The sequence below is a fragment of the Callorhinus ursinus genome, unplaced genomic scaffold (assembly GCF_003265705.2).
Source record: "Callorhinus ursinus isolate GAN/ISIS: 27379988/994484 unplaced genomic scaffold, GSC_fseal_2.0 scaffold24, whole genome shotgun sequence".
NCBI lineage: Eukaryota > Metazoa > Chordata > Mammalia > Carnivora > Otariidae > Callorhinus > Callorhinus ursinus.
Genome location: NW_027397086.1, coordinates 4299538 through 4579996, shown reverse-complemented (window position 1 = coordinate 4579996; position 280459 = coordinate 4299538). Strand labels below are relative to the sequence as shown.

Sequence of the window (280459 nt, the reverse complement as noted above, 5' to 3'; positions counted from 1 at the left end):
ACGTGGCAGGGACGGGCAGGAAGAGCTGGCCCCCTTGGACTGTTGGGGGCCTGGAATAGGGAGTTGGTGGATTTGTCCTGCAGGCACTGGAGACCCACTGGACGTTGTAAGCTTGTTCTGGTTTTGGAGGGCTCACTCCGGGAAAAGTCAGGTGGAAACAGGAAGTACCCTGGCCCAGGAAGACTGCTTAGTTGCTGAAGTTACTTCCTGCAAGGCATCCTCCTTTGCACGGCTGAGGCTGCCTAAATTGCTGCAGAAGCTCAATCTCTTAGGATCATGTGCAGAAGAGGGGCCAAGCTGACCTTCCCAGTCATCATGAGCTGTAAGAGGTCAACAGTCATATCACAGAACCTCATGGAAATGTTTTACAATCCTCCTCCTCCTCCCATTCTGACCTTTTCAGCCCTGTACAATCATTGAAATTGCCCATGTCTCATGACAGATGGGGCACTATCCAGAGAGACAGGAGGAAGGAATGTGACAGCTCAACCTTTGCCCAACTCAGAAGTCATTAACCTTATCTCTTTGAGGGGCTGTCCGTATGTTAAGGTCAGCAGTGAAACGTCCCCAGTTGGACTCTGGTGTTCTTAACATTTTGGGTGTCTCCGTGGGTAGCACTTGGGTCCTCCATTGGCCTGGCATCGGTAGATACGAGGAAAATGAAAACTTTGAAACTTGTCTCTATCACCAGGAAGATCATGCAGGTGGGAAGAGAGACACACACAGGACTCTAGTGAACCTTCAGCGTGCCCCGTCAGGGCAGAGCAGAGAAGGACCCCTGACCATGAGCCTCTCTCTGTACCTCGGGGGCTCAGCGTAACAGACAAAAAGACAGAGGCCAGCCTGGCTCAAAAATCCCGGTGCTTATTGACCTCCTAACATCAAGAACACGAGTGGAATGGTCTAAGCCGTATCCCAGATCTGACATAAAGAAGCCAATTCTCACAATTTGTAGGCTCTGGTATTCTCGTGATGTCCACCTCTCTTCTCTGTGGCTGAACCAAGCTTTAATGGGGGGGGGGTGTTGATATTTGCCTCTCTGGGACCTCACCTTCCTCCTAACACGCCATGATGTCCCCCACCACTCACATTGCCTGGTCGCTCAGCCTCAGGCCCTGAGGGCAGCATTTAGTACCTGATGAAAGCACAGATCTCTGGGAGCCACGCATCTGAGCCCAGTCCTAACCCTGCCAGAACTAGCTCTGTGATCTTGGGCGCATGGGGAGCTTTGCCTGGCCCAGGGCACAGTTCTTGGCCCTCTTGTCTCCTCCTACTACTTTCATTCACTCCCTCAATTATCAGTGATCTCCCCCAATCTCAGGGCTTTAAAGAGCTTTTATACACCAGCGACACCCAAATTTACATGTCCAGCCAGACCTCCCTCCAGAAGTCCAGACTCAGGTGTGCAGCCTTCTTCTCGACACCCCCCTGGGCTAGATACCTCAAACCTAACAGGTCCAAAACTGAACTCTGACTCTCCTGCAGCTTTTCTTATCTCAGAGGAATTGCTGGGTCATGTGATAATCCTGTGTTTAAATGTTTGGGGAGTCAGCATACCATTCTCCCCAGAAGCCACCCCCTTCTGTATTCCCACCAGCAGCGCGTGAGAGTTCCACTTTCCCCACATCCTCGAGAGCACTTGTTATTACCTGGCTTTTTGTATTTTCTTTGGTTTTGTCTTATTTTGGAATAGCTCTCCTAATGGGTGTGAAATGGGAGCTCACTGCGGTTTTGATCAGCAGTATGGAGCATCTTTTTATGTGTTTATCACATCGTCTTTGGAGAAATGTTGATTCAACTCCTGTGCTCATTTTTTAATCAAGTTATTTGACTTGTTACTGTTGAGTTGCAGCATTTCTTTATATATTCTGGATATAACCCCTTATCAGATATGTAGTTTGCAAATATTTTCTCCCATTCTTGTTAGTAATATCCTTTAATGCACAAAAGCTTTCAGTCTTGAAGTAGTCCAGTTTATCTCATTTTTCCTTTTGTGGGGTGTGCTTTTGTTGTCATGGCCAAGAAATCATTGCCAAAAATAATGACTTTCTGAGTTAAATTGAATTCAAATTATTAGAACATCTCTAAACTTTCATTTCTGCATTTGCAAAAAGGGAATGATATCTAATGTGAATCAGACAGGGATCCTGTTCTCCAGGAGCTTACAGTGTAGAAGAGGGGACACACCAGTGATCCATGGACAGTGAATCATTCTGTTTGGCTGATTAAGCTAAGGTCTAGGACAGGGGCTGGCAAACCACGGAGCATGGGCTAAATCTCACGTACTGCCTGTTGTGTTAAATAAAGTGTTATTGGAACACAGCCACGCCTCCCCATTTATGTATCACCTGTAGCTGCTTCTGTACTGTGACAGCAGAGCTCATGGTTGGAAACCAACAATATGATCTGTAAAACTGAAACTATGTACCATCTGGCCCTTTGGGGAAAAAAATTTGCTGACCATAGATCTAGGAGATCATTTTTGAAAGGTCAGCTGAGGTCAGATTAGGTAAGCCCATTGTCCTCACCAACTATATCTTTCAGAACCAACTAAGGCATTTATAAACATATTCATATGTGAGCCCCATCCCCAGGGAATTCTGATGTAATGCCTCTTGTCTGGGGGCCTTGAATGCCAGGCTAGGAAGATGATGTAGGAGGGAAGGTAGACACACAGCAGCAAAATGGGAGAGAATGGAGGCAAGGAGCCTAGTTAGGAGGCTGCCACAGAAGGGGAGACAAGAGGAAATGCAGATCTGCATTGGGCAGGGAGCAGAGGAGATGGATAGGAGAGCCAGGTTGCGGGGCTGGTAAAACACAGGAGGCAAGAAGTCAAAGATAGAGGAAATGTAGGGCTCTGTGATCATTGCGGTTTACCGTATTGCTTTAGTGTTTTTAACCCTGTGAATCTGCCATGTGTGAATGACCTCCTTGGTGATGTTACTTATGCTTACATCCAGGTGGAGAGGAAGCGCCACATTGGAAATGACATCGTCACCATTGTGTTCCAGGAGGGAGAGGAGCCTTCTCCTGCCTTTAAGCCTTCCATGATCCGCTCCCACTTTACACGTATCCTGGACCTTTGTGAATGAGTTTAGTGAACTGTTGGCCTCATGGGACTAAAATGACCCTCAACACTAGTCTGACAGTTGACTTGCTTGTTGTAGTTGTTGTGCATCGCTAGATTTTTAGAGCCACTATTCTGGATTTTTCCCTTGGGGTTATTCTGCCCTCATCTTTCTTCATCCATTGGAATAATGGATGGATTCATTCTCAGAGAATTCTTGGCTTCTAGAATATCTTTCCTTTCCTTGGGTAGTCTTTGAAGTAAGGGAAACTCCCTACCATCCATCAGTAGTAACAGAACTAGAATCATAGGTAGTGAACCCTCTAAGAAATCTGCTTTAAATAAAAATTTGAATTGAACTTATTAGAGTTCAGTTAAATTTAGTTAAATAAAAATTTGCAAGTTAAAATAAAAAGTCAAAATAATGTTTCTTTGTTGATTCTAAACCCTGGAGATGGCTACTGCGTTACTACCTCTTGAAATTTAAGAAATGATGGAATTAATCATATTTTCATTCGCTTTTCCCTCTGCTTCCTCAAATCCCTGCTTAGCTCAGAGTTCTGCTGAAATTCTCTGAAATGTTCAAGCTCAGCTCAGGCAGATAGGCACAGGACATGAGCTTGGCCAACCCAACAGACACCATCATGGCTTTGGGTCATGGGCCATAACAGTGAGACCCAAAGCCGGTGCCTCCACAGGTTGTACATAGTAAATAAAAGGCAGCTAATAGGCATTTTCAGAATAAATTCTGGTCTAACTATTCATGTTCCCTGGAGACTCCAGTAAAAATGTTGGGAGACAGGACCATTGTGACCTGTCACATCCAGAAGTAGATTGCTCTGCATGCTTTGACTTGTTCATTGTAACCTAACAATACAGCATGTAAGTTTTTAAAAGTGGGAAATAGCCAAATTTCTTCCACAAGAGCAGGGAAGAAAACATATATGCACCTACACTTCAATAATAATGGTTTTTGCTCCCATCCCTGCTCATCAAGTGATATCTTGCTCCATTCACTGGAATTTAGGGCTACTATTTCCCCTTTCCTGCAGCAGTTCTTCCTGTGAAATAGAAGATTTCTCCAAGCACCGTGCAGGGGGCGAGGGAGGTGGCTCTTTAAGTGACCGAGAGATAGTCATCATTTTTAGAATTTCCTTTAGTTGTTACTTTTAGATTTGGGGCTTGCCTTTGTTTCTGGAAAGGGACAGGCAAAGAGTTAATGCAGATTCTTTCCTCCGAGTCCAGGAATGGAAACGATTGAAGGACTGATAGCCTTTTAGCCCTAGCAGAGGAAAGCCAAGGGTGGGTCCTGGCAGGGGAGGAGGCAGAATAGGAGAAAGAAAGCTGGACAAGGAATGGTACCATTTTAGACTCCGCACACCTGACACAAGAGAAGTAGATTCTGCTGAGACGCTGCCACCAACTGCATTGGTTTGTTTTGGTTTGTTTTGTCTATCAAAGCCAGAAGGAGAGGGAAGGTGTGTGGTAGAAACATTTAAATTGCTTTTATTTTCAAATGGGTGAGAGGAAATGTATGTCTCATTTCATATTGGGATGTTTTATATTTCCAAGCAAAGGGATTGCTCTTTTTGCTTTGTTGCCTGCTTAGCTGCATAATAGCTGTATTTATATTGCTTTTCTGACAGATTGAGAGACTAAGATCCTTCCCCAAAGGATGAGCACACAGAGGTTGAACTTATGTCTTCTTGCACTGTCTCTTTTAAAGAAGTCAAGGCTCCATTTCAACCTAAGGGTGACAGATGCCCTGAACACAAAAGTGCAGGTCCAGGATGATTCTACACAAGGGATTTCAAGGCCCAAGCCATTGACATGAGCGTTGGGTTGTTGATTAATTTCCTTAACCATCACCACAGATATTTTTGCCTTAGTGAGGTATGATCAACAGAATGACAATTACAGGTAGGTGATGACGTTCTCTCTGTTTGCTTGTTCTAATTCTCACGTTTACTTATTAATTTGGCATTCATTTGATGGCTCCCAATACAAGTGTTGGTTGATTGATTTAACGCGAGTGTCCTCACCAATAGAACTTCTTCAAGGCCATCATCTCTTTGGGAAAAGCTTGTTCCATACAGTGTTGCCCTCCCTGTGCAGTAGACCCAAGGGTCAGGGTCAGTTTGGAATTTTATTCTACTCTAAAATGGGCACACATGTGCTACGTTTGATCTTGACCAGACCCCGTTTCCTAGGCCACGTCCTGGCCCATGTATTCTTCTGTTCTCAAAAATTAAAAGGGTATCGTGATGTTGTGAAAAGAGCATGACCTTTAAGCCAAATAGATTTGGGTTGGAATCGGAGCTCTGTCACTTACTAACTTCGTGGTTTTGAAAGAAGCATTTATCTTCTCAGAGTCGCAGGCCTCATCTGTAGGACAGAATAAAGGTAATGCTACTACCTTGGCAGGTTGATGAGAATCGGTGGATGCTATGTCTTAAAATACCAAGTACGCTGCCTGGTATGCATGGGGTGCTCAATGGTGGCCTTTGCTATTATTCCCAGTGTTCCCGACCTTGCCCACAGCTTGGTAGGTTGGACCATGAAGAATGCAGGAAGACCTGGCCTCTACCCTAAAGCTCATGGGAGAGCTGTACAGTGGCTGAGCCTCTGGCAGCCCGGAGACGGCACTCCTCCTATGGAGTGAATATTCTTGACGTATCACATAGGCAACTGAACAAATGTCAGGTCTGAATATTGCTGATCTTTAGAGAAAAACCAAATAATTCTGAAATGTTCCCTACATAGGCTGAAAATATTTTCAGAAGAAAGCGTACCACTCTTTGGCCCCCCCTTGCCATCCCCACCGGTGTTTACAGACCACCAGGAATTCAGGGACTTTTTGCTAGTGAAATGTAAGTTTCTATTTTGAAATTTTTTGCAAACTGTTCTACATCAGAATGCATTTCTTCAGATTCTCCGAGGATGCCATATAAGAAAAATCTCATTGTTTAAGTGTTGATCCCATTCCATGTTCTGTTAATTCTTCATGTGAAACATTTAGTTTTCTGGTAGTGTTATGCAGATCTTCTCCTGTGTCCCAATCTATATCCACCATGCTGCCCCCCTGCCTTGAAGTTTATCTACACTCACCTGCTTTTGATACAGGGGGGCCTCAAATTTGCCTTGCTGCCCAGGGTTCTGCTATAGCCATTTCTGAATCTCTGGCTACATATGTATCTGTGTCTTTGTCAGAGTGGGAAGCAGGTGGGACAAAGGGTGGTTATGTGGGTATGTACTTAGGGAAAGGGGAGTTGTTAGTGGCGGTGGGGGTGGGGAGGGAGAAGACAGACCGACAGAGAGAATATGGATATGATAGTGCAGAACCTGACCATCCAGGCTTCGCTAGCTGGTGAGTATACATTTTAGCTCCACCGATAATACCCAAATACCTGACCCTGTGCCCCCCTCCCATCTTCTGAACCACAAGAGCTCGGCTACATCCCTCCCCAGAATAGCCCTTGGTTATTATAGCTACAAGTACAGTTTGCAAACCCCATTCAGGAGCATGCACCCAGGGCTGCCAGATAGTCCAGGTTTTCCAAACAAGACAGAGATCTGAAATTGTATGTGAAATTGCCTGCATCTTAATATGGGGCTCCATGTGTTTCAAGTCCAGAGGATCAGGTGGAGAGCAAGAAACAGACCTGAAACAAAGAGTCAGCAACAGAGAGTGGGTTTAGCAGCTAGAAATGGCGAGGGTCTTGGAAGCGGGGGTCAGGAAGTAAGCAGTCTTTGCAGTAGTGCCTGTAGCAGGGAAGGGCCTGCTGCAGGCGTGGAGCCCTTGAATCACGGTTATAGATGATTCAGCAACCTAAGAACCCAGCTTATGAGTGTATCTGCTGATTTAAATGGAGCCAATCAACAGAGTGACTTTGAGCAGCCCCCTTGGATGCTTGGGTGGAATGAAGCAAAGGCTTGATCTACAGTTGAAAACCTGCGCGGTCAATATGGTGGAAGAACCAAGGCTATGGGCTGTGAAGAGGGGTGTTGAAGAGATGAAGCATGGAGCCAGGCTGGACCACGAGGGGTTGATGGACTGAGAAAAAAGGTAGAAGCCAAGGGATCCGAAGTCTCTTTGAATTCAAAGTGGATGCAGCAGGAGGGAGGAAGAAGGCCAGGCAGGAAACTCCAAGATAACAGGAAATGGCATTTCAACGAAGTTTTTGACCTTTTTCCCTTATTTGGCTGAAATAGATCATTTTAAATGTTTTTTTTTTTTCCCCCTGGGGTACTAAGGAGAACATATCCTCAAACAAAAAATTCCCAAAGACAGAATTAGAGAAAATAGTAGGCATGCCTTAAATGCATGCAGTTTAAATTCCTTAAGAGATGTCTTTCCACAAACAAGCCCAGCTTGCCCCCAGCACTCAGATTCTATCTAAGAAATGCCTGAGCCCAAGAAATTCATTTTTCAGTCTGTGAACACTGTCCTTCCTTTGGCCCTTCCTATGAGAAAAATAACAGTTCATATTTATTCAGTTTGATATGCCTAGTATGGTGCCAACTCTTTATATGTACTATATCATTTAAATTCTTACAATGACCCTATAAGGAAATACGGTTATATCCGTTTTACAGGGTGAAAAATGAGGCCCCAAGAAGTTAAATAATTTACTTGAGAATGTGGCAGCACAGCTAGGATTCAAACCCGTAACTGCCTTGACTTCAAGCTCCAAACCCCCTATTGCACAGTTTCTGTTTTGTGCTGTAATGTGGAACTGGACATTCCACTTCATTGACTCTTTGTGTCTGTAGTCCACTAACCACCAGCTGTTTTTTCCAGGAGAAACTTCTATTAGGGTAAGAATCCTAGTACTCTGTTAGGCAATTGGTATTTTTCTTAACAAAATATAGCAAATATATATTTAATCCTGTTGAATGGCATCCTGGTGGTTTGGCCCATGTGTTGGAGGGGTGTGTTTAGATGGTTGGGTAGGTGGGCGGGTGGGTAGATGGGTGGATGGATGGATGGATGGATGGGAGGAAGAAATGGTGGATGGGGGCAGATTCGGTGTGTACTGGGTCTTCGAGTAATTAGATATACGCTCTGCTCAGGAAGTTTACAGTCCGACAGGAAAGGTAAGACACACATACCTATGGACTATGGGTTTGTATAGAGAAATTTAGAGTTTTTAAGCATTCTTCCGTGAAGGAAGGGTCATGCCAGTGGTAATACCAGTATTAGGGAAGTGGGTGGTGTTCACTGTGAGGAGTTTCCTTGAGAAGGACATTCTCCAATAGCATGTTAATTTTTGTAACTCCCTTTATAACTTGATTTATTTTAGTAATCAATGGTGAAAAAGCCACTTTGGAAACCCCAACATTTGCCCAGAAACGTCGACGTACTCTGGATATGTTGATTCGATCGTTATACCAGGATTTGATGCCAGATTTGCATAAGGTAACCCTGGGTCCGTGGTATTCTTTCCTTCTCATGGGTGTGAGTCCTAGCTATGAGTCCTGGTTAGAAGAGCATAGGAGTCGCCTCGATCTCTGCTGTTAATACCAGGCTGTGGCCACAGGGCTGACATTCATTCTTTCATTGTTGCCATGAGAGAGTGTTGAATGTCCATGTGCAGGAAAGTGATTTTCAGAAATCACAGGCCCGTGGAAATGGAGGGGCAGGCTGAGGGGCATGAGTGTCAGTCACCAATCCCTGGAGCATCGGAGAGTGCTTTTTTGGGGTGGCTGTCCTTGGTGGTACTACTCAACATTACCAGTGCCATAGAGCAGATGGACAGGCAAGAGTGGGGATTTTGGAGACAGCCTGGGAGCTTTTTAAGGATTTCTGGAGATATACTGGCTAGCCCCATTTTCAGGCACCTGAAACAAGCATTTCCATTTACTGCAGATTTGCTTTGTGCCAGACACTTCCTAGGCTGAAGGTATCTCCACACTGATGAGACCCAGCACCACCTCAGTGCCTTGAAGGGCACCCGGGCTCCTTGGAGGCCTCCAGACTCAGTGTGAGATCACCAGATGCCATGGGCTCATTAATGCAGAGTGAAAGCATTGCTGCTCAGAAGCATTTCCTGCCTTTCACAGGGAAACACAGAACAAGTAGGGAGATTCCCCTTGACTCCTTGCATTCGTAAACTCCTGCAAAAGGCCCTGCCAGTGATGCTTATAAATAAATTGGGTGTTGGGTTTCAGGTGCTTACGTGCGGAGATGAAAACTGTCATAATGAGCTGGTGCTCATATGGTCCTTTCCCTTGGGCACAGTGACCACCACCATTTTATAGGGTACCCCTTGACTTCCAGCTGACCAGTACACCCTAACTGCTCCCAGGGATTAGGCCAGACTAACGCCAGGGCTCTAAAGAGCAAGCCATAATCGCTAATCAGTCCATTCCCTTTTTTCCCCTAAAGTCAGGGAGGGGTGCAGAGAGTGTGCCGAGATGAGGACACAGTGCCCCTCAGGTCCTAGCTGAAGCATGGATGTCTGAGGCAGGGCTTCCCCAGCCCCCGAGTGAAGCCAAGTCCCCCTGTTAGATGCTCTCAGATACCGTATGTACATCCCCTTCATAGACATTCTCCCATGTGCCAATCTTGTAATCCGTGCCTCAGTCTGTCTCTGCCATTATACTGTGCTCCACAAGGACAGGGACTCTGTATCACACCCCCCACCTGCCAGATTAGCAGGTGCACAGTCAGTACCTGCTGACTGAGGGGTGTGCCCATTCTCTGACTACACCCTAGAAGAGAGCTGTCATTTACTGAGTGTGTGCCCAAGCACTGTGCCCAGGCCCTTGCAAGCACCTCCTCATGTAGTCTTCATCACATGCCTGAGAGACAAGTATTAGCCATGCAAAGATGCCGCAACTCTGAAATTAGCTCATTTGCCCAACGTTACCACGGGGGCCACGGAGTCGCACAGCTCCAGGGGTACCATTCACATAGAATGCCGTACGCCTTGTTCCAGTGGGCAGGCAGGGGGAACGCTCCATGCAAACAGCATCCCTGGAGCTGTGCAAGGTGGTGGCTCCATCAACTATTGGAAGCTAGTGAGTCCCAGAGCTGCTGGTGTGCTTGATTTCAAAAGCCTGTGCTCTCACTCAAGACGCAACACTGGCTCTCCGCCTGTTGGCCTTCTACCCCCAGCATCTAGCGCAGACCCTGGCCCATGAGTGACACTCCACGAATGCTTATGGAGTGAATGGGTACAGAAAGTTGAAATAGTATTTGGACAGATAGGTCATTTGCATTAGGAGAAGCTAGGGGATGAGACTTGACAACGATTTTTGGAATTTGTAACTTGTTTTTCTTTTCTAGAACATGCTCAATAGACGATCTTTTAGTGACGTCTTACCAGAGTCACCCAAGTCCGCACGGAAGAAAGAAGAGGCCCGCCAGGCAGAATTTGTTAGAATAGGGCAGGTGGGTTTTATTCTGAAACCTCTTTGGCAAGATGTGCAGTTGTGAGCCCCATCCACACCAGATGGCCTGCCTGCAAAGAATTTCCTGTCTGTGTACTCCTGTGGGAGCTCTGTAGGATTACTGTGGAAACCACGAGTGAGATTTTTGATAACCACGTACGTAGGTGGGGTTCTCTGTGGGTGGGAGTGGGAGCAAAGCCTTCTGCCAAAGCGGAGTGCCGCTGCCTCGAAGCAGGAGGCCGCAAGGCCCAGGCGGGTCTCCCTCTTGTCAAGGGAGCACGTACCATTGGCCTCCCTCCTGGGGATTTTCTGAAGAGCGAGGAGCCCACATGGGAAAAGCACCATGAACTCCCATGGCAGGAGTAAGCACAGAGGGGTGGCATCCTCGGGGACCTGAGTTCCCACTCTGCTGCTTGGAAGCAATCCTCAGCATTAGGCGGCTCCCACTTAGCATCTTATTCCAGATTTTGGAGGAAATCACTCCCGCTTTGCCTCACTCCCATGTGACGTTCATATGTCTCAGTTCTGGGAGGTGACACAGCTTTCTGTCTTGATCCCTTGTCACAACACGGAGGAGGAGGAGAGCTGCCAACTGCGGCTAAGTTTCTGGCCCAAAGGAGAGAACCAAGCAGGGTGACCCAGGAAAGCTTAGGGGCACAAGTAACTTAGCCCCACGTAGGTGCACTGTGACAGGGGCTCTCTGACGTAGGTCCTTGTTCAAAGGCACCTGACTGTGCTTCCCGAGATTCTGATTCATCAAGTCTGAGGAGGGACCTGGGAATGTTTTCAGTCTCGCAGTGTTGGAGTCACTGCACTGAGATACTGATGAGTTGAAATGACAGGATGGGGTCGTTTGGGCTGGAACATTGTCAGTAGACTGCATTCCTTGGCTTCAGTGAGAGGGCAGTGTGGGAACCTGAAACTTTAGTCTAAAATTACTCCTGTTTTAAGAACTTCTTGTCAAATCGCAATTATTGAGCCTGCTCTTCTTTTACTGCCTGATAACTAACTGTAAAAGAGATCTCTGTTCTGTAAGGCACTAAAACTGAAATCCATTGTGAGAGGGGATGCTCCGTCAAGCTTGGTGGCTTCAGGGATCTGTAAAAAAGAGGTGAGTCCATGATACTCTCAAGTTCACCTATGAATGTCCTTTGTCATCAGTGAAGTTTTTGCAATTCTTTGACAGAGATTTGTGGGACAGGAGGGAGATGAGCTTGTCTGTTGCAGAGTCCCCAGGGAAAGCCCCAGATAAAGTTGAGTAGCATTTAGGGAGAGCCCCCAATTTCCATAACGTGTGTGTGCCTTTGCATGCTTAAGGGGAGCAGAGCTGCTGGAGCAGGCGTGGTCAGGCAGACGGGGCTGAGCGGTGCTCCTCAAGCCTTGTGTGCATACAGATCGCCTGTACGTCTTGACGAAATGCGTGTTCTGATCCTACAGCTCTGGGAAGGAGTCAAGACTGTGCATTTCTAACAAGTTCTCATGGGGTGCCTGGACACGCTCCACAAAGCTCTAGGGCTGTGTTTCTCAAGTTTTGGTGTGTACTACCATCACCCCCTTTTGAATTTCTGATTCAGTAAGTCTGGGATGAGTCCTGAGAGTCTGCATCTCTAATGAGTTCCCAGGTGATGCTGATGCTGTTGGTCAGAGGACCACAGTTAAGAAACCACTGCTTAATCTATAGGTCATTCAGTCACCCAGAAATTTTGTGGCCTGTGTATCTACTTCTCATTTCCACTTCCCTTGGGGAAAAAACTAGCTGGTAATCAGTAAGAGAAGAGCAAACAATAAACTGGTTGCATAGGAACTTACTGTTTGCATGATTTTGTAAAGCAAATCTCCATGTCCCTAGTTATGTCTGTGTTCTATATATGTAAAAGTTAGTTAAATGGAACAAATCCACAGACAGTGCATCACTAGAGAAGTGTCCATTATTAAAGCAAAAGAATTACAAATGCATTTACCTTAGTGATAAAGGTATAAATGCTTTGTATCTGACTTAGAGAACCTATACACTTTAAAGTCTGGTTTCAGGGAAATGATGAGGTCAAAATACAACTGATGTTAGAAAACCACAACCAATTTCAGACCAGACTGATGGCAAAGCATCTTTTCCAAAGGTTGCATAAATTCCCACTATCGGCTCGTTGGTGTGAATGGTAGAATTTTCAGTGTTGCCAAGAGCTCTATAAATACCAAATTCCAGCAGGATTGAGTAACCTTCTTGATAGGAAGTTCTTAGGCATACATAAAAATGAAAGTCTGTGGAAATGTAACTTGTTCACTGGTGAAGAGCAAAGAAAGAACTTTCATTTTTTCTCTGTTCAGAACCTACCAGTGAGCCACAGGTCTGCCTTGGAGAAACACTGGCCTAGAGGCCCTCACGGACTTCTGTGCAGCTGGTTCCGCAGAGGCCAGAGTCCCACATGCTGCTCCCAAGAGTGTTTTATTTCCAGAGAAGAGGCTTTGTCAACCTCCTAGGCATCCATCAGTTCATGTGCTGTGTTAATGTTCTTAGAGGGTCCAGCAAGGAGCGAGTCCTGCACTTAGGCCACATCTTTGCCCTGCAGAGTCTCCACCAAGGCCCTCACTTGGCAGAAGGGAATCCAGTGCAATGGCAAATGCCATCAGTCCTCAGAGTGGAGCCTCTGTGGGACCAGGTGTGAGTTCCTATCACTGACACTTCCTACGTGATGTCCTCAGGCAACCTGGAGTCCCCGGCCCCTTTGAGAACGCATGAAAGCAGTGGACACCCCCCCCCCCCACAAACACACACACGCCCATTAAAATGTACGGATGGCACATGTATACAACATTTTGAATACAATTTCAGGGCTTCACACACCTCCTTAAGCTCTCTATGGATCCTCTAGGACCCTTAGATCTTCTGGGTTAAGAACCCCTTTCTGCCTAAGTGGTCTAAATTTGTGTTCTCTGCTCAGAGAACATTTTGTTATTAAGAGTTGGTTTTTATGTCTTGGTGTTACCTGATGCTCAGATGTCTGTGTCTGTCTCCCAGTTGACATTTATAGTGGCTTTGCTTCTTCATGTCTTCCTGCTATAAGTCGCGAAGTCAGAATTTCCAGACATCTTCTTAGAGAAATGCCATTCCAATTAATGGCCTGCACTTGTATAGCCCTTTCTAGGTTGTAAAATGTCTTCACATTCTTTGTGTGATCTTTCCAGAATGGCCTGAGCCTCATCTTAGTAATTAGAAGATTTCCTCTGAGGCTTGTGAGTTTCTCAAAGGGACAGCATACTTTTCTAAGAGAGCAGTATTTATCCTTATCCCAAATGACACCCTGGAAGGTAACCTCACTGCCACCACTTCTACATTCAGTACTCGGACATGGACTCACCCAGTGCGCACGCACGCACACACACACACGCGCGAGCGCGCATATGCAGGGTCTTGTACCGCCCCCAGGGAGCACATCCGATTGAGAGTGAAAGTGCAAATGTGAAACTTTGACTTGTCCCTGAGAAGCTCCAAAAACATTTGTCCTTTGAGGCCAAGCCTCCTGGCTCTGGGCTTCCCCACACAGCTCTGGGGCAGCCGTAAGGGAGGGCTAACTCTGATGCCAGAACCAAGCATAGGACGAAGGGGAAGAGTTCTTGTGGTATGAATACATCATGCGGGGAGCATGAGCAGGTTTCAGGCAGCACCTTTCATATTCTCACAAACGTTAATTTTTTAAGATTTTGTAGACTTAAGTGGGTCAATAAGCATTTTCATGTTAAGGCAATATCAGCTTCTTGCATTGTGTATGACTTAATAATTTTACTGATTCAGCAACAAATCTGACATTTTTGTAGAGTTATGTGGGTCTTCCTTTGGTGATGAGCTTGTGTAAATTTTTCAAAAAATAGGCAGCAATTGGTTGGTCCAACTTCAGGTATTAAGGTAAAACGTTTGCTTAGAAGACATTACCATTTGGTTGCTCCCAAGGAAGTTTGTTACATAGGGAGACAGGTCATGGTGCCAGAAACATGTGACTTCCCTCTTTTCCTACTGCATATGTATTTGAAAAGAGACTTTTCTTCTTAAGAAAGGTAACTGAAGGGCACCTGGCTGGCTCAGTCGGTGGAGCATGCGACTCTTCGGGGTCATGAGTTCAGGCCCCATGTTGGGTGTAGCGATTACTTTAAAATATTTTTTAAAAACATAAGGAAAAAAAAATAAAGGTAACAGAGTGCAGGGCCCATTTAGCTCCCCGAGTTCAGCGGGTATCTCGGCTGTGGTCTCAGGCGGCATACTGTACGTTTCCATCGGAGGGGCCACGGGATATTCCTTCTGGTGCACTTACTTTCCACTGCTTTTGATGCCTTGCAGCCTTGGGAGCCGCAGTGTTTCTGCAGTAATTTCCCTCACGAAGCCGTGTGCGCGGATCCCTGGGGCCAGGCCCTGCTGGTTTCCACTGATGCTGGCGTCTTGCTAGTGGATGGTTAGTGAGTAGCTGCTCGTTCAAATGTCTTTGTTTGTGTAACTTGTAGGACTTCTAAGATGCGTGACAGCCAGTCAACTCCCTGTAGATAAATGTGTCATGAGCAGTGAGGTTAGCAAAGTTTCCTCTCCTTACAAAATTAACCCCTTCTTTTCAGGACAAGCAGAGGGAATATATTCTGAACGAGCAAGCCAGAGGGTGAGTCATGCATGACAGGTTCATGCCTTCCCCAAATCTGATTAGTCTGTGAGCATCAAATGACCTGCAAAAAAGATCTCCTTTTTGGCCAATACTTATCATGATTCTAACATTGTACCTTGAATCAACAGCTCCTGTCTCAGGGATATGCCCTCTCTCTCTCTTTTTTTAGGGTTTCTGATTCAAAAAAGTATTTGGTGTCCAAAACAAATAATAAGAGTCTTAGATAACCCAGTTTTGTTGCATACAGAAACAGAAAGATTTGACGGGAAAACAGATTTCAACTTAATATAAAATCAAACTTTTTGACAATCAGGTCGATCAGTGTGCCTGGGGAGGTGGTCAGTTCCCTGTCACCATAGATCAGCCAGCAGTGGGACATGCCCTTGTCAAGGATGCTATAGAGAAAGTTCAACTTCAGATGGGGATTTTATTTAGACTCGAGGACTGTGTGGTCCCTTCCAGCAGGAGGCCCCTTTGGATTTTTCCAGACTCCCGATGAATGTTAAAGGGGCTAAACACTGGTAGCAAGTCATCTCCTGGGGTTTCCAGGGGAGCTGTAGGCATAGAGACAGTGTCTTCCAAGGGCACATCCTCCACAGCACAGAAGCAGTCTGCCCAGTCTCAGTTACCATACTGATGTTTTATGGGATTCCTAAACTCCACCACTGAGAGTGACATAATGGCCTAAAACGGCGACATCTTCCCATCCTTGTCCACGACCTTCACTCCCTCCTCTGACCCGGTCAGCGTGTTTCCTAAGTGCCTGCTATGCTCCAGGCCCTTGGGAAGTGGAAGTAGGTGCCTTGTGTGGGAAAACAAGAAAGGCAGACCAGGCTTTATAATGGACTTATTTCTGACTCCATCTGTTACTTCATCTGTCATATGTATATATATGTATGTATGTATGTATGTATATATTTACTAAAAGAGAGATAATCTAAAATTTATGAACTGAGAATTTAAATATTTAATTTTAGAAATTATAAAACAGAGCATCTTTGTGATCGTGAAGAAAACTGAACCTCTGTGAGCTTCAGGTTTCTCTGAAGCGGGGGGGATTTTTTTAAGCGGCTGAAAACTACAATAATGAAAACAGACAAAATAAACAAACTGGGAATAATGATCATAAATCCAGGAAGGGGTTGTGGGAATTATGAAGACCCATGCTAAGTGCTTAGGTCAGTGTCTGGCACATAATAGTAACTTAGTAAACAACAGTTACTATATTTATGATATCCCTGTGAACGTGCCAAAAAGGGAACAAAGTCTACAGATGTTGCCAAAGGTGCAACCAAATAAAATTATCAAAAAAAAAAAAAACAGACTTTAGACATTTAGTCTGGTCTCTTCCTCTCTTTGTCTCTTCCTTTTATGGATGAAGAAACGAAAGAAACAATGTGTCTTGCCCAAGATCACACAGCTGGTTAGTGGCACATCTGGAACTGAAATACAGAGGTGATTGCTACTTCAGCACTCTGTCCACTAAACCAACTGCATTTTATTAAAATCAAATTAAACTCGGGGCACCTGGGTGGCTCAGTCAGCTAAGCATCCAACTCTTGGTTTCAGCTCAGGTCATGATCTCAGGGTCCTGGGATGGAGCCCCACATCGGGCTGCCTGCTTCTCCCTTTCCCTCTGCCTGCCGCTCTGCCTACTTGTGCTCTCTATCAAATAAATAAATAAAATCTTTAAAATAAATAAATTAAACTCTACCCATGTTATTGTCTTTACCTTAACACAGGTTTCCAAAAATATAGTCCTGAGCAAATAATTTTGAGAAATGTTTTGGTCGAAAGGAAGTTATATTCTACCTGTTTGTTCTTTTTAGAAACAAGAAAATATGCTTTATAATGGCTATTTGTAAGGCTTGTCTAACAAACAACAACAAAATTCTATTTGAGCTGCTTCTGTTTTCTTTAATCGTAAAATCCAAACTAAGATTACCAAGTCCCCTGCTGAAATTTTCATCTTTATGGATCCAAAATTTAATGGAGGTGTTAAATATAAGGATTTCTGTGATGTGCCAGGAAATTTCTTTTCTTCCAACTTGAGGGAAGTCGTCTAACACAGATGGTAGCCATATATACCCCCCACGAGCTTGGATTTCTTTCTCAGATTATTGTTTTCATTCCCGGGATAAGCAGCTCTGCTACCCTATTTGCTTTTGTAAGAAGAGAATAACCCTAAGGTTTTCTTTGTATTCCTCATTGTGCTTTGAATCCAGAATGCTCTTGTTATTTCTTTGTTTACCTTTTTCTTGTCGATACTTAATCACATTATGAATCGTTTCCATGAGTGAATCTCTCCATTTCCTTTCAGGCCTGGTTCCACTCTATCCCATTAGCATCTGCTTAATTTCATTAGACCTACCCCCTTGAGAGTCTGCTTCTGTCAAGGTCATTATTAAAACTCAAGGTCCTTTGTATTCTAAGTGTAGCAAAAGCTTCTTTGAAGGGAAACTAAATGCTGATGAAAGATGCCATGACCATTTGTTTTGGGTTTGCATAGGAAATCCAGTTCTAAAAGATCACTGCTTCATAAAGAGATTATAGGAAGGAAAACATTGCTACGAAAGAGTCATTAAAGTCACATGTCACTTTCTCAGATCCTTGCTTCCTCCCCCTTCCTGTGCTACCTGTTCAGCCACCTGAGAAAGATTTGATGGAGAATAAATGCTAATTTATTCTGTACACAGGTGGGCTGCTACACAGTATCCCTCTATCTTAAATGTCAAATGAAGCGCTTCTGTCCTTTATGAATTCCTTACAGTATTGTTTCATGCAGTGGCCCCATCCATCCATGGGGGTGCAGTGCTGCTTTTAGGCTAAGAGTCCAGGCTTTGTCCCCGCATGGACCTGGGTTCCACATGTTCAAGATGTGACCGTGGACAAGTTATTAGCACCTCTGAGCCTCAGATCCTCCTCTGTTAAATGGGAGTATTAGAAGTTCCTACCCAAGAGGGTCATTGGGGCATTTCAGTTAATAACATGTGAAGTGCTCAGCCCTGAAGCCTGACATGCAGGATGCCCTCCGTGTATGTTAGCTGACGCTCACAAAATGAAATAACCAGGGCGCCTGGGTGGCTCAGTCGGTTAAGTATCCAACTCTTGGTTCCGGCTCAGGTCATGATCTCAGGGTCATGATCTCAGGGTGGTGGGATTGAGCCCCGAGTCAGGCTGCCTGCTCAGCATGGAATCTGCTTCCCCTCTCCCTCTGCCCCTCCTCCCACTCACATTCTCTCTCTCTCTCTCTCAAATAAATATTTTTTAAAATGAAATAACCATAGTTATTTAGTCAGGTATGACAACGGGTATTGGAGCAATCATCCCATGTTTTGAAAATTCAAGTCTGCCCCCGACAGAAGCACAAAGCCTGAGACTCAGTTACTTTGATGGAGGCCTGGGGTAGAGGAGGAAGGAGAGTGGTTTGACGAGCTAGCATAGAATTTACACTTGCGCGATAATGTATGGCAGTTAGAACAGAGCCCTCTGTCTAATAAAAGCTTAGCAGGCTCTGTGCTCGGACAAATCCAGAGCCCATACGGACCTGCAAGGAACGGGAGAGCCGTCCCCTGTGAAGCAGTTATGAACCCCCTCCCGACAACAAAAGCTCTGCTCTCTCTGGGGCACCACCCAGGGAGGAATGAACTCCCAACCAGACAGATTTCTAGAAGAGCCAAGACCCTCAGGGCCCCATGCACTTGAATTGTAACCAAAGAAACAAACCCAGACTCACAATAGAGCCCTTGAAGACCAAAATGTCAGACAAAGCACCAATAAAGAATAAGCCACTTATCCAGCCAGATATGTCTACACTATCCCAGGACCTCTTTGCCTTGCGCTGATTCTACATCAAGCTCAGAACAGACCCTTTGCTTATGAAAGAGCCTTAGTATTTCTTTTGGCCCTCTCTGTCCTGGGGACCTCCAGGAACAAGGTATTTGCTAGCAATTTAAGTTCCCTGTAAGTAATCTTAACAACAAATCCTACATATCATTGCAGTGTCTTCGATCATCCATTTATCTGACCTCTTCCTGAACATTCCGTTACAATGAGTTTTTTCCCGTTATTTGGGCCGCTTAATCAACATTTCTCTCTTATTTTTGTCTAAAAAGGAGATTTCATATTCCACTATGGAGAAATACTGAAAATGTATAGGTAAACTCTTGTTGATATGGATATAGGCATGTAATAGGGTGTGTTTCTATTTGTTTAAATACAAAAGGAAGCGGCACCTGGGTGGCTCAGTCGTTAAGCATCTGCCTTTGGCTCAGGTCGTGATCCAGGGTCCTGGGATGGAGCTCTGCATCAGTCTCCCTGCTCAGCAGGAGGTCTGCTTCTCCCTCTCCCACTCTCCCTGCTTGTGTTCCCTCTCTGGCTGTGTCTCTCTCTGCCAAATAAATAAATAAAATCTTTAAAAATAAATAACTACAAAAGGAAATTTTAATTTTGCTTTCTGGAGAGATATACAAAATAATCTAAGAAGTGATATAATTTCAAACATTACATAAAAATAAGAAAATACTTCAGAGAAATGACTGAGCTTGTTTTTTCTTTTTTTTAACTTGCTGTTCAGTCGTCTGGGTACAACGCCAGTAAAAACTGGGTTGGAGAGATGATGCATTTTCTTTGATGAATACTGAAGAAAAGAATATAGTTTCTAGGCCCCGCTGCTCTGCTTCCAATATAGAGGAAGGAATGTCAGTCCTTCTCCCTGGGCTGAGAGAACAGTGTTTGACCTTACCAATGCCCTAGAAGCTGACGTTCCTTGCCTAGGGGGAACTGGGGTCCGGGACCACTCATAGGCACATTTTATAGGTTTTGAAAGCGCGGGCTGGATTCAGTTCTGGGAACAATGTCTCCTCTTCCAGATGACCTTCCATCAGTGCCCGTGTTTGACAAAACCCTGCCAGTGAAGCAGATGCATGTGCTCGAGACTCTGGACCTTCTGATCCTCAGAGCAGACAAAGGTGATACTCCCTTTCCCGGTGGTGTCCTCTGGGAGTCGGGGAAGCAGGTAGCCTTCTGCAGCCAACCTCGAGGGTCACAGCGGTCTGACCACATGCGTCGTACCAGCTACTGCCTTTCCGGTGGCCAGTGCTTAGGGTCCCCGGGGGGCCCTTTGTTCTCTGAGGGGGGTCGGTGAGGGAGAAGGGTGGGGGGCACAGCCTTCAGTGCACTGTGGGGTAGAGGCGGTGTGGGGTTTCTTCCCAGTTCTAGAACACCTCAGCTCCTAGTTCTGTAGCAGTGGCTTTCCTGCACAATCTGCTCTTCCGTTCTTCCCACCCATCTCCTTCGGCGCCTTCTTTATCTCACCAGGGAAAGACGCCCGCCTCTTTGTCTTCAGGCTCAGTGCTGTGCACAAGGCCATCGAGGGCAAACAGGCTGTGAAGAGCAAGTGTGACTGCAGGGATAACAAGCTGGAGAAAACAAAAGGTGACCGCAGGCTTCATATTTTGGTGGTTTCTGTTCAATTCTTTTTTTCCCTCGGACCACTCAGATTTCACTGGAAATAAAAATGCGTTGGGAATTTGATTTTATTGGTTTGGTTTTTACTCGGAAACATCACCAAGAGAGCATCACTGTTTCCCTAAGAGGCAACCCAGCATTTGGAAGGCTAGAGGAAAGGCTAGGCCTGGCATGACGAGCTTTGAAGGTAAGTTGAGTTCTGTTCGTGTATCTGTGAAGAGAGACTTTTAGCTTCTGGTTCCTGGAGCTCCGCTCACCTGTCACTTTAATTCATGTGGTGTCATGGGTGTGAAGCTAAGACCACAAACTAGAATACAGGGAATACGACTTCCTTAATTTTCCTGAAACTCAACCTAACTTGTATTTCACACCTCTGTTTGCCTGGCGGCTGGAACATTCTCAGGCAGTCCCCTGGGTTATGCTTAATGTCCAGGGTCTTTGGGTGTTGCCACGTTGTCGAGGCCCGGGCGCTTCCAGGCTCCTGTCATGTGTTCAGCGTCATTTCTCTCTCTCCCCAGGCTGCCACCTGTATGCCATTAACACTCACCACAGCAGAGAGCTGAGGATAGTCGTTGCCATCCGGAACAAACTACTCCTGATCACGAGGAAGCCCAACAAGCCAGGCGGGGTGGCCAGCATCCCCCTGCTGTCTCCCCCGTTGGAGTCACCTGTGGAGGAATTCCAGTACATCCGGGTAGGTCCGCTCTTCAGATCCCTTCTCTCCTGGCCAAGGAGTCAGGAGGCGGATTCTCATTCCACCCAGGGTCTGTCACGCACTGGGGTTGTCTCGCAGGTCAGTACCCAGCGGGGGGGGTCCCCCGCCTGCAGCCCTGGTTTCCCCAGAGGACTGAGGTTTCGGGCTTTTCCTACTCCATCCAGCTCATTCATGCCAGGGGACATCTACCGGTGCCATTCTAGGCGCTAAGGATACAGCCGTGAGCAGCCTCCCTTCTCATGGAGATGGCTTCCTAGTTGCGGGAAGACGTAAAGGAGGAACTGATTCTGAGTCCCGAGGATAACAGTAACGCAGACTGAGGGAGGAAAGGGCAAGGAGAGGGGGCGGGGGATCTGTTCTAGAAAGGGTGTCCCAGAAGCCCTCTCTGAAAAGGTTGCCTTTGAGCAGAGATCCAAGGGAAATAATGGGAGTAGGTGAGGAGGATAGCTGGGGAAAGGGGGTTCCAGGCAGAAGGAGCAGCCAGTTGAGGCCCCGAGGCCCTGTTCAAGGCGCGGTCAAGAGGCCACGGTGGCTGGAGCCCAGGGAACAAGTCAGGGAGGTCGGAGAGCCCCTGAAGGCCTTTGCTAGGATTTTGGTTTTGACTCTGAGTGAGAGGGGATCAGCCAGTGGGAGGTTTTGCAAAGGTCTTTCTGGCTCCTGGACAGAGATCAGCATGGGGGCCCGGGCAGCGGGGTGGGGGGAGCACGAGCTGAAAGAGGGTCACGCAGGATGCTAGCAACAGACAGCCATGGCTTTGGCGGCTGCAGAGGGGGAAGCAGCTGTCCTGCCTGCCCGAGCCCGCAGGATTGGCACATTCACTCAGGGTGGCACCTTGGGAGAGAAGCCTCCTTGAGGGTCCCTTTCCTGCTCTTGCCAATTCTTACCTTCTTAAAAACGTCGGTACATTAGGTGGGAACCGTGTCAAGCATTGGCTCCCAGGGCAGACTTTGCCTGTAGGTGAGCTGAGCAGTTATTTTTGCCAGAGTTAAAGCCTCCTGAATCATGCATTATCAATTTCTGCTAACAGTCAATTTAGGGGGACAGAACCGCCGTCTCACAGTGACGTTAAAACAAGTTAAAATCTTGCTCTAATTAGGTGTTAGTCTTCTTAATACAGTAATTAGCAATCTTAATGACTGCTTATGTAGAACATGTGCATTTATGTGGCATATCAGCTCCGAAATCAGATTTCCTGAGCTCCAATCTTGGCTGCACCATGTATAAACTATGCGAATGTAGGCAAATCGTGTGACCTTTGAGCCTCAGTCTCCTTACCTGTAAAATAGAATAATAGCCTTACCTACTTCATAAGGTCGTTTTGAGGATCCAGTGAGAACAGTACCTGGCACTGTGTTAAATGCTCAACAAGGTTAGCAACTGTTCTATTCTTACCAAATCACAGGACAGGGCCAGACTATGTGAGGGCTAATGAGAATCATACTGTTGAATCGGTTTCTCCGGGTGTGGGTTTTGAGGACAGGTTGTGGGAGGGGGGAGTCTGGCACAATCCCTGCCCCCCTTTCCCTGTCCCCACCCTTCCTGCCGGCAAAGGGCTCTGCAGGAGCCTGGGGAGGGAACCCGCTACTGGATGGGGGAGCCGGCGGGGGTGGGGGGTTGATATGAAAATGGCTGCGCCGTGTCCTGACCCCTTCTCCCACGTCATCATCGACGACACAGGAGATATGTCTGTCCGACTCTCCCGCGGTGATGACTTTAATAGATGGGCCAACCGAGGAGAGTGACAATCTCATCTGTGTGGCTTACCGACACCAGTTCGACATGGTGAACGAGAGCACGGGGGAGGCCTTCCGGCTGCACCACGTGGAGGCCAACAGGGTGAGTGGACGGGCGGAGGGCAAGTGGGAAGCAGAGAAGACCAGGAGCACGTCTTCCAACCTCGAGAGGCCATGATGAGAATTTCTTTAAAATCACGTACAATTGACCACAGCAGTATTCTGTGATACACTGTTCAGGCTGCAGCCCGTGAAGTCACCTTCTTGTAGGGTCAGAACGGTCCTGTCTAGTGGAATTGCCCCATTGCCCTGCTCAGCTTTTCCAGATCTCCCCCTGCCATTCCATCTTTCCTCATAAAGGAGACGTGAAGGGTCGAAAAGCTCAATCTCAGTAACTAAAGAGATGAGAACATTTGTTTGGTCATTCACTCCAGAAGGGCCTTCTCCTCTCCGTGGCCCGGGTCGACTCACAGCTTGGGGCCCGGGTGCCTGGGGCGGGTTCAGCCCCTGGGTCCGTCCCTGAAAAGGCCCCTAGGACACCACGAGGAGAGAGAAAGAGGGTCTCCCTCCAGCCTGAGCTGCGCGGAGTGCAGGGGTGTCTGGGGTTTGGAAGAGACCCGGGGCCCACCGGCAGTTGTACTCGAATACTACAGATGGCTGCGTGGGGTCTGAACATGGGGGCCCTGGGGGGGGGGGCAGTGAGCGCTCACCAGCCTGAGACCGCGTGACCTGTCTGTCCCTAGAGCTGCTCCGTGCTGACACAGCAGATGGGAGAGCTCCTCAGCCATTTATCACTGGGAAGCAGGGCAAGGCCCGGTAACATTGGGGCCGCTTGGGGTTTGCACAGTACAGAGCCAGCTGGGTACCAAGGACACCAAAGAACGGGGGTGTTGCCCCCACAGAGAACATAGTTCCTGGTGAGGACTTCCAAACCTACAAACCTACTCCAGTCCTGTCCAGCTAGGTCCAAGAGACTGCAGAATTCCTTCTGACTATGCTTTATAAGAAATAAAAAATCAGCTTATATTAGGGTACACCCTACCCAAATAGTTATTAAAAAATTGCTCATTACTGTATTAAGACTTAATACCAAATGAGAGCAAGATTTTAAGAAAAAGAAAAATCTAGATATAATTAGGAGACCTTCTTGCCTTCCACAATTATCAATCACAGATCATCTGTTCTTTCTCATATATATATGTATATATGGTGGTGCCCAAACTTGTCTGCAACTGGAGTCATCTGAGGAGCTTTAAAGGCTACTGCTGCCTGTGTCCCAACCCCAGAGATTTTGCTGGTCTTGGGTGTGGACATGGGTTTTGGAATTTTTTAAATGATCCTCAGGTGATTCTTAAGTTCAGACAAGTCTGGGAACCACCTGTATATATTGCTTCTCAGCCCTGGCTATAACTTCCTGAAGGCTTTAAAAAGATGAGTGCTCTGACCCCACCCCAGATCAATTAAATCAGAATTTCTGGGTGTGTGGGAATCAATATGCTTTAAGTCTTGCCAGGTGATGCAGATACAGACCTAGTAGAACGAGTCTGCCCTGAAACTCTTCCTAATTTAAAGCCGGAAGGACTGCCCCTCCATCCCAGCAACTGGGAACCCATAACCTCTTCCAGCGTGCCAACCTCTGAGGAGGAAGGGCCCGATTTGGCTTTAGAAGTTCTTGCCCTTCTTGGGGGTGCCTGGCTGGTTAAGTCAGAAGAGCATACTACTCTTGATCTTGGGGTTGTAAGTTCGAGCCCCACGTTTTGTGTAGAGATTACTTAAGAATAAAATCTTTAAAAAAAAAAAAAAAAGTTCTTGCCCTTCTTACTTTTCAAAACCCTGTGACCAGCCAAAAGACTTAGAAAAATCATGGCCCAGAAGGTCTTTGTTCAATCAGTCCCTTTCCTGGCAACTAATTTCCTAAGACTTTGCCTGCTTTTTCTGCTGATTGTTATTATTTACTTATATTTAATACCCTGATAATTCATTAGAGTGTGGATTTTTTTTCCTCATAAGATTCATGAAGGCCCAGGAAAAATCGGGTTAAAGACGGTTGTCTTGGGTGGCTCCTTGGTTTTGTTTTTCTGAAAGTTATCAGGAATAATTCGAAAATGTTCTGTCTTTCTTCAATATGCTTTTTAAAACTAAGTCACCAAGTTTTTCCCTAAGAGAAAATCTTTAAAAAAATTTTTTCAAAGCCCTTCCCTAGATCTAAGTGGGTCAGCGTGTATATTGCATTCTCTGGTACATCCGCAGCTGCTGAGTGTTTGCTGAGCGGGCCTGGATGCTTAGACACAGCTACTCATCTTTGCAAGGAATTTACTGTCTAATTGGAAAGATAAGCCCTAGAGAAATGAAAAAGGTAATGAACAAAGTGTTTTCTAATAGCCAGTTAGAAACGGACTGCAGGAAAGGACTTGCTTTTTTTTTTTTTTAAGATTTTATTTATTTATTTGAGAGAAAGTGAGAGAAAGAGGAGAGAAGGAACGGGGAGGGGCAGAAGGGGAGCCCCATGCGGGGCTCGATCCCAGGACTCCAGGACTCCAGGATCACGACCTGAGCCGAAGGCAGACTCTTAACTGACTGAGCCACCCAGGCGTCCCCAGAGCTAGCTTTTTACCAAGATGTTCCTGTAGCCCAGGCCCCGATGCAACGGAGGCAGGAGAGAGAGAGGCCGACCTTCCCTAAGTCATTGGGTGTTTCAGGGTCATTCAGGTTACTCTATTTGGCACCCGTGTGGATTTTCTGGCCTAGTTTCTCACCTCCATTCCTCCTCTCTTCTCAGCCAAGCCCATTCAATTCCCATTTCAGCCTTCAATCCTACCTGAGGGTCTAAGAGAACCCCAGGTTAAGAGAGGAAATGTCTAAGAAGCGTCAAAGCAGCAGTCTGAAAGTCAACATCAAGTTAATTTACCAACAGGCTATCGTAACCTGCTGCCCCAACTCTAACAGCCAGCATTGGCCTCCTTCCCAAAACAAAGGTCTCCTCTAGAAGGAACTGCAGACCTAATTATGAGATCTAGGTCTCTGGCTTAGATGCTGGGCCTAAGTCCCCATCTTGACCATCTGCCCAGGACCCAGTGGGTCTCGATGGGAAGCTCACCCCAAAATCACATGGGAAGGTCGGACATTGACCTAGCAGTGGTTCCCACTTTCAGCTGGGGCTGGGGAAGGTGGGGTTCAGACTTGACTTGTTACAAACCTGTTTTGAATTTTCACGACCACCATGTTACTCTTATCATTTTAAAATGCCAATAAAGTGAACTACTTATTTTTAATCAAGTAAAAAATTAAAAGCAACACTTATGTCCTACCCTAGACCTACTATAGGAGGATCTCTAGGAGCGAGAACCCAGTATATATTTTTTAAAGCTCTCTAGTTGATTCTGATGTCTTCACCTGGTCAAGACACAATGTCTCAGAGACTGACTCCCACCAGGCCCCTCATCCAGGGAGACCCACGTAGGCGTCAAAGCATGAAGTGGGTCTCACTGTGCTAAGTGTTAATAGAGGTCTGAACAAAATGCCGGGGAGTGCCAGAGGAGTAAGTGACCAAGTCCAAGCCGTGGTGTGCCCGAGTGCCAGCCCCTTGGCCAGAGCTCAGCCCTTGCCTGCCCTGCAGCCTGAGTCTCTGCATACAGCCATGCGCATCCACCAGTCAGCACTGTCCTGGGACCCCCTCGTAGACATCACCCCCCCTTCGCCCCCGCATGCCAGCAACTTCCCTGGTGTCTGCTGCCTCCGTGCTTCGGTTCTGCCTGAACTTCCTCTACTCCTGTGATGGCCACGCGTCCCCCCCACCCCAAGCACATATACAGGCCCTACCTCGAAACGCACGGACTGTCCCACCCCACCTTTCCCACTACAGTTAACCCTCCCATAGTGAGAATAAACACGGCCACCACTGAATGATCACTTCTGTGTCTGGCCCCGTGCCAGGGCACCTCGTAAGCACTATCTCATGAAATCTGCCCAACAACTATGGGGAATGTACTGTTCACTTCCCCATTTTTGCAGAAAAGGAAACTAAGACTCAGGAAGGAGGAGTCACTTACTTACCCAAAACCACGCAGCTAGTAAGTAGCAGAGACGGGACTTGAACCCAGGCTCTCTGACTCGGAAGGCTGTGCCCTGGACCCCAGCATACTGTGGCCTCCACAGTCGTGTCCCAAGGCATGATGGGGGATAGGCTACAAAGGTCCAGGCTACAAAGCTGACAGCACTTGGCCCCCCTGTCCCCCCTCTGGCTGGGTAAGTGTCATCCAACTGACAAGTACTGGGACATCTGAGGAGAAAATGATTATAAGTCAAAGTGGTGGGCACAGGAAGTCTCCCTTTGGGACCAGAGAGTTCAAAGGCTGCTCCCTCGCATCACATACCCCCTTGGTGCCGGTTCCACAGCTGGGCTGTGCTGTCAGCTGACATTTACTGAGCATTTCCCAAGTAGCAGGCCCTGTGCTAGGTGCTTCCGTAAGTGGCCTCATGGAATCCTCAGCCCCCACAGGGGCAGATGTCCTTCTTATCTTTCCTTTTACAAATGGAGAAACTGAGGCTCTGTGAGGTTGAACAGGGGCCCTAAGGCACACACCTGTAAAGTGACAGAGCTAGGATTTCCTTTATTCAGTCATGCATTCACCGAGGATTTATTCTGCTCCTGCCACGTGCCAGGCCCAGGGCAGGTGCTGAGTGCGTGACAGTGAACAGCACGGGCAAGGCCTCTGTTCACGAAGCTTATGTTCTACTCGGGGCGGGGGGGTGGGTGGGGGCTCTGATAAACAGACAAATAAGTGAACATCAGACAGCAACACACACTATGCAGATCATTAAAATAGAGCAGTATGATATATAGCAGGGGAGGAATTATCTGGGATTCGATCCCCAAGTCTTTCTGCTCCCAGAGTTGACACTTGACCTCTGAGCCTCAAGGTCTGCCGCCCACCCCAAAGCACCCACAGCTCTTGCTTGTGGCATTTGTCTCATTGTACCTTGTTTCACGTATTTATATGCTTTTCTGGTTTTTCTTGAGGGGCGAAACCCTGCCTTACTCATTCATTTCTGCGTGCTGAATGGCACCCAGGACTGTGCCAGATGATGAGGGAGGGGAGGGGATAGGGTACCATCGGAGGGAGGTCGGAGCCAAGGCAGAGGCCCCGTGCTAGGTGAAGTGGGAGGACTACCCCGTACTGAGGGTAGCCAGCAGGGGATCAGCACAGCGACCGTGACAGCAGTAAGGAGGGAGCCGGCGGAGGGTCTGCCGGAGGAGCCCAGGCGGGCCTGGGCAGCATCGACTCCGGAAGGGGCTGGAGAGGCGAACTGCGTCAGGACTAGCTCTGCTCACAAAAGGAGGAGGTTTGGGAGGAAACTAGTCATGCGGGAGAGGAAGATGCTCACAGTGCTGACCAGGCAGTGTCAGGCCCTCCTAGAAACCCTTGGAGTGGAGTTCTCATTACAGTCAGCAAAGTTGTCCTCACGCCAGCCTTACAGGCCAAGACCTGTGGCCGGAGGTTAAGCCGTTTGCCACGAGCCACAGAGGCAGACAGTGGTGTGGACAGGATGTTCAGGGAGGTAAGTTTGCCCGGAACTAGGAACAGAAGATGGAACCAGGCCTTCTGACGCCCTCTCCGTGGTGTCCTGCTGCCCCCCTCCAAGTGCGGGAGAGCGAGAGAATGGAAACGAAGGCCTGGCCCGGTGGTTCAGAGGCCGGGCCACTGCCCGTTAGAGCTGAGACGTGAGAGTGGGTCAGGTCGCCAAGAGCCGCCCCGTTCAAGCCTCGGCAGTGGCACTTACAACAACACTTAGGACTTCGCGTCTCTGCCTCTCACTCCCTCACCTGCGAAGTAGGAGGAACAGCACGCACTCCCCAGGTCCGTGTGCGAGTGGACTGAACTCGTCCTGCAAGGAAGCTCTGGGAACCGGAGCACACTTCCCAAATAGGGGTCCTGTTGTCAGAGAGAGTGCAGATGCCCATCTCCCGAGAGCTCCTCCACAGGTGGAAAAGATGGTGACAAAGGCCCAGGAGGGAAAGGAAGGCAAGCCGGTTCTGTGCATTATAATCATGGTCGCCCAAGGTGGAAGTGACCCCACAGCACCTGAGAGCCCTCCCCCCACCCCCGCCCCGCCAAAGCCTTGAACTTTAGAAAGTCTTTCAACCGTGTCCTGTCCAGCCTGCCCACCACCACTGCCTTTATCATTTCAGGTTAATTTTGTGGCAGCTATTGATGTGTACGAGGATGGAGAGGCCGGGCTGCTCTTATGTTACAACTGTAAGTTGCTAAAATTAACTGCTCTTTTCCTGGGCAATTTAAAGGGGGCCAGACCTAGATTTACCTGGTGCCTTGTTCCTGCGACCTTAACTGCACTTCAGGGAGCATCTAAAAATGGCATTCCGACCTGGATCTCCCAGCCCTCCTGGTGAGATGGGCCTGCCAATGGCACTGTCTCCAGGTTACAGGGTGCTGACAGTGGCCTCCATTTAGGGAGCCCTTACCATGTGCCAGGCGCTGTGCTCAGTAGATCCAGGGACTGTTTCACTGAATTCTCACCTACTGTTACTACCTGAGGTTTGGAGATAAGGTCCCTGAGGCCTGGAGAGGTGAACTGCCCATCTTGGGATCATGCAGCTACAAAGCAGCAGACCCAGCGTTCACATTTGGGGCCCTCTTGGCCCCAGCACCCCAAATTTTAACCAGTTACTATTGCACTCTTTGCTGCTCCCAGGCTGTTAAAGAAATCAGCCTCAACCTGGCGTATCCAGCCTTACCTGCATTGGCCTGGGGCCGGTGGGTTTCAGGCAGACCAGATCAAACGCATCAAAGAGGGTCTTCAAGGATTTTCAGCATTTCAAAAGCTAATATGATACTACAATAAAATAAAATAAAATACTACAATAAAAAGGATCCTTTTAAGACTAAAAGTAGTAAGATATTTTCCTGGATAAGCCTGCCCAGTGTAACTAAAACAACAAAACGTATTCTTCCAGCCTAGAATTGTATTGATTTCCATACACATGGGGCTGATACTTCCATTAATCTTTGATTAATAAGTATGGGAGAGCTAATTACTAGCAGAGAAATGTGTTTGGTAAAAATCATCTTTTGAGATGTGAGATTTGATAGCCCAGTGGTGAGGGGGCTGAACGGCCCGCTGCCCGCTCTCCGGCGGGGTTCCTGGGCCCCATGGCTCCCAGGTTACAGGGCCCAGTGGAGTGGAGGGGGTCACTTCTATAAGATCTCTTTATCTCTTTCACAGTTTCACATGTTGTCTTTCCACTTTATTGAAAAATTTGGGAGGAAAAACATGTGGCGGGATGCTTTACAAACTGATGTCGATTTTTTTTTTCTTCTAACTGCTTAAAAGGATGGAGGGATTTTTAGGTGGGAGAGAAGATCAGAACAGAAAGATAGAGCAGGTTATCAGGTTGGGATGATTAGTCCCAAACTGGAAAGGGAAGGAACATGGAAACAAAGGTGTGTGACATCCTCCCTGTACCCCACTGGAAGCTTATGGACCTGAGCAGGCAGCTGTCCTGAGGGCGGCAGTGGCCTAGCGCTCTGGCAGGTGTGGTTCAAGCGGCCTCTCTGGCTTGAGGAGCCCCAGGAACTTTCACTTCCCCTGGCTTTGCTGGTGTCCTGGCTTCAGGCTCTGGTTTCATCTCAAATGGGATCGGTGTATGCGTGTTTCTGCTTTCCTAGACCCACCAAGCCATCAGAAGGTAATAAGCTCTGTGTGTTTAGATGCTACATGGGTCAAGGCCTTGGGAATCCCAGAGGTTCCCAGACCTGCCTGCGTGTTCCCCAAACTATGCCACTTGCTTCCATTTCTCTGGGTCAGGAATCTGGTTTTCCTTTTCCATCTCCCTCCTTCTCCCAGCAGGCTGGTGCGTCCCTGGTGAACATGCCCAGAGAACCAGCTGGTTTTGCCCAGAGTCTCCCAGGCCACTTCTGTAACCCATTCCCACACACACAGGGCACGCTGCGCTTGCCCGCTTCTGTCCAGACAACTGTGCGCTGAAGGCCCCTGTCGGTAAGGTGCTATAGAATGATCTTGCTCCCCACAAGATTTGCAGGTGATTTTCATCAGTTTCTTTTCTATTTCCATTAAAAAACAAAACCAAGTAAAAAACAACCTTTATAAACTCAGAGTTTCATATAACGAGACTTTTCTCTCAGATGTGTTAAAGATTAAAATATTATATAGTAGAAATTATAACTCCCAGTTACATGTTCTTAGAGAAAAATGTATTTGCAAGATCAATTTCAGGGGAGAAAAGTATAAATAGTTCAGTATATTGAGGATCTTATTTTCTTATAATGAATCTCTATCTTGAATATCAGAGTCAGTCTTTACTTAAAACAAGAAAGAAAATTTGGCCGTGACCTTAGCACGCAATAATGATTCACCTTTAATGCAAATAATAAATTTCAATACTAAGGTGGACTCTGTTTGCTGATGGAGTTTTAAAGATAATCACACAAGGAAACTAGAAATGCTCACATAAGTACCATTGATTCTCCGTATGACCACATTTAACCTAAGTCTTAACTTCCAGATGAGTAATGTGAAGAATACAGAACCTACCTCTCATGTCTGCTGTGAAGATTAAACAGGATTGTACATGGAACACATTGCCAGGCACAGCAAGACTTTTTTTTCCTCCTTTTATTCCAGATTCATCAGAGCATCAGTCATCATCCAGTTTGTTTTGTAACCACCATAGGCTTTTATACATGCAGAAAGGGACTTTTCTTCAGAGAAATTTGTTTTAAAATTAGAGGTAGTATCTGTCACCCTGTCACCCTGATGGGGAAGGTCAAATGGAGGCAAGGTCATGGACTCCTAGCTCCTTCCTGGGCCACAACATTTTAGTCTCCTGCCCCTCACCCCAGCTCCCCCATTCAGGCTGCCCTTTTTAAACCCCAACAAACGACCTTCTCTGTGCCAGGCACATGCTAGATTCTGGAGACACAACAGTGAAAGGCGCTGCCAGGGACTGCAGTGAGCTCACAGTTTAGGGGAGGGCCAGGCATGGATGCCAGTACTTTTAAGTGTGAATGTGCTTCACAGCTCTGGGGCTCAAGGAACATGCTTTGCTTACTTTTCTAAATCAGTTCAGTCTGATTGAGAGCCCCCTGTCCTAGGGTGCAGAAAGCACCAATATTAGTTATTGGGAGGGAGAGCCCTCTACTTCTCTGGAGTCAAATTGGAGTCCCTGGAGCTTATTCACCTGGAAAGGAGAGCAGAGGGGCCTCTGAAGTGCAGTCTGGGTCACCTCATCCATGCCCGGGTGACCGTTTCTCAGGGGGGCAGCTCCACTCTGGGCCAGGCTGAGCTCCCAAGGCACATACACACCATCCCTTGCCATCCAGCGTGCTCTCTGCTCTGTGAGCTCAGTCTCCTCCAGCCCAGACACCCTCAAACCTGCCAGCAGTTGGCTGTCCCCTGGTGGGAGCTGGGGTGGGATAAGGGGGTGGGGAGGAGATGTGTATAAGGGACCTGGGCCTTGAGGAACACATCACAGCTGTGTCCTTCTTGAGCAGGGACGGCAAGGGAAGAGTAGCTCACTCATTCTACAAATATTTACTGAGCACCTAATGTTTGCGCAGTGAGTAAAAGATACACAGATGCCTGCCTCTCAGAGTGTACATTTTCAAGGGGACAGATAGACAATTAACAGAATAAGAAAAGTACCTAGGATGTTGAATGGTGATATGTGCTATGGACGTAAAGCAGGGAGAGGGGCTGAAGGCAGGCAGGAGGTGGGGGCGCAGGTCTCCATTTAGGGAAGGTATAGAAGGGAGACCTCCCTGGACGGGGCACTCGGAGAGAAGACCCCAAGGGAGTCGGAAGAGGTGTGTAAAGACCTTGAGGAGGGAACATTCTAGTATTTCAAGGTGACCCCAAGAGGACCAGGTTCAGGGAGGGCCTGGTAGGTGAAGGGCCTCTTAGCTGGTGAGCAGCTGGAGTTTGAGCAAAGGGGTGATAGGATCAGACCTAGGGTATGAAAGGGACCACGGGCCGCTCAGGCCGCTGTGTGGACAGCTTCACAGAAGCAGGTAAGGCAGTTCGCTTACCAGGTGACTGCACCGATGTGATGAGAGATGACAGTGGCTTGCTCCAGCACACAGCAGTGGAGGTGCTGAGACATGGTCAGACCCTAGAGGTATTTGAAATATGAGAACCAAGATCATCGGTTCTTGAATCCAACATGGCATATGCCAGGGGGGAGAGAAGGGAGGCTGCGCTTTGGGACTTGAGCAACTGGAAGAATGGAGAATACCATTTACTGAGATGTGGGAAACTAAGAAGAGCAAGTTTGGGGGAAAAGATCAAGAGTTGAGTCTGGACAGGTCAGTGCCTCCCAGATATGCTATTGGAGACACTGGGGGCTGAGGGGAGAGTGCCCATGGGAGATCCTCATTTGGGAACCATTAGCATGTAAGTGACACGGAGTCACTGGAAGCTGGGAAGTGGGGAGAGAGATGGGAGGAGCCAGCAGACTGAGGAACAGCCACAGGGGAAGGAAATCTCCCGAAAAGAAAGACAGCAGTTTAAGGAGGGAACAGGAGAGGGCTCCTGGAGCACACGGTGGAGGTCCTCAGGAAACCTTGACGAGAGAGCAGGTGTCCCTGGGGAGCACTGGGAGCAAACCCCACTGCATAGGATGAGAGAGAATGTAAGAGGAAGTAGAGACAGGAGTCCAGAGAGCCTTCCAGAGAATTTTCCTTTGTGGGGAAAGAGAAGGGAAGGTTCAGGAAAGGAGGAAGAGAGGTCACAGAGGAGGAAGAACAGTTGCTTTCTAGAAGGTGGAAGAAGGCGGCGTGCTTGCGGGCTGGGAGGAGAGACCTGATGGAAAAGGGCAAACTAGGGTGCAGCCCTGAGAGCAGGAGCAGACGGGCCCGAGGGGAAAGGGGGGTACCAGCCTCACCTGCACCTCGGAGAGGCCGGCGCCTCAGCACAGCCGTGAGGGGCCACCCTTCCTGAGCGGCTGTCTTCCTTGGGAGCAAGGGCTTCAGCTGAGACTGAAGGTGCCTTTTTCTCCCCTAATGAATCCATTGTAGCAAAAATAAGACAGCACTGACTTTGGCTCATTCTTCCTCTCCTAAGGACTCACTGTGTCCGTTAAACTATATAAGACGATTGCTTTGTAAGCCTAGTGGTCACATGAAAGGAGTGCCTAAGCCCCGATGGGGTAGGACGCTCCAAACAGGTTTGACAGGGTGGGAGCCTCAGCTGGGCCGTAGCAGCCGCTGGGAGGGCCTCCTGCTTGCCCCCATGCGGGCCCTGACCAGCCGCCCGGCTTCCCCAGCCTCTGCCCTCCCACAGCGCAGGCACAGCGTTCTGGTCTAACCAGGAAAGGGAATGAGTGCTTAACGGGCATGAGGTTTCTTTTTAGGGTCATGAAAAGTTGATAAAATTAGATTGTGACATTGTCTACAAATCTACTCAAATACATTGAATTGTACACTTAAAGGGGGTGAATTTTATGATATGTAAATCATAGCTCCATAAAACTGTATGGCTAAAACATGATGGACTTCTGGAATAACAGGAGCCTTTGCTTCCATACTGACCTTTTCACTCGGAGAGGATCCGAACCCCCTGGACTTAGGTTCAGAGCTCAGAGCAGGCCAGGAACAGACCAGCTGTTCAGCTGGCCTTAATCTAATTCTGGCTCGTGTTCCCCAACGTGACACAGGCATATGGCTTCAAGTTTTCCTAATAAAATGTGGGGAGGCGGGGAGCATACAGGCCCCACGTGAGGCTCAGAGCATGATCTACCTTGCAGGAGCGCCTCCTCCATCTGGGGGGAGCTCCATCAAGGGTCCCTTCTCTGCAGTCAGGCTCACCCGTGTTCAAACCCTGCTCCCCCGTGTGGTACTTGTGAGACTTTGGACAAGCTGCGTCCACCTCTCCTGGCCTCAATTTTCTCATCTGTATGCGGAGCGTAATAACGGCATCTACTTCAGAAGGTTATTCAGATGAAATAAGCTGACGTGTTTAAAGCTCAGTGCCTGGCACCCAGTAAATCCTCCCCAAATGGCCGCCATGAATACTTGCTGTAGTCCTGTCGCTCGGCCCCGCCCGCCTCCTGGCTGAGCACCTGGCGTCGTGGCGGTGTTGGCACCAGCGACGTGTGCGGACCTAGCAGATAGGACACTATCCTGGTTGCCTGTGTTTTCATTTATCTAATTACCAGCTCTAAGCATTGTCTCTCACAAAAAATGAGTCGCTGTTGTTTTGTTGCAGACAGTTGCATCTATAAAAAGGTTTGCCCCTTTAATGGGGGCTCTTTTTTGGTTCAACCTTCTGCGTCAGATTTCCAGTTCTGTTGGAACCAGGCTCCTTACGCGATTGGTAAGAAAAACCTAGATCATTTTGCTCTTCCGCTCCTGCATAGACCCATCTGAACCGTTCAATCCCATGTAAGCAAACTCGCTGGCTTACTGCTAGATTGCTATGAGTTATGTGAGTCTGATGAGTACTCAGAGGTTTCTTTTTGCTTTGTGTTTTCCTGTTTGTTCCCCTTTTGGGGACTATTGCCATCCCCTGTGCCTCCCAGCTGTAAGCATGTGAGCATTTGAGAGCCGTGAAATCCCAGTTTTCAGGACTTGGGGATCTTCCTGTTATCATTTCATTTCTGGGCCTTCCTTTCCTTTTCTCACAATTTGAGAGCAGGATCTCCAGCCTTAAAATGCCAACTGATTTGTTGGAGAAGCACAATGCATTCTGCACCATTCTTATGTATTCTGAAGCTTGAAAATCTAGAATCACAGAAACGCAGGTACTTCACCTGCCACTGAACTATTAGGGAGTGAGTGGTAGTGCTTCCCTCCTTGGGGTTAAGGATCCACAGCTGGGCATCTGCCTGGTGCGAGTCGGCTCAGAGCCAAGAATGTTTGAATTAGTACTGTTTTCTCCCAAGCCAAGTATGTGATCATGGGTGAACAGTCTAGAGTCTTGAGATGAGAACAGAAAATCCAATCCAGATAATGGAGGGACCAGTCAGCCTTCGGTGACAGACGAGGGATGGCCAAAAAAAAAAAAAAAAACCCAAAAAGCAAAAACAGAAGGAAGGGTTAAAGACTGCTTTCAGGTTTTGAGCCCCAGCACTGGAGGTCACTTGAGAGAGCAAGGCAAGAGGCATGGGTGTGGTAGGTCACCCCAGGTAAAGCCAAGGGAGTAGCGAGTTCACCAAGGAGAGAGCAAACAGAGAATAAGCTAGTGTGAAGGAGCATGGGAGCATGAAGAAGCCAGTGAAGAGGCCAAAGCGGGGAGGTCCCAGGGCAACCAGGGCAGTTGTGGGGCCTGGAAGTCAGGGTGTCGTAAAAACGATTTCAAGAAGAGGGGCCAACCTTTCACAGATAACAAACCCATTGACGCCACGGCGCCCTGTGAGGGACAGTGAGGAAGAAGACCCGGCCCTGGCCCAGGCATGGCAGGAGCAGCACAGAGGAGAAGGGAGCAAGTGACAGGGCATGAAGAGCCGGGAAAGGCAGGGTTTCGGGGCCCAGCAGCATCTGCCGGAGGGGACAAGTGGGGGGAATGTCTCTCTCGGGACTTGGGCGGGTGAGCCTCCAGGAGACCAGGTTATGCAACCGCAGTGAAAAGGGGACAAGGAGAAACACAGGCAGTGCTCACCAACTTGAAGCAGAAGCTTGGCAGCTAAGAGGAGGCTGTCTCAGGAATGAGGCGCTCTCAGATTCGGGGGCCATGCCAGAGGAGGAGGGGAGATGGAAGTTTCTGGAGCAGTGAGGGCAGTTGTGGGACGGTCCGGCACCTCGAGAGCCACAAGCCAGCAGGCTGGCAGCTGACGCGCCCCGTTGCCTTGCAGTGTGCGCTTTCCCGTACCTCCTGGCCTTCACCACCGACTCCATGGAGATCCGCCTGGTGGTGAACGGGAACCTGGTGCACACAGCGGTCGTGCCGCAGCTGCAGCTCGTGGCCTCCAGGGTGAGTAGCACCTGAGCTCCAGGAGGGCGTGGATGCGGTCTCACGGAGTTAGGCCCCTTGTGTGCCAGACAGAGGGAGAGCATCCACACCAGAACCCCCATCGGGTTTTCGTGTGTGGCCCCCTCGGGCCCCCCTCGTGTGTGGTCACTTGGTGCTGGTAGCGGTTGCGAAGCTCTCAGGCTCTGGGCTGAAGAGAGGAAGGTGCCATCAGCCTGGGTTAGGTCAGGGGTCCCCGCTGCCCCGAGGGGCAGCCCAAGTCCAGAAGAGGAAGAGCTTGTGGTGTCGCGGTCTTCCTCTGCCGCTTTCCGTCCTCAGCTTGATTTTTGTGGCCCGTGAAACGTGGCTAACTGCCTGATCCATGCCTAGAAACAGAGTTTGAGCAAAACCAAGGGACACGGGAACGGAGATGACTTCCCAAGGTGCCTTTGTCGCTGGCACACAATCCAGGAGGTCTTGTCCTAGCTCCTCCCACACCAGCCCCACAGTCTGCCCCGTCCCTGCCAGGCCGCCATTAGGACGTCCAGCTTCCAGTGTGAAAGTTGGTAGAAATAACCTCAAGAACCCAGATCATGGTAAACATAGTCAAAGAATGAGGAATGGTCAAATTCTGACATTTAATACCTTTGTTTTTAATATTATTTATTTAAGTTTAATAATGGCTGTGTTTCACTTGCAAAATCCCTGAAAATCGGCACTCATGGGTCAGCTACAAGCCGGCTCCAGCAACCCCCAGCTGTTCCCACCAGAGCCAGCACAGGGCGGGTGTGCGTGAGTGTTTGCTGAACCAGTGAATGAATGGTCCGTGTTCCCATCTGTAAGTGGACCCGACTGAACCCCAGATACTTTCCAGGTCTGACGCTGCGGGTGCCTGACATTCCTGTTAGGCAGGTGTGCGCTGGGTTGGGAAATGGCCTCTTTTCTATTGTGAATCAGGAGGCAGATAAGGGGAAGTGTGGGGGACTGAATACCCAGCAAAGGTCTGGGGTGGCGGTGCAGGAGTTTTGCTCTGGAAGCCCGCTGCCCAGGTGCGTTGCCGCACTGCATGCCCCAAGGACAGAGTGGCCGAGCCAAGATCCGTTGCAGGCTTTGCAGTGGTGACGGGGGGGCCATGGGTGCAGGGCCTCTAAGCCACGCAGCTCCCTAATGCTTTCTCTTTCATTCTAGTCAGATATATACTTCACAGCCACCACTGCTGTGAACGAGGTCTCGTCCGGAGGCAGCTCCAAGGGGGCCAGTGCCCATAATTCTCCTCAGACACCCCCAGGCCGAGATACTCCAGTGTTTCCTTCTTCCCTGGGGGAAGGTGAAGTGCAATTTTTACTGTCTTATTAATAGATATCTCCAATCCATTCTGGTTTCTTTTTTTTTTTTTTAAGATTTTTATTTATTTATTTGAGAGAGAAAGAGCACAAGCAGGCAGAGGGTCAGAGGGAGAGGGAGAAACAGACTCACTGCTGAGCAGGGAGCCCGATGCGGGGCTAGATCCCAGGACCCTGGAATCATGACCTGGTGCCGAAGGCAGATGCTTAATGGGCTGAGCCACCCAGGCGCCCCTCCATTCTGGTTTCTCTAGTTCATTCTCAAATATTGACATGTGACTACTGCCTAACGAAGTCACTATTTAAAGCTATTTTAAAAAATGCATTCTGAATGCATTGGTTGCATTCTTAAGAAACCTGTGATAACAACAACAAAAGCGCATTATGAAAAGAACTGTTTCCATGGGGAGAAGGGAGTTGAGGGCTAGAGATTCCAACCTGCCACAGCAAAGGTGTCTTTCCTTCAGGGATGTTAATGATCTGGTAGGTTTTTATAGCCAGAAGGACAGAGTCCTACAACCTGTGGAGCCCACCCAGCTTTCACTCCATCTGGATCTGCTCACGAATCCCAAAGGCCTTTGCTGTGGTTACGACTTTGCTCTGAGCACCGTGCTTTTCCCGGCTGCTCACCACGTCAGTCGTTACTTCTCCTGCCCCTGGAAGCACAGGGCACCCCAAGCAGGCAGGGTGCTGCCGCTGTCTGCCCTCCTGGGTGCTCTCCCCTCCTGGGCACACAGAGACGTAGCAGGTGCATGTTTAGCCATGTACCTGTGAAAACGGTGCCCTTAAAACCAAAGCCATCAGGCACCATCCCTCTGTTGCTCCGAAGGGGGTCTGGGAGGTCAGCATGCAGCCTAAATTCTTCCTTCCTGCTCACTGGGTTGAGGAACCAGAAGTCACCCTTGTAAATAGTACAGACTTTGCTTAAAGTTCTCATGTTCTTTTCTCAATCATATTTCAGGTGAAACTCCGTCCAAAAATCTGTACAAGATTCCACTCAGAAACCTTGTGGGCAGAAGCATCGAACGACCTCTGAAGTCGCCTCTGGTCTCCAAGGCCGTCACCCCGCCCACGGCCATCGGCCTGGGCATCGCTGCCATTCCCGTCACTCACTCCCTGTCCCTGTCCCGCATGGAGATTAAAGAAATAGCCAGCAGGACACGCAGGGAACTGCTGGGTAATGGCGGGCCGTTTTTGTGTTTTTGCTGTTTGTAAATAGGCCAGTTGGTTTCATCTTGGATGTTAATCATCCTCGAAAACAATGAGTTAAAAAAGAAACTTTCCCTTTAACAAGGGATTTATAAACCCATTATAGTGCAGCTACACCTGGGAATAGTATACAGTTTACCCACAACAACGATGTGTCAGTCTGTATTTATTGGTGTGGAAGGCTGCCCAAACCAGGTTAAAAGCAGAAAAGGCAGTTTACAAAACAGTAGATCTAGTCTGACACAATTTCTTAAAATATAAGTATCTCTATATGTAGGATTTCCTAGAGAGTATCTAGAAGGATTTACAACCTCCAGTTCTCAGATAATGTGTTATATTTGTGTACTTGAAAGTTTAAATTCACCCTGTTTTTGATATTCGTGGTGCAGTTCACTTATGGCTTCCTGAAGCCCAGAGACCACGGGGACAGGTCTGTAGGGATGGCACAGACGTGAGATATTTGGTAGATCCTTCTCTCTCGGTGACACTGATGGGAGACCAGACCGGAAAAGCACGAAGTACCGTGATAGTCGTGCAGAGGCGAGACTGCTAGAAAGACTTTTGTTCTGAATTGTGAAAACAAAGTGAAGAAAAAGGAAGTGATGTGCTAGACCAGTAAGAAGTGGTTTGAAACCTAATAGGGACCTGCATGGCCTAAAACTGCAAGGACAGTTCACCTTAGGGCATCCCTGGCCTGCAGTCCTGTTTCCCGACAACTGGGGCAGGGATGCAGGCCACCTGACCGGGCAGGCTTTGACTCTGGCAAAGTCGGTCGGTCTTAGAGGTTGGTGCCTTCCATTGTGCTTTCAAAGTATGCGTGTTGCTATTTTAACCCACTATGCCCTATGGAAGCTTGATCTGCCAGCCGCTGTGTTACAAACCACTGTGCTTTTCTGAAATTGAGCCTCAGAGTTGGAGAATTATAGTCTCCAGTGGTAGGATCATGGATTTTTCTCTCCTCCTCTAGACCCTTCTGAGTTTCCTTCCTCCCTCCCTCCCTTCCTTCATATATATATTCTTTAGGATCAGAAAAAAAACCTTCCACCAACAAGAAAACCAGTTACTTTAAAATATATAATTTATCAATGCTTCCTGACTCTATCCCAATAATGCACCAATAGCCAACCAAGAAAAAAGACATTTTCTATCCCCATGGCAGCCCAGTGGTACTAACCTCTGACCTGTGCTTCTCCCCTATAATCTAGGCCTCTCTGATGAAGTTGGACCCAGGTCAGAAGGAACACCAAAGCCCAAATCAAAAGCCCGGAAGCAATTAGAAGAAAGCCAAGGAAGCCCGAAGCCAGGGACAGCAAGATCAACTAGCAGTGACAGGTATAGGCCGTCCCCAGCCGTCCCTGCTCAGGGTGGTGGCCCTTTGGGTCACAGCACTGCCATGAGGCCCTTTCTGCTGACTGATGATGCCACGGGCAGACAGTCAGCATCCAGCTCCTCTCTGAGGACCCCTAGGCTGGCCCAGGGAGGGTCTCAGGCAAGGCGGCAACCTCACTTACGATTCAGCAAATGCTCATAAAAATACATAAAGAGATTTTTTTTCTTTCTTTTTCTTTCTTTCTTTCTTTTTTTTTCCTCACCAGATTGAGAGAGATTTTTTTAAAGATTTATTAATTTGAGAGAGAGTGAGCGAGCGAGCATGAGTGGAAGGGGCAGAGGGAGAGGGAAAGAGAATCTCAAGCAGCCTCCATGCTAAGAATGGAGCCCAACGTGGGGCTGGATCTCACAACCCCGAGATCACGATCTGAGCTGAAACCAAGAGTCAGATGCTTAACTGACTATACCACCCAGGCACCCCGACAGAGGTATTTTTAAATGAAAATGCTCAGTAGCAGCGACAGATCATAGGCCCTCTCCTAATGCTTCTGGTGGGAATAGAGCAGGTACAGCCTTTTGGGATGGCAGTTCAGTATCCCATGTCAATGAACGTTTGTTAAATCCCACTGATTTGTCCCCTAAGAGCTTCCGTGTCCCTCAAGCTCCTGTACGGAGGGTAAGGGGGCGCATGTCCAGGCTGCATTAATTCACTCAACACACATTCTTAGGGCACCCGGCCCTGAGCTGGATGTTGGGGATATGAAGATCGCTCTTGGGGGGTCCACGGGCCAGAGGGGAAGGCCAACCAAACACTCTAGGAAGTGCAGCATTCCGGGGTGGCAGGTGATGCAGAGGAATGAGGAGTGCCAGCCACCCCCCCACCTGGAGCAGGGAGGCTCTCAAACACCAGGAAAGGCTGAGCCAGGTCCATAGATCGAGTAGGCATTAGCCTGGCCGAGAGGGGGCAGCACTCACAGATGCTTTAATCCCACAAACCGAGCCCCTACTGTGCGGCAAGTCCTGCCTTCCTGGACTTTACATTCTAGTGTGGAGACACAGACCATAAACCTGTAAACAATTAAGCAAATTAAATCGTCTCCAATAGTGACAAGTGCTGTAAGGGAATTTTTAAAAATGTAAGAGTTGGGGGGCGTGGGTAGAAGTTCTCCTCTGGGAAGCGGGTGTCAGGAGGGCTTCTCTGAGGAAGTAGCATTGAGCCAAGCTTTGATTGAATTAGAAGGAACGAGGGGAACCGCAGGGGCAAAGGCTCAGAAAGGCACGGCCTGTTGAGTGGCCAAAGGCTGGCCCGGGGGCTTTCACAGGCCAAATGAGTACTTGTTGAATGAATGAACCCCCTGAACTTGGTCAAATTGGTTTTGCAGCTATCAAGAGAGTGTCCTGAGTACAAGAGAAAAATCAAGGTGGGATGGGCTGGGAGGAGGCAGAAGGGTCCCCAGGGCCAGATCCTGTGGTCTGTGGTCCTGTGGGTAGGAGTTTCAGCCTTATCCTCAGGCCATAGGGAGCCCCAACCCAGGAGGGTTTTAGGCAGAGAGTGACATTATCCCAATTTGCCCTTTAGAAAGGTAAAAAACACCTCAAACACCTCCTATGTGTCACCTCTGGCCTATAAAACTCCCAACAGCCCATGAGGTAGGGCTGGCTGACTCCTGCATGTCCCCACCTTTCCCCACTAATGGGTGGGGGTGAGGGGATACAGGCTTTATGAGCTCAAATGAGCAGGAAACTGCCTGACAGAAGGGGCCCAGGTCACTAGTGCTCTCCAGGGATCCCTTACGTGACTTTTCTAGGATCACCACGGGCTCCTTGGAAAGTCCTTCTGCTCCAGAAGCCAACCCCGAGGGACGCTACCACTCGATGGGCTCTGACCAGGACCCTGTGGCGGACAGAGAAGGCAGCCCCGTGTGGGGCAGTAGCCCCTTTCAGCTCACAGCTTCCTCGGATGAAGACATTATTGACCTGAAGTAAACAGGGTCCGGATCGAGTTTGCCATCTTTCATTTTCTTATGGAGGTTTATACTCTTTAACCAGTTCTGACAGCATTTCTCAACAAAATGTGGCTTTTAGCCCACCCGTGATCTACTGGACCAAACCTTCTGCACACCTGGCCGGTTTGGATCTCTCCAATGTCCGGTGCCATCTTTCTTGACCTCTGTTTCTTTCTGTTCAGGAACCATCAGTCCCCTTGTAATAAAGGTAGTAGATTTCATTGAGGTTTTAGATTGAGACTTTGAATAAATCAAAAATGTTCATTCTTATTTACTGCAACCTTCTCTTGTATTTTATATACTTTGATGGAAAGATTATTTTTTCATTATGGTTTTGATTTATGTCACATATTGTGTTTCTTTTATAAAGAAAAGCCATTGCTTTTTAAATTTATCATAAATAAGTTTTCTTTCTGCACATTTGGCCCCTGTTGCTGTTTCAGTTCACTGAGTTTGGAACCAGCTGTGTCCCTGCCTGTAGACTTTCGAGAAAAGCTGAATGGTTAGTTCTTAGAAGCTCCTGTTCCCTCCTTGTGTCTCACAAAGCCTGTTAAGAGTCTTAAGATTATTTTGTTTGGTTTTGTAGTTACTCTGAAATCATACAGCCAGGCAATAGTCACTCCTTGTCACCAAAATCATCATCCTCAAATTCCCTTCTCATGTTCAGGTCTGCTTTGCTCTTCCACGTGAACCAAATGATTGTCCTTCTCTTGTCATCACCTGCCTTCTGTTGCCCCCTCCTCAAAGTGAGAAGAAAACGTGGGCTTGACCAAGTGCAAATGAAACCGTGAAATGTCAGCCTCTAGCCACGGGAGATCCAAGGGGGAAACCTAGTTGCACTGACACTGTAAAAATTTTAATCTGTGTGAAGGAGGTAATTTACCTTTGGCTTTAGTCTAACGGATTCCATTTTATTAGCTCTCTTCTTGCCTAAATTACCCACCAAAAGAAACTTTAAATCATTCCCCCCATGAAAGCATCCCTGAGGTTCTTCTGCACGCGTTCTCCGGGAGTGCAGGGAGCTGTGTTTGACATGACCTTGACTGGACAGATTTTACAGAAGTTTGGGTCCTACCTCCTCATGGGCCTTGCACACTGTGGGGAGAGCTCGCTTGTCTGCCTGTTGCACAACTGCCTCTGTGGTGTTTGTGCAGGAAACAGCCCAAAACGCTGGATCCAGTGAAGGCTGCCTGGTTCCCTTCAGCAGACGGCAGGAGGGCAAGAGTAGTGCCTACAGTGCTTTCTAGGTATAGCCAGGTATGCCCTCGCTGCAGTCAGCATTGCCGTTCCTCCTCTGTGTTTCCTTCTGCCCCTTATGCTGTATCGCAACCTCGTGAAAAGTTTTGGGAGTTAGATTTTATTATTATTGCTTTTCAAATAAGTAAACTGAGGCTCAGAAAGGGACAGTGATTTGAAACTCTGAGTTCTCTGACCCCAGAGCTCTGTTCTGTCCCCTGTCCACCATGCAGAGTCAGGCTGAGTGCCTTGTGTCAGTTGGATCTGACTGGTGTTTTTCATGTTAAACTAATTTGTAAGCTTTATGAGTTTGTGTGTTCTTTCTGTCATCTTTTTTTTTTTTTCCTGGAGTTTCTTGCTTCTCGGCCTGGAATAAAAAAAAAAAAAACCCCAGGGTGATTTAGAACATTCTTCCAAAGAAATTGGAAGCATCAGAACTGCCCCATGATTTGACAAGAGTCAAAATCTGAGGAGTGAATGTAGAAAGGGCAAGAAATGGACCCTACTAATCAGATCGATGGTGATCAGCTTATAAAAGGGGGATAGGAGGCTGCTCTGGCAGCAGTATCTGCTTACAAAGGCCAAGAAGTGAATGCTGCACCCTTGGGAAGCAAGCCCACCAGCCAGGGGGCAGGAGCAGGTTTGTAGGGCCCTGTGGCTCAGAGGGCTGGTCCTAGCTGGGCTCCCTGGGGCATCCTGTCTGCATAAGCCCTTCTGCCTACCGCCCTGGCTGGGTTACTGCACTGTGTAAATGCAGCAGTTTGCCCATGGAGTTGGAGGCATTCGTCCACTCTGCAAACACCAAGGGCCCACTGTGTGGAGGAAGAGGTCACATCCATTGAGGGAGGGAGGGAAGTAAACAAGTGATCACACGGCAGTGATAAGTGCTCGGATAAGAATTTATAACTCGCGCACAAGATGCTGTGGAAGCATAGAGGGGCGGTTGCCTGTCTTTACAGATAGTACAATCAGGAGCCTGCACTAGGTTAAACAACTTTCGTAATCATGTGGGCTAGCATTTGAGTGCTTCACATGTGCCTTCAGAGCCCTGACATCATCCTACCTCCAGCAGTCACTTGGGTGCTCAAGAAGTTGGCTATTAATAGCCGCAGGAGACTCAAAGACGGCAGGTGTTAAGATGAAGATTCAAGAGTCAGGATGACCTGTGAAGTGAGTGGAACTTAACAGGAAGCCTAGGGCTCACCATTTAAGCCCCGATCAGTCACACATATAAGGGCCCTGCCCAATACAGGTCCTCAGCACCTCGAGGTCCTGGTGGTTGTCGGCTCGTAGCCGTCAGCGATCTGCGGACTCCGAGTTATGACCGGCACCGAGATGGGCTGCGGCGCGCAGGGCCACGCCTCCGCCCCCGGCAGCCCAGGTTCCGCGAGGAAAGAGAGCGGCCCAGGACAGTCGCTTGGAGACACTCCTCCCTGCGTCTGTCAGTGAGCTGAGCTGGGCCAGGCGCGTTGAACCCCGGCCGCAGGGCACCGGTCAACGCAGAGCAGGAACCGCAGAGCCGACCAGGCAGGACAGACGCAACTGCCCAGAGTCGGGGCGGGAAGTCCTGTGGGCGGTGCACCTGCCCCACCTTCGTCCTGCTGGTAGCCTCATTGGTTGAAGCTTGACTGAGAGGCGGCTCCAGGAGCAGATGCGATCCTCGCCTTCCGCCCTCATTGGCTGGCTCCGCCTGAGGCAGCTTTCTGATCCCGCCTCTGGGTTCGCACCACACTCCTATTGGATGGTTCTACTCCAGGCCCACATACAAACTCCGCCCCACCTAAACATTGGCTCGCCAGGTCCTAGGGGCGGATCCAATGAGCTTCGCCAACCGGCTCTTTGCTCCCATTGGTCGGCTTTGATTTGGAGGGTGGCTCCTAGCGCAAGACTAACCCCGCCTGGCGTTCCCACTGGTCGTTCCCATCCCGCCCCAGAGCCGCCCCTCCCCGCCTATTGGCCGGCTCTGCCGTGAGAGGCGGGTGCCGGCTGCACTCGCGGGATCCGTGGCAGTTCAGGCAACAGAGCTGACCAAGCAGTCGTTGGCTGCAGACATGACGCCGGAGGACCAGGAGGAGACACAGCCGCTCCTGGGGCCGCCCGGCGGCAGGTGAGCGGGTGGGGGGACCCGGGCACGGGACGCGGCCTCGCCCCCTCCTACTGCGCCCAGGCCGGCGCCGCTCACCGGCTGCCCTGTCCCCGCAGCGCTCCCCTCAGCCGCCGGGTCTTCCTCGCCGCCTTCGCCGCCGCCCTGGGCCCGCTCAGCTTCGGGTTCGCGCTCGGCTACAGCTCCCCGGCCATCCCGAGCCTGCGCCGCGCCGCGTCCCCAGCCCTGCGCCTCGATGACGCCGCCGCCTCCTGGTTCGGGGTGAGGCCTCGGGCTCACCCTCCAGCCCGCCGGGGCCCCTTCTCCTCCACCGCACGCGCGAGGGACCCCTGCGCTTACCTGGCTTCGGGCGGGCACTAAGACCCTCGGCCGCGTGCGTCCCGGCTCTCCTGCCGGGGTCACCCTCCCCCCCACCCCCGACCGCCAGCCCGGGTCCCCCATCCCCTCTTCTCGGAGGCTGCCGGGGTTGGGGTTGGGGGCGAGGTTGGGCCGCGGCCCTGTGGCGCCCCCGCTCCAACCTGCGGTCGCTCCGCCCCCAGGCCATCGTGACCCTGGGAGCCGCGGCTGGGGGCGTGCTGGGCGGCTGGCTCGTGGACCGCGCCGGGCGCAAGCTGAGCCTGCTGCTCTGCACCGTGCCCTTCGTGGTCGGCTTTGCAGTCATCACCGCGGCCCAGAACGTGTGGATGCTGCTCGGGGGCCGCCTCCTAACCGGCCTGGCCTGCGGTATTGCCTCGCTCGTAGCCCCGGTGAGTGTCCCCCAGCCTCGCGCCCTGGGACCGGGAAGGAGCGGACCCGGGGGCGTGGTTCTCCCTGGCTTCGGCCTCCTGGGTGCCTGGCACCGTGCCCCTCGCCAGCTTTATCTTCCTTCCCCCGGCGACGGGCCTTGGGAAGGAGCTGCTGTTATCCTTGTTTACAGATGAAGGGAGCTTCAGAAACTGAAGCTCTTTGTCGAGCCACAACTAGTCGGTGGTGAAGCTATTACTCACACCCAGGACTGTGCCACTTAACCAGGCCTCTCTTTTGCTCTGCAAATGAGTGCCATCTGTGGATGGTCCCAGAAGCCTGCAGTGAGGCTTAGATCTCCCATTGTCATACAGACTACTGACTACAGTTTCGCAGGAAAATCCTATTCTGGTCTGTCCTCCCGCCAAAGGCCGTTGATCTCTCTGCAGTTCCCCTTCACTCCTCAGGAACTAGTCCTGCAGCTGCTTCCCCTCTTCTCTCTTCCCATCTCCCCAGGCACCACTGTCCAGGCTGACTCGGGAGCCATCTACCTAGGTGAAATCCCGGGTCTGTCACTCACCGGGGCAGAGTATACCTCTCAGTTTCCTCCCCTGGAAAATGGGAATAATGGCCTTACTCATGCAGTGGTTGTGGGGATTAAGCAAGACCGCACGTATAGCCCTGGCATGGCTTGTGGAGGGCTTGGACCCTGGCAGCTGAAATTGCAGGGTGACCAGTAAACTGTTCTGCTGGCTACGGGGCTTGGATGGTCTACCACCCACACGCCAACCTGGTCAAGATTAATAGAGTGGCTCAGTGTCCTCCCTGGTCATCCTTTTGCACCCACCACTCATTTTACCCGCATTTGCTGGGCAGCAGTCAGCAGCTGAGTCGGATTTTATGTTTTGGGTTTTGGTTTTTATGTTTTGGACAAAAAACACACCCATCTTAGTCATGGGCATAAGGTACAGAATAACATAGAAGTGTGGGCAGACCTTTCTGGCCCCTGAGTCCAGAGGAAGCAGTGGCAGTCAATGGTAGCAACTGAGGCAAAGAGTTGTCTTTCACTCCAAGGGCACCACTGGTCATCTGGAGTCACCTGGGTGTCATCTGGAGCTAGTTAGAAAGGCAGAATCTTGGGGGCACCCGGGTGGCTCAGTCGTTAAGCGTCTGCCTTTGGCTCAGGTCATGATCTCGGGGTCCTGGAATGGAGCCCCATATGGAGCTCCCTGCCCAGCGGGGAGCCTGCTTCTCCCTCTGCCTGCCTCTCCCTCGCTTGTGCTCTTTCTCAAATAAATGAATTAAATAAAAAAAGAAAGGCAGAATCTTGGGCCCCACCCTAGACCTACTGCATCAGAACCTGCATTTTATCCAGGGTAGTCATACAATGAAATGAAAGTTTGAAAAGCTGTGTGCTCTACGCACACACAGACACACACACATACACACACACACACACAGCAAGCCATGTATATATCCTTAATCCCAGTTAAAACACCCGCTGCTGCTCACTTGGAGAGGCGGGGAGGTATGGAGAGGGCTTTGCTGACCTGGGACCTGCAATTAGAGGCTCACCTGGCATGCAGCAACCCCCCCCCCCCACACACTGAGGCTCTCCTCAACTGTGAATGGCTGAGGCTTTTCAGTTTTAAGAACTCTCGGCCCTGAGTAAAGTTTCCTCTTCGTTACCAACAGGTATATATCTCTGAAATCTCCTACCCCTCAGTGAGGGGGCTGCTGGGCTCCTGTGTGCAACTGATGGTCGTCATAGGCATCCTCCTGGCCTACCTGGCAGGTAGTTTTCACAGTCTCTCTTTTGATCCCCATTAATGGCTGTGTGACCATTTTATGGATGTAGACACTGAAGTTCAGAGAGGTCAAGGGACTTGCCCAAAGTCACACAGCCTGTCACACAGACCACCTCCCTGAGCCCCTGGGATATGTGGGTCTTGCAACTACGTTCCAGGGAGAGCTGGAGAAGGTGATGTCCTCATCTTCCCAGGGCAGGAGCCTATTCCAAGGGGGCTGGGGAGTGGGGACTGAGCGGTTAGGTCAGTACCTCACTGCACAGTGAAAAACTGAGGATTCAAGGGGGTGGCTGGGGCACCCCTAAAACTCTTCAGCTCAGGAGCTTGGAAGGCCCAAGCATGTCTCTCAGAAATACCAGTACTGGATTTGCAGTGTGAAAGAGGAGGGTTCCAGGGGACCCGAGGGGCAGAGATGGGGTCAGCATGAGGAAGCTTCTGGAGGCAGACATATTTTCACCAGAACTGGGGTGGAGAGAAGCTTCACATCAGACAGTCCCATGTCAGGGGACGCTTACTGGCTGTGTGACCTTGGCCTGGTCACACTGCCCCAGAAAGCCTCACTTCCCCTGGTTTTAAGCAGAGATAACCTCACCTAGTCCAACGCTGTTAACAAGAATTATCAAGGCCTGTGCTGAGACCCAGAGGGCCTGGAGTATGTGCCCTCTGGTTCTTCACAGTGGGTGACATCCTGGTCTGGGCTCTTTGATTTTTGCCCACTTACCATCCAGACTCTAATTCAGAGTCCTGCCAGCAGTCTGGTAGCTTTGGGGGCCCTGCGGGTGCCAAAGCTCCTGCCAAATACAGACACTGACATTTGGGACAGACACATGGGTGTCAGTATGCCTACGGAATTCCCTCCAGTTCATCCTAACCAGCACATTTTTTTTATCGGTTTCTGTGACTGTTGATCCACTGGTGTTCCATGAAAAGTCTCTCCCACTCCATCCCCTTTCCTCTCCGGAGGAGCCAACCTCGCCTGCTTTTTGGTGGCCTTCCAGAGTCTGTGCATACTTATTCTCCCTCCCCTACCTTTTAGACAAAGAGCAAGTGCCTCATTCTGTTTTTAATTGCCACATAAATATTCACTGAGCATATGTAGCATCATGATGTGCCCACCAGCGTTTCTACAATATTTATCAACCCCAGTTGGTAACAATATTGGTGACAGACACGAGCGTAGCCACACAGAGGTAGTGCGGCCCCCACCCTTGAAGCTGAGTCCCTGGGGTTGGCGAGAGGGCAGGCCAGTCCCGGTAAGATCCAGCCTGGCCCACTCCGGCTCTGATATCTGACCACCCCCCCCCCCGCCCCGTCCCCCATCCCCCAACCAGGCTGGGTGCTGGAGTGGCGCTGGCTGGCTGTCCTGGGCTGCGTGCCTGCATCCTTCATGATGCTGCTCATGTGCTACATGCCTGAGACCCCGCGCTTCCTGCTGACCCGGCAGAGGCGCCAGGAAGCCACGGCTGCTATGCAGTTCCTGTGGGGCTCTGAACAGGTCTGGGAGGAGCCCCCGGTCGGGGCTGAGCACCAGGTGAGGGGCTGGGAGCCAGCACCGGGGCGGGATGGGGATGCGGGGGTAGGAAACAGTGAGGTATGGCCCTTTTGCGGCCGGGGGACGCCAGCACAGCCTGTCCCCCAAGGCTGCGCGTGCGTGCGCGCGCACACACACGAGGAAGGGAGGCACAGGTGGGGGAGCAAGCAAAGGCCGGCTGGAGCCCACTACCTGGCTGGGCCCTAGCCTTGACCTTACTGTTCCAGAAAGAGAAAAGGCCGGCTGGGTCACAGGGAATCACGGGTGCAGACTTGAGGAATTGGAGTTTTAAATGAGGTGTTGTAGGACAGGGGAGAAGACAGACCCTCTGTGACCGTCACATCCCTAAGCCTTCCTTTCTTCATCTGTAAGATGGGAGTCCCAGCACATGCCTGGTGGTGGTAGGGATTCAGCGATGCCCGGAGAGGTGCTCGGCTCAGGCCTAGGCCTGGAGCTGGTGGGATTCTGGAACCCCTGGCTTTGTGCCCATATAATCTCTTCGTGGTTTCACCAGCAAATCAGGAAGGGCCACCGGGAGGTGAGGATCTTGGCACCTTACAAATGGTGAGGCTAAAATGATGCGGGGACCTGTCTTGGACATGAGGCCCAGGTGATAAGAAGCTGAGGCTCATTCCCTCCACCAGGCTTTAGGACAGTGGCTGGAAGCCAGCACGCCCCTCAGGCAGAGGTAGGGAGGAGCACTGACACCGGCCTCTATCTGAGCAGGGCTTCCACCTGGCCCAGCTGAGGCATCCTGGCATCTACAAGCCCTTCATCATTGGCATATCGCTGATGGCCTTCCAGCAGCTGTCAGGGATCAATGCTGTCATGTTCTATGCAGAGACCATCTTTGAGGAGGCCAAGTTCAAGGTAAAGAGGCCTCCGCCCCAGCCTGCCATCTGGATGCCTAATCCCGGGGTCTTTGCCTGACCCGCCTCGGCCCATCTCCCCAGGACAGCAGCCTCGCCTCGGTCATCGTGGGTGTCATCCAGGTGCTGTTCACGGCCATGGCGGCCCTCATCATGGACAGAGCTGGGCGGAGGCTGCTCCTGACCTTGTCAGGTGAGGCCCCAGGGCCAGGGCTCAGCCCTGTGAAAGTGGGGTGGCGCAGGCCAGGCTCCCCACCACAGGCCGGAGAGTCTTTGCTGGGGCCACCGCATGGCAGCAGGGAAAGGCCAGCCAAGCACCCGTGAGGAAAGGCCGAGATTCATGGGCGCCCTTACTGAGCGCTCGCTCCAGACCAGGCCTGCGCTGACAGCGTCACCGTAGCGTGCCTTAACCCTCGCAGCGAGCCTCCGTGCAGGCGCTATCAGGAGCCCAGTTTACGATAAGGAAACTGAGGACTCAGGAGGGGAAGTGACTCAGAAGCTTGTGGTCTTTTGGGGCAAGTGACTTCACCTTTCTGAACCTCAGTTTCCCCTGTTTGAAATGGGGGCGACGGGGCCATCGTGAGGATCCCGAGGTGATCTGCATGGGGGTCAAGACCGAGCTGCTGCCACAGTTACCCCTCCAGCTCCTCAGGCTAGGGAGGCTCTGCCACCAGGAGGCTCGGAGTCTGCTGTGGTTCAAGGTCCAAGCCGGGGCTGGCAGGACCGGGCCGGGTGCCGCGATTCTGGGCTCCTAGGCACCACCGCTCGCTGGCCTCCCAGAGAAAGCCAGGCCCCATTGCTGTGGCCACACCGCGCCAAGACTCCAGCCCTGAGTGCCACATGCCCGGGCTGCGGTCCCCTTCTCCCAGGGCCCTGCCCACTGCCACCCTCCACTTGCAGGTGTGGTCATGGTGTTCAGCACCAGTGCCTTTGGCGCCTACTTCAAGCTGACCCAGGGCGGCCCCAGCAACTCCTCACATGTGGACCTCTTGACGCCTCTCTCCATGGAGCCCGCCAGCACCAGCGTGGGGCTGGCCTGGTTGGCAGTGGGCAGCATGTGCCTCTTCATTGCCGGTGAGGAGGGGGTCCGTGGGGAGGTTGGGGTGGGGGCATGGGGACATCCTGTCACCACCAGGTTCCTGCAGCTCCCAGCAAGTCCAGGCCTACCGGGCCTTGCCTCTCTAGGACATGGGTCCCCACCTCTGCGTTTATGGCTCTGACCATGTCCCAGGCACTGCCCCTTTCACTTAATCCCCGCCCCACCGAACAGCCCTCCGAGCAGGCCCCATCATGACCCCGTTCTACAGAGAAAAGCCTGATGCGTAAGCAGTGGAGGGACCCGCCTGAGGCGGAGGAAGGCTCAGAGCTGGGGGACCCAGACTAGAAACCGTGAGGCTTTGGCCCAGGGGTGCTGTGGCAAGCCCAAGGGTCTGTCCCCATGGGCTCTGATGCCTGTCTTGCTCCCACAGGCTTCGCTGTGGGCTGGGGGCCCATCCCCTGGCTCCTCATGTCTGAGATCTTTCCTCTGCACGTCAAGGGCATGGCCACTGGTGTGTGCGTCCTCACTAACTGGTTCATGGCCTTCCTGGTGACAAAGGAGTTCAGCAGTGTCATGGTGAGTGCAGGCCCAGAGGACCTCCTCCTCCCGTAGTCGGTGGGGAGCAGTTTTTAGAATTACTCTTACTGCGGAAGACTCAGGGTCAGTGGCCTCGCATGCAGGCTGAAGCCACCCTCCTGGGACACCAGCCATCTTGGTCGAGGATGAGGGGAGGCTTGATGGGCCAGGAAGGTGAGGGACCTAGGCTGTGACCACTTGGGAGACTTCAGGCTATCCTGGCAGAAGGACAGCAAGACTGGCCTCCGCCATTGGACGCCGGGGCCATGGGCCAGGTTATAGGGCCGTGTGGGAAGTACCCTGGCTTTGGAGTTGATAGGCCTGGGCTCTAAGCCCACCCTGGCCACTTCCCACTGTGTGACCTTGGGTGTGCTGCTCACCTTCTTAGAACCAGCTTCCTTGGCTGAAAATGGAGGAGGGTGACGGCAGCTTCCCCTTACGGTTGTGGGAGCATCGGTTCATTTTAACATCCTGCTACTTTCACACGGATGACCTGACACAGACCTGGATCCTGCCTCAGGGGCTCCCCGGCTGATAGGGAAGGATGTTTCTGGAGCAGACAGGCCACCTGTTCAGGCCTTCATTCCCCTCCACGTCTCCTGGGACATACCATGGCCAGGCCTGTTCAAGGAGCCGGAGATAGCAGTGAGGTAGACAGAGCTCCCTTTCTGACCAGACTGGCATGGCAGTGGAGAGAAGACGAACCACCAGGAGGCTGGGCTGGAGCGAGGAGGGGCAGGCCGCGAGAGGCGTGGATGCCTGGGGCTGGCCTGGAGTCCCTGCAGGGCTTGGGCCCACTCAGATGGGCTGCCCTGGGGAGCACACTGGGAAGACCAGGGCAGAGACTTAGAGATGGAAATGACTTGCTGGGAGCTGTGGGGGCACCAACAACAGAGGGAGGAGATGGTAAAGGACCTAAAGGGACCCAGGGGTGCACAGCATCCAAGAGACTGAGAGAAGAACTTCTGGGGGAAGGGCAGTGACGGGTCCCAGAGGAAGAGGAGCCAACAAGGGAGGGGGCTTTGGTTCGGGCACCTGGGAGGTCCCCGGGCCTGCGCTGGGAGGGCGGCCAGGCTCTGAGTGAAGGGAACCGTGCGCTCTTCCCTCCACGCTGGTGGGCCCTGGGTGCCTTGTGTACTCACACTGCCCCATCTCAACCTGCTGAGAGCGCTCACCCGTTCCCCCAGGCACCGAGAAGAGACTCCTCCGGAGGCAGGGAACTCAGCACAGGGCCAAAGCAGAGCGTAGAGAGTGGGTCTGGGGGCCCTGGAAGCAGACCCCGGGGTGGGGGCCCAGCTGTCACTTGATGCAGAAGTCTGACAGTGAGTGTCAGCTTCCCCGTCTGCGCGACATCCACACCCTGTAGGTGTTTGGCCCAGGCTTCTGGAAGGCGGGGCCAGACCCTCCTCCACTCCCCTGAGCCTGGCCAAGGCAGCCTGGGGCCTCAGCTTGGGATCCCGGGAGGGCTCCTGGCCTTCTGCCATGTCCACACCTGGCCTTTCCGTCCCTTTCCAGGAGGTGCTCAGGCCCCACGGAGCCTTCTGGCTTGCCTCCGCCTTCTGCATCTTCAGTGTCCTCTTCACTTTGTCCTGTGTCCCGGAAACCAAAGGAAAGACTTTGGAGCAAATCACAGCCCATTTTGAGGGGCGGTGACAACCCCTTCTTGTGAGCGGCTGTCCCTCCTCGCAGGGCCAGCTTTGGGCTTCAGCGGGGGGCGGAGCCCACCTGTGACTCCAAGCTGGGCCTCAGCCAGAGCCTGGAGCCCCTGCCCGCCCCCAGGGAGCTGGAGCCCAGGACCGCAGCCCCTTGGAGCCTTGTCCTCCAGGGCCCTTCCTTCCTGCCTGGCTCTCTACAGCCCAGCGGACCATGGGTATGAGGTTCCCGGCCCCTGGGTCCAATTCCCGCCACCCCTCTGTGACCTCGGAGGAGGGAACATCCTGGAGTGGCCTTGTTGCTCTGTGGTCCTTTGTCCACAGGCCACCTCCATCTTGCCATGAAAGCAACAGCAGAGGAGGGAGACTCTTGACTCCTCCTTTTCTGGAGGAGATGCTTTCGAGGGGTGGTCCCTGGTTTCTCCTCTCCGTGGTCGCGTTATCAGGAAGGAGCTTTGTTTGCCAAATAAAGATTTGACTCAGAAAAATCGGGTCATGGCCTCTTTGTGTGTTTGAGAAGGGTATTTTCCGATCCCTTCCCAAAGTAGGCCTCCCACAAACTGGGCCTTGCCAAGAACATCTATGATTTCCTTTCTCTCATGGTCTGCCAGGCTTCCTCTTGGCTCTTGGAGGTCATTTCTGGCTCCTTCCTTGGGCCCAGTCCCCTGGATCATTAGTCATCAAATCTCATTAACAACAAAAAAGCATCTCTTTTCCTATTGACTTTAATGGAGCCAGAAGTCTTACAGGTTGCTTTTTATTATCCACTATATAAGTAATACATGTTTATTGTAGGAAAACTGAAAAACTTAGATTTACTTAGTATAATTATTTATATAATAGTTAACTGTCTGCTAGGCATTGCCCTAAGCACTTTATAAGCATTAACTCATTTATTTGGATAAATGGTGCAATAATTACTCACAGCTGTACCTTTCCAGAGTTAACTTCTTTTAAGAATTTGGTTCTATCCTGAAAGATCTCCCTCCCAACATATATCCTTTCTAGCATCACTGCACACAAGTAGGACATCACACTTTTGTTCAGAATCTGAACTGTGCAGTCCTACCATGTGCCCGCCTCAAGAGAGAAGTGTGGAAATCTCCACCTACAAATGTGAATTTGTTTCTCCTTGCACTTCTGCCATGTTTTGCTTCATGTACCTTGGAGCTCATGGCTCGCTGCGCGCCCATTTGGGATTGTTATATTCTGATTGTTTTTGTCCTTTAGCATTATGAAATGACCTTCTTTGTCCCTGGTAATATCTCTTGTTCTGAGGTCTACTTTGTCTGTTATCAGTATCACCACTCCAGCCTTTTTCTGATTGGTGCTTTGACAATGATTTTCAATTATATTGTACTATATGTTCCTTTTTCATAGCATCCTATACTTTTCTTTGTGACGGAAATGCCTTTTGGGGTTTCCCTGAGGATACATACATTCACTTTTAAAAATATTTTAAAAATTCACTTTATCAAAGCATTATTTACGTACCACAAAATTCAAATACATACTATAAAATTCAACAATTGTAGGCATAAAAATTTGATGACTTAGGTTGAATGTATACACAGCTGTGTACCCACCACACAATCAAGATATAGGACATTTTCCTCACCCCGAAATGTTCCTTCATGTCCCTCTGCAGTCAGCCTTGTCTCCGTAGCTTTGTGTTTTCTAAACTTTCATAGAATGGAATCACATAGTTTGTAGTATTTTGCGTCTGGCTTCCGTAACTTAGCAGAGTGTTGTTTTTATTTTTATTTTTTTAAGATTTTATTTATTTATTTGACAGAGAAAGAGCACAAGCAGAGGGAAGCAGGAGAGGGAGAAGCAGGCTCCCTGGGGAACCCGATGCCGGCTTGATCCCAGAACCCTGGGATCATGACCTGAGCTGAAGGCAGATGCCTAACCGGCTAACCCACCCAGGCGCCCCGTAGCAGAGTGCTTTTAAGATGCATCTGTGCTGCGTGCACCAGCGGTTCATCTCTTTTAGCTGTTGAGTAGTGTTCCATTGGACATTTGGGCGAGTTCCAATTTGGGGCTGTCATCACTAAAGCTGTTGTAACAATGGCATACCGTTCCACTACTGGGTCCTGTGGTAAGTTTATGTGTAACTACACCCTAAGAATCTGCCAAATGGTTTTCCGAAATGGTCGTACCATTTTGCTTTCCCATCGGCAGCGCACAAGAGTTCCAGTCGCTCCCCATCCTCAACAACGCTTGGTATTCAGTATTATGAATAAAACCATTTGCACATTTTAATTTTTTGAAAGTTGTCCCCTAGGCTCTGATTTCCTCTGGAATCAGGTTGTCTTGGTCCTTCTCTTCTATGCTGCTGGTTTATCTCAAGGATCTGGGGAGCTTTGGTTGTCCATATTTAGGAATGAAGAACTAGGGGGTTTTAATTACAGTGGCTGGTATATGCCCCCTAGCTCTGCACCTCTTCTCAGTTCTGTTATGGTTTTTGTTTCCTTTACATATCTTCACTGTCGTTTCAGTGGGAACTAGAGGAAGAGAGAGGGGCAATGTGTAAGTTCAGTCCACCAGCTTGAAATGGAAGCTCTCTACATTCTTTGAACGATTTGTTTGCCATGGGAGTCATAGTGTCTGGTAAAGAGCAGGTGCTTAAATATTTGTTAAATTCAACAAATTAAGAGGATTTTGTTGTATAAATATGTCAGAACTTAAATCAACCTCACATTGTTCCATATTCAGATTGTTCTTGGTTTTCTGCTTATTGATAATTCTGCCACGACATCTAGAATTAGAGAGGAAGATGAGAGAGATGGAACAGAGGAGAGATGAGAGAGATGATGAAGATTGGAAAGATGATGGTGAAAGAGATGGAAACAGAAAACAGAGATGGACATGAGGGAGACAGACATGGAGGTGACGGTGATGTTGGAAGTGGAGACAGTTAAACTTGTGGGCAAGGAAAATGCCACTGTGGCTTCAACTCTACCTTGGCCTCTTTCCTCCATAACCCAGGGTCCAGGAGCCTGTGCAGTGTAGTGGTTCAGAGGCAGTGGGCTTAGTTCAAATTCTGGTTATACTACTCACTGCCTGCGTGACCTGGACAAGTCATTTAACTTCTCTCAGCCTCAGTTCATTCATCTGCAGAATGGGCATAATGACGCTATCTCCCTCATGGGGCTGTTGTGAGGATGAAAGGAGAGAAGTATGTAAAGCACCTAGAACTAAGGATGACACAGAATAAGTACTCAATGATGTTAGCTGGTGGTGGTGGTGAGGCCGTGGTGAAGGTTGGGAGCTGCATGCAAGGTGTGATGCTCAAGGGGTGCCTCAAAGGGATATGTTAAATCTTTACACATTTTTCTCTTCATATTCTATTTCCTACCCTGATTTCTCAGCAACTCCTACTCATACCATCTCTGCTACCAGCATCCATTTACAGCTACTGATGACTGCACACACACACACACACACACACACACACACACACACACACAGACACGCTCTTCAGAGGTTCCCTAAGACTTCCTTGGGGACTCCTCATCAGAGCACAAGATGCTTCAGGGACCAGAGCCAGCCCCAGCTGACTGCCCCAGAAGCCCGGCACAGGACCATGGAGGGCAGATAGAACATCCCCAAAGGACAGGTACAGCAGCAGAAGCTGTGCTTTACCCCAAGGTAAAAATCTGCACCGCACCCCACACCCACTCCACGTCCAATCCCTGCCCCCAGAACTTCCAGGAGAATCCTGGCTTCTGCATTCTTGAGGCCATGAATGCCTTAACGCCACCCAGTGGCCATAGGCGGAATTGCACCTGTTGAGGAGTGAAGCACTCTGCTACCTCCCAGTGGCCCTGGTTGGGATCCCAAGAGGAAGGAATACCGCTACTGCCGACTGGCCGTTATGGGGTTAGCGTCTGCTGCGCCTTGTGGCCACGGGCAGAACAGCACCAACCGTAGGGGGTTAGGAGCCAAGGAAGGCAGGCAGCCTGTGCAAGCTGGAAAAGGCAAGGAAAGCGATCCTCCCCTAGAGCCTCCAGAAGAAACATAGCCCTCCCCACACCTTGATTTTAGCCCAAGGAGATCCATCTCAGACGTCTGGCCTCCAAAGTTGTAAGCCCGAAATTGCAGCAGCCCAAGGTAGAGAAGATCTTATCTCAAAGAGATCTGTGGGTGGGCTTGTCTAATGGAGTGAATCCCAACAAGATTCACAGAAGACCCACGAACTTAAGATAATTCTACTGGCAACGCTACCAGCTGCGGCTGAAAGGGACAGACAGTACAAAATGAAATGAGGCCTTAGGACCCCCAAACTCTTTTCTGCTTCCCAGGTAACGCATTCCCATCTTCTTAACGTCAAAATGCCTCAAAACTGAGTTAGTGATCAGAAAATTGCCGGAGTAGTGAATAATTTTCAACAGGCAAGAGGGGAAAATGTCATCAGTGCTCTAAGGAAGCCCATTGTAATACCCTCTGGCACAGCACGGAAGCCTCCAAGGGGTAGAATACTTACGAATCTCCTCCCGCAACAGTGCTTATGGAACACTATTAACACAATTCAGGGCTTCTACCCCTGAAATTACTGAAGAAGTTCCCTCCCGCTGATAGGTTTTTATATTCTGAGAGTTCCAGGGCACCAACCCGTGGCTCCCTTGCTCACACTGAGGGGCCCTCCCTCCTTTCCTTTCCTCTTCCCAAACTTTTGAAAGGCTGGAGGACCCTGAAGGTGGTTAGAGTTAGGCCCTGAGCTGAAGGTCGCGTTACGAGAGGACCCCCGCGACCCAGTATCCCGGAACGCCGAAGCACGGAGGAGAATTAAGCAGAATGGAAGCCCCCAATGCCAGCGTAGGTCTGCGCCTGCGCTAGAACCGCAGCTCCCAGGATCCTTCGCGACCAAGTTGCTTTCCGCCTCAGAGGCCCCCGCGGTGGGATTCCGGTGGACCTGAATGGCATGTGGACAAAGCATGATAAATAAGAGATTCCGGGAGCAAGAACAGGCGGAGCCTCTCTGTGAAGTACGGTCCACAAGCGTGTATAGGCCACAAACCTGGCACAGAGAAACAGGTTTTGGCCAGGAGCTGAGCTCGGAGACTTCTGGGAAATGGAGTCCGGTGGGGCGGGGAGATCTGTACGCATGACCGGAAGTGGTGCTATTGGAGCGCGTCCTCTTTGGCTGGCGCGGGAGCTGGGCCTGGTGTTTGGTAGTGTCCGCGGCGGCGGTTTCTCAACTCGAGCTGGCAGCCTGTAGCGTTCTGGAGTAGCCGGCAGGGGGTTTTTCCATGCGGCGTTCTGCTTGAGACCGGGCTGGTGGTTGCTCCACGGACTCCTGAGCCGCGAGGCCTGGCTGCCTCTGGGCAGACTGCAGAGACCTGGCTGGACGGGCCCGACCCGAGCTCCCAGGGCCCAGCATCGCAGGCTCAGACCCGGCCTCTGAGGGGAGAGGCCGGAGAGAAGAGTCCAAGCCGGGAGCAGTCAGAGCAGGCCTGCAGAGCGCGGCTGGGGCTCAGAGAACTGCTGGGAGGTGGTGGCACGAGGTGGGACCCAAATGCCGGAGGAAGGAGGTGAGAAGGAGTGGTAGAGGGAGGGGTTTGCAGGAGATCCGGCGTCTTGTTCCAGCCTGCCCACGGATAGAGCTGTGTGACGGGGACCAGAACTCTGCGGCTATCCTTTCCACAAGTGGTTGGGGATAATCCTTTTTTGAGTGAAGAATTCTAGGGTCCAGAAAGTTCGAGAAGCTCAGGCCTGAATAACCTCTTGAGTTTCCTACTTCTTACCCCGATCTGCTTGATGCACCGATGGCATTTGTGAGTCGAGAGAAATGGGCCCTGGGAAGGAAAAATGGGACGATCCAGGGTCTCCTGTTGTTTCTGATGTGCCAGCCGTTCTTGAAGCAGCCAGGGCTTCTCGGAACAGGAGCCTTTGGCTCCACGTGAGACTGAGGGCCGGTTCAACGCAGTTGGACTGTGAAGTCGAAGAGGATATTGGGGCATTGGAATCAGGCTAGGATTCCTGTTTAAGCTGTGGGGTACCGGTTTAGGTCTTTTAACCCGTGTTTCTTCGTGGAGGAAAGGGTAAAATAACGTTAACTACCTCGCTTACCTCTACGAACTGTAAGCATCAAATAAAATAACGTTTTTGAAAGCATCTTGAACAGAACAAACGTGTATGTAATCTTAACCACCGAGATCTGTGCCGTCCTCCCCTAGATCAAGGGGTCCCTTTATTGGTCTGTAACTCTTCAAGTCCCAATTTCACATCCAGCATTTTATGTTGTCTTCCCCCAGAGACCTGGGAACAGCAAGCAGGATGGTTATCATCCTCCTGGTACTACCAAAGAGGACATGAAGGGACAGTGGAGTTAGAGACAACTTAGTAACATGAGGTCTGTGCTAAGACCAATATTCAGACCTAGTAGTACTTTTTCTGAGGGCTGTACCACCTCTTCTGTTATTTTTTATTGAGATATAACTCACATGCTATAACATTCATTTTTAAAGTCTACAATAAAGTGGCTTTGAGTATAGTCACAAAGTTGTGCAACCATCAACCACTATTTAATTCCAGAACGTTTTCATCACCCCCAAATGAAGCCCATACCCATTTCATCAGATCAAACTGGGAGTGAGGCCTGGAGCCGACTGTCGGCTCTCTCCTTCTCTCCTTCTCTCCTTCCCGCTCCCTCTGCCCCTCCTCCCACCCCCACCGCCACCCCCACCCGCACACATATGTGCTCTCTCTTTAAAAAAAAAAAAAGCCCATACCCATTAACCATCATCACTCCTCATTTCCTCTTCCCCTCGTCTATGGATTTCTACTTTCTGTTCTTACGGATTTGCCTATTCTGGACATTTCATAAAAACAGAATCACAGAATATATGTGTCTGGCTTATTTCACTTAGAATAATGTTTCAAATTTCATCTGTGTTGTAACATGAATGAATGTACTTCATTCCTTTTTGTGGCTGAATAATATTTCGTTGTATGAATATACCACATTTTGTTCCTTAGTTGTGGACATTTGGGTGGCCTCCAGTATTGGCTATTGTGAATAATGCTGCTGTGAACGTGTGTGCACAAGTTTTTGTGTGGATGTGTTTTCATTTCTCTTATTTGTGTACCTAGGAGAAGAACTGCTGGGTCATATGGTACCTCTGTTTAACTTTCTGAGGGTCTGTCACACTGTTTTCCTCAGTGACCACACCATTTCACAACCCCAGTAGCAATGTAGGAGGGTTCTAGTTTTTCCACATCCTCATCAACATTTGTTGTTTTCCTTTTTTTTTTTTAAGATTTTATTTATTTGCAAGAGAGAGTGTGCACAAGCAGGGAGAGGGGCAGAGGGAGAGGGAGAAGCAGGCTGCCCACTGAACAGGGAGCCTGATGCGGGGCTCAGTCCCAGGACCCTGGGATCACGACCTGAGCCAAAGGCAGACACCTAACCGACTGAGCCACCCAGGCACCCCATGTACAAGGTTTTGATAGTGTGAATGTGAATTCTTCCACTTCTTTTTCCAGTTTGTTTGGCTCTTCTGGGTCACTTGCATTTCTAGATGAATTTTAGTATCAGCTTAATCAGTTTCCATTAAAAAGTCCGCTGGGATTTTGTTCGGGATTACATTGATTCTGTAGATAATTTGGTGAGCATTGCCATCCCAACTTTATCTTCCAGTCCATGAATCCATGAGATGTCTTTCCATTTATTTATATCTTCTGTAATTTCAACAATGTTTGGTAGCTTTCGGTGTACATGTCTTGCATTTCCTTTGTTAAATTTATTTCTAAGTGTTTTATTCTTCTAATGCTCTTGCAAATGGAATTTTTTTTTTAATTTCACTTTTGGATTGCTCATTGCTACTGTATAGAAATATGGTTGGAGAAATGTCTATTCAAATCCTTTGCCCAATTTTAATTGGGTTGTCTTTTTATTATATATCCGTCTTGTATCTTGCAACTTTGCTGGACTTAGCTGTGATAGGGCTTTTTTTTTTTTGTGGATTCCTTAGGATTTTCTTTTCTTCTTCTTTTTATTTATTTATTTTTTTATAGCAGGGTTATTTTATTTTATTGTATTTTTTAAGATTTTATTTCTTTGAGAGAGAGAGAATGAGAGACAGAGAGTACAAGAGGGAAGAGGGTCAGAGGGAGAAGCAGACTCCCCGCTGAGCAGGGAGCCCGATACGGGACTCGATCCCGGGACTCCAGGATCATGACCTGAGCCAAAGGCAGTCGCTTAACCAACTGAGCCACCCAGGCGCCCCTATTTTATTGTATTTTTTAAGTAGACTCCACACCCAATGTGAGGCTGGAACTCATGACCCTGAGATCAAGAATCACATGCTCTACCAACTGAGCCAGCCAGGTGCCCCTCCTTAGGATTTTCCATATACAAAATCATATCTACAAATATTGATAATTGTACTTCTTCCTTTCCAATCTGAATGACTTCCCCGCCCCCAGCTTCCTAATTTCCCTGGCTAGAACCTCCAGTATAATACTTAACAGAAGTGAGAGCAGATAGCCTTGTCTTGTTCCTGATCTTCGGGGAAAGTATCAGTCTTCCACTATTAAGTATGATGTAAACCTGGGTTTTCCATAGTTGTTTTTTATCAGGTTGAGGATGTTCTCTTCTCGTCCCAGTTTATTGAATGTATCAGGAAAGGGTGACAGATTTTACAGAATGGTCTTTTTGGTGTTTATTGAAATGATCCACGTGGAGTCTTCTCCTTTTTATTACATTGGTATATTATGCAGATTGATTTTCATATGATGAACTAATCTTGCCTTCCTTCGATGAATCCTCCTTGGTCATTATCTTTCTTGAGTTGGCACATATCTTAAATCTGCAGAGCTACTTGCTCCCAACAAACTCAGCAGTAGATAATGTTTGTAAGCTGTGTGCTTACATGCGAGGCGTTGTGCCAGCTACTTTGCGTTTTTCTTTCATCTTCCCAGCAACTTTACAAGAGATTATCATCCCCATTTACAGATGAGAGGAATGCGACCTAGAGAGGTTGTATGATTTGCACACTGCTGGTAGGTGGGGGACCTATGCTCCTTGAGAGTCCGTTACTCTAATGACTCCCTGCGTCTGAGTGAACTGATGGTACTTCTGACGTAGGAAGGGGAATGGAGAAATCGGTCTGCAGATTCGGCCCGAGTCCCCTGCAACCTGCCATGTCCTGGGAACCCCCTTCTTCACAGTGCGAATGTGACACTCTAGGTTGGTGAGCTGTAACTTCTAAGCCTCATTGGTTTCTTTCCTTCCAGAGCTGCCTTCTGCAGACACTGCCCTTCCCCGAGACAAAAGCACAGGAGATGAAAGAATGGCAGCTGGTCTCCTCACAGTTGGGGCCCACGTAAGTTGGAAATGTACTCTGAGAGGCAGCCTCTTTTTTTTTTTTTTAATATTAAAGGGTTTTTTTTGTTCCTGTTTTTTAATTATAAGAGGACTTCGTGTTTACTGTAGAAAACCTGAAAAACACAGAAAACATACCCAAAAACTCACCCTTATTAACCACAGAGAGGAAACACTTTTAACATTTTCATTTGTGTCTTTTCAGTCCTCTTCCTTTTCTTTTCTTTTTCTTTTTCGTTTTTGTTTTTTTTTTTAAGATTTTATTTTTAAGTCATCTCTACACCCAGTGTGGGGCTTGAACTCACAACCTTGAGATCAAGAATCACACGCTTCCCTGGCTGAGCCAGCCAGGTGCCCCCATAGTCTTCCTTTTCTACTTTCCCAAAATGGGTTTGTCCTGCTTTTAATCTTCTTTTTATTTCCACTTTACAGAATGTGATTAATGTTTCTCCCTCCCATTAAGAGTGTGCTACAGAATCATTTCTAGCGTATTCTTTTGCATAGTCCTTCTACTAGGATAGGAACTGTCTTCTCCCCTTTTTTCCTGACTAGACTAGGTATTGACCTGTTTCTTTTTCTTCTTAGAAAGTCTGCTCTTGGATTTTTTTCATTGGTTCTCTTAGTAATAGATTTTTTTCTTAGTTTTTTGCTTTCACTTTTGTCAGATTTATTTTAAAATTTGATCTTTTAACCTCTTGAGTTGAATTTCTCATTTATATTCTTCCTTTCTTGTTTATGTTGAAAATGTTTGGCTGTGGGTCTTATTTTCTTAGATATTCCCAAATTGTCACTTTGGTTTCTCTGTCTGCCCATTCAGCTGGTCTGTGCTCCATGGGGACAGAGTGTCTTTTGTCAACCCAGAACAGCCAGATGTAGTGTAATTGCAGAACACAGGGTTCGATGGCTCTCTTAGCTCAACCTTAGTAATTAAATTGCTCAGTTCTTCCATACCTTTATTTTGTTGTTTATTTTGTATTAACCCTGCTAATGACTGAGTTATTTTAACACCTCACAGCTGTAATATTTTAAATTTCTTCTTGTACTTCCTACAGTGTTTTCTTTATTAGTTACGTGGTTCGTTACATAGTTCATGACGCTTAAATCTTTATGGTGGATTTTACTCTCTTGACTGTTATAAAATGACCCAAATGTTTTAAATATTTCATGGTTAAAAAAAAAAAAAAGACCCTCTTTGTCCCGTTGTACAGCATTTCTTAGTATGAGGGATGGATCGGAAGACCAAGTAAATTAGAGGTCATAATTTGGAAAATTATGCTGGCTTCAAATAAGGCAGTGACAGGGCCATGGAAAGAAATGTGTGAAATCTAGTGATAGTGTGAAGGAAGGTGAAGATGCAGTAATTTGTGATGAGCTGCAGGAAAGGGGAAGATAACACCCAGGTTTCTGGTGTCGCCCACGAGATAGGTGGAGGTACCATCACTTGCACTGAAAACAGACATGAGGCCTTTCTCACCTCCATGCCTTTGCTCATGGAGTATCCTCTGCCTTGGATAACCTTCCCTTTCTCCCTTGACAGCCTTTCTCCTTCAAGGCCAGCTCAGCAGTCACCTCCTCTCTGTGGTCTTCCTCCGTCCTCCATGCAGGATTCCTTCTCTGTTATCCTGGCAGCTGGTCAGCCTGTCTCTCTGACATGTTACTACAGGCAGTCACATACACGTCTGGCTCTCCTTTTGTACTGTGTGATATCCAAGTTCATGGGAACATTTAATAAACACTCTGAAAAATTGAGCGTTCACATTTCTTTCTGATTTTTCATTGCATAAATTTATACATCCTAATTTTGTTTTGTCTACACTGGCTATTTTAGTTCTGGAGCACCTGTTCGTTTCTGCCCATTTCCTTCTTTTATATATGGATATAGCTGTTTATGTATTCTCTCCATTTATATATAAAGTCTGTCAGAGTTGTAAACACGCAAAGAGACTGTATTTGATTTATTTCTGTGCGTCAGCATCCAGTATAGTGTTAGGCACATAGAAAGTGATCAATAAATGCTTTTCTTGAGCTGCCTAGAGCTGCCTCATATCCTGAGACCGGTGGGCAAGAAGGAATGTGCTTGTCATTTCAGGGGTCCATGCCCTTCAGCAATGTGACTGTAGCTTTTACCCAGGATGGGTGGAGGCACTTGATCCCTGCTCCGAGGGGGACTCCAAGGTTCAAGGAGGGGATACCAGAAAATGCCAGGAATCTGGTCCTGCTGGGTAAGGAAGCCATTTGAAATGTAGACTCTACTCAGTTCTGAATATCTGTGGCACTTTCCAGTGTTGAGGGATCCCGAGTTGCTCTGACACATCGGATAGTGTTTATTCCTCCTGGTTCCCTAGTGAAAGGTCTCTGCATTCCGGCTTGAGAAATAGGCAGTTTCATTTGCTCCCCCTGAGACTGCAGCTCCCTGTTTTCTTATTTCCCAGGAGGGGTAGGGTGACCTTCAGGCCAGTTCCTCCATATTCAGTAAGTTCCTATTGTTCTAAATAACTTGCTTTGGGGGCTTAATTCCCTGACTTGACTTGACCCCTCCTTGGTACCTCATCTGTCTTATTTACTGCTGCATCCCCCAGTGCCTGGGACTCAGTTATGTGCTCAATAAATATTTGTTGAATGAATGAAATAAATGACCTAACTGTTTCCTAACTGAAACCTAAGTGTTTCCACTTCCCTGAGTTCTGGGTGGCTGTTTATACTTAATCTAAATCTCTAAAGCCCGTTTTTCCCCTTGAACAGGACTTCCAGTTTCCCAGCCCAGCATGAACTCCCAGTTGGAACAAAGGGAAGAAGGCCCATGGATGCTGGAGGGAGGAGGCCTAAGGAGTACCTGTCCTGGTAAGTGAGCAGGCACTGAAGCCAGTGAGTCTTGAGAGCAAAAGCCCTTTTGAAATACACATTAGTGCATTTGATAACCCCGTGAGGTAGATATTATAACCCCCATTGTACAGATGAGGAAATTAAAGCTGAAAGAGGCTGACTTGCTGGTTCAGAGCCTCACGGCTAGAAAGTGGTGTGGCAGGCCTTCGAAGCAAGGTCTGTCTGATTGCAAAGCCCACTATTCCACACCTCTTCCTGGCAGAGTTCCCCTGGGCTGGGAGATATTTGGGACCAGAGGTGGTATTGCTGGCCTCGGGGGGAATGAATAGTCATCTTTGCTGGCCTAGCACATTCTGTGCTTGGGGTTCACCTCACTTAGGCTCTCAGGTGCCCACCTTTACCCATACCTCCAGCTGTGATACCTACTGCTACTCCCCTCTCTGGCCCTTAATTGGATGCGTTCTCTCCCTCTGTGTGACCCTGCTAGAATTGCCTAAAGGGCTTATACGGAGGACCTCAGGAAGAAAACAAAAGGGAAGCCGTAGTTGCTGTGTTTCTCTCTTGCTCCTCATCCAAGGCTGCCCACCCCACCCCCACCTTCATGCTTCAGCCCCTGTGGATGTGTGACCTCTGGACGGGCCTCACGAGCTTCTCCCTGAGGTTTCAGCCACTTCTGATATTTTAAAAGTTAAAGCCTCAGAAGTACAAATGAATTTTAAGGTGACAAAGCTTACAGTTTGTTTGAAAGTGTAGCCTAATGCTTTATATCTTCCTTTCTGATTATTGTTGTTGCAAGGCAGTAAAAACAAAGTCTCTGGCAGATTTTCTGCACCATCAACTCCTGCTTCCCATCTTACTGTCTACTTTCTAAACACCCTGTCACACATTACCTCAGCCCTGTTGTTACCCAGGAACCACTCAAGCTTGCTGAAATCCTTCCTTTACAGGAGCCTCGGTGGTCCCTCTGCTGCCCGGCACCATGCCCGCCATGCGGGGCCTTGTATCCCAGGCGGTGCCCTGTGTAGAATTTCAGAAACTGAATGTGGGGTTATGTGGCTAGGGCAATGGCTGAGTTTTTCTGGAAAAAGGTTTCATCACAGCCTCAGAGAGTTTCAAGATCCTAAAAAGGTCAAGTCAGCACGTTATTAGAAACAACTTGGGAAGGGGTGTTATCAAATCTGATTTTACAAACTAATATACATGAAAAAAAGTTACCAACTATGGAGTGCTATATTAGCTGTATGATCGTGAAGTAGTTTGAGAAAAGTTTCAAGTCTGGCTATTGGAGTAACTAATACCCTGCTTCCGTGGTGTTGCACCTCTGCTCTGAGATTCACAGCAACCTGGGCATTGCTCGGCCGTTCTGGGCTGCTTTCAGAGCCCTCCGGTACCCCATCCTACCCCCGCCACGATGGCAGACCCAGGTCTTTAAAGTACCTTCACCTCACTGCTTGCTTTAGGAACTTCTGTTGTGGATGTTAGCATTTTCCCAGGCCCAGCTGGTCAGTTTGCCTTTTTCACATTGAATTTGTTACTCAGTCAGCAAATACTCATTAAGCACATTTGGTAAATGCCTGGAATGCTTTAGCTACTGAAGGTAAAACAGAGAACGAGACATAGCCCCTGCTTATATCCTGTGATGTGAGGAACATAAATAAAATGAATAAACAAAATTACTGATATAATGTCAGATAGTGAGGCATACTCTGAAGGAAAGCAGGATAAGGGAATAGCGATGGGGAGTAATGAAGGTGAGAATGGGAATACAGATGGCAGTTGGGAGCTGTTGTAAGTCAGGTGACTAGGAAACACCGCTTGGAGGAGGTGACGTCAGGGCTGAGGTCTGAAGGAAGAGAATAAGCCAGCCATGTGAGTGTCCGGGAGAGCAACACTCTGGGATATGGCATGTGTTGAAGCTCTGAGGTGGGGATGAGCTTGACTTGTATTAGGATCGGAAGACCCAAGGACTCAGTAAGCCGGGGGAGAGTAGTAGTCAGGGAACAGATCATTCGGGGCTTTGGAGGCCGTGGTAAGGCATTCAGGTTTTATTCACATAGTAAGATAAGCCCTGGAGGCTTTTGAGCAGGAAGGGGACCATACTTGATTTGTGTTTAAAAATTGCATATGGAGAATAAGACTTCCAGGGTTCAGGAGTAGGAACAGGGAGATCAGTTAGGAGTCTGTTGCAGACATTCCAGGGAGAGAGGATGGTGGCTGGTAGGAAGGATTCAGGACATTTTAGGTGTGAAAGCCAATAGGACTTGCCAGTGAATTGGTTGTGAGGGGGTTGTAGGGGCATTAAGGACGACCCTGGCCTGAGCAGAACCATGAACAAGAAGACGGATGAAGACACAGGCTGGAAAGGGAAAACCAGTTGTTCGGTTTGGGGCACATTTGGTGTGGACGTCCTTAGTCTCCTACAGGAGCCAGGTGGAGAGGTAAGGTGGGCGGAGATAGGATGATGCATGAGCATCATGCAGTTTCCTGAATTGTTCCTTTCCCCTCCTGCGGCTTTTCTTGGCACTTTTCCTCTTCTTTCCATCCTTTCTGATAGATGGTCAAGTTTTCAGAGCTGTCAAAGTCACATATGATCAACTACTGAATTACATGGAGAAGATGCCCCGGGACTGCTGTGCTCATGGTAGACTGGGCATTAGTACGCACATGCTCTCTGCAGGGAAACCATTTCAGAAGGTTTATAAGGAAAAAGCCTAAGATGATAACAAGCACTCATATGACATTTAACTGTCCCTCAGGGTTCCTTATGTGTTTTAACTCATTTAATCCTCACAGTAATTCTGTGAGAGAGCTACATTTATAGATAATGCATCCAAGAAATAGATTTGCCCACAATCACATAGCTAGTAAGAGGTGGAGTCAAGATTTAAACCCAAGCTATCTGTGTCAAGATTCCACATAGAAATACAAATAAAGGTCACCCAGAACTAACCTTGCTATTCTCTCCTCTGAGAAATAAGTAGAAACCGAACGAATCTTCAGGAAAATTGACGCTCATGAAAAGAAACTCCATAGCCCTCCCTGAAACTCCACCTCCTTACTCTCAAGCCCCAGTGTCGGAGACAGAGGTGCATGGGGCCTTACGCTTCACAGTTTCCCAGTAGTATACAGTACTCACGTTATAAAGTTTTCTCTTAAAATGAGGGAGATCCCAGAAAGGGTTAAGAATCATTAACTCTTCTTTTAAAAAGTACCTATTTTCCGATTATAAAAGCAATGTTATTCTATTTAAAATGACTTTTTATCTAGTAAAATAGGTTAATTTTAGATTTGGAACAGGATAAAAAAAATCAAGTTCCCCTATCATCCCACCACACAGAGGTCCCTTCCATCTTCTTCATATAACAAATGCAGTGATATATTTTTGTTTTCTAAGGTTTTTTTTTTTTTTTAAGTAATCTCTACCAACCCCCACTTGAGGCTCAAACTCATGACCCCAAGATCAAGAGTCACAATCTCTAGCGATTGAGCCAGCCAGGTGCCCCCTAATGGGGAGGCTCAGACCAGAGCTTGTACATTTTTCTAAAGTAGAAATAACAGTGTAAGTTTACATGCTCCTTTTTTCATGTAACGGTAGGTTTCTTTTTATCACTGCATGTTCTCTGAAAGGTTTTTATCTTTTTTATAATACTGACATTGGAGAACATTAAAAAATACAGATAAGCATTGAAGAAAATAAAAATTACCCGATGCCACAACCCAAAGACAACACTGCTTACACTCACACTGTGTATCTTGGCAGTGTTTCCTCAGCAAATACTTTTCTGCAGAAGGAACAATAGTGTACCCATTTCAGACATGGCCTCTATAGGGGTTCCTCTGTTGGCTATACTATGGACATTCCTTTATTAAACATTTATTTAGGTGTTTGCCTTTCTTTGGCAAGTAATGCTGTGAGCGCTTTTGTCAACACAGCTTTGTGTAATTTCTCGTTCGTTCCTTAGGACAGATTCTTACAGCTGCGGTTCTCATGCCAGCATTTTAGACTCTTGACACATGCAACCAGATTGCTCTCCAGAAAGGTGGTCACACCAGTGTGTAAGATCGCATGATGCTGCACCCCTAGCGACATTGTAGAATTTTGAAATCTAGCTGATTTGGTAGGTGAAAGAATTCATCTTGCTGGCACTGATCATCAGCTTTGTAAAGTGAATTATTTAAACCTGGTAAACAGATTGCCCAAACCACACCAAGAATTGTGAGACTAAGAAGACAAGTGGAGACTGTCCAGTAGTTGCCAAAGCAGAGGAAAGGGTCAGAAATACGGGAGCATTGCATCTGAGGGAGATTAGGGTAAACTTCTGTATCCCTTGGCAGTTTAGGAAAGGGAGTAAGGTGTGCTGATGTCTCTGAAGAGCCATCTTGGTCAATATTTACAGTTGAGAACAGAAATGTGAGGCAGCTGTTCTGGTGAAAGGCGTGGAGCATCAGACCTGCCTGCATGGGAGCTCGGCCAAACTTCCATCAGCGTTTTGTATTTCAGTAGTACCTTTTCTTCCACCGAAGGGGGGAAAAATGCTTTTCTAAATGTTTTTCAGACTGGAAGATTATGTCTGAATCACCACCCGAGCATGACATTTCTGAAGATCCATTCCAAGACACAAGTATAGAGCTGCCCCCTGGGGAGTCTGCTCACGGGAACACTGAACTGGGGAAGAGCTTCAACCTGAGGCCAGTCCTTTCTCCACAGCAGGGACTTCCTACAGAAGTGAGACCCCGGAAATGGGAAACACACCCACAGAGCTTCAGGAAGGATTCCCCTATTATGAAGCCCCACAGAGCAAGACCCTATACATGTGGCGAGTGTGGCAAAGGCTTCAGTTACTGTTCTTCGCTTTCTCAGCACCAGAAGACTCACACCGGGGAGAAGCCCTACGAGTGCAGTGAGTGTGCGAAGGCTTTCAGCCAGAGCTCGTCTCTTATTCAGCACCAGAGGATTCACACCGGAGAGAAACCCTACAAATGCAGCGAGTGTGGAAGAGCCTTCAGCCAGAACGCAAACCTCACAAAGCACCAGCGAACTCACACCGGAGAAAAGCCCTACAAATGTAGCGAGTGTGAGAAAGCCTTCAGTGACTGCTCAGCTCTTGCTCAGCACCAGAGGATTCACACCGGGGAGAAGCCCTATGAATGCAGCGACTGTGGGAAGGCCTTCCGGCACAGTGCGAATCTCACAAACCACCAGAGGACCCACACGGGGGAGAAGCCGTACAAGTGCAGCGAGTGTGCGAAGGCCTTCAGTTACTGTGCCGCCTTTATTCAGCATCAGAGAATCCACACCGGGGAGAAACCCTATAAGTGTGCTGCATGTGGAAAGGCCTTCAGCCAGAGCGCAAACCTCACAAACCATCAGAGGACTCACACGGGGGAGAAACCCTACAAGTGCAGCGAGTGTGGGAAGGCCTTCAGCCAAAGTACAAATCTCATAATCCACCAGAAGACCCACACTGGGGAGAAGCCATATAAATGTAATGAATGTGGGAAATTTTTCAGTGAGAGCTCAGCCCTTATTCGACATCATATAATTCACACAGGAGAAAAGCCCTATGAGTGCAATGAGTGTGGGAAGGCGTTTAACCAGAGCTCGTCCCTTAGTCAGCATCAGAGGATTCACACTGGCGTGAAGCCCTATGAATGTAGGGAGTGTGGGAAGGCCTTCCGGTGTAGCTCCGCTTTCATCAGACACCAGAGACTCCATGCTGGAGAGTAACCAGAGATAGGACCAAAGTGGGTGGGGACCTGGCAGGAAATGCAGGTAGTTTGAAAACATCTGGAGACGTCGGGAGTTTTAGTCTGTAGCTCAGAGCCACACCAAAAGCACCTTTAATAAATAGCCCCGATTTTACATGTTGCAGGTGGAAAGTCTCAGGAGCGCTCTTCTTACTCAACTCTTCAAGCATCAAGAACCCAACTCAAATCATACTGGAGATTTACCTCCATTTAGTGAGCCAAACTGCATTTTGGAAACCATTAGGAGTAAGTGACCAATGAGTGAAGAACTTCATTCTTTCTTAAAGGCCAGGTATTTCAGGGATGGTTCTTGAATGAGGGCTATTAAAAGAACCAACACTGGACAGGAATGAACAGTTTCTCCATAATAGGGGAGTAACTCAAGTTGAGGAAAGGTTCTTCATGTTGTAATCTCATCAGGGGTGGGGGAGGGATACCCACTCTTTAAAGCTCTATATAGGAAAATCTAGACATTGCCAGGCCCAATCTCTACTTGAGATCTTCAAGTGTTTGCTGCTGCTGTAAAGAAAACACCCAGAAGGTAAGAACAGGCTGAGGGTTATCTAGAGGAAGCCAGTGAAATGCCTCAGCATGGTATACCCCTCTGTGGAGCCACTAGGACAACCTGAGACCTACCATCTTTCCCTGGCTCATGGGCCAGTGGGGCCTTCATTTCCCTTCCTGGAGAAGTTTCCTTTACAGCAAGATTTTCATTATTGGCCCCCTTTCTCCCTTGCCGCGTCCTGGGTCTTGCCTTTTGATATGCCATCCTCATACCCAGCCTGCATGACTTCATCTCCGAAATAAACCCATGTGGTTTGGGTTTAGGGTTTAGGTAGCCATTTGACTTGAGTCATATTCCGCTATCATCACCCAAGGCCTCTAGCTCTGGTTTCCTGGTCACTTGGCAGAGGTCCTGGAAGGCTTATCCTTCCCTCATTGATCTGAATTCTCAGGTAATCCTTCCCACTACAGTTCTCCAACCCTGCTTATGGGTGAGGGGAGAAAATTAAAACCCACCTACTTTAAAGGCCTATTGACAAGTTTAAGACAATACAATTAATGCTAAGAACATTAAGTTCTTGGGTAAATTACTCCTAAGCCCTTCCCTTTAGGCTGGTACCCAGAAGCCCCTCTAAGCTACTCAGGTGTAGCTCACCCCAGTACCCAGGTATTTTGGTTCATCCTTCTATTTACCACACACTTAAAAGTAGGAGTCATGAGCTCGAGTCAAAAGGAACATAACTAATGAAAAAGAGCAAGACTCGGAAAGACAAAAACATGCCATTAGAAAATGGCCCTCAGGGACTCAAGACAGGTCAGGTTCCCTTTTTTCACATCAGTGCCCCTGAAGCCTGGCTGTACACTGGAACTGATAGTGAGGGCTTGCTTGCATTAAGGGCTATGGGCCCTTAACCCAACTCAAGATTGAAACTGGTCTGGGATAGGTTCCTTGCCATGATGAATCATGCTGAGGTACGAGTTTTCTTTTTGGCAAAGAATTTTATTCTTACGAAGAGTTCCACGTATATGCAGCCTACAGAAGGCCAAGAACTTCCTTTCTAGGGTGTCTTCTCTGAGCTAGTCCCATACAGGGCATCAATCTGTCACCCAGAAGGAACTTGCTACCCAAATAGCTACTTCACAGCTTCTGCCACCCTGGCCCACCATCTGACCACAAAGGAGCTAGCTCCCCCAAGGAAGAGGCCACATCAAAAGGTCCACTGGTTGTCAAATGATCCTTTATTGAAACATTTTCCTTTGTAGTTAACTCTGTGGGAAAGAAAAAAGCAGTATGTCAGTAGGACAAAAAAATCTTATAGTCCAAACCCACTACTGACCATTTCTAGAACTGTTCCAGCCTATCTCCATGAATACATTAGCCTTCCTCCAGCTCTCACCCTGCTTCAGGCAAGTGAAACAGAAGTCACTTACAGCCGGGCATTCCAGCGCACCACTGTTGATGTCATCTATGATGTCATGAGGGTGGCGGCCATCTACATTGCAGCCCACAGACTGGGCAGTCCCCAGGATCTCTTTAATGGTTCCTAGAATTAAGAAAAGTAGCATCAGAGGAGCTTCAGTCCCTCACGATCCTCAGATACCCATGGGGAAATACTTGAGAGTTTCACAGCAGGCAAGGAGGAATTAATCCTGTTTTATGGAATGACATTCCTGCTCCTCTAATCCAAGATTCAGAACTCCATTTAGTTACGTAAGCTCTTAATACAAAATCTCCACCGGTCCCTTGATATGCAGACTTAAACACATCCAGCCCCCGATATTCACCGATACCAAGCCATTCTGCCACCCAAATTGTGGATCTTACAGTAACGTCCCTTCAAACTGGGAAATGCTAGCACACAGTGAATACACCCCATATAACAAGGCAGTTCCATGTTGTCCACTTACCAGAGAGTTCTCTCGCTAAAGATCGGTGTCGCATCTGTCGGGCAATATTGACAATCTCATCAAAAGTGATATTTCCACTGTGCTTAACTGCAGAAAAGAAAAACAGCGTTTAAGCTTGGTCACAACCCAAGGCCAGAGCAGACCACATCATGCACTCCCTCGTCTTCATTTCCAGGCTGTTCCCATGCTTTCGGCACAGAGTCATCCACATGAAGAACAACCCTGTTTCCTAAGCTGGGGTTTGCTATCAGCTCACCACTGGATTGCACCAGCCAACAGAAACTGATCGGGTGCAGTGGCGGGTGGCTGGGGCAAAAAACAAGTCTTTGCGAATCTTACACAAATGAGACTATTTTAAACATGAAAAAAGACAAGTCTTGGTTACTGGGGTTAAGCTGTTCAGACCATCATCCAGCTCAGAAGTGGTCTGCTAACTGGTTATCATTATCATTTCACCCTACTGCTGCTTCCCTCAGCAAGCACTGATTAGGGCCAGCCTCACGTTAGGGACTGGGGAGCCACATGACACTTCCTGGTGGTGCCTGGCTAACAGCTTATCAAATCCCTCTACACCTCCCCCTAGGTTTCATTAAAGGGAAAACATGCTAAGTTATCACACTGGGGAGATGACACCACTCTCAAATTACCAGGGAAAAGGCCACTCACTGTTTTTCTGCTTCTTTCTGTCTCTTGGTGGTTCCTTGAGGGCTTTGATAATCAGGGCAGAGGCAGAAGGTACCACTTCAATCTGCAGAAGAGATTCTCCATGTGAATAAGCCCCATTCCACCCTCTAAAGAAGACCATCAATACTGCAACCTGGCTCTCAAAACACATGGGCCAGACTGGGCTTGCTGTACATTCTCGAGTTATTTTCACAATCGAAACAGGTCCTAGCCTAAGAGACACAGTGAGTTGCCCAATGTCACACAGGTGACAAGAGTTAGTATTAGGCCCACATCTTTGCTTTCTTGATCCATGATCTCAAAAAAAGCCTTCCCCACATTTAAACTTGTCCTCAGCAGCTCACCACTGGTGGCAGGTGGCAAAAACCTTACCCCCAAGAATCCCAGAGGGCTGCTACTTCTGCCCTCCCCCTCAAACCAAGTACCTGGGCCTGTCTGTTCTGAATGGTCAGTTTCACCGTAATCCTTAGACCCTTCCAATCACCGGTTGCCTTGGCGATGTCATCACCAACCTTTTTTGGAGACTAGAGAAAGAAAGGTGTATCATCACACTGTGCTCTAAGTTGACGTACAGTCTGCAAACCCATCCCTCTCACTTGGCTAACACCCTGGCCAGCACACAGAGCACTGTCTGAAGCACATAACTGCACCTCCCAAATCAAGGCATGGCTATCACAGTTGCACACATCGGGGAGATGGGGCTAGAGGTGAAGTTGGGGGATGTAGGCCCAGGGTCTTAAGATGGCAAAGTCCCTTACCTACCTACCCTCCCATAAGGACCCATGCGGTAACGTAGGAATTTCCAACACTGGTTACATTCAAATCACCTGGAGAGTTCTAAAGACACCAGGTTTCCGCAAGGATGGGATCTGGGCATTTACTACTTAAGACTTCCTAACGACCACTAGCCTAAACAGGAAAGATGTTCAGCGGGTGCCAACTAAATGGAGAGCCAAGGAAAAGTGTTAACACACTGGTTAAGCAAGACCACGTGGGAACAATGTTTGGTTCAGGAGACCAATGTCCAAGAAATAAAGGCCTAATACTATTTAGAGAAATGCAAGCTCAGTAAAAGCACAAAATGGAGAAGTGGGTAAATAGGGAGGGGGTCATCAGTGAAGCTGGTCATATTAATGAGTAAGTTATACAAGCTTCTATGTTAAGTTCACCAGGATTTTAAACCCACATCCCATTAATCCTCTCTACCGATATTTAACCCCATCAGTGATACGCCCATTACCCTGACTAGAAAACAGGCTAAGCAGGCTGCCCAGTGTCACTAAGCTACTCTTCCAAACCTTCACGCAAGACCTCTGGCCCACACCTCAGGTACGCTGAAGACCGCAGTTAAGATCTTGACCCTGGAGAGTGAAAGTCACAGCTTCAAAGTGGCACGTTCCAATCTCGTATAAGACCTTGTTATGGGAGCACTTCCAGTTCAGAGGCTCGGAGGTGCAGCAGGGGTTGCCAATCCGTCAACGTGGAAGGCACCTCAGATCCAGTCTTGTTTGCACAAGCCAATGCAAGCTAAGAAACCACCCTCCTCCACGAGGATGACTTACCAGACCCAGCGGGCCTATCTTCGGGGCCAGGGCAGACGTGGCACCGACTTCGCCACCGGTGCACCTCAGGTACACTGGGAGAAAGAAAGTATCAGTGTCCCTGTAGAGGGAGCCCGGCGGCACAGCCCTCTCTCCGAATCCTTCTGGGGCTGACCACACCACTTGTCAATTCTCGGAACAGCACCAACAGCCTCAGCTGCGAGCGAAGAAAGCCACCCAACCGCAGCGGGCGAGCCACCTCCCCCATGACGTGGACCGCTCAAAGCGCCACGTGGGACAGCGGCCTTCGGCTCAGCTACGGCTACCGAGGCCTGCACCGGGCCGGCGTAGAGACAGCCCAGCCGCCGGCCAACCCAGTGGAGGGGGGGACGCGCCCGGCCACAAACCTTACCCTAAGGCGTGCGGTCCTCCCTCCCCATTTACACGTGGGGAAGCTGAGGCCCAGAATGAGTCAGACTCGGCCAGGACCTCACAGCGCCCTGACTGCTGCACTGCAAAGGCCTCTAGCAGGCAGCAACTTAAAAAAGCCCGGCCTGGGAAAGGCAACGGCGGCTGGGCCGGAGGCCCGACGGGCTGCGGGGAGGAGGGATGCTCCATCTCGCAGCCCCAGCCATATCTAAAGCACGCACCGACTTTGATCTCGTTGGGGTCGAACTTAGGCGGCATGGCGGAGGCGGCTGGTGTCGGATGAACCCAGATTCGGGACGACCGAAGAAAGTTGCACCTTTGCCTCCCCGAGCCGAAAGCCAAAAGACCGGAAAGCCCTCTGACTCCGCCGGATATAGGCAGGAAAGGGCGATTCTCGCGAGAACCGTCGGCTCCGCCCAGCCTCCCAGCGACGCCCTTGCCGCCATGGTACTTGTGGGCAGGTGCCTGAGGCTGACGCCTGCTCCGCGGTGAGTTGTAACTGGGGCTTCGGAAGGGGGGGTTCGGGGAGGTTCGCCTGAGGTGGGGCAAACAAGAGAGGCTGCCCCAGGGCCCCGCTGTTCTCTATTCTTCGTTATCGTGAGGGTCACCCTTTGGTCCCTGTAGCCCAGTCGCAAAGCCCCGCCCCTCCCCTAAGGGGTCTGCACCCCCATTCCGAGACCCTAGGGCCATGGCGACCCCCGGTCCCCTTTTAGCTCCTTCGTGATGTGTGCATTTTGGTTATCGAAACAATTTCATTCGGGTCTAAATTTGGTCCAACTCTTAATTCCAAGATTCTACGGTTCTGAGTCTTAGACTTCGTCATCCTGGTCTGCATGACTTTCTGAGATTCTGAGTTTCGGTCCCCAGCTTCTGCGTTTGGAGGAGACCAGACTCCGGCTCCGCCCGGGCTCGTGCCCGGTGGTCTGCAACCCTGTGTCCATGACCAAGCCCTACGAGTGATCTGCCTGCCTTCAGGTCCACCCGTGGGAAGGAGCATCGGTGACCTGTCCACCAACAAAGCCAGGTGGGGCTCTCCCCACTCCAGCCTGGGGAGAATGGGTGTGGTTCTTCCCAATGGGCTAGACGTTGGGGGAAGGAATGGATGAGGAGTGGACATCGGGGAGCAGGTTGGGAAGAGCTGATCTATGGGAGGGATGGAGAAGGGATGATCACTGTGGGGGAGGTGGTGGGAGGGCTGGACTTTGGGGAGGGGATGAGAGAGGGTTAGTCCTTGGGGAGCAGAAGAGCTTGTCATCTGGGAGGGATGGGGGAGGGCTGTTTTTAGACTATTCCCCATTCCCTGCTGGCAGGTGGGGTGACAGGAGGAGCCTGAGCCAGCTCTGCAGGTTGGCAGGCTCCCCAGACTGCCCAGGCCCCTATGGAAGGAAACCTGTGATCTCTACCCCTCCCCTTGAGGACTGGGTGTGTATCTTTTTCAACTGCATCTTCCCCCTAGCTATAGTGGGCCCTGAATAAATATTTGTCAGCTGTATAGTGCTATGTGGCTGACATTGATTGAGCAGTGATTATGTGCCAGGTAATGTGCTATGAGTTTTACATATATGAAATCACTGGATCCTCCCAGAACCGGGTATTGGTAAGATTATTATACAGATGAGGAAACTGAGACTCAGAGAGATTGAACAAAGGTGACATGGTTGGTGGATGGCAGATCTGGGATTTAAACCCACTTAGTTACATTTTTTTTTTATTTCAATTTTTTATTTCAATTCTAGTTAGTTAACATATAATGTAATACTGGCTTCAGGAATAGAATTTAGCGATTCATTAATTACATATAACACCCAGTGCTCATCATAACAAGGGCTGTCCTTAATACCCATCACCCATTCAGCCCATCCCCCACCCACCTCCCTCTATCAATCCTCAGTTTGTTTTTTATCGTTAAGAGCCTCTTATGGTTTGCCTACCTCTTTCTTTTTTTATGCCTTCCCATATGTTCATCTGTTTTTTTTCTTAATTTTCACATATGAGTGAGATCATATAGTATTAGTCTTTTTCTGCCTAACTTATTTCATTTAGCATAGTAACACTCTAGCTATATCATTGCAAATGGCAAGAATTCATTTTTGATGGCTGAGTGATATTCCATTGTGTGTGTGTGTGTATATCTATATATACACACACACACACACACACACACACAACATTTTCTTTATTCATTCATCAATCAATGGACATTTGGGCTTTTTCCATAGTTTGGCTGTTATTGATAATGCTGCTATAAACATTGGGCTGCAGGTGCCCCTTCTGATCACTACCTTTGTGTCTTTGGGGTAAATACCTCATAGTACAATTGCTGGGTCGTAGGGTATTTCTGTTTTTAATTTTTTGAGGAACCGCCATAAACTCAGTTACATTTCATCCCAAAGCCTGTGCTGTTAACCATAAGCTTTCCTGGATGATTGCTTCCTGGGCCCATTGTTATCCCTTATCAAGTGCTGATACTTGCAGGTACTGGGCAGGCAGTAAGCAACTGGCTTCTGAGTTCAGGACACTGTAATTAGTGTGTGCTAAGTTATTCAAGCATGAAGGAGTTGGGCAAACCCCACAGTATCAGGACTCGAGAGAACAGGGCTCCAGACTGGTTTTGCTACAATCCAGGCCATATAACCAGATCACTGAGCTCATGTGCCCCTTTCATCACTTTAAACAGGGCTGTGGTGAGAATCAAATGGAACAGTAGCTGTGAGGGTGGTAAGGTGTCTGAGGATTGCCTTGGAATTTTTATTCAATTAAGAGATCTCTTTGCTTATGATGTAGCTGGTGCAGTGTTTGGTTTGCCGATGCCACTCTGACAGTGTTTCAGGAACTAGAAGTGATTCATCGGTCCCATCTGTTACACATTTTCAGAGAGCATCCTTAGAAAGACCTGCTGTGCTGGGCTCATGGCACAGATGGGTGGCTGAGATGGATGCAGACACTGCCATCAAGGCTCAGACAGTCCGGCAGACCAGCTGTGTGTTCTGTGGTGGTGTGCTGCCTGTCCTGGGTCCCCAGGCCCTGATTTCTCTCCTGTGCCCTAGAGTCCTGAGGATTACTCCAGGGAGAGAAAAAAGAATGCCGCTCTTCTTCCGGAAGCGTAAACCCAGTGAAGAGGCTCGGAAACGCCTGGAGTATCAGATGTGTCTGGTGAGGGAAGATGGGTTTCCTGAGTCCATCTCCGCCTCTGCCCTCATGGAATGGGGCTCCACGCTGCCCCCAAACAAGCCGTGTGCTCCCTCCCTCCCATCTGCCTCCCTGACCCCCAGAGGAGATCTCTGACTCAAAGCAGACCAGTGAGGCCTCCTGTCTGGTACTCGGGAGTGCCTCCCACTTCCCTCCCGAGGGTACTGATGACAGTTGTCATTACTTGTTCATTTGCTCTTCCGTGCTGGACCTCAAGCCCCACTGAAGCAGGGATCATTGGTGCACCTGCAAAATGGATTAGTTGAACCAGATGGTGTCTGTGGTCTCTTACAGTTCCTTGATCCTGTGTTTCTTTGGCTGGTTTGTCCGCTCTGCAAGGTGTTTTGTTTGAACGCATTTTTTATTATTCTTTTTACTCTCAGGCAAAAGAAGCTGGGGCCGACGACATTCTTGACATCTCTAAATGTGAGCTCTCAGAGGTAAATCGGGGCTGGTGTTCTGGCTGTGAAGTTGATCTGTCCTTTTTTCTTGGATCACATGTTCCTGAGAAAGACAGATGTGGACTAGGGCTTTTAGAACACCAGAAGCATCAGTCAAGTGAAGTGTTCTTGGATTTTGTTCTTATTCAAAAGAATTAAGATGATCGGTGGCCTCAACACAGTCTACGAGAATCAAGGAGTCTAGAAAATGTACCCACAGATTTCTAGGGAACTGGAAGAATCTGGGTTTCTCCAGCCTCTGCATAGCACCAGAGATCTTTCTTTTGCCCCGATAGAGCTATTGTTGGGGATGGTGTGCGGGCTGGGGATGGTGTGCGGGCTGGGGCCGGGCAGGGCAGTCTACCGCCAGCTGGTTGCAGGGGAGGGCTGACCACATCCCAGCAGCATTCCTCACCAGCCTCCCCCATCACACTCCCGGCTGCTCTGCACATGAGGATTTTGCACTTGATCACCTCCTGCCCCATCTCTCCCTCACATGTGTGCCGCTCAGAAAACAAAAACCGGCAGGAGGGGAGGCGCTGACTGTTCTTTCTCTTAGGTTCCATTTGGAGCTTTTGCAACATGCAAAGTTCTACAGAAGAAGGTGAGGTGGATCTTCATTTTCATAGACTTGTTTGTTGCATGTTTGCTTGTTTGAAATCAGGTGGGACTTTTCGGCACTGTCTTCTTGGCGTAGACATCTCCCTTCTCCCTGATTTTCACCCTTTCAGCTTGAAGTAGGTGTTTGCACAGTTGGAAGAGTTGAGTTTGGTGTCAGCTGGGCCTGGGTCACATCCTGGCCTTGGCCCTCGTGAGTTGGGCAACTTCCACCAACTCTTACATCCTTTTTTTTCATCTGCTCAATGAAGACATTCTTCTTTCTAGTTCTACTCTCACAGAGGTAGCATGAGAATTCAAAGAGTGACGCGTAGGGAGGTAGGTAGATGGAGACTGGAATGCACCAGGTATGACGCCTGTCGCAGTAAACACAGGGTGACCTTGTTCATAATAATGAAAGATGTACTTAGTTCTGGTCACCCAGCAGAGAGGGTGAGAATGGAGTGAAGGGGTTTTCAGAAAGGCGTCGCGGCTTTGCGTGTAGGCAGCTAGGAGCATTCTAAACAAATTGTCTAATGAAGGGAGGTAAGAAGTGTTCCATAGAAACAGCCTGGTGAGCTCCTTGACACTAGAAGTTTCTGTGTGGGGGTCGATGCTATAAAAACAGCAACAGATGACACGGATTGAGCACTGGACCCCAAGCCAGCCCTGGGCTCAGTCCTTTTTGTCTGTTATTTTGTTAATCATACAGGCAGCCCTCGGAGGCAAGTACTTTGTTATTCTCTGTTCCCCATGTGACGATGCTGACACTGGGGGAGGTTAAGATCAGGGCAGCTGCACAGGGACCCTTCTCAGGATGGAAGGTGGCATTAGGCCTCAAAGATCCCTTCCACCCTTGAAATTACAGACTTTCAGGTCATCTGATTCCCCATTTGGAGGTTCCACAATTCTGAGCCACGTCCCCCATTGCAGTGTCCGGGAGAGCAGGGAAGAGCGGGCATGCGGGGTCTGCAGTGCATCCTACACCAGGCTGGCTGCCGTGCTTGCCGCTCTCCCTCTGGCTGACACGCCACACATCTTTCCCACACAGGTGTTGGTTGTCCACACGAATCACCTCACTTCCCTGCTCCCTAAATCCTGCAGCCTCCTGAGTCTCATAACCATCAAGGTACTGGGGTCCTTCTCCCAGGGCTCAGGGACTCTGCCTGGTGTACCACGTGACGGCCAAGCTCCCTTTGTTAAAGTTTATGCCACACAGGCCTAACTTAATAGTCAGGCTGGGGTTGGATTGGCACAGTTTATGGGGCACCTGAGTGCTGTGCATGGGGTGGGGTTGCAGAGATAACCAGCCACAGGCCCTGCCTTCAGGGGAACTTGCCCAACAGGTAGAAAGGCGAAGCATAAAACTCAGAGCACGTGAACTCACAGAGAGTGTGAACACTGACCAGCCCAAACAAGAAGGCCCTGGAGGGACGCAGGGCCTCATGCGGTCGGTGCGAAAGCCCCGTGATGGGAGCTGACTTCCTCCTGACTGTCAGCCTCTCCGGGACAGGGACTGGGACATATTCACAGTACATGTGGCCTGTGGCCTCGGGATTATTCCACGTGAACATGAGCTGACCGTGGGCTCACTCCATAGAAAAGGATGGCAGCATCAGGCGTCAGAGTGGTTTTTGTGGTTAACTCTGGTTTGTAGGAGTTGGGGTGGTTTTTACTTCTCTTTATTATTCTAGCCCAACACTCGTTTTTTTGTAGTAAAACAAATAACATTTTATACATTTTTTAAATATTTATTTTGTACTTGTGTATATTTCTACTTCATATATATGTAAATGAAACATACTTATGTACTCATATATATGACCTATGCCTTTTTTGCTCATTTGTATTGCTAAAAAAACTAGCAAATACAATTAAGCAAAGGAGGAAAAATGTCATCTCACACTCGAGAACCACCGTCAGTATATTATTGCATACTTGATAGTCTTTTTCTACATAAATATGTACTTATACTCTGAGGGTTTTCCTTTTTAACATAAATATTTAGGCATACCGTTTCATAGCATGCTGTTTTCACTCAACAGCTAAAAATAAGTATTTGATAAAGAAAAAGGAAGAAATGGTTTTGAAAAAGGAGCTGAGATGGAATGATCACGTAGTTGGGAGAGGGAGGGGCTGGTGTTGTTTCAACACCAGAGGCAGGAAGGGGCCCCGGTATCTTCTCGCCTCCCCGGAGCCAGAGGTCTACGGGCTTTCTCCGTTGGTGACTATGACCCCTTAGCTTGTCTTCCTCCTGCAGGTTCTGGATCTTCACGATAATCAGCTGTCAGCTCTTCCTGACGACTTAGGGCAGCTGACTGCCCTCCAGGTATGGCTGCAGGACGCACAACACCTGCCTCTGACGGCAAGTGAGAAACTGCACGAGGCTGGAGAGTTCTGGTGGGGCTCTGGCCATGGCCGCCCTGGGTGCCGGCGCCCTCTGCCCCTTTCCCGTCAGGAAGCTCGGTGACACCCTGGACATGGCAGTCTGAGCTGTGGGAATCTCAATGCCATATTTTTGGCTTGTGCTTTTGGGATTTCATTGTGAGCTTCCACAAGGAGGAAGCAGGAAATGATGAATTTAGCACTGTGACTCATCCTCCCACTTTGGATCAGTCATGGGCCCCCTGCATGCCCACGAGGAGCTGAGCGCTTCCCTCCTATTATCTACCGATTTCCTGCAGCCTCCTTGTCAGGCAGGTGCTAGCATTATCCCCACTTTACAGAGGAAGAAGCGGCTTTCCTTCACACTTAGATTAAAACCCACTCTCTTCACTGTGCCCCTTCAGACCCTGTACGATGGGCCCACCTGCTGTCCCGCCTCCTCTCCTGTCCCCTTCAGCTCCCTCTGGCCTTCCTGCCCTACTGCGGCAGGGCCTCCCCGTTCGGACCTCAGCTCTCCCTTCTGCCTGAGCGGCTCATCCTCTGTCAGCCCAAATGTCCCTGAGAACCCTCCCAACCTCCCTGTCAAAGTAGATCCACCTTCTGGGTCTCTGTCTCAGCCCCAGCTTGTTTCCTTGGGAGCATTAATGGCCGTGCATAGTTCCTAATGAAGGGTTTACTGATTTGATGGAGATGTAGTCCTCGGAGGGCTGCACCCCAACCCTGCACGCTGCCTCCAACGTGGAGGAGACCAAGAAATGATGGGAATGAACAACCCTACAGTGTGGCTGATGTTGCATTTTACAGGTGAGAAAGTTGAGGTCCAGAGGGATGCCTGTCACATGCCCAAAGGCACACAGAACATGTGGCAGAATAGTAGGAATTGTCACCCCTTAGGAAGCCACAGTGAATACTTGGGTGTAGGATCTTTGGGGACTTTTTTTTTTTAAAGATTTTATTTTTTATTTGAGAGGGAGAGAATGAGAGATAGCACGAGAGGGAAGAGGGTCAGAGGGAGAAGCAGACTCCCCGCCAAGCAGGGAGCCCGATGCGGGACTTGATCCCGGGACTCCAGGATCATGACCTGAGCTGAAGGCAGTCGCCTAACCAACTGAGCCACCCAGGCGCCCCTCTTTGGGGACTTTTTTTAACACATGTATTTTTATAGAATTGTTGTATTCATTGATTTGTAACTTTTGGATACCTGACAGTAACTCCTAACCATCTTTTGCTTCATCAAATATTTATCTGCCACATTATTTTTAATGACTCCTTAGCTTTCCGTCACATCAATGTTTAATGAGTACTTAGTGTGCCATCCCATTGGCCTTGCTCCCCTCATAGTGCCGCATCCAGGAGAGAGCGCGGTCTGCGGGATCCAGCAGACCTGCGATCCTGTCTGGGCACCACCAGCTGCCAGCTTTGAGATCTTGGGCATATCCTGCTGCTTTTATGCAGCTCGGCTTCCTTCCCCCCAGCACTGGGATTCCTAGAGCCCTGTCATAGGCTGACTCCCCCAGGTCCCTGAACCTGCTCGTCCCCTTCTTCCTCCTGGCTTGATTGTGGGACCATCATGGGGCATTCTGTGGTCTCCATAAATGGTGGAATCTCAGCAAGAACCGGCTCCAGGTCTGGCTCTGCTCTCTCGGGCACGTGACTTCACCACTCTGAGCCTGTGGGATCATAACCATCAGTGCCTTCCTCGCAGGGCTGTCAAGGGGAGTTAAAGTATGTGTGGCACCCAGATGCTGCCTGGCTTGAAGCAGGGCTAGACCCTGTTCTCTGTGTCTGGGTTCTTGTGTCATTTTCCCCTCTGTCTTAGGTATTGAATGTGGAAAGGAATCAACTGACGTATCTCCCACGTTCCATTGGGAACCTGATCCAGCTCCAGACCCTCAATGTGAAAGGTAGGGGCCAGAACGCCTTGTCCATGTGACTTTCAGTCAGCTCTGGGCTGTCTTGGCCAGCATCCACAGAGTGCTCCTCCTGGGGAACCACTGAGCAGGAGGGCCGCCAGTCCTGGAGCATCCCTATAAACTGGACTGACCCCCTTCTGGGGAGGGGAGGGTGTCTGTCTCCATGGTAACGAGAGACAGGGTGTCTGGAGAGTTCCTGTGACTCTTCAGGGCCTTACAGAGAGGAGGCCAGCCAGTTCTGACAGTCAGGCTCCCGGACTCGGGCCCCCATATCTGTAGTAACAAGGCGCGGTCGGAGTGGCGGCCTGGCTGGGAGAGAGCCATCCAGGAGCCACAGTACAGGTTCTGACAGCGAGCGCTTCACCCTCAGGGAGGAGCGCTTCCACAGTTGGTGATGCAGCGAGTCCGTGGGGTAGGGACAGGGAGGGGTGCCCCCCACTTGACAGGGGAAGAAAAGAGGCTGGGAGCAGTGACTTGCTCAAAACCACCCAGTATGATAGTTACAGAGCCCAGAGTCACATGCAGGGTGCTTGCCTTCCATACCCCCAGCTCCCTCGTGTCCTCTGGTTGTCCTTAAGCACTTTCTGCACAAAATGCCTCAGTTTACTCATTGGTAACATATAAATGATAAAAATAATGATACCGTGTTTATCGATCACTTACGGTGTGACAGGCACTGTGCTGAAGGCTAAGGGCTTCATATGCATAGTTTCATTGAATTCTTTGATGTTCCTATGTGCCCAAATAGTATCATTATCCCCATTTTACATGAGAAAACTGGCCCAAAGAGGTAAAGTCCATTTTCCAAAGTCACCCAGCTAGTAAGTGGTAGAGTAAGAACTTGAACCCAGGCCACTAAAACTGGACCCCTCTGCTCTTCCTCACGGAGCCTCAGGTCTCAGGACCTGGTGCACACCCCGGGATCAAAGTGAGGCACCCACGTGCCCCCAGGTCCTGGCGGCATCAGGCAGGAAGCTGGTGGAGGGGCTTTGGGAAGTTGAGCTGTGCCATTGGGATCTCTCCAGATAACAAGCTGAAGGAGCTTCCAGACACCTTGGGAGAACTTCGAAGCTTACGTACTCTCGACATCAGCGACAACGAGATTCAGAGGTTGCCACAGCTACTGGCGCATGTTCGAACCCTGGAAGTAAGTGCGGCCCACCCACACCCCCTTCCCATGTTCCTGAATGCCTGCCCTTGTCATGGGGTGCTGGGCTCGGTCGTTAGGGGCTCACAGAGAGAGTGATGTCAAGCAGTTGTCATTATGTGACTTTTGCTGCCATGACGGTGGCAGAAATACACACTCCTAGAGTGAAGACAGAACACTGAATCCTGGTGGGGTCGACACTCTGTGAAAGATGTGTTTGAGCTGGACCTTGAGAGAGGAACTCGTTTTGGAGAAGTAGACATGGGTAACGGAGCATTCAGGTGCAGGGGACAGTACGGAGAATGCAGGAGGTGCACAGCACAGGAGGTGTTAAGGGAGGAATGGGGGATCTGGTGTGGTTGGCAGTTGCTGTGTCTGGAGGATCCAGATCGTGAAGAGCCCAGAGCTCCGTGACAGGGAGAGCAGCCTTACTTGGAGGCGTAGAAACTGAGCATCAGAGCAGGGAGGGGGGACAAGCCCTTCCTGGGTCACTGTATTGGTTTGCCAGGGTGGCCGTAACAGAGTACCACAGGACAGGTGGCTTAAATAGGAGATTTATCTTCTCACGGCTCTGGAGGCTAGAAGTCCAAGAGAAGGGTTGGTTGCTTCTGAGGCCTCTCTCCTGGGCTTGTAGATGGCTCTCTTCTCCCTGGGTCCTCACATCATCTTCCTCCTCTATGGGCCTGTATCCAAAATTCCTCTTCTGCTAAGAACACCAGACATAATGGATTAGGGACCAGCCTGGTGACGTCATTTTGAACTTGTTTACTTCTTTAAAGACCTTATATCCAAATGCAGTGGCATCTGAGGTACAGGGGATTAGGACTTCATATATGTGTTTTTGGGGGACACACAGTTCAGGCCTTAACAGACACACTGACACAAGGCCGCTTGCTCAGGGAAGGTGGGGGCCCTTACAGTTGTGATGACAAGACAGCCCACATTTATCTGGTATTTACAAGGTTAGGTGCTTAATCTGCATCAGTTCCCTGAATCCTCAGGAATATCCTGCAAGCCAGATACCGCTGTGCCCCTTTGCAGGTGAAGCGGCTAGGCCATGGACAGTTTAAGGAGCTTGCCCAGGGGCCGCACAGCTAGTGATAGCAGAGATGGGGTTGAAAACCAGGCAGTGTGAATTGAGGGCCTGTGCTCTTCACCTCTGTGCAACTCAGCCTCTGGAACAGGGACTTATCTATCCCCGATGACACATAGTCTGGCCAACATCCCAGAACTCTCTGATGAGCCATCAGTGAATTACCTGTCAGTCCAGACTGCTGAACATCAGCATCTTTATCAGAAGTAGGTGGGTGAGCATGTAGACAGCAAAGGAAGGGGGCTGACCCTAGGGGCTGGTCCCTCCCACTGTGGCAGCCAGCCTGAGAATGGACAGGATGGTCAGCCCCTCTCCCTAGGCAGGCTGGAGAGACAGTGCTGTCCAACAGAACTTTCTGCAGTGATGGAAATGTCCAGTGACTGTGCTGTCCCAAGTCGATAGCCACTAGCCACGTGTGGCCCTCGAGCACTGGAAGTGTGACTAGTATGACCAAGGAAGTACATGTTTACTTATACATTTTTTTTTAAGATTTATTTATTTACTGGGGAGAGAGAGAGCACACGCACACAAGCAGGAGGAGGGACAGAAGGAGACTCCCCGCCAAGCGCAGAGCCCCACGTAGGGCTCGATCTCACGACCCTGAGATCATGACCGGAGCTGAAATCGAGAGACACTTAACCGACTGAGCCACCCAGGCCCCATGTGCTTAGTGGCCACCGTACCTGAGCGCACAGCTCACAGCGACACTGATTCTGAAGCCCTCATACGTCAGCTAGTGGGAGCTCTGAGAGTGATGTACTTTACATCCATTCTTTAAAAAAAAACCTTTTGAGCTTCTTGGTGGCACCTTGGACAAACCCTTTTTCAGGATGAGACCATAAGTGACCATTCTCGGTTAAGGCCAAGGTCTTTCTCACGTTTTATCTATTACCCATCAAACAGCCCTGCCGCTGGGTGATATCGTGCCCGTTGAACGGAGGGAGCCAAGCCTCAGGGAAGTCAGCTGCCCTGTTCAAGGGCACACAGCTGGGACAGGATGACCTGGGGTCTGACACCAGGGCCAAGTGGCTGCATGCATCGCTGTCCAGTTGCTGCTCCCGCCGATAAGGGGGACACCCGCATCTGTGTGTTCCATGCAGTAGCCGTGGCCACCTGTGGCTGTTGCACACTTGAAACGTGGCTGGTGCCACTGAGGGACTGAGCTTTAAATTCGCTTTCATTTTAGTCAGTTGAAATGTAAACTGACATGGCCAGGCGTGGCTCATGGCCACCAAACTAGGTGGTGCAGCCCCAGCACCCACCACACTGTTGGTGACCAGTATTACCCATGTGGGTGAATTTTCTTTAGGTTCGGCCTCCCAGGATGGGGTTTTCTGCTCTCGGGCCCCCCAACCTCAGGCAGTTGGTTCCTGTGCTCCAGGGCAGGCTCCTTCTGCAGTGCGTGTCCCTGGGTGGAAGGGCTGTGCTCACCAGGCTTGGGGGGCCTCTGAGCTGCTTTCCCCACTCAGCCACTTCCAGCCTGGTCCCTCAGGCCTTCTGGGGCGGGCCTGTCTGTCCCAGGCAGAGAGGATATGGACTCCTGAAAGGGGCTTTAGATAACTTGTGCCAAGTCCAGGAGGCCTCTGGGAAAAAGTAAGAGGATAGCAGGAGGGCTTGATTCAACAAATAAAAACAACGGAAAACCTCACGGCAGGGCTGTGGACAGCTTTGTGGGCATTTGTGTGAACCAGGTCCCTGCTTCCTGGGCCTCATAAACCCATAAGCAGGTGCATGCGTGCCCATATAAACATTGGGTTTTTTTTTACTTAAAAAATCACATTGTTAAAAAATTCCAATTTCATGTAGAAAGTACCCCAGAATCTCCCCTTTAGAGGAAACCATTTTGAGTTTGATATATATTCCTCCACGCTTTTTTTTTTATAAATACACTAATGTGAGAGAATAGGAGTATTTCTGGGCGCCTGGGTGGCTCAGTTGTTAAGCGTCTGCCTTCGGCTCAGGTCGTGATCCCAGGGTCCTAGGATCGAGTCCCACATCGGGCTCCCTGCTCAGCAGGAAGCCTGCTTCTCCCTCTCCCACTCCCCCTGCTTGTGTTCCTGCTCTCGCTATTTCTCTCTCTGTCAAATAAATAAAATCTTTAAAAAAAAAAAGTATTTCTTTTAACAAACATGGAATCTTATTCTGTATGTTGTCCTACAATTTCCTTTTTTCCCCACTTATTTAAGTTTTTATCCAAAACCATGAATCACGTGCTGGCTGCACACCAGACACTATTTTAGGTGCTGGGAGCAAGACAGGTAAGCTGCCCCTGCTCAGCGGAGGAGACAGTAAACACAGCTTCGTAAGTAAACCAGGTGCTTGGGAATTGTATTGATAACATGTATAAAGAGGTTCCCCTTGTGTCTGCAGACTCTGAGCCTCGACGCCTCGTCCATGGTTTACCCCCCCAAGGAGGTGTGCAGTGCCGGCACCCAGGCCATTCAGCAGTTACTCTGCAAAGGTAAAGCCAGGCAGCCTGCCTCCTTCGCTCAGTGAGCAAGCATGGTCCCAGCAACCGCCCTGTGTCAGCCCAGACTTGGGGGACAGCAGAGACCAAGGAGACCACAGTTCCTGCCTGCTCGGAGCTCTCCAGATCTGGCAGGAGACACAAGCAAAGCAGATGGTCACAGGAAATCGAGTTACTGCTTAGGTTGGGGCATCAGGGAAGGTCTGGGAAAGTGGCTTGGCTGAAACCTGAGGGCGTTTAGGACTTAGGAAGGAGAGGAGGCCATTGCTGGTGGGAGGAGAAGCATGTTGAAGGGCCTAGAAGTGTAGGGCAGTGGGAAGCGTGCGGCAGAGGGGGCTGGGGAGGCCACTGGGGCCTAGTGTCGCACAGGAGAGGGCTCACTCCACCTGCAGGGAGAAGGTCCTGGAGAAAGCTAGTGTGGAGGCCAGGGACCAGTTAGGAGGTCATTGGGGTCATCCAGGACCGAGCCACGGTGGACTGGACTTGGAGGAGTGACAGTGAAGCTAAGGTGACAGGAGGGCCACCATTGGTCCAGGTGCCCAGAGGGGAGGGCAGAGTACCTGGCCACCTCCCGTCTGGCAGATGGTCTTAATTAGGGGCTCCTGTCACCTGGGGAACTTGTAGAACACGGCCAAGACTCATACAGCTGTGGGTGACAGATGTCATGGCAAAGCAACAAGAAAGGAAAGCAAAGTCTTTCGTACATGATTCCGGATCAAATGGATATTCATGTAGGGAAAAAGAACCTTAATTTCTTCCTTCAACAGCACCAGCCATAGAATGTTGATAAATTACATTTCACTAACATCAGAAAGACACCATTTAGGGAAAGAGGGCAAGCCATGAAGTTGGAAAGGATCTGTCCATATGAATATATGTCGAAAGCCAAGTACAGAAATACTCATGGCAGCACTGTTCATAATAGCCCAAACCGGACACAACCCAAATGCCCATCGGTGGTGGAACGGGTCAGGGTGCTGTTTCAGACTCACGCGTGAATACGATACAGCAATCAAAAGGAACAAAAAAAGCAGTCTTACTGCTATGGCCATGGTGAACCTCGCAACACGATGGGCCGTGAGAGAAGCCAGACACGTTTATCAGCACACAAGCACTGACCCCAAACCGAGCCCTGTTCATAAGGGTGATTTCCTTTTAAACATTCACCAAGCTATACGTGAAGAGTTTTTGTTCTTTTCTGTATGTATGTGATACTTCAGTTAAAAAAAATAGTTACACATCCCACAACGGCTACTCAGGCCACACACCTACCAGATGAGTCTTCGAGCAACAGGTGACTCCAATGTGTACCCTGGCCAATAGCTGAGCTAGACAAATTCTTCAAGTATAATTACCATAGGGTTATATTAGCTTCAGGTGTACCACATGAGGACTTAATTCTGTACGGGACTCTGCTCATCACTGTAAGTGTGCGTCTAAATCCCCTTCACCTGTGCCACCCATCCCCCACCCAAACCCTTTATCTTCCTTAAAAAGGTTTTTCAATTATGCAATTTCTAGGTATACAGAAGACAAAGAATAAGGCAGTGAACATGTGTAGGCTTGCTCTGCAGCTTAAGAAATAATTCTTCAATTTGTTTACACGGTGTAGTAGGTATAAATATGCACATAAGGTTTTGGGGTTTGCTCTCTTAAAAACATCTTTTAAAATCCACAAAAGATAGTGCACTATTGTGATTCCTGTTTTTCTCACTCAAAAATAGGTCTTGGGCCTTTTCCTATCTCTTGACGGATGCATCTGTCTTGTTTTAAAGTTCTATGTAGTTTGTCACGTGTTGGAGCCCCGCAACTTACGTAGCCTTCCTTTTACAGTGAACGTGAGCTCATTTCCAGTCTTCCACTGTTGCGAACACGTTAACCCACCCCTCTCTGGCGCCGTGGGCGTATTCCTCCAGGGCGGGCCACAGTGGGGCTGGCAGACGAAGGGGGCCAAGCGCTGTGCGCTGCACCAGTTTAGGTTCCTGTGAGTAGCTTCTGAGAGGACCCTTTCTCCCTCCCACAAATAACACTTGGTGCGTCATCTTTAAAGTTCTTCTAAGCTTATTTATTCTGACGGATAAGCAAAGCAGCCTACTATTATTGTAATGTCATGTCCTTGGTTTTTTTTTTAATGTTTTTTCATATGCCTACTGGCCCTTTTTAGTATTTCTTTTCCCATTTATATTTTTAAAAGACAACTTTGACCATATTAAAATCTAAAAGTTCTTTACCTCAAAAGGATCCCATCATTAAAGTTAAAAAGGTTACCATCTGGAAGAAGATAGTTATAATCTATATTATAGGCCCAAGGTTATTAGTTACGGTATATAAAGAGCACTTATAAATCAACAAGAATAAGGCAAGTAACCCACTCAAAAATGGGTAAAGAGTACGAACCCTGTCAAGTTATATAGGAGAAAATTATGCAGGGCCTGAGAAGGCAGGCGTCTTGCCCAAGGTCTCATACACATAGGAGATTATGGACCCAGGCTTCTCCACTGATCTCCAGGCTTTTCTCATCTCATTCTCACGTGGATGGTGAGGCAGCTGGCCAGCCTATCTATTCACTCAGCTGACACTTACTGAGTGCTTGCCATAGTCCAGGCCCTGGCTTTAGGACTCGTGAGCAGGATGGAGGGCCCGGTTCATTCCAGGGCAGGGGAGCAGTGGACCAGGCAGGTGGGACAGGGTGCTGGGGAGGAAGTCAGAGGCTGCAGGAGCTGACGTTTCTGCCCCCTCCCTCCTGGTCAGCTTGTGTCCTCTCTTGCAGAGTCAGGACTGGAATACTACCCTCCTTCTCAGTACTTGCTGCCAGTCCTGGAGCAGGACGGAGCTGACACCTCCCGGAATAGCCCTGATGGACCCACGGACAGATTCTCCAGGGAGGAGGTAGAGTGGCAGGTAAGGCGTACCTGCCTGCTGACAGGAGTGGTGGGGGGGGGTGCACCGAGGGGGCCCTGGGCACTGGAGGGATGGTCAGAGCTGGAGGCCCTGGATTCCCCCACCAAACTAGAATTCACCTCCATCCAGACCAGTGTGCTGAGATGCTCTCACAAAGCCTGTGCCACCTCACCCCACCACCTCACCAAACATGCACCAAGCTCCTCTCTGCTCCCTGAATCCCTCAGGACCTTTGAACTTGCAGTTGCCCCCACCCACCCACCCAATCTGAAATTCTCCTTGCTCATCTCTCACTAACTCCACCTCATCCTTCAGTTGTGTCTGAATCCCACGTCCTCTGAGAAGTCTCCGCGCCACATCAGCCCGGGTCAGGTCTCCTGCTGTATGTTCTCCGGGTGCCCCATATTTCCTTGGGAGCACTTATCATGGCTCTAAATGAATAATTACATGGGAGATGATTTGTTTAATGTCTGTCTCCCCTGCTGGATGGAGCTTGGGGATCGTGTGTGTATTGTTCCTTGTTGTCTCTCAGCAAGTACTTCCTGCCTCGGTGCCCCTTGCTGTACGGGACTCCGGTCATGCTCTCCTGTCTGTGAGAAGTCAGGGAGGCACACGTGTCAGCACAGCAAGGGGCTGGCCCTCCCTGGTCCCAGGGGGTGAGCTAGCCTAGGACGGGCATAGAGGAGGAAGCTTGGTTAGAGTTGGCCACATCAGCCAGGGGCACCTGACACTGGAGGCAATCAGAAGCACCTCTGTCCCCACCTGCACTCCCACAGAGGGCTCACAGCCCGAGGCCTCTGGTGGCAGGCAGCGGGGGCACCAGCTGCCAAGGGTTTGACTTCTTACCTTCCAAGGACTTTTTATTCATCTCTGGTTCCCTGGTGCCCCCCTTCGCTGTTTGACAGGGCCACCATGTATGCCTTTGTAGTTTTGTTTTTCTCTTGGCAGCTCAGTGAAAACTAGAGAGGGGGAAGATCTCGATCCAGGAAAATCGTGTCCATTTATACTCTCAGGAAGTATTTGCAACAAACATTTCTGATGCAGGATTAGCAGACTGAACATATAAAGAGCTCTTTCAAAGCAGTAAGAAGCAGAAAACCATCCCAAGAGGGAAAAAAAAAAAAGGCCAAAGATCTATCAACAGATGCTTTACAGAATAAACCGGTACAGATGAGGGGCACCTGGCCGGCTCAGTCGGTAGAGCACCTAGCTCTTGATTTCAGGGTCATGAGCTCAAGCCCTACGTTGGGCATAGAGCCTACTTAAAAACTAAACAAAAAAAACAGTACAGATGATCAGTAAACATGAAAAAAACCCAATTCCCCTAGTAATCAGAGACTGGTAAACTAAAACAACAAAATACTGTTTCTTCCCTTAGATTGTTACAAATGTCACTTTGATAATTTCTTGGCCAGAGTGTGGGGAAACAGTGGCCTCGTAAGTTGCTCTTGGGAATGGAAACCGGTGTTCCCACTGTGGAAGATAACCTGATAATATGGGTCAAAACTTTAAGTGGCCGTGGCCATTGCCCATGATCCGGGAGTCCCACTTCTTGGTACGTAGAGAGAGACACTTGTGCAAGGAGACATTTATGAGAATGTTCCTTGCAGCCTTATTTGCAGTAGGGAAATATTGGAAGCCCCCTGAATGTCTGCCAGTGGGCAAAGCCTGAGCCATCTGTGTCCTCTCCCTATCATGCCCTAGATCCATCCAGGCGTGGATCACAGGACAGATGGCTAGGTGAAAAGGGCAGGCTGCGGAACACAGTGGGTATAGTTTAGTGCCCTTTTTATGTTCAGAAAGGTTCAAATATATAGGAAAGCAGATCGGCAATAGCCATTAACATGGATGGGTAGGAGGACAGTTTGACAAAAGGGCACGAGGCAATTTTGGGTAATGGGGTGGCTCTATCTTGACTGTAGTGACCGTTACCTGACTAGAACTGCATACCAAAAAAATGAATTTTACAGAATGTGAATTTTGCCTTCATTAAAACATATATGAGCACACAGACAAATCTGTATTTTCCAAAGGCACAAATTATGGGTAAATAAATGTGTGCACTCGGGTCTGGTAATGGTAGTTACATGGCAGGGGGGCAGGAGGGAACCAGGATCAGGCTGGGGAATGGTCCATGGATACCTTACATGCTGTATTTTAATTTTTTATGAAGATAATATATTCCAATATTCTGTATAATTAAAAGTTAATTTTAAAATTTTACTCCTATCTCAGCATGGGACAAACCCGATTTCCTCATAATATGCTGCTTTTACAGCTCAGACAGATTGATCTGGCCTCCGAGCTGGATAACTAAGTACAAGGGCCACTTAAAGATATCTGTGTGTGTTTGTTGATGTTTAACTATAAGAGTAATTCATGCTCCTTGTCACAAGTCTGAACAATACAGAAATATGTAAACTAAGTGAATGTCACCCCCCCCCCCCCCCCCCGCAGTCCCCACCCCCTGGAGGTAATCATCACAAACTGTTAGTGCATCTCCTTCCTGAGTCCGATCTGAACAGATACAAAACTCCGAGTTGAGTTTTGTTGCGTTGTTCTTACAAGAACAGCGTCCTGCTGCACGCAGAGTGAAGGGTGGCAGACCTCTTTCCCCGCAGCTCCCCACCTTTGCCCCGTTACTGGATAGCTGTGCAACCCACTGCGTGGAATCACCATGACGTACTGAAGTAACCGTCTGAGTTATTGCCAGGGTTTTCACTCTGTAGAACAATTCTGCAGGAACTTGTACGTGTCCCTTTGTGTTTGTGTTTTGGTGGGCTAGAATTTTGGGGCACTGCAGGTATGATGTACGGACAGGGAATCCCGCATTCCACTTCTTGGTCCCCTTATGGGGCACCACACCTCCTCAGGGCTGCGCCCCTGGAACTGTCATGGAGAGCTTCCTACCGTGTGCCAAGCCTGGTGGTTCTCTGCCCTGCTGTCCGCTAGAACCCTCTGGGAGCCTTTATCAGACTGCCCTTCCCTCTCATCCCCCCATCATCCCCCCCCCCCGATTCTGACACAGTGCTCTGGGGGTGGAGCTGGTGTCTGGCTGCCCCACGATTCTGGCCACGGGCCAGGAATCCCACTGCTGCCACCTTCTCTTGACCACTGTCTTTTTTTTCCCCCCAGAATAGGTTCTCAGACTATGAGAAGAGGAAGGTAAGAAAATGGTTTTTTTCCTTGGTCACTTTTCTTATCAGAGATCTATTATAAAAGATGTGAGGGAACAAGTTCTTCCTGTCTCTAAATTAGAGGGTAAACTAAAGGTTTTCTCTTAGTGCCTTGCCTCACCACAGCCTTACGCAGCCTCGGTGGTGAAAGGGTATCGTCACCTCACAGATGAGCAGTCTGAGGCTCAGGGACCCCAGACTCTAAACCTCTAGCCTCTGCCAGTGAACAGAATGTTTTATTACAGTTGGGCCCCGGCGGGGGGTGGGGGGGCTAATGAGAGGCACTGGGTTTGGAGGTTGTTGCTCAGTGTGAAGACCTTCAGCCCGTACTACTGGGAGTTGAGGCGTGGATTCACCCTGCTCCTGTGTCCTGATGCCCACAGAGCCTTGCCAGTCATCACCAGGATCTGTATTGCAGGAACAGAAGATGCTGGAGAAACTGGAGTTTGAACGGCGGCTGGAACTCGGGCAGCGAGAGCATGCCCAGCTCCTTCAGCAGAGCAACAATCAGAAGGACGAGATCCTTCAGACGGTCAAGGAGGTCCGTGAACAGCCAAGTGGGGTCAGGCTTGTCTGCACGCTCCCTGCCAGGGGGGCCCTCTGCTGTGGGGAGGTGGTGGGAGTAAGCACTCTCCCTTGATCTTCCAGAGCCTGGGGGGCCCTTACAGATCACCTAGCCAGCCTCCTCATGTGTGATGGACACCCCAAGCCTAGCAAGGGGAAGCCCTGGGCCAAGATCACATGGAAAAGCCTGGCAGGACAGGGCCCCTTCCTGCCAGCTCAGGCCAGCTGCCTGTCCTGCTGCAGGAGCAGTCCCGGCTGGAGCAGGGCCTGAGTGAGCGGCAGCGCTACCTGGACGCCGAGCGGCAGCGGCTGCAGGAGCAGCTGAAGCAGACGGAGCAGATCATCTCCAACCGGATCCAGAAACTCCTGCAGGATAACCAGAGGTCAGGCCCCCACTCCCCAGACGCAGAGACCTTCCCTGACATCGGTACCCTTTGAAGAGCCCAGGATAGGGATCCATTTCTCCCTTATAGTCTCAACTCCTGCCTGAGATTTTTGTTGTTAGGGTCCAGTCTTGGTGCTGCAGTTTGCACCAGCCTAAAGAGAAAAGAATCTGCTCTGAGCCTGACCTGGTTTGTGGCTTGTCCTCAGACCCGTGCCTCCCGAGTGTCCCGTCTGTGAAATGAGTGGGTATAACAGGAGAGTTGAGATCACATCCTGCTCCAGTATTTTAGGTTCCAAGTGACCCGTTGCGCTGAGGTCAGCCATAGTGAGATTTTGCCTTAACAAATCCTGTCCAGGGTAGGCACCGCCAGGAGCCAGTCTCGGTGGGCTTGGGGGAAAGGAAGCCAGATAGAGGTCTCCAGAACCTCTAGTTGGGGTCCCTTGGGGAAAGCCTCCAGAAACAGGTTTTTGCTGTGTCCCTGTTGCTTCTAGGCCTCCTTTTGCTTTTCACTCACTCCTCCATCATGCAGCAGTTACATGGTGCCCGAGTGAGGCAGCAGGCCTGCCGTGTGCCCCGCAGCGTGCTCTCCCCACCGAGGCAAGCTACCGGAAAGCTACTATTTGTTGGGTGCTGCTTCCATGCCGAGCACTTTGTGTATAGTCTCTCATTCGCTCTTTACAAATACTCCGTGAAGCTTTTTTTGTGATGATCCCATTTTGCAGATGAGCTGGGGCTTGGTGTGGCTGAGTACCTGGCCCAAGGACACAGAGCCCCGAGATTCTAAGCTGAGAACCCCGGCCGGTTCCTAAGCCCCCTCTTCATAGTCAGTGCAGCGAGGGGAGGGCAGTTCTGTTGGAAACAGGCCTGCTCGTGACAACTGCAGTGACCTTTTATGCTTTTGGTTTTCTCCACAGGCAAAAGAAAAGTTCTGAGATCTTGAAGTCGCTAGAAAATGAAAGGTTAGTGTTTCGCTCAAGCACTTTCTCAGTGTTGCCTTGGGTCAGGGGAGAGGTTTTGGGGAGAGAAGCCCTTGTGATTCTCAAGGATTATGCCAGAAAGTTTTCCTAAAGCTGTAAGGAGATTCACCTCCTTAGGAAATATTGAATTAAAAAGAATCACCACCTGCAAGTTTAACACACATGTACATTCCTGAGAAAAACTGAGACGTAAATAAAAAAATATGTAATGTCCAACTATATGGCTAATATAAAAAAAATCAGAAAAATCAGTTTCTTATTGAGGGAACACAATCTATTGTGAAGTAGAAAAGGGGGGGCTGCAGTTAAAACAGAGCAGTGTATGATTTCTTCAAGACACAGCGTGTATCTGTGCTCAGAGGACCCAAGGAGCCACCGTGAGTGGCTTGCCAAACATTTCTGAGAGGTAGAAATCAGACGTGGTGATCTTTTGGGTGTTTTCCTTTGCGTTTTCCAGGTTTACTGAGACGCACCCCGTTAGTAATTAGGAAAGAGGGTAGCTGAGAGGGAAGAGCCCCTTTTCTTCCTTCCCTCTCTTCTCCCCCCCTGCTCCCCTCCCCTGCAGGATTATCCGGAATCCCTCCTGGTTCCCTGGAATTCCAGAATAGCAGCGTGGGCTTTGCTGTGGTCCTTATGCCGGCCTTCCAGGCCCCTGGCTGCTTGGGAAGAACTCCTGCAGGGTAGCCCCTTCAGCTGTGGTGCTGCGGGAGCTGGGAGCCACCAGGGCCCAGCCCGGTTGTGGCCAGTTCATCTGGCACGCGCTGACCAAGTGCCCTCTCCCTCTTTGGGTGCCCTGGGCCGGGCCGCGGGTCCAGTCATACGGCCTTCCCTCGGGTAGCCTGTGGGCCTGGGCAGGAGGCAGAGGTGCTCAGACGCTGCTTCCAACGAAGCGAGATCCTGCAGAGGCATGAGAAGATGTTCCGTCCCAGCCACTAGGACCCGTTTACAGTGGGGGCACGGCACACACGCAGCGTGCACATCCGGACGTGCACTTACCTTTCAATTTTCATTTACTGTGTCACAGATGTGTGTCCATGCCGGAAACCTCGTTGGTAATAGCTGTAGAGTATTTACTATGTGATTATATCCAAATTCGTCCTCTGTGGACCCAGAAGTTCCCGGTGTTTCATAATGACAAGCACTATTGTAGCACTATTCGAGTCTACGTTCTATTGAACGTAGGCACTGACGTGAATTTTTTTTTTTAAAGATTTTATTTATTCATGAGAGACCGAGAGGAGGGGGGGCAGAGGGAGAAGTAGGCCCCCAAGGAGCAGGGAGCCCGATGCAGGACTCGATCCCAGGACCCCGGGATCATGACCCAAGCCAAAGGCAGACGCCTAACTATCTGAGCCACCCGAGCGCCCTGACGTGAATATTTTTGAAGGACGTGTTCAGAGGACCTTTTGATGGGTCTTGCCACATTGCCTTCCAGAAGATGCTTTGCCAGCGGCTGCCCTTCTCAATGGGCCACAAAAGTGCCCGCTTCACCTTCAGCGCCGCCACGGTGCTTGGCGCTTCCCCTCCTCTCCCAGCCTGGTAGGGGAGGGGGTTGTACTCCTAGTTAGCAGTGATGTGAGCCTCTTTCCGGGTGGTTATTGGTCACTTGTATTTAAGCATCCATGAAGCGGCCGTTTTTGTTCTTTGCCCATTTTCCGAAGGGCATGTTCATCTTGTTATGCGAGAAACTCTGCCTACGAGGCTGCAGGTTAGGCCCGGGTGGAAGTGCGTGATGCAGCAGGAGCTGGTCTAAGTGGGCACATCAAGGAGGACTTCCTGAAGAAGGCAGCGTTCCTCTGATGCGATTCCCTGTTGGAAGTGTTAGATCTGCTCAGTAAATGGATGGATTTTTTTTTTTTTTCTAGAATAAGGATGGAGCAGTTGATGTCCATAACCCAGGAGGAGACAGAGAACCTGCGGAGACGTGAGATTGCCTGTGAGTGGGGAGGGTCTTGGGGAGGGGTGTGGGGTCCTGGGAACAGAGCTTGTCTGACTAGGGTGTGGGGGAGGCTGCCTTCTTCCCGTAGGTCAGGTACAGCGGGCTTGAAAGGGGCAGTAAAGTCCAGGAGGGAAGCGTGGGCCCTGAGGTCAGGCTGACTCGGGAACAAGCTGTATGACCTCAGGGCCATTACTGTTCCCTGTTTGGAGCCTCCGTGTTTTTATTTGTGAAATGGGGAGAACAATAATTCTCCAGCTCATGGGGTCATTTGAAGGTCAGACGAGATGATACCTGGCACTGAGTGAGCACTTCACAAAAGCTGTAGGGTTTCTGTTACCAAGAGCTGTGGTTGGCCCCTCTTGTGTTGCCAGGAGCTCCCCATCCTGCCATTCCCAAGAAGTGGCCCCAGGGCACCACACTGTGTCCATACTTGCTGTGGGGCGGGGGGGGGGGATACTTCCTGTCTGATCCTGAGCACTGAGAGCATCCAGCCACGTGCCAAGGAAGACCAGGAGTCCGTTCCTCCTTTTTTAAAATAAGGAATGATTCTTCTTGGCTGGCCCCATCCTCCCAAGGCTGGATACTGGAGTGGGGTACTGTGGAATACTGTGTACCAGGCCCCTTGCCAAGCACTTTGCATACACCACTTCATCTCACTCCCTCCTGATGAGATGTTATTAATGTCCCTATTTTAAGATCACTATTACCCACCATTTATACGAAAGAAAAACCTGTTTTTGCATTTCCAGAAGGATGTTTAATAATAAATTGATTAGGAATAGTATCAGTACCGGGGACTTTTTTTATTTTTATTTTTAAAGATTTTATTTATTTATTTGAGAGAGAGAGAATGAGAGATAGAGAGCACGAGAGGGAAGAGGGTCAGAGGGAGAAGCAGACTCCCCGCCGAGCAGGGAGCCCGATGTGGGACTCGATCCCGGGACTCCAGGATCATGACCCGGGCCGAAAGCAGTTGCTTAACCAACTGAGCCACCCAGGCTCCCAGTACCGGGGACTTTTGTTTTCACCTTTTTAAACTTCCTTATTGCTTAGTTTTTTAAAAATAAGCATGTACTATTTTTATAACTAAAAAGATTTCCATAAGAACAGTGAAGTCAAGAGTAGGTAATAACCCTTGTTGAGGATATAGGGTATCAGGCTGTCCTGTCCCCTGCCAAAGGGAATGTGAATCAGCGGGATCTTTCTGGAGGGCAGAAAGGGTAACTCCTATTATTCATAGCCTTAAAACTGTACTCTTAAAAATTAATCTTAGGAAATAAATTGCATAAGGATGTTTGAGCAAGGACATTTATCATTTAATAATTGCAAAAGAGACCAAATGTCCCCAAATAGAGGATTATCTAACTAAACCATGGTGATCTGTGCCCTGCAGTACCCTATGGCCAGTTCCTCACACTGCCACGTGGACATGGGGAATTAGTCACAAAAAGAAGTGATGTGTTTAGTGTGGTCACATTGTAACTTTTTGTTGTAGTAAAATATATAACCTGAACTTTGCCATTTTAGCCACTTGTAATTGTACGATTCTGTGGCGCAAGGCACATCCACATTGCTCGGCAGCCACCACCGCCGTCCAGCTCCAGAACTTCATCTTCCCAACTAAAATTCTGATAAACACAAATTCTCCATCCCCCTCCCCTAGCCCATGAAGAACCCCCATTCCACTTTCTGTCTTGCTGAATCTGATAACATTAGTCCTAACCCACGTAAGTGGGATCCTATAGTATTTGTCTTTTCATGACAGGCTTCTTTCACTCAGCAGAACCTCCTCAGGGTTCATCCCTATTGGAGCAGGTGTCAGAACTTTCCTTTTTGAAGGCTGAGTAATATTCTATTTGTGTATTCACCACATTTTGTTCACCATCTGTCAGTGAACACTTGGGTTATTTCCACCTTTTGGTTTTTGTGAATAACACTGCTGTGAATTTGGGTGTATGAATATCTGTTCAGTTCTATAAATATGCATTAAAAATTGACTAGAAGAATATATGTTAAAATATCTCTGGGTGATAAGATTATAAAAGATTTTGTGTGCATGCTTTTTGGTGTTTTACAAATAGCCTTTTCAAGCTTAAGTTACTTCCATAGTTTAAAAATTTTGGAGGGGGTGGGCGCCTGGGTGGCTCAGTTGGTTAAGCGACTACCTTCAGCTCAGGTCATGATCCTGGAGTCCCTGGATCGAGTCCCGCATCGGGCTCCCTGCTCAGCGGGGAATCTGCTTCTCCCTCTGACCCTCCCCCCTCTCATATGCTGTCTCTCTCTCATTCTCTCTCTCTCAAATAAATAAAATCTGTTAAAAATTTTGGAGGGGGGCGCCTGGATGGCACAGTCAGTTGAGCATCTGACTCTTGGTTTCAGCTCAGGTCATGATCTCCAGGTCGTGAGATCAAGTCCCAAACTGGGCTCTGTGCTCAGCAGGAAGCGTGCTTGAGATGCTCTCTCCCTCTCCCTCTGCCCCTCCTCCTGCTTGTGTGCGTGCTACCGCTCCCTCTCAAATCTTTTTTTAAAAAAGTTAAGGGTGACTGTGATGCGGGTGATGAGGTGAACCCCACGAGGCCCGCAGGAGCGGTGCCCCTTTCTCAGTCCCACCCCCATGTTTCCTCAGCCGCCATGCAGCAGATGCTGACCGAGAGCTATAAGAACCGGCTCATCCAGATGGCCTACGAGTCTCAGAGGCAGAGCTTGGTCCAGCAGGCCTGTTCCAGGTAAGGTAAGAAGAGGCTTCCTGAGTTGGGGGCGCTGGCTCAGGGCCCAGGACTGTGGGGTGAGCACTGGGCACTGCAGTCCCTGCCCCAGCCTCAGCCGTGCATCATGGGCAAGTGGTGATGGCTCTCCATGACTTATCTAGCTGGACCTCATGATTGGGTCAGGCTCTGGTAAAGTGACAGCAATCACTCCCACTTCTCATGCACTTCCTGTGAGTCAGGCACTCGGCCAAGGGTTGGCTTACTGACTCTCTGAGGCACTGTGTCATTAGCCCCGTTTTGCCACCACAGCTCAGGCTCAGAGAGCCTATGTGACACGTCCAAGGAAACCCAACCAGCAGGTGGCAGAGCCAGGGTTCAGGCCCAGGCAGAGTGGGGGTGTGCTCCTGACCGCGGTGCCCTCCTTGACCTCCGAGGGTCTGCAGAGGCCAGGAGCGGCGTGCCCTGGAGGGGATGGTGATAGGTTGCTTTCACACTGGCGGCAGCTGTGGGTCTGGCTGGCCAAGTTCACTGCCTCACTGGGGGTTAGTCTCCTGAAGGAACCACACGTGTTGGCACAGCCATGGAGAAGAGCTCTTGGTGCTCGGGAGACGGGCCAGGAGCACTGGCTGCCCTCCCTCTCCCTCTCCTTCTGCCCAGGTGGTTCTGGCACAGCCACCAGCCTCCCCGTGTCCTCACAGGTGTTGGGGTTTCCTCTTCCTTTCCTGGCGGTAGAACATCGAGCTTAGGAATGTGGGCACTGGCGGCGAACAGACCTGGACTCAGGTCCCCCTTCTGTTAGTAACTGTGAAGTGTTGGGTCAGTCCATTTCCCTTCTGAGCCTCAATTTTCTTATCAGAAAAATGGGGATAAGTCACAGTACCTACCCCTGGAGTTGTTGGATTTAACGAGGATGGTCTTTGCCACAAAAGGGCCAATGAATAACAGCTATCATTACGAAACAAACTCAAAACCAAGATTATGCCAAAGTATGGACATATGTGGGGCTTCAGGGTTTGGATTTCTGTGTCAAAATCACTAGACTTGTTCTGGGTGCTAAGAGCAGATCCAAGGCCAGGGTGGGAAATGCTGGGGGTGTCGGGTGGGGCATGAATGTTACTGCCCCAGAAGGAGAGCTTTCTCACGGCCCAGGTGGCCCACCTGGGAGGTCATGAGCTTGTTGGTGGAGGTGGGAGGGCAGAAGCCAGGCCACCACTTCAGGGGCATTGTAGAGGAGATTCTGATGGAGGGGTGGATGAGAGGACCCAGACACACCGACTCTGTCACCTTCCTTCTAAGACAAACTCCATGTCTGTGCCCAGCCCAGGAGGTACCCCCCCCCAGCAGGTGGTTCTTGAGTATTATTATTGAATGGGTAAATGGTTATTTTGATCTCCGAGGTTCCTTTCACTTGGTAGATGCTCAGAAAACATTCAGAGAGTGAATTAATTTGCTGTTTTTCTGGCAGCATGGCTGAAATGGATGAGCGTTTCCAGCAGATTCTGTCATGGCAGCAGATGGATCAGAACAAAGCCATCAGCCAGATCCTGCAGGAGGTGAGCCTTTGTCCAGGGTGTGAGGGCAGGGGCTCAAGATGGGCACAGGGAGCCTGGGGCAGAGCATCACAAGTCTGCATGGAGCCCTGTCCTTAGCGTAGAAGACCCAAGATGCTTAGTATGTTTAGAACTGTATAGACCCTCAGGAGAGGGGGGCAGGGAGGGGGAGAGCGTGGTGATTTTCTGGTCACTGAGATCTAGAGAAGGATTCCCTGCTTCCGTGGCAGGCATCCACGCTCCGTGCTATGTGGCTCTGTCATAAGGACTTAGCGGCAGGACGTGGTAATCACTCCATGGAGGTGGAGCACACAGGAGAGTGCCAAGGGCCTTTCGACTTCTTGCTTCCAGACAGCGCACTGCTGTTGGCCCCCTCATCTTCTTCATGAAACTAGGCAGTGAAAGCATCCACACCCCCGGTTGTGGAAATTCAGTGCACGTAGTGTCCAGGGCTAGTGAGCGTAGTGTCCAGCACTAGTGAGCCTTTCACAGGTATTATTTCTAAAATGTGAACAAGTGAGCTGAAGAGTTACGTTCCCTCTAAGAGAGAGAGAAGTCTTCCATGAAGGTGTTTCTGAGCAGATTCTGTGTTCCCCCTGGCCCGGGCCCCGGGGAACGCGAGGCCCCAGGCACCTGCCGAGCAGCTGATGATCTCTGTTGCAGAGCGCCATGCAGAAGGCCGCATTTGAGGCTCTCCAGGTGAAGAAAGACCTGATGCACCGGCAGATCAGGAACCAGGTGAGGGCTGGGGGTGCGGCCCCTCCAACCCCTTCCTGCATGCCTTCCCGGACGGCAGAGGTGGCTCTTTCACGCGCCAGCTCAGCCATCCATTTCCCCCCACTCCACGCCACCCCTGCCACATAAACAGTTCCGCGGTCTCTCGTGATGCCCATGGGCAGCCTTGACTGCTTAGGCAGCCTCTGCATCCACCGTGCCCCAGGCGGGAACCCCTCGCTGGGGAAATGCGGTCAGTTCCACCCCAGTGGCCACCTCCATCAGCTCAAACTGAGGAGCTGGGGCAGATGGGGTGTCCCACCAGGGCAGGCAGGGGAGGCTGCCTCGCCTGGAGGGAGCTGTGCTCTGGTCTGGGCTCGGCTGCCGACCTGCAGGCTGGCCTCGGCTGCCGACCTGCAGGCTGGCCTCCGCCCGGTGGGCTATGTTGGGCCCCCTGGGCTTTCCAGAGGGCTGGAGACAGAGGGAACTTTCAGGCTGCGGGAATGCTCATCGCATCCTATTTAGCACACTTTGAATTTTACATTTTGCATGTTTATTTTTTTCTTTGTATTCTTTCTCTTTTTTTGGCCAAAACCAACTTACCTTTTTATTTTCCTCTTTAATTTCAATCCCACCTTGCCGGACATGAAGCTCATTCCTCTGACCAGGGGTTGGTGGGGCCGTAGGAACTTAGGGGCGAGGGCCATAGGGTCACAGGCTCAGGGTGGAGAAGTCACTAGCTGTGGGGTCTGGCCCCCAGGCATCCTCCCTGTGGGTGGTTCTGACCCAGCTGGCCAGCTGTTCCCCTTCAGACCCAAGCAGGGAGCGCCCCGGGAAAGGGCTCCCTCACCAACCTCTCTGTGTCCTTGAACAAGTTACTTAAACTCTGAGTCCCCATTTCCTCATCTGTAAAATGGAGGCAGTAATATCGCCTAATAACCAGGGGAGATTTGACGACAAGATTGTAGTTAGTTAGAGTACACAGCACAAGCCTTGCACACAGAATGTTCTGGAAGCATCAGCTGCCACCATCGTTGTTCTTGGGCACTCCATTACCCCCTGCTCTCTGTGACGGCAGTTAGAGGGAGTAAGACACTCGGTGAGTGCGAGGCTCAGTGAGGGCCCGTGTCTGTTCTGCACTCTGGCCTGAATCTTAAAGGCAGGCCTGTCTCCATTCCATAAACCGTTAGCTTTTCTGGGATGGGCCCTCCAGAACAGGTCCGTTTGTGCCCCCCAAGCACTTGGGGCCCTGAAACAATTAATTCTTTTAAAGCCCCGCTGAGGGGGTTCCCAAGGCACCCAGGTCCCTTTCATTCCCGACCCCCCCTCAAAAGGTTTCTTAGACCCCACTTGGCCTTCAGAGAGCAGCAGACTTGAACCTTGGTTAACGTGAATAAAAAAACCCTGTTTCGTCTTCTGTTTAGATTAAGTTAATAGAAACTGAGTTATTGCAGCTGACTCAGCTGGAGGTAAAGAGGAAGTCCCTGGACACAGAGGCACTGCAGGTATGTAGGGCTCCTGGCCTGCCCGTCCTCCCTGCCTCCCTCCCCACAGCTGCTCCCCAGCAGGCAGGCAGGCTCCTCTGTGGCTGTGATGGGAACACAGCCTGGGGGGCAAGCCCAGCACAGGCCAAGGTTAGGATCAGGGCAGCCTATTGCTCGGCAGGAGGGTCAGAGGAAGGAGGGTTTCATTGCCAAGGCTCACCCAGGCCCATCTCCATCTCTGCATTTTCTTTGTTTTGAAGCAGGGTCACTGCTGAGCTCCCTGTCTCTTTAAACCATGCTTTTGGGGTGCCTGTTCAACTCACAGGCAGATCTCCTCTGGGGAAGGAGCTTTCTTGGTGTCCCAAGGATCTCTGGAGGAGAGGGCCCAGCTCTAACTGTGTCACTCCCTGCAGGTGGCTTTTCTGGGAGCTCCAGTCTGGGTGTCCTGCTTGTAGAGCGTGGGGGCAGTGGGACCAGCAGGTGTCGTTCTGGACTGCCTGTCCGAGACCTGGGCTTTGTCCTCTACAGTGGTACTGTGTGACCTGGGCAGGCACAGAAGAGGGCTGGACCTTGCCCTGCCCCGACCTCTGCCCAAATGTCCAAAAGCAGATGGATCAATGGTGTGTGAGGACCTGTGCCCCACATCGGCTTCTGAGTAGAGCCTTCTGTCTGTCCCCGTGTTTGTGTCTGTTCTTAGCCGAGGAGGCTTGAATTGTCTCATGGCTTCTCAACTCAGTGAAAGTGTACCGAGGTCTACAGTCCTGGTCTCAGGTCTGCTACAGATGTGCTGTGTGACCTAAGGCAGGTCACTTCCCCTCCTAGGCCTCCCATTTCTCCCCTTCATAAAAGGAAATCATCTTCCAGGTCCAGCTTGTGTCCGAGGGCCATCACACTGGGGCAAGCTAGCCAACGCAAAGCCCTTGGTGGGCCTTGCCACCTGTCTTCAGAGATGAGCTCTTAGAAAAGATGCAGCCACTGTGCTTGGCAGGTGCCCATGTCTCTTGCCCATCAGAGCTTGTGGGGCTCCTGTTTTGAGGGCCTCCATGGTTTCCAAGAGTAAGAAATGAGTGGAACACAGACACAAACGAGGACTTCGCCCAGTTTGCATGTGCCTCCATCTGGGTAGAACCTTCCAGACCCATGGAGGTTACACGCCAACCCTCCCTGCCTGTGCTTCCACCCACGTGCTCTGTAGTTCCTGAGATTGCAGTCATGTACCTGTGGCTTGTCCTTTCCTTTGTTTGCTGTTTCTTACCATTCCATTGTCATGAGTCACTAGATCCCACGCCTGGCCTGACCCCCACAGGGAGGCTAGTGGATGCCCAGGCAGAGGGGCCCCTCGGCTCCATCCCCCAACCCTCTGTCTAGTTGAGTTGGGCCCACTGTGGGGTCCCGGCTGCCAGCTTGGAAATGAAGGGGGGATCCTGTCACCCCATGGGGGGACTCCTGGCTCCAGAGCTCTGAGCTTCCAGCGGCACTGGGCATGGTCTTGTGTTGCAGGAGATGATCTCAGAGCAGCGCTGGGCCCTGAGCTCCCTGCTCCAGCAGCTGCTCAAGGAAAAGACGCGACGAGAGGAAGAGCTCCGGGAAATTCTGGTGCGCTTGGCTTCTGCCTTCCACATCGCACATGGGTTCGCTTTCCCTAAACACGCTCGCCATTCTTAGAAGCGTTATTGTCATTCAAGTAATAGTTGCTCATCAAAGAAAAAGAGAACGTACAAAGGAAAAGACTCACTTCTGAGTTACCTAATGCTAACGCTTTGATGTGTTTTCTGAACGCTACAGTGCATATTTATAGCTGTGTATATGTGTGCCTTATAAACATAAGATGGTACACACTCCTTTAGAACCAGCTCGTTTGCCTCTGTTCTTTTCATGTCCTAAAATGTCCTCCATATGCTTCCTGGCTGCATTTGGATGGTCCATCCTAGCCCATTGCTGAGCATTCAGACTACTTCCAATTCTTTACTTTTCTAAGGAATGCTCTTGTAGCTGAATATCGAGAATGGCCATGAGTATTTATTCAAGACCGATGCCCAGGAGAGGACTTTGTGTCCAGGGCAGGCTGTTTAATAAGCTCTTGGCAGGAGTTGCCCAGCTGTCCCTGTACCCAAATGTGTTTGACTCTGGCACATTGTCAGGGTGGCAGGTGGGGATCGTTTCCTCTAGGCCCTGTGTGCATTGGAGCACTGGGGACGGAGGCCTACGTCGCTCCTGTGGTGTCGTTAATGCTCCACACCGTCTCTGAGCTCTGCTCTGGACAGAGCCCTGTGCAGGGTAGAGTGAGACCAGCTTCCACGGCCCCACACGAGCCCCACGCAGGCCACTCAGAAGCTGCCTGTTCCTCGTGGTACCTCACTGCCATCATCTGCAAACTGTTCACACGCGGACGGCACGTTAGCATCTTGCAGCAGCAGCTGTGGCCTCTGGCCCTATGCTCCTGCCCTCGAGGGCCTCAGAGCACTCACCATCCAGGGGAGGAAGCCCCTCCTCGGCAGATCGGGACTGCTGGGGTCATGGGTGCCAGACGAGATATGTGTCCACAGCCTGGGGAAGGCCGTGGGCAGCAGAGGGGAGCAGCTTGGCAAGGTCTGGGAGGGATGGCCAGACAGGCCCCAAGGCCTGGGTTGAAGTCTTGCTGCCCGCCTCTTCTTTGGCCCCCAGCGTGTGGCTGCAGTCCTGGCTGGGCCGCCTGGCTTGCTCAGAACACAGGTCCCCAGGCAACACAGGCCTGGGTCCAAGTCCTGGCCCTCACCCCGGACAGCTCTTGTAACTGGGCAGGTTCCTAATCACTCTGAACCTCCCTTTGCTCACCCTGGAAGTCGGACCCCCTCACGGAACTGTATGAATTAAGGAAAATGTCACCTGGGTGCATAGCGAGCTCTGGCACATAGCACTCTGAAAACGTTAGCTATTGCTGTTCGTACCATTTTTTTCGTGGCACTGGCCCCAGCACCTAGAATCATGCGTGGTCCAGAGCAACACTCGGTGCCTACTTGGTCATGGCAGCAAGAAGGGATCTGTTTCAGTAGCACGTCTGTCGTTCTCCAGCTTTGTCAGAGGGTGAAGCCCACTCCAGAGGCTCATATTGGCCTTAGAATCCTATTTCTCTCCCTGCCTGTCACCAGGGCTGAGCCCGAGGAGGGGCCCGCGGAGCCTGGTGGCAGGCGTCCAAAGCCCTGAGTCTGGCCTCAACCCCAGGTGTGCCCTGGCTGGGACTGTTCGCAGCAGGTAACTGGGGGTCGAGGCACTTCCTGCTTTTCCCGGCTCAGTAGTTTATGTGGTGACCGTGGTGGCTGCGAAAGTTCTTTGTAGAATACTAAGTGTCCTCCACCAGCCAAAAGCTTCGTTCACAATGGTCACTGTCGTTACAGTTTTTATTTACTGACTTAGAACTAACGATGCCTGCTTCGTCCTTGGCAGACAGAGTTAGAAGCCAGAAGCGAAACCAAGCAGGAAAATTACTGGCTGATTCAGTATCAACGGCTTTTGGACCAGAAACCCTTGTCCTTGAAGTTGCAGGTAAGGACTGCTGGTCTCTACCCTTTCGGAGAGCCTCCTGTGCCTCGGGGATGCCCGGCTGCCTCATCTTTCCAGTTCTGTTCTGTTCATATTTCCGGTGACTAGTGTGCCAGGTCCTGTGCTCGGCCCCGGCAGGGACAGAAAAGAGAGAGCGGGTGCCTTCCTTCTGGTACGGGGAAGGCAGCCTCACTGCTGTGTGGGGCAGAGCCACTGTGCACACGGGGGGCGGGGGCCACAGGAGCCCCCTGCAAACCCCCGCTATGGGCAGGACAGATGTGGTGCCCCCCCACACACACAGACACACATATCCTGGTTTTTTTGTTTTGTTTTTTAATAAAAATGGAGTCCTATATATACTATTTTGGCAAACTGTTTTTTTACTCTTAATAATGACGGGCAGTTCTCTAGCTGTATACATAATAGATCTCCTCATTGTTTCCAGACATAGTATTTAGTATCTGGATGAGCCCTCATTGATTTAAACAGCCCCTCTTGATGGGTACCTACCTGATCGCTTAACCATTTTCAAGTTTACAGGTAGACTAGCAGTGAACTTCCTTGCATATCTGTCTCTGTGCTCACGTAGGCATGTTTGTAGGAAGCATTCCGAGGAGACGTTTTATATATAAACATGCTCAGAACCGTTGTTCACCGTGGTAAATAACGGGGTCATGTGGCGGTGCAGTCAGCTTCTCCCGTGGGTCTGTCTCGCAGGAGGAAGGCCTGGAGCGCCAGCTGGCGGCCCTCCTGGTGGATCTGTCGGCGGAACACTACCTGCCTCTCTTTGCCCACCACCGCATCTCCCTGGACACACTGAGCCACATGAGCCCTGCCGACCTGGCCAAGGTGGGAGGCGACAGCCCCTCGGGGGAGGTGGAGCGCTGCATGAGGCTGCCGTCTGAGCCGCCAAGTGTCGGCTTGCTCTCCTGCCACTCTGGGTGTGGTCTGCCATGAGCCCATGTCCCTGGCCCCCGTACTTCTGGACAGAACCCCCACCTCGTCGGCCCCTCAGCCCCTGGGCGTAGCCTGCACGCCGTCTGCCTGACCCTAGACTACTCCCCTCACTCAGCTTGGACCTTCACATTGTAGGCCCAGGACAAGTCCTCGGAGGCTGTCTGGCCTGGCCCTGGCCCGCCCCTGGCTTCACGGACCTCGTAATGACAGCACTGCCTGAGCCTGCTGACATTCTGGGTCGGAGCTGAGCTCCGCATTGCGTCAGTTCATTTACGCTTCGAAAGAGCCCAACGAGGACAGCTAACATCGTAGCCATTGCCAGGGCCAGGCGCTGTTCTGAGGGCTTTTCCCACGCTAACCCCCGCAACGGCCTGGGCGGGCAGGGAGCAGCCTTGTCATTTCTCAGATGAGGAAGTGGAGACGCGGCAGGGTGGTAGCTTGCCCGGGGTCACACGGCACAGTCAGGCCTCGAGCATGGGTGCTGTGGTCCCAGAGGCCATGCTGTCTACCCCTCTGCTGTGTGGCCTGTCCTTGACCCAAAAACTGACGGGTCACGCACAGGGGCTGTGTCACCCGCGGGTCTGTGGGACTCCAGCGCTGCCACTCGTCAGCAGCTTGGCCTCAGTGGGCACTCCCTGCCCCTTCCTGTGAACTCTGACAGTGGGTCCTGACTCCCCTGTTGTCATGGGGGGGACGTGCGGGCTCGCAGGTGACACTGTCAGCACAGTCCCTGCCCCAACGCAGCTAAACTATGGCTCTTACTGGTGTTAGTTCCCTTTGGGGCCTCGGTTTCCCTCCCTGCCACCTGGTCACCTCCACAGCTGTGGTGCTGCATTGCCTCCTGTTGAGCTGGGGGCCCAGGCCTCCGCATTTCCAGGTGAAGGTGCCAGAAGCCAAGAAGGCGGCGGTCCTTGTAGCTCCCACCCAGCCCAGGCTGTAACTTGCTTTGCCTTGAACTGCCATAGGTGGGCGTCTCGGAAGCTGGCCTGCAGCACGAGATCCTGCGGAGGGTCCAGGAGCTGTTGGATGCAGCCAGGATCCAGCCAGGTACCAATACAGGTCATCTCCTAAGCAGAGGCCCCAACCTCGCTTGTGGACTGTGCTCTGAGGGGTGGGGGGAGGGGGGGTCACCTGTCTACATTTCAGGGCGAGAACTAAGGACCAGTCCTAGCCCCTGCTGGTCCTTAAGGTTCCCTCCTAAAGGAACAGGATTTCCAAATGGAAAAACTAGGCCACAAAAATGGGGGGGGAGGGGGAAAGAGAGAGGGAGAAGTTTCCTTATAGAAGTAGAGGGGCCCTCCTGGTACCCTGTCCTATAACCTTCCCTAAACCTACCATACACTGGGAACCACACACCGTGGACCCTTGGAATAGAGGGGGAAACCAGCCATACCCAGCGCCTGACACTGTGCCTGGGGCAGGCCGGTGGTGTGGCTGTGGAAAGATGTTTGTGACGACGTGCGAAGGGGTAAAGGCAGCTCATAAAGGCAGTCCACCTGTGTGGGGGCCCGGGGAAGCCCAGGTGCTGTGGCTGACGCAGGAGCAGACGCGGGAGGCGGGGGCTCCCGTGTGCCGATCACGACCCAGGCACCAGGCGTTCTCCAGCCACTGCACATGCACCGTGTCGTGTCGCCCCTGTGTCAGCCCCGTGAGGTGGGTGCTATTAGAGAGCAGAAGGAACAGATACGTTAATGTTCTCCCGTAACGTCACACGGCTGGCAGATGGCTGAACCACTGAGCTCAAGGCCTCCCTCGAGAAGAGACCAAGGGGTCTTGAGAAGGGAAGGGAGCCTGGAACAAGGGTGGAAGGAGAGGGCCTGCCTGGGCTGCCATGCTGGGCGAGCCCACAGCACTGCCAGTCTGAGGCAGGGGCCGTTCAAGGCAGAGACCAAAGGTGGGGTTGCCGGACCAGATTGCAGGGATGAGACAAGAGCTCTGTGGCCGGCGTGGGGGAGATCCTGGGTCCCTAGGTGTCTGGGCAGTGTCATGATGTCCACAGGCTCCAGCTTTCCAGCCAATTTTATTCCAGGGCCATTGATCCAACCTAAAAAATGCATTAAACTAATAGTCCTTTAATATCAAGTAATGTATGAAATAGACCTCTTTCTCCCCTTCTGGATGTTTTCCAGCACTGACACCTTCCTGCTCTCAGACTGGAGGTCCGGATAAGTTTGGCATCAGGGCTTGGGGTCCCCCCCCAGCAGACAAAAGTGTCCTTCGCTCTGAGCCCCTCAGATGATGTCTACCTCCCACCTCTCCAAAAAATCCCTAGGGCTAGCAGGAGCCAGAAGGGACCAGCAGGTCCTTCCCCATCGAGGCTACTTACAGCTTCTTCCTAATGCTGCCCAGCTGCAGGGAGGGCTGGGTGGGACCTCTCCTCCTCAGCTGCAGAAGGGGCAGGAGACCTTCAGTCCCTTTCCTAACATTCTCTTCCTGCTTCCAGAACTCACTTGGTGTCACATTAAATACAGAAGAGCCCCTTTACAGTGATGGTTTGGTGGCACCGTGGTACCTTCAGCGAGCCTAGTGTTGTAACAGCCTTTAAAAAAAAAAAAAAAAACAAAAAAACTTCAGGCTTTTCCAATTAGAAAAACTCGTAATTCAAACCACAGGATAGATGGGAAAATCTGAACCAAGATCAGGATGTGCATCTGGGATGGAGAGACTCAGGGATGTTGGTGAATGTTGCATAATGAAAGAGACTGCTTCTTAAGGGCCGATTCTGCTGTGCTGCTGTTGGGCCCCGGGCAGGGGGGTGCCTGCTGCCCTGGGAACAGGGCGGTGAGGGGACAGCCTTGGGGCCTTCTCATTCCTCTCCCTGCTCCCCGGCGGTCTCCTGGGACCTGGTGGAGAAGCTGTGAGCACAGCCCACGCCCCCCCCCCCCCCCCGAGCCCCTAACTAAGGGCTCCTGCCCCACAGCTCCACCACCAGGTGGCCCTGTGGTCTTGGGCAAGTGGCTGCTCTTCTTTGCAAGTGACAAGCCCTCCTTGCAGGGTCCCTGTGAAGGATCCAGGGAAGGGTCAGGGGTTAGAGGCCCCAATTAACCAGCACTGTGGCCTTCCCTGCCAGTGAGTCAGCACTCCTGTCTTACAGATGGGGGAATAAGGCTCAGAAAAGAGAAATAAGGGGGCCCTTACCCCTCCTGTGGGATCCGAGTGCCCCACCTTAGCTCACTGTGCCCTCGTGGCAGGCAGAGCCAGGGGACCCCCTGGGGGTTGGGATCATGGGGGCATGACCCTGGCTCAGCCTGTCTGGTCCCCGCAGAGCTGCTGAAGCCACCCAAGGGTGAGGTCCTTGGGGTCCTGGAGGTGCCCACTGCCCCCGAGGAGCTACCTGAGTCTGTGAGCCCATCTGCTCCCCCGGCAGAGCTGGAGGTGCCAACCTCAGAATGTGTCGTGTGCCTGGAACGGGAGGTAAGTCTGGGGCAGCGGCCCCACCCGTGGGCCGTCACCCCCCACTCGCAGGCCCGGCCTGTGCCCATGCTGAGCCTTTCCAGGCATGTGTGTTATTTCTAAACACTTGTTTCTAGTGGTAGAAGTAGATTGTATTCATTAGAAATTTGGGGAAATACAGGAAAACAAAAAATACAGGAAATTATGATCCCATGACCCAAACATGAGCAATGCTAACATTTTCTGGGACTTTCTTTTTTTCAAAAGAGGTTTTTTTCCCCCTACTTAATTAAGGAAAATTTCCCAAGTCATTAAATATCAGCCACACAATTGTCTCTGAAGAGACTTTTAAAAAACCATCTTTTAAAATCTATAACAGGGCGCCCGGGTGGCTCAGTTGGTTAAGCGACTGCCTTCGGCTCAGGTCATGATCCTGGAGTCCCAGGATCGAATCCCACATCGGGCTCCCTGCTCAGTGGGGAGTCTGCTTCTCCCTCTGACCCTACCCCCTCTCATGCTCTCTATCTCATTCTCTCAAATAAATAAAATCTTTAAAAAAATAAATCTATAACAAAATGAGGGGTGCCTGGGTAGCACAGTCAATTAAGCTCTTGGTTTTGGCTCAGGTCATGATCTCAGGGTCCTGGGGTCAAACCCCGTGTCAGGCTCCATGCTCAGCACAGAGTCTGCTTAAAACTCTCTCCCTCTGCCCCTCCTCCCCACACTCTCGCTCTCTCAAATAATCTTAAATATATATATGTATATATTTAAAATCTATAACAAAATTAATGTTTATTGTAAAACTTAATATAGTGTAGAAAATAAAACCCCTCCCTTCCCTCCACCATGTGATCCTACTTAAAAGAAGCTACCATGTTAGTTTAATTATTCCAGGGTCTTTACTAAGCCCAGGGAATGCCATGATGCGGAGGGACGTGTTGGTTATAAATTTAACCAAACCCCCTGCTTTGGGGCCCCAGAAGTGGCTTCTAGTTTGTTATTACAAGCAGTGCTGTACCAAACAGCCTTGGGTGGAGTTGGGAGCGCATCCTTGATTACTTCCTTAGCATAAGTCCTAAAAAGAGGAAATGCTGAAGCAAAACACAGGCATGCTTGTGTGGCTTTTGCTCCGTAACGTTGGAATCTTTTGTAGACCAAGGGGGCTGGTCAGTGCACAAAAAGGCAAAAATTAGGACAACCTACAGGTCCAACAGCAGGGCTGGTCAGACACACCATGGCCTCCTGGGCAGCTGTTAGGGGACGGGGTCGGGGGGGCCGAGATAGGGGGTCGGGAGCGACTTCTGTGCTGTTCGGATGGCGTGGGACAACCACGGTCTCAGATCCTTGAGGTAAAGGACAATGAGGGGTCCGGGGGGCTCCGTTGCCCCGTCGCCGAGAACAGGCCGGGGCAGGACCCAGCCACTCCCACGGTCTCTCCTCAGGCCCAGATGATCTTCCTCAACTGCGGCCATGTCTGCTGCTGTCACCAGTGCTGCCAGCCGCTGCGCACGTGCCCGCTGTGCCGTCAGGAGGTCACACAGCGCCTCCGGCTTTACCACAGCAGCTGAGCCCCGGCCGTGCCGCAGGCCCGGGGCTCGAGACAGACCAGCACAGCCCCCCCTCCGGGTCCCTTTCTCATGGCCTGGGAGCTGCCCCCCGACCATTCCTCTCCGAGCACACCTGGGTGGGGCGGGAGGGGGACAGAGTGTTCCTGGCCGTGATGCAGCTCATCCGAACGCTGTGGAGGAACAGAGGACTCCAAGTCTGAGGACGGCCTCGGGGGTTTGGAGAAGCAACTGTGCCACCGTCTGAGCACAGGACTGAGTGTCCTGGCCGCTACCACTTCCCAGCAGTCTGACTGCGGCAGGTCACTGCCCTGCAGGAGCCTCGGTGTCCTCATCAGGGTAACACGGACAGTGCTGTCCCCCTCGGTGGGGCGGTGGGAGTGCGGGAGGGCCCTGGCCCCGAGCGCGGAGCTGCTGTATGGAGTCCACCACCGAGCGCCATGGGCTGGCCTCACATGGACTAGCCAGTGTGTGCTGAGTGCACGCCTTGTGCCGCAAGCCATGCTCGCCCCTCCTGACCGCTCCCTCTGGGCCCCTCTGCTCTCCAGATCTGTACCTCCTCATAGTCTGCCCCCCATCCCCCCGCAGCTCACAGGCAGGCGACGGGCTTTGCCCACCCGAAGCAGGAATGTCAATAAATCCACCTCCATCCTGATCCTGAGTCCTCGCTGGGGCCTGGTGGAGCCCAGGGATGGGGTTGGGGGGGGGGGGGGGAGGCTGGGGGAGGGCTTCAGCTCAATCAAAGGGAGGGAGAGGTAGGAGAGGCATTATCCAAATCTGCCCTCACGACAGGTGGACAGACAGCCGGAGCTCAGAGAAGGGCATGGAGAGTCAGCTGGAGCAGGTCGTGTGTGGGGGCGGGGGCTGTGCGCTCCCTTACTGCTATCCCGGAGAACTCAGGGTCCAGGGCCTGGGGGCTGGGACATGGCAGCACTGGGGCTGGAGCCTGGAAGCCTCTTGACTCCTAAACCCATGCAGTTGTGCAGGTGGTTCATTGCACAACTCTAACAGGAGCTGTGCCCCCTTGCACTTGCTTAGAGCTGCACACTTATTGTGTATGTTCGGGCAGATGGCTTTGAACCAAGGGGAGCTTGCTTTGGACTAGAGATGGGTGTCTTTGGGGCCCCTGGGCTCTGCCTCCAGCTAACTCTGACCCTGGCCAGCCTTCCAGACTCCTTTCCCCATCCATGCATTCAGTAAGGGACAGGACGGGGCCCTGATGCAGGCCAGTAGCCACCAGGGGGCACTGAGTGCTCACACCAGGTGCAAGGCTGGATGCGGGGGCCTGGCCTTAGAGTGGCAGAGAGCCCTATCTCCCCTGCACCTCAGTGTCCCTATCGGATTGGGACCGTCAACGCTATAGGCTGAAATGGGATGGGATGAAGGCCCCTTGTAAGTCCTACTTTCCAAGCAAGAGCTGGGGCCTCTTCCCACAGTCTCACCTCCTACCCCTGACTCCCCAGGAGCTCTGATGGCTCCCTCCCTCAGCCCCAAACCTGGGCTCAGCTGAGGGAGATGGAGACCTGGGCAGGCAGGGCCACATAGGGCACAGCATTTTCCGAATCACCTCGGGCTCCACTAGGCCCAGGGAGAAAGACTTTTATGAGCGCCCACCCCTGCTTTTATAGATGGGAGCCAGAGGCTGAGTGTAGTGATTTGCCAAGGACTACAGCAAAACTGCAGTTGAATGTCTGGTCTCCGGCCCCAAGGCCCCCACCGTTCCTCACCTCAGCCCTTGTTGACCAGCCCTCAGCCACTGGCCACCATGGAAGCCAACGTCCCTCAAGGTGACTGGCTGCCATCCCACCCAGTACGCCTGTTTACACTCTTGGATGGGACCAGCTGTGTGTGTGTGTGTGTGTGTGTGCGCGTGTGCCCTGTAACCTCAGCCAAGGATCCATACCTTCTTGGGCCTCAGTTTACACGGTGGTAAAATGGCGGTAACGGGGTGCCCTCCTCCTGGAGTGCTCAGTCCACAGCAAGTGCTCAGTGACTGCTGAGTGAGCAGGAGTCCCAAAAATGCCCACACCGCTGTGGACACCAGGGCTATTTGGCCTTAAAGCTGCTGTTCACCCCTCCTGGCCGCAAAAGCCGAGCTGCCATCAGGCTAATCACCTATACGCCCTGCACCCCATCTCCGGGGTGGTGTCCTCCAACCAGGCACACAGAGGGGGTCAAACAATGAGCCCAGAAAGGGTGCACTGCTGGTCCTAGACCGGCTCCGGCCCAGGTCTCCCACGGCCGGCACCACACACAGGCCACTGGCTTTAAATCATTTATTGATTAGTAAAGCTTAAACAGTTTGCATAATATTTTCAGTACAATATCTGGGAAGGATGATTGGAGAAAACCCCAAGAGAAGGCACTAGAGGAGTGATGTGAACACGGAACCTGGTGGTAGAAGGTTAGTGAGGCATTTGAGATTAGGGCTGGGGGGACCCGGCGGGGGGGGGGTCCCTGAGCACCAGCCACCACCACACTTCCTGGGGGTCTGAGGCCCCTGCCCTGGGAAGCGGATCAAGGGGACGGAGGAGGCAGGGCTGGGGAGGGGGCTGGGGAAGCCAGGGGCTCCCAGGCCCTGGGGAAGCGGCTCAACCTTCATCCCCAGAAACAAGCAGCTTCGGGAGGGGGCCAAAGCCACAGCCTGACCCTACATCCTCAGAGGGGCCACCAGTGGTGCTTTGGGGAGCCATACCCAGCTTCCCTGATGGACAGTGCGTACCTTGGGGGTGGCCCTCAGAAGGCAGAATCTATACCCCCAAACCCCACCTCTTGAGCGGCCTGCCACCCCTCCGTCCCAGCCCAGAGTGTGTCGCCACAGGACAGGCAGGGGGAACAGAGGGACTCCCAGAGGCTGGGTGCTAACAGGCAGGAGCTAGACTGGTGGTGGGGGACGGGGATGTGAAGCCTGCTCTAGCTTCCAGAGCCTTCCCTCGGCCACCTCACCCTGCTCTGAAGACACTCCCAGCGATACCTCCCTGCAGCTCACCCCCTCCCTCCCTTGGAACACTTCCTCTCCACAGACTAGCACATTCTGGGCCTTTCTCATTCCAATCCCGGCCCCCCACCCCTCCTCCAGGAGGCATCCCCTCAACCCAGCATCCCCAGCCTGGCTACAGCCTGAAGACCCCTCTGTGCACCTCCCCCCACCCACAGCAGGCCAAGTGAGGCCAGTGTCCACTCCAAACCTGGCCTCTGGAGGCCCAGCCAGGATTGAGGAGGACAGTGGTCTGGACCCAGAGCTGGGCTTCAACGTTCCATGTTTCTGGTTCCAATGGGCCCCCTCCACCAGTGAGAAGGGAGAGAATTCAGTGGCTGAATAACACAGCGAACGACAACTCTACTTGGGTCTTACTGAGGAGGGGTGAGACCTGTGAGGGAAACCGCCCCCAGGAAGCGGGGAGGGAGGACCCAGGGGACCGGCAGCCACCAAGGTACCCCTCAGCCCCCTCGGCTGGCCCAGCTCCCAGCACAAGCAGGAAGCCCGAGATCAGCCCACAGAAGAGAAAACGGAGCAAAGTATGACCAAACCCAATAAAGTGACTCAGGTGGGCCAGCCCCAGAGGTGCCACAACAGCCCTCCCTTCCCTCCACCCCGAGGCCTAGATCTGGGGCTCCCCGCCTGGAGCCAAGCCTGCCAGTGTCTTGGAGGGGGTGGCCCGTGTGCCATGTCCAGCAGAAGCTCAGGGGTGACCGGCCTAGAACTCCGTCTGCACCCCCGCGCTGTCCTCGGTGGTGGTGTGGATGGGGGGGCGGCCACCAGGGCTGGACACCTGCTCCCCGGTCTCCTGGTCACTAGGTTTGGGAAGCTCAAGGTCCGCAGCCTTTCCAGGAGGGAGTTGCCGGAGGGGTGAGGCAGGCGGCAAGGAGACCTCAGGGGCTGCCGCGGGCTGGGGGCTCTCCCGGGAGGGGGCCCCGTTGAGCAGAGGGCCAGCCGGAGGGGGGCTCTCAGCCCGCAGATCCCGGGCCAGCAGGCCTCGGAGCTCAGTGACACTGTCTGGGGACGCAGGTGATAGTGGTTCAGAGCCGGCCTCAAACGGCAGCCCTGCCTCCTCATCCTGGACCACGGACACCACCTGCTTGGCACGCCGTCGCTTTTCTGAATGGGTGGCTGCTTCTGGGACGCTGGGGCTGCCACCATCCCCCCCGCTGCCACCATACTCCTCACCCCAGTCGATGGGCGCACCTTCGGCCAGCAGGTGCAAGTTGGGGTCGCTGTTGTGCATGACCATGCTGTCCCGGTAGAGGTTGTGCTTCCTCTGCACCGCGGCCTCCTTCACGGCTGCGGAGCCAAAGAGCAGGGTCAGGACAGTCGGCGCAGGGGCCGCGGCCGCCTCCCCACCCTCCACGGCGCCCAACTAGGGCCCCCGTCATCACCCCCGGCCTCATGACTGGTGATTAGCCCAGGCCTCACTGCTGGGAACCAGCAGCCCAAGCCGGCCACCACTGTGTCCGGTCCCTCATCTGCCCCGTCTGCAACGCCAAAGCCCTGAGCTGACAGGACAGCACCGAGGAGCGATGCTACCCACCCAGGGCCACACAGTGTGCCTCAACCAACCGCCAGGCCTAAGCCCCGCGGTTTGGTTTTCTTTGCAGCTTAGCGCGTGGGACCAGGAGGACCTCTCAGCAGCCACCCCTACCTATCACCTCCTCCCCTCCCCTGGCGCTGAGCCCCCCCCCCCCCAGCTGGCCCTCCCGTACCCTGCAGGATGTCCTTCATGACCGTCTGCAGCACCACCTCCTCGTACGTGTTCTCCACCAGGATGAACCTGGCGAAGTCCTCGAAGATCAGCTCCTGGAACCGGGGCAGCTCCTGCAGGGGTGGGGTGGGCAAGGGCAGAGGCGGGGGTCAGGTCAGCAGGTGGAGTGAGGGGGTTGGGGGCAAGGGGCTGCCGCAGGCTCAGGGGCAGTGGGGGAGGGGCATGCTCACCGACTTGCACGTGGGCGCCAGCTTCTTGAGCAGGAAGGGGATGGTGATCTGCAGCAGCGCCTCGCGGAAGAATCGCTTCCGCACCGAGCTGCTGTCGTAGTCGTATTTCTGCCAGGAAAAGAGGGGTCAGGGGGATGGAAGCCTGGGGGTCTGACCCGAGCCTCGGAATCCTTGCCCACACCAGGGGGTCCGTGGTGCCTCCCGTAGGGGCAGCAAGCCTGGCACCAGCCCGGGGACTGGGCTCGGGGGCCAGGCCGCTCACCTTCAGCACCCGCTCCAGGATCCGCTGGATGGACTTGCACAGCTCCTCCTTGGTGGGCCCCTTCCCCAGCTCCTGGTGCAGGAGGGTCTCAAAGGTGTACACGGCATTGTCCATTTGCTGCAGGGCACACCGCGGGGCACGTGAAGGCCCCTTCCTGCACGCCTCGGAGGGGCTCCTGAGCCTGTCTGTGCCCCAGGGCCGCGAGGAAGGTGTGGGGGCGGCCTGTGTGTGCACCTACGTGTTCACCCCCATCTTTACTGTGTGCTGGCACAGTGCTGGGCACACGGCCAGTCCCTGCCTCAAGGAAACAGAGGTCCTGGGCCTTGCAGGGAGGGGCTTGGGGAGCAAGGAGGGCTTCCTGGAGGAAGGGGTCTCTGGGGCGAGACCTGAACGAGGAGTCCAGATTAGCCAGGTGAACAGAGGGACCAGGTGTTCCAGCAGGTAGGAGCACTCCAGGGATTGAGCACGGCTGCCGTGAGGCCCAGGAGGAGGTAGGGCCAGGGCGTGAGGCCATGGAGGGAAGGGCCTCTCCCCAGAAGCCAGGGCCCATGGGACGTGGGGGTTGCTGGGGCCCACCTCTCGCATGTGGATCTGGGCTCGCTGCTTGAACACGGAGGTGCTGGACACGTCGAAACGCTGCTGCAGACCATCGAGCCGCAGCGGCTCCATCTTCTCGTAGCAGCTCTGCATCTTGAGGGGGTGGTAAGCCAGCTGGGACAGCTTCTCCATGTACTGTAGGGAAGTGGGTACCTGAGCCGGGGCTCCCAAAGTGGAGGCAGGCCCTGCGGACCCACAGCTTGCCCGGGCCCTGGGAGCCCGGGCCTGGCCCCCCTCCAGGGACTGCCTACGGGGTAAGCTGAGGGGACCCGGGCCCCGAGGGAGGGGGATGTGAAGGCTGGAGCATGGCCCAGCAGCACGGTGCCTGGGGAGAGGTTCTCATCCCTTCTGGGGCACTGTGTGACCCTGGACAGGCGCTCACACACTCTGAGCCTCCGATTCCTCAGCCTCAAAATCAGGCGCTAGAGATCATGAGAAACTAAGTCTTTTCTGGTTCTCAAATTCTATAATAATTACTGTCTGTGGACTCCTTGGTTCACAGAGTGGAAGAGGAGGGCAAAGATTATGGGATCCATTCTATCTGCACCTGACACCCACGTGGGTACCCAAGTACCCCAAAATGGGGTCTGTGGAAGGCTGTGCACCCTGAGAACTGGATAACTGAGAAGTGAGAGAGAGGTCCCATCTCCACGGGTAGAGTACCTAAAATGGCACCCTGAGTAATTCTATTTCCTGTCAGAGGCTTGCCTCTCCTTCCCTCCCTTCCCCTCTCCCTACCTCTACCCCCCTCCCCCGCTCCCTTCTCTGTTAAGTCCTTTGAGACTCTAGTAACCCGCCTGGTGGAGGGTGTCGGCGATCCCCCTTTCCTCTTCCTGCCACCCCCCAGTGCTTCACGCCCCCCAGCCCCTTGGTATCCAGCAGACCCTCTGGTGACAGGTTATGCCCTGAGTCACAGCAAGGGCCTGGCAGGGGCAGAGCTGACCCAGGCCCCGTGTGCTCCCGTCCCTGGGGCAGGGGGCCTGGCCTCACCTCACCCAGCTTGTCCGCACCGCCCTCGTTGATCACGTTCAGGTTCATGTCGGTCACCTCTTTGAAGAAGACGTCCCGCACCTCGGTGAAGCCCTGGCTGGTGGGCACCATCAGGGCCTCCAGGATGGACGGGATGTAGGGCTGGACGTGGTTCCGGACACACACCTCTGCCTTGGGGAGGATGAAGGCTACGCCCAGAGGGAGCCGGGTGAGCGGATGGCACCCGGAGCCCACAGACTCGCTATCGTATTAGCTTTTGAAGAAAACCACCCATGATACCAGCAAACTGAATGATTCATAGATCCATGCGTCAAAGAGAACATTTCAGAACAATTCTGAGATTGGCCCCTGATATTTCTAAAAGTCTGATGGCAAGGAACTAAGAGAGTGGCTCATCCAAAGGTGTCAGCGTTGTTCTGCTTCCCTCGAGGTGGAAAGAAACATCTCTAAGGGTCTTGTTGCTTTGTTTAACAAAACACACTCTGGTAGACTCCGTGAGCCTCTGGCTTTTGCACACGCCGAGCCGGCCCCCACTCTGTGCGGCCACATACAAGGCTGCAGGCCCCTGGGCACGACCAGCTCCAGGACACTTGGACGAAGGCCTTTTCCCCCCTCAGGGTGTCAGGAGGTCCCTCTCCTCTGCCCAGCTAATATTTGTTGCACCAGATAAAAGCCAGCTCTCCATGTTCTATCCAGCTCACGAGGAGCACAGCGAGGAGAGGAGCCTCAGGCAACTGACACGCTCGTAAACTGCACGCAGCCCGTGTGCAGGGCAGGGGACGGGGCCGGGAACAGAAGGAACATAGGCTGACCCCAAATACTGAGCCGTGATTCAAGTGAATCATCACAGCTAAACTGATGCCTACAAACCCACAGTCAAGTCCGTGACCCTCCAAAGCTGAGCAAAACGCTTGAACTTCCTTGACAAAACAAACGGACATCTTCAAGGTCTGGGTTTGCAGAAATAGCCACAAAACAACTCCCAGAGGTTGGAAGAGCAATGGCTCAGGTTTGCTTTCATTTTTTAAAATGACCAAAAGAATCAAGTCACTAGCGTGAAAAGTACAGACAGGAGGTCCGCCCTGGCCCCTGAAGCGCAGCAGGTGGCCGGCCTACCTCGGATCTTGCTGGCCAGGTGCTCCTTGGAGGTGATGATCTGGTCCATGTCCGTGCGGATGGTCGCCTCCATGGCTGGCCGGGCCAGCTGCAGCTTGGACAGCACCGCCTCAAAGTGCGCCTTGGCCTGCTCGTACACCATGCGGTACACGGCGTCGGAGATCTGTGGGCAGCGCGGTGGTGTCAGAGCCGGACTGAGGGTGCCAGGCAGGCACAGCACCCCGCCTCCGTGCCTGCACGCACCCACCTGGATCCACTGCCGCTGTCGCTCCTGCGGTTTCCCCTTCAGCCGTGGGGCGAGCTCCGCCTTCAGCTCGGGGCCCAGCTCCTCCATCACCAGGTTGCTCAGGATCTAGGACCAGGAGGCACAAGCCAGGGGCAGGAGTTAGAGCATGTCCAGCTGGCAGGTTCGTCTCCGCATTCTACCCAAGCCCCACCTCCCCTGGACTTGGCCTTGGCTCCATGTCTCCACTGCTCCCTCTCCTGAGCATCATTCCCCCAGGTCCCAGCTTACCTGCTCAAGGGACCTGTGGGATCCTCAGAATCAGGGGTCCCACCTCAGGGCCTCTGCACCTGCTGCCTCCCTGTCTGGAATACGACACCCCCTTCCCCCGCTCACCTGCACAAAGTACGTGTGTTTATTTGTCAAATGTCTGTTTCTCCTGCTAGATAGAGCGTCAGGGCCAAGGCCATATCCCTCTTATTCACAGAAGCACCCCAGCCCCTGGGTCAGGAGAGGTGATCAGTAAATGATGGAATAAAGGTCTCCACCTGCCCAAAATGATCTTACTGTCCTTACAAGCTGGGAGCACCCCGAGCCCAGAGTCTCTGTGCCTGGCCCCACTCTCTGGACCTTGGGGTGACTTCCACAGTCTCCTCACCTGCACCTCGTTCCCACACAGCATCTCCCAGGTGCCATACAGCTCCTTTGACTGGCGGTACATGCGGATGGCGTCCGTGAAGGCAGGGCCCTCTACCTTGGAGTCCTCGGGGATCCCTGCTCCGGAGAGAGAGGGAGAGAGGAGGTCGGTGGGATGGCCCAGTGGCCTTCACCAAGACCGGTGACTGCCCGAACGCCCCTCCCCAAGTGCAGACACATGCACACCCCCACCCGCAGTCGCACTGCCTTGAGAGAGAGGGTGGCGGTCGTGTTTACAATGGCGGTGACGGTGGTAACGACCCTCCCCGACAGCAGCGAGTATGCTCCTTATCTTCTTAAATCTTCCCAACCACCCCAAATTGCCCTCAGCCCTACTCCACAGATCAACAGGCAGGCGGCAAGGTCAGGCCACTGGCTGGGGGTCCCAGGGCAGTGAGTGGTAGAGCCTGGACCCGAGGTCACCGCACCCTGCCGGCACAGCAGAGAGGGTGCTCGAGGAACCCCGAGGTCCTCATTCCAGTTCTACTCCCTCCCCTTACTGCCAACAGCGGGGCCCACAAACTTTCCCCGCAAAGGGCCAGCCAGTAAATATTTTCAGCTTTGCAGACCAGATGATCTCCGTTGCAACTACTGCACTCTGCCCCCGAGGCACCAAAGCAGACAATCTGGAAACCAACGAGCCGGTTAAACTTGATTTGCAAAAATAGGTAATGGGCCCAATTCTGGGCTGTGCACTGTAGCTTGCCAAGCCTTGCTCCAGATCCCTGAACCCTAAGGGCCTCAGTTTCCTCTTCTGAACAGTGGGAACAATGACCCGGTGAGGCTGCAGCCATGGGGACGGGCTGGGAACTGGTCAGGCAGGGGCCCCTGAGCAGAACCCCGCACCCAGCAGCGACGGGGTGCTCTCCCTGCCCGCGGGCAGGCCCTGCGTCGGCCTTGTTCGCCACGGTGGCCCGGTCCGACTACGAAACACCAGTCCTAGACTCGTGTTATTGCCCCTGTGGGAGCCTGCCCTCCTTCCCCCTGCCAGGGAGGTGGGTCAGGGAACAGGGCCCGGCCCCCCCGGAGCGGCTGCCAGGGCAGGCAAGCGGCAGGAAGTTGCAAAATCGGACTTGGGGAAGAAAAGGGTTAAGCACTCGGAGCCAGGCAGCGAGCGGGGCGGCCACCCTGGCCACGTGCCCCCAACCGCTGTGTCCCCACAGCCGAGGAAGGGGAAACGGCAGTCTGTGCCTCCAAAACCCCAGCTCCCACGGCAGTGACTACAGGCTGAGTCATCCCCGCAGAGAAAAAGCCCCTCTGGGCGTGGGGAGGACCCCCTCACATCCGGCTGACAGCAGGAGGCGGCGCCCGTCTGCGCGGGGGGACGGGCCCAGCGCCATCCCTGCAGTGGCAACTCCCTGGACGGGGTGGGGGCAGGAGGGGTCTCCCCGCTGCATTTCAGGGACCAAGGTCGGGCAGGGGTGACTGGAGCAGAGCAGGGGTGCTCCGTGCAGAGCCCCTGAGGTGGGTGCTGCCCATCCGGGCCAGGGGAGGAAGGAGGAGCACGGTCTCTCAGAGATCAGGTTTTGCCTAGAAAATGTGGGCTGTGCGGTACCTGCAACCGCTCTCACCTGAGGGCATTTACGTTCTACAGACAACACGCCGGGGGTGCTGGCAAGGCAGGGCTGCTTCCCAGGGGCAGGGAGGCGAGATGTGGGGCGGGGGCAGCAGGCAGGAGGCCGTGATGTCCTGGGCCCTGGGCTCACACCCTCAGGACAGCTCTACGCCGCATGCTGGGCCGCTGAGTCTCATACAAGAGAGGGTCCCCCTCCCGAGCTTCCCCTGGGCCTGGCTGTTAGGGGCTGCATGGTGTCCCCCCAAATTCCTTTGTTAAAGACCTAACCCCTAGTACTTTGGAAGGGGACTGCATTTGGAGATAAGGGCCTTTAAAGAAGTAATATAGGTAAAATGAGGTCATTAGGGTGGTTCCCCATCCAGTACGACTGGTGTCCTTATAAGAAGAGGGAATTTGGATGCAAAACGTGCACACACAGAGGGGGGACTGTGTGAAGACACAGGGCAGGGAGAAGGCAGCCAGCTGCAAGTCAAGGAGACAGGTCTCAGAAGAAAACTAACCTGCTGACACCTTGATCTTGGACTTCCAGCCTCCACAACTGGGTAAGCCACCCCGTCTGTGGCGCTTTGTCATGGCGGCCCAAGCAGACCAAGACACCAGGCCGGGGCTGAGACCTCGCACACATTCCCTCATCTCATCCTCAAACAGCCCCGTGAGGGATGGTTGTTCTCAGTCCCACTTGTCCTGACGGAGGAGACAGGCTCAGAGACGCCACGTTACTGGTCCGAGGACATACAGCTAGGGAATGGCAGCAGGAGGGCTCCAACAGAGGACCGGGGGCAGACTCCAGCCAGACCTGGAGACTTCCTGCCTGTGGGGTCGTCAGGGTCAGACTGAGAAAGGAAACTGCATTCCTCAGTCCCAAGCAGCAGGCTAAGGGGGATGGCAGTCAGACAGGAAGAGGCCTTGACCTCCGGAGCCCAGGCCCACCCTGCGGGCTCAGCTCAGTGCCCCAGCAGCCTCTTGCCACCCCCAGCTGCTCCAGGAATGCAGGATGTAAGGGGGGCCTTGGGACGAGCTGGCTTCCCCCCAGCTTGGCCTCCTCCCCCCCACCCCACTTCCTGGCAGCCCCCGGAGTGAGCAATTCCAGGCTCCACAAATTCCAGTCCCGGCCTCCAAGCTAGAGGAAGCAGAGAACTTTTCCCACAGTCCTCAGGGTAGAAGGAAGGCTCCTCTAAAACCAGCCGCAGGCTGCCCCTTCTTTCCCCGCCCCCTCCTGCCCACAGCACCCACACCCACCCACGGGGCTCCCCTCAGCCTCCCAGCTGAGCTCCCAGCTGTGCTAGGCACAGGGCCACGAGCTCCCCCGGAACCAGCCCAGTTAGCCCTCCCGGGAATCCCACCGAGCTCAAGCTTGGCACCCTTGCATTGTGCACATGGAGAACCCACCCCCGACCTGGGGTGGCCCTGCCAGGTCAGCCATTAGCCCTGGAAACCTGGAGAGGACAGAGCTGGGCCAGAGCTGGGCCAGGGAGGGAGGAAGAAGGGATGAGCGGGGCAGGTGCCCAGGCCAGGCAGCCAGAGCCCAGATGGCCTCCGCCCACAGCCCTGGCCCCACAGCCCCAGGGGATCTGGGAATAGGAGGCCTTTTGTGGGTGGCAAGGCCTGGCCCAGGTGACAGGGGTTGGCCCAACTGAAGGCCTGGTTCCTCCCACCTGACAGATTCCAGACCAGAGGTGGCTCTGCAGAACAGAGGATGGGAGGGGCGAGCCGAGTCAGCCCGGCAGCTGGGCCTCCAGGTGCCCACGCTGTTCACCCCCCACCACGGGAGGCATGCCAGGCAGGGAGGGTGGGGGCGGTGACCAGGTCACCAGGAAGGAGGTTCAGGTTTCAGCACAGGTTGTTCCTTCCGCGAGGGCACCAAGACCCTCAGGGCCCCACTGTCCCCGTTTTTGATCAAATTCCTTAGGGCCCTGCAGGGCCCTCTGAACCAGACCCCAGTGCCCCCCCCAGCGCACTGGGTCACCCTCCCCCACCGCAAGGCTTCATGCAACTCCTCTCAACTGTCCCCACCTCCTCCAGGCTGCCCTCCACGCTCAAGGCTAGAATGCTCCTCCCCCCACTCGAGGGAGGACCATTCATCCTTCGGGTCTCAGCGGAACCATCAGCTCCTCAGCTGTCCACCCTCTGCACACACGGGGTCAGCAGCCTCCAGCACATACACACCCTCCAGGCTCCTGGGGTGGCTCCCACCCAGCACCCGGCACAGCTGCTCCTCCTGCTTAACATCTGCCCCCCGCCCCCCCAACGGGGCTGCCGGCAGCACAGGGGCAGGACCCAGGTCTGGCTCCCTTGCTGCAGCCTCCACGCCCAGACACTAAAAATGTCCGTTGAACGAATGAGTGAGCGGAAAGAGACTTCCTAACTTGACAGAAGGGAACACTGAGGCCCTGAGAAAGGACATGAACTCCCAGGCTACCCTATAGGTCAGGGGTAAGGCAACAAATGATGCAAGAGAAGTCCTGGGGTGCCTGCCTGGCTCAGTCAGTGGGGTGTGCAACTCTTGATCTGGGGGTTGTGGGTTTGAGACCCACGTTGCAGGCTGATATTGCTTAAAAATAAAATCTTTTAAAAGAAATTAAATAAATGAATAACAGAAGTCTTTACACCAAGCATCGAGCAGACTCTCACTGTGAATCCTTACAAGCACCCTAAGACTCGGGAGGGGTTATTACCCCATTTTATACAGGCTCCGGGAGGTAAGCCGGTCTCCTCAAGTCATGTTGCTAGGAAGGGGCAGAATCGGGACTGTGATTCTGTGCCCCAGGGTCCAAGGGCTCAACAACCATACTCCCTCTGAGAACAACCTTCCAAAAATTTTCTCCGAGCAGGACAGAACTGTTTTCTTCAAGGAAGAAGGTTAAAAGGCAACATCGCAGTGGCTTTCCTACAACCCCGGCCCGAAACGGAGAACAGCTCGCAGAGCAGGGTTGCCGCACCGCACTCAGCCACTAGGTGTCGCCACTCGGCGCATGCCCCAGGCCACGCCACGCCCCAACCCCCCCCCACCCCCCCCCCACCCCCCCCCCCCCCCCCGCCGCCGCCACCGCCGCCGCAGCCGCCGAGCCCAAGGGCCCCTCACCATTGTTGCAGTGCCGGATGCAGTCCTGCAGGACCGCCTGCCACTTGTCCTGCTCGGCTTCCGTCATCATGCAGAAGTAGTAGTGCCGGGCAGAAGGGTGCCAGAGGATGAGCGGGAACTGCGTGGGGCATTTGAGGATGGGGGCAGTGCCCGATTTTGACGTGGTCCCTGCGGAGACAGCGCCCACTGAGCCGCTGCCCTCTGCAGTTTCTGTCTGCCGGGGGACGGCAGGCGGCGGATCCCGGGGCCCAGCTCCCACAGGCTGGCTGAAGCCCAGACAGGGCTGGCCTGCTCTGGGCTGACCAGCAGGTCGGTGGGAAGGCAGCATGCTTCTTTGTCACTGCATCCCCCACAGCCCAGCTAAAGGGATCTCAGAATCCCCCAGCATCTGTTTAGACCCATTTCTCAGAGCTGGCATTGCATCTGGGGAAAGGCTCCAAACTCCGTGCCTACAGCACAAGGAACACGGACGGGGTCAGAGCCCTTAGGCTCAGAGGCTGAGCATTACCTTCTTGGGTTTCCCTTCATATTTCAGCTGTGGAGGCCAAAGTGTGGCTTAAATGTCCCAAGGAGGAGGGAGGGCTGGGGTGGTGGGGGACAGAAAATAAATAAAAGGAGATTTTTCTCTATTTTGTCCCCACGGATATTCAAGATCCAGTGAGATAAGTGGTCCCGGGCTGGGACCTCGCCACTGTTAATAACACAATGACAGTTCTTCTTCAAGCCCTGGCTCTGCATCCCTTGTGTGGGGCTTGGGTGCACACAGCACCTCACAGGGTCTACACAACACCCCACGGTCAGTCCTCCCCATGCCAAGTTGCCGGAGAAGACACAACAAAAACAAAGCCAGAGAGTCAGGGCTGGAATCCAGGAATGCCGGGCTCTCGTTGAGCCCTCAACCACACGGGGCGCTCTACTCCCAAGCCCTGTCTGGGGGCACAGGCTGCCCCCCAGATCGGCTACTTCCCCACCCCCTGGTTTCCCTGGGATCATCCAGGAGGCCGATGTGCTCCTGTGAGGCTTCTGGGAGCCTCCCACAGGGTGGGGTAGAAACGGGACACCTAGAATAACTCCTCACAAATGCAGTGCTGACCCCACGGTGTACAAAGCAGGGCCACCTTGGTCATCTCCTCCAGGGAGCTCGCAAGGCCTCAGGGAGGTGGGAAGGGCAGAGAGAGGGGCCCCCACGGCACAGCTGTGACTATAAGGCTCAGGAAGCAGGCACGCAGGTGGGAGCCAACACCAGTCCAATCCCAGTTCACTGGATGGCCTCAGGCAAAGCCCCTCCCAGCCTCCCCTCTGAGGACAAGAGCTGTTCCTCAAGGCCTGGTCGCTCTCTGCAAACATGGAGCCTGGAGCTCTGGGATCAGAACTGCCCTCTCCCCCAGCCACCTCCTGGGCCTAAGCAGGGCATCTCGGCCTGGGACTTGGGGCGGGGGGCGGGGGGGGCTCTTTTACCTGGTAAGGAGTTGCCAACGAGCTCCAGGTACTGATCCACGGAGGTGAGGATTTTGTAGCCTGCACTGTTGATGACAGCCCGGGGTGGGACCTGCCGCTCGTAGGCCTGAGGAAGGGACAAGAGAGATGGTCCAAGCCTAAGCCCCATCTCCAACCCTGGCTCCAGGGCCCTCTCAGCGTGACCTGCCTGAGGCAGGGAGGAGGAGGGGAAGGGAGGGGGAGGAGGGAGAGAGGGAGGCAGAGGAGCAGCCCACCCACCGCAGTGATTAGAGACCACCTGGTGTAGTGACCGGAGTCCGGGCTCTGGGCTCAAATGCCGGCTCCACTGAACACCGTCTGTGTGATGCAGACATTAAGCTCCTTCACCTCCTATGCTTTAGTTTCCTCATCTGTTAAACCAGGGCAACAACAGCTTCTACCCCACGGGGCTGTGTGGGACTGCGTGAGACGATGCACATAATGTGATTAGCTGGGGGCCTCACAGCCAGACGCAGGAAGCATTACCTATTAGCAGCAGCTACCACTAGCTTAGTGTGAGCATTTATTACACACCAGGCACTGTGCTAAGGGCACTGCATTGCTTCCTTTCACAAAATCCTCACAATCCACGGGGTGAGTACCATCGTTAGCCACGAGCTCACACAGGCCGTACACAGCCAACCTAGGACATGAACCTGGTCTGTGTGCCTCCTGGGTCCAGAGTCTTTGACGATGACCCTGCGCTGTCCAGCAAATCCCTAGGTTCTGAGCTCCACACGAGTCCCCTTTGGAGGAGAATTAGGTCTGGACACTGCTTTCTTACACCCAAGTGGGTAAAAAGTGGCTCTAAGTAGTAGCTCATACAGCAGGGCTGCCATGCTGCCACCGGCCACTAGGTGTCACCACCCAACACACTGCTCCAGAATGGCTCAGGCCCTCCAGGACCCTGATTTGCAAAGCGTGGTCCTAGGTCATCAGTACCAACAGCATCACCTGAGAATTTGTTAGAAATGCAAATTATCGGCTCTGCTCAGACCCAGATCAAACTGGGTAGGCCCAGTAACCTGTGTCATATGCCCACCAGGTGGTTCTGATGCCGGTTACCAGTTTGAGAAGCCCCGCCAGGGGCCATCAGGCTGCTCCCGCCCTGTTTACATGTCTTTAACCCTGATTTTCCTTGAACAGAGGGCACTCAGGACTGTCCTTTGCTACTTTGGAGAAATGTATGGTAGAAGAAATTGGGTCTGTGGCTCAAGCACGGGGGCGCTTCCCCAAGGGCCCAGGGCAAAGATAAGGAACAATGGGCAGGACACTTCCCCACTAGGCAGCAGGGGGCTGCCAGGGGGGGCAGAGGAATCAGGAAGGAAAAAGATGGGACCACCACCCTGGGGGAAGTGGAGGAAGGGAATGGCCAGACTCGTGTCAGCAGTTGGTCGTGACCGTTGAAGAGCACGGACGGGAGCGGTTGGAGAGCTTCAGGAAGCCCAGCCAGCAGGGAGGCTGGCGGGTGAGGGAGGGGGGCTCTGGCCCTGGAACTGGGGGGCCCGGACGATCTGAGGCGGGTAGGGGCTGGCGGCGAGGGGCTTACAGGGGGGAGGCAAAGTGAAAGGGGACCCCCAGAGCACGGCTGTTTAGAGCAAGGCAGCAGAACAAGCAGGTTGGGGTGGGGGCTGCGGAGGAGCAGAGCAGAGGTGAGGTGGGGGGGGCCTCACCACTTTGTTCTCGTAGAGCACCAGCCCATAGTTGTGAGGCACGAGACTGAAGCGGTTCCTCCATTTCTTGTTGTCCTCCTGGTACTGGAAGAGGTTCCCGGAGAAGATGATGCGCTCATCCAATGGCACCTGCAGGTGGGGTGGAGTGGGGAGTGAGGCCGGGGTCCCCCACAGCCCAGCCGGGCAATGGGCTCCCCCAAGAAGGGGGGGGCTGAGCACATCCCCCATCCCAATCTCACCGAGTCCTCCTCTGAGGCAGGGCTGCATCTTAGCCATGTGACATACGAGGAGAGTGAGGCTTGGGACAAAGGAGCTTCCCCAAGGTCCAGCCAGAGCCACAGCAATGCCAGGACTTGAACCCAGGCCAGGCACCAGCATTCGGGCCCCAGCCTGGACCAAGGTCTCCCACTCTGTCCTGGCCCTAGACAGGCACGGCTACCTTGGGACACATCTCTGCAGCCCACGGCAGGCTGCTTTCCCACCCACCCACCACTGCAGTGCGGCTACACCAGCAGGACGGGAAATGCCCATAGGCCAGTACAGGGAAGGCCCCAGCACCTGGGAAAGTCTCTTTTCTGCTCTCGGCCTCAGTTTCCCCTCAGGGGAACAAAAACTTGGCCAAGGTGGCTGCAGAGAGCCTCCCTGGCTCTGACAGCTAATAAGATGAACTCCATGAATTTGGGTGGGGTTGGAGGGGACCTCAGTTTGGAGGGTTCAGGGTTGGACCCGCATCCTGGCAGACGGGATGACCAATGTGGGCAGCAGAAACACCCAGACCTTCCTTGCAAAGCCTTAGCTTTGACTCCACCTGACTCAGTGTGACTTCGGGCCTGTCACATCACCTGTCTGTGCCTCAGTGTCCTCATCTGTAACATGAGGATGGGGACAGCAATGACTTCAGCCAGGTATCTTGCGGATTCCACAAGACGCCACACGCCAGGATCACGCGCACCTGACAGGCAGTCTGCTCAGCTCAGAATATGCAGGAGCCTCCGTGACCGCTGCTGGGATTCCTCGGGCTGTGTCAGTCTCCCAGCTCCCCAGGCTGACTTATTTGGGAAGAAGGAATGGCCATGCCTGAGAGCATGTTTCCTGAGCAAACCCACACAGGAAGTTTCAGGAAAGGGAGATCAGAGGCGACAGGGGGCAGGCTCACTCCTGGATGAGTGGAGTTTCAATAGCTTCTATCTGTTCGGCAATAAATATGGAGGCTTTTGCAAAAATAAACACATATCCTATGTAATAACAGGAGAAAGTATTATCATTAGCGGTGCCTAACCCTTCCCAGCTTCCCTGCTTAGCTTCTGGGTCTGCCCCTGCAGCCCGAGTCAGGTAGGAGCCTTGGTCCCAAGCTACCCACCCCCAAGGCCCTGTGTCTTCACAGGGGCCCCCTCTCCCCAGCAACCTCCCTGCTACTTTTCAAGGGGAAATGCCAAAACACTCTTGGAAAATGAGGGCCCATTGTACTCAAACAATAGGACCCCACGACTGCTTCCTACCCCGGGATAAAAATATTTACAGGAAAAGAAAATGGTCCCCCTGCCACCCCCCACACCCCCACCCCACCGCATACAAGCTTTGCCCGAGTCACAGAGCTACGCTCAGTGGGCTATATTTAGACAGGGGCCTCCTCTCAAATGCAGCTCTCAAATCCCCACCTTTTCTAGAAAGAAAGAGCAGATAGCTCTCCTGACACCCTGGTAAGACCCTCGCTCTCCCCAGGCCCCCTGGTTTGGTCCTCCTCCTAGCTCAGGACAGGAGCCCTGCATCAGGGGCAGCAGGAGCCCCGGGCAGGCCTTCCCAGAACCCACCCCCCACCCCCGCTCCGCCCCCTCAGGAGTCCACCCCCAGATCCTGGGGCAGCCTGTAATGGGCGGTTGCAAGCGGGTTTGGATTTTATTTTTAAGACTTCCAAATGGCAGAGTCATGTTTCCATTGAAAGGCCTACAGGAAATGAAACGGAACCTGCCAGCCCAGGCAAAATATTTTGGACTCTGCAAAGCTCTCCAACGCTGCGCTGGGAAACATCGGTGGGTGGCGAGTGGTTAGAGCAGACCCCAGTTCCGACGGCCCCGATCCCGCCCCAGCCCCACCGCCCACGCGGCGGGAGCCTGGACAAGGAGCTCCACCTCTCTGAGCCTCTGTGTCCACAGCGCAGGTGTGGACATAAGTGTAACCCCTCCGAGCGATGTCGAGCCAGCTGGATGAGCAGCGCCCACATAGCATAACTGCTATTTTTAACACAATTTCTGTTTTTTTACTCTTACTCTTGCTACTGTATTATTTCTAATAAAAACAATTGATATTATGACAATTAACATTGTTATTTCTATTATAATATCATCCTGATTTATCACAATGGCCAGTTTCCTGAGTGGCAAAATGGGACCAAAAATCCCTGCTTTTCAGGGATTGGGGGTGATTTCCTTTTACTCCTCTTACTGACGTGTCACTGCGGTGTTCCTACAACGGGGATTAAAGCATTACTACAGATGTCCCTCCCGCGGTGACTCTCGAGCCTCGTGCCGTCAGACACCACGACTCTGTCTTGGGTCACTGGGACCCGGGCCGCCTGTGACACCACACGCGTGGGCACGTGCCAGACCCCCAGTCCAGGCCACACGTCCGGGCACGACCTCGGCCCTCTGTTGTCACAGGGTGGGGAGGGGGCCATGACACCAAGGGACCAGACACGAAGGGTCACGGGATGCTCCGAGGCTCTGGCACACAGCCCTGGCCTGCCCTCCACCCCAGCCAGGAATCTGGAACCTGGCTCGCATCCTGCCTCCACCATCCTGGGCGAGCCACTGAAAGGCCCAGCTGTACACACTGCTCCCTCACTCGGATGTTCTCCCCTCCCGGCAGGTCCTCAGCGGAGACGGCCCCTCTTCCAAGAAGCCCTAGTGGGCCACCCAGACGAGTCCAGACACCCCACCCAGGCTGAGTCCACTCTGTCATCTCCTTCGTGGCACTGAGATTGTCGTGTATGACAGTCCGTCTCCCGAGTGTGGGGCCAGCATGGCCCCGCACATGCCCTGGCTCAGTGTGTGGCCCTGACCGTGGGTCCACCTGTCTCTTTTCAGGTGATGCCTCCAGCTGTCCTTCCCGCTGAGAATGACACAAAGGGTAACACGTCCCAAAAGCCAGCTCCAGCCCCTGTGGTCTCATGGTAAGTGGACACATCTTCCGCCACTTGGGTTTGGGAGAGGATGGAGACAAGAAGGAAACCACCCTAACCTTCCCAAGTCTGGAGCCTTCTGAGGCTCTTCTTTCTGCTCTGCTACCTCAACGAGCCCCGTACTGGTCCCCTCCCGCACGATCCGAGTCCCATCTGGCTTCGGAGGCCCCAGGACATCCCCACTCCCTCCCCAGGCTACTCTCATGCCTTTGGCCCAGGATGGGGGTTCTGGGTATCAGTTCACAGGCGGAGAAACTGAGGCTTGGGAAGGTGAGGCCATGGGCTGGAGGTTACCCGGCAAGTCAGGACTTGCATCCCTTAGTAACCACCCCACCTGCTCCCCTCATTCTCCACAGCCCTCCACAGGAGGTACCCACCTGTCAGGTCAGGAGACCGACCCCTGAGGGTTGACTCAACTGCCCAAGCCAGCAGCTACCAAGAAGCTCTGGGCCCGGTCCCCCGAGTTCTCTCCCCCTAGACCACAGCGTTGCAGCCTCCATCCTTCCCCTACGGTCCTGACCCCGGCCCCCCGAAGCCCGCGAACAGGCTGACCCCGGCAGCTGGGAGGAAGCCGACAGGACTGGGTGGGGAGGTGCGGCCAGGTGACCAAGGGCAGCTTTGGAGCCCACCAAGCACGGAATTCAGCCACGAAGGACCCGAGCGGCGGCACTGGGGTGGCCTGGCTGACCTGGTTTGGAACCCACTCCCAGAGGGATCAGCTCGGCCAGTCCAATTCCCCAGAGGGAAGCTGGCGGGCACTCTGCCCCGGGGCCACCAGCCAGGACCAAGTAGTCTTCTGGCTGCTGCTCGGCCACTCCAGGGCAGGCCACCTGAAGAAGAGGTGGGGCTGACACCCTTCCTCCTTGTCACCCTTCCCTCTGCCACCCCTGGGCTGTTCAGGGGGTAGAATGTGAAGGTCACTGAACAGGAATGCCCTGGATTTTCCCTGGGCTGACTCAGGGCCCCCTGTACCTCCCCCGAAGAAGCAAGAGCTAGCTCCTCACCCCACAGGCTCAGGCCTGGGGCTGCCGGCTTCCAGCTGGGCACTCACGGCCCAGCCTGTATTCCAACTGTCCCTCACCTCCTCTCTGCCAGTCCCGCCCCCGGCCCCACCCGGGGGCCAGTCACCTCGGGGCCCCTTCCCAAGAGGCCTTGTGTGCCTCCTTCAGTCCATGCTGACCTGTAGGCCGGAGTCACACAGCTTCCAGTCCCTCCACAAATATTTACTGGGCAAACACAATCCTGCTAATAACAGGCTAATGACAAGGCTGGTGATGCTGAAACTATCAGCCAGAGCTCACCGAGCACCTTCCCTGCTCCAGGCGCCCAGCTGACTCTTACCACCCACCCTGAGCAGATGTTCTTACCCCATTTCACAGATGAGTAAACTAAGATCCACAAGGTGAGATGATTTGCTCACGGGCATGAGGCCTTTAAGAGGAGCGGCGCCTGGGTGACTCAGTTGGTTAAGCGTCCAACTCTAGATTTTGGCTCAGGTCGTGATCTTAGGGTCCTGAGATCGAGCCCCACATCGGGCTCCGCAGTCTGCTTGAGGATTCTCTGTCTCCCTCTGCCCCTCTTCCCACTTTCACGGGCACACATGCGTGCACTCTCTCTCAAATAAATATTCTTTTTTAAAGATTTTATTTATTTATTTGACAGAGACACAGCGAGAGAGGGAACACAAGCAGGGGGAGTGGGAGAGGGAGAAGCAAGCCTCGGGCCGAACAGGAAGCCCAATGCAGGGCTCGATCCCAGGACCCTGGGATCATGACCTGAGCCAAAGACAGACGCTCAACGAGCCACCCAGACACCCTTGAAATAAATAAATCTTAAAAAAAAAAAAAAAAAAAAAGGAGCAGCTGGGCTTGAACCCAGGCATGTCAAGATGATTCCAGAGCCCCAGCTCTCCCAGTGGAGGGGTTGAGCTGGCAGGGAGTACCCCGTACCCCATGGTGAATGGAGGGGTCTTGGCAAGGCCACTGGGTTATCTGCCAACTCAGAAGCTGGGTCGGGGGCGCCTGGGTGGTTCAGGCGGTTAAGCGTCTGCCTTCGCCTCAGGTCCTGATTCTGGGGTCCTGGGACTGAGCCCCGCATCGGGCTCCCTGCTCAGCGGGGAGTCTGCCTCTCCCTCTTCCTCGGCCCTCCTCCTGCCCGCACCCCTGCTCGTTCGCTCGCTCTTGTGCTAATAAATAAAATCTTAAAAAAAAAAAAAAAAACACACGCTGGGTGGGGCCCCTACAGACCATCCAGGCAACAATGGTAAACTGAGGCCGTGCGGGAGCCCGCCCTGCACCCGGCCCAGCCCCTCTTACCTTGCGCCAGAGCAGCTGGGCCTGCGGCAGCCCCGTGCCCTCGATCTCGTGGCGCATGCTGTTGAAGAGAACCACGCCATACTGGTCCTCATAAAAACGGCCGAACTCCGTCAGGATCTTCCCGGTTTTCTCTGAAAGGGAAGAAGAAACAGGGCTGTAAGGTCGCCATGGTACCCTGCGAGGAGCCGCCCTGCCCCCAGGGGCATCAGCCAAGCTCCGTAATTCCTGCTTGCGAAGCTGTGGGCTCCAGCGCTCTGCCTTCACCGGCCTCGCGTTCCTGGCCAGAGTGGTGCATTCCCTGCACACAGTGGGTGGACTTTCGCACAGGAAAACGGGCAACGATGCAGACAGAGGAAATCACCAGAGAGAAAACACGAGACACCAACAGACAAGTGAAAAGACGCCGAGCCTCCCAGCCACCCAGCAGCTGCTGGCAGACCAGTCAGGGTGTGGAGGAAAAGACCCCTCAACTCGGAGCCCTGGGTGCTGGAAATCGGGAAGGCCTTGAGGGGGTACAATTTTAAGGGTTCACATGGGGCCCGGGATGCCGCGCTCACTCCTCCAGGACTTCGCCGCCGCACGCCCCCGGAGGAGCAGGTGTATACATTCGCCCAGCCAATGAGCAGACAGGAGCCAGATGCGCGTGCGGGGCGCTGATTCAGACCATTCCCAGTACACCTGGGCCGGGGCGGGGGGAACCTACAGGTACCCCCAGGGGGAAGGCGCCCACACTCGGCCACGTAAAGAAGAGCGAGTTACAGAACCGCGTGTTGAATATTACTTCATTTAAAATCACTCCTATTTGTGCCTATAAATTATTTACGCTTGGAGACGGAGGAAAAGGTCCCGGAAGGCAGCACTCCCCAACTGTTCTGGGTGTGGGAATGGCAGGGCCGAGTGAATTGCATTTTCTGCTTTATTCACTTTTACAGCATTTGAATTATTTTACAACCGTGATTCCTTCCACAATAAAAAAAATAAATAAACATTCTAAAATTAACTCCTCTACCAAGTTAACCACCTTTTTGCCTCCACTGGCCATTTGCTTCTCTGTTGCGGAAGCAGTTTCTGAACAGAGAAGGTGACTCTTGTGGCCTCCAGGGCTCGCCCAGCACACATCAGACGCTCAGGACCAGCATTGCCGGGGCTTCCCTAATAACAGATGAAGAAACTGAGGCCTATGACAAGGAGGCCCTGTCCTTGGGAGAGATTTCCTGGTCCCAAGAAGCTGCCGCTCGAGTCCCGACTTTGGGGTTGTGCCGGCTCACTCCGAGGCTCCCCCTCTCTGGGCCTCAGTTCCCTGCACACTAAGACTAGACTCCATGGTGGACAGGCCCTGCCACCTCTGCCAGTCTTGGACTCCAGGTTTGAAGACCTGGCCCTTTCTCAAAGAAGGGGCTGATGAGACACCGTCCCTCCTACGGCTGGTCTCTGCTTCTCAAGAGCACCCAGCTAGGACGGCATTTCATTTAATCCTCTCACGAGCCCTGTGAGGTAGCGCTGGTGTTATTCCCATTTTAGAGAAGACCCAGAAGCGCTGAGACCCACAGAGGTTAAGTCACTGGCTCAAGGTCACACAGCCAGTGGGTGGTGGAGCTGGGATGCAGTCCAGGCGCCCCGCTAGGAGGTGGTGGCCAGGGAGGAGGGCTGAAAGTATGTGGCCACATCCCCACCCAGGGTCTCAAGCAGGCTCACTCCCTCTACTCCTCCCTCTGGAAGAGCTCAGCCCAAGGACCCCTCTCCACAGACCCTGCCTGTGGTCCCCTTTCCTGGAATGAGGTCATGGCTGCCCAGATTCCAATCTGGGGAGAGGAGGGGGAGAACAAAGGAGGAATTTGCTTTGAATGCCTATTTTTTAAAAACCATAAACAACCAGAACTCTCTCAAAGACCACGGGAATTGTTTTGAAAAATGATGAGGCAGGACTGGGAGGAGAGGGGGGAGCAGGCAAGAAGTGGTAATGAACTGGAGCCGAAGAGAAAAAATGGGATCATAGGTGACAATAATACTGATAAATCACATCACCACCACCATCATTGTAGCTACTACCACTTAGCGTTAACCTGAGCCAGTGGGCGGGCAAGTTCTGCATGCAGGATCCCAAAGAATCTTCATGAAATCCTTAGGGAGTCAGTGCTATTGTTTTCCCATTTTAGGGACGAGGTGGCTTGCAGACCCAGGACTGGAGAGCCAGGGTCTCAGCCACCAGGCCAGGCGGCCTCAGCCCAGGGCTTGGTCCCGACTCTGCCCCCAGCAGCCAGACACCCAACAGATACTCTCCCCCCAGGCAGGATCTCGAGGGTCCTTCAGCCGCAGCTCTGAGAGGCCTGACCAGCCCCTGGTACGCCCAGCCTCAGAGCATGATTTCCAGAAGGGCCAGAATCTGCCCTGACCCTTGGGAAGTCAGGCCCAGAAGGAAGCTGCTGTCCTGGGTCAGAACTCGAAGCCAGTTCTGTCTAAGCCATAGCATGCTCTCAGCAAAACCCAGATATTGCATCCAAGCAAGGGGTGGCTAGGTTTAGAAGGCCCCGGGGCTGGACTGGAGAGAAGGACAGGAAGGGCAAGGCAACATGCTATCATCCCATCAGGTGCACCAAGACCTGGGGCAGGGGGTGGTGGGTGGACTGTAGGTTGGAGAGGAAGCTGGGGAGGCTGAGGAAGTGAAAACCCGAACAAGTGATCCATTAGGAGCCAGAAGGCAAAGATGAAGCTGATAGGCTTAGAGTATCTGGATGAAGAAGGACCAGGTGGGGTGGGGGGCAACCAGAAGAAAATCCACTGTAGCCCTCCCAATGGGATGCGGACAAGTTATTGGAGTGAGACTGTGGGACCAGGGTCTAGCAGTGGAGGGCACAAGGCACAAGCACTGGGGAGGGGCGGGCGGGGGGGGGGGGAGTCCCCAGGCAGAGGGTGGAGAGGGGAGAGAGTATGGGCTGAAACAGAAAATGGAATAGGAAAAGAGGTGGTGGCCCCAGGCACACTGTACCCCCAAACAGACGGCAGCAGCCCTGGCCCCCACTTCACCCAACTGCAATTACAGGCATGCCTCGCTATCCAAACTCGAGAACTATATAGATAAGGATCTGTTTTCTGATAAACCCTTTGCGACCTGAAATTCCAGAACCAAAGAGATCATAGCATGGGGTCTCTCACTACCCAAACTTGCTCTCCCAATTCGGGAGCCTAAGGGATCGGGGAGCTAGCATCTGTCTAAGGATCAACTGCACACCATGGAGGGTGGCCCTGGCACCCCTTCTGCTCACCACTGGATCCCCTCTGCTCCCCCCGTGTGGCCTGGTACAGGCAGGTGCTGGGCAAGGTGGGTGTCCACTTGCCAGTTACTAAGTGTCCCCTCTGCACCGGGCCCCACAGGACTGGGGAAGCCACCAGGCCAGGGGTCGGGGTGACATCATTCATCAAGGGATTAAGGACTGAAGGAGGGTGCCAGGCAGTGCCAGGAAACTGGGTGCGCTCAGCCCAAGTTTGGCCGAGAAAGGGCTAGAAAGGGAAGACTGGTGGGCGGAGGGGGGGTAGAAGGAAGCAGGGCCGCAGGATGGCTTCTTGGCAAGGGCAGCACTGAGCACATTCTTGACAGATGTCCTAAGACAGCTTGGAAGGAACTGCCCTGTGCTTGGTACAAAGGAAGTGCCACAGGAAGACAGAGGATGTGGACTCGGGGCCCTAGGATTGGGGGCTGGAAAGACCTCAGAGAGGCAGGCTGGGGAAGGGGGTGCAGTCCCCTCCTGGGATTTATGAAGGGCTCACAGGGGAGAAGCCCTGAACAGGGTCCCCAGCAGCCTGTCTGGCCGACGCTGCCAGAGAACCCAGAGGGACACCACAGTCGCGTGCCCGCCTTGGACGCTCCTCCGGCCTGCTGAGTTCTGGGGTCAGGGCCCAGGCAGCCCCTTTCCTGTAAGCATTGCTCGGGACCCCATTTTTTTTCTTCTTGCCACCCTACAGTGGCTGTCTCCCTGGAGCTGCCCAGGGATTTTGGCAGTTCAAATCCCCACTGCTGCATCACTGCCTAGGTGTCTGTGACTGGTCCCCCAGGCCCCAGAGGCCCCTCTCTCCTCCACACCTGCCCATACCAGCTCTTCCGCCTCATTTCATGGCTTCTGAAGACACCACGTGCCATGGATTTAGGGCCACTGAGATCAAGGCTCACCACCCCAAAAGGCACTCTGAGTCACAGAGATGACACATCCAGACTGAGGCAGTCGGGGTTCGACCCACAGACTGAGGACTCCCTCCCGCTCCTGGCTCTGACCACGGTCCACAGGGCCCCACAGGACATCCCTCCCACCGAGGACAGACAGGAGGCAGGCTGTGGCTCCATCCCCAGAGGCAGGGCCGACCCCTATGGGGTCCCAGGCCCAGGAACGGCTGGGAGGTACAGAGATGCCGGCGCGGAGCAATCCGAGGCCATGTGCCGCCTCACCCACCTTCCGTACCTTCTCATCCATCCTTCCTCCTGCACTGACTCAGCCTCGGGTGCTGCTTTAGGAGCTGACACGGGCCGGAGACAGAGGGAGCCTGCCCTCCAGCCCCAGGCTCCCAGCCTCCGGGTGCGGAGCGCAGGCCGGGGGCAGGAGTTCCCGCTCTGCCAGCCGCCAAGCCCAGCCCCACAGGCCACCCGGCCCGCTCAGAGCCTCAGGTGGGGAAGGGAAGGGATGCTCCGATCCGTCTGAGATCTAACTGCAAACCCCAGGAGGGTGGGCCTGGCACAAGCAGGTGCTGTAAAATGGGCAATGTGATGGCGGGATAGCTCAGAAGCGCTGGGCTCAGGACCTCCCTAAGTGTTACTGTGATGTTACTAGTAATCACAAGAGTGCTCAGTTTATCACAGCCATAAGAGACTGAAATTTTTATTAGCAGATATAATTTTTACAGCTTGAAAAAAATCCAGAAAAGACTTTATTTTTTAAAACAACCAGGACAAGAATCACAAAATAATCACAAAATAATGATAGGTATGTCTTCAGCTGACAGGCCAGACAGATGGAGAGCCCACTAGGAGGAAGGAGGGACTCAGACAAAGGTAAGGGGGTGGGAAAGCCGGGCCAGGTGTGTGCAGGAAGGAACCCCGCTTCCCACCTGACCTTGGAGAGGCTCTCCTGGTGTAATCCTCAGCCTCTGCTAGTGCCCAGGGTGCATCGCTGCCCACCCGGTGCCCCTTTGCCAGCATACCCTGCAGAATTAGGCGGTAAGCTCACCCCACTCAGACTCAGGCCCCATGCACACACTCGGATTCTTCAAATGGCCCCGGAGCTGAATAAAACCCTCCCCTTTACAGGTGTATAAGCCAATGCTTGGAAAGATTAATGTCTCAAGAAAAGTCATTTCACCTGTAGGTCAACAAAAACCTACTGAGCATCTCCATGGGGTTGTCATTGGAAGCACCTACCTGTGGGGTTCTGATTCCCTCTTTAGCCCAAGAAGGCAGCCCGTGAATTCTGGGAGTGGACCTGAGTGTCCCAATCTGCACCCAGACACCACTGTGCTCTGGGACATCAGGGGGCCACTGCACCATCCCCAGGGCCTGCATCTCCACATCAAGTCTGCAGTATGAGGGTAGTGGGCTCCATCTGGCTCAGGACTTGGGGGCCAGTGTGAAGCACGCACGCACGCCCACACACACACACACTCTCTCTCCCTCTCTCTCTCTCTCTCCCTCTCTCATGGACCTTGTTTTGGAGTGAAGCCTTGCAGCCAGCTAATGGAATATAGGATCTTGCAACTGTATCTCTGTGGATCTTAGCATGACTCTGCCCCCAGATAACTGGAACCCTATCTCCAAGGGCTGCATCCTTTGGGACTATCAAGAGTGACCCACAGGCACCCCTTACCATCCAGGTCTCCTAACTCTGCCCCCCGAGTTTACCAGGTATGCCTAACACTAAAACCTTATGCATGTTCAACAGCCCACTGAACCCTAACAGATACTGTTACCCCACTTTACAGATAAGGAAACTGAGGCTCAGAGAGACCTGGTAACCTACTCAGAGACGCACAGCCCAGAAGGGGAAAGAGGTAGGTTTCAAAGCCTGTACAAAGCCCCCACCCCATAAAGCCTCCTCATCCAACAACCTCCCATGTGGCACCACAATACAGTTTCCAAAGCCCTGCCTTAAACTTTCTTTTGGGGTCTTTGCCTGGACCCAAGAGGCAGGCAAAGCACACTTTACTATCCTCATTTTACAGATGAAGAAACTGAGGTTCAGAGAGGCAAAGTGACTTTCCCAAGCTCACACAATGATTGTCAGAGCCAGGACCGAAGCCCGGAGTCTCCAGCCCCCATCTGGTGAGAGCTGGGAGGGAACCTTCACACCTACTGGATCCTTACCTGTCCCATCTTCTCTGGGCCTTAATTGTACTACCTGTAAAATGGGTGGGTGGGTCCCTGTTGGCTCAGCTGATTTAAAATCTCAATGATGATCTAATCAGTGTTGCCCTGGCCCCAGGAGGGGCCCAAGATGCTGGTCTCAGCATCTCCTCTGAGCTGCTGGTGAGTCAGCTCTGAGTCGGAGCTGACCACAGGCCCCTCAGGCTGGACAGAAGGACTGGGAGGGAAGTCGGGGCAGGGCGGGAGCAGGACTCAGCATCAACACTACCTGGGTACAAGGCATCATCTCTACTGGGCACACGGGCTCTGGGTCCAAGTCCTGGCTCTGCCACCTACTAGTTGTGTGGCCTTGGCCAAAGCACTTCCTCTCTCTGAGCCTCTGTTTCCCCCTCTGCAAAACAGCACGACAGTATCTGCCTGACCAGGTTATAAGAAGATCAAGATCAATGAGCAAACGGGCATAAAGCACTTCACTCTGGCAAAGAGAGGCATGTTGCTAACGGAGGCTCCTATAAAGCGCCTATTGTCCGAGGTTCCTGTAATTCAAGGAGAGGCCCTTGAAAGCCCCCTGGCCCAGCTGAGCAACCCCTGGCCCAGCCCAGCCCCAGGACCAGCACCAGCAGTAGCCAAGGCAACCAGAAGAACGTTAATCGCTGATTTTCCAAGCTGACAACGTTAAGGGTCACGTTGCTTCCGGCACTCAGAAAGCGGGGGCTGGGCAAGACTGTGGAAGGCCCCAGGGTAGCCTGCAGTCCCCTGCAGACTCTCGGGGGCTGGGGGACTTGGCCCACTGTGCAGATGGCAAAAGTGAGGCTCACACAGGAGTAGGGGCTCGTGGAGCTGAGGATGAGAGAAAGGAGCACAGCAGTGCCCCAGAGAGCCTCAAATGCCTTCTCGCGGCCCTACTAAAGCCCAGCACCTATCACGCCGAGATCATGCCCCCCATCCGTGACTCAGCCCTGGGGCAGGTGGTGTCCGGACTGGTGGAACATTTCAGACAAGGAGAGCCGGGATCCCTGCCAAGTCCAGCTGGGGAGCAGCAGAGGTGGGACCTGAGCCCAGGCCCAGGACCCCCTCCACACTGACCGGGGGGCCCCGGGACGAAGAGGGCAATCTCCAGCGGAGATCGTATCAGCCTCGTGCCAACCACGTGGGGGGCTTCACACTGGGCCCGGCCCTGGTTTGGCCCCAGCTGAGGGCAACGTGCCAGACCTGTTCCGGGCTCATCCGGTCCCTCCAGCAGGGCCCCAGGGCCACACCTCCCCCACGAGGCCCGGCCCGGTTTCAGAGCTGAAAGAGATTTGCCGACTGAAACCAGGCAGGCAGCACCCTGCAGGGCAGGGCCGGCCCGGAACCTGCCTACCTGGTTCCCAGAGCACTGGGGAGAAGGCCCGGGGTGGGGAGGGAGAGGAGGCAGCCAGGGACTTGAGTTTTCCCCGTGTCACACGGTCATCCAAAGTACCACCATCTCCATCACCCACCTAGGAGAGCAGAGGGAGTCTGCAGTCGAGAGAGGTGGCGACACCCTCCTAAGGTCATACAGCATGTCTCAACAGAGCTAGGTTGGTGTGCCAGGCCCCCAGGGCCCGGCCCGGGGCTCTTCTACTTGGCCGCCCTGCTATCACTATGAGCACATCCCGGCAGAACCTCCTCTATACCCAACGGGGTGCTCCATGTTCACACGTGTCATTTCATGTGTTGTCCCCGCTTTATAGAGGACGGCGCGGAGACTCAGAGAGGTTACGTCACTTGTCTGGAGACACACAGCTTGTCAATGACAGGAACCCAGAACAGCCCGAGTCTACCACAGAACCAGAGTTTGGACAAACCCACCTTACCCCCACCTGCCAGCCTCTGGGAGCAGAGGTTCCAGGCCACACGGGCCCTGTGGGTGGCCACTGTCAGAAAGGCTGACATGGCTCCCGCTCAGGACCTGTAATAGGGGGAAGTTGGGGGGGCGGGTAATGACAGGCTCTGTGAGCCAGCAGAGGCGGGGGACTGGCAGACTGCCCGTGAGAAGAGCCTGAACAAACAGCTGGAATCCTGCAGAGCCAGAGTCAAGAGGGGGTTAAGTCAGCTAAGTGCCCCCTCCTCCACCAGCCAGTCCTTGTTCAGAAGGGAGACTGCAGCCAGAGGGGGAAAGGGACCGATCCAAGGTCACCCCACAAATAACCCTCAGAGTTTGCTCAGAGTACCTGCACGGCATCAGCAGGTCCCTGGGACCCCACTCGAGGCCCAAGCAGATTCCCACCGCAGCCATGCCCTATTCCCCAGGGCAAGGCCATCAGAGTGAGGTGGACTTCCTAGCTGACCAGGGGCCGGTCAAGAGGCCAGTACAGCTGAGCCCCGACTCTGCCGCTAATCACTGCCCCCCAGCCAAACCATTCCCATCCTAGGCCTGCCCCCGCCTCCAAATTTCTACTCACTTTCCACTCCTGGCTCCTTTGGATCCTTCGCATATAGGAGACACAGGTATCTTTTTTTTTTTTTTTTAAGATTTTATGTATTTGACAGAGAGAGAGCGAGAGAGGGAACACAAGCAGGGGGAGTGGGAGAGGGAGAAGCAGGCTTCCCGCCGAGCAGGGAGCCCGATGCGGGGCTCGATCCCAGGACCCCGGGAACATGACCTGAGCCGAAGGCAGGCGCTTAACGACTGAGCCACCCAGGCGCCCTGAGACACAAGGATCTTTTTGTTACAACTCTCTCCCTGAACCTTCTTTGCGCAACAACCTTCCATGGCTCCCACTGCCTTTGGGACAAAGACTGAATTCCTTAGGATCCCCCCAGGCTCCTACATGCTCTTCCTCACAGTGGGGTCCTGCGCAGGCTGCTCTTCAGGTCAGGAACACTCCTTCCTCCTCCTCTAAGCCCATTTCTCAGCCACCCACTACACCGCACCTTCCCCTAGGATGCCCCCCGCTCAGTGAGTGCCCCGCCACTTACTTCCATAGCCCCCCACTGATCCCACAGTGGGTAAGGACCCGTGCCCCGTCGGACTCCCCCAGGCAGTACCCACCACATCTGGGACAGGGCCTGGCACGCAGTAGGAACCTCAGAGCGAGAAGCCAGAGGCAGCGATCTAGAGCCAGGGCCGCCCCACCCACACACACCCCAAAGATCCCTCACCACAGAAAGGGAGGCTTATGCCCAGCCCAGGGGCTGTGGCCCGGTCCCAGGAAAGAGAGGATATGCACAACGCTGTCCTTCTTGCTCGGGAAGGTGACTGCCACCCACGAGGTTCCCTCCCCGCCCGCCTTGGGTGCCCTGAAGGGACCCTCTGCTGGTCACCCCTTCCCTGGGGCCGGTTATTAAGAAGGAAAAACCTGTCCCCATAAATACAGCAGCCCTCAGCCTGCCCAGGCCCGATCGTGACAATCACTGATAGCGTACCAGCTCGTGCAAGGGACTCCCGGGGTCGGTGGGGGGCGGGGGCGGGAGTCTGCTATCATTACCCCAGTGCACAGCAAGGGCAGAATGCGCGGGGCGGTGAAACAGCCTACCCAGCGTCACACAGCTGATCGGGCATGACGCTGGCTGCTCCCTCCCAGGCTTTACTGCATTTGACCGTGAGCCCTGGCAGCAGCCCCAGGAGGTGGGTATGGCTATCACCCCCACTGAGGAACCAGAAGCTGTAAGGCCCAGTGACTTGTCCAGGGTCAGCCAGCTGTCAGGCGGAGGAGCCTGAATCCAAGCTGGGGCTTGAACCCAAGCTCCCCGCACCATGGGAACATACAGGACGGTCATGCAAAGTGCTTCGGGGAGGCTGTCACTGGCCTCCCACACCCCAGGAGACCGGGGACCTCACCCATCACCACCTTCTTGGCACCTGCCGCAGGGCCTGGCACACTGTAGCCCGCAGACGCCACCCTGAATCAGATCCAGGACCCGCCAGGTTCTGAGCCCCAATTCCTTCCCCAGGGCCCATCCTGGCCATTTCCTACTTACCGCAGGCCCCCACCTCCCTGCTTTCACCCATGCTGTGCCCCCCAGCAGGAAGCCCCTTCCCCCTCGTTGTCACAGTTCAAAGTCTTAGCCAGCCTTCAAGGCCCCACTCAAACATTTGCCCATTTGCGCATAATTATAATAATAATTGGGGCCTGAGCTAATGCCTATAGCACTTAACCAGCCAACAGGCACAGAGGCATATGTTAACAGTTATCATCAACATTACTGCATTTAACCCTCACCCAGATTTTTTTTTATTTTTTAAAGATCTATTTATTTTTGAGAGAGAGAGCGTGCACGTGAACGCACACATGAGTGGGGGAGAGGTGGAGGGGCAGAGGGAGAAGCAGACTCCCCAGTGAGCAGGGAGCCCGATGCGGGACTCATCCTAGGACCCTGGGATCATGACCTGAGCCGAAGGCAGATGCTTGACGACTGAACCACCCAGGCGCCCACCCAGATTTATTCTCAAACCCACTTTATAGATGAGCCTCAAGGGAAGGTGAAGTGACTTGTCCAACGTCACACAGGTAAGAGTGTGTCCACTGCTCTATCCCGACACCTAGAAGTGTGCAGAGACAAAGCTCGGAAACATGTGTAGTCTCTCTGCCAGGACATTCTCCACCCACCTGGCAGCTGCCCTGTCCAGACGTGGCACCTGGCTCCCTTCTATATCCCCAGCGGCCAGTGCAGCACTGGCTTTGGGAAAGAAGAGTGGGTTTGTCACCAAGGCAGGTGTGTTCCGGGGCCAAGCTTGAAGCAAGAAGCAAACCCTGAGCTTAGAACAGCCTCTCTGGGCCTCAGTTTCTTCATCTGTAAAATGGGCATAATATGCCCCCCCCACACACACACACACCTCACTGGTGACAAGGGGCCTCAGGAGATGCCGGCTTTGGTTGCTAATAGTCAAAGGGCTGGGTGAGCAGTATAAAGGTATATTGCTGTTATCTTAATCTTTGGCACCAGGAGAACCTCTGCCCTGGAGTGTCCTCTTATTAATGGCCAGTGACGTTTGCTTACAACAGCATATGCTCCTGGGGAGGGCCCTCTGAGATGAAGTCCAAGCTCTCCACTGAGCAGATGGGGAAACTGAGGCTGGGAGAATGGGGAAGGAGCAACACGAGGTCCCACAGTCCTGGCTGTGGCCCAGCTCCTCGTGAGAGCAGAGTGAAGAGAAAGAAGTCAGGGGAGTTTAGTGCCCAGAAAACTGGCTCTTGGGGTCTCCGGCCTGGAATGCTCTCTCAGAGCTCCCCCTCTGCCTGGCCATCTCCTCTTCCTCCTCCCCAGGCTCGAACATCACCTCCTCGGAAGCCCCGGCAGGTCCAGTGCCCGCAGCCTCCACCACCCACAGCCCCACTTCTCCTCACGATTGCGGCAGTGAAAGGCTCCTTCCACCAGGCTCCCCAGACAGAGACCTTGTTCCCGCTGTCTCCCCGGCCCCCCAGCTCGTGCCTGGCCCAGGCGGGTGCCCGATAAACACGTGCTGAGTGGGGAAGGCCACCCGCCCCCGGAGGGAAGGCCATCCATTTCAGGTGCCCAAACGGCCGCCAGGGGCCCAGGAAAGAGGCTGAAGGGGGCAGAGGTCGGCTGGGGAGCCCCCCATCGCCAAGGCAGCTTTGAGGCCAAGCTGCCTTTAAAGCTCTTCTCAGTTGGCAAATATTTAACCAAGGCTCAGCGACCCAGGTCTGCCGGGGAAGAGCGTGCTTTGAGGCAGGAGGGCCTAAGGAGGCAGGTGGCTGAAGTGGAGCCCCAGGGAAATGCCAGAAAGAAAAAAAAAGGCCGACTGAAGACCCGCCCACTGGGGACTGCCCTTTCCTTTATACCTCCCGCAGCTCGGTGGGAGGAAGTCGATTCCCATCGAGACACAAACAGGGAAACAAAAGCCCTCTCATCCCCTCCAGGCCCTCCCTCCCGGCCCACAGCCTACAGTTGGCGGCTTGTTCTGGGAGCCCAGAACCCAAGAACACAGAGCCAAGCTGCGGAGGGTGGAGAAGGGGTGCCAAGGTCCCCCCCCACCCCACCCCAGTCAGGGCAGGACCGGGCCTACCCACACCTACCCCGGGCTCACCGCAGGGGCCCGGCGCTGTGCCTGCCACGGAGGGCACCGCCGCCACTCAGGGGAGCAGGCGGCAGGCTGTGCTCCCGCACCATGCCCTGCCTTGGCCGGGGCCACACCCCAGGCCAACGGAACAAGGACAAAAGGATCAAAGGGAGGGTCAAAGGCAGCCTGGAGGACCCCCAAAGCTATAAGATGCTGCAGGAGACCAGCCACCTCCCACCGCACAGGGCCCTGTCCGACCTCGCCCATCCTCCTGCCCGGGAACCAGACAGAGGCTGAATACCCAGCTCCGTGCTCCAGTGGCCTGGCCTCTGAGCCCTGGTAGCCTCTGCGCTGGGGACACTTCACTGCTCTCTCTGACGGTTGCTGTCGTCGGGACGGGCAAAGAGGCAGCTGATCTAGGACAGTGATTTTGTAAGCACTAACCTCCAGCCCCCTCACACGAACTCACCCACTCCTGCGCACTTCTCAGCAACATCCTTCGCCTCCCTTCCCTTCTATTCATCCCCACCCACCCACTGGAGCTGGGGCCCCGGGCCACCTGTCCGAACTGCCCCCAGGCCGCAGGGCAGCACCCCATTCCGGGTGTTCCCCAACACACGCCTGCTCTCAGCCCAACGCGCAGAGCACCGAGGCTGGACTGAGGACACGGGGCGCTCTGCCATGGCACGTGCACCTTGGGAGGTGCCCACCACCACAGCCCTGGAGCCCTGTCCTCGGCCTGTCTGAGAACCCACCACCGACTTCCCCCTCTGTGGCCGGACTGGAGTTGGACCTCGAGATGCCCAAGCAGATCTTCCTGACAGAGCCCCTTCCTCCGTGACCACCCAGAAGCCAGCATCACCACCCAGGCCGACCCCAGCAGCCACCAAGAGGCAGGAGCTGAGGACAGGACCCAGTGTGAAATTCATGTCCTCCCATCAGCCAGCTCAGGACCATCCGAAATGACTGCTGGGGGCAGAGCCAAAGTCAAGTGAGGGTGTCAGGGGCTCTACCACGCTAGCCAAGAAATGTTTCATCTTGCCCGCATTTATCAACCATGGGGCAGAGGGCATTCAGGAGGGAACTAGACGAACTCCTTGCTATCTAATGAGGGAGACAGATTGTCAACAAAGCCTACAATGAGCATGGTAAGCCTCCAACTGGGAACAGCATGGGAAGTTACAGGAACCCAGAGGAGGAGCAGCTAACCCAGCTGGTGGGATCAGGGAGGACTTCCAGAAGGAAGTGGTGCACCAAAGCCATGAAAAGAGGCTAACTAGGTGAAGGAGGAGGGCCAGGTGGGGAGAGTGTGCCAAGCAGAAGACACAGGAGATGCATAAATTCAGATATTCGAGAAAGCACTAATCCATTCCACAAATATTTAGGAATACCTTCTATGTCAAGAAGAGCACTTTCACAGAACACTGTGGTGTCAAGGTTCCAGAATCAGATCTCAATTCAAATACTAACTCCACCGCTCACCAGCTGTAGGACTTTAGGCATGTGACTAATACTCTCTGAGTATTAATATTAGTACTTTCCTCAGCTGTAAAATGGGAGGACCAGCAGTACCCACCTGGCCAGGTTGTCCTATGGATTCAAAGAAATGAGGAAATCTACAGAGCCTGACCAAACGGGGTCCTGTATTATCAATAACGATGACTGCAAATGGAAAGAAGTTCCATCCACCCAAGTGTTGACGGCCAGGAAATGAGTGTTCAGGTGGGTAGTGGGGTCTTTCTCAAGCTCAGGGGTCCCATGGTGTGTCCACCTGTGCAAATGGCAGTGTTCTATAATGTATCCCATGCCATGAAATGGGGGCCAGCAGAGGGAAAACAGAACAGCAGTTACTCGGTCCCTCAGGGGCCCACTCAGGGGATGGGAAGGTGACATGCTTGGGGTCCAATCTTTCTGGGCCCTCATCCCTCAGAGGTTAGCTTATCAGAAAGGGGAAGTGGAGACAGAAACATCAATGAAGATTCTGAAGGCAAATACCCAATAAACCACACATCACTAAACCTCAGCCAACCACAGCCCCTCCACTCCGTGGCACTGCAGGTGGGTGAATTCCTTGTCTGAGCCTCCACTTCTCACAGGTAGCCTCACAGGGTGGACAAAGCTGAGAGAAGCTGGTGCCCAGCTGGCTCAGTGGGAAGAGCACGCGACTCTTGGTCTCAGGGTCGTGAGTTTGAGGCCCAAACTGAGTGTAGAGAGGACTTAAAATTAAAAAAAAAAAATTTTTTTTAAGCTAAGGGAGAAGCTAGATGGAAAAGTGCTTTGACCTCCACAAAGGCAGGACCATGTGTGTCTTCTTCCCTTGGTATCTTGTGGTTATACCTCTCTCTCTCTCTCTCTCTCTCTCTCTCTCTCTTCTTTTTTTCTTGTCTTATTGCATTGACTAAGACATCCAGCTCCATGCTAATGAAAATACCACTAGGGTTTCAACATCAAGTTTGCTCAGACTTACTCAGTACGTGACGAAGGGCATGTAAAGGGCCGAATACCGGGTAGGGGCTGCTGAGAGAAAGGAGGGAGGACGTAGCTCTTCTCCCCAAACAAAACAGCTGGATAATTCCCTGGGAAAAGAGATGCTGGAGAAACCCAGCCATAACCACGTCCCAGCCCAACTGGAACCTGTTCTCAAGTAACCAACCGAAGACAGAACTCCAGAGAGGGCTTTCTATCTCGGATGCCCCGCATGGGAGAAGTAACTCCAAGAGATAGAGAGCGCCCTGTCCCTGGAGGTATGCAAGCAGAGGCTGAATGGCCACAAGGAGACTAGAGAAGATTCTGTCAACAGGAGGAAGGTGAGCCATAAAAACAAACTTTGGGACCAGACAGACCGGCTCTGCTACTGACTGTCACTTCCCAAGCCTCAGTCTCTTTATCAATAAAACAGGGAGAAAAATAATACACACCTCAAAGAGGAACTGTGAGAACGAAATAAGACAATGCGTGAGAAGTGTCTGGCACCATGCCTGGCTGTTGGTAAGAACCCGATAAATCCCAGGGGCTGTTCCAATAAGAACCAATCACTCATAAGTGCCAGCTACTGTGGCCCAACCCTACCGGAAAAGGGCTAAAAAAAACTCAGAGACACAAATCCCACCCACTTCATTAGCCCAGTGCCCATCGGATGCCAACGTGCTTTTCACCAAGTTCAAGTCAGGCTCTTCCCAAGCTGCCTCGGGACCCAGAACAGCTTCTGCCCATCCATCTCTCCCACGCATGCGTGCGTGCGCACACACTGCGGGCTGCCTCCCCGGGTACCGACAGCAAGTGAGGTAGAGGCAGGGAGAGAGCTCCTGCCTTCTCAAAGCCAGGGAGGGAGAGACAAAGGAAGACAAGGCTGGGGGAAGGGAAGGAGGAAGATGAGCCAATATGAAAATTCACTCATGTGCTTGCTGCTGGGCCAGAAGGAAACCCAATCCTGGGCTGGAATGCCAGGGACCCTCAGCATGGAGAGGCTTTATGCAGATAGGAGATGGAAAGCTTATTCAAATAACAAGACTCCTGTGGCCTGCTCCTCAGCCAGCAGAGGAAGGACCTGCCCCACCCTTGGGTCACCAGCTGCAGGTCTCCTCGGGCTCCAGAGGGGAAGGTATGAGGACAAATCTGCTCGGAGGCCCTGCCAGCCTCACATTCCTCGTTCCAGGTGCCTGTGTGACCTCCGTCTGTGCTTCATGGGACACTCTGCTCTCAGCCAACAGGTCCAAGTTCTATGTCTGCTATCCCTGGGGATCCCTTAAGGGAGGTGGGGACAGACTCACTGTCTTTCCTGGCGGTGACGGGCAGGCTCCAGGCAGTGATTCAGGGTTAAGAGTGGTGGGCTCCGAGGCTGGGCACCTGACTGCCACCTGGCCTTAGGCAACTCCCTCACCCCTTCCTGGCTGTCTGTCTTGTCTGTCCAGTGAAAAGGCTGAACTCCTTTGCACTGGACCCTCAAGACCCTAACCCCCTCCAACTGTGACTTAAAGTGTTCCCTCCAAACACAGGACCACACCGGCGGGCCCAGAGGAGCCTGTCATTCGGGCTTGATCAAAATGATCCAAGTTCCACCTGTCAGGCCGGGATACCGAAAGCACTGTCCCTCACAGTCACTCCCCAATTCGGGTCAGAACCCCTGTTAACCATCAGCACAAATTCCATTTAATAACTAACTACTGAGTGTCCATTTCCCCCACAGGGTCAGGGACCCTGTCCCATTTGTGAGGTACCCCCAGCACCAAACAGAGCACTTGGCACATAAATATTTGTCCGTGACTGTGAGATTACATTAGAGGGCCTCAACTTGGGTCCCCCAGGCGTCTTAAGACACAGGAAGAGAACAGGGTTTTCCAGAAAGGCCAGGTCAGGTCTGGGGACAGACCCTTCCCCAACCCCAGAGGCAGTGTTAGCCAGGGGCCCTCCAATCACAGTAGGATGCTTCCAGCAGAGGTGGGGCTGGGTCAGGAGGTGACCCAGCTGACCCAGCTCAAGGTCACATATCAGCAGCAGCAAAGGTCACCACCCCGTCATACAAACCGAGCCCCGTCACCTAAGCTCGGATCCTCAGTTTCCTCTTCCAGATGATTCTGTCAAATGATACAGCACCCGCAAAGGGTCTGGGAAACAGGAGCTGAGGAGGCCCTGCACTTGAGCCTCCTCTGCCTGCTCCGGGCTGGCGGGGACACCATGCAGAGAGGTAGAAGGCCTGGGGCAGGCATATGACCCTGCTTCTGTGTCCCCCGTTAGAAGAAGATCCCATCCCCAGGGAGGGACAGATGTGCCAGCACTTTGCACAACAATTACTGAGGTGTTGTGCACGAGGGAGCAAGAACCAGAGCAAAACCACCAATTCCTGGGAAATTCTGGTTCCCCCAAATACCAACGCTCTCTCAGCTTTGGACCTTTGCAGTCCTGCCCCTTTGCCTACGACCCTCTCCTCCTTCTGCACCCTTCCAGCCCCACCTAGACATCCCCTTCTCCAACAAGCCTGCCCTGCCACTCAGAGTCTGGGTTACTACTGCTTCCCCAGCTCCGAAAAAGGGTCTGTCCTCCCAGGAAGGGATCGGTGAGGGGGCGAGGGCCATGGCTGCCTCCCCATCTAGCACCCACAGTCCCACACGCGGCCTGGCTCTGAGCAGGCTCTCAAAACAATGGTGGAATCGACAGATTAATCCGACAGAAATGATTAAGGCTATACAACACAGACCTGTTTACAACGATGAAAAATAGAAACAACCTGAATGCCCAGCAAAAGGAGTTTGGCTGAGCAAGTGAAAATGCAGACTACTGTCGCGGGGTACCTGGGTGGCTGTCGGTTGAGCGTCCAACTCTTGGTTTTGGCTCAGGTCATGAACTCGGGGTCCTGAGATGGAGCCCCGTGTTGGGCTCCACGCTCAGCTCAGTCGGCTTGTTCCTCTCCCTCTGCTCCTCCCCCCACTTGCTCGCTCTCTCTCTCATAAAAAAATAAATAAATAAAATTTTTAAATGCAGGGGCGCCTGGGTGGCTCAGTCGGTTAAGCGGCTGCCTTCGGCTCAGGTCATGATCCCAGGGTCCTGGGATCGAGCCCCATGTCCGGCTCCCTGCTCAGCAGAGAGCCTGCTTCTCCCTCTCCCTCTGCCTGCCACTCTGCCTACTTGTGCTCTCTATCTCTCTGTCAAATAAATAAATAAAATCTTTAAAAAAAAAAAAAATTTTTAAATGCAGACTATTGGGCCATAATGGAATATTCTGCAAGCATTTGACTCGCTGCAGGGGGACAGCACGTATGCAGATGCCCACAACCCACTGCAGATTATACATCAGTAAACACCTGAAAATCATTATTTCTGGGTGGTTAGGATTTAGGATTATTGGCGATTTTCATTTTCTTATTTATTTTCTAATTTTTCTTTGATCGTCAGATATAGCTTATATAACAACATCAACAATAAGAAGGGGAACCTGAGAAAGCTCTGAGTTGAAAGGCCAAGCCTCCCTTGGTTGGGGCACTGGACCCCAAGGGCAGAAATCTCTTCTGAGTGTACTATGTGCCAGGCACCAGGCATTGACATCATAAAGCTCACAGTACAGTAGTCACGGCCATCCCTACTTTACAGTTGGGGAAACTGAGGCACAGAGCTCTGAGGTCCTGAGAAAGAAGCCCCAAGCACTGCCAAAAGGGGTCCTCAAGCCCGGTGTGCCTCACACACCTCCAGCAGCCCACATCCAGCGCTAAGCAGCCAGCATGCCAAACACATCACCCGGGGGGCCGGGAGCAGCATTCTGGCAAAACGCTGAGTGAGGACACCTGCGGGCTGGAGGACGGGTGGGTGGCCAACTCTCCCAGTTGGACGAGAACCCACTGACCCCTCCCTACTTCACTGGCCCTATGCACACCTACGTTCACTGGCTGGCACAGAGAGGGACTCCATTTGTGGACTCAATCCACCATCTCTGGCTTGAACCCCCACCTGCTCATCCATCCACGGTCACAGGTGCCTCCCAGGCTGGGCACAGAGAAGTGCCCAGCAAATGTCTGCTGCCATTGCTGCCCCTAGTCTAGCAGAGGGAAAATCCTCTTTCTGAAGTCCAGCCAATGAGTGGCTTCATACTGTGCCACTGAACATCACCTACCGATAGACACTGTTTCCCTCCCTCCTTTTTTTTTTTGTTTTTGTTTTTGTTTTTGTTTCCCCTGTTGTCACTCATGTTGTAATGTAATCTAACCTTTTGGCTACATTCAGGTAAATTCCTGGTGTGGAATGTGCCTCACGCACCTGGTGTGGAATGGTCGGGCCAGGGTTCACCAGGGACTTGGGGCCACCTTTCTGCCGTTGCTCCTACTGGTGGTGGGACCTGAGGAGGACCGCCCTCCTTGCGCAGCCCTTTCCCACAATGTCTCAGTCACAGTGGCCTCCAATACCCCCTATTTCTGCCTAGGGATGCACAGAGGAAGGATTTCAGGGGCTACAAAGCCAGGTCAGCACTGCAGCTATGCAGTCCCTGAGGCTGGTGTTGCTCATCCTAAAACCCAGGGGACAGCGCAGGCCCTGTGCACAGCCAGCAGCAGCACCCCTCCCAGATGGGTCCATTTTCCTGACAAGGAACTGAGGCACCAAGACGGGAAGGGACCTGGGCGGGTCCCTTCGTCACCAGGAGCCCACTTCCTCATCTGTGGCCAGAGGGCAAATGGGAGGCACCACAGAACCCATAGGACGGCACTCCTTATGGGCGGCATGAGGAGGGTGGGCATTTGGTCACAATTCGCCCTCTGCTAATTATTTAATTAATGAGTGACTGGCAACCGTTGGTTGGATGTGTCTCTCCTGCCTAGCCTTGAGCTCTACGCGGGCAGGGCCTGGGTAAACCTGGTTCGGGTGCCAAGCACAGATGGAGCCATCGGTCGCTGCACGCTCTCCGTGCCTGACACCCCGTGAGTCGGCAAGGGCACCAGGACCAGGACCCAGGCGTCCCCTCCCCTGCACGGGGCGGGGGCGGGGGTCCACCTGTCCACCAGCGAATCCCTGGGGCCCTGCTTCTCTTGGCCTCACCCCCAGGGCTCAAGGACAAGAACAAAAGGCAGGCACAAAGGCATGAGTCAGCGAGGAATACTCGCCTGGAGGAAGGAAGCCGTGTGCGGCCGCACGCGCTCCAGGCCTGCGGTCTCAGGCATGGTGGGACCCAAACCACTCCTTCCAGATGGGCAGAGAGGAAGTCACAACCAGCCGGGGCTCTGAACCCAACCGCATCTGTTCCACCCCCTCTACCCCCCAAGGCACCCTCTCCACCTACCTGACGGCCCCTTCACCCAAACAGCTTCGGGGCCCCTCCTCTGCAAGACCGTAAACCTTGTAATGACATTTATCATTCAGTCACTGTTCAGGAATTAAAACAACTTAAATTAACAAATGTCCCTTATACCTATTAGTTATGGAGCATTTACTGTGCCCAGCACTGTGTTAAAGGGTGCATAAACATAAACTTATAAACACGCATAATGTAATTTAACCAGAGAAGTATTATTATTATCACTCCCAATTTACAGCTGATGATTCTAAGGCATAAAGAACCCAAATAACTGTCCTAAGGGCATTTGGCTAGCCACTGGCAGGGCAAGCTCTGACCTGCAAGGCTATACTGTCTACTTCAAGGGAGCCCATGGTGACCGAGCCCTCCCAGTACTCGCACCATAGATGAGAATCTACCCCAACCCCGTGAGGAGGAGCCTGGAGGAGGGACCCCAACCCAGCCTGCCACGGGCGGGGCCCAGGGAAGGGTGTTCCTGGCTGCAGGGGGTGGTCTGTGGGTCCTGCGAGGCCTTTCAGAGTCTGGAACTTGACCCAGAGAGCCTCCCAGAGGTTCTCATCCAACCCCTTCCTTGCACCATGGGGAAAACATGGTTTTCCAGGCTCAGAATGGAGGCTAGACTGAGCCCCCATGCACAGAGCTGGAGTCTCAGAGGCCACACAGGGGACTTAGGAAAAGGGAAGGAGAGCAAAGAGGCTCTGCCCCTAATCTCACAGGAAGTATGCTGAGCCCCACCCTGGGGGGCTGCAGGCCAGACAGGCAGTCCAGCCCCCAGACTGCAGGGCAAGGCCCAGAAGCAGCTCCTCTCAGATTCTGCCCCTATCTCAACAGGAAAACAGGAAAGCTGAGCTGAGCGGCCTGCTCTGGCCTGCCTCGGATTGTAAGTTTGTCTCCCAGGTGCAGGCTGACTCTCGGGTCACTGAGAAAGTAACCCTTCTGCTACGAGAGGGGGCCCCGCCTCCAGCCACAAAGAAATGAAGAGTTTCTGCCGGGCTCCCTGTGTTCAAACACCCAGCTCAAATCCTCTCCCACCCCTGCCAGCCTCCTTAAGAGAGGGGATCGCTGCACTTTAGAGACGGGGGAAATGAGGCCCAGAAGGAAGCCCCTTGCCCAAAGGAGCCGTGAGTGACTGCTGAGCTGAGCCGGGAGGGCTGTCCTGTGGCCAGGCTGGGCAGTGGCCCCCCTCCTCGTTTCCCGGCAGCCTTAAATATGGGAGTGGGGGCGTAAGGGGAGGGTAGCTTTGCCTTTTTTAATCCACCACAACACCTCACTGTCTGCATGGGGACAGGCCTGGGCTGTCTCCTCAGACACAGGCCTATCTGTAAGGCCAGCACAGGGCTGCCTCTCTCTCACGGAGGGCTTGTTTACTCGGTTTTCAAAATTATAACCTTTCCGGCCCCACCCAGGCCAACGGCTCCTTCCCTGACCAGTCTGGGGCCGTCCATGGGGACAGGGATGGAGAAGACCCTGTGCAGGGGTCAGGGGCCTACGTTCCCATCCCAGCTCCGCAGCCTCTGACACGCTAGGTATGTCCTCTGCCTTGGTTTTACTCAGTCATGAAACGGAGGAGGGTTGGGGTAGATGATCACAAAGGGTCCTTCCCGGCTAGAAGGAAGAAGGGTCTAGGCCAGAAAAAGAAAAGCAGACCCTGCCCATCAGCAAGCTCGAAATTCAGGGCGAGCGGGGAGCTGTGGCCCGAGGAGACCGCGAGCAAACCTCGGGCAAACCTTCCCCGCCGTCCCAGCGAGGCCCAGCCTCCCAAAGCTGAAGCCTTATTCTCTCTCCTCCCTGCCTCACCTCCCACCAGGGAACCCTTCCAAAAAATAAACAAAAACGCAAAAACAAAAAGTGGAACAGAAGTACAATTGTCAGCTCCCTCCCCCTCTGGATGTCCGGATCACCCCTGAGATCCCTGGCAGGCCACGGCAAATGACAACGCCCCCCCCCACCCCAGACTCAGCTAAAACGGAACTGCCATTCGCCTAGCACCTTCCATGTGCGGAGAACAACTGCCTCCCAAGAAGCTTCACACGCCAGAAGCAGGGCTCACCTTCCCATTTTACTGACAGCTCAGGCTCCAAGGCGGAGAGCAACTTGCCCAAGGCCACATAGGGCTCTTGGTGGCAGAAGCCGGCTGCCTCTCAGGCAAGGCCAGACGTGCTGCCTCTTGAGCTGGGCTGACCAAGTGGTTTAAACCAACATGCACTTTGGAAAACATAAAGATCCTCTGTCTTTGTAACAGAAACCACATCACATCCAGCTTAATGGAAACTTTGTGGCTGGCATGAGTCCCATGAGATCGGGGCTCATGTCAACGCTTCATCCCCACCACCAGGCTCGGGCCCGGCATAAGACAGCTTTCATAGAGGGAGTGCTTCCTTCCACAGCAAGATGGCATCATGGAATAAATATCACACCTTCCGCTTCAATGCAGCCCACGGCCCACAGGCTCCAAGAGGCTGGAGCTAGAAGGGCACTACAGATTGTCCCAGTGACCCATTACACTGACAGGCAAAGCAAGGCCAGAGAGGGAGAAGGACCTGCCAAAGGTCACCTGGCACCAGCCCTGAGGCTCTCACTTCCCAGTCTGTCCGCAGAAAAGGCTGCCAGCAGGTACGGTGATTAAAGGTGGGTGGAGCACAAAAGTGTGAGCGGTCGGTCTCCCGCCCAAAGGACTCTTCTTCTAGAAGATTCTGGCTTAACAAACTTGGCTGGACACAAACAGCTCTGTTCAGCATGAGGCGTGAGGAGGCTGGACAGCTGCTACAGTTGGCTTGGCCACAGATATGTGGGTGGGAGAGCGGGCTTCACACTTTGCCGACCACAATTCATTCTTCTGCTGCCCCTGCTGGGCGCCCAGTTGCCCACTGGAGCCCACGGCCTGCACTTTGGATTGCACCAAGAGGAGGGACACCCCTGGCCAATGTCCCATCGTGGACCATACACACAGGAAGGACGGATGGCAACAGGAGTCAGTGTTTTGTTTTTTTTTTTAAGATTTTATTTATTTATTTGAGAGAGAGAGAATGAGAGATAGAGAGCGTGAAAGGGAAGAGGGTCATGGGAGAAGCAGACTCCCTGCTGAGCAGGGAGCCCGATGTGGGACTCGATCCCGGGACTCCAGGATCATGACCTGAGCCGAAGGCAGTCGCTTAACCAACTGAGCCACCCAGGCGCCCCAGGAGTCAGTGTTTTCTTAAACGCAAAGAGCTCTGTGCGCATCACCTCCTCGATGCCTCACAACCTAGCAGGTCTGGGCTACCGTTATGCCCACTTCACAGATAAGAAACCTGCAGCCCAGAGAAGGCAAGACACCTGCCAAATGCCAGGGTAGTTAAGACAGGATCTCAAAACCAGGAGCTTAGAATCCAGAGCCAGCCCTCTTCCCACTCTGCCCTTGGAAAGGAAAAAGGTTCTCATACCCAGAGCTGCCTAGGAAGGACGTGAGTCTGCCATCATTGGGGGAATGAGAGCAGAGGCCGCAGGGCCACTGGCTGCTTTGATGAAACCACCTACGGGATCCATCAACGGCACAGGGCTGACAAGAAGAGACACCAGATCTCCCCGGCCTCGCACATCGCCATCACAGAGGCCTGGTTGCTCTGTCTCCCCCCGAGGGGCCCCACTCCCATCACACTGGTCCAGACCATCCCTCACCACTGGGCTCTCCTCCACTAACCCTCCCTCCTAAGCTTCCCCAGGACGCTGGGGACAAAGTCCCCTCCCCCCCAAGGCCAGCCCCTTGGCTCCCCCAACGTCATCCCAACCCTCCCCTCCCCACTAGGCCAGCCCCTCTCACACCTTCCCACAGAAGACCTGCCCTTCTGAGAACACTCCTCGCTCACCCAGCCAGAGAGCGCCACGTGGGCAAGAGCCACGGAGCAGCGCGCCCCAGCGTGTCCCTGGTGCCTGGTACAGTGCCTGGCACACTGGTGCTCAGTGACTACTGGCTGAAAGGATGAAAGAAAGAAGGCCCGAGCACGTCTGGGAGCAGAGCTCATCACACCTCTGTGGGGTCCCCCAGGCACCCAATGGGGATGTTCCACTTCAACTTCTAACATCAAAACCCTCCCAGCCCTGCCTCTGGAAGTCACCTTGAGACCCCTAGGAAACGATTTTCAGTGGCAAGGAATTCCCAGGAGTCGATACTGGGGTCACAGATGGGGAGAAGAGGCACAGAGAGGCCCAGCCATTGGTCCAGAGTCACACAGCAAATGGTTAGCAGGACCAGGCTTGAGACCCACAGGCCTAGCTCCAGACACACGTGGCCGGCCAAGGGGTGGGTGTCCCCATCTGTCTTCCTCTTTTTCCTTTTCAACCTGGGGCGCATGGCACAGGGTGAAGGTGCCCGCGGCCACAGGACCAACCTGACACACGTCCCTCAGTGAAGTGCCACACTCCTAACAGCATCGTGTCCTCGCCGCCCCCCAGCCCTGTGTGCCGTACCATCCAGAGAGCGACTCCTGACCTCGCACCCTAAGAAGCCGGTGCTCTCGTTCTCTTTTACAAAGGACACCGAAGCTCAGAGAGGGTAACTGACTCACCCCAAACGACCAGCCCCTCCAGGGGCAAAGCTGGGACTCAAGCCCAAGCAGCCTGACTTGCCCCGAACCTCTCGACTCCCTGCTTCTTCTAACTCACCATCCACTCTGTCACCAGGCAGGTCCCTTCACTTCTGTAGGCCACAGGTAGCACATCCCTAAACCTGGACGGTTCCTAGGGGGTGGCACCCGGTGCCCTGCTGAGGTGGGCACTTCCTGTTCTTCCAGTTTTGAATCTGTGAGATCAGAAGATTGCAGCTCTTCTGTGACTCAGGCCCTAAGATCCTACCAGGAGAGGGGCGTGGCTCTCTCCCACCCTGCAGGGTTTTTAAAAGCTAGGTATGTGCCTTCCTCTTCCCTGAAAACTCTGCCCAGCACTATCCAGAGAAAAACCCTCCATCCACAGGCAGGGAGGTGGAAGGGGGCAGGGCAGAGGGAAAGGAAAAAGTGGCTCAGGAATTTCTGCAACCGCAGGACGATGCCTGATGCCTGCCGCAAGGAGACCCACGGTGAGTGAGTCATGAGCTGAGCCTGCGGAGGAGGGCGGGGCCGCGCAGAGGAGAATGGGACTGGTCAGAGAGTGACTTGAGTCTCAGACTGAGTAATGTCGGGAGCGATATATTTGTGCAGCCCACGGGGAGCCTCTGACACATGCCGTTCTGCTTCCCTCCCAGGCCCTCGGCCCCCACCGGGCCTCTCGTGGGGGCTTCTTCCCCCGTTGTCCTCCGGCCCAAACTGGGCACCAGGAACCATCCCATCACAGGAGAGCATGGTTTTAACAGCTAAGGCCTTGGACTCCCAAGTCTGGGCCTGCCACTACCCTGCCCTGCCCTGCCTTTAAATGTTGGGGTAGGGCACTGAGGGTAAGGATCCAGTGTGATAATGCGGGCACAGGCAGGCCTGGCACATAGTAAGTGTTCAGTTAAAGGATGGCTAATCTTACAGGTATCGTTCAGAGCCTGATACGGCCCCTCCCTACTCTATCAGCCACCTCCCTCAGGCAGAAGACCCATCAGTGGAGTCCCTGCAGGCCACAGGCTGGCAAAGCAGCCAGACTTACCCGGTCACACACAACCAAAGGCCAATGTCATCAGTCCCCGTCCCCAGCTCACAGACATCCCCTTGGAGCCTACTCCGCTGGGAAGACCCTCAGAGGCGTCGCAGCCTCCCAGAAAGGAGCCTCCCTCGAAATGCCCAGATTGGTGGAAGCAGGCTGGAGGAGAGTAGGTCAAGCGCGTGAGTCTGTCTTCAGCAGGGAAGCTGACCAGAGCAGGAAAGGAAAAAAACACAGTGACTCAGTTTGCCCCTGAAAACCAAATGTCTAGTCACAGTGGGACACGGCAATATCCAGCATTAGGGGTAAGGCTAAGAAAATGTCGTACGGATGGCCTCGGGTGGGACACGGGACAGCCTTTGGCAGTGCTTGCAGGGGGCCCGTAGAGGCCAGGGAGAGACGTTTATTATAAACCGTTTGGGGAAAGGAGCAAGACAAAAATTGAGTCATGGTCTCAGCAATGTAGAACAATAAACACAGAGGAGAAATACTGCTAAAAAAATGGAGTGGTGCTCGCAGGATGGTGCTGAGGGATTCCCAGCCCCGTCTCTGAACGTCATTCCTCAAGCGGTGGGAACCATGGCCCAGTTTGGGCTTAGAAAGGTCTCTTTGGCCGTGTGGCCGTGTGTGGGGGAAGGATGCAGGGGTGAGGCCAGAGCTCAGGCCTGGGCGACGGGAAAGGAACAGAGTGGAGGCTGGATGGAGAGGCAGAGCAGGGTCAGTGCCAACAAAAGGCGCGTTCTATGAGACTGACACAAGAGCAGAGCAGAATCCCCAGACGCTTCACCCCCAGGGGCTGACCCAGACCTTGGCTAAGGGGCAGAGGCCCAGGCGGGGCTGGGCACTGTTTCCGGCCAGCCTGGTCCCTCTGCAAAGCCCCAGGGCAGCGACTAGGAAGCCACGCACCTGGGGGGGGAGTGCGAAAAGGGACACCCTCCTCCCTTCACACTGGGGACCTGCAGCCCTTTCCCAAATGTGGAGAGGTAGGTGCGCAAAGTCAATTTGGAAAAAAGGCATTATTCATTTTGCTCAATAAATAAGTGAGATACCCTTTTTCTCATATCCAACTGCCAAAAAGGGTAATAACACTTGTACTGAGGTACTCTGTACCAACGAGAGGGAGTTTCAAACATTTACAGCCTTTTCAGAGGCCTGACACCAGAACCTGGCCCGGGACGAGTGCAAGGTTTGGTCAGTGTCCCGAATTCCTGCCCAACGCTGGAAACCACCCAAATGTCCGTTGATGGGGGGGGATGAGGAAATAAATGGCACCATGCACAGAAGGAAACCCACCCACAGAAGTTCAAATGGGACCAACTCATGTGCTCCGACACAGAAAGATGTTCACAATAGACAGAGTGAAAAAAAAGTCCAACCACAAAGACATATCACTGGGGCTCTTCTTATAGCCAGAGCTAAATGTGTGTGTCCGCAGAGACGTGTGTTTGGACACAGGGACACACCAAACTCCAGCAGTTTCTCCTGAGGGGGGGAGCGAAGAGAGAGGACACTTTCTTCCCTCACACTCCTACGTGGCTCGTGCATGCATTCCTTGTGCACCCAGCCGACATGAGCAGTGGATGCCCAGGGTGGGGAACAACCAGGGGAAAGGGGAGTGCCCACTAATGGGCACAGTGTTTCTCTCTGGAGTGATGAAAGCATTCTAAAATTGACTGTGGGGGCGCCTGGGTGGCTCAGTCATTAAGCGTCTGCCTTCGGCTAAGGTCATGATCCCGGGGTCCTGGGATCGAGCCCCGCATCGGGCTCCCTGCTCCGTGGGAAGCCTGCTTCTCCCTCTCCCGCTCCCCCTGCTTGTGTTCCCTCTCTCGCTGTGTCTCTCTCTGTCAAATAAATAAATAAAATCTTTTAAAAAAATTAAAAAAATAAATAAAATTGACTGTGGCCATGGTTGCACAATTCTGTGAATACACACACACACACACACACAAAACCCAATGAACTATACACTTAAGTGGGTGAATTGTCTGGCAGGTGAATTAGGTTTCAATAAAGCTGCTATTTAAAAAAGAATTAGCAAAGGGAAAGGTGAGCCCAGCAGAAGGGAGGAACACAGGTACTGGCAAACTACCTTACCAGCCCTTTCAGGTAATAAATCTTAAGGGCAGCTTATGTATTGGGGGGCGGGCGCAGTTCGCTCGGCTCCCACCGTTTCATCCCGGCCAACAGAATTTCCAGAGGGGCTGAGTCCTTCAAAGCTGTCCTGGAGGCAGAAGGGCCCCCCTAGGCAATGCCAGGATTCCTGCCAAGGGCACAGCACCCAGCCCCTATTGAGCAACAGTAAGCTCCCTCCCTCACCTCTTCTGTCTTAGCTTTGGTGGCAAAGAACCCCTCCTATAGCACCAACATGGGCCACCCAGACCCTTACAGTCTCATCCCAGCCCTGTCCTCTGGGCCAGATGGAAGGTGTGGGTTGCCTAATCCCCCACCTCTCCATGTCCTAGCTCCTTCCTAGTCATAGGGGGGCCCCATCACTGCCCTCCATACCCACTCAAGATAGCCTACATCCATCTCACACATCTGCCAATGCACAAAGAACGTGGAATTCAAGGTTTCTAAGAACCCTGGTGGATTCTTGCATCCAAGGAACCAGTATCCACCCTGAGGCCGGAGACCGGACAAATCTCAGAGAAACAGGACCTAAACCACAGCGACAATTGTCACCCTTCGCACTCCAAACACCTGGCCACTCTCCTCACCTACTAGAGAATCGATAACAGAGTAAATGACAATTGTCAGGGGCCTGGGTGGCTCAGTCGGTTAAGCGTCTGCCTTTGGCTCGGGTCACAATCTCAGGATCCTGGGATCAAGTCCCACATCGGGCTCCCTGCTCAGCAGGGAGTCTGCTTCTCTCTCTGCCTGCCGCTCCCCCTGCTTGTTCTCATTCTCTCTCTCTCTCTCTCCCGCTCTCTGTCAAATAAATAAATAAAAACTTTAAAAATAATAACATAAAATAAAATAAATGACAATTCTCAATAATAATGGCAACTGTTTGCTGAGCACTTGCTATGCCCCAAAGCACTGGGCTGAGTGTCTTACCAGCATTATCTCATTAAATCCTTGCAACGGAGTCCAGCAGGAAACTACTATTATTCCCATTCTACAGATTAAAAAATTGAGATTAAGATGCTGGCCCAAGTTCACATCAGCTAACAGAATGTGAAGTCAGTATTGGAAGCCTGAGCTGGCCCGAATCTGGAGGAGATTCGTGGGGAACATTTGGGACCCTTAGACTCTCAGAGCCAGAAGGGACTTCAGCCATCAGGTAGCCTACAGCCTTCAGTTCACAGCTAGGGAAACTGAGACCCAGAGAGAGTAAGTGACTGCCTGAGGTTACCCAGGCCTCCTGGCTCCCAGGTCACGGCTCTTTCCTCCACTCAAGCTCCCTCCTGAAAAGTAGAAGGGAATCATCCTGCCACCAGCCCCACGGGGCTGCTACTGTGAGAACAAGCCCCTGCTTGCCAGGGGCTTTGAAATCCCAGGATGAAAGGCACTGTGGCAGCAAAATGGCACCTGGGCAGGAGTGTGCCTGACCTCTGCCAGGACTTGTAGGCTGGCATTCACCTGCTCACCTGCACAGGGTGGGCACAAAGCTGCAGGGGCCATCCACCCCGCCAAGCCACAGAACCCCAACAAGCCTGGAGCCCAGAGCACTGCGGGAAGGGATGTTCCAAATGTTGACGTTTCCAAAGGGGTGGCCCCAGGTAGGGAGGGCTCTGGAATTTTAATTGTCTGGCATGAAAGTGCTCACTGCTTCTTGGGTGGGGTGGGGAGGGTGCATGGATCACTGGAGGTGGCAAAGGCTAGCTTTCATTCCCTCCAAAAGAAATTTCTAAGGTGGCTTGCTTCCCTGGAGGGGGCTAGAGGCTTTCCCCTGCTTCCAACCTCCCAACCCTGACTTAAGATGCTCCCCCAGGTGAGCCTGGACCAGGAATTTGAGGCATTTGAAGAGGGTTATTAATAGCCGTGAAGTGTTGAGAAGAGGGGCCAGCAGGCTGAGTGGGCACAAGCCTGGTATCCACAAAACAAACCCAACCCTGTCCAGGAGAGGACACTTCACCTTTTGTGGTTTCAGTCTCCACCCGTGTAAAATGGGGGTGGGTGGGGGGCTGCTGGCAGTTCTCAGCCCAGGAGGTAGAAAGAGGGGGGAGAGCGAGAGTTAGGTGTGGGGAAAGGAAAAACCCCACCAAAGAAGGAGCGGCACACCCCACCCAGGCCGGGTGAGGGGCCCCAACAGGAGGTCGTGAATGGATGGACTGTTACAGAGCCCCAGGAGGCTGCCACCGACAGGGAGGGGACAGGAAGGCTCCGCCCCGGCTTTCCTCCTCCCAGAGTCCAGGCCTCCTCCCAGCCCTATAAGGAGGCTTTTCCAGGACTTAACCCCCTGCTGCTCTGAGGCTGGAGAGAGTCTGACTCATTTCTACCTCACCCTCACCCGGGCACCCAGGGCCCTGGCCCAAAGGGGGAACTCGGGCGGCAGGCCCAGTATCACAGTCACTGGACAACCCTTCCTCGGCACCTTCTTTGTGCTCAACTGTGGGGCCCTGGAGACACAGAGTTAAGGGACTGGTCACCTGGTCACTCTTCTCAAGGGGTACAAGCAGACAAAACACAGCTGCTGAAATTTACAGGACTGCAGAACCCATCAAGATAAATGTAGGCGGACACAGTGCTCTGGGTTCACTGGACAGAGAGTAGCAAATTCAAGAAGAGGAACAGATAACTCCTTCCATCGGCTGCACCCACCCCCACACCCCACATGGACCAGCACCCCATGCATGGATGCCTCCTCTACCAGGCCCTGTGCGAAGCAAGCTACAGGAAATAATGTCTTTCAACAACTCATTAATAAGAAATTATTCACCCCGTTTCAGAGAGGAGAAAACTGAGGTGCCAGGCCATGAAGAGACTTCTCTAAGACCTAACGGCCGGGAAACAGATGCTGGGATTCCACCCAGGCAGCCTCACCCAGGGCGGGAGAGGTGAACCACAAAAGTGAAGTTTCCCAGGCAGTCTGAGATTCTCACCCGACCTCTCCATTCTCCAGGGTAGGGGGAGGAGGGGTCCCGGACCCTGCTGCGACCCTGGGGGTCAGTCACCCTTCTGAGAAGTGGCCACTGTGCAGTGACAGGCTGGGAGCAGGGATGGCTGAAGGAGGGGGCTGAGGAGGCTGGGCTCCAGCCCTGACCAGCCCGCCCCCCCCCCCCGCCCCCGGACGCCCCCGCCAGCAGGAGCACCCTCCTTGAGCCTGAGTCAAAGGGCAGGGGTTCTGACCAACTCTCTTGTGCACCCCATCTATCCCTAGCCCTACTCCCCAGGCTCAGTCCAGGCATGGATGGGCCTGTCCCTAGAAGCCTCAGCCACGTGTACTAGGGCTGGGGCCAGGATGAGGTGGGGGCCGGGACAGTGAGGGAGGAAGATCAGGACACGCTGGCCGAGTGGGCCACAACTTCATCAGGGTAGTGTGTTGGGGGGCATTCGAAGGGGCCGGCGCGGAGGGGGTTCCAGTAGGGGAGGGGGAGGTTCGACCTCCCTCGGGAGGGGGAAGGGCGAGCTCATAAGGGGGCAGGAAGGAGCGCCCAGACGTGGAGGGAACAAGCTAGACGCAGGACTTGGTCCCCGGCCACTCCCGCCTTGCCCCGGGCCTGATTCCCCCGAGACCCTGGCCCGGCGCCGCGGGCGGACCGGGTTGGGGGCGTGGCCCGGGGGCTCCCCGCTGGACCTCCGGAGCGCTGCACCGCGCGGGACTCACCTGCGATGTGCTGGCGCCGGGCGTCGTCCAGGTGCGTGGACAGCACGTCCCCCATGGCGAGGAAGAGCCGCGGCCCGATCCGCCCGCCGCCCGTCGCTACCCGCGCCGCTCAGGAGGACGCCGCTGGAGCCATGCAGCCGGGCCCGGCCCGCTCCCGCCGCCCCTCGCTGCGGCCTCCGCTCTGCCCGCGCTCCAAGCCCCGGCCGCGTCTGTCCCGTGGGCTGCCTCCGCCCCGCGCCCCAGCCCGCGGCTCAGCAGCCCCGCCGCGCCCCGCCCCGCCCCGCCCCGCCCCCCGAGCCGAGCCCCGCCCCCGCCGCGGCCGCGGCCGCTGGCGGGAGGGCAGGGGGGGGCCGGGGACGCCGAGACTGCGGGCGAGACCCGGACAAAGACCAGTCGGAGAGAGGGAGAGCGAGGAGTGACGCACTGAGGGGCGCACCGGACCCAGGCCGAACCGAAGAAGGAGATGGGGCTGGTGGGGGCATCTGAGAGAACGGGGAGTGCCCTGGGGGGCTCCAGCCTGGGGTCACCTCCTCCCCTCTCCGCGCGGGAAGAGAATCACGCCGAGCAAGTCGTGGGGAACTGGTAGGGGACGCCGAGGCCGAAGTGCGGGAACTCGGCGTTTGCACCCCACCCCTCCTGCCCTGCCCGCCGCCTCCCGCTCTCAGCAAGTTCCTGGCCTTGATCCGACCTGCCCCAGAAGGTGTGCCCGCCTGTCTTGCACAATCGTGCAGGGAAAGGGGAGGTGGCAGGGAGGGCTCGGGGCCCAGAAGGCACCCCCGGTGCCAGGGCCAGGCGGACATTCCTCAGGCTCAGCATATGGGTAGTTCACTCGGGAGGTGGCTTGTGGGACAGGGCAGGTCAGGAATGGAATAAACAATAGAACTTTCCAAAGATTCAAAACCCACGGGCCTGCATGGTCTGTGGGTATCAACTGGGCCTGCGGGGCTGAGCATGGGTGGGTCCTGGTACCACAGGAATGTGTTCCAGTCCTACCCTCGCCACCTCCCAAGCCAGGAGGGGAAACAGGTTACCAACTGAGATTCCCAAAATCATGGATGGGGGTGGCGGAGGCCTTCCTTGGCTGCTGATGCTCAGACTTCCCCTTACTGTGTCCCAAAGGTCATCCAGTTTCTGCTTGCTTACCCTGGTGACCGAGTACTCACCACCCATGTATCCCACCCTGTAATTGGGCAGATCTTACTGTAGGTGTGACAAAGGCAAAGAATGGTGGTAATAAAAGTTAGCATTACTGAGCACGGGTACTTCAGTCCTGTCTACACTACCAGTGGTAGGTTTGAAGTTGATTAATGTGATACTGGCACTGATTCAGGCAGTCAGTGGCTTACTGGTCATTCAGCATACAGGTGATAAATACCTGCTTGCTAGGCCCTCTGCAAGATGCGGGGGTAGGGGCAGGGTGGGTGGGTGGCTGGCTCGGTCCCACCAGCGGAGGATTCTTAATCCTGGGTCCTGAGTTTGAGCCCCACCTGGGGGGTAGAGTACTTAAAGAAAACTTAAAAAAAAAAAAAAAAAAAAAAAACATGCTGGGGTTGGGGAAAGAGAAGTTGCCCAAGCTGTCCTACTGGCTCTGTGACCCAGGACAAGTGGCATTATTCTGAACCTCAGTTTCCTTATCTGTCAAGTGAGAATAATGACACTTTGTTGTGAGGATTAAAGCACATAACAAAGTGACCGGCACAGGGCCTGGCACAGGATTGGTCATCTCAATAAATAGAACCCACCCTTCTCTCATTGTTAATCGTAGTCCCTGGGCGCCTGGGTGGCTCAGTTGGTTGGGTGACTGCCTTTGGCTCAGGCCATGATCCTGGAGTCCCGGGATCGAGTCCCGCATCGGGCTCCCTGCTCGGCGGGGAGTCTGCTTCTCCCTCTGACCCTCTTCCCTCTCATGTGCTCTCTCTCTCTCATTCTCTCTCTCAAATAAATAAATAAAATCTTTAAAAAAAAATCATAGTCCCTGCCCTCAAGAGCATATAGAAATTAGAGAAAGGAGCAGAACATTCCATTTTGAGGAAAATCACAGAGGGATGAGCACCGGAACTACAAGTAGAAAAACCAGAATTTTGACAGACATTGGAGAACAGCATTCTAGGGAGTGGAGAGAGCACAAGCAGAGGCCAGTCTTTGAAGAGCAGGACAGATTCACGCAACAGAGAGTCATCAGGTGGAGTTGAAGTCAAGCTGGCAGGGATGACTTGTTTCCTCTACAGAGATGGAGACTGAGGCCCAGAGAAGGAAAGTGACTTGCCAAAGTAACACAGCAAGGCAGATGCAGAACCCAGCCAGAAGTCAAGTCTCCTGACACCCAGCGTCTATCTGTTCTCTTTGAGCAACCAGACAGAAGTAATCAGAAACAAGAGAGGCTGCTAGCCTCGTTTCATTTTTCCCCCACAGCCCAAACTATAGGGACTGGAAAGGCTTGCTTGCCCTGAGTGTACAGCTGGGCACCCCAGGGCATCTCAGTCAGACTGGACGCCTGGGCCAGTTGGGATAGAGGTGGGGGCCACAAGCAGCCTTTTGCCAGCCTTTATGGTACACCCGGGCCTGTCAGCCTGGAGTATCCACAAACTGCTCAGGATGCCAGGCCCCTAGCCCGGCCCTGCCCCCCACTTCTTGGCTTTGGAGACCCTCTGTCACATGTCACCTAGTCCATCTGAGCATCCATGGTCTCATATGTGAAAAGCAAATGAGATCATAAAAGTAGAAAGGCATTGTAAACTATAGAATGCTGTGTGCACATGTGAATAGCTCCCCCAGACCTTGGAGCCAGTCCCAATTCAAAATTCATTCAGTTCACACACACACACACACACAAACACACACACACACACACACAAACACATTTTACCTAGAGGTGGAGTGGAAGGGAATTGACTGCCAAAAAAAGAGGGGAACTTTGAGGGAGGTTGGAAATGGTCTATGCCTTGACTGGGGTGCTGGTAATGTAGGAGTACATGTTTGTCAGAACTCACCAAACTAGGGGCGCCTGGCTGGCTCAGTCGGTAGAGTGTGTGACTCTTAATCTTGGGGTCCTGAGTTCAAGCCCCATGATGGGCGTAGAGCTTACTTAAAAAAAAAAAAATCAACTGGGTTCAATAAAACTTAAAAAGAGAACAAAACAAAAACAAAAAAACTCACCGAACTATAAAACTTCAAATGGATGCATTTTGTTGCATGTAAATTATACTTCAATAAAGTTTATTTTCTTTAAAGGTTTTATTTACTTATTTGAGAGAGAGCACAAGCATGGAGGAGGGGCAGAGGGAGAGGGAGAAGCGGACTCCCTGCTGAGCAGGGAGTCCGACTTAGGATCATGAACGGAGCCGAGGTCGGACGTTGAACCGACTGAGCCACCCAGGCACCCCAATAATCCCAGATGCCTAGTTGATTTTGAAATGACAAGTGAATATATGGAGCTCCAGCTGTGTGTCAGGCGCCGTTGCAGGTGTTGGGGTTATATCAGTATACCAGGTAGTCAAGATTCCTGCCCTTGCAGAAGCTATGTTCTCCTGCTGGAGGGAGAAAGGCAGTACATAAACAAGATGATTCAGAAAGGATAAGCATTAATAAAATAGGATGAGGGATTAAAGTGACAGGAGTGGGGGTGCCACCTAGGAAGGCAGTCTGGGAGATGACACTTGGAGATCTGATTGGCAAGAAGAAGCCCATTCGATGAAGATCCAGGGATAGCCACCATTCATGGACCTCATGCCACCTGCCAGGTATCATGCCAAAGGCATTCCCTACCTCATCCGACAGCCCTCACAACTACTTAGTGGAAGAATTACCAATTGTAAGGATTTTCAAAAGATAATATTCCATTGGATGCACATAGCAACCCTTACTTCAATGCTGGGTAGGTAGGCCTGGAGAGGGCATGCCAGGTAAAGGTGTCAGTATGAACAAAGGCAAGGGAGATGAGTCCTGACTGGCCCAGGGGCTAGTCCAAGGGAAGAGGAGAGGGGGCCCCTGCCATGGACAGGTGGGACCAGATGGGAGGCTCCTCGAGTGTCCAGAACATACGGTTTTTTACTTTATTCTGAGACTATTGTGAACTTCTTTAAAAGTTCTCAGCTCCCTGGGCGCCTGGGTGGCTCAGTCAGTTAAGCATCCAACTCTTGGTTTCAGCTCAGGTCATGATCTCAGCGTCCTGAGGTGGAGCCCCAAGTCAGGCTCCCCGTTCAGCGGGAAGCTGGCCTCCCCGATCTCTCTCCCTCTGTCCCTCCCCTTGCTCGTTGCACGCGCGCTCTCTCTCTCTCTCTAATAAATAAATAAATCTTAAAAAAAAAAAGTTATTGGGGTGCCTGGGTGGCTCAGTCGTTAAGCGTCTGCCTTCGGCTCAGGTCATGATCCCAGGGTCCTGGGATCGAGCCCCGCGTGGGTCTCCCTGCTCGGCGGGACTCCCTCTCCCACTCCCCCTGCTTGTGTTCCCTCTCTCGCTGTGTCTCTCTCTGTCAAATAAATAAATAAAATCTTTAAAAAAAAAGATTTTTAAAAAAAGTTCTTATCTCTCAGGGCGCCTGAGTGACTCAGTTGGTTAGACGTCCGACTCTTGCTTTCAGCTCAGGTCATGATCTCAGGGTTGAGATTCTCTCTCTCTCCCTCTCCCTCTGCCCCTCCCTCCACTCTCTCTCTCAAATAAATAAGTAAATCTTAAAAAAAAAAAAAGTTCTCAGCTCTCCACTACTTTATGTTAATAAATCAGGCCAGCTGTGATCTTTGGGTGGAGGAAGAAGGACTTACTTTTTTAAAGGAAAGAAAAATAAATATAGTCATCAGTACTATATGAGGAAGAGGAAAAGATTTCGGGAAATTAGACATCAGGAGAATTTCTCAACTCTGAAAAACTAGGAACCCTTACCCCTACACTTGAAGCTGTTTTACTATTCAGTTTTTAGTTTTGAATAAATTAAAGCATGTTTTCATACATTTCTTGGCTATTTGTGGTTTTTACTATTCATATCTTATGCCTGCTTTTGTGTAAGAATGTATATCTTTTTTCTTGTTGGTTTTTAAGAGCTCTTTCTATAAGGAAGAATTTCTCGGGGCACCTGGGTGGCTCAGTTGGTTAAACATCTGCCTTTTGCTCAGGTCATGATCCCAGGGATCAAGACCTGCTCGGGCTCCCTGCTCAGGGGGGAGCCTGCTTCTCCCTTTCCCTCTGCCCCCCTCCCACCCGCCCTGGTGGTGATTTCTCTCTCCCTCTCTCTCAAATAAATAAATAAATAAATAAAATCTTAAAAAAAAAAAAGGGAACTTCTCAACACAGCAAGGTGTGGGGGGTGGGGGTGGGGGGTGTCTCTGCTTTTTTTTCCCTAGGGCTCTGGATATCACATCTCTCCACCAGCTCTCCCACACACTTCCCTTGGCCCAGGCCCTGGAGCCCGGTGGAAGATACCAGGCATGTGGACAAAGAAGAGGAATGAATGTTCCACATCTGGAGCAGAGAGGGAAGGCTCCCCATGCCCACTCGCTGGGCCTGCCCCCTCCCAGGCAGAGAATGCCACCTACAGCCCCTGATTCATCTGTCCTTTGTCAGGAAGTGGCTTCTGCCAAACTGCCTCCCTTCAGGGCAGCCCCACCCCACCCCACCCTAAAGCACATTTAGAAACTAGGACCCAAAGGTAAAGACTAATAATACTTTACTTTGAAAGGGAGGGTCCAGAAGGGTCCAGAGCTTGAACAGCAGTCTGGAGAAGGGAAGGGATTTGCCCCAGAACATACAGTAGGGACCCAGGCCAGAACCCTTCCTGGTTTTGTAAGGAGGAGCATGGGCCATTCCTTGCCCCATTGGTCCCTCTCCCTCCCAGTTGGCTCTGAGTCCCAGCTCTGCTCTCCCCACAAACCTGTCAGACCTGAAATAGCTCAGGAGAAAAAAAAAACAAACACCTTGGGTAAACAACAGGGAATGTGAATGAATCAAGATTTTGTTTTGAAGGAATATCATGTGTCCACTGCTGTTTACCCAGTTGGCATGGCCCCTGGTGCGGAAGGACCCTGGCACCCTGCCTGAACCTCCCCTCTTTATTAACCGTAGGGTAGTGGAAGGAGACCCAGCTCACAGCTATTCCATCTGTCACCTGGACTCTGGCTGCCCAGCCCCCTTCTTGCTCCTCTTGTGGCCAGCTCCACCACCACACCCAAGTCCAGGCCCCATGACTGCCCCCCAACTGACAGCCCAACCCTTTAGTGGCCTCGCCACCTCCTGCGTCCCATTTATTCTGCAGTGGACAGCCAGCTGGATTGTTCTAAAATACAAAAAGGACCATGTCGTTCCCCAGCTTCAGACCTTCTGTGGCTCCCACTGTCCTCGGGACAAAGTCAGACCCATGGCCTTGAAGGCTCCTGCCGGGCTCCCCTTTGCCACTCTTCCCCTGCCCCTTCTCCTAGTGCCTTATACCCCTCCTTCACTGCAATCAGTACGTGCATAATTACTGTATTTTGTGTGCAGTTATTTGTTGAAATAGATCTTCCTCTCTGATGTCAGGACTGTCTTCAGTCAACATGACATCCCTAGCGTCGACATGATGGAGCTTGGGTGATGCGCAGAATGCTGCCCAGGGCACTGGAGAGGAACGTGACAGGGACACCCACCTGATCCCTGGGACTCAGCCACCTTGTTCCTAGACCTGCCTAGGCTCATGCCTGCAGTGGCCACACCCACCTCAGTCCCCATCTGATAGCAAAGTCTGTTCTACAGGGTCCCTGCCATTCGGAGCCTCTGCTTGCATACCTACAGGAAGGGGGTGCTCACCACCTGCCCAGGTCATGATTCCACATTGGGCCCAGCAGTACCAAAGTCAGACAAGGTGGTATCATGGTGCCAGCAAACAGGCAGGGAGTGAGAAATAGAAACAACATTGCTGTTCTCAGCTGTGGGCTTTACATCCTCTGCCTTAATCAATCTTCATCACAGCTCATGTGACATTTATATTACAGGAGAGGTTCAGTGAGGTTAAGTGACCCATCCAAGGTCACAGGGCAAGGAAGAGGTGAAGGTAAGCCACACGCTGAGCCGCAACATCCCGCAGCACACCACCATCCTTCCAGACCCAAACTCATGTGTTCATCTAGTTTTCAAACAAGAAAGGGGATTCTCTGCTATGCTCACTGTCTGCTCACCCATTTTGGGTTTTTACTTGGCAATATGCTATGAACGTCTTTCCATGCTAAGGAATTTTTAATTCTACTGATTTTTCAGGGCTGTGTGATAGTCCATTGTGTGGCTGCATTAAACTATTTGCCTATGACCGGACGCTTATTTTCTCAATTGTTTTACAAGGATCAATTTCTAGAAGAAGAATGGCTGGTAGAAACCATCTTTTGAGGTTTTTGATACATAGAGACAAATTGCCCCAATGAAAGGATGATGAAAGGATTGTAGCAGGCACTCATTCCCCTGGCCCTGGCCTTATGCCTGTCCTAGGTCCTTGTCAAGAACCCTGTGCATCGTGGTGATTTATGCACAAGTCTTACCTCTCCTCACCCCACCCTCCAGAGTGAGAGACAACCCCCCCCCCTCCGCTGCCCCGGCAAGAGCAGAGACCTCAAGCCTCACCGGGTTCCTGACTTCCTGGCAAGTCCCAGAGAGATGTTTTTGCTCAGCCAGTGTTGCTAGTCACTCCCAGTTCCTCCAGGGCCAGCCAGGAGGGGCTTCAGGCCTCACCAACCCAAGTGTGCCACTTCCACGTCAGGCGTGGTTTCCCGCCGGGCTGCAGCTGGTGACTCAGAGCCTGGCCAGGATGGCAGTGCTGGCCAGGTCTACCCAGCCCTCCGTGTGACTAAACTTGCGGTAAGGCTGGGCTAGGCCTCTCAAGGTGGGGCTACCTCCACCCCAGCCTGGTCCTTCTTCCTCTCTCCCTTAAGTCCTCCTATTCTCTGTCCTCCGGTCCTTCTGAATAGAATGAGAATAATCCTGGGTTCTGAGTGCCTGAGTGGGCCAGGGTGACTGAGACCTGATTCCCACACCTCTGGGGGGCCCAGCCTGGAGGACAGAAGCCATGGCATGGGGAGGAACAGAGAAGAGGCCCAAGAGGAAGGGGGGAGTTATGGAGAGGGAGAGAGAAGCGGTGGGGAGAGTCCAGAGCTAGGCATCAGGATGGGCACGGGCCACCGTGTGAGGACCACGAAGACCAGGTAGGGACCCAGGAGCAGGGAGCTTGCAAGGACCATGCTGTCCTACCCCATATAGGTGCATCCATGAGAAGTAGCAAAGTCACTGACAACAGGCTGGGGCAGTCTCGCACCAGGACCCCAGCTGGCTTGGCAAGTGCAGCATGGTCTAGATTCAACCCCTGTCACCCAGCCCACCGGACGCCCTCAGAGAGGGTTTGAACGGTGCACATGTGCAGGGAGCCCTGAACGAGGAGGCAGCCGCAGGCCTGGTACCTCCTCCCGGGGGGGGGCATTTGGAAATGTGTGTATGGGGGTGTTCTTAATTATCACTATGTCTGCTGTCTGTGGGGTGGGGGAGGAGGTGCTATTGACATCTAGCGCCTGAAGGTCAGCGATGCTAAGCATTCTGCTGAGCTGGCCAGTCCTGCCCAGGCACAAAATCCTTCCCCCACCCCGAAACCCAGGGCTGAGACCCCTCTGCTGCCCTGTTCCCTTGTGGAGAGGATCGTGCCTACTATAGAAGTTCGTCCAGTGTTCGAAGTGGTTTTGAGATGCCCTGTGTCCCTGGGCTTGCACCTTGCCCGGGCAGGGACTACAGCTGATGTCCTTATCCGTCATCTAGGAATAATGACGGTAAGGACATGGGTATGGCACGTGCTGGGCACAGGGCTAGGCCCTTGGACATGTTATCTTCCTGATGGTCCCACAAGGGCTGCACTATTATTATCCCCATTTTGCAGATGAAGAAACGCAAGCTCAGAGAGGCAAGGTCAGTCACAGGGTGGCAAGTCAGGAAGCCGGTTTTTCAACCCAGATTTACCTCACTGCAAAGCCCTACCCTTGCCAGTAGGACAGATGGGGAGATGGACACACAGACATTTTCACGGCTCCCCAGTTAGCTACTGGCAAACCCAGAACCAAGGTCTCTGAACCTGCTAATCATGAGTCTTCCCTCTCCAGCCCTGTGCCAAGGTCCCCATCTGCAAATGTGGAGCCATTTAATAAGAATAAAAAACACTGAGGAGAGACCTTCCTCGAGCCTGTCCTCTACGCATGCTGCCCGCTTTCTCCACGTTCTTCCTGCTCTGGAAACTTGAAGGCAATTCCTTTTACCTAAAGTGACTCACCTTTCCACCTGTAAGGTATCTTTCTACAACTCTGAAGAACTCCAGAGATGCTAAATCCTTCCTTTCTGCCCACCGATAAAGGCCCTGGCTGCTCTCAAGGTGAGCCAGAGTGGCGTTTGAATGTTCTTTAACCTTCCTATGGCCGTGGGGACTAGGTCCCACTGGCCGTCCCCATCCTGGGCCTCGGCTTTCACAAAAGGGAACTAATAATCCCTGTCCTCCTAGTTGATGTAGAGAGGCAAAGAAATCAACCATGTATAGCTCTTGGCCCAGGGCCATTAAATAGTAGCTGTTCTCACGATGACTGTCAGCATCGAGTATGGAAGACAGGTGGGTCTACACGGATAATACAAGGTGAACAGTGGAAGATGCCAGGATAGAGGTTTAAGCCAAGGATCCTGGGAGCCCTGAGCTGGGAGGGTGTGGCACGAGGCAAAGTGGTTTCTTAGAAGGAGGTGGTGCTTGAGCTGGACCGTGAGAGCTGGAATACGGTTGTTGTAAAGAAGCCATGGGGGCGCCTGGGTGGCTCAGTCATTAAGTGTCTGCCTTGGGCTCAGGTCATGATCCTGGGGTCCTGGGATCGAGCTCCGTATCGGGCTCCCCGCTCCCTGCTTCTCCCTCTCCCACTCCCCCTGCCTGTGTTCCCTCTCTCACTATGTCTCTCTCTGTCAAATAAATAAATAAAATCTTAAAAAAAAAAAAAAAAAAAGGAAGCCACAGGTCCCAGGTGCACCAGCTGAGCTGCAGAGCGCTGATTTGTAGACTTGATGTTTGTAGACTTTCTCTTGGGGTGCTCCAGGTGAGAAGAGCATGCTGTGTGGGGCATGGACAAGGCTGGAAGTACCGAGCAGGGAAACAGAGTCGGGGAAACTGTCAGGAAAACAGTTTCTTTCTTTTCCTTTTCTTTTATTTGTTGAAGCCTAATTTACATATATCAAATGCACAATGAGTTTTTTAAAAAATGTTTTTGCTGCTTTATTGACGTATAATTGACATATAATAAACTGCACATATTTAAAAGTGTAGATTTGGGGCACTGAGGTGGCTCAGTCAGTTGAGTGTCTGCCTTTGGCTCAGGTCATGATCCTGGGGTCCTGGGATCGAGCCCCGAGCTGGGCTCCCTGCTCAGCAGGGGAGCCTGATTCTCCCCTCTCCCTCTGCCCCTGCTTGTGTTCTGCCTCTCACTTGCTCTCTCAAATAAATACATAAAATCTTTTTAAAAATGGTTTAAAAAAATATAAAGTGTAGATTTGATGATTTGGAACATATGAATACACCTGTAGAACCAGCACTACAATAAAAGTAAGAAACATACCCATAACCCCCCAGCGTTTCCTCTTGGCCCTTTGTAATTCTCCTTCCTCTCTCCCACCCACCTCACATGGAGGCAGCCACTGATTTGATTCCCATCACTATAGATGAGTTTACATTTTCTAGAATTTTATATAAACGGAATCATACACTGTTCTTTTTTGTCTGACTTTTTAAAAAACTCATATCATAATTTAAAAGATTTTATTTTTAAGGAATCTCTACACCCAATGTGGGGCTCGAACTCACAACCCTGAGATCAAGAGTCGCATGCTCCACCGGCGCCCCTTAAAACTCAGTATCATAATTTTGAGATGCATTCATGGTGTTGCATTAGTAGTTTACTCCTTTTTATTGCTGGCTTATATTACGCAGTAAGATTGTACCATATTGTCTTCACCCATTTGCCTCCTGATGGCCATTTGAGTTGTTTCAGCTTTGAGATATCATAAATAAAGCTGCTGTGAACAATTGTGCATGGCTTGATGAGGTTTGTTTTTTTTTTACGATTTATTTATTTATACGAGACAGAGAAAGAGTACACGTGAGCAGGGGGAGGGGCAGAGGGAGAGGGAGAGAATCTCAAGCAGACTCCCCATTGAGCATGGAGCCCACAGAGGGGCTAGATCTCAGGACCCCAAGATCACAACTAGAGCCGAAATCAAGAGGTGAATGCTTAACCGACTGAGCCACCCAGGCGCCCCACTTGATGAGCTTTATCTATGGGTGCTTGTGTGCAGCTATCACCCGGATCAAGATATGAAGCATTTCCAGCACCCCAGAAGTTCTCTTACGCCAGGTGATACTCCCCCAAGGGTGATCGCTGTTCTGACTTTCACCATAAATCCATTCTGTTTGTCCTAGAACTTCATATAAATGGAATTAAACAGCAATGCGGTACATTTTCCTTTGCGTCTGGTTTCTTTTGCTTAACATCATGTTTCTGAGATTACCCTGTGTTGTCCCCTGTAGCTGCAGTTCGTGCCCTTTTTCTGCGTGTAGCATGCCACTGTGTGGACACATCACAAAGAGTTTATCACATCCTCCTGTTGATGGACGTGTGGGCTACTCCCAGGTTTTGGCTATTATAAAGATTCGATGAACATTTGTGTTATAGTCTTTTTGCAGACACATATTCCCTTTCTTCCTGGTGCCTGAGTCATAGCTAGGAGTGGAATTTCTGATTATAGGGGAAGTATGCTTGTTACATTTTTTACATACTTACAACATTTTTTTTCAAAATAGTTGTCCCATTTCATACCTGCACCAACAGTGTAAGAGAGTTCCAGTTGCTCCACTTTCTTGCCAACATTTGGTATTGTTAAGCCTTTTGATTTTATTTTTTTTTAAAGATTTTATTTATGTATTTGAGAGAGAGAACACACATGCATGAGCGAGCATGTGGGGGGGAACGGGCAGAGGGAGAAGCAGACTCCCTGCTGAGCAGGGAGCCCCAACTCTGGGATCATGACCCAAGCCGAAGGCAGACACTTAAAGCCCCAAGCCTTTTGATTTTAGCCTTTCAACTGGTGAGTGGTGGTATCTCATGGTGGTTTTGTTTTGCATTTCCCTTATGACTAATGATGTTGGGCACTCTTTCATGTGATATTGGATTTCATTTTTCATTTAAAGGCTGTGTAATTACGAAACATGCTTAACATAAGACATTCAACCACAGAAGTATATGAAGCAAGCACAAAAAGAAAATTTTACCTTATTCTCCCAATTTCACTCTCTATCATTAGCTAACAGTTTATTATATAGCCTACACAAACAGATATAATTGTATACACACACACACACACACACACACCCTTACATTTCTAAACCACACACACACACAAATCCTCATTTTATTGAGCATATACTATGTGCAGATTTTAGGCTAAGGGACTGACATGCAACATTATCACTGAAACTGTATAGTAAGGATGATAATTAGAAGAGGAGACTGGGGCCCAGAGAGGTTAAGACAGTTGCCAAGGTCACACAGCTCGTAAGTGTCATTGTCTGTACTTGAACCCAGGTCTCTAACTTCAAAACCCCAGGTGGATTAAATGAGGTGCTATCCTCTTCCAACCTTAGATTCACTCACTCATTTGTCTTTTTATTCAACCATAAAGTATTCTTAGAGCCTATGCCAGGCACTCCCTTGCCTCTCAGAGCCACAGATGAGCTGAAGAATCAGGTAGATTGACTAATGCAATTTACGGAAAAAGGAGTATGATGATAGATGTAGAGGGGGCCAGTCTGACCCACATTTTGGGTCGAGAAAGGGTCCTGGAGTGACTCCTAAGGGATGTGTCAGATGCCCCCAGGAGAGGGGGTCAGGCTTCAGAAACAGCACACATGCAAGAAGGTGCACCTGCAGGGAGCCCATCTCTTCCATAAGGCGGGGTGGGGATTGAATGGAGGCAGGTGAGGTGGAGAATGCCAGCAGCAAGAGCTCATGGCCACCTTAAGGAGCCTGGCCCCATCCTGAGCCTAAAGGGCTGGAGTCATGATTTTCAGATTCCAGGGCTTTAGATTTTAATTTCCTTCCATTCCCATCCTACAAGATTCTTCTGCAAGGAGCACAGTGTCCCGGTGACTTGGAGGCCACCCAGGCAACAGCTCCACAGCTGTCCCCAGCCCCAGATGCTCCTGCGGCGGGCTCCAGGCTGCCTTGCCAGTCAGGAAGGACCTCATTGCCCCCTGGCGGTGACTGGGACACAGATGTGGAGGGAAATCTGACTTCTCCAGGGCCTGGGGAGAGGGAGGGCAGGGAGGGGTCCAGTGGTTCCCTTCCTCCCCCAGACCTCCCATCTCAGTCAGCAGCACCCCCCGCTCCCCCAGGTGTTCACTTGGGGTTCACTCTTGAACCCCCTCTTTCATTTCACTTCCTCTTTGCTCTTCTCCCCCTGTGGCTCCCCCAGTCACCACTACTCTAGTCTCTACACAGAAGCCAGAGTGGTCTTTTTTATTATTATTAAATAAAATTTATATACAATAAATTGTACAAATCCTAAGTGCATAGCATGATCAATTTCTATGTATGTAATCACACATGTAACACCCACCCAGATCAAGATACAGAACATTTCCAGCTCCGGAAACCCACCTGGTCCCCCTCCCCCCACAGATCGCGACCACTACAGATCCATTTGGCCGGTTTGTCGAACTGCAAAGAAAAGGAGTCACCATATAATGGGCACTCTTCTGTGTCTCGCTTGTCACACTCAGTGTTACAGCTTTGAGGTTTAACTGTGGTGTTGTGTGTACTTTGCACTGGGGTTGTTTCCCATTCGAGGCGAGTAAGAATAAACGGCTATGTACCTTCCAGTACAAGTCTTAGGTTGACATAAACACTCATATCAATTAGGTACATGCCCAGAGGTGGAGCTGCTGGGTCGCTGGGCAGGCAGAGGTTTAGCCAAATAATTTCAGGAAGTAGACGGACCAACCAATCCCCAGTCCACTCGTCATGTAGGAAACGAGAGCAGTTTTTTGAACTTTTTATTTGGAAATGATTTTAAGCTTACAGAAAAGTTGCAAGAATGAGAATAGTACAAACAGCCCACTTGTACACCCTTTGCTCAGATAAAATTATTTCATATCATGGGAAGATATATATATCCCTAGATATACACAACCATTTGCATGCATATCGCAAGAATGTATAGATAGAAACACGTCACGTAGGGTTATATATGTATGTGTGTTATATGTTATAACATTCACACATGCAGGGGTATGTATATATGCTTGTATATAACTTGTCCTGAATGATTTAAGCATAGACTTTATACCTCTGGTTCTTTATACATAAAGACTCCAGTGTGTATTTCCTAAGCATAAGGATATTCTCCTACATAACAATAGTACAGTTAGTAACTTCAGTGGAATTATGTTGATTTAATAGTTTTATTTAATCCAGCACTCATATTCTTTTTTTTTTTAAGATTGATTTACTTAGTTGAGAGAGAGAGAGAGCACAAGCAGCAGGGGTAGAGGGAGAGAGAATCTCAAGCCGACTCTACTCTGAGCATGGAGCCTGACACAGGGCTTGATCTCATGACCCTGAGATCACGACCTGAGCCGAAACCAAAAGTCACCCCCTCGACTGACTGCACCACCCAGGTGCCCCAACCACTCACGTTCTTACTGTGTCAGTGGCACCTTGTCTTCTCCCCTCACCCTGCTGGATCCAGTCTGAGGTCAGGCATTGCACGTAGCTATCAGGTTTTTGCAGGCTTGTTCAATTGAGAACATTCCATGGCCCTTCTTTGCTTTTATGACTACAGCAGTCATTCTCAATTGGGAGCGACTTTTGCCCTCCAGGGTCCATTTGACAATATCTGGAGACACTCTGGGTCGTCATGACTAGGAGTGTACTACTGGCATCTAGTGGGTAGAGGGCAGGGATGCTGATAAACATCCTACAATGCACAGGACAGCCCCCCTACAACAAAGAATCGTCTGGCCTAAAATATCAATGGGTTGTCAAACCATATACTAGGGTGATCCTTTAAAAAACATGGAATTACATCTCATCACCTTCGTGCTGAAATCCCTCCATGGCTTTCCATTGCTCTCGGAATAAAATCCAAGCTCTTTATCACAGCCCAACTGTGTGACATGGTCTCACGCCTCATAGCCTCCCTCGCTCTTCCTTGTTTGCTATGTTCCAGCCACACCGATTGGTCTGCTCCATAAATGTGCCTTGGTTAACCCTACCCCAGGACCTCTGCACTTCCTGTTTCCTTCACCCAATATCCACGCAGTAGATTCCTTAGGTTCAAGTCTCATTTCAAATGCTCCATCTTCGGAGAGGCTGCCTGACAACACAGATTCTTTATCCCATCATCCTGCTTTAGTTTTTTTCACGACACTTTTTATTATCCGAAATTATCTTGTTTATTTAATTACATGGTTATTGCCGGTCCTCCTCACCAGAGTGAATGCCACATGGGGGCAGGAATTTTTAACCATTTTCTTCACTCCTTATCCCCCGCCCCTAAAACCAGTCCTATCACATAGTAGGCATGCACCAATTTTGCTGAATGACAAATAACGACAAATAATGATTACAAGAATCAGCTCTGAGTCAGGCAGACCTCAGATTGAATCAGCGTTCTGCTCCTTACCAGTTGTGGAGCTTTGAGTAAAGACTTTTCATTTCTGAGTCTCTACCTCTACCACAGGGGAGCCATTGATCTGATGAACTAGTGCTTCTAGACTATTTCTGGGCCCATAGTAAGTGCTTAATAACTTGTTATTTGTGGTTCAGACATAGACGAAGCAGCAGGTATGGATGGGAAATAGGATGGAACCCATCTAGACTCTTCTCTTCCCATGATCCCAGATGCAATCCTTCTCTTGACCATTCAGATCTCTTACAACCCTTCACTGCATTTTCTAGATGCCTCCTTACTTGATAACTGCCTAAGGGCAAAGGCCCTCTGTCTACTTAACACAGCACCTGAAATAGAGGAGCTAGAGAAGGCAGGGAGGGAGTAAGAGTAGGAGTGTTTCTGCCTGTGTTCTTACCACAAAAGAGACGAGATCCTCTGATGCGATGCCAGTGCCGGGTTGGGGGAGGGAATGAGAATAGGAATGAAGGGTCCAGGTTTTAGAGTATAAGGTAATGGGAATGGGAAACAAGTGAGGTACTAGTCTAGGGTGCAAAATTTAAGGGTGGGGCGTGTATGTGCCAAAAATCTCAGTAATCAAGATAAATAAGAGTTTAATGAAGTATTTTTTAAGATTTTATTTTTTTAAGATTTATTTATTTTAGAGAGAGGCGAGTGGGGGGAGGGGTAGAGAGAGGGAGAGAATTCTCAAGCAGACTCCCTGCTGAGCGTAGAGCCCGATTTGGGGCTCGATGATCTCACAACCCTGAGATCACGCCCTGAGCCAAAACCAAGAGCTAGACACTTAACCAACTGAGCTACCCAAGCACCCCAATATTTTATTTATTTATGTGAGAGAGAGACAGAGAGAGCACAAGCAGGGGGCGGGACAGAAGGGCATGGAGAGCGAGAAGCAGAATCCATGCTGAGTGGGGAGTCCGACATGGGGCTCCATCCCAGGACCCCGAGATCACAACCTGAGCCGAAGTCAGACACCTAAGTGACTGAGCCACCCAGGCACCCCATTAATGAAGTATTTTCTAAAGATTTTTATTTATTTATTTGTCAGAGAGAGAGAGCACAAGCAGGGGAAGCAGGAGGCAGAGGGAGAAGCAGGCTCGTGGCTGAGCAAGGAGCCCGATATGGGACTCAATCCCAGGACCCTGGGATCATGATCTGAGCCGAAGGCAGACACTTAACCGACTGAGCCACCCAGGTGCCCCTGATGAAGTATTCTTAATTAAAAATTAATGCCAAAAGTTCCATGATGAACAAAATATCAAACATTTAAACAAAACCAGGACCCGGGCAAGAGGAAAATTACCCATCCCACTACCCTAGCCCTGGCCCTCAGGATCCTGCAGTTCCTGCCGTTGACCTGCAGGTGGTAGGGTCAGCTTCGTTTTAGAAAATAGTCTTTGCTTGGCTTTTGCTTTCTGGATCTGTGGAACTGGTGCTTGAAGTCCATGCTGACCTGGCTGGATGGGCCTTCTATGAAACTGGGTAAGGCCCTTCCCTTCTCTGGACCTCCATTTTCCTATCTGTAAATGGCTAGGAGCTCAAATTTCATTTCTAGCTCATCAGCCCTGGGTTCTCCTTCACCCTCACTCTTCTTGCCATGCCATTTGGAATGTCATTGTTTTCAATTTAGAACCCAATTGTGGTCTCTCTTTTATCTTCCTCTGGTTGATTGAATGCTCAACTACAGGAAACCTGTGATTTTTCTGAAGGGCAGAAGCTCCACTGTACAAACCATTACAGCCTTCCCAATGTTGAGAGCATGGTATGGGAGCTCATGCAATGCTTAAATAACATATTTTTCTGGTTAGAGAGTTATTTGTGTTTTTTCTTTTTTAGTTTATTTATGTATTAAATTGACTATGTTCCTAGTGATGAAACCTCTTTTTTTTTTTATTGAGAGAGAGAAAATGATAGAGAGCATGTGAGCAGGGAGGGTCAAAGGGAGCCCAATATGGGACTCGATCCCGGGACTCCAGGATCATGACGTGAGCTGAAGGCAGTTGCTTAACCAACTGAGCCACCCAGGCGCCCCTCTTTTTTTTTTTTTTAAATTGTGTTTTAGTACTAAGGTAATGTTAGTAAAATGGATTATGAACTCTCCATATTTTTCCTGTGGTTTAGAACAGTTTACATAACCTAAGAATAATCTGATCTTTAAAGGCTAGATAAAATTCAGTTGTAAAACCATCTGGGCCTGGTGCCTTTTCCCCACCTCTAACTTTTTATTAAAAATTTCAACCCTAAGGGTGCCTGGCTGGCTCAGTTATTAAGTGTCTGCTTTCGGCTCAGGTCACGATCCCAGGGTCCTGAGATGGAGCCCCGCATTGGGCTCCCTGCTCAGCGGGAAGCCTGCTTCTCCTTCTCCCGCTCTCCCTGCTTGTGTCCCCTCTCTCGCTGTCTCTTTCTGTCAAATAAATAAATAAAGTCTTTAAAAAAATTTCAAATCTATAGAAAAGTTGAGCACTCTTCACCTACATTCACCAATTGTTAACATTTTGTTACATTTGTGCGTTCTCTCTCTCTCTCTCACACACACACACACACTCTCTCTCTCTCTCTCTCTCTCTCTCTCTCTCTCTTTCTCATGTTCTACTTTGTCCTGTGTCGACTTAGCTGGAACCAAGTTTCCTAGAATTCTTTCCCCTGTGGGTTGGCCACAGAATCAGTTTGCTCAAGATTTGGAAGGAGCAGCCATTTTTTGTGCTCTGAGGTTTGATGGAAGGCCTCAGGCTCTTGCTGGAGGCGGCATGTGGCTGCCACTGATCTGCTAACTTACCTTGTTGATTCTGGGCATCCTGGGCCTGTAACCTCCCTGGTTCCTGCCAGGTCTTCTCCTTTGACTTGTCTGAGTACTAGGATCAGGTAGGTGTGCAGCCATGGCAAAAGACACCAGTACTCCTGCAGGTCACCTGTGTCACTGAGGCTGAAGAGGGTGAGAGACAGATGTGAACTCTATTGTTCTTGCCCTCACACAGATCACTGGCATCCCTCCAACTACCAACAGGTATAGAGGCCTTGCACAGTCTGTGCACGAAGTCTATTATTCCATGTCACTCATAGTGGCCCTGCTCTTCTTCACACACACACACTCACACACACACACACCACATTTAACTATTTGAAAGGTGAAATGCAAACATTAAACACTATTCCTTAGCACATTTTAAAAAATGTATCTCGTAAGATTTAAGACATTCTTCTACGTAAACAAAATCCCATTATCCCAACCAAGAAAATTCCATTATCCATCCAGCAGAAACTGAATGTAATAATAGTATCTAGCACACTGTCTATATTCAGATTTCTCTGTCCCAATAATGTCTCTATAGCTGTTTTTTTTTTCTTTCTAACTCCAGAATCTAATCAAGAAGCTTCCAGTGCATTTGGTTGTCATATTTCTTTAAATTTTAAAAAAGATTTATTCATTTATTTTAGAGAGGGTGAGGGGCAGAGGGAGAAGGAAGGAATCTGAGCTCAGAGCCCAACTTGGGCTTGATCTAAGAACCCTGAGATCATAACCTGAGCCAAAACCAAGAGTCAGACCCTTAGCTGACTGAGCCACTCAGGTGCCCCAATGTTTCTTTAATTTTTGAATCTGGAATAGTTCTGTCTCTTTTCCTCTCTTTCATGACTTTAATTTTTTTTAAGATTTTATTTATTTGATAGAGAGAGCACAAGCAGGGGGAGCGGCAGGCAGAGGGAGAGGGAGAAGCAGGCTCCCCACTGAGCAGAGAGCCCAATGTGGGGCTCTACCCCAGGACCCTGGGATCATGACCTGAGCCAAAGGCAGACGCTCAACCAACTGAGCCACCCAGGGGCCCTGTCCTATTTTTTTTAAGATTTTATTTTTAAGTAATCTCTGCACCCAACATGGGGCTCGAACTCACAACCCAGAGATCAAAAGTCACACGCTCTACCTACTGAGCCAGCCAGGTGCCCCAGTTTGTCCTATTGTTGCCCCCAGAGTCTTTTGGGATGCAATTTCTTTGTCTTTCTAATCTCTTCCATGGTTCTTAGTCTGTTATTTCCACTTTTAAGTCAATTTTGATAGTTTATGTATTGTTAAAAAAATAATCTATTTCCTTTTGTTATTCCAATTTATTACCATAATATTTAAAAATAATTAATAACACCCATATCTGCATTTGTATTGCCTTCCTCATTCCTAACATTTCATATTTTTACTTTCTCTCTTTGCTTTCTTTCTTCGGACTTACTTTAGTTAAGATTTCTCCCATTTTGGGCGCCTGGGTGGCTCAGTTGGTTAAGCGACTGCCTTCGGCTCGGGTCATGATCCTGGAGTCCCTGGATCGAGTCCCACATCAGATCTGCTTCTCCCTCGGACCCTCCCCCGTCTCATGTGCTTTCTCTCTCTCATTCTCTCTCTCTCTCAAATAAATAAATAAAATCTTAGAAAAAAAAGATTTCTCCCATTTCATTTTTCTCTTCAAACTGACCTTTTTTCTTTTCAAACAAATTTTATTTATTCTCTTAGTGTGTTTTTCCCATTTCATTAGTGTTCCCTTTCATCTTTTTTTTCTCTCTCCTTTTATTCTACTCGTTTTTCTAATTTCTTAGGCTGAGTCCTTGTTTCACTTACTTTGAGTCTTTTATAAATAAAAGCATTTAAGACTGCTAATGTTCATCTGAGTACAACTTTAACTGTGTCCCATGGGGTTTTAGTGTAAAGAATTCTCTTTATTTCCTTTTTGAGATTTTTTTAAATAAATTTTTAAAAGATTTTATTTATTTATTTGAGAGAGAGAATGAGAGAGAGAGAGCACATGAGAGGGGGGAAGGTCAGAGGGAGAAGCAGACTCCCTGCTGAGCAGGGAGCCCGATGCGGGATTCGATCCTGGGACTCCAGGATCATGATCTGAGCCGATCAGTCACTTAACCAACTGAGCTACCCAGGCTCCCCCTTTTTGAGATATTTTTAACAATAAAGGTGTACTGTCTTACTTGTGTAATGAAAAGTGATGAAAAAAAATTACACATAGTCCAATGACATTCCAGGATTTCTCTGCTGCTGTAAGAGGAGAAAATGCAGGGATCAGGAATGGTGATGGGCACAGCCATAGCAGAGGATTTGGAGATGGGCTCTCTTTCAGCACAAGCTTCAGAAGTTGGGTCAGCAGAAGGGGGGGTGGGTAGCAAGATATGGGTCTCATAGAAAAACTGCAAATGGCAAGAGATTCATCTTCAGAGTAAAATAGGTTTGTTTGTTTGTTTAAGCAGTCAAAGAAAACAACAAGGGGAAAAAAAAAAAGCAAGCCATAACCCATAATGCAGAATGCCAAGCCCTGTCTCCTCCTTCATGAGGCCCCATCAGAGGGAAGGTTGGGGGTGTGGGGGACTATTTGTAGTCTTCCAGTGAATCCAGGCAGAGAACTACTTATAAATATGCTCAAACAGCTCTTGGGTGGTCGTGCTTTTGCCATGGAAGGCGGCAGGCATTTTTAGGCCCTAGGGTGGGATGTCGAAAACAGATGGCTTCGATTGTTGGCAATCCATTCAACAAAATAACTGCTATTTTTGTTTTGTATATTAAACATCTGCTCAAACAGCTCCTCCTGTATTGGGGTGTGGCTGTGAGGTGTTTAAGGGGGGGGCCTTATGCACAGCTAGGGGAAGGGTCACTGCTTGGAAGGGAGGGAGGGAGTTGGAGGTCAAGAAGACCCCACCAGGAACCCCACACGGGGATGTCCCAAAGGTCTGGGCAGTGAGCCCTGAGCTTGAGGACAATCAGACCCAGGACTCAAAGCCTGCCTCACCTGCTTGCCCAATGACAGGCCCCTGAGATCCCTCTGGGGTGGCCAGCTGGTGAGGAGGGGAGCCAAGTCCCCTAGATGCACCCCCTTGGCTACCTGCTTCCTGACTCAGGAGAGAGCTGGAGACACTCAGTGTGACTCAAGACAAGGAGCCCAGGGCCCAGCTTATGCATAAATGGAAGGGAGGGAAACTGACACCAGAGAGAAAAAGTGCCAGGCCTGGGCCACTCAACATGGCAGGACCAGACTCTGAATGCTGGACTCCTGGCTCCCCCGAAGCTGAGAGTCGGGCTGAGTCTGAAGCAGGGTGGGGAGGGCTCTGGGCCCTGACTCTCTCTCTGTAGGGTAAGGTGGGAAGGCGGCTGCTGTCAGGGAGAGGGGTGAGTAGGGAAAAGCGGAGGTGGGAAGACAGTAGACAAAAAGAGGAGAGGGAGGGAGGAGGGGCGTGGAGAAGAAGCAGGAAGCTGGAGGGGCCCAGAAAGACAGCCTGTGTTTCATCTGAGTTGGGAGGGGCGGGCATCCCTGCTTTTTTTAGGCTATGAGAGATTTTCAGGGTCTGCTTTAGAAGACACTGGTGTGGGGGGTGGCCTGTGATGAGGATCCCAGGTGCCCTGTCAGGAGGTGGAGCACGGGTTAAGGTATCGCCAAATAACTCTCGAGTCTCGGGATGGAGCAGCCATTCCCCCAAGCCACCCTAAGAGCCAGGGCAGGTCCAGGTTTTGCAGGTAGAAGCCTGAAGCTTCGACAATATGGGGTGGGGGTGGGGGGGAGTGCTCTCTTTAAGAAAGAGAAAACACAATTCCAAAAATGAAGTTAGGTATGGAACCTTGAAAGGGGCCTGGCTTCACAGCACCTCCAATGTGCTCAGAGCCTTCTCTGGTGTCTCCCGCTTCATCCTCTGTAACCCAAGGCCCACCATTCCCCTAGGGGGAGGTGGGAGCAGGTGGTGCCAAGAGCACAGACTTGGGAAAGTCAGACAAACCTGGGCTAGAATTCCAGCTAAGTCACTTCCTGTGTGACCCAGACAAGTCACTTCATTCTTAAAACCTCAATTTTCTCACCTGTAACATGGGCAGGATAATATTTCTCTCCTCAGGACCACAGTAAAGATTAAACAAAATAGGGGCGCCTGGGTGGCTCAGTCGTTAAGCGTCTGCCTTCGGCTCAGGTCATGATCCCAGGGTCCTGGGATCGAGCCCCGCATCGGGCTCCCTGCTCAGCGGGAGGCCTGCTTCTCCCTCTCCTACTCCCCCTGCTTGTGTTCCCTCTCTCACTGTGTCTCTCTGTCAAATAAATAAATAAAATCTTAAAAAAAAGATTAAACAAAATAATAACATGTAGAGCAGTTAGCACAGTGCCTGACATATCACAAACACTCAATAAATAGTATGCCTGATATGCCATAAGCATTTGGTTTATGATTATAATAATCATCCAAAATGATCCCATTTCACTTCAAATGGCACTTCCTCCAGGAAGCCCTGTTTTAAAAAAATTGAAGTATAACATGGGGTGCCTTCCAGTTGGAAGAGCATGTGACTGGATCTCAGGTCGTGAGTTCAAGCCCCACCTTGGGTGGGAGATAACTTAAAAAAAAAAGTCTTTAAAAATTGAACGGGAGCGCCTGGGTGGCTCAGTCAGTTGGGTGTCTGACTCTTGATTTTGGCTCAGGTCATGATCTCAGGGTTGTGGGACTGAGCCCTACATTGGACTCCGTGCTCAGTGTGGAGCCTGCTTATCCCTCTCTCTCCCGCAGCTTGTATGTGCTCTCTCTCTCTCTCTCAAATAAGTAAGATCTTTTTAAAAAATCTTAAAAAGGGGCGCCTGGGTGGCTCAGTCATTAAGCATCTGCCTTCGGCTCAGGTCATGATCCCCGGGGTCCTGGGATCGAGCCCCACATCAGGCTCCCCGCTTGGCAGGAGGTCTGCTTCTCCCTCTCCCACTCCCCCTGCTTGTGTTCCCTCTCTTGCTGTGTCTCTCTATGAAATAAACAAAATCTTAAAAAAAAAAATAAAAACAAAAAATCTTAAAAAAATAAAAATTGAAGTATAACATATATCCAACAAAGTACATAATTAAGTGAGCAGCCTGGTGAACTTTTATACAAATATCCACCCTTGTTACCACCACCCAGATCAACACATAAGACACAGAACACTTCCAGAGCCCCAGGGGGCCTCTCATCTCTCTTCCCAGTCAGTACCCTTGCCCTCCACCCGCATGTGATAGTCATTATCCTGAGCTCTATCATCATTGATTAGACGGTTCTTGAAGTTTTATATGCATGGAATCATAGTGTATCCTTCTGTGTCTGGCTCAAAGAAGCCCTGAAATCTGGAGGTGCAACAGAACTGTGTGGTTAAGGGGCACCTGGGTGGCTTCCAACTCTTGGTTTCTTGGTTTCAGCTCTGGTCATGATCTCATGGTTGTGGGACTGAGCCCCATGTCAGGCTCTGTGCTCAGTGCAGTCTGCTTCAGATTTTTTCTCTCTCTCCCTCTGACCATCCCTGCTCTCATGCTTGCTTGCATGCTCTTTCTCTCAAATGAATAAATAAAATCTTTAAAAAAAAAAAAAAAAAGAACTGAGTGGTTAAGAGTTCAGGCTTTGGGCTCAGATGTGCCTGGTTCAAATCCTGGTTTGGCCAGGAATTTGCTATGTGCCCCAGGATGTGCTGAGTCTCAGTGTCTGCATCTGTAAAGCATATAAATCATCATACCTACTTGATAGTATTTCGAGGGTGCTTAAATGAGATATTGTGCTTGAAGCATTTGGTGAACAAGGGTGCCCAGGAAGTGGAAGGTGCTATTTTGATTCACCTTAATTATGTTCAGCCCCTCCCATGCCCACCACAGAAGAATCCCAGAGACTCCACAGCTCTGACCTGAACTATTACCCTAGCCTCCCTTGGTGCCCTCATCTCTGATCCAGCCTCCAGTCTGGGCTGCTAAGTGGGCTGTGCCAACATGGCCACAGATGGGTTACTGGGCCTTCACCCATGCTGTTGCTTCTGTTCAGGATATGCCCCATCACCCCCACCCCTCTTTCCCATGCAAACTCAGCTAAGCTTCAAAGTCTCAACTTTGGGGCGCCTGGGTGGCTCAGTCGTTAAGCGTCTGCCTTTGGCTTGGGTCTTGATCCTGGGGTCCTGGGATCTAGCCCCGCATAGGGCTCGCTGCTCAGCGGAAAGCATGCTTCTCCCTCTCCCACTCCCCCTGCTTGTGTTCCCTCTCTCGCCGTATCTCTCCCTGTCAAATAAAATCTTTAAAAAAAAAAAAAGTCTCAACTTTGCCTTTCCCAAGAGTCCCTTCCAGATCCCTGGCTGGACTGGGTGCCCCTCCTCAGGCCTCACTGGCTCCCTGTTCCTGCCCTGGCTCAACCCTGCACTGTGTCTATATGCTCACCCTGGAGTGCTCAGCACCTGGCAGAGGGCCCAGCATACCACAGACACCTGATGAATATTTATGAAATGTTAAATGGATAAATAAATAAATGTCACTTCCATATTTGAAAACCTTCCGTTGCTTCTCATGGAGAGAGAAATAAAGTCCGAACCACAGAGCACCATGTTCTACCGTCCAGCCTCACCTCCCACGTGGCACGGTGTGGATCCTGGCCCTTTCTTTTGTTGGCTGTGAGCCCTTGGACAAATGGCTTGGTTTCCTCATCTGTAAAATGGGGATAATAATAGTAAATAACTTATAGGTGACCATTAGGGTTAAATGGATCGATATATGTAAAGAGCTTGGAATGGTGACTGACACACAGTATGTCCCACACATGCTTGCTGTTGTCCGCCAATAGTCTCCTCCTCAACACTATTCTGCTGGGGGAGGGGCAGTCGCCTGGCTCTGCGGATGAGGACCGGGACCTGGGCCTGGCGGCAGGACTGCTTTTCTTTACAAGTCCTTTGTTTACTCAGCCCTATCCTTCATTCGCATCTTCCAAAGTACCTGGTACCAACGAATCCTGAGCTTCCTACAAGGTTGTGTGGTTGCGTCTGGTCTCTTTTCGAAGATTTGTGTTTCTACCTCCTCTTCTCTATGCCATCATTAACCCTCAGCCACATGCTGTTCATCTTCCAGAGTTTTGTCACTATCTCTCATCTCCCATTCCCTTCTTTTTCTGTTCTCTGTGTCTTGTTTTGTTTTTTGCAACTTTTTTTTAAAGTAGGCTCCATGCCCAATGTGGGGCTCAAACTCATGTCCCTGAGATCAAGAGTCACATGCTCTGCCGACTTAGCCAGTCAGATATCCCCATTCTTTGTGTCCTTATGGATTTAAACTTCTTATAATTCCCCTGCTATTGCTTTAGCGGGGTTTCAGGAGGGAAAGGATTCCACATTATATAACCAGATCTATTTTTCTATCAACAAACAAAATTCTAAAGCTAAACATTGATTTATTTTGGGGGAGGAGCCACATGGGAATTTGCTTTACTGCTTTGCTGTGTTTTTAAAATGTTTTGTTTAAAAAAAAAAGAGAGGTGGGGCACCTAGGTGGCTCAGCCGTTTAGCGTCTGCCTTCGGCTCAGGTCATGATCCCAGGGTCCTGGGATTGAGCCCCACATCAGGCTCCTGGCTCAGCAGGGAAGCCTGCTTCTCCCTCTCCCACTCCCCCTGCTTGTGTGCCCTCTCTCGCTGTCTCTCTCTGTCAAAGAATAAATAAAAATCTTAAAAAAAAAAAAAAAGAGGTTCTCCCCTATTCAAAAAAGTGCCCTTGATCCTGATCTGTGGTTTTCATCTAGCTGTTCTTCTGCTATCCTGTCTCTGTGCACCCCCGGCTCCCCTGTACTTCTCTGGCCATTTCCCTCCTGCCTCCTTCTGGTGTCCGCTCCTTCTGCTCAACCTTAAACTGAGTGTTTCCCAGTGTCCTTCACATAACCAACCCTGGGTCATCCCAGTCACTATTGCTGGTGTCATCCATAGCCTATGTGCTGACAGGGACACCAGATCTGGCTTCTGACTTTTGAACTCACATCCAATGGCTTCTCATTGAAGCCCAGCCTGCCTGTCTCTCCCCTTTAAAATGCAAAACTAGGGGTGCTTGAGTGGCTCAGTCAGTTAAGTGTCCAGCTCTTGATCTTGGCTCAGGCTTTGATCTCACGTTGTGAGTTTGACCCCGCGTTGGACCCTGCCCAGCATGGAGCCCACTTAGAAAATAATAATAATAAAATAAAATAAATAAAATGCAAAACTATTCCCTGCCCTTCTCCAGGTCTACTCCTGATCACCCTACTATTTTTTTAAAATATTATTTATTTGTCAGAGAGAGAGAAAGCACAAGCAGGGGGAGCGGCAGGCAGAGGGAGAAGCAGACTCCCTGCTGAGCCAGGAGCCAGACGTGGATCTCCATCCCAGGACCCTGGGATCATGACCCGCGCTGAAGGCAGACGCTGAACCGACTGAGCCACCCAGATGTCCCTCACCCTACTATTTATATCATAGCATTTATCACCTTCTAACACACTATATAGTTTATTATTTACTTATTTATTATGTTTCTCCCTCTAGGATGTCAGCTTCATAACCAATGGGAATTTTCTTTCCTGTTCACTGCTGCATCTCCAGTGTCTAGGATGCTGTCTGGAGCATAGTAGGTGCTCAATAAATATTGCTGCATTGATGAATACCACTACACTTGGCTTATGCCAGAGGTTCCCAAGCATGGTAGCCTCTCTGTCATTTTTTTCATAGCATCCCAGACTAAAAGAAATACTTATCAGCTTTGTTGGTAGCTAACTACCAGTTGTTTAGTCCTAACTACCTAAAAGCCATTTGAAAAAATAAGGGGAGCCTGGTTAGCTCAGTGGGGAGAGTGTGCAACTCTTCATCTTGGAGTCATGAGTTCAAGCCCCATGTTGGGTGTAGAGATGACTTAAATAAATAAATAAATCTTTAAAAAGGGAAAGAAAAAATAATGCCCATAAGTTGAAAGAAAAGATATTTTTAAATAATTCTTTTTTTTTAAGATTTTATTTATTTATTTGGCAAAGAGAGAGAGAGAGACAGCGAGAGAGGGAACACAAGCAGGGGGTGTGGGAGACAGAGAGGGAGAAGCAGGCTTCCCGCGGGGCAGGAAGCCCAATGTGGGGCTTGATCCCAGGATCCTGAGATCATGACCCTATCCGAAAGCAGGCGCTTAACGACTAAGCCACCCAGGTGCCCCTAAAATAATTTTTAAGTAACCACCATTACTTACTAATGGTGTAGGTGCATCTTCTCAGACCCTGGAATCACATCAGACATTGACTCTCTCCTTTCCTGTTCTACATTGATTTGCATGAGTTATTTGCGTCTTGTCACATCAATTGATGAAAACCCAGCTTTATAAAGATGTAATGTCACAGAAAGGAATGTAGGAAAGTCTGATGTTGAAACTGTGAACTACTCCCAGCTACTAGTTTTCAGTGTCCAACAGATGATATCATTGTTTCTCTCCAAAATTTAAAATATTTTGCTATGCTCCTGTTAATTTGGGAACAGTTTGGGAACCATGGGTCTATGCTCCTTTTTTTGTTTTGTTTTTTAAGATTTTATATATTTATTTGACAGAGAGATAGAGCCAGAGAGCACAAGTGGGGGGGGATGGCAGAGTGTGAGGAAAAAGCAGGCTCCCCGCTAAGCAAGGAGCCCAATGTGGGGCTCGATCCCAGGCCCCCAAGATCATGACCTGAGTGGAAGGCAGACGCTTAACTGACTGAGCCACCCAGGCGCCACTATGCTCTTTTCTTGATTGGATTTGATCTCTCTCTTCTCAGCTTCTAGGCTCAGCTCAACTGCCACTTTCTTCCATGAATCTTTCTAACCAAACTGGCCAGAAGCAAAACACATCTAAACAAAACTATTTCCCCAGTTGGAATGAAAATTCCTTCCTCTGGGATCTTATAACAATTCAATGTAAAGTGTAAAAGACACAAATTGTTCTCTGATACCCACAGTGTAAAAAAGTCATATTTCTTTCTTTTTTTTTTAAGATTTTATTTATTTATTTGACAGAGAGAGAGAGACAGCGAGAGAGGGAGCACAAGCAGGGGGAGTGGGAGAGGGAGAAGCAGGCTTCCCGCAGAGCAGGGAGCCTGATGCGGGGCTCCATCCCAGGAGACTGGGATCATGACCTGAGCCGAAGGCAGATGCTTAACGACTGAGCCACCCAGGCATCCCTTTATTTTTCTGAATCAAATAAAAGCAGCTTTAAGAGGGTGCCTGGGTGGCTTGTTCGGTTGAGCATTTGCCTTGGGCTTGGGTCTTGATCCCAGGGTCCTGGGATCGAGCCCTGCTTTGGGCTCCCTGCTCCACAGGGAGCCTGTTTCTCCCTCTCCCTCTGCCTGCTGCTCTCCCTGCTTGTGCTTGCTCTCCCTCTCTCTCTGTGTCAAATAAATAAAAATCTTTTAAAAACAAAACAAAAACAAAACAAAAAAAAACAGTTTTAAGCCCCCACTGGCTGAGGTCACTGAGACTTCTAGTATCTGGCATTTGGGGGTAGCTCTTTCCTTATTCCTGGGATTTTCACAGTCCAGGCAAATCTGAACTGCCCACATCAGCTATCTGTGGAGGCTTCCACTACAGTGTTCACTAGTCCATTCGAAAGTGGCTGGCCCTAATCTCTGCCCCAGAGCCAGGCTGAGCAAAGGGACTCTTTCCTGGCTCTCAGGGCTGAGTGGGAAAGGTTTTGGTGGTTGATGCCAGGTATTCACACTACCATTATGCCTGTCCAGAGCCCTGCCCACAATGGGGCTCTATGTGAGTTGGGTAAAAGTCAGGGCCTCTCTGGGAGCCTGCTCAATGGGGGAATCCAACCTTTCCCTTTGGTCCCCCAGAGTTTTGCAAGCAGGTGCCTTGGGGGCTGCATGTAGCCCTCAGATGTGTTTTGTTTGGCCAATGGTGGTGTTACTAAAAAAATTTTTTTAGTCCATAGCAATACTTAACCATTGGGAGATGCCATAATTCTTACCATCAAGATCCTTGGCCGCTGCGTGGAAACTATTGATTAGAGCTGAGTAAGGACTGCCCCTCTGGGCAAGGCATGTAGTCTGCAGTTGGCCACATCTGTGGTTGTTACCTCCACATGGCCTCTACAGTCTTTGGAATTTGAGACCCTGGCTAGACTTTGTAAACAAAGCCCTTTTGATATTATATTCTGACCTCAAATACAAAAATCTGTTAACTCACTCTTGGGCACAAAGATGTACCAAACTCAAGGACTCCAGGCCCAGCAGCTCTTTGTAGGTTTGGGGACTGTGGGTGGCTATGATGGAGACAATTACTTTTTCATCCTCTGCCAAGAATCTACAGCATCAATAAAGGCAGGACACAGCCTCCTGTTATTTTTAATGATATTAATAGCTAACATTCATTGGGTCCTTACTAGGTACCCAGTACTAGGTAAAGAATCTTATAAATATTATCTTGTTGAATTCTTTAGAAACTGCTTCTAAAAGAATGTAGCAGAATCTAAATGTCCAGTGGCCATGGGAAGGGATGGAGGTGAACATGGAAAAATGCAGTTGATGATGCAGCTTTAAAGCAGAGGAGGTAGGAGCAAGCCCGAGACTGTGGGAGAAGGGCTCTCCAACAGGCCCTGGGTGTGCAGGGGACCCAAGCCAGTGGGTCCACAGTATCAGTAGGTTTGGTGGCAACAACTATATTCGTTGCTTCTGTCTCAACTTGGTCAGCTCCATCGCCAATTCAGGCTCATCTGTCCCTCTCTCCCCTCTCTTGGTCCCTTCACGCTGCTCACAGCCCTTATACTCAGACCTCCAGTTTCTCCCCGCTCTGCTCTGCATCCGCCCCCCCCCCCCCCCCGCCCCTCTCACCTGTCGGTCTCCTGGAAGTGCAACGGCCAAGCCACAAGCCGGCTCACCGCCGTCACATGACCCGTGCGTAAATCACAGGCCTCTTCCTACCCCCAGCGGCTACTCGGCACCAGGGCTCTGCAGAGGCTGCAGGCCGCGCATGCGCAGCTGCAAGCGCACCTGCCCGGCCGCGGACAAGCCCAGCGCATCCTGCGGCCGGCCGCAGCCCCGCGCTGAGGGCTCGCCTAGGTACGAATTCCCAAGAGGTCCAGGTTCTGGTTGTTGATATGCCCCCAGCTAGCAGTCCACACAGCCAGACCTCTCTAAGGAGAGGGTCAGGGCACTGGGGCTGCGCCTGGGCGTTGGATGTCCTCCCCTGGGCATCAGAAAGTCAGAGCGCGAGTCCCCGGTCTGCGCTTAGAGCCATGTGACCTTGGGCAAGTGACTTGACCTCCCTGCGCAGCAGGAAAATTAATAATAGCACTGACCTCCTGGGGCTGTAGTGAGAATTCAGTGAAAATTCATGAGGGCCCTTTGCTTGGTGCCTGGGGTGTATCAAACGTATATGCAAATAAAGAATACAGAGCAGGGGCGCCTGGGTGGCTCAGTCGTTAAGCGTGTGCCTTAGGCTCAGGTCATGATCCCAGGGATCATGGGATCGAGCCCCACACGCGGCTCCCTGCTTGGTGGGAAGCCTGCTTCTCCCTCTCCCACTCCCCCTGCTTGTGTTCCTGCCCTCAGTATCTTTCTCTGTCAAATAAATAAATAAAATCTTAAAAAAAAAAAAGAATACAGAGCAAAGGGTAATAGGCATGATGACTGATGGAGGATTTTACCTTAAGGTGTAGGTCATCTGACTGTCTCCTCTATTGTCCTTGCTTCACAGATGTGGAAACCAAGGCTCAGAGATATCAGGAGGTCTCAAGCCAGTCTTGGATTCCCCATGCAGGAAGATTCCAATCCGCCACTCCAGAGTCAGGGGTTCCTGAGTGAGCTCACAGTCTGTCACCCCACTTGCTTTTTCAGCCATCCTATTTAGAATAACACCCGTTCAGATTTTTGCCATCCCTAGTGAACATCTCAGGTACACATCCACAGGCAAATATTTCTTTTTTTGTCCTTTCCTCTGCAGAAAATAACAAGCTGCTATACTTTATTTGCCTGTGACCTTTGAGGAGGTCCTCATACAGATTCCAGGCTACCAAAATGTCCTGGAGCCTTGCAGTGAGGCCTACCCCTGGGGGCTTTCCTCTCTACCTGCCCCTCAGACTCTCCTCCGGCCACACTGACCCCCTCTCCGTTCCTGGAAAAGCCAAACTCCTTTCTGGCACTTGGTCCTTTCATTTTCTGTATCTGCCTGGGACACTCTCCCAGACCCTTCTTGCTACCTGCCCTGACTATACCTCACCAGGTCCACTGCGTCAAGTGCTCCATCACTCACTCTCACAGCCCCTGTCCTGCTTTAGCACTTATTAGGACAGTAACTCAATGCTGTGACTGACTCCTTGATTCCTGTCTGTCTTCTCAGCTAGAATACTGGCTCCTTGAGGATAGTCTCTGCTGGCTAAGGGGGGAGCATGCAGCATTACAAGTGCATCCTAGGTTCCCTCACATTTACGAATTATCTCCTCCTTCCCCAAATGCACCCTGAGACTATCAATACCTTCCTTGGGTAAAAGGCAGAGCCCAGACGTGAAATGATAGACAAATACTTACTCTCCCTGTGAAGCCATGTGAAAGTTCTGTTGGGGTAGATTGGGGTGGGGACAAGAAGATGGTCAACTCTTCCTGCCCTGGGGCTGGTAGCTGAACTAGGACATGTGGCCTCTTGTCCTGGCTCTGCCATTCTTCATTGTGTGTGACCTGTGGAAAGTCCTCCTGGGGGCCTCAGCTTCTTTAACTGCTCAGTGTAATATAATGATTCAGAATTCAGATTCTGGAATTGGATCTTTCCTTTGTCACTAGCACAGCTCTTATCCTCTCTGAATCTCAGTTTTTTCATCTGTAAATATTATATTTCTTAATAATATTAAGAAAAGAGGACTTAGGGACACTTGGGTGGCTCAGTTGGTTAAGCATCTGCCTTCAGCTCAGGTCCTGATCCCAGGGTCCTGGGATCGAGTCCCACACTGGGCTCCTTGCTCGGCAGGAAGCCTGCTTCTCCCTTGCTTGTGCTCTCTCTCTAACAAATAAATAAAATCTAAAAAAAAAAAAAAAAAAAGATAAAGAAAGAAAGAAAAGAGGGCGCCTGGGTGGCTCAGTTGGTGAAGCGACTGCCTTCGGCTCAGGTCATGATCCTGGAGTCCCAGGATCGAGTCCCGCATCGGGCTCCCTGCTCAGCAGGGAGTCTGCTTCTCCCTCTGACCTTTCTCTCTCTCATGCTCTCTACCATTCTCTCTCTCTCTCTCTCAATAAATAAATAAAAATCTTTAATAAAAAAAAGAAAGAAAGAAAAGAGGACTTAGCTCACAGAGTTGTTCCAAAATTTTAATGAGTATTCAGTGATTTTATGACTTCTAGCTCTCCTGTCCTTTTTAGTTTTTAATTGGCTCAACTCATTTGCTTTTCTTTGAAGCCAGAGGTGAGTCCTGTGCCATATTTCAAAAGTAACATCCCTCGGGGCGCCTGGCTGGCTCAGTCGTTAAGAGTCCGCCTTCGGCTCAGGTCATGGTCCCAAGATCCTGGGATCAAGCCCCACATCGGGCTCCCTGCTCCGCAGGAAGCCTGCTTCTCCCTCTCCCACTCCCCCTGCTTGTGTTCCCTCTCTCACTGTGTCTCTCTCTGTCAAATAAATAAATAAAACCTTAAAAAAAAAGAAATAGTTAAGACTTAAAAAAAAAAGTAACATCCCTCATTAATAAAGAAAGTCCATCAGAGGTGCACCAGCTGGGTGGCTCAGTCAGCTAAGCATCTGTCTTCAGCTCAGGTCATGATCCCAGGGTCCTGGGATCCTGCCTCCCTCTCCCTAATAAATAATAAAGATTTTATTTATGTATTCGACAGAGGGAGAGAAAGAGAGAGCACAAGCAGAGGGAGTGGCAGGCAAAGGGAGAGGGAGAAGAAGGCTCCTGGCTGAGCAGGGAGCCCGATACTGGGCTCGATCCCAGGACCCCAGGATCATGACCAGAGCCCAAGGCAGTCGCTAAACCGAGCCACCCAGGCGCCCCAATAAATGAAATCTTAAAAAAAAAAGTCCATCAAAAACTGACTTGAGACCACTTTGGTAATGTGGACTCCTGCAAGGAGATGCTGAGACCTGAGCTGTCCTACAGCATATTCCTATCAGACTTGGGACTTCGAAATTTCTAGCCTTTTGAGCGCCCAAAGACTCGGATCCGAGTCTGCCTTATACATGGCTGTAGCTCCAATGCCCAGAATAGTAGCTTGCATAGAGTAGTGGGAGACCACTCAATATTTGCTAATGAATGTTACACAGCCCGAGAGCAACCCTAGTGCTCAATTCTCTGAGCCTCGGGTTTTTTTAATCGGAAAATGGAGATTAAAAACAATTCTTAATTACTGTGAGGATTTAATGAGATGATGCAGTAAAGCGCTTAGCGTGGAGCCTGACACATAAGAGCTCAGTGAATGGCGGGTATGTGGATATAGGTACCCAGAGAGAGAGATGATGTCGATAAACCTCCAGTTATGTTGTGGTTAGGAGTCTCTGAGTTCCTTATGTGGGCAGGCGAAAAATGGAGGGTTCCCAGAAAGAGGAAAGACAGGACATAACGTGGTTTCAGGAAGAGGGAGCTTGTCAGTAGCCTGTGGCCAGGTGCGGAGGCGGCGGAGGGGACTTTAGGACCCTGAGCCCCAGGAGCGCGCGACTGGCAGCAGGGTGCGCGCTGCGCGTGAGGTGAGGGGGAGGGCGCGGCTTTCGCGCCAGCCAGGGACCGCCTCGCGCTCAGCCGCATCTCGGCGGGCGGGGCCGAGCTCCCGGGCCGCAGTGCGATTGGCGGAGGCGCGCGGGTGACGCTGACGGCTGGCACAAGGCCCCGCCCCCGGCCAGCCCCGCCCGCGCGCGCGCCGGCAGGTCGGCAGCCTCGCTCTGGCTCGCGCCGCGCCTCCGCGACGAGTCCGCGCGTCAGTCGAGCCCGAGCGCGGCTGCGGAGCGGAGGGCTGTGGCCGGCAGAGCGCGCTGACCCGGGGAGGTAGCAGTGTCCGCGGGCGTCGCCTGAGGAGACCCGGAGCCCGGAGACTCGCGCAGCACGATGGCCCCCATTGGCCTCAAAGCCGTGGTCGGAGAGAGTAAGTGGAGCGGGGGTCCTCCCGCGGGCGAGGGCTGCGGCTGCCCGGCAGGAGCGGGGCGCAGTACCTGCCCGCGGCGCCCCGGCCTCCGCGCGGGCTGCTCGCCCCGCCCGGCCGGGGGGCTCGGGGCTGGGAGGGTCCCGTTATTCCGGCGCCGCCCTCCTCGCAGGGAAGTCCCTCCCGGCCTCCTGCGGCCGGCGCCCGCTTCCCTGCTTCCCCCGCTCTCTCCTTCCCGCATTCCTCCCCCTGCATCCCACCCCTCCCCTCTCCACCCCATCCTCCTTCACCCATCCCTCCCCTGCATCCCCCTCCCGCTCTTCCCTCTTTACCATCCCATCGCTCCCTCCTCACCCCCATTTCTCTCCCCCTCACCCCATCCCCCCTTCACGCCATTCCTTCTTCCTCCCCCTTCACGAACCCCCAGCACCCCATCCCTCCCCTTCACCTCGCCTTTATCCCCTGCAGCCTATCACCCACCCCTTCTGCACCCATCACCCTCCCCTGCACCTCCATTCTTCTTCACTCCTATCACCTTCCCCCCTCCCCTCTCCCCTTCCTTGCCTTCTTTATTCCCCGAGTTCCCTGATTCCGTTCCGTTTTCTGCCTCCAGTCCCTCCCTCTTTCCCACTCTGCTTGGTGGTGAATCGTGACGAATGAGATCGCGGCCCGCGCCGCCACCCCCACCCCCTCCGGGAGCCCGAGCCGCGGTCCCCAGCTGCGGAGACCCACCTGGGAGCCGCTCGGCGCGCACGGCCCGCGACGCGCCGCTCGCCCAGCCCCGGCTGCTGCTGGCCGCTGGGTAGGAGCAGCCTGTTTTTCCAAAGGCTTGGCTCTGCTAAGCTGAGGCCGCCTCTCTCCTCCTCCCGTTCCGGGGTCGTGGCTGCAAGGGCGGGGTCTTATCTGGGTCCCGAACCCTCTTAAATCACTCGGGAGGAGGCGGAAAGCTTTAGTGTGCGGCGGCAGGAGCGGCCCTGCCCTGCCCAGCACCGCAGTCTGCAGTCTCCCTGTTGGCAGGACTCAGCCCTGGCTTGGCTGGACGTTTCGGGCAGTCGAAACCACTGTTGCAGGGAGGAAATGGTTGTTGATGGGTTTGGATGAAAGGCTCAGCGTAAATGGATTTTTAAAAATGGGTGGCGGTGAGTGTCGGCTGCAGCGGAGTGAGGGCTGTTGGTGATAATATTTGGAAACGGTGTCCTCGGTGCTAAGTAAGATTGATGATAGGTGTAGACACATAGTGCCTCTTCAATATTTTGGCGATTTCTTTAATAAAAAACGTGTAAGGATTTCTGTGGCTTTTGCTACCTCTTTCGGATTTAGGAAAAAATTAAAACTGGGTTTTTCTCTTCAGGAGAGCATAAGAAAGGAAATAGAATAAAAGTGGTGGAAATGACGGTTTCCTTTCCAGTGGATTGTTATTTCAGCGCTCTCTCATCAAATGTTTTTTAGCTGTGCAGCGTTCCTTTTGAGCATCACAACTGTTTTTCTAACCCAGTTTTTCCGTTAATATATAGGAAATAGTCCCACTTGTACAACATTTCCTGACATATTGCATCAGAAGAAACTTGTTATAAAAACTAAAGCCTAAATGGGCAAGTTTTTAAAAGTGCCCACAATAACACCTGCCCTCCTCATGCAGTAAAGTTTCTGAATCATCTACCTTCTATTTTCTTAGGAGAATCAAGGCGTTTAGGGCTGGAAGTACCCATGAGGGATCCTCTAATGTCATTTTACCTGTGGGAAAGAAATGGAGGCTCGTAGCAGTTAAATGACTTGCCAAAATCAGTGTTAATTAATTTTTTAAAACCTGATGTCCATTTCCTTGCAATATTAGTAAAAAAAAAAACCAAAAACCACTTTCTTCATTATTCTACATACACCATTTCCTTTAGCCTTTTTAAAAAGTTTTGAAATATGGAATGTTGTGTTACATGTTACATTCTTTCAGATGTTATATTTGAATATTGTGCCTTTAAAATAAAAACCTTAAGTGTTATAGAAATAAGTTTTTGCATCCTTTTGCCAGGACCCTTGTTGATGCGGTAGCATCTTAATACACCACTTAATACACTACTCCCCTGCCTTTTTAGAAGCCATCATAAAGGTTAAAAAAAAATCAATAATGCAATATGGCCAAAATTTCTTTTCTGAAATAAAGCAAGACCACTGTTTATGGAAAGCAAATCAGTTTTACATAAAATTGGTGAATGCGTGAACAGCATCTATTCTGATAACATTTGAGTTATGTATAAATTTTGGGGAAAATATTATTGCAATTCTTTGTCAGTGACACAGGTTAATTCTGGCTCCTAATTTTGGACAGGGTTTCTAGTTTTTCCTTTCTCTAAAAATAAAAGTAAAATAAAGAATTTTTTAACCAACATGCACCAGTTTAAATGTCCACTATGCCGCCTGGTCTTCCCAATCTAAATTAACACTGGATAGTCACTGTTGATTGTGTTTCCTCGTTTTATTTTCTTTGTAGCATTTCAAATTAACTGAAATGATCTTGTTCTGGCTTGTTTTGTTTTTGTGGTTTTCTGTTTGTTTGTTGTTTTGGTATTTCTTTGATTGTTTCATCCACTTGAATGAGAACAGGGTCTTTATGTGGCATGTTAACCACTGTACTCCATGCTAAGAACAGTGGCTGACTCCCTCAGCCATCAATAAATACTTATTGAATGTCAATGAATGAAGCATACAATGGAGAGCAAGATAAACGTAGTTTTCGGCTACTTGTCACATCTTTCTCATTTGCGTTTTAGTGGCCATAGCTACAGACCCAACAGAAGTAGAGGAGGTAGGTCAACTCGAAGCTGTTCATTCAGCAATGTTTGTTCACAGCCTGCTAGGAACTATGGGAGACTAAAGTAAGGGAACACTCATACTGTTGTGATAGACATAGACAATCCTGGGGAGCTTTCTCTGTTACTCCCAAGTTTTCCCTGTCACCCCCTCTTTAACTTCTCCCACACAGGATATACTCAATGTATTGCACGTCTTTGTTGTTAGTCTTGCCCAGCTAGACCAGAAGTTCCTTCAGGGGAGAACAGAACCTTGCCTTACTCTTTTGTCTATCCTTAGTGTTTGAATTAGTGCTTGGGACTCAGTAGATATTGAATCTTTATGTATAGCAATTCAGAGAATGGCCTCTTGGAATTAGACTATCTGGGATAAAATTCTGGCTCACTACCTATTAGCCACGTGACTTTGGCAAATAAGGGAACCTTTTTCCGCCTCAATTTCTTAAACTGTAAAATGAGTAATAGCACCTACCTTGTGGGGTTCTTTTTTTTTTTAAGATTTTATTTATTTATTTGAGAGAGAGAATGAGAGATAGCATGAGAGGGAAGAGGGTCAGAGGGAGAAGCAGACTCCCTGCTGAGCAGGGAGCCCAATATGGGACTCGATCCCGGGACTCCAGGATCGTGACCTGAGCCGAAGGCAGTCCGCTTAACCAACTGAGACACCCAGGCGCCCACCTTGTGGGGTTCGATGAGTGTTTATGAGATAGTGCAGCACTTAGTACAGTTCTTAGCACACAGTAAATTCGGTAAATATTATCGTCATGAAAAGATCCACAAAAAGGGTCAGTACGGGTTAGAGGATTTTGAGCACAAGATAGACTAGCTCTATCCTCTGGGGGAGGAAGGAGTCTCAGATAAATTTCTTCTTGAAAGGGGCACCTGGGTGGCTCAGTTGGTTAAGTGTCTGCCTTTGGCTCAGGTCATGATCCCAGGGTCCTGGGATCGAGTCCTGCATCAGGCTCCCTGCTCAGTGGGGAGCCTGCTTCTCCCTCTCCCTCTGCTCCTCCTCCCTGCTTGTGCTCTCTCTCAAATAAATAAACAAAATCTTTAAAAAAAAATATCTTGGGGGCGCCTGGGTGGCTCAATCGTTACGCATCTTGCCTTCAGCTCAGGTCATGGTCCCAGGGTCCTGGGATCAAGTCCCACATCTCCCCCTCTCCCTCTACCTGCTTGTGTTCCCTCTCTCCCTGTGTCTCTCTCTGTCAAATAAATAAATAAAATTTAAAAAAAATTATCTTGACAGAGGTGCAAATGAACTGGAAAATGGGAGAATTGGCCTGAAGAACCTATGGACAAATTGCAATCTGACCCAACTTCTATTTCCAGTTCTACTCTTTATCTTTACCCTCTCTTCTTTATTTTCTTTCTATAAGATGTATTTGTTTTCTGCTCTCTACAAAGAGATTGTAAGGGAAAGGAGGATTTCATTTCCTGTGGCATTTTATATCTATTTTATGTCAATAGATGATGTTTCGGTATGTAAATCAATGTTGTAATCCAGAGTTTATTTCTGTTGCCTGAAGTTTTCTCAGTGTGTTACAATGATGCAAGGAGTTCAAAATGTACTATTTGTCTTTCTTGTTGTTTCCTAGCTGCTAGCAATTTCTCCTCATGTTTGTTTGTAAGAATCACATTCCCCTGGAAAAGAATGCAGTTTCGATTTGCACATTAAGCACATACCTTTTTCAGATGGGTCCATGATTCATAGGATGTGTCAGAAATTGAGAGGACACCTAGATAGAAGCAGTCTTCATTCATTCTTACACTTCTCTTTTTTCTGTAGAAACTTTGGTTAGCATACATACAACAAGTATTTTTTGAAATATATTACATACATACTGTATTTTTTCCAGTTTTAATATCTATGTATAATTTGCATACAGTAAAATTCACCCTTTTTAGTGAACAGCTCTTCACATTTCAGCCATTACATACAGTTATGTAACCACCAAAATACCCAAAATTCAGAACAATGTCATTACCCCCTCAAATTCTCTTGTGCTGCCCTTTCTAGTCAACCTCTCCTTCCACCCGCAGACCCGGGCAAACACTGAACTGTTTTGTGTCCCTATAGTTTTGCCTCTTCCAGAATGTCACATCAGTGGAATCATAAAGTATGTACCTTTTTGAATATGACCTCTTTAACCTTAGTATCATGTGCTTGAGAGTCATCATGTTGCATGTGTCTATAGTTTGTTCCTTTTTTGTTGACTGCTTTTCTTTTGTGTGTCTGCACTACTTGGGTTATCACTTTGCCAGCACTTTGCCACTTCTAGTTAGTTATTTGCATTTGGACAATTGCATTCACACACAGGTTTCTGTGTGAACAGATCAATTGGATATGTAAATATCTAGGAGTGGAATTAATGGGTCATATGATAAGTGTATGTTTAACTTTATAAGAAACTCAAATTGTTTTCCACAGCCATTTTGCATTCCTACCAGCATCCTTGTTAGTACATGGTATTATATGTTTTAAAAATTTTAGCCATTCTGGGGAGCCTGGGTGGCTCAAGTTGGTTAAGCATCCGACTCTTGATCTCAGCTCAGGTCTTGATCTCAGGGTGGTGAGTTCAAGCCCAGCGTTGGCATACATGCTGGGCATGGAGCCTACTCTAAATAAATAAATTAAATAAATAAATAAATAAACAAATAAACCAAGCCATTCTGATAGGTATTGGTATGATGGTTTGTGTTTTTTTTAAGATTTATTTATTTATTTATTTGAGAGAGAGAGGGAGAGAAGCAGGCTCCCTGCTGAACAGGAAGCCCGATTCGAGGGCTCCATCCCAGGAGTCTGGGATCATGACCTGAGCCGAAGGCAGATGCTTAACCCACTGAGCTACCCAGGTTCCCCTGTATAATGGTTTTAATTTGCCTTTTGCTAATGACTGATGGTGAAGAGAAGCATTTTTCCATGTATTTGGTGTCATCTGTATATCTTTGGTGAAATGTCCAAATGTTTTGTATATTTTTTATTGGGTTATTTTCTTATGATTGAGTTTTAAGAGGTCTTTATAATTCTGGGTGCAAGTCCTTTTCAGTTATATGATTTACAAATCTTTTCTCACAGTTGTGTCTTGTCTTTTCATTCTGTGAACAGTATTTTTCAGAGAAGTTCTAATCTATCAATTTCTTTTATGGATTGTGTTTCTGGTATCCTATCTAAGAAATCCTTGCCCAGCCCAAATTCACAAAGCTTTTGTGTTTTATAAATTTTCTGTGTTTTCTTCTAGAAATTTTATAGTTTTAGGCCTTATATTTAATCTTTGATCCATTTTGAGTTAATTTTTTTGTATGGTGTGATTTAGGAGGTTCATTTGTGTGTGTATGAATTTTTTTGTATGTGAGTGTCCAGTTCTAGCCCCATTTGTTGAAAAGACTATCCATTTTTCCATTAAATTGTCTTTGTTCTTTGTTGAAAATCAGTTGGCCATATAGGGGTGGGTCCATTTCTGGACTCACTGTTGTGTTTCATTGATCTATATGTATGGTTTCACCAACATCCATTCTGTGCCAATTACTGTAGCTTTAAAGTAAGACTGGAAACCAGGTATTGTGAGTTCTCCAACTTTGTTCTTCTTTTTCATAATTGTCTTGGTTCATTTGCTTTTCCATATAAATTATAGAATCAGCATATCTGGGATGCCTGGGTGGCTCAGTCGGTTAAGCATCTGCCTTCAGCTCAGGTCATGATCCCGGAGTCCTGGGATTGAGTCCCGCATCTGGTGGGCTCCTTGCTCAGCGGGGAACCTGCTTCTCCCTCATCCTGCTGCTCCCCCTGCTTGTGCTCTCTCTCTCTGACAAATAAATAAATAAAATCTTTAAAAGAAAAAAAGAATCAGCATATCTATTTCTATTTAAAAAATCTTTCTGGGGTTTTGATTGGAATTGTGTTGAATCTATAGATCAGTTTTTTTTTTTAAAGATTTTATTTATTTATTCGAGAGAGAGAGAATGAGAGATAGAGAGCATGAGAGGGGGTTGGGTCAGAGGGGGAAGCAGACTCCCTGCCGAGCAGAGAGCCCGATGCGGGGCTCGATCCCAGGACTCCAGGATCATGACCTGAGCTGAAGGCAGTCGCTTAACCAACTGAGCCACCCAGGCGCCCTAAATCTATAGATCAGTTTGGGAAGAATTGACATTTTAACAAACTTACTTTTAATATTTTAGTTTCTTAGGTATATTGCAATGTGAAAATCATAATTCTTCAGCTTCACAAATAAGGGAGCAACCCAAAGAAGAGAATTGCATATAGTTTAGCAAAGTTGTGGAATACAAAGTCAGTTTACAAAAATCTATATAGGAAATGAAATTTAAAATAGTACCATTTACAGTAGAATGAAAAAACTGAGATATTTAGTATAAATCTAATGGAATGTGTTCTAGATCTATATGCTGAAAGCTATAAAACACTGATGAAAGAAATCAAAGAAGGCTTAAATAAATGAAGTGATATACCATATTCATGGAATAGAAGAATTTATGTTACATTTATTTTTATCTTATTTTTATTTTTTTAAACATGTCATTTCTGTTTTCTTGGGTAGATACCTAGGAATAGAATTGCTAGGTCACATGGTAACTATATTTAAGTCTTTGAGGAAAGAGTTACCATTTCCTTTCCCAAAGTGGCTGCACATTCCCACTAGCAGTGTATAAAGATTCCAGTTTCTTTTTTTTTTTAAGATTTTATTTACCTATTTCACAGAGAGACACAGCGAGAGAGGGAACACAATCAGGGGCAGAGGGAGAGGGAGAAGCAGGCTTCCCGCCGAGCAGGGAGCCCGATGCGGGGCTCGATCCCAGGACCCTGGGATCATGACCTGCGCCGAAGGCAGACACTTAATGACTGAGCCACCCAGGCGCCCAAGATTCCAATTTCATAATGTCCTTGCCAACACTTGTTATTATCTGTCTTTTTTGTTATAGCCATCCTTGTGGGTATGGAGTGGTATTCCATTGTGGTTTTAATTTGCATTTCCCTGATGGCTAGTGATAAGCATTTTATTCATGTGTTTATTGGCCATTTGTATATCTTCTTTGAAAAGATGTCTACACAGATCCTTTGCCCATTTTTATTTATGTATTTATGTAATTATTATTTTTATTTTTTAGAGGGGGTTGGGACAGAGGGAGAGAGAATCCTAAGCAGGCTTCACACCCAGTGTGGAACCCCATCTCACAATCCTGGATCATGGTCTGAACCAAAATCAAGAGTCAGACACTTAACTGGCTGAGCCACCCGGGTGCCCCTCCTTTGCCCATTTTTTTTTTTTTTGAAGATTTTATTTATTAGAGAGAGAGTAAGTGAGAGAAGGAGCAGAGGGAGAGGGAGAAGCAGACTCCCTGCCCTTCAGGGAGCCCAATGTGGGGCTCAGTCCCAGGACCCTGGGACCATGACCTGAGCCAAAGGCAGATGCCCAACAGACTGAGCCACCCAGGGGCCCTTCTTTGCCCATTTTTAAATTAGATTGTTAAAATTACATTTCTAATCTACATATTATTTTCATTTGAAGTTATTATTTTTATTCTGTCTTTTAAATGTAAAAGTAGAAAGCTTCAATAAACGGTATGTACTTAAATCTAACCAGTTATCTATTTCATTAATCTTCTACCTTTTATCTTTTTTCTGTATACTTTTGATTCAAAACAATTTTTTCTTGGGGCACCTGGGTGGCTCAGTCCATTAAGCGTCTGACTTCAGCTTAGGTCACGATCTCAGGGTCCTGGGATTGGCCCTGTATTGGGCTCCCCACTCAGCAGGGAGTCTGTTTCTCCTCTCCCTCTGCCCCTACCCCCCCACTTGTGTGCAAGCGCTATCATGCTCTCTCTCTCAAATAAATAAAGTCTTTAAAAACACAAAAACAAAAAAAACCCAATTTTTTCTTGTAGTGGTTTTGATTTGGTCCTTTTAGACAATTCACTTAAAATTTAAAAGTTATTGTTACTGAGTGGTCCCATTGTGTCTTTATTTCCAGTTTATTAATTATATTTTTAAAATTCCTTATTTAAGGGCGCCTTGGTGGCTCAATTACTTGAGCGTCTGACTCTTGATTTCAACTCCAGTCATAATCTCAGGGATCTGGGATTGGAGCCCTGAGTGGGCCTCCCAGCTCAGCACAGAGTCTACTTGAGATTCTTTCCCTCTCCCTCCCTCTCTGCCCCTCCCATTGCCTGTGTGCACGGGTGCACTCTCTCTCTCTCTCTCTCGCTCTCTCTCTCTGTCTCTCAGATAAATAAATAAATACATAAATAAAATCTTAAAAAAAAAAACCAACCTCGTGGTGCACCTGGGTGGCACAGTCAGTTAAGTGTCCAACTCTTGGTTTCAGCTCAAGTGGCGATCTCAGGGTTGTGCGATCCAGCCCTGTATTGGGCTCCACCCTTAGCATGGAATCTGCTTAAGATTCTTTCTCCCTCTGCCCCTCCCCCTTTTCTAAAATAAATACATAAATAAATAAATTGATTAATTTTTTAAAAACCTCCTTATTTATTTATATTACATTATATTTTATTTTTAGTAGGCTCCATGCCCAACATGGGGCTTGAACTCATGACTCCAAGAGTCACATGCTGTACTGACTGACTGAGCCAGCCAGGTGCCCCTAAACTCCTTACTTTTTTAAGGGATTCTAACATTGTTGTCTTACAGATAGTACAAAAAATAGTTACAATTGTGCTAAGAATTACAAAGAAATGGTACAGGACACTATGAACACATTTAACAGGGAGGCCTGGCATAAGTCAGGGAAGGTTAGAGAAAGCTTCCTTGAGGAAGTGATATTTGAACTATTTCTGTTGAGTTCCAGCTTACTAAGGGTTCGTTTTTTAAATCAGTATTAACTACTTTTTCAGTTTCTTTTGAAATGATCATATGCTTTTTCTTATTTAATCTATTAATGTAATCTAATTAATTATAATATTGGATATCATTGCATTTCTGAAACAAAGTTTACTTTGTTGTCATGTATAATCCTTTTTCTGTATTGTTAAATTCTACTTATTATTTTTGCATATATATTTATTAATATTGGAGCCCTCTGGCTATTCTTGGATCATTTCAATTATATTCCCATATCAGGGCTTTGTATTCGTTGTTCCCTATGTCTGAAATAGGCTTGTTCCCTTAATTCCTTTAAGTCTCTGGTCAAATGCCACCTACCCAGTGAGATTTTCTTTGACTACTTTATATAAAATGGAAACTTTCCTCCAGAATTTCCTATCCCCTCCTTACTGTGCTGAACTGCCACTCTCTGACATTTCATACTTGTTTGTCGCTGCTTCCTCCAGCCAAATATAAGCTGTCTGAGAACACAGACTGTTTTGTTCACTGTTTTATCCCTAGCACCTAGAACAGTGCTGGTACACAGTAGGCACTCAATACATATTTGGAATGAACAATTTAACACCATATTTTATGTATGTGTATTTTTTCTCTCTTTTATATCTTTTTCAGATCTTCTGTATCAGAATTTCTCTCTCATTAAATGAAATGGGAAGTTTCCCATCTTTTTGTGTGTTTCAGAATAGATGAAGTAACATAAAAATTCCCTTCCTTGAATGTCAGAAGTGATTTATCCATAAACTTAGTTGAATTTGTTGCTTTTTGAGGAGAGAGGATAAATATTTGATTAATTTATTTATCCAGATTGTCTACTGTCAAATAAATAAAAATCTTAAAAAATTTTTTTAATTTATCGACTTTATTTTTTTAAAGATTTTATGTATTTAAAAATTTTTTTAATTTATTGACTTTATTTTTTAAAGATTTTATGTATCTTAAAATTTTTTTTAATTTATTGACTTTTTTTTTAAGATTTTATGTATTTATTTGACAGAGAGAGACACAGCGAGAGAGGGAACACAAGCAGGGGGAGTAGGAGAGGGAGAAGCAGGCTTCCCGCAGAGCAGGGAGCCTGATGCAGGGCTCAATCCCAGGACCCAGGGATCATGACCTGAGCCGAAGGCAGATGCTTAACAACTGAGCCACCCAGGCGCCCCTAATTTATTGACTTTAAATTAAATTTGTTAATTTAGAAAATATCTCCTCTATTAGTTGTTATGATCTTCTTTGTCATTTTACCCTGTTTGTGCTTTTATTTTCATGGAAATATGTGCTAGAGACTTGTCTATTTTAATTCTTTTTTATTTTTATTTACTTTTTAAAAATTTATTTATTTGAGAGAGAGAGCACATGCAAGCACACACACAGGGGAGGGGGAGAGGGAAACTTCAGCAGACACCCTGCTGAGCACAGAGCCCCACTCCAAGCTCGATCCCATGATCCTGAGATGAAACCAAGAGTCAGACACTTAACGACTATGCCACCCAGGCACCCCTTAATTGTCTTTTTTATTTTTATTATTATTTTTTAATTTATTTTTTAAAAGACTTTATTTGAGAGAGAGAGAGCATGAGCAAGGTAGGAGCAGAGGGAGAGGGAGAAGCAGACTCCCTGCTGAGCAGGGGCCCAATGTGGGGCTCAGTCCCCGGACCCTGGGATCATGACTTGAGCTAAAGGCAGGCACTTAACTGACTGAGCCACCCAAGTGCCCCCCTTGTCTTTTTTAAAAAAACAGTTTTTTCCTTCTATGTTGTGTGCATATGTGTTCTTATTCTAATTTCTTGAATCAAATGATTGGTTAATTTTTTTCCTCACAAAGTATCAAAGGATATGAATTTTCATCTGAGTACAGCTTTGGCTTGCCATTTTTTAATTTATTTGTTTATTTTAGAGCACACAGGAGGTAGGGAGGGCAGAGGGAGAGAGAGAATCTTAAGCAAGCTCCACGCCCAGCACAGAGCCTGACACGGGGCTCCTTGATCTCACTACCCTGAGATCATGACCTGAGCTGAAATCAAGAGTCAGAGACTTGGGTGCCTGGGTGGCTCAGTTGGTTAAGCGACTGCCTTCGGCTAGGGTTGTGATCCTGGAGTCCCAGGATTGAGTCCTGTGTCGGGCTCCCTGCTCAGCGGGGAGTCTGCTTCTCCCTCTGACTCTTCCCCTCTCATGCTCTCTCTCAAATAAATAAATAAAATCTTTAAAAAAAAAAAAAGTCAGAGGCTTAACTGACTGAGCCATCCAGGCATGTTCCCCGCCTCTTTTTTAGCAGTTTAAATTGGGGCAAAATTCCCTAAGAGGTGGTCTGGGACTCAGGTAACATGTGTTACCCATCAGATGTAAGAGAGCATGTATCTGCCACAGGATCTATAAAGGGCTTATTGAATGTGCGCTGAAAGATTTTTTCTCTGGCTTTTTTGGCATATAGCACCTCTTAGACAAAACAGGTGTTTGGCAGCTAATGAAGTATCTTTTCTTTAGTGGAGCAGTTAGGTCAAATTTTATAGTCATCACTAGCAATTCAACAGCCATAAAATTTGAACCCTAGTCCCATGGCTCACCTATTCATTGAGAAATGCTTGGAGAATCCCTAGCTTGATCTTTTTGATTGCTTCAACAAGTTAGTTGCTACTGTGCAGGGCTGTTCCTAGCACTAAAGTTAGGGTGAGGTGTCCAAGACTTCATCTGAATTTCAACATGTAAGAGTTTTACTTACCTTTTTCCCCTCTGTGCATTTTTTTGGAGTGTGTGTGTGTGTGTGTGTGTGTGTATTTTTTTTAATGAGAAGCAGTATTGGGTAAGTGGAAAAAATTCTGGACCAGAAGTCAGAATATCCAGCTGACAGTCCCAGTTCTCACACTTAGTGGCTAGGTGACCTGGACATCTTATTAAACCTCTTTTTAATTAGGAATGCTGATCACAGCATCACGCAATTCTTTCAAGGCTCACATTAAATAATATACAAAAAAATTGCTTGGAAGACAATGAAGAGTCACTATAAGGAGTTATTATTACTTTACAGATACAATTCCAGAGATTAGTTTATTGCTCAAGGTTAGTGAATAAGTTATTAGAGGATCAAGGAAATGAATCACTATGCTTTTGATAGACACAGGATCTAATAATCACTAGACAACAGCTAGCTGTTGTCCATTCTGATGCCCTTTGGGAGAGTTTGCATTGCTTAAAACAAAGCAATTTGCTTCTGATATACACTGATCTGATCTTAATATGTGTCTCTGGGGCTCTGAAGCAGGAGTAACTATGGATGGCTCAAATTGCAAGCTCTCGGAGGGCAGATTTCCAGTATCCCTTTTTTTTTTCTGTTTCTCATGCCACTGATATTTCACTTTATTTATTTATTTTTAAGTAAACTCTACACCCATTGTGGAGCTCGAACTCACAACTCCAAGATCAAGAGTCTCATGCTCTACCAGCTGAGCCAGCCGGTGCCCCATGATGTTTCACTTTAAATCTCTACTAATTATTTGGCCTAAAAGCTGACCTTGTAGGAAGTGAGCGAGATATTAAGTATTTATCACACTAGGAAAACCCATTTCAATCTTGGGAAGAGCAATAACAAAATTAGAGAGAGATGGAGAAAAGTAGAGAAAAACAAACAAATTTTTAAAAAATTCCTGGAGCCTAGCTGTGAAGATAACAGATTTGAAATCAGACTTTCCAACAGTCACTCCTTGTTTGGAGGATTTCTGAGATGTCAGAGAAACCCCAACCATATATCACAGCTTGTTTCCATTTCAGCATGCTTCAGAGGGTTCTGGGACCAAGATTTTTACTCATTCAACCAGTATTTATGCAGTCCTCTCTGTGCCAGAAGCTGTGCTAAGGGCAGTAGATATGACGGCGTATAAGTAGATCTGGTCCTAGTGGAATTCAGATAGGCAATGGTAGCACATCGGGGTAAGTGCCCTGAGAGGGGCACGATGGTGTGATGATATTGAAGCACATGAGGGAGCCTCCGGCAAGGCTGGGGAATGAGGGAGGCTGAGGGAGACCTGGAGGATGAGAGGAGTTAGCCAGAAGGATGGTGTTGGTGGGGCCCCGGGGAGAGTCAGTCAAGTAGATGAATGTTCCAGCTTGGCAAGAGAATGAGAAAGAAAAGTTCAATGTGGCTGGAGCTATGGGGTGAGGGAGTGTGCAGAGAGAAGTTGGAGAGGTGCTTGGGGCTTTCTTACCCTGTGAAGGACTTTTATCTTTATTCCAGGAACAGTAGAACACCACTGACGGTTTTAAGTCAGGAGGCGACATGGTTAGAATTTAGTTTAGGGGGTGCCTGGCTGGCTCAATCAGTAGAGCATCTGACTCTTGATCTCAGGGTCATGAGTTCAGACCCCACATTGGGCATGGAGCCTACTTAAAAATTAAAAAAAAATTTTTTTTTTAATTTAGAAAGATCTTTGGTTGCTGCATGAAGGCTGGTGGGAGGGAGGGAGACTGAGCACAGAGGATCCCATTAGGAAGCTCCTGTGGTGACCCAGGCGGGAACTCTGCCAGGGGTAGAGAAGTAGCAGTGGCTGGAGAGAAGGTTGACGTGAAGGAGTCATTGGAGGTAGAAGGGTCGGGTCATCGTGAATGCTTGGATGTGCAGGATGAGAAAAAGGAGTTGGGAGAGTTCCATTTTTTGGCTTGGGCAGCGAGTTGTAAGGTTGTGCCATTCACTGAGATATGAAAGGAGAAGAAACAGGTTTGCAGGTGTGCCCAGAAGGTCTGGGCTGGAGGTTTGGATCGGGGCGTCATCAGGTCACTGAACCTGTGGGATCAGATCAGATCACAGGCGAGGGTGTAGGCCAGAAGAGGGCCTGGGTTTCCCCCCAAGGGACACCAGCATTTCGGATGGACATAGGAAGAGTAGCCAGCTGCCTTGAGAGTCAGAGTCAAGAAGGTGAATCTAGCAGAGCAGTGTCTATGATTTTGTGACTCATCGGACCCATCGTCAAACTGTCTGAAAGCAAGCTTGAGTCGGCAACCCAGACTCCTTGTTTAAGAGTGAGTCTTTGCTCTCCAAGCTGGGAGGCTTGGCACTTGGGTACTTTTCCAGAGTTTTTCTCTCTGTGTCTTAAAGTCTGTATGAACTTCATTGTTCAGGATTGTTGGAGGAGGAAATGAGGATAGAGTTGTAAAGCTCTGAGGATTTGGGATTTATACTATGTCAAGGTGGCACCAAAGTATAAAATCTTGGCTCTGGGAACAATCTTAGAAGTGTCTAGTCCAGACTCCCACCCAGAGCAGGAAGTCAGATTGTACTAGTCTGTTGGATGAAACACGGTGGCAGGTTTTTTTCCCTTCTCTGTGGCTATTGGGGACAAAGTATTATTTTCATGTCTGTGCCACTGTAGATTTTCACAGTGACAGGTATAAGCTACTAGCAGTGTTACAATAGTGAGGGAGGAAAGGCCACTTATACTGTGCTTAGATGTAGCTCAGGACTTTCCAGTTGATTCTAATCCAGTCACAGATGATCCTCATGAACTTCCTTTAATGGCAGTAGGAACAAAGCTGCTTCTGTTTGGCAGCTGAGGGGGGGGAAGGAAGACCTTTTAGGCTTAGATGGTGTTCAGAGCCCCCGTACTGAGAGTAACACAGAGAAGCAGAGCTTGGCCCCTGCTCTCATAGTGCCTTTTCCACCCATCTTCTTGAGTCCTAGGTGTAGCCCTAGGAGAGGAAGGAAAGAGGCCTCTCGCTGGTCTCCGGACACATCAATATTGTTGGGACTAGTTGCTAGGGATTTGAGGAAAATAAAACATTGCAGCTGAGCAAGAGTCGCCCTCTGCTCTGTTCATTTCACACTCTAGGCTTTCCGCAATAGACGACTGTGAGGCTGACCCCTTAAAAATTACTCAGTCTGCAGACCTAATCATGTTTTGGGTAAAAGTCCTTCAGGATTTTAAGATGAGGCAATCATGTAGCTGCTGAGAGTTTCCAGTTTTCCCTCAGATAATCCTAGGGTGAGTTACCTTGAACTTCACTGTTTTGGTTATGTGGTGGGGTGTCCCTCCCTCTGTGTCATCTCACCCTTCCTACTTATCCTTTAAGGAACTTTGAAATTCAAGTTAAAGTCATGAGTTTTTTTTTCAGGCTTTAACTGAGGCTGAAAGATCTGGTCAGTTTCTCATACAGTGGTAATACCCATTCTTTCCCTGCTCCCAATCTTATTAAAAATGTCCAACATACTTGGGACGCCTGGGTGGCTCAGTCGTTAAGCGCCTGCCTTCGGCTCAGGTCATGATCCCAGGGTCCTGGGAGCAAGCCCCGCATCAGGCTCCCTGCTCAGTGGGAAGCCTGCTTCTCCCTCTCTCACTCCCCCTGCTTGTGTTCCTTCTCTCGCTGTGTCTTTATCTCTGTCAAATAAATAAAATCTTTAAAAAAAAAAAAAGGTCCAACATACTGAAAAATTGAGAGTAGTATAATATCACCTACTTACCTTCTAAGTTTTAAAATCTAAGTTTTAGATTAATTTAAATTAAATCTATAGATTTAACAGTTATTAACCTCTTGCTATCTTCGTTTTTATCTCTCTTTTTACTGAAGAGTTAGAGTTAGGGGTTAGACATTGCAGAAGAAAAAAAAAACAGTGAACTTGAAGATACAGCAATAAAAACTGTCCAAAGTGAAACATAGAAAAAGACTGGAGAAAAAAACCAAAAGCATCAGTGAGCTGTAGGACAACTTCAAAGGGCCCAGTATATATAATTGGAGTCCCTAAAGGAGAGAAGAATGGGGCGGGGGGGGAGGGGGACGGCATGCAGAAAAAGTATTTGAAGAAATATTGGCTGAACTCTTTCCAAATTTGATGAAAACCATAAACTCTTAGATCCAAGAAGTTCAGTGAACCCCAAACATAAGCAACATGAGGAACTCTGCACCAAGGCACATCATAACCAAATTGCTTAAAAGCAGTTATAAAAAGAAAATTTTTAATTAACTAGAGAGAAAAGACACATTATATACAGAGCAGAGATAAAGATGGTGCAGATTTCTTGCCAGGAACAATGTAAGCTGAAAGTCAGTAGAGCAGTAACTTTGAAGGACTGAGAGATACAAAATATTAACCTAGAATGCTAAACCCCAGAGAATATACTGTATCCTTCAGTAACAAAGCCAAATAAACACTTTCAGACATTAAAAAACAAAAACAAGAAACGTTGAAAGAACCATCAGCGGCAGACCTGCACTACGTGAAATAATACTACAGGGGAACCTTCATCTACACAATGGAATGCAGGGCGCCAGGCACGATGACTGTGTGGGTGGCTATAAAGCCACATTATTCTGAGACCGGTGGTCTTCCCTCTAGTGCACCGCTGTTACTTGGGACCTCCATCTATTCACCATCCTCCTGGGATTTTTTTCACCTCATTTGTTTTTTAGTTAATTAACTGATTGCTTAATTAACTAATTAAAGTAATCTCTGCACTCAGTGTGGGCCTCAAACTCAATGACCCCAAGAGCAAGAGTTGCATGATCTACTGACTGAGCCACCCAGGCGCCCCACCTCTCACATTTTGAATCATCCTGTCTTCTGTATTTCATATCTTCCTTTCTTGGTTTACTCTCTCCTGTTTTGGTGGAGCTCACTTCCCAGGAACTTCTGGAAAAAGGGAGGTAGTTTTTTGGAGACCTTATGTGTCAGAAAATATCTTTATTTTACTCTCAATTGTTAGTTTGAAGGAACATAGAATTTTATGTTGGAAATTGGTTTCCTTCAGAATTTTGAAAGACTGCTGCATTGTCGGGGCGCCTGGGTGGCTCAGTCGTTGGGCGTCTGCCTTTGGCTCAGGTCATGATCCCAGGGTCCTGGGATCAAGCCCCGCATTGGGCTCCCTGCTCAGCGGGGAGCCTGCTTCTCCCTCTTCCGCTCCCCCTGCTTGTGTTCCCGCTCTCCCTATCCCTCTCTGTCAAATAAATAAAATCTTAAAAAAAAAAAAATACTGTTCCATTGTCTTGTTCCAGTTTTGCCTTTGAGAAGTTTGAAGGCATTTGATTATTGATCCTTTAGTATGTCTCATATCTTCCCCTCTGAAACTTCCACTCTGTCCTCAATATTCTGGACTTTGGTAGTGATTTGCTGTGGTATATGTCCATCCTTATCCATTGTGCTGGACGAGGGTCAGAAAACTTTTTCTTTAAAAGGTCATGTAGTAAATACTTTGGTTTTTGTGGTCCATATACAATCTCTGCCACATCTTCTTCCGTTTTTCCCACCCCTTTAAAAGTGTAAAAGCTATTCTTAGCTTAAGGTCTGTACAAAAACAGACTGCAGACTGAATTTGGCCCACAGGCCATAGTTTGCTGATCCCTGTACTAGACATTCAGTGGGCCTTTCCATCTGGCAACTTATGCTGTTTACTTCTGGGAACATTTCAAAAATAATTTCACAGGGGCACCTGGGGTGGCTTAGTTGGTTAAGCATCCAACTCTTGGTTTCGGCTCAGGTTGTGATCTCAAGGTTGTGAGATCGAGCCCCAAGTTGGGCTCCATGCTCAGCGTGGAGTCTGCTGAAGATTCTCTCTCCCTCTCCCTCTCCCTCTGCCCCTCCCATCCCACGCTCTCTCTCTCCCTTGATGATTTTATTTATATGAGAGAGCAAGAGAGAGAGAGAGAGCACAAACAGCAGGGAGAGGCAGAGGGAGAGGGAGAAGCAGACTCCCTGCTGAGCAGGGAGCCTGATACGGGACTGGATCCCAGGACTCTGGGATCATGACCTGAGCTGAAGGCAGACGCTTTACCAACTGAGCCACCCAGCCACCCCAATAAATAAAATCTTTAAAAAAAAAATAATTTCACAATGATTTCCTCTCCTGAGTTTTTTCTTTATGGAATTAGTACTATTTAGATGTTGAAGCTCTTGGACTAGTCCTCTAATTTTCTTTTCAGTTATTTCTCTCTTTGATTCTTTGCTGTGTTTTCCAGATTTCCTCAACTTTATTTTCCAACCTTTCTATTTAATTTTAAATTTCTGCTGTCATATTCTTTAAAAATTTCTAATAGCTCATTTTAATTTTTTTGTAGCCTCCTATTCTTGATTCATGAATATGGTATCTTCCTTTATGTCTCTCTCTTTAAAAAAATATAAAAATAAAAAATTATCTGCATAGTCTATTTCTTCCAGGTTTTGTTGTTGTTTTGGTCTCTGTTTTCCACATAGGAACTTTCTTTAGTTGGGTCTGGCTGCTTATGATGAGAGACTTAAACACTGATTGGAGCTCTGGCCTTCTGGATGGGGCTGAAGAAGGTGGGCTGTTGGGGAATCCCCAGTGTCAGTGTCTTTGGATTTTTCTTCCTGGGCTTGACTCCTGAGAGAAGTCTGTCTCCTGCTTGGGAGATAAAGGTCTGGCTACCAGAATTCTGGGAGCTGAGTAGATGAAGAGGACCAGAGGTATGGAGGGTAGTTCTCAACAATCTGTACATATGGTCATTTAGTACCTCTGTTTTCAGTATTAGACTCAGGCCCCGAACTATGCCTTGAGTCTCACAGTCCAGGGACCTGCAAACTCTACACTCTCTGGAGAGGAAACTTTCAGTGTTCTGCCATGCTGGGAGGACAGTCACTCAGTGATGGGAAGTGATAGAAGAGATTTAGGATATAACTGTTTCCCAAATACCTTTCTACCAACATGCCTTATACTTGTCACACGCCACCCCCCTCGCCCCACACACATTCTTTTAAGTTCCAGAGGTACCTGGTGCTTCCAGTTCTTGAAACTGTTGAGGATACTTTTATGTGCATTTGGTTGGTTTTCAGTGTTCCCTACTGCTGGCTTCGGATTCCACTTCAGATGGATTCAGCTTTCCTAGGTTTGCTAAGTCACTTACCACACATCTACTGTAGAAAATGAGACTATCATTTATAAGAACGGCATTCTAGGAAGGAAGGAGAGGAGTGGCCAGCAGCCAGAAGCTGGGGACCACCACACCCTAGATTCTTAATATAACAAAATGACTGGCTCTTTTGGCCACTTTCCCCCCGCCCCTTTCTTGCAGAGAGGACAAGAAACCAACTCTCTGTAGTAAACAGCAGCGTCTTTTCTATAGGGTATGGAAGACTGGCTTGAGGAAAGCCCCAGCCTGCATATTCAGTAAAAGTTAGTGCAAACTCAGCTGCTTCTGGATTTTCAGTCTTTCTTCCCAGAGCTTCACCTTCTTCCCATGCTTGATCCTGGGCTCAAATCCCTGGAGGATGTTTTCTTTTCCTGGTATATAATTGTAACCAGTTACATGGATTTGGGAAAAGGAAGCAGCCCTCCTGGAATTAGACCTTTTTATGTGTTGGGGGCTTGGAGTGGTGGTGGGGGGAGCATTTCCTCCTTCTGGAAGCTTCCCTGAGGCTTTTATCTTCTGTCAGTTTGACATCTCTGCAATAGCTGAACTGTTGGTTCCAGAAGGAGCTTGAGCTTATGGCCTTGCCATGCTGTGTAAGATTAAATATTTTTTAGCATCTCAGACCTGATTAAATCTTAGAACAGAACAAATTGGGCTGGTGAGAATCTTGGACTTGAAAATAAGATGATTCCTACTACCACTGTCACAGACAAGTCACTTATCTCTCTTGGGTTCATTTTCTTTATAAAATGGACTGGATCAGGATTTCTCAGGCTTAACACTATTGACGTTTTGGGCTGTATGAGCTTGTGCACTGTAGGATGTTTGGCAGCATCCCTGGCCTCTCCCCCATAAATGCCCATAGCATCCTCCAGCCGAGGTAATCAGAAATGTCTCCAGACATTGCTGAATGTTCTTCTTGGGGGCGCATAATCACTCCCCCACTAAAAACCACCAGGCTAGATCTTTTGTCTGCTCTGGGTTTCTGGAATTATATGAAATATCCTATTCTTTCTCCCTCTTTCCAAAGTACATTTTCTCTAATCCTGAGCACTTAAAGGGAGGAAAACCCCCACTTAGGTCAGGAAATGTGATTTGAAGCCATTAAATGCTGCATCTACAAATTTAAGATACTGGCCACATCTTGTGTTCCTGCCAAGATCAAGCTAGATACCTGTTCTAGGTCCTTGCAGTTCAAGGAGGAATTACTGCAGGCATCATAGTCTGTACTAAGAGGAGGACAAGCTGTTTTTTTGTTTGTTTGTTTTAAGATTGATTTATTTATTAAAGAGAGAGAGGCAGGGAGGGGTAGAGGGAAAGAAATTTCAGCAGACTCCATGCTTAGCATGGAGTCTGACGTGGGGCTCAATCTCATGACCCTGAGATCAGGACCTGAGCCAAAACCAAGAGTTGGACGCTTAACTGACTGTGCCACCCAGGTGCCCTGAGGACAAGCATTTTGCAGAAAAACAGATACAGGCTGGCAAACCAAATGGGACATTAACAGATGAGGTCTGCTGCTGTTGGTGATGTATATGGGCAGTGTGTTTTCTTTCTTTCTTTCTCTCTCTCTCTCTCTCTTTCTCTCTCCCTCTCCCCCTCTTTCTTTCTCTTTCTTTCCTTCTTTTTCTTTAGCCAATGCAAAATGCTTCCCAAATAACTGCATGATAGTATCACTATCTTGTATAAAAATGGCCCTCATTCTTTTTTTTTAAGATTTTATTTTATTTATTTGAGAGAGAAAGAATGAGAGACAGAGAGCACGAGAGGAAAGAGGGTCAGAGGGAGAAGCAGACTCCCCGCCGAGCAGGGAGCCCGATGCGGGACTCGATCCCGGGACTCCAAGATCATGACCTGAGCCGAAGGCAGTCGCTTAACCAACTGAGTCTTAAGTCCTTTTAAAAATGTCTTATTCAACAATGCTTATGAGATAATAGTAGTGCTGTCTGTCCTAGAATAATTATCTCCATTTCACCATTTTGTGTCTTTGGTCTTTTGTGCAAAACATTAATATAACTAAATAATATTTACTACTATAAGCTGTTGGGTTTTTTTTAAGATTTTATTTATTTATTTGACAGAGACACAGCGAGAGAGTGGACACAAGCAGGGGAAGTGGGAGAGGGAAAAGCAGGCTTCCTACTGAGCAGGGAGCCCAATGGGGGGCTTGATCCCAGGATTCTGGGATCATGACCTGAGCCAAAAGCAGACGCGTAACGACTGAGCCACCCAGGCGCCCCTTAAGAAGATAGAAATTGTTTTAGTTTCCTTTTTTATTTTTATGTTATTTATTTATTTTTTAAGATTTTATGTATTTATTTGACAGAGAGAGACACAGCGAGAGAGGGAACATAAGCAGGGGGAGTGGGAGAGGGAGAAGCAGGCTTCCCATGGAGCAGGGAGTCCAATGCGGGGCTCGTTCCCAGGACCCTGGGATCATGACCTGAGCCGAAGGCAGACGCTTAGCAACTGAGCCACCCAGGCGCCCCCTAAGTTTCCATTTTTAATTGATTTTTCTATTTGTGTGTATTTGGTGATTTCACAGCTCCTTTAATCCAAGGGATATTATGTGGAAAGCAACCTTAGGAAGAAGAAAATTTCTTCTTTGGAGCTGTAGCTTTTTTAGACTGCATCTAAAGTGCTACCAGGAACTCCTATTTCTAATCTCGTTTTGTCCTCACTTTGGGATTTCCTTTCTACTAATCAAAATTCCAGGGTCTGTGAGGCTTTGCTTTAGAGAGTAGCTCCTTAACTTTTTGGCTCTAAACCTTAGGAAGCGGAATGGGGAAAATTAGATGGGAAATGAGAATCTCCTGTAAAAGAGACAGTAAATAGTCCTCCCTGTAACTCCATCTGGCATCTTTATGGGCCTGAGGTTAGGATTTGGTCTCTCGGACATCAGGCATTTATTTATCATGCTCTCAGCAGCCCAAGTGTTGGATGTCATAACTTTGGGCATTTGAGTCTTACGTAATTCGTGGGTGTGCTTACAAGGGCAATGTAATCAAGTCATTGTTCACCAGTCTCTGAATGTTCTAAAGCTTGTGACAACTCCAACAATCAGCCTTTCCCTTCCCTCCCACTCCCCACCACCCAAAAAGTAAACCTAAACAAGAACATTCCCAGGTTAGGCAGTTGTCACTGAACAATTACAGGGAGCGGTACCTCGTCCTTGCCCTGTGGCTGACAATTTATGATTTCTATTTTGGTCTCTCACTTTCACAAAGTACAGTTCAGATACAAAATTATAATAAATTATAATTTTAGGTAACTGATGTTTTACAGGAGTGAGCCAGGGTACCTGTCTTTAGATTAAGACACTGGAACAATTTCATAATAACCAAAATGGCATTTGTTTTTTGAGTTTGAAACTTTCATCTAAAACTCTCTGATGACTTTTTTTTTTAAAGATTTATTTATTTGAGAGAGAGAGAGAGAGGGAGGGAGCGTGCACATGCAAGCAGGGGGAAGAGCAGAGGGAGAGGGAGAGAGACACTCCAAGCACACTGCACGCTGAGCGCGGAGCCTGATGTGGGGCTCAGTCTCAAGACTCTGAGATCACGACCTGAGCAGAAACCAAGAGTCGGTCACCCAACCAACTGCACCATCCAGGTGCCCTTCTCTGATGACTATATATATGTGTGTGTGTATGTATATATATATATATATTTTAAGATTCTATTTATTTATTTCAGACAGAGAGAGTGTGCACGAGCAGGGGGAGGAGCAGAGGGACAGGAAGAAGCAGACTCCCCGCTGAGTGGTTAGGGGCACCTGGGTGGCTCAGTCGGTGAAGCATCTGCCTTTGGCTCAGGTCATGATCCTGGGGTCCGGGGATCAAGCCCCACATTAGGTTCCCTGCTAAATAGGAGCCTGCTTCTCCCTTTCCTCCGCGCTCGTGCTCTCTCTCGCTATGTCTCTTTCTCTCAGATAAATAAAATATTTAAAAATAAAAATAAAAATGGGAGTGATTTTTTTTAAAGATTTTTATTTATTTATTTGTCAGAGAGAGAGAGAGAGAGCACAAGCAGGGGGAGCAGCAGAGGGAGAGGGAGAAGCAGGCTCCTCACTGAGCAAGGAGCCCAATGTGGGACTCGATCCCAGGACCCTGGGATCATGACCCGAGCCGAAGGCAGACACTTAACAACTGAGCCACCCAGGCGTCCAAATGGGAGTGATTATAATACTTAATCTTGGAGGGTCACAGTGAGATGATTCATGTAAAATGTATAGGACAAGGTATTCCACATAGTAACTCTTCAATAAATGTTAGATGCTACTACTATTGTGGGCACTTTTAAAAAATTAAGACTGAATTATTGATTGAGCTTTTTCTTATTATTTTTACTTATTTGACAGAGAGAGAGAGAGCACAAGCACAAGCAGGGAGAGGGGCACAGGGAAAGGGAGAAGCAGGCTCCCCGCTAAGCAGGGAGCCTGATGCGGGGATCGATCCCAGAACTCTGGGATCATGACCTGAGCCAAAGGCTGATGCTTAACCAGCTGAGCCACCCAGGTGCCCCTGATTAAGCTTTTTCTTTAATATGAGTTTTTGGAAGTATTTAGGTTAGATTGTGATATCTCAGACACTGGTTAAAAAAATTAATAGAGAAATGCTAAGATGGCAGAAACTTTGGATTTGAGCATTTGTATTTGTATATTCACATAATACCCACACTCCTCACTGCATTTGAGTGAGGAGAGTTAAGGGAAGAACATTTCTAGATCTTTCTGGCTTGCAAACTTGGGGCTAGCCAGAATAACCATAGTGTACCTGTCATGTTCCTCAAGAATGAAGAGTTCTCTCTCCCCAGCAGTCCCTGTGAAAGAGTCCCTGAGACTTTTTTTTTTCTGGCACTCATCTTTGAACTGGGAGTTCTGAAAATTGGGGGGTGTCAGGAGAGTGGCGTCCCTGGGAGGGGGTGTGTAGGTGGTTGCAGTGAGCTACTGGGTGGAGTCACCTTACTCGGTCCTGAGATACACTATGAACAGAACCGCTCATTTCACTCCCAGCAAGCACTGCTCAGTTATGCCACCCGGGGGTTCATTCATTCTACAGGCATTTGCTAGATCATTATTTTATGCCAGATGCCAGAGACAGGGTGGCAGTTGAAGGTACAGGGATGGGAGGGAGTTGTCATGTTTGAACGTGAATGAATGAGGCTTAGTATTCCAGGAGCAGAATACTATGTATGACTTGTGGAGTCCCTAGTAAGGAGTTACTGCTTTAGAGACAATGTGAGACTCTGGGGCAACCTCTCAGAGCGCATCCTGAACCTTTCTTTCCCTCACTGAGCTTGCTGGGTCTCCCCATAATTGCTTTGTCTTTATTCCTGGACTGTACTACTCTTGATCCTGACTTGAGGATTTTGCACCTGCTCTTCCTATGCCTGGAAAACTCTTGCCCCCAGAACGACAGTGTCGGTCCTCCTGTCACCTCCTGAGAGGACCTTCTCCCAAACCCCTGTCACATTCTTGTTGATTAACCTTTGTAATTTCCTTTGAGCACATGTCACTCTCTAGAATGATCTTGTTTACTTCCTAGTGTTTATTGACTGTCTCTGCCTTCCATATCAGGTGTAAGCACCTTAAGAGCAGGAATCTTGTTTAGCTTGTTCACTGTGGTCTTTGCAATGTTGGGAAGGAGGTCTAACATATAGGTGTTCAATAAGTCATCATTGTTGAGTGGATGAAAGAATTTGTATGCAGAGAAACAAACTGGAAAACAGGAGACGTCACAAACTCCATGGAGAAACAATAAGAAACCAATTGGGGGGCGACTGGGTGGCTCAGTCGTTAAGCGTCTGCCTTCGGCTCAGGGCATGATCCCACGGTCCTGGGATCGAGCCCTGCATTGGGCTCCCTGCTTGGCAGGAAGCCTGCTTCTCCTTCTCCCACTGGCCCTGCTTGTGTTCCTATTCTCACTATCTCTCTCTCTGTCAAATAAATAAATGAAATATTTAAAAAAAAATAAGAAACCAATCGTAAATCTTTGGCTTCTTCCATCCTAGGGAGGTCAAATACCATTTGAAATAGATGATGATATTGATGGTGATAACCAACAGTGTTAAGTACTGAACTAAGTGCTTTACACACATGAACTTATTTAATCCCCACAATAACTCTATGGGGCCTGTGTGGTCATTCCCATTTTATAGATGGGAAAACTGACACAGATTTAATAACTTGCCCAAGGTCACAGCTGGTAAGTGGAGGATCTGGCTCCAAAACTCATCTGAATCACTTAGCTTTACTGTGTCAAGGTGATCATTGAAATGAAACAGAAAAGCACACCCAGCTTCAATTTCGGAGTCCAGTCCATGCTAGAGCCCAAGAAACAGTATGTGTAGTGGGAAGAACATTTGTATGGGGATCCAGAGACCCATTTCTGCTCACTCTAGAGTGACCATTTAGTGGCCTTGCCTACTCCAGAAGGCTCTGTTTTGCGAGGGGTATTTCAATCCCAAAACGAGGGACCTAGACTCTGGTTTTAAATGGTCTCTAAGGTTCTTTCCAACGTAAGGGTTCTTCAGCACCAAAGAAGGGAGAATCATGGAGAGTTACTTAACCTCCCCAGGCCTCAGCCAAGGAGCCATGAGTGTATGTGCATATATTCCCATATACACTTGTATATGCATAGAAGAGGACCTGTAAGGGTGCCCACTAGACTTGTTTGTGGTGGTTTCCCCTGAAGAGTGGGAGTAAGGAGGAAAATTTCATTTTGTATTTATACATCTATTTGAATTTTTCAACAAAAATGTGCTACTTCTGTATTATGAAGAACTATGTAAAGGCAAAATGGTAAATAATTTGTAGCTAGGTTACAAATAGTCTATATAAATAGGTATTTCTAAGGGAAGATCCTTTTTTTTTTTTTGAAAGATTGTATTTATTTGAGAGAGAGACGTGCGCGGGCGAGCACAAGCAGGGGGAGAGTCAGAGGGAGAGAGAAAGGGAGAATTGGACCCTTCACTGAGCAGGGAGCCCGATGCAGGGGCTCGATCCCAGGCCCTTGGGATAATGACCTGAGCTGAAGGCAGCCGCTTAACCAACTGAGCCACCCAGGTGTCCCTCTAAGGGAAGATCTTGACAGGACTTGGAAGTCTTGTTTTCAAGTATTTGAACCATTTTCTCATGTGTTGTTTAGCTCTAAACTCATTCCACCTGGGAGGTACCGTTGTTTAGCAAGGAGACTTTCCAGCCCAGAGCAAGACAAAGAGACGTGGTTGCCATCTTCAGGAATTTGAAGTGCTGCCAGGGAAAGAGGAATGGACTTCTTGTTGCTCAGAAGCAGAATTGCCAGTGGCGGGTAGAATCGAGAGGGGTGCAGGCCCAGCCCAGTAAGCCGTGGTAAGCAGCGGAGCTGTCTCCCTGAAATCTGGCTCTGGTAGAATCGAGAGGGGTGCAGGCCCAGCCCAGTATGCCGTGGTAAGCAGCGGAGCTGTCTTCCTGAAATCTGGCTCTGGTTGCCCCGTAAACATCCTGCTGGTTGTTTTGTGTTTATTTTGTATCTGCCACCTTCATAAGGGTTCTAATGTGATTCCCATGATTGCTGCAGGCAGATATTCTGCGTCCTCCTTACCAATTTTATACGTCATTTTGTTTTCTTGTCTAAGCGAATTTGCAGAATGTTAAGTAATAGCAATTTAAAAATATAGTCCTGTGTGTCTGTGTTGGGCCCCCACCTGTGCTTCCATTTTAATGCATCTCTTCCTAGATAGACAAAGGTCTGTCTCCTCAGAAGGGGTAGAAGGAAACTTCTGTTCAATTTTATATTTACATTTAAGATTTATATTGTACACATTGACACATTCATGCTGTTATTCCAAAAACGTATTACATGTGTGTTGGGGGGTCAGAGAAGCTTTAAGGTTTTGGGTGAAATACCTGTAGAGATTGTTATCTAATATTCTTGTGATTATTTATTATTTATTTGTTTATTTAAATATTTAAAAAAATTTTTTAAAGATTTTATTTATTTATTTGAGAGAGAGAGAGAGCACATGAGAGGGGGGAGGGTCAGAGGGAGAAGCAGACTCCCTGCTGAGCAGGGAGCCCGATGCGGGACTTGATCCTGGGACTCCAGGATCATGACCTGGCCTAAAGGCAGTCGCTTAACCAACTGAGCCACCCAGGCGCCCTCTTGTGATTATTTAAAAACTGTATTTTGAATATGTATTTCTTCTTAATAGGTTTTTACATTTTATTAAAAATCTTGACTGGTGGAAGCGATGTGTCATAATTTTCATAAGGAGGTAATTCCTTGTCTGTATGAATAACATATTTTATAGTGACATCACAATAGGTGCCTTTTGTGGAATGCCAGGCACCAACTAAACATTGTATTTTATTAATCTTTATAACAGGCCATTAGAGTATTAGAATTTTAATTTTGCAGATAAGAAAACTGAAGCTTAAAACATTTTTTTTTTTTAAGATTTTATTTATTTGAGAAAGAGAAAGAGCATGAGCAGGGGCAGAAGCAAAGGGAGAGGGAGAAGCAGACTCCCCACTGAGCAGGGAGCCCGATGTGGGGCTCCATACCAGGACCCCGGGATCATGACCTGAGCCAAAGGCAGCTGCTTTACCGACTGAGCCACCCAGGCGCCCCAAGCTTAAAACATTTTAAACTTGCCCAAGTTCACATAGTCAGCAAATGCCTAAACCTGGATTTTCCTTGGTCTAACTTTAGCGCTTCCCATGATTTTTTTTTTTTAATCATGAGGGGTGGGGGTGACCTTTTCTTAACTACCCTTATATTCAAGAGGGTGTCTTTTAGAAGAACTCCCCACTGTTTTTTTAAGATTATTTATTTGTTTATTCATGAGAGACAGAAGAGAGGCAGAGGGAGAAGCAGGCTCCCCAAGGAGCAGGGAGCCCCATGCGGGGCTCGATCCCAGGAACCTGGGATCATGACCCAAGCTGAAGGCAGATGCCCAACCATCTGAGCCACCCAGGCACTGGAAGAACTCCCCACTATTAAGCCAGAACGACTCTGGAAGTTGCCTGTACTCCGAATTGGTAAAGAGAAGGGCATTTGTGGCCTGAGTTTAGACTCCCTTAAATCTGTAGATTTCTTCTTCCTGTAGAAAACTTCTTCCTGTCTGGTGGCACGGGACTCCTGGTGCATCTGACCCGGGCAGAGCATTAGCATATTTGAATCCCCCACTTAAGGGGGGATTTTAAGGACTTTAGTGATGCTCACATTTCTCCCAAACTTCCAGCCCATCTAATATTAGTCATGCTATTTCAGACGTTTTGGTGTGCCATGGGCTTAGGTGTCCTGACACACGTCACTGTGAAAGGCTTCCCAAGGGGGGACGGGTTTGCAGCTATCCCTAGAGCCTTTCCTTTAGGACTCCACTTAGTATATTGGGTACATGTGAAGATGTCCCAGATAATCTTAGCTACCTGCTATTTTTCTCAGGGTGTGGGAAAGATTTGTTGAGTTTGGGAGTCACCCAGGACCTAGAGCCTGTGGCTGAGAAGGAACCTTCTTGTTTACCCCTTGTCCATGAGGGAAGCAGAGTCCACCAGGGCTTTGGTCCTCGTGATTATGGAGAGGTTGAAGCTGCCCTGGTGTCTTCTGTTCTATCTATATAGACTAGCTGGGTGGTAGAATGGACGTTTTGGCTGTTTATACACATGGTTTGGTGTGCAGAAATAAGACTGCTGGTTGGACTGGCCTCAGAAGACTTTGTTTCTTTCCACACAAAGAGGACTTACAAGAGAGATGAAATGTGATTGCCAGGGATTATTTGTGGGGAAGTAGCCCAAGCTACTTGATTCTTAATGCAAATAGGGCTCTAATCCTTGTTTCCTTTTTGGTATTGGATTAGAAAAATGTAGGGCAGCATTGGAACTGGCTGTTAACAATAGCCACGACAAATATATCTCCTGAGAATTTTGGAATGGGAGTACCTAGGAAGGAAAGATTGAAGTCCAAATTTTTACCTCCAGCTGAGGTCACTCTTCCAAGCTCCAGAGCTACTTCCAGCTACCGGCTCTCCATCTCCCCTCAGATGTCTCTCAGCCATCTCAATCTTTAATTAAAAAAACAAACAAAAAACCTCTTGGTATTCTCTTACAAGTCAGTTCTTCCTTTAAATCTTTTCTCTATGTATCTCCAAATGTCTTTGCATCAATTTCTTTGCTTGTGCCAAAAACCCAGGAGTTATCTGTCTCCTCCCCATCCCCCAGGCCCCCACATCCAATTCAGCAGCTAACCCTGTTGGTTTTACTTCCAAAATATGTTTCAAATCCATCCACTTCTCACCATGACCCCTGCCACCAATCATGCTGATTTTTTTTTTTTCTGATTGCAAAGGCCTCCTAGCACTACACCCTGCTTCTGTTCTCATCCCCTCCAGTCTCCCCTCTACAGCACATCAGATTACATCCCTGCCTTCAGTGGTGTTCCAGTGCCCTTCAGATAAAATCAAGGCCCTAAATGATCTGGCCTTCAATCTCGAAGCTTATAGTGATCTCCAGTTCCAAGAAGATGTCCAACTCTTTTTCCAGCCCAAGCCTTTGTGCCTACTCCTTCTCCTTTCCAGCCTTTGCATAGCTGGCATCTTCATTATGAGGTTCACTTCCTCAGAGAGGCCTTGGCTGGTCCTCCCTTTTGGGTAGCTGTCCACACCTTTTTTTTTTTTTCTCTATCATAGCCTTTGTTTATTGACCTTGGAGAACACTTATGAGAAGCTGAGATTGCACTGGATTCAACGTCTGCTCCCTTCACGAGGCTGTAAGCTCTGTGGGAGCTGTGCCATGTCTTCTGTGTTTTCATTCCTGGTGCCTAGTCCACTGACTGGTAAACAGTGGTTACTCAGCAAATGTTATCGAATGAGAGAGTGGATGAATGAATAGATATGTTACCATATCATTATTTCTAATGAGTACATTGTATTCCATTATATGAACAAAACCTAATTGACTTAAGCACTGCCCTATTATTGGATGTATTTGTTCCCAATTTTTCACCACTGAAATATGAGAAGTCATCTAAATGGCTATTGGGGAAATTGTTGACTAAACTAGGGACTATTATGTGGCATTTAAAACCAGGAAGCATTTTTTATTAACATGGGGAAAATGAGCTTATTCATGAAAAAACATAATAAAAATTATATATACAGTATGATCTTAACTATGTAGAGTTGCATGGAAAAAGCTAGCAGGAAATAAACTAAAATGTTAATTATGTACTTGAAGTTGGTAGGATTACAGGTGATTTTTCTTTGATTTTTTTTTTATGTACACAAGTAGTACATGGTATTTTCTTCTTTATACTTTTTTTCTGTTTTCTATGCTTACTGCAGTGTGGTTTTTTTATAATCAAGTAAAAAGTTCTTAAAGATTTTTTTTAAAAAGATTTTATTTATTTATTTGACAGAGAGAGCACACAAGCATGGGGTAGTGGCAGAGGGAGAGGGAGAAGCAGGCTCTGCAGGGAGCCTGACACAGGACTTGATCCCAGGACCCCGGGATCCTGACCTGAGCTGAAGGCAGACGTTTAACTGACTGAGCCACCCAGGTGCCCAAGTTCTTAAAGATATTAAGAAACTTTCATGACATGTCAGATTATTGAACATGATCGAAAGCAGAATTCAGAAATGTGCTCTAGATAATGACCTAAATGTTTGAAACACACTTGCTGGTGGCAACTGCTCACCTTTGAGTCCTTCCAGGCCTTTGTATTACCTAGATTTAGAAAGAGTGGCAAAAGTTTTATTTCCTGTGAAAACTTCATGGTAGACCTGTGTGTGGTATGGAATTTCTAGGAACTGTGGCTTAACAAAATGGTGATTTGGATTGGGAGCATCCCACAGCTGTGCTCAGGGTTAGAAAGACATCATCACAACTGCCCTTCACATCTGTTTTTGGAGCTTGAGGGGGCTCATGTGGCCTGAGGTATTGTCATAGTCTCTTACCCACTTAACTTAAGGCAGTGGTTCTCAAAAATCCGAGATCCCGTGGGGAGTCCCTGAGCAAAACTGTCTTTATAATAAGACTAAGATATTATTTGCCTTCTTCATTCTTATTCTCTCACAAAGTGCACAGTAGAGTTTTCTAGATGCTATATGATTCATAACAGATTGCAGAACCAGATAGGAAGGAGAACCCAGCTGTCTTTTATGAAGCCAAAGAGAGTTGCAGAAATGTTTTTTAAAAAAGCCAATATTCTCACTAAAAATTGTTTTATTGTAAAAAATATAATTACATTTCATTAAAATGCTATTTATGTTAACATATAATGAGTTTCTTGTATGTATGTATGTGTGTATTTGTTTATAAAGTAAGCTCTATGCCCAATGTGAAGCTAGAACTCATGACCCAGAGATCAAGAGTCAGCATGCTCTACCAAATGAGCTAGCCAGGCACCCCTCTTTTTTTTTTTTAAGATTTTATTTATTTATTTGTCAGAGAAAGAGAGAGAGAGAGAGAGAGAGCACAAGCAGGGGGAGTGGCAGGCAGAGGGAGAAGCAGGCTCCCTGCAGAGCAAGGAGCCAGATGAGGGACTCGATCCCAGGACCCTGGGATCATGACCTGAGCTGAAGGTGGACGCTTAATAGACTGAGCCACCCAGGCATACCTGGGCACCCCTCTTGTTATTTATTTATTTTTTTTAAGACTCAAGGCTCAAGACCTGAGCTGAGATCAAAAGTCAGACGCTTAACCCACTGAACGTCCAGGCACCCCTCCTCTTGTTATTATAGGTGAATTAATGATTACTTAAAAAATTTCTCAGTTTAATTTTTTAAAGATTTTTTAAAAAGATTGATTTATTTGAGAGAGAGAGACAGAGAGAGCATGAGCAGGGGGAGGGGCAGAGGGAGACAAGCAGACTGCCCATTGAGTGGAGAGCCTGACATGGGGCTCGAACCCAGGACCCTGAGATCTTGACCCGAGCCGAAATCATGAGTCAGATGCTTAACCATCTGAGCCACCCAGGTGCCCTTAAGATTTTATTTTTAAGTAAACTCTATACCCAGCGTGGGGCTTGAACTCCCAACCCCTGAGATGAAGAGTTGCACACTCCACTGACTGAGCCAGCCTGGCGCCCCTCTTAGTTTAATTTCCAGTATGGTAAATATCAATAGATATTTACCCATTTAACAAACATTCTTTGGAGTCCTCAATTTTTAAGAGTGTAAAGAAGTCCTGAGACCAAAAAGTTTGACAACCACCAAATTAAAGGAACAGGAAGAGGGGCACCTGGCTGGCTCAGTCAGTAGAGCATGCGATTCTTGATCTTAGGGTCATGAGTTCAAGCCCCACGTTGGGCCTTGAGCTTACTTAAAAAAAAATTTTTTTTCTTTTAAAAGAATAAAGGAAATAGAAAAGTTTGTGGTAATTTGATTATGGATCAGTAAGCAGATTGGTTGAATTGCATGACAGAGAAAACAAAGCCTGTGGGGGGAAATGACCTAGTCTAATACAATAAGCAGGTGTTGAAAGTCATTAATATTGCATTAAACTTTCCTCCCTCCTTCCCTTCCTCCCTTCCTCCCTTCCCTCCTTCCTTCCTTTTTTTCTCTCTCCTTTTTTAGAGATCATGCATGATGTGATAAAGAAGGTAAAGAAGAAGGGGGAGTGGAAGGTAAGTAGAGCACAATTAATGGCCTTAACAGGTGAGTTCATGTGGAAAATATAAGAATGGTGAAAATATAAGAAAATAGAGTTGGAATAAATAGGAAATCAAGACTTTTGCTGTGTCCAGAGAGTACAAAAAAAAAAAAAAAAAAGGTAATCTATTCTGCTTCATTTTATGCAGTCCTGGTGAAGAAATCTCTTGGTCATAAAGCTTCTCTTAAAGATCATCTGGTAGGACACTTTAGCAGTGGAAACTCTTTTATTCAAACAAAATATTGCCTGGAACCTCTTTTGTGAAGTGGAAGGAGGTGAAATTATTCTGCTTGCTACGAGAGAGAAGGAAGTCCCTCTGGTGACCCGAAAGCATCTCCAAGGAGCCCACATATCAGTTTGGAAAGCCCTCGTCTGGTCCAGCCCTATGTATCTGTGACTATATACGACAAAAGAAGGAAGCTTGTTTATTCATAGAACATTGAGAGCCATGCTGGAAGCAAGTCCTTAAGCCAGTCAGATTGATTGTGTCCTCACTTACCAGAGTGGGTGATTCAAGTGGGAAAGCGTGCTGTCCTCCACTCAGAAATTCACTTGGTTGTCTGGAGCCAGGAAAACACGCTGTTTTACTTGAACTTCCCCATGTGTCATTGGAGGGTTTGTACCAATCATTCTTGCCCCTAAGTTGTCCCACAGTTAAGAGCCCACATATTTTCAAGTCCACTTGGTCCAGGAACAGCAGAGCTGCGTGGTACAGAAGGGTTTTGGTCTCCGCTTCAGCCTCGTGTGCTTCTGTTTTAGCCAGCACGTCCATCCTCCTTTTATCTGTGTCCTGCTCTTTCTCCCTGGGGACTTGTCAGTTTTATTTTTTAACGGAGATTTTTCTTTTTCTATTGGTGGCCTGCCTTCTTCCCCTTGATTTAACCTGCCTTTCGGCACAAGAAGGGGGAGCAGCAGAGGGAGAGGGAGAAGCAGGCTGAGCAGGGAGCCCGATACAGGGCTCGATCCCAGGACCCTGGGCCAAACCTGAGCCGAAGGCAGTTGCTTGACCAACTGAGCCACCCAGGCACCCAGGGACTTGTGAATTTCAAACTAATCTTGAGGAAATTGCCCCATAAAATGAAAATTAATTGGTTCTTAGAGCTTTCTGGTCCCCACTGTGTCTAGCTCCTGTTACCTCGGTTTATGTCATTAAAGAGGAGGAGAAATAGCCTTGTTTTAGTTAATGGCTTCTTCTCTCCACTGTGGGCTGAATGGAGATCGGAGTGGTTAGCTGAAGAATCACGGGTCTGGAGCTTTTAGACCAGGACTGACATGTTCTTGTTCTTCCAGTCTGGACTGAGGTAGAGAATGCTCCCAGACAACACATGTGCTGGTACATCCTCATGGTGTTGGCAACAAAGTCCTCATCTTCCATGCCATATGTGTGGCACGAGTGTTCATTCTTCTTGTTAAAAAAAAAAAAAAAAACTTATGCTCTGAAAAAATAATCTCCAGTATGGTTTTCTCTGAGTGTGTGGGTGCTGTAGATGATTTTTTCTTTTTTTTTTCCTGCCTTTTTTATGAGTAGTCATTTTCTTCATCATGGAAAAACTTTGATTTTGTAAGCTTATAAAATTAAGTCAGCAAGAACAAACTCAACTCCTAGAAGGTTAGGTTTGGGTGTGGCTTGGGAGAGAAAATCTAGCGTGTATGTTAGCAAACTTCTGGCCCATAGGAAATATTTAGAACTTAATATTCTATTTTTCTGGGGCACTTTTTGAAGTCTGACACAGCAAGCTGATGAGAGAATCATAGCAAATCCCATGCAGGCCGTAAGCTGTTCTTTTTGCTTCCAGGTGCTGGTGGTCGATCAGCTGAGCATGAGGATGCTGTCTTCCTGCTGTAAGATGACAGACATCATGACCGAGGGGATAACAAGTGAGTGCAGCTCTCTCTCCACCCTTGAGTGAAATTCAGGCCTCCTCTTTGTGGCGAGCTTTCCCCCTCCCTATTCGTTATTATCTCACTTGACTTCACATTCTTCCAACAGCCGGGGTGGTAAGGCTGTAAGTTCTTGAGAGAGACCCAAGGCTTTCTTGTTTATCGCTAAATCCCTACCACCCAGTATAGTACTAGACGATCATTAAATATCTGGTAAAGGTGCCAAAAGGCAGATTAAATTAAGGGGAAGAAGGCAGGCCACCAATAGAAACAGTGCACAAAAGACCTGAACAGCCACTTAACAAAGAAGAGATCCAAATAGCCAAGAAATCCATGAAACGTTGCCCTTGGTTAAAACCAGAATGAGATCTTGCTATACATACTCATCAGATTGGAATATTTAAATTCTGTTGATGCCAAGTGACAGATAGGATGTAGAAAAATGGGAACTCCTATATGACAATGTCCATTAGTATGGTTACTTTGAAAAACACTGGCAGTGTCTGATAGAGTTGAAGGTGTGTGTGTCCTACAAGCCAGACCGTTAGACGTGTGTCCTAGACAATCTCAGGCATGTGTGCCCAGAATGTACATGCAGGGATGTTCACGGAGCATTGTTTAAATAAATCATAATATAGTCCCATAGAATACCATAGACAATGAAAATGAACGAACTCTGGCTATTCACAAGCACATGGGTAGATCTGATCTGATACACATAAGGTTGAGCAAAAGAAACAAGATACAAAAGAATATTTACAGTGTGATTTCGTTTATATAAAGTTCAAAACTAGGCAGAACTAAGCTATGTTGTTGTGAAATGCGGTGTACGTGTTAAAACCATGAAGAGAAGTGATCTCATTCAAGTCAGGACAGTGGTTCTCTCTGGAGGGAGGGGAGTGAGGGATGGCAAGTGCACTTCTATTAGTCCCGGCCAGTTCTGTTTCCTAACTGGGGAGGCACTGACGCAGGTGTTTAATTTGTAATTATTTGTATGTTTATGTGTTATTCACTCTTTGGACTGTGTGTTATAATTTCGCAACAAATAGACTTTTTAAAAAAGTTAAGTCACCTGCTCAAGGTCACTGGCCAGTGTCTCACATCTGAGACTAGGACTCAGACCTCTGGCTCCTGTCCTTGAGCTCTTATTCACATTTGTGTGTAGCTCTTGTGTTACTCAGGGGCTCCTTTCAAGAGGGATCCTGTATTTTAATCTTTGGAATAACATTCTCTTCTGAGTTATCTCAGAAGATTGAAAAGCAATACCTTCTGAGCTATTGTTTCAAACAAGGAAGTTAACTTTTGTTTTTCCTCTGAAAAAAAAAAAATGTTGGGTGGAACACACCTGTTGCAATTCACTTCCTAATTTTTTTCCCCTGGAGACTTCATATGATGTGTGGCTTGCAGACTGTTGCTGGTCTTTATCAAAATTACTACCAAACCACAACTATGGGAGGAAGAACTAGGAGGGTTGAGATTTCATTAAGCTAAATGAATTTAATTCAACGGTTTGTCCTTTATTCTAAGATTATGTCTTTCCTATTATTTGGTGTTAAAATGTTTTTAAATTGTGAAATTATGGTGATAATATATCATGGATTTTCTTATTGATTAAATTCTATGTGAAATATATACATATGAATATATATGTAATAATTTGGGGGGTATAATCACACCTTGGAATGAGTCCTTCATTTTTACTTTAAATTTTTTTCAGATTTATTTATTTATTTGACAGAGAGCGAGCACAAGCAAGGGAAGTGGGAGAGGGAGAAGAGGCTCCCCACTCAGCAGGGAGCCCGATGTGGGGCTCGATCTCAGGACCCTGGGATCATGACCTGAGCCGAAGGCAGTCGCCCAACTGACTGAGCCACCCAGGCACCCCAAGTCCTTCATTTTTAAAAACACTTTTCCAAATGCAGTATATCTGTCACCAGAAACCTAGTCCTATAAATGAGAGTACATAGTTTTTACTGTGACTCCTTGTCATTCAGTGAGCGAAGACTGGGCTTGCCCCTGTTTTGAGATTACAAAGTTATTTTCTTCATTTTTTTTTTAAGATTTATTTATTATTTATTTTAGAGAGAGAGCGAGAGAGAGAGCGAGAGCCAATCCCAAACAGACTCCCTGTTGAGTGAGGAGCCCAATGTGGCTCCACCCCTGGACCCTGAGACCACAACCTGAGTCGGTCACTTAACTGACTGAGCCACCTAGGCGTCCCTCTTCATTGAATTTTTAAAGCTATTTTTTTCCTCTCTCAAAGCAAAAAATGCACAAAAGTTAAGGGGGGATAGAGCCAAATGGAGCTAAGGAACTTCTAAGGAAGAAGCAGCAGCATCCTGGCCCCCACTCCTTTCTCCCTCAGGGTCTGCTCTTTCTTCTGTTTATCCTTTTGATATTTCCAGATAAATACTTAGCCTATTATCTTTGGATTCATTGATGGCAGGTATTATCTTTTAGCTCCCTGTGGTAGATGAAGGTTCAGCTCTTCCCCTGCTGCACACAGACTTTTCCCTACTCCCAAAGGTGCGTTCAAAAAAGGTCTTTGCTTGGCAAAATTGAAAAGTTAGCAATTCCTATGTGGAACCCCCAAAACATTTTGGGGGAAGTATTGTTTGTATATGAAATTCAGAAATCTATAACTACTGGTAAAGTAGGTGGTTGAAGGATTTTGGTATTTGAACATTATTTGGGGTGAAAAGTCTTTATAAATGTTACAAGGTATCATCCTAAAGTGATACTTGTATTTGCTTAAATCCTCTGCATGGGAAGAATGGCACCAAGTGACTGTGCTGTGCTCTCTGGACCAGAGGACGGTACAGCAGAGATAGAGTACCCTAAGCTTATCAGGCAGCTGGTAAGGTGAGGGTTATCCCAGAAGCTCTTCTTCCCAGGTGAAGTAGCTGACGTAACTGTAAAAGAAACAAGCAAACCAAATGCTTGTGGTTTAACAAAATATAATGTTTAGTCTTTGAACTATTGGGAAGGACTGAGTTATATAGAGGGCATGTTTGGAATATCTTCATGTGACATACAGAAGAAAATGATAAAAACTATCCAATTGTTGATAAACTCCACCTGGAAATTCTAAAGGAATTGGGATTATTTAGGACAGGTGAGAAAAAAACCGAAGGAAGGGGTAAAAGACTGTTGGTGACAGAAAGAGGTAGGATTTTCCATTTTTAACCATGAGATCAAGGGGTTTCCTTAAACTGAAAAGGGAAATACTTAGTGTGATAAAATTTCAGGTTTTCTAACCTCTTGAGCATTGTGAGGCAGTGGAATGTGGTAACTCCAAGGAAGGGGCAAGTGATTTCCAACCCTCGCCCCATAGATTTTCACCTGCAGCAGTCTGAAGGGGGCCTGTCTAGATTATTTCTAGATCTATGATCACTGGTTCTGTTTTCTTATTGATTGTGGGTTGCGTTGCTATTTGTTGTCTAGTTGTGGAAGACATCAACAAGCGCAGAGAGCCACTCCCCAGCCTGGAGGCTGTGTATCTCATCACTCCGTCTGAGAAGGCAAGTCCCACCCCCGGAGGAGCTTTGGCTAAGGTTGTACGTGCCGGCTTGGCGTCTGTGGGGCAGTGTCTGACATTTCTAGGTTAAGTGCGCATTTAACACACTGCTCTGATTAAGCGTGCAATCCACAAACAGGGAAGGAAGGGTTCAGTGTGGAGTGAGAGTGCATTAAGCTCTCTGAAATACCACCGCTGTCCAGAAGGCCAGGCCCGGGTCAGTCTAATTCCCCCCTCTTGCACTCCTTCTCTAGGGAGGAGATCCACTGTGTCTAATTAGTGACCCACCTTCAGGACTCTGGCATTTTATACTTTTGGGTCTATATCATCATATCCAGGTTGTGTTGAAAATTACCTGTCTTAACATTTTGGGAGGTTGGTTCAAGTCAGTATCCAGACAAGATGCACCTCCTTGCATTTGGTCGATAGTTTTCTTAGATCTCTTAATCTGTATAAATTCCCTTCAGTTTTCCATTCCCTTTCTTTTCACTTTTGAAAACTGGCTTACATCTGAAGTTGCCAGAACTTCATCAGTGTGAGTTTCCTGGAAAGTATTTGACCCGTTTCCTCTTCTGTGAATATCTTCTCAGGAACCCAAGTTATAGTGGCTCCAAAGAACAGACTCTGTCTTCCGGAATGAGCTAAGAAGGCTTTGTTCATCTAAACTCTGAAACAATCCTAATTTTAAGTCTTCAGAACTCCGTTATGGGCAAACATGAATTGTACATTAAAAAATCCCCTGCTATTTTGCACAAGCAGCTTGGATTTAACCCAGTTCGGGTATAGGTCCCATTTGCTTCTAGAACTGGATTCAGTTCCCTCTTTTTTTCCTCTACAGTCTGTCCACTCTCTCATTGGTGACTTTAAGGACCCACCAACCGCTAAGTACCGGGCTGCGCACGTCTTCTTCACGGACTGTAAGTAGAGCTGGCAGGTGCCACCCCTGTCCTTCCAGGTTAGCGTTTCTGCACAGCAAGGCTGATCAGTAGGGAAGAAATGGGTTGTTGCCATGTTTCTCCTGAGCTTTTATACTCTCTTCAGAAGATAAATTGCATAAGAGACAAAAATAAACACATACAAAGACAAACCTACTCGGTCATGCCATCCTTCCTGATGAAAAATAGCATCTCTTCTAAGGACTAGAGGGTTTAATGCTGAGAATAATTTTCCAGTGCTAGCTTTGATGTTTCACTGTATAGACTTCCAGGTATCACCATAAGCTGTTGTATTTCCATCAGTTTTTCAACTACAAAAATAGTCCAGTCTGGCGGTGATGGTAGCAGACGGAAACTGCATCATTGTCCTGGAATTCACTTTCTTATTTTGTGGAGGTTTTGCGCATGGAGCCTAGTGCAGAATCGTCTTGGTCAATTTTGTTAATAGCAAAGAGAGAGGAGTTGAGCTGGCTAACTTAAAACTTCAGCAATAGCAGTGCTCCCACCATTCTTCTCTTTAGGGAAAGCCCCACAGAGCTCACCACTGAGAAAATGGGAAAGGTTCTTGCAAAGAGTAATTGTATACTATTTGAATATGCATAAAAAAGGAGCAGAGAGGTGACATTAGTAATAATAAACCAAAAATGCATTTCTGAGAATGCAAAACCCATTTGTTTGGCCCGGGAGAGCCCCTGGCAGTCCCAGTTTCCCCATCAAGTGGGTCTCTTGTGCAGCCGAGCTCCTGCAGGTGTCCCAGAGAAATGCCTGCACCACCTTGCCAGTGGTGTCATTTTTCCTTATTGCATTTTTCATAAACTTGTCAGATGTGTGGTGTCTGTTCGTATCACAGGACTTTTCCTTATCCCTTGGGTTTTTTCCTTTCCTTGATATCAGAAAGTAGTTTTATTAGCTTATTAGCTCTCAGTATCTCAGTATCTTTTTTGCCATTTGCTTCTGTTAGATGTTGAGGGCCTTTTAGGTGGTTTTACATTCCTTTTGTACTCTAGAGATAGGGGATATTCTAGGATGGGACGAACTTTCTAGTTGCCTTCTTAAACTCCTAATAAAATAGAAAATCCCCCAGATGTGTGCAACTGTTGAAATGGATGGGAAAACTTGCCTCCTTTTGTGCTTCTTGCAGCTTGTCCAGATGCCCTGTTTAATGAGCTGGTGAAATCTCGGGCAGCCAAAGTCATCAAAACTCTGACGGAAATCAACATTGCGTTCCTTCCCTACGAGTCCCAGGTGCGGCTGAGTGGGGAGTGTGTAGAAAGTCTGCATCCTCGCTGCTCCGTAAGGAGCTCTGGCAGGTCCTGACAGGGGTGCAGTAAGCAGAGTGGGGGAGGAAGACATCGTATTCTCAATTGCTGAATGGACGTTGATGGAATGGAAACAATTGTTCCTTATGGCTCTGCCTGAGGCCCTCATCTTACTCTCTAGTTATTTCTGACTTTTTTTTTTTTTTTAAAGCCCTCACGCCTTTCTTTGTGTGCATTTCATCCTTGCTCACAGTGTTCACTTCTACTGGCTGACTCCTTGAATAACCAAAGGTAGCCAGTCCAGAAAGAGCAGGGAAGGAGAGCAGGGGAAGGGATCAGACAACACCCATCTGCTGCACAGGAGACTGGTTTTGTGCAGAGATCACCTCCCTCACGCTCTGCTGGAGGAGCAGATGGTAGCCTTCGTCAGTGGCTGTTAACACTTCAGTTGCTGGAGCGTGGCGACAAACCTCTCCCCTTGGGAAAAAAACTAGGCTTTTAAGCCAGTAAAGGTGAAGCTGATTGTGAGAGAGCGTACAAAATTTATATCTTCATTTTGTAAGATCGGTTAACATGTCTTCTCCTGGCAAATAAGAAACAAAACTAACAGAACTCTTAGGCATTTTGTAAAAGTTGACTGTGGCTTATGGCATCTTTATAGATTAGCTTCTAGACGTCAGAGAGTGACCTGTTCTTGGGTAAGGAGGGATGGAGAACATACAGTGTGAACGCTTAAAGACAGTGTCTTTCCCTTAGCACTTAACGTCAAGGCTGTTTCCAGCTTTAAAGGCAGGAATTTTTTTCTCTGTGTGAGCCTACCTGGATTTAACAAAACACAACTTTAGTATATTCAACCAGATTACATTTCATATATTTTTAAAAAGTAATAAACTTTTTTTTTTAAACCACAGGTTTTCTAGAAGATCAGGGTAGTTGACAAAAGTGAGATTCTGAGAAAATACTGATAGCTGATAGACTAGGTAATTTAAGAGGAAATTTTAAACTTCTAGAATAAGAAGAAAAATACTGACAGTGTATTACTGAAGATAGGAAATTATGGATTTTTTATGGATTTCCATAAAAAACTCCTTTATCTGCCCCAGTCACAGATGATTTCCAGCCTGTCCCTTACTTATAAAAACCGAAACTTATAATGGCCTAGAAGGTTTTATACTAACCTCCTCTCCTGTTCTTCTGGCCTCCTCATTGTTCATCAGACACTCTGAGCACATGCCTGCCTCAGGGCCTTGCCGCTAGCTATTGCCTCCATGTGGAAGTCTCCTGCTGGTGAGAAACTCCTCACCTCCTTGAAGCCCTTGCTCGTACATCACCTTCTCAAGGAGGCCTGCTGTCCTCCCTCCCGGCTGCCCTCCAGGCATTCTTTCCCTGCTCTGTCCTGTTCTCATACACTTAAACCAGTTTCTCACATATCATATAGTTTACTTTTCATTATGCTTATTGTTTATGGTTATGTTATTCTTTTGTAAGATTGTACACTCCTCGAGGACAGTCATGTTTTGGTCACTGATAGTTCCCAAGTGTTTAGCACAATGCCCGGCCTGCCACAGACACCCAGGACATATTTGTAGAATAAATGAGAATATGTTTTATAGACTCACTACCAGGGTTGGAGAAAATTCCCGAACGGTTCACCATTCTGGATGCAAACATGATATATATTATATAATTTTTTTTCTTGTTTCTTTTCCTTCTCAGGTGTATTCCTTGGACTCTGCGGACTCTTTCCAGAGCTTCTACAGTCCCCACAAGGCTCAGATGAAGAATCCTATACTGGAGCGCCTGGCAGAGCAGATTGCAACTCTGTGTGCCACCCTGAAGGAGTACCCAGCTGTGCGGTATCGGGGGTAAGGCAGCGCGCCAGTCTGCCTTCAGTGGCCTCCATGTGCTCACCGGGCGAGTAGCTTCCTTTTGTCTTGAGATTCCTCTGGCAGTTGTCTCAAGAGGGTCAAGATTTAAGTATCTTGTATTATAATCGTTCTTCCAGTGTTTTTGATAGTCTCTAAATTTTATTGTGAAATGTAATAATGCATCCAGAAAAGGGCATGAAATATATATATTCAATTACTGAATAGCTAAATGTGAACCCCTGTGTAACCACAATCCAGGCTTCCTGTGGATTTTTAGCTCTTTCTAACCTTTCAAAAGAAATACCGTCTTTGTAGAAGGTATTCTGGAGTAAGATAAAATACAAGGATAATTCTCCAAAGGACATATTCCCCGGATTTTATAAAGTCATTCACTTATTACTTATCTGCTATGTGCTTAGTGCTGGAGAGAGAGTACTTACCTTGAAGGCACAGCCCCGGCGCTTAGAAGCCCTTGATCTAGAAGTGTGGGTAACATGCATACTGACACATGTGTGCATAAGCTGTGCATACCTAAACTACAGGGCCTACAAGACCAGTGCCTTAGCACAGGACAAGGGCCTGGACATCCAGAGTCGGGAGAGGGCCCTTTGAGCCGAGGGGGTCAAGAAGGGCTTCAGACCAGAGGTGACATTTGAACAAGGTCTTAAAGGGCAGTTTCAGATCTCAGTAGACCGATGAGGAGCACAGTGTACTTTGTGTGGACAGTTGGCTCTTGCCATTGGGATGAATAGAAGTTTGGAGTTGAGAAAGCAAAGGGCAAATTTGAGGAGGATTGGCATTCTGGAAGAGTGACTGTGGAGGGCTGTGGGGCGTCTCTGGAGGGCAACTCAGTGGGCCCAATCTGAAGCCATTCCTGGAGGCCTTGGAGGCCAGGCTTGGGATTATGTTGTTCAGTGGTTATCACTGGGGACCTTTGGGGGAATTTGCATGGGGGAGTGAGAGCAGCAGTGAATCAGGGAGACCCGGGGGGTGGCTGCTGCAGGGGGAGGGAAGGGCCTGAACTGGCGGTGCCGAGGACCATTGTGGCGGCCTGTCCTTACTGACTCCTTGTCTGCTGGAATGTACAGCCATGGAAAAAGCCCCTCCCTCTATTATTGGTATTCGCTGACAAAAGCCCGGTGGAAATTAAGAAATGGGGGCCAGGCCATATCTCCTGACAGGATCGGGAGAGCTTGGAGTTCATTCGTGGAGGGAGTGGAATGGGAACGGAGCTGCTTCAGCACTGAGCCTGGCCAGGTGACAGGCGGCAGCCACTCACTCTATACAGTTGGGAGGAGCCCTGGGAAGTGCTGTCAGGCCTGGCCAAGGGGAAAGGTCCCCCGGCTCTCACTTACATCTTTCTGGCTCTACCAGCAGAAGTGTCACCTGCCAACAACACAAAACAAGACCCAAGAGGATTTGAATTGGGCGCCTGGTTGGCTCAGTTGGTTAAGCGACTGCCTTCGGCTCAGGTCATGATCCTGGAGTCCCGGGATCGAGTCCCGCATCGGGCTCCCTGCTCGGCAGGGAGTCTGCTTCTCCCTCTGACCCTCTTCCCTCTCATGCTCTCTATCTCTCATTTGCTCTCTCTCTCAAATAAATAAATAAAATCTTTAAAAAAAAAAAAGGATTTGAATTGAGGGAAGTGAGAATCGGGTGGGTTGAGGCTCAGACAACCTGATCATGGGAGGAGAGTGGATGGCCAGGACCCTCTGCTGAAGTGTGGTGGTTTTTCTGAAGCCAGTGGGAAAGACTGCCTCTATATCCGTTTGGATTTTTTTTTTTAAGATGTTATTTATTTATTTGACAGAGAGAGGCACAGTGAGAGAGGGAACACAAGCAGGGGGAGTGGGAGAGGGAGAAGCAGGCTTCCTGCTGAGCAGGGACCCCGATGCGGGGCTCGATCCCAGGACCCTGGGACCATGACCTGAGCTGAAGGCAGATGCTTAACGACTGAGCCACCCAGGTGCCCCTGGAGTTTTTTTTTTTTTAAAGGAACTAGAAAATCATTTATGTTCCAGGCACTGAGCAAAGTGTTTTATTTGTCATTTTAAATTATATGTGTATTACATGAATATATCCTCCGTGTAAAAGAAGAATACAGGTGAAGCTTATCTCCCCTGACCCTCCTTGCACTTCCTGCCTTCCACCCTGAGGACAGTCAGTGCCGTCGGGTGGGTGCATGGCCAGTTCACCCTGTGTCACTCCTCCTTTGTCAGGGAATACAAGGACAATGCTTTGCTGGCTCAGCTAATCCAGGACAAGCTCGATGCCTACAAAGCCGATGACCCAACAATGGGCGAGGTAAGTCTGGAGTTGGTCCACGTGCCTCTCTCGCCAAGTGACCACAGTGTTTGTATGGCAGTCCTGGGGACAGCTGGGTTCTGTTGCTCACAGAGTGTGCATGAGTGCCACTGTCCTACACATTGGCCTTCAGTGAGATGCTCGAGCCCTTGGGTGGGGGAGATACAGATTCTGCTCCGTGTAGCCAGGGTGCCCAACCTGTGTCTGTTTGCTCGGACTTTCCCAGTGTTAACACTGAAAGTCCTGCGTCCTGGGAACACCCTCAGTGGTAAGTACAGTATCAAAACCAGAAAATTGATACTGGTACAATCTCCAGCCCTTATCACATTTGACTAGTTTGTACGTGTACTCGCATGTGTGGATGGTTCTGTGCAATTTCATCACAAGTAAAGATTCACATAACCCCCGCTGCAATCAGGACAGAACTGTTCTATCACTATCATAATTTTAAAACTAAAAGTCCCAGGTCCTGGGAACCCCCTGGGTCCCAGGCAGACTGGATGGTGGGTCACCCTATTTATAACAAACCCAGGTGGTGCTCTCCTTCATAAGCTCACTCTGGACCTCAGCCACAGTTTTGGATCTACTTTAAAGGACCCTCATTAGGAAATAGACATACTGGATTTTTGCATGGTGTTTACTGGTGTTCCTGTCAAGCAGCAAATGAACTAGTCAGTGCTATTTTAGTAGGTTTTATCTCAGAGGTCACTTCCTGGGGCTGCTTTTACAGGAGGGGCAGCTGCACCAGTGGGAGAGGCTGGAGTTGTATGGGTGGCTTGTGAAAGCCTTCCCTGTGTCTGTCCTTCCAGGGCCCAGACAAGGCGCGCTCCCAGCTCCTGATCCTGGACCGCGGCTTCGACCCCAGCTCCCCTGTGCTTCATGAATTGACTTTTCAGGCTATGAGCTATGACCTGCTGCCCATTGAAAATGATGTATACAAGTAAGTGTACAGACCCGGCACACCTTTGCAAGCAAACCAAATGCACCTCTGACCTAAGAAAAAGGATGTCTTTCATCCCAGGGAAAGCAGATGCATTGATAGAGTCTTGCTAATAAACCTGCAAGCTTTTCTGTGAGTTCCCAAATCTATGTGGCATCAGCAGCCAGGAGCTCGTGCCCGTTTGGGGAGAACAAGAACTTTAGATCTTTAGTTCACGGCTCATGTCACCTCAGCTCAGAGCCTACTCGAGGGGTTCATATGTTGGGTGTGTGTGTGTGTGTGTGTGTGTGTGTGTGTGTGTGTGTGTGTGTCTATGTGCGCACATGTGTATGCATATCTTATTCAGAGTTAAAACTTCTTATTTATAGGTCATGAAATATAATAAAATATATCAACAGAAGTTTCTTACTTTATTTGCAAAGGAGCTGTTTTCTTCATTATAAACAACATTTTTCTCGGTAACAATCACCCAAAACTCAGTTTCTGAAAACTAATTTTTCTTTTTTTGGAAACAGACTGTATTGTTCTCATGTGGTTTCAAAACTAAGGTTCTAAAAATGTGACTGAATGTCAGTTTTCCTCCCTGTTGGTACTTGTAATTCTTGCTTTCCCTTAGATGTTCGTGATTTCACATGTAAAAATATGCTGAGGGCCTGTTGCAGGTACCTGATTTTAAAACTGAAAATTTAGGTACCACATGTTTGAGGATGGTATCCTGGTCCTTCCCAGGAAGGAGCAAGCGTGATCTTTGACTTTCCCTTACAAGTAGCTCTGAACACACCTGTATCCCGACTTGAGTACATACCGGCTGCCCCTGCAGATTTTAAAACATTGACTCTGGGTCTCTCCCTGCCCGAGAAACTGCTGCTGTGTCAGGTGCTGATCCAGCAAACCTGCTACGGACAGTGACCCCTCAGATGGCCGCAGGCCTGTGGTAGAATCATCCGTGAGAACATCTGTCTGCTGAGGCCCGTAAGCTCTCGTCTGTTACAAATCGGCGGGGCGGTTGGATGAATTTCGTGGGGGTGCCTCCTCTCTAGGTACGAGACAAGTGGCATTGGAGAGGCACGGGTGAAGGAGGTGCTCCTGGACGAGGATGATGACCTCTGGATAGCCCTGCGCCACAAGCACATCGCGGAAGTGTCCCAGTAAGAGCCCCTTGCCCCCACCTCTCCCCAGGGACCCCAGCCACCCCCACCACCCCAGCTCCAGGGCTCGCCCCAGAGTACAGGCCAAACTTTTTCTCCAGATGGCAGTTGCTCATGTGCACACTCTGGGCAACTAGCACAGAGCTGCTCAGTGGATGAATTCACCCACGTGATAACCAGTGATGATGAAGCCCTTCTAATCTCAGCTCGAGTGACACCAACTTCACCAAGTGAGAAGGTCCACTCTGTGTTCAGGTGGCTCTTAGTATTTTTAGAAAACATCGGTAGCTCTCAGGAAATGCTTTGTAAACACTAAATGTTTAAAGCCAGTGCCTGGGGCGTCTGGCTGGCTAGGTCAGTAGACATGAAACTCTTGATCTAAGGGTCGTGAGTTCAAGCCCCACGTTAGACATAAAGCCTACTTATAAATAAATAAAGCCAGTTCCTTCCATTGAAAGATCCAGATTACACTGCATCAATTCGATTTTCTTTTATATAGCCTGTGTGTCATCTTCTTCCACTATTGTCATCCCTAAAATTTCCAAGCAAGAGCTGATGTGTATATATAGAACCCGTACCTTGCTCTGAAGATGTTTCAAAATGTTTATAACACCTGAACTTTTTTTTTTAAGATTTCATTTATTTATTTGATAGAGACACAAGTGAGAGAGGGAACACAAGCAGGGGAATGGGAGAGGGAAAAGCAGGCTCCCCACCGAGCAGGGAGCCCGATGCGGGGCTCGATCCCAGGACCCTGGGACCATGACCTGAGCCAAAGGCAGACAAGAGGCGCCCCTTTCTTTTTTTTTTTTTAAAGATCTTTTTATTTATTTGACAGAGAGAGAGACAGTGAGAGAGGGAAACAAGCAGAGGGAGTGGGAGAGGGAGAAGCAGGCTTCCGCTGAGCAGGGAGCCCGATGTGGGGCTCAATCCCAGGACCCTGGATCATGACCTGAGCTGAAGGCAGATGCTTAACGACTGAGCCACCCAGTCACCCCCAATTTTTTTTTTTTTTTAGATTTTGTTTATTTGAGAGAGTATGTGCACAATTGGGGGGGAAGGGGCAGAGGCACAGGGAGAAGCAGACTCCCTGCTGAGCAGGGACCCCCCCCCCCAGACTGGCACCAGGGCTTGACCCCAGGACTCCCAAGACCATGACCCGAGCCAAAGGCAGATGCTTAACCAAATGAGCCATTCAGGTGCCCCTAACACCTGAATTAAGCTATAAATGAAAATTCTGCTTTTGCAGAAAGACATTCTTTTTTTAAGATTTTAAGTTATTTATTTGACAGAGACAGACACAGCGAGAGAGGGAACACAAGCAGGGGGAGTGGGAGAGGGAGAAACAGGCCTCCTGCGGAGCGGGGAGCCCGATGCGGGGCTCGATCCTAGGACCCAGGGATCATGACCTGAGCCAAAGGCAGACGCTTAATGACTGAGCCACCCAGGTGCCCCTTGCAGAAAGACTTTCTGTCTGCTACATTGAGTTGGTGATATCCTCAGTAAATTCACAAGGAAGAGTGGGAAAATAACACAGTCTTGGATAGTTCAGTTGTTCAGAAAAGTGGCCCCAAACTTTTTGGATCACTCAACCTTAGGAAAATGTTGCTTCACATTTCCAATATGCAAGTTTATTTATGAATTTACTATATAGTTAATTGTAGTAATATATATGTTTTACAGTATATACAAAAGCATAAATTTAAGAAGGATGGAGTAAAGTAAACATAAATAGATGTACTAATAATTTCTTCTCTCAAATCATCCTGTACACCCCCCTCTGGAGACCTTGGTTTAGAATATTAGTTAGGAAAATGATGTATCCCTCTCTCTCTTCTTCACAAATCACTTTTAACTGCATACCTTACTGGCAGGAAAAGTTGCCACATATTCCTAAAGGAAGAATCTCGCACCACTTCTGTAGCATCCACATGGAGGCCCGAGGCATTGCTGTGAAACTTAGCTGCCTCCTTCTGTCTTCTAGGGAAGTCACCCGTTCTCTGAAAGATTTTTCTTCCAGCAAGAGAATGAATACTGGAGAGAAGGTAAATGCATACTAGAGCTCCAATGTCCTTTAGGCTAATTCCTGTCTTCTTTCTGGGAGCTGGTTGGCAGGGTGCCTCCATGGCACAGGACTAATGAGTTAGGGAGTTATTGTCACCTCTTCATCTAATATCATTTTGTCTTATTTTTGCATTCAAGATTGAGATCGGAGCCCTCATCTTTTGATGTTTATAGAGATCTTCATTTTGTTACCCTGAAGATTAATATTTACTGTTTTAGATCATAATTCAGTTTAAGCCAGAAGAACTAAAAACCTTTTTTAGCTTGTGGTGGAATTAGAATTCATAACTTACTGGTCCTCTCCTTACACTGACATGGGTTCATCAGAGGTGGTTTACCCATCGTGGTCAAGGCAAATACAGCTCTGATTGTATTTTAAGCTTGCTTAAAACCATTTGGTGACTCTGTTCCCAGTAGAAGTCTCACTCGCTCATGGACACACCTTATAGCACCAGGCCATCAGGCTCCCCAGACTCTCAGGTCTGCCCCCCACCTGCTTGTACCCACCACCTTGCTCCAGCCATGCCTGACTTCCTTGCCTAGGCCTTGCCTTGTGAAGTCCTGGTCCTTTGGCTCAGTCATCATTTTCTCAGGGAAACCTTCCCTACTCCCCCCTAGACTAGTGAGGTGCCTCTATGCACCTATGCAGCCACACTTGTGATTTCCTGAAGAACACTAATCATCTCAGTCAGAATGGCTCCTCTGCTAGATGGTAGCTCCTCAAAGGCAAGAAGCTCTCTTTTTTGTTTGTTTGTTCTGTTCTTGTCTCTCTAGCACCTCACCTGGTATATAGTAGTAATTCAATAAATTTTTGCTGGCTAAGAGTGGAATTAGGTGGGTCACACAGTTAGCAAGTAAACTTTCACCTGTCAGGGTGCACATCCCAGCCCTTTCCCAGCTTCTTCCTTCTTTCTACCTGTCTAACAACTGTAGCCTTTCTGCTGGGATGAAATGTGAACTCAATTTCAAGACTGCTTGAGCTGAGTATGCAGAAAAGCAGCACGGGGAAGAAAAATTGCTCTTTCCTGGCAAGAATTCTGCTCTCAGTAACTTTCTAGTCCAATAAATAAAACATAATTGCTACCCTTTGGAGTTTAGTTCCCCACCTATAAGATGGTTACGGTATTTGGATCAATAATTTTTTGAACCAGAGGCCTGGAAATCTAAACCCACGGTGATCTCGGGCTTAATAGATTCGAGAGTTTCTGAGCATGCACTCGGGAAGTCTGGTGCTGGCTCCTGTCCTGCTCCGTGCCTCCCACCCTTGCAAAGCCTCCTAGGTCAGGACCACTGGAGTGAGACCATATGTTTTCCTTCCCCTTGTAGACTACCATGCGGGACCTGTCCCAGATGCTGAAGAAGATGCCCCAGTACCAGAAAGAGCTAAGTAAGGTACGACCATCCCAAATGATGGGTTTGAATCTTGAGTATAAACAGTTGCAGTAAGACCTCTCAGAGCCCCTCTGTACTGACTGATACATTGAAATCCACAAGTTTTTAATCAACTTCCAGTTTTATTAGGAAAAGCTGTGAGGCTGGGTAACTTACTTCCTATGACTTTCTTTTCTCCTCTTTATCCTTCAATTCCTCACCTCATGAGCCTCTCCCCTGGGCTGCTTGAATGTGCTCATGACATGGCAGGAGGGGTATCAAAGAATTCTTGGACACATTGTAGAACCATTGTATCACCCTACCCTCATAAAGGATTCCTCCCTCCACTTGCCTCCTTTAGGAATGCAGTTTGTTCCTCTCTTTTGACACACAGAATTTTCTGTCATGATATTTGTGTTCCTGCTGGAAAGCATGTTTTATCTCCTTTATGAGGCTGGAATCTCCTCATGGCATTGCACAGTGTTTATACGTTGTAGGAGCTCAGTAGATGTTGCATGAGTGATTTCTTGTGAGCGAGTGATTTCTTGATTACACACTCTCTGCTTTTTCCCAGTATTCGACTCACCTGCACCTGGCCGAAGACTGCATGAAGCATTACCAAGGCACCGTGGATAAACTCTGCCGAGTGGAGCAGGTAGGACCTTTTCCTTCTCTTTCTGCCATGCCCACTGACCCAGCTGAATTGTAACATCTGACCTTGAACATCCCGCAGAATCATAGGATATAGAAGTCTACTAGATCACGTTGTCTCAACTCTGGAGCCAATCAATGCACTTCCACTCTCAATGGTAGGGACTAGATTGGTCTGGAATGCTGTGTCATTTGGATTTTGCATGTCTGACTTTCTACTGGCTCCTTGGAATGTCTGAAGAGAGATACATGGATCTCTGAGCCCTACACTGACAAGGCTGGCTGAGTTTTATATTCTGAGTGTATTCTTCTCCCGCTGTGACCACACCAGCTTTGGAGACCTAGATGCCGAGAAAAGCTAGTGCAGTAGCATGTCAGAAACGCACCCACAGCCTCCCTGATCACGATTAGGACTGAAAGTCAGCAGTTTGGGATTTGAATTCTGTTGATTGTTTGATGTGCCTATTTCTGCTTTATTTTCCTCATCAGCAAAAGGAAATAACAATGCTGCCACATTTTCCAGGAGTGTTGTGTGGAGTCACTAATCCTGGCCCTCCATTCTCCAAGTGTGAGAACATTCCTCAGCTAGGGTCAGCTTCCAAGGCAAGGGAGGGCATTAAGCAAGTGTGAAGCCGCAGTGAGAAAGAACGGCTCAGGTTCTCAGTGTGAAGCTAAGATTTGCATCTTCTGGCATGATGTGACAGGCCAGCTTGGGTTTGTCAGACCTGTCCTGATTCATTGACGCTCTTCTAAGGGGAAGTGACCCTGCAGAAGTCCATCAGTTTCATGGGCGAAACCAGTTCTTCTTGGCAAAAGAACTGGACTGTCTGGAAAATCCCTATATCAGTAAAAATGCAGTCGGGGTGAATCCTTCAAAGCATACATTTTTTCAGAAGTGCTCCATAGTATTTGTTGAACTTGTTATATTTGATTGGACCTTTAGAGAGTATTAGACTCAGGTCCCACTGCACAAATGTCTGTTGAGGATGGTGGTAGCTCTGAGAGGTGAAGGGGCCTGGGGGCACCCACCTTCCTCGACCTGGACAGACCATGAACTCGAGACCATGATGGTTATGGACTCATGGGGTCTTTAGAGGAGGGAACCTTCAGGCAAGCCCTGTCTGGGCTCCAGGGGGAGTTGCAGCCATTGGTCTCTGAGAACAGAGTGAACGGTTCATGGTTTCCTGAGGCTGATGTGCCACCGTCTCTGGCCTCTCTACAGTCGATATGACTCTTCCCTGAGTCGTGAACTGGGGGCCGTCACTGTGCTCTCTCTCATCCTCCCTCTTTTGCCAGCCCCTCTTTCCTCCTTCATCTTTCTGGGTTGGATTTGCAAGTTTGGGAGCCCTTGTTTTTCTCCTCGCCCTGAAAGTGGTTGGAAGATTAAAAACAGGTCAAAACATAGAGTAGCTCAAAACTCAAAAAACATGTCCTTCAGCGCCAAGCGGGAGCACATGGGAAGAGTCTAGCCAGGCAGTGGCCCCTTAAAATGCCAAAGCTTTTCATGTGTGGGAAGACAACCCTTTCAGCCCCGATCCCTCAGCAGGGCTTTGTACCTCTAGAGGACCCACCAGGATTGAATCTTGACCCACGGAGTCAGCACAGCTACACGGGCACTCACCTGGAGGGAGCAGCCTACCTTCAAACAAGATGGCAAAAAAATCATGGTGGTTTCTGTTTTTGCAAAGTGAACCCTGGGGCTGTCATCACTTTTCACTGACGCTATATAAAACAATGCTAATGACACCAGTGCTGATTACGGGGCATTGTGAGAGCAGAAGCCCCTACATAGGACCTTCCCCAGCCAAGCGGCAAATCCCGTTTACAGACCACCAGTTGTCTAATAGTTCCCATCCATCCAGACCATCGCCAGGGATGGGGCCAGTGTGGTGTGTTTTCTGCAGGACCTGGCCATGGGCACAGATGCTGAAGGGGAGAAGATCAAGGACCCCATGAGAGCCATCGTCCCCATTCTGCTGGATGCAAATGTCAGCACTTACGACAAAATCCGCATCATCCTTCTCTACATCTTCTTGAAGAATGGTAGGAATGGTGGGATGGAGAAGAGCGGAGAGGCCCATCCTTGGGCAAGTGAGGCAGGTGGGAGAGAGAAGGCAACGTAGAAAAGTAGTTTAGGAGACATGGAAAGGATATTTTTTTTTTAAGATTTTATCTATTTATTTGGCAGAGATACACAGCGAGAGGGGGAACACAAGCAGGGGGAGCGGGAGAGGGAGAAGCAGGCTTCCCAGAGAGCAGGGAGCCCGATGCGGGGCTCGATCCCAGGACCCTGGGATCATGACCTGAGCCGAAGGCAGACACCTAACGACTGAGCCACCCAGGCGCCCCGGAAAGGATATTTAATACGGAGATCCCAGGGGCTCTTTACATTTGGGGAAATGTAAGCAAATGAGTTGCAACTAGAGGCAATTAATTCTAGAGGTAATAAAGGTGTGGCATCTCTGGAAGAGACGGGTGGGAGCGGGGAGAGGCCACTGACTGCAAAGCCAGTTTGTGAGAGCATGTCTGCCAGATACTGGCATCACATTGGTAACTCTGCCTTTAAATAACTGATTTTTACGCACATTATAGTTGCCCATAAGTGTCCATTGTGCAGGAGATGGACACTGAGACTCGACTTCGATGTGGGTGGGGGTGGGCAGGGATGCCTGAGAAGCAGGAGACAGGTGGACATACAGACCATAATGGGGCAGTTGCTGGTGGTCGAAGCCTGGGGCAGAGTGGCTAGAGTGGAATCAAAATGCCGATTTTGTCCTCATCTTACAGTAAAGTTGATGTGGTGAAGATTCATTTCTACTAACCCTGAGAAGGGGCACTGTCCCCCCTCAGGCGACTGGTTCTGCTTCTGAGTGTGTGATGCATGGTGGTTGGGTGTGGTGACCCGGGGTTTTGTTCTCACAGGCATCACTGAGGAGAACCTGAATAAACTGATCCAGCACGCCCAGATCCCCCCGGAGGACAGCGAGATCATCACCAACATGGCGCACCTGGGGGTGCCCATCGTCACTGATGTAAGGCGCCAGCCTTGCATATGGGGAGGGAGAGGCAGAAGAGAAGCTGGCGTGTCTTATCTTTTCTCCCAATTTACTTAAGGTGGCTTATGATACATACACTCAACATTGAGAAAGAAAAAACATAAAATCAGAGGAATAAAGGTATAGAGAGATGTAATAAAATAGAAGTGTTACTCCCAGAACCAAGATCTGCACAGAGTCATTAAAGCTGAGCTGTGTCTGCACCAGCCTCAAACAGGAGTCACGCCGGCTTCATTCTCTGTGTCTTGAGGTCAGTCTGGCTCTGCCTTTGCACACCCACGTCCAGCATCTTCTCTGAGGGTGAGAGCACAATGCTTAGTTAGCATCAAGCAGGTTTGCCACTTGGTTCTTCACTGGTGATGATTCAGAACCAGGCCAGGGCAGGCTGTCTGGGAAGCCCGACCCCACCGCATGCTCTAGAAGAGGCTGGGGGTCGGGGGGGCTCCAGAACTCAAGGAAGAGGCCCAAGCACTCTTCAGACCTCTCTGCTAGGAACCTCACTCTATACTTTCTTCCTAGGGGGAGTTGTTCACACAATGGTGCTATAAAGCTGGAGTTGCAAATGTACTTCTTTTGGAATATTAGAGTCAAAAACATTGTCCCTGAGCCCAGACCAGGGACCTAGAACTGGAGGTAGTTTGGTGTTTTTAGATTCTTTTTCACAAGAGGCACCCAAATGGGAATGGAGATGGTTTGCTCATGCACCCAGACTGTCAAAGCAAAATCAAAGACCAAGTCCTACCCAAAACAGTCTTTTCTCCTATAACTGAAGCAAACAATGTTTTTAACTACCAGGATTTTTTTTTTTAAGATTTTATGTATTTACTTTAGAGAAATGGGGAGAGAGAGAGAATGCATGCACCAGTGGGGGGAGGGACAGAGGCGGAGGGAGTGGGAGAGGGAATCTCTGTCTCTCTTTTTTTTTAAAGACTTGTTAGAGAGAGTGAGCAAGCACACAAGCGGGGGCGGGGGGGTGACAGGCAGAGGGAGAAGCAGTCCCCCCATTGAGCAAGGAGCCTCATATGGGACTTGATCCCAGGACCCTGGGATCAAGACCTGAGCCAAAGGTAGATGCCTAACTGATTGAGCCACCCAGGCGTCCCAGGAGAGGGAATCTCAAGCAGACTCCCCACTGAGCACAGAGCCCGACGCAGGGCTCAGTCCCATGACCCTGAGATCATGACCTGAGCTGAAACCAAGAATCAGATGCTTCACTGACTGAGCCACCCAGGGACCCCACTACAAGGAGTTTTTTGAGTGACACTTATATATTTGGCCCACATTTGCCATTTTTCCTGGCTTTAAAGAACCAAGTTTGCTCCAAGTTCTTGGGCAAAAGCCCAAGGGGCACACGCTGGACTTTTCCAGGAAAACCCCTCCCACTTCGTACTCTGCCAGTGCTGACTCTCTGAAGGGAGTCCTCAGGAGCAATTTCGAAGGGCCAGCAAAGTCGCAGGGGCCCAGATGACCCCTGACTCCATCTAATGTCACGTGTGTTTGCACTCAGTCCACACTGCGCCGCAGGAGCAAGCCAGAGCGGAAGGAGCGCATCAGCGAGCAGACCTACCAGCTCTCGCGGTGGACCCCAATCATTAAAGACATCATGGAGGTCAGTGAGGGAGGGCTGTGAGGGTATGTGGGGGACAGCCAGGGCCTGGGGCTCTTTGCCCACAGGCCCAGAGGCCTCCAGCTTCACCTGCTGTGGGCTGGTGGTGATAGCCTGGGGTGGTTATCTGTCCTGGAGGATTTGTATCCAGTTTCAGAGCTCTTCTAGGCCCCATAGCCTTGTCCTCAGGGTTTAGGGAGAGCTGTCCCCAGAGGCCACCAGATGCAGACCCCCATGATCTATATGACATAGCCCCAGAGTAGAGACCCCTCGATGGTGCTGTATCCAAAGGACCAAACACATCTGGCACCTATAGGTCAGATGAGTAACGAGTGCTACTCCGAGGGTGCAGGTGTGGAGGGGCCTTCAGGATGCGACCCGAGCCCATCCCTCCCTAAGACACCCCATCAGTCAGGGACCCTGCCAGGCATGGTTCTGCCTCTGCTCGTCTGTTCACATCCATCCCTTGCCTGTGGTGCTCTCCCTTTCTGCTTCCGAGCCCTGCCTGCCTTCAGAGTCCCCATTGGGTCTGACGGTTCCCATGCACTGCCCCTGTGTGACCTCCCGGCACCAAAGAGGCTGCCCCAGACTCCTGTAGTGTGTCAGGGCTGCTCTTTACATACATGTATCTGTTCAGTGTTTGGAGTCAGCTTTTTATACCTTGACCTCTGCCCTCAACTCATGTGTCCTCTGGCACTGTGCCTTGGGCATAGTAGGTGTTTCGTATCTGTGAAGGTGAGTTGTCTCTCTGCTCTCTGCTTGTAGCTCAAGAAACCCCGCTTAGAATCCTGCCCCACTGGACCTTCAGGGTGGGTCTTGGAGCTACCTTGTCCAGCTCCTGCTCTCTGTAGGTGGACAAGACCGGGGTCCTGACAATGAGGGGACTTTCCCAGAATTCCTTTGTCAGTTCAAGCAGTCTGTGTTCCTGCGGACTTATTAAAATAAGTATACTTTAAATATATATAGTGAGTCAACTTCCTGTTTTTAAAACCCACAAACCAAAAGGATGGGTGAACATGAACATCTAGGAACCAGTTACATTTCTTTGTAATATAATTAAAGCCCACCCCCTATCTCATTTGCTCCTTCATTCTCTGCTCCCTTTTCCTGCCCCTCTCCCCCTCTCCCTGAAGAGCCGTGTGTGTGTGTGTGTGTGTGTGTGTGTGTGTGTGTGTGTGTGTGTGAGCTTCCCATGGTACCTGTTAGGAGGCATGGGGATTTCTAGACAGCAGGAGGTGCATAGCTGGAATCTGCCCACTGGATAATTAGACCCTTGGAAAACTGAAGGTGTAAGATCTTGTCTTGCCCGAGAGACTGCCTATGCCTAGTTTCTCCAAGACTGATGGCAAGTGTCAGGAATTTATTGGACAGAATGCAACATTTATAACCTCACATAGAATGTAAAAGAAAAAGAAAAAACAAATTAGAAGGGAAGCAAGAAAAATGAATGCAGTTTTGTTAAAGTTTTTTTTTAGTCATCGCTACACCCAACATGGGGCTTGGACTCAGGACCCCAAGATCAAGAGTCGCATGCTCTTCTGACTGAGCCAGCCAGGCGCCCCATTGCAGTTTTTTGTTTTTTTGTTTTTTTTTAACTTCTCTTAAAGAGGCAGACCTGCAGACTGATCTCAGTGCACCAGCCAGTTGTAGGGCATCTGGTCCCTGCGGAGCCCAGTGCTAGGCACCTGGGTTGTTGCAAACTTGGCCGTGTCACTGTGCTAAGTGACTTGCTCTTTGAATCATCTTGCCTTGGTTCTGTTGGCCCTTCTCAAACAAATGGCAAAAGCCCAATATCTGTCTCTTTTTTTTCCAGGACACAATTGAAGACAAACTTGATACCAAGCACTACCCTTATATCTCTACTCGCTCCTCTGCTTCCTTTAGTACCACCGCGGTCAGGTGAGTGAGAACCCTGAGCCCAGTGAGTGGGAGAAGTGGGCCCATCTCTGGTTGGTTTTCAGGTAGTCCTGTTAGGAAGCAGCAGTATCCACAAGAACCCTCCCACTGCTTCTCATCACAGCCAGAGTGCAGGCCCTTCACCCTCAGGCTTCCCACTCCACTCTGACTCATTCCTTGCTCCTCCCTTTGTTCTCTCCACTTCTGCCTCACTAGCTTCCTTCTCTGCAATGTCAGGCTTACTTCTGCCTCAGGACCTTTGCACTTGCTTTTCCCTCTGCCTGAAATGATCTGTCCCCAGTATATCTGCGTGGCTTGCCCCTTATCTCCTCTACCTTCCCTAACTATCCTTTTTAACATTACACCAGTGTTCCCAGCTGTGCTATTCGTAATAGCTCAAAAGTGGAAACAACCCAAATTTCCATCAACAGAAAAATGGGTAAACAAAACATAGTGTATTCATACAATGGAATATTATCCAGCCTAAGAAAGGAATGAAGCACTGACTTGTGCCATAACATGGGTGAAGTTTGGAAACATTATACTAGGTGTAAGAAGCCTGTCACAAAAGCCCACACATTGTATGATTTCATTTGTATGAAATGTCCAGAGTGGGCAAATCTGTAGAGACAGAAAGTAGATGAGTGATTGCTGGGGATGAGGGGCAGGCGTTGGGGTGGTGGAATGGGGAGTGACTGCTAACGGGTATGGACTTTCTTTCTGGGGTGATGAAAATTGTCTAAAATTGACTGGTGATGGCCCACAGTTCTGTGACTATACTAAAGACCACTGCATTGTACACACTAAATGAAGGAATTGTATGACGTGAATTATCTCTCAATAAAGGTGTTACAGAAAATAAAGAAAAAAAATGATAGCCACCCCCAACACCTCCTCTCCCCCTTCCTTTTTTTGTTCACTCCATACATTATGCCAGCATGTAGTAGAGTATTTGTGTTTCTCTTGCTTACTGCCAGTCTCCCCCAATTAGAATGTCAGCCTCACGAGGGCGGGGATTTGTGTGTCTATTTTAGCCTCAGTTGCTAAAACAGAGCCTGGCACATAGTAGGTGCTCAGTGTATTCTGCTTTCACTTTTGATTATTCAATTGAAGGGGATGAATATGTTGTCTGCATAGAGCTTCCTTTCTCAGAATCATGCTTGATGGAAACGTAGATGATGGAAGTGTGGATGCCTTGGGTTTATTGGGTTTCTGCCACATACCTGGTGATGCTCAGATATTTCAGCTTGGAGATGTGAGTAGACAGCAATCCATACTTCTGTCCCTGGGTTCTCCAACACTGTGTTTTCTTGGTTGCTCACGGTATCTTCCAGGGTCTGTTTTCAAAGGCGTTTCCTCTCTTTCTCCTCCTGCCGTGCATCGGGAAGCCTTCCCTTCTGTGTTCTGTGAGGATGTCTGAAGGCGTTTTGCCTCCAGACTCTTCTTGGCCTCCCTCGTCTGTGTGGTCCAGGCTGTTCCCTGACCCACAGAAGCATCTGTTACCTTTCCTGAGGTGGCAGCCTCCGAGCCAGGGTGCTACTGTTTTTCTTTGACAGTGAGAGCCTGGGGTGGCTCCTGAGAAGGGTCAAGGCTGAATGAACCTTTGAGCTTGGAACAGGAGCATCGCTAGCTCCAAAGAGGGCGTGCCGGGGCCCTGGAGTAGCATTTAGCCCCCAAGATGAACACTCTGCATGCTTATCCTCCTGCTCGTGCTTTGCCTGCCATCTCTCTTGCCTCGCAGCCTGCTGCCCTCACTTTTATTTTTTTTAAAGATTTTATTTATTCTTGAGAGACAGAGGGAGAGAGAGAGAGTCAGAAGGAGAAGCTCCCTATGCAGGGAGCCTGAGGCGGGACTCGATCCCAGGATCCTTAGCCAAAGGCAGACGCTTAACAGACTGAGCCACCCAGGCACCCCGCCTCTGATGCCAGTGGAGGCCAAATGTCGATTGCCAACATTGGGTAAAATTCAAAATCCCCGGTAGTGCTGCACAATGGCAGACTGTCAAAGGATTTTCTCTGTGTTGACCCCATGTGCCCCTGGCACCTTCAGGATCAGAAAGTGACTTTTTTTAACGCTGTCATTAGGAAGAAGTACAGAGATTTCACTAGAGACTCTCTCTCCTTGTTTTGCTTTTTGTTTTATTTCCCCCATTTTCTTAACCTGGAAGCAACCCATTTCTTATTGTTTCTGAGGATAAGGTGAAGACTTACTAAGAGCACCTCAGGGGCAGTGGGGGGAACTGCCCCACCACTGAAATGCCTGTCTGGCAGGAGGAGCTCAGTGTCACGTCTCCTGGGAAGACTTCTCCGGTGATGCCCGGATGATGCTAGAAGGCCCTCCCATGTGTGTCCTGATAGCACTGAGCTCCTCTGTAGCACGATTCTGACCTGCTTCCTTCTCCCCACCCACCCCAGTTAAACCGCGAGCTCTCGGTGGGCACGGCTGAATCTCCCTCGGGGTGGCACCGCGGGGCCAGGGGAGACCGTAGCCCGGTGAGGTTCTTGGTGCGTGAATCAGCATCCCGACCTGAAGGCGGGCCTTGACTCTGCTCACTGCCAGCCGAGGGTCCCAGACAAGCCTAGAAACCCATACGCTCGAGGGCAGAAGCCTGACAACCACTGTGAGGGGTGAAGCTGGGGGGTGTAACACGCCAAACTTTAAAGCTAACTCGAGCCTGCCTGTCGCCTCGTGTTTCTGAGGGAGTGACAAGCTCAAAGCATGGGCAGCCAGACCCCTTGAGATTGTGCACAGCGGTTCAGCTCAGCCAATACTCGCTACTACTCTGTTTTGGTCACTGGTGTACAGAATGAATGTGTAAATAAGTCATTGAGGTATGAAGTGCTAAATGCTTCAGTGCAGATAAACGTAATTAATCTCTCTCTCTCTTTCCTTCTCTCTCCCTCTTTCCTTCCCTCTCCCCTTCTCCCTCTCCCCCCCCCACCCCAGCGCCCGCTATGGGCACTGGCATAAGAATAAGGCCCCGGGGGAGTACCGCAGTGGTCCCCGCCTCATTATTTTCATCCTTGGGGGCGTGAGCCTGAACGAGATGCGTTGTGCTTACGAGGTGACCCAAGCCAATGGAAAGTGGGAAGTGCTAATAGGTGAGTGGGGGCATGTGTTCTAGAGGGAAGGGGCTGCTTCGTTGCACTTTGACCCATTCCACGCTTTGGTGTTTTATTCTGTCTTCGATTCTCCATTGCGCCTGCAAAACTTAGTCTCTAGACATGTTTGTGGACAGCAGCAGCTAAGGGGCAAAGGGTTCTTTCCTCGTGTCTGCACTGTGTCTCGTGATGAGAGGCAGCTGTAAGCAATGGGAAGCGCCCGAGCACAGACTCCCGTCCCTGCTTGGCCACTGCCAAGCGGGTCACCTTGAACAAGCGCTCCACCTCTCCATGCTGCGAGTTCCTTACCCAACCAAACGGGGTTAAGAACACCCACTTACAGCCTTGCACTGGGCCTGAGATGGGACTTGTCTGTTTCCTGGCATTGGGCCTCATATCCAGAAGATGCTCAGTGAATGGAAGATAAATTATCGCCCCCTTCTTTACCTGTCCGTTGGAGATGGACAGACACAGCCTGCGAGCAGATACTGCGTGAAGCATACTGGCCTGACTGCTGGAGTCTGCTAAGGGGTCCTGCCCCCCCTTGTTCCTACCACTTCCAGGTCGGCCATACCCTTTCTGGCATTTCCTTTCCAGAAGAAAGAAAGCGACTCATTAAGCTGATTTAAAGACTCCTTTTTCATGCCTGTAGGAGCTTCCACAGTTTCTAGGGCTGGAAGGGGAAGAGTGAATTCCAGATGCCTTCCTTTTGCCCCATCTTGCCCTTAACAAAATGGATTGCACCTCCTGGGCTGCCTCTTGACCTTGACAAAAGGCTATCGGCACATACTGCCCTGGCCTTGCCCCTGATCTCTATAAGCTATGTCCGTTTTACACCTCCGCTTTGGGGTAACCAAGTCACAGTGCCCCCTAAGCTCTCAGAGTGAGCAGGTTCTACAGACCAGTCTATGTGGCCATTCCTGGGTGAGTCAAGAGGGACCTGGCACTGTCAACCGCCTTTCTAGAGACCACCATTCAGTGGGGAGACTGGACATCCTCTCCTTCCCCTCCCCATTCCCTGGAACTTCCCCAGCTGGTCGCCATTTCTCCCTGTATTGTTTTCTTCTTTTTTTACGTGGACCCCATGATAAAGCTCCCTCTGTCCCCTGCTTGCGTATGTGTTGCATGCATGTGTCTGATAATTCTCCACTCAAATACAGCTTTCCTGGGCAGAAGCTGTCACAGCCAGGCTTTGGTGTAAATCTCCCTCTTCGACTTTGGCCCTGACTTGCAGTTGCCTGTTGGGGGGTGGAACCCCGGGGTGATAAATTTGCCCCCGCAGATTCACGGAGAGGCCTTGCGCAGACAGCTGACGTCCGCAGCGTGGCCTCACCTGCTTTGTGCATGCCGGCTGTCCTTGAGGCCTGTCCTTGAGGCCTGTGTGCGTGTGCGCGTGCTCGCGTCTTGCTTTCTCGTACCTCATTGGCTGCATAAAACATAGGCCTGAGTTGGCATGTTCCTGTAACGTACCGTTGTTCAAGCAGTCAGCTGGACTCTGTTCTCCCACAGGTTCTACTCACATTCTCACTCCCACCAAATTTCTCATGGACCTGAGACACCCCGACTTCAGGGAGTCCTCTAGGGTATCTTTTGAGGATCAGGCTCCAACAATGGAGTGAGAGTCAAAGAAACAAAGTAAAAGCAGCTTATTACAGAAAAGAAACTCTTCCACTCTGAAGGGTTTTCTTTGATTATTCCGTCACTCTTTTTCTTTCTTTTTCCCTTTTTAGTTTATTTATTTGATTTTCTTTCAACAAGAAAATGCTTGCAGTTCTTAACCGATTGAAAATGTGTCCGGTGCTGCCTTCACAGACCCTGCCACGAGAGCCTCTGGGCCCCGGCCTGCCAGCTCACTCGTGCCCTGGGTCACCTGCTGCTCAGTCAGGCAGTGCTGCCCCCTGGGTTTTAATCCAAAAGTGATTATAACTGCTGTGACCCGTCCTTCAGAGGAGCTGGAAGCTGAGGGATGCCTGGAGGCATGGCATGCAAGCCTGCTGGCCCAATTTGTAGGCACCAGGCAGGGAACACATAGCCTCCTGCTTGTGTGGGGGTTGTGCAAACTTGAGAGTGAGGCCAGCAGTCGTTCAAGGGACCATCATGTCTAAGAAGGCAGAAGTCCAGTGGAGATACGCACGGGTACCTGATCGTGAGGGAAGCTCGTTGGAGCGTGTCAGAATAGACTCCACGTCAGGGGTAGTTAGACACAGAAATTCCTTTTTCCCAGGACAGGCGCTCAGCTCGAGGAAGTTTCTAGGGGGTGATGGGGTCATGAGCCATCGTGTACTTGGTGAACTCCAGCCACCAGTGGAAAGCTCGGGTCTCATGTTCGTCTGGGGGAAATGGCCCTTTGTAGTTACTGTTTCAGTAATTGCTTTTATTTTCATTCTCCTGTGGATTTTTTCTAGTGTTGAGTCATCACACCCCTCCCTCCCACTGAAGTCTCTTGGTGAGATCTGGGAACCTTTGGGTTAAAATTCGTTCTTCACACAGTGTGCTGTTTGGGTGTCTTCTCTCCTACCACGCTTATGCCTTTACCCGTTACCCAGGAACCTGGTGTCCGTCTGGTAGATTATCCAGATTTTACTCTGTCCTCATTCCTCTCTCTTTCCATCCCTCACATGTGCTGGGAACCTCCTTTGCTGTGTTATGTGACAGACGGTTACTGAGGAACTCCACTGTAGCATTAGTTTTTCCGTAGCTTTCTTATGCAGTCTGTGATGAGGCCACACTCTGTGTACCTGACTTCATGCACTCCACCGACCCCCCCACCCCCACCCAGGCTGAGATGGGGCCTGGTGAATCACGGGACATGAGTCACCTGTGAGCAGTGGCGAGGCCTGGACTCTAGCCCCAGCTCTGCCAGGAGCACCTCTGGGACTGCAGGAGGCACCCCCCCCTCCACACACACACAGTGCAGAATGCAGAGAGGCTAGATCGCAGGGCCCCAGGCTCCTTGAGCTCTGACCATCTCATTCAGTAATTCAGATCGGGGGCCTCAAAGCTTGCAGTCCTACCCTCATGCATTTGCAATCTCTGATGAACCTCAGGGCATTGGGCCATCAGAGCCATAACCAGGGAGCACCAGAAGCGTGCTTGTTTGTATAAACAGAACATGCTCAGGCCAGAAAAGGACTCGCCCTAAAGGTCGGAACAGGCAGCTGTGCAATTTGTCTCCTCTTTCCTCCCTGTGGCCTAGAGATGGCTCCCCCTGGGCTGTAGTGAGGGGAGAAGCCACATGTGGGATGAGCCTGCACGGTGCACAGTGGGCTGGCTGTGGCCCTGGGCTGCCTCCCATCCTGCCCAGCTGCCTTCCCCTAGAAAGTGCAGCCAGTGGGTGGTGAATAAAAGCAATTGTTAAAAAATAGTCATTGTTAAAAAAAAATCGTCATTGTTTAGAAGTACCTTGGTTGGTTGGTAATCAGAGACATCTGGTTCTGTGTACAGAGGGCAGATAGGTGATCAGCATTTGCTACAGGATGTATTGTGAGACTTACTGAGGACAGGTGTTCAGTCCAGGCTACAGCAGTGGCGGTGTGCTTGCAGGCTTTGAAAGACTCAAACCCACAGCCCGGAGGCTCCAGCTAGGATTCGCTCTGGGAGTCCCTGCTTCAGAAGCAGCCTGTCCCTCACAGGCTGGTTTCCTTTGTTTTATGTTCAGTCAGTACAGAGGGTCTCAGCTGACATCTGAGCAGAGAACACGAATAGACTTGAGTTGTGTACTCTTGGCTTCTGAAATGGTTTTTTGGGGCAGTGTTGTGTTTTAGAGAGTTCCTTTAGGAAAAAGCGCGACTTGGAGCCCGAATCCCGGGGAGGTCGGAAGGCAGATGAAACTATGACTTGCCCCCTTCTGTTGTGATTATCCAGGTGATCAAAGATGAGGACAGTGCAGGACAGGAGAGGGCCGGGGTTGTCCCCTGTCCAAGTCAGTGTCTGCAGTGACTTAGCTTCTAGGAGATGAATTTTCCCGCTCAGCAGTGAGTGAGCGTGTCCCTGGAGGGCCCCGCGTGCAGGTGCCGGTGCCCACTCCGTCCTCTGGTGCCTCTCTCTCCCCCACGTGCCGGTTGAAGGGAGCAGGTGTGGGTAGCCGAAGTGCACAGATGCTACCAAGCCTCACCTTAATCCCATTAATCAGTCATCCCTCCGTACCGTCCAGAAGTGAAGTCTTTGCATTAGATCTTCACCCCAGGCTCTGGGGGGGGGTTGTGTTAAAAGTACCAATCCTGAGGGAATGTCCAAGGGGCCGCCTGGAGCCGGTGGAGGTGCACCGAAAAGCTGTCCACGTCCACAGCACTTGCACTGGGGAGAAAGTTTTTGGTTTTTTATATTGAATGTTTTGCTTTATTCCCATTTGGGATCAGAGAAGTCTCATTTTTCAGTGGGACTCAGATCTGAATCTGAATTCAGAGCGAACCCATTGCCCAACTGCTATTTAAGCATTCGCTTATATGACCCCTCTCGGGGCCAGGGGCCCAGTGTGCCCAGAATTGAGACCAGTGGCCTGGCTTCCGGGCCTGGCTGTGCCACCAAAGGGCTGCAAATGAGCACTCTGCCGCTCTGGGCTTCGTTCTCCCATCTTTAGGATGTGGGGTGGGCCAGAGCATGTTTCCCAAACCTGGCAGATCATCAAACTCTTCTGGGTTGCTCTTACATGTACACATTTCCTGGTACCTCCCTGGATCTGCTGAGTTGGTAGGTGCATTTCGGCCAAAGCCAGCAATGCCTAGACTAACTGATCTGTAGGAACACCCTGATCTCCAGATTTTCTCAGTGAGGAGAGATTTTGTCCTGGCAGAGCTCACTGGGTCTGGCCCACAGCTCTGACTATCTTTCAGATGACTGTGTTTGGAGACCACCATTCACATTTCTCAGTCTTGCACTTACGGAGCATAAGAGAGACCCTCAGAGCAGTGGAACCCCCTTGCAGTTCTGAAGGGCCGACCTGGTCAGCTCCCGTGGGTTCAAAACATGGGTTTGCTGCATGTGTATTATAGGCTCATGCAGCTCCATTTGCAGTGTTTGTGGTGGTGGAAAGCTTGACCAGGGTTTTAATTCAGGTGATTGGGTGACAAGAATTAGCTCTCAGGTGATTCAGATTAACACCAGCTGGTCTGGATCCTTTAAAGACACCCATTGAGTTTGGGCACAGAATACTCAGTCCTGGACATTTTCTTCTTTCACTCAGACTGGGAACACCAGATGGTCAGCTATTAGATAGTAAAAAGTTCTAGGAGCATGGATTCCTTAACCTTTTTTGGCCTCCCTCAGACCTTGAATTTGCATGTAAGCGAGGGTAGGGAGCACTTTGGGATAGGCATCTGACCAGAGGCTCCCTTTTGATTTTTCCAGGAAATCAAGTCTTCTGTCTTGTTTCCCCGAACTCAGCTGGATGGCGTGGGAGGGCATTAGGGACGGTTTCTCTAGCATGTGCACTGGTCGCCTTTACCTGGAAAGCGCCCAAGTTAATCTCTGCACAAATACCCAGAGGCTTTCTAGATGTAGACGCACAGACTGCATGGAGTTGAGATTTGGAAGACCCTCACTCTGGCAATGGTTCACTGTTAAGAATTTGGCAACATTTATTCCTGTTTTCTCACTTAGGGAGTAGTAGCCTTTGACGTTCTTTAGGACTCATAGGAGGATTAGCAATGTCACAGAAATGAGTCTACCTTTGGTACCTCTGTGGGAGGGCGGTGCTGTAAAAAGGCCCAGGAACATACTGCTGAAAGGCCCAGGAACATACTGCTGAAAGCCCCGTGGCCTTTCCTGAAGGCGCCTCAGGTGTGCAGGGCAATGGGTCAGTGCAGGGGCTGGTATGGGCTGTAAGTAGCCAGGGACTAGTTCCTCCCTCGGGGCAGTGACAGAATGGCTAGGGCTTGAACTACAGAGGATGGGATGTTGGAAGAAGCCCCTCACATTAGAGGTCTGGACGGACCAGGCAGGTTCAAGGCCTGCAGTCCCAGCCATCGCGGGTCAGCTGAGCACATAGTGGTCGAAGGCACAGGGACCCTGGTATTTGGAATCAACCCCAACAAGCCAGCCAAAGCCTTCTTTTGCCTACCCTCCGGGTGGAAATCTGGCAATCTGCAGTTTCTGTCCCCACTCCCTCAAGGCCCACGCCCTCGCCCGCACCTCCAGGGAAGCACATTTTCAAGTACGGATCTCTTTTGTTCGGTTCTTCTCTCCCACCGGGATCTCTTTCTTTGAAGCCCGCTGCTGCATGTGTGCCGGCCTCATGTTCACACCGGTCACTTCTGTTCTGTTCCAGTAAAGTCCATGTCCAAGCCACACGGTCCATGCATCTTTTTTTACTGCACTTAGCTCTCTCTCTCCTTATGAAAAAGGACTTCATCTATTTATTTTATTTTTTTTATTTTTGCAATAGAAGTATATCTAATTCCATTAGCTTAAGTTTTTTGCAAGCATTTCTAGTCTCTTACAATGTGCGGTCTCTGCAAGGTAAGGCCTCAGGTACCCTGGCCCTTTCCCTTTCACACCTGAGGTCCCCCCCACAAGGGCAGTCCCAGCCCACTGGCTCCCGAGGTCAGTGGCTTCCCCCAGGCACCCCCCAGGGTGCCCTGCCCATCACTCCCTCCCTAGCAGGCACCATCCTTTCCACACACAGCCCCCTACCCACCCCCCGCCCTCTTCCCAGCCTCTCCCCTGCCGTATGGTTTGGAATTCCTCTCCCTGGCTTCACCGCGAGTGCAAGAGAGAATCAGAAATGCAGCCTCCCTGTCCCCTGGCAGATGACACTGAGCCCAGATGGAGAGGCGGGTTTCTTCCTTGGTATAGCCTGGGACCCTGCCTGAGCCAGAGGATGTGTTTTGTTTATCCACAGTCCCCAAATGTCTCCCAGGCCTATTGTGATGTGGCCCCAGCACCCCACCCCTGGCCCCCTCCCTGCTTCCTCTAGACCAGGGTGTGGGTGGGGGAACGGATGCGGAGCTGGGGAACGGAAGAGCAGGAAAGGAGACATGGTGGGAACCGGAGCCAGCAAGCTCACTGTCTTTTCTGCCCCCCAGGATCCACGCACATTCTCACCCCACAGAAACTGCTGGACACGCTGAAGAAACTGAATAAAACAGATGAAGAAATAAGCAGTTAAAAACATAAGCCACCCCTCCAAAAAACGAACCCTCTTCCCACAGTGCTGCAGCCCCTACCGCTGCCCGCCTCAGTTACTTTGCTGACCCCGTCCCTCCACCGCCGCCCCCAGCTCTGCACGCCCTGGCCGGCACTGTCGCCACTGCGTTCTCGTGTTTAATGATGCCCTCTTCTTGTGTGAAACAAAAGAAAATAATGCATTGTGTTTTTTAAAAAGAGTATCTTCTATATGTGTCCTAAGAGGAGAAGTTCCCGAGTAAGGGACACACTGCTGGAGAAGTTGTAGAACCGTCTAGAATGAATGGACACCTTCTCCCCATTATTAGGATTCCATGACCTTGTATATAACCCAGTGCGACATGCACAAATTGCCTGAGTATGGGAAGGTAGACATTTGGGTGTTTTACAAAATCTGTTTCGGGTTGTTCCTGTTCTTTTCGGGAATCACAGAGATGTCTGTTGCTGGAATATTTCAAACTGAGGATTAATCTGTTGGCTTCACTCCAGTTCTTACCCCTCGGCCTGCTCTCATTCAGATAAGCTTGGCAGTGAATATCAGGTGACATCTTATGAGGTTTGAGCTGGAAGCGACCTCTTAGCCTTCCCCAGTGGCTTATCCTCCCTGTGCTGGGGCTGTGGGAGGGGCTGGAGGTGTTCCTGTGAAGTCAGGCCGGGTGCTGGCCTGCGTGCGTGCAGCCTGTCACCGCCCCCCCTTCCCCCGGCCCAGCCCGTGTCTACAGGGCTGTGATCCCAAGGGAAGTAATTTTGCAGCCTAAGTCATGGTGCCCAGCGAGTGCAGAGCAAGCTCCCACCAGGACCTTGGTCTCTTGCAGAAGCAGTTCTGCTGGCCTTTTTGGCCAGACCCTTTGCTTCCCCGGGCACCACCCCTAATAGGGCTCTTCCTTCTCAGCGGGGTCAGCACGGGCAGAGCTCCCAGGTGAGGAACAAACTAGAACGGAATGGGTTCCGCAGGCTCCTGGGCAGAGGGCCCTTTCCTGTAGAGAAGGGTCTGCGCCCCTAAGACTTCAGACCATGGGAGAAAAACAGCCCATTGGATTTATGCAGACCCTGTTCCCGCTCAGATTATCCTCAGTTTAAGATACTTTATAATACTTTATTTTGTGTCATGTGGGGTCATATGTCGTCGTGCTTGTAAGAGAAAATGATCATTTTATTCTCTGTATAAAACTTAGCTCTAAAGCAAAAATGAAAGAAGCAAATGCAGAAAGGATGTCTCGTCATCCTCAAGACTCAGCAGCTCTCCGTTCTCTGATGGTGAGCGCACCATGTGTTCTGCTGCTGTTGTCACAAAATATAATGACAGTGGAAGTCACAAAAATGTCCCCTGCCCCGCCCCCCGCCGCCCTTGAACCCCTGCAGACCGTGTGCATATTACTGTCTCGTGCTGTCCTTGCAGACGTGGTGTGTGCTAGCTCCATGCGGCCGCCCGCTTTCCTTTCGGAGTGCATTCCTCGCCCTCCCTGGTAGCCGCTTCGTGGTGGTCTCTTCCCAAGGCTTCGGAGTCTCCCCGGCGCACTTGGATTAGTTTTCAGGCCTCTTCTCTCTGTCCCCCTCTCCCATTTCCTTAGGACAGAACTGTAGGTGCTTGCCCTGGTTTGTTTCTCGCTGCCGCTGCTTGTTTCATCCCCTCCCCTGGACCAGACGGGGCTCACGCTTCAGGGCCTTGTGCGTCGAATGTGTTGGGTTTCCTTTCTCTGTTATTTATATAAAAATAATTTATCAAAAGGATATTTTAAAAAAGCTAGTCTGTCTTGAAACTTGTTTACCTTGAAATTCTCAGAATCTCAGTGTTGGAAAGTATTGAAGCACAAACATGTATCATCTCTGTACCGTTCTGTACTAAAGCACTCGAGTCTAATAAATCAATCAATCAGCACCCATTCACGGTGTCCGCGGTGACTCCTGGTCTGGCTTTACCTTGAAGAGTCAAGGCAAGAAGGCTGCTGCGGCGGCCCGTTGCAGATGAGACCACCACCCCGGCTGTGGCTCGGAGTCTTCTGGAGCCCAGTCAGCATCGCTCCCGTTGAGCTCTGTAATGGTCTCACATTCGAGGACAGTTCACGAAGCTTGCCTTGGGCCCCGGGCAGCAACAGGGCACTGCTTGTGGTCAAGGGAGCTCTTCTGGGTCTTATTGCTCCTTATCGGAAATGTCTCTCTAGCTCAGAGACCGCAGGCCTCCGTCTTTGCAGATGCTCCCTACTCGGTGGCGGTGTATTTAGGGCATGCAGTGCGGCACTTTATCCATCTTACTGTTCTCCTCCTCTCTTCCCACTGCCACACCCTCTGGCCTTATGAACTCTCCAGATCAGGACCTGGTGAGCGTCCTGTTGCTCCAGAAGCTTGTTCAGAACCTGGACAGACGGAGATGGGTTTGGCCCAGCTGGGGGAGTAGACCCTTGAGTTAGGGTTGGGGTCACACCGGAAACCTGCTGGAATAGGAGGCACGGGGGAGTGGGGTTCTTTGTAGGAACTTCTGATTCTACTCTTTGGTCCTCAGTCAAATCCTGATCTCCTTCAAGGCATGAAGACACCTCACAACTTGAGGCCAGTTGGCGGAAGCTACACCTCGACCCAGCTGTCCGCTGGTGAGACTTGCCTTATAGGGAGGTAATGACGTCCGTGACCATTTATTGAGTCCCTGCTCCACGTCAGACCCCTTGTGTCCTGCATCTGTTGGCTGGCTCCCTTCCCAGGTTCACACATGAGGAAGCTGAGGCCAAGAGCAAGGCAGTAACCCACAAAGTCCACTCCAGCTAGGGGACATCAGACACTCACTGTCTTATAATAGCAATAGTCGCTGCCCCAGTAACCAAGCCCTGGAATGAGATCCAAGATCAGAATGTTTCAATTCTAAATTGTTCTAAATTGAGTTTACATTAAAGCAAAGTAAATGCCATTTGCTCCTTCCTTCCAGGCCACCCATACTCTCCAGGCCCACGCTAGTGGCTTGCTAGTCTCTCCCCGACTGTCTCTTTCATGCTTTGACCCAGGGTTTCTGGCACCTCCCTCCATTCCCACCACCCGCCTCGCCACCAGCCAGCAGCAGAGATGTGGCCCTTTTTATGCTTCTGGCAGTTCTTTTGTGTTACACGGCACAGATGGAGCCTGTGGGCCGCCCCTCCAGAAAGTCTCCAGTGGCGTTAGATACTCTTGGAGGAACAGGGGGTTCTGAAACCAAAGCAGATGGTGCTGACTCAGTAACTGAGCAGTCCTAGACCAAGACAGGTCTGAGAGCTGTAGCCGGTCCCTCTGCCTTTCCAGGGGCCAGGGCCAGGTGGGGGGATCTCACCCAGACCCTGCTCGGGGGCCTGTCCACCTGCCTTGGTGTGATACCAGGCATTCCTCCCTAGGAGACAGAATGGCGGAGTGGCTAGGAGCACAGGCCTCAGCCTCAGGCAGGCCTGGGTCAAATCCACTGTCGGTCTCATTCCACGTGACCCTGACGAGGGACTTTGTCCCCTCCTGTGAGGAAGCCCGTGGAGGAGTGCTGCCGAGCTAGCCCGTGGTGAGTACAGGAAGCACTCAGTGCTGATAGTGCTGCTGATCCCTGGCTGAGTCCATGGGCGAAAGAACAAACATGCCCATCCACTGGGAAAAAACCATATGTCCGTCAGCTAGAGAACGGGTAAACTGTGGCTAACTCTGTGGCAGTTAAAGATGCATGACCTATACCTATCAACGTGAATAAATCTCAAAAAGTTAATATTGAGTGAAAAGAGCAAGTTACAGAAGAATACATACAGAATGATGCGTTTATATAAGGTGGCAAAGCCTCATAAAAAGCGCTACATAATGCTTACGGATACCCATGTTGTTAATGTGCAAATGCATGTACGAGAATGGTAAATACACCTAAGTCAGGACAGTGGCCACCCATGAGACAAAGGATGGTCATTGTGGTGTTACCTTATATCCCCAATTACACAATGAATCCGTGGCTTAAAAGTGCTTCATTGAATAAAAGTATAGATAATAATTCTAATTGTAGTTAATATATGTTGAGCAATTATTACATGTCAGGCATGAGTGTTTATATCTATCTTGCTAATTCATCTCAATTTTAGGAGTTAGATGTCATTATTAACCCTATTGACAGATGGGGAAACAAAGACACAAAGACAGAGTAATTTGGCCAAGGCCTCCAGGTGGCACATGGCAGAGCCTAGATTTAAACATGGCAATCTGATTCCAGAGCCCAATTTCTCTACTATCAGAAAAACATTACCGGTATAAAAAGATGACAGAATTCTGTTGTGAATACAGAACATGAGTCAGTATGGGCTGAAACCAATAAATCTTTTAAGAATCAGTTTAGGGGCTCCTGGGTGTCTCAGTTGGTTGAGCGTCTGACTCTTGATTTCAGCTCAGGTCGTGATCTCAGGGTCATGGGATTGAGCCCTGCATTGGGATCTATGATCAGCAGGGAATCTGCTTGAGATTCTCTCTCTCCCACTGCCCCTCCCCCACCCTGTGTGCACGTGTGCTCAAGCTCTCTCTCTCAAATAAATAAGTAAATCTTAAAAAAAAAAAGAATGATTAGTTTACACAGCAACCAAAAAAAGAAGAGTGGAAATAAAACATGGAACAATAAAAATTGGATTTTCCAGGACAGCAAGCTGCAGCTCCCTGGTTCCCCGTGCATTACCTGTTATGAAGGAACACTGTCAGAGTAAGTACATGGGCACAGTGACCTCGTCCATAAGCCAAGCAACTTTCCTCACACCAGTCACAAAAGAGTATATTCTAGAATGAAACCAAGTCATTCCATCGCTAAAGGTAGGGAAGAAACCCAAACTATAGAGACAGCAATCAGAGTTCTACTCCTTAGAGTAAAAAGTAGCATCGGAGGTAATGTTGCCAAGAAGCTTGTGAAAAATCAGCTGCTGCTGACCTCCAGCATCCTTTGAACAAATGACAATTTGCCTGATGGAAACAGTCATTTAGAGAGTGAAAAATGATTTGGAGGACCAGTTGTCAACACACATGCTTCCCTTTTCAATTGAATCAAACAGTGATGAGCAGGGGCACCTGGGTGGCTCAGTCCTTAAGCATCTGCCTTTGGCTCAGGTCATGATCCCAGGGTCCCTGCTCCGCCGGAAGCCTGCTTCTCCCTCTCCCACTCCCCCTGCTTGTGTTCCTGCTCTTGCTATCTCTCTCTATCAAATAAATAAATAAAATCTTAAAAAAAAAAAACAGTGATGAGCAGAGTTTGAGGGAGGGCTCCCTCTGCAAAGGCAGAGGGCTCAGAGAAGGCTTGTAGGCTTGTTCTCTTCATTAAAATCCCATGCTCAGATGACACCAAAAGCACAGGCAACAAAAGGAAAAATAGTTTAAAACACATCCAAATTTAAAATTTCTGTATGATTATCAAAGGACACAATCATTGATTTAGAGTGAAGAGGCAGCCCAAAGAATAGGTAAAAAAAATGTACAAATCATATAGCTGATAAGGAGTTAATATCCAGAATATATAAAGAACTCCTGCAACTTACCAACAATCAAAAATGAGCAAAGGACCTGAATAGACATTTCTCCAAAGGAAATATACAAATGGCCAATAAGTATCTAGAAAGATGCTCCACTTCACTAATTATGAGGGAAATGTAAATCAAAACTACGAGATCCCGACTCATGCTTGTCAGAATGGCTACTATCAAAACAAACAACAAACAAACAGAAAACATGTTCTGGCCATGGAGAAATTGGAACCCTCCTGCACTATTCGTGGGAATGTAAAATGGTACAGGTGCTGTGGAAAACAGGATGGAGATTCCTCAAAAAATTAAGAATAGAATCAACATATTCTGATTCTGTACCCAATTCCAGTGTGTGGGCATTTTCCCCGCATCAAGCAATTCTCCAACACCATCTGGATGTCCCACAGTTCAGCTCCAATCTGACACCGTCTACCAGAGATCAGATCCCACAGGTTAAGAGCTCAGTCCCATAAGACTGCTCTGCCCCCCACGTCAGCCACCAATCACAGGTCCAGGGTGTTACTCTCCTGACCCACTGGCTGTAAATCAGTGGTTCCCACAACCCCCTCCTTGGGTTCAATTAATTTACTAGAGCTGCCTGCAGAACTCAGGAAACCAGTTTACTCACTGGATTACTGGTTTATTACGAAGGATATTAAAAGGATATAAATCAACAGGCAGATGAAGAGATACATAGGGCAAGGTCCCAAACAAAAGAGCTTCTGTCCCCAAGGAGTTTGGCGCCTAGCACAGGGACCCATGGATGGCTTCTGGTTCGTCAACCCGGAAGCTCTCTAAACCTAGTCTTTTTGTTTTTGTTTTTGTTTTTTTTTTTTATGGAGCCTTTATTACGTAGGCATGATTGATTAAATCATTGGCCACTGGTGATTAATTCTTCCTCCAGCCCCTCCCCCCCATCCCTAGCAGTCAGGAGTTAGGACTGAAAGTTCCAACCCTCCAGTCACAAGATTGGTTCCTCTGGAAACCAGGCCCCATCCTTAGGCGCTTTCCAAAAGTCACCTCATTAACATAAATTCAGGTGTGGTTGAAAGAAGTTTGTTATGAATATCGAGACACCTTTATCACACTTATCACTTAGGAAATTACAAGGGTTTTAGGAGCTCTGTGCCAAAAACAGAGATGAAGACCAAATATGTATCTCTTATTATAAATCACAGTATCACACATATGACCCAGCAGTCCCACTTTTATGCATGTACCGGAAAGAGGTGAAAGCAGGGTCTCTAAGAGATATTTGTATAATGTTCATAGCAGCATTCTTCACAATAGCCAAATGCTGGAAGTAACCCAATTGTCTGTTGATGGATGGATGGATAAACAAAATGTACCATAGACACACAATGGAATATTATTCGGCCATAAAAAGGACACCTGCTACAACATGAATGAACCTTAAGGACATTAGGCTACGTGAAATAAGCCCATCACACAATGACAAATACTGATTCCACTTATATGAGGTATGTGGAGTAGTCAAATTCATAGAGACAGAAAGTAGAATGGTGCTCACCAAGGGCTCAGGAGAAGGGAGTGGGTTGTTAGTGTTTAATGGGTAGAGTTTCCGTTTTGCAAGGCCAGAAGAGTTCTGGAGATGGATGGTGGTGGTTGCACAACGATGTGAATGTACTAATACCACTGTACACTTAAGATGGGGGTGCCTGGGCTCAGTCGATTAAGCATCTGCCTTCAGCTCAGGTCATGATCCCGGGGTCCTGGGATTGAGACCCGCATTGGGCTCCTTGCTCAGCAGGGAGTCTGCTTCTCCCTCTGCCTCTGCCTGGAGCTCCCCCTGCTTGTGCTCTCTCTCTCTCTCTCTCTCTCTCTCTCTCTCTCTCTCTCTCTCTCTCTCTGACAAATAAATAAAATGTTTTTTTAAAAAATGGTGAAGATGGTAAATTTTATATGCATTTTACCACAATTTTAAATAAAGATAAATTTTTAAAAATCCACTATGGATTGAATGTTTGTGTCCCCCCCCCAAAACTCATATGCTGAAAACCTAATGCTCAAGGTTAATGGTATGAGGTGGGACCTTTGGAGGGTGATTAAGGCCTTTGGAGGCTCTGCTTTCATGAATGGGATTAGTGCTTTTCATAAGAGAGACCTCACAGAGCTCCCAGCCCCTTCTAATTTGTGAGGACACAACAGTAAGTCTGCAACAGGAAGAGGGCCCTTGCCTGACTCTGCTGGCCCCCATCTCAGACTTCCAGCCTCCAGAACTGTGAGAAAAAAATTTCTGTTGTTATAGGCCACTTAGTCTGCCATTTTGTTATAGCGGCCCAAACGGGCTAAGACACTCCCATGCTCAGAAGTGGTTTTCTGGCTGGTTGATGCTTTCTTTGTGAGCCAGTGTTGAAAGAGCCCTGTTTCCAAGAGCAGTGAGGACAGCCCAGCTCCGTGACTGCCCGGCTTCCATGCCTGTGCCCCCAGTTGGCAGTGCCTCCTGATCTTCATGCAGTGCTGGAAGGAACAGAACTTGTGACTGCAGTCAAGTTCAAGCCCTGGGTCTTGGAGGTTGTTCAGCATGCCGGAGGAGGCACTGAGACTACATTTCCACACGGAAGTGTGAGGGACACAAGGCTGAAAACTTCTCTTCACAATGCTGAGTAAGCCACCTCTCTGGTAGCA

At 50.0% G+C, this 280459-nt stretch overlaps 7 protein-coding genes, 1 long non-coding RNA gene and 1 other non-coding gene across 25 annotated transcripts in view; 5 read left to right on the top strand and 4 right to left on the bottom strand.

The window, feature by feature from the left end:
- GARNL3 (GTPase activating Rap/RanGAP domain like 3) overlaps positions 1–43099 on the top strand; it is a 140529-nt gene extending 97430 nt beyond the window's left edge. For all 4 annotated transcript variants that reach the window (XM_025888463.2, XM_073905728.1, XM_073905729.1 and 1 more), the window contains 18 exons: positions 2961–3069; positions 4942–4987; positions 5831–5937; positions 8371–8486; positions 10359–10463; positions 11499–11573; positions 14793–14904; positions 19977–20075; positions 20425–20541; positions 21093–21268; positions 22967–23125; positions 29213–29279; positions 35263–35370; positions 36848–36966; positions 38131–38269; positions 39247–39462; positions 40700–40826; positions 42632–43099. In XM_025888463.2, the coding sequence (XP_025744248.1) occupies positions 2961–3069; positions 4942–4987; positions 5831–5937; positions 8371–8486; positions 10359–10463; positions 11499–11573; positions 14793–14904; positions 19977–20075; positions 20425–20541; positions 21093–21268; positions 22967–23125; positions 29213–29279; positions 35263–35370; positions 36848–36966; positions 38131–38269; positions 39247–39462; positions 40700–40826; positions 42632–42809 (2175 nt within the window). In that variant the 3' untranslated portion in view covers positions 42810–43099. The remainder of the gene's footprint in view (positions 1–2960; positions 3070–4941; positions 4988–5830; positions 5938–8370; positions 8487–10358; positions 10464–11498; positions 11574–14792; positions 14905–19976; positions 20076–20424; positions 20542–21092; positions 21269–22966; positions 23126–29212; positions 29280–35262; positions 35371–36847; positions 36967–38130; positions 38270–39246; positions 39463–40699; positions 40827–42631) is intronic.
- Positions 43100–44170: 1071 nt separating this feature from the next.
- Positions 44171–45946, bottom strand: LOC112836598 (uncharacterized). The gene is made up of 2 exons (XR_003211527.2): positions 45129–45946; positions 44171–44432 (listed from the first exon to the last, which is right to left on the bottom strand). It is a non-coding gene; the product is annotated as an uncharacterized lncRNA (long non-coding RNA).
- A 96-nt stretch (positions 45947–46042) lies between these two features.
- On the top strand, positions 46043–54855 carry SLC2A8 (solute carrier family 2 member 8). Of its 3 annotated transcripts, XM_025888426.2 has the most exons (10): positions 46046–46172; positions 46268–46430; positions 46709–46915; positions 48588–48687; positions 50032–50231; positions 50958–51101; positions 51185–51293; positions 52001–52174; positions 52570–52715; positions 54231–54855. In XM_025888426.2, the coding sequence occupies exons 1-10, from the start codon at positions 46117–46119 to the stop codon at positions 54366–54368; spliced, it is 1437 nt and encodes a 478-aa protein (XP_025744211.1). In that variant the 5' UTR covers positions 46046–46116; the 3' UTR covers positions 54369–54855. The 3 variants fall into 3 exon arrangements, with proteins under 3 accessions (XP_025744212.1, XP_025744211.1, XP_073761837.1); XM_025888427.2 differs by lacking the exon at positions 52570–52715 and having other exon boundaries at positions 46043–46172; XM_073905736.1 differs by lacking the exon at positions 46268–46430 and having other exon boundaries at positions 46065–46172.
- A 4654-nt stretch (positions 54856–59509) lies between these two features.
- On the top strand, positions 59510–75065 carry ZNF79 (zinc finger protein 79). Of its 2 annotated transcripts, XM_025888422.2 has the most exons (5): positions 59510–59904; positions 63611–63699; positions 65788–65920; positions 66441–66539; positions 71078–75065. In XM_025888422.2, exons 1-5 carry the CDS (start codon positions 59889–59891, stop codon positions 72247–72249), a joined length of 1509 nt encoding a protein of 502 aa, XP_025744207.1. In that variant the 5' UTR covers positions 59510–59888; the 3' UTR covers positions 72250–75065. The 2 variants fall into 2 exon arrangements, with proteins under 2 accessions (XP_025744207.1, XP_073761828.1); XM_073905727.1 differs by lacking the exon at positions 65788–65920 and having other exon boundaries at positions 59511–59904.
- Positions 73990–77708, bottom strand: RPL12 (ribosomal protein L12). The gene is made up of 7 exons (XM_025888549.2): positions 77557–77708; positions 76928–77001; positions 75791–75889; positions 75348–75429; positions 74682–74768; positions 74205–74317; positions 73990–74042 (listed from the first exon to the last, which is right to left on the bottom strand). The coding sequence occupies exons 1-7, from the start codon at positions 77591–77593 to the stop codon at positions 74037–74039; spliced, it is 498 nt and encodes a 165-aa protein (XP_025744334.2). The 5' UTR covers positions 77594–77708; the 3' UTR covers positions 73990–74036.
- On the bottom strand, positions 74856–74984 carry LOC112836812 (small nucleolar RNA SNORA65). The gene has a single exon (XR_003211579.1). It is a non-coding gene; the product is annotated as a small nucleolar RNA SNORA65 (small nucleolar RNA).
- On the top strand, positions 77693–117053 carry LRSAM1 (leucine rich repeat and sterile alpha motif containing 1). Of its 6 annotated transcripts, none has more exons than XM_025888419.2 (26): positions 77693–77823; positions 78203–78359; positions 80383–80488; positions 80908–80964; positions 81524–81568; positions 82613–82690; positions 83822–83890; positions 85766–85850; positions 86885–87006; positions 90470–90560; positions 93337–93467; positions 96603–96632; positions 97062–97184; positions 97451–97590; positions 98507–98551; positions 100435–100505; positions 103135–103234; positions 104682–104769; positions 105430–105504; positions 106905–106985; positions 108465–108560; positions 110388–110486; positions 111201–111332; positions 112406–112487; positions 114706–114854; positions 116276–117053. In XM_025888419.2, the coding sequence occupies exons 3-26, from the start codon at positions 80417–80419 to the stop codon at positions 116399–116401; spliced, it is 2187 nt and encodes a 728-aa protein (XP_025744204.1). In that variant the 5' UTR covers positions 77693–77823; positions 78203–78359; positions 80383–80416; the 3' UTR covers positions 116402–117053. The 6 variants fall into 6 exon arrangements, with proteins under 6 accessions (XP_025744204.1, XP_025744206.1, XP_025744205.1 ...); XM_025888420.2 differs by having other exon boundaries at positions 77707–77823; positions 78127–78359; XM_025888421.2 differs by lacking the exon at positions 82613–82690.
- NIBAN2 (niban apoptosis regulator 2) lies at positions 87654–170221 on the bottom strand. 3 transcript variants are annotated; one of them, XM_073905723.1, is made up of 15 exons: positions 169981–170221; positions 138513–138643; positions 133020–133148; positions 131329–131434; positions 129871–130038; positions 125175–125290; positions 124541–124645; positions 124294–124456; positions 123178–123365; positions 122167–122322; positions 121591–121707; positions 121329–121436; positions 121100–121211; positions 120585–120680; positions 87654–87709 (listed from the first exon to the last, which is right to left on the bottom strand). In XM_073905723.1, exons 1-15 carry the CDS (start codon positions 170033–170035, stop codon positions 87669–87671), a joined length of 1791 nt encoding a protein of 596 aa, XP_073761824.1. In that variant the 5' UTR covers positions 170036–170221; the 3' UTR covers positions 87654–87668. The 3 variants fall into 3 exon arrangements, with proteins under 3 accessions (XP_073761824.1, XP_073761823.1, XP_025744203.1); XM_073905722.1 differs by lacking the exon at positions 87654–87709 and adding an exon at positions 112728–113979; XM_025888418.2 differs by lacking the exon at positions 87654–87709 and having other exon boundaries at positions 118661–120680.
- A 34080-nt stretch (positions 170222–204301) lies between these two features.
- Positions 204302–274215, top strand: STXBP1 (syntaxin binding protein 1). 4 transcript variants are annotated; one of them, XM_073905717.1, is made up of 20 exons: positions 204302–204493; positions 237535–237584; positions 239407–239488; positions 242936–243012; positions 243847–243925; positions 245085–245188; positions 246919–247067; positions 249290–249374; positions 250184–250314; positions 251355–251462; positions 253447–253507; positions 254853–254918; positions 255472–255552; positions 257453–257591; positions 258471–258580; positions 260112–260213; positions 262024–262109; positions 265054–265208; positions 266718–266843; positions 272231–274215. In XM_073905717.1, the coding sequence occupies exons 1-19, from the start codon at positions 204457–204459 to the stop codon at positions 266825–266827; spliced, it is 1812 nt and encodes a 603-aa protein (XP_073761818.1). In that variant the 5' UTR covers positions 204302–204456; the 3' UTR covers positions 266828–266843; positions 272231–274215. The 4 variants fall into 4 exon arrangements, with proteins under 4 accessions (XP_073761818.1, XP_025743877.1, XP_025743878.1 ...); XM_073905718.1 differs by lacking the exon at positions 204302–204493 and adding an exon at positions 205188–205292; XM_025888092.2 differs by lacking the exon at positions 266718–266843 and having other exon boundaries at positions 204303–204493.
- The last annotated feature ends 6244 nt before the right edge of the window (positions 274216–280459 follow it).

What these genes read in the sequence shown, in the direction of transcription:
- SLC2A8 (XM_025888426.2), top strand. Translation starts at nt 46,117, where the DNA reads ATGACGCCGGAGGACCAGGAGGAGACACAGCCGCTCCTGGGGCCGCCC. An exon ending in GCTGCTCCTGACCTTGTCAG is followed by an intron (nt 51,294 to 52,000) that starts GTGAGGCCCCAG and finishes CTCCACTTGCAG; the next exon opens with GTGTGGTCATGGTGTTCAGC. An exon ending in AGGAGTTCAGCAGTGTCATG is followed by an intron (nt 52,716 to 54,230) that starts GTGAGTGCAGGC and finishes GTCCCTTTCCAG; the next exon opens with GAGGTGCTCAGGCCCCACGG.
- ZNF79 (XM_025888422.2), top strand. An exon ending in TCCTCACAGTTGGGGCCCAC is followed by an intron (nt 63,700 to 65,787) that starts GTAAGTTGGAAA and finishes TTGTCATTTCAG; the next exon opens with GGGTCCATGCCCTTCAGCAA. An exon ending in CCTAAGGAGTACCTGTCCTG is followed by an intron (nt 66,540 to 71,077) that starts GTAAGTGAGCAG and finishes AATGTTTTTCAG; the next exon opens with ACTGGAAGATTATGTCTGAA.
- RPL12 (XM_025888549.2), bottom strand. Translation starts at nt 77,593, where the DNA reads ATGCCGCCTAAGTTCGACCCCAACGAGATCAAAGTCG. An exon ending in CCCCAACGAGATCAAAGTCG is followed by an intron (nt 77,002 to 77,556) that starts GTGCGTGCTTTA and finishes TCTTTCTCCCAG; the next exon opens with TGTACCTGAGGTGCACCGGT. An exon ending in CAGAAAGAAGCAGAAAAACA is followed by an intron (nt 74,769 to 75,347) that starts GTGAGTGGCCTT and finishes TCTTTTCTGCAG; the next exon opens with TTAAGCACAGTGGAAATATC.
- LRSAM1 (XM_025888419.2), top strand. Translation starts at nt 80,417, where the DNA reads ATGCCGCTCTTCTTCCGGAAGCGTAAACCCAGTGAAGAGGCTCGGAAA. An exon ending in TCCTTCAGACGGTCAAGGAG is followed by an intron (nt 97,185 to 97,450) that starts GTCCGTGAACAG and finishes GTCCTGCTGCAG; the next exon opens with GAGCAGTCCCGGCTGGAGCA. An exon ending in TGGACACAGAGGCACTGCAG is followed by an intron (nt 106,986 to 108,464) that starts GTATGTAGGGCT and finishes CTTGTGTTGCAG; the next exon opens with GAGATGATCTCAGAGCAGCG.
- NIBAN2 (XM_025888418.2), bottom strand. Translation starts at nt 170,035, where the DNA reads ATGGGGGACGTGCTGTCCACGCACCTGGACGACGCCCGGCGCCAGCAC. An exon ending in CCGGCGCCAGCACATCGCAG is followed by an intron (nt 138,644 to 169,980) that starts GTGAGTCCCGCG and finishes CTTCCCTTTCAG; the next exon opens with AGAAAACCGGGAAGATCCTG. An exon ending in CCCAGATCCACATGCGAGAG is followed by an intron (nt 121,708 to 122,166) that starts GTGGGCCCCAGC and finishes TGTGCCCTGCAG; the next exon opens with CAAATGGACAATGCCGTGTA.
- STXBP1 (XM_073905717.1), top strand. Translation starts at nt 204,457, where the DNA reads ATGGCCCCCATTGGCCTCAAAGCCGTGGTCGGAGAGA. An exon ending in GAATGAATACTGGAGAGAAG is followed by an intron (nt 253,508 to 254,852) that starts GTAAATGCATAC and finishes TTCCCCTTGTAG; the next exon opens with ACTACCATGCGGGACCTGTC. An exon ending in ACCAGAAAGAGCTAAGTAAG is followed by an intron (nt 254,919 to 255,471) that starts GTACGACCATCC and finishes GCTTTTTCCCAG; the next exon opens with TATTCGACTCACCTGCACCT.